Source organism: Melospiza melodia, chromosome 3 (assembly GCF_035770615.1).
Source record: "Melospiza melodia melodia isolate bMelMel2 chromosome 3, bMelMel2.pri, whole genome shotgun sequence".
NCBI lineage: Eukaryota > Metazoa > Chordata > Aves > Passeriformes > Passerellidae > Melospiza > Melospiza melodia.
The window spans coordinates 54730514-54986765 of NC_086196.1; the positions used below are offsets into that span (position 1 = coordinate 54730514).

A 256252-nucleotide genomic window follows, 5' to 3' on the forward strand; every position below is an offset into this window, starting at 1 on the left:
TGGGAGCATGCTGGTAATGCCTGTGGTGCTGAGAAGCTGGGTGTATGAGAGCCTGAGGCAGGAAAGCAGCTGCTGGGTGGGAGGCAGAGCCCAGTCTGGTGGATGCCAGCAGGACACAAAGTCTCCCTCCTCAGCTCCCTCCTCCTGGCAGAGGCCAGGGATCAGGCCTAAACAAGTCTGACTTGCATCTCTCATCATAGCTGGGGGGCACCCCAGCTGAAAACAACAGAGCTGTCAAGGTGAGGTAACTCCAGAAGTCTCAATTATGTTGTGAAAAGCAGGGGCAAACCAACTGTGCTTGGTGTGCCCCTGGGGCAGAGGAAGCTGTCACTTGAATGAAATGATGTTGCTTGCAGGCTCATGCTGGAGATGTCTTGAGAAAGGAGATTGCTGTGTGTTCCCAGAGTGATTTGGAAAAGATTTTTCTTTCTTTGAAGCGAGTTATTCTGATCAGTCAGTCTTCCTGGGGCAAGGATTCAGAGTCCTGTACTTTTCCCAAAGGAAACCAAAGTGCTGCAAGAGTGACCCACAGACCCAGGGCACAGAGCTGCAGCCTGCCAGCTGAGCAGGACATGTACGTAAAACCAAGACAGCTAATGGGCACAGTGCTGTGGGAATGTGAGCATTTCAAGAATCACAGAATATTCTGACTTGGAAGGGACTCACAAGGTTCATCAATCCCAACTCTTAAGTGAATGAGTCTGAAGTTCTGGAAATGTGTTTCTTCTCTTCATGTCTGTAAGCTCAGTGTATCATGGAGAAGGAAGAGAGAAGGTGCAAAAACCATTCAACAGAGAAAGAAGCTTTATTGGTAATGGCTTATGGAGAGTTGCTCTATAGCTGTGCTGAGGAATTCTAATTCACAGAAATTCACAGAATGAGAAGAAAAAGGCAATGAAAAGGATTGAGTTCAACCATCATGATGTAAGAACATGTACAGATCTAAAATGTCTGTCAGATGTTTATCAAACCTGTTTCTGAAGTTTCTAGTCATGAAGATCCAAAAACCTCCCCAGGCAAAATTTCAAGTCTTCCCTGAGCCTCCTTTTCTCCCAGCTAAACACCCCCAGCTCCCTCAGTCACTCGCTCCTCACAGGAGTTGTGTCCCAGACCCTTCACCAGCTCCATTGCCCTCCTCTGGACTTGTTCCAGGGCCTCAATGTCCTTCTTGCAGCGAGCTTGCCCAGAGCTGGACACAGCACTTGAGGTGTGGCCTCACAGTGCAGAGTACAGGGTGATGAAACTTACCCAAGGCCTGTCTAAAAGCCCTGTGGTCCCACTGACAGCACTGAGTGAGTCAGTGGCTGGAAGTAGCACCGTGATTAAATAACAAATCCTCTGCTCAGCTCTTACAGAAAACACACACTGCAAGCCAGTGCAGCAGAGCTGCATGATGCTCTCTAGCAAAAGTATAGGATGTGCAAGCATGTACAAATCTTTCTTTCTTCAAGCTGAAAGCCTAAAGAAAGTATTTTATAATTTGATACTGGACATTCACATTCTTTTTTTTTTTTTTTTTTTTTTGTATGTTTACATTACTGTTCAGCTCTTTATCTGTATTTTTCCAAATTAATTTTAAAAACCTTATGTTGAACTTATTCTCACTTAATCTCACTTATTTGTTCTATCAACATTTATTTATCTTTTCAATCTAGTAATTTCTTGTCCTTCTAATTTTCCTAATTTTCATTAAATCTGTGCTATTTTCTCACAAAATTGTGAGCTTTTCTTTACTCCAAAGAGACTCTATTTTTCACTGCATCATAACCTTTATTATGTTTTTGAGTACCTTTCAGTGATAATATTACACTTGGCTATTTTCCCATCGCTCTTTCTCTTTCTGTTTTTAATCTGTATTTCACACTTGCATGCTGTCTTTCCTACACAGAGTATTGCATTGAGAAAATAAAGCTTTTTACCCTATTTATATTAGTTCAAGCCAATCAATATGAAACCTGTTATATTAAGGTAGGAAGGAAAAGGGGAAACTGAGAAAGAAAAGAAAAGCATAATTGCGAACAACAAATTTCCTTATAAGCTTGAGCAGCAATGTGAGCTAGCTTGTGGACAAACATGGCCTGACAACGTATCCTCAGTGTGGTCTGATACTTTTTCCATGCTAGGGATTCGATGTCACTCACTTTTTCCAAAAGCTATCGTCTGCTGCACCCCTCTGGACATTGCCAGCACAGCACGTTCTCCAGAAAATCTCACAGCCTGAAGTGGGATTGCAGCATAGTTTTCATCAGCAAAGATGTGGTTTTACTTGTTGCTATTAGAACATCGGCGTAAAAATCTCTCTGCTTTTGATTGTTCTAAGATTTAAATTAACTCCAAGAGAAAAGTCGTTTCCATGCTACTTGCAAGCAGATCTAGAGTGGTTTCTGACTTCTGCATCTGTAGTCTATGGTATTTGCTACCTGAGGACAGAGCAGGTAGTGCTGTCAGTGACAGAAAAAGCAAGGCTTGGCTCCCCATAGTTCACATCCCTGCTCATCATGTCCCACTGCATCTCCTGGTAACCTCACTTCTCTTTGTATTAAACTGGGGAATCTTCAGGTCCTGCATGCCCTTCTACCCACCTCCCCCAAATGGTCCCCTAGTCCTGCTTCCTCCCACTCATGTCCCCATAATGTCTCTGTGAGTTGTTCCTGGCTTCCATGAGGACAGCCTGCCTCTCCCACAGCCTTGTGGCCCCAGGATTCACCTGTGCATGTGCTGACATGCTGCTTGGAGGGTACAGACTGGCTGGCTGGCCAAGCAGAAAGCAGTGGTGATTGTTTCCACCATGAGTGTCTTCATAGAAATTTTGGGTTCTTTTCTCTGTTTAACCACGGATTTTCTGAAGCCTTGTAGGAACATCCTTGTAGGAATATCCTTCTTTCAGATGTGATACAGATTGAATGATAGCTCAAATCCTGTCTGTATAGGTTGGGATGCAGATGAGCTGTGGATGATGTTGGCATATAGACACAGCTCACCACAAAACAGTTAGTTAGGACCAAAGACTTATTCTCCTGCTAGTGTCACTCCTGCCTGTTGTCACTACAGGTTACACATTGGCTAAGAGCCCTCTGCAGTGTGACAAAGCTGAGGCTAAAAGCCCACAGAAAGGCCACTCCCCCACTGCCCCCTCAGCAGCTCAGGGTGCACGTCCCAGCTGTGCCCTGGAGCCATGTACCTTTTGGCCACTGCCTTTACCCCAGTGACTCCCAGCACAGAGGGGAATGTGCAGGGCTCCCACCTTCCTCCCCGCTGTGTTCCCATCTGCCCTCCCCATCCCAGCTAAAGGCTACCCTGACTGGCCAGGCAGGCCAGTGGAAACTCCTGAAGGCACTAAGGCTGCAATGCCTGGCTTGCCTTAGTTGAGCCCCATGGGGTTGACAGATGTGACAGATGTTGCTGAAATGCATGGGGCACCCTGCACACACCCTGAGGTCTGGGCAGACTTGAGATATCAGCAGCTTTGCCTGGAGGCCAAAGGCACATCATACACTGAACCAAAGTGAGTGTGCCTCCCAAGTCATGAACAACAAAAACTAAACCAGAATCAGAAAAGGGCTGAGGGAAGTATTTTTTTAACTCCAGAAAGGGCATGGGAGGGTGTTAAAAAAACAATTCTGATAAGGAGTTAGCATTCTCAGGGTCTGGTTTGGGGGACTGACTTACACAGGAGCATAAATCAGCAGCAGTTTCAATCTAAAGCAGTCTGAGTCTCTGACTGGAAATACAATTGGGACCTAAAGCTGAATACCCAGGACTATATTGAATTAGGTGTGTGGATTGTGTCTTGTTCCCATACTTTCCACCACTATGATCCTCATCTTTACCTTAACAAAGTGATGTCAAGCAATCTGAGGAAAAAAAAAAAAAAAAAAAAACAACAAAAACATGTCCCACAAAAGAAGAAAGTGCCTTCACATTTCCCAGTATCCAGTAGAAATTATTGAGCCTGATTTGGTAATCCATCCAATTCAAAGTTGTTTTCATAGCCACACCATGGCAGGGGGGGCACAGCACAGGAGAATGATTAACTTAATCCTCCTGCCTTGTTTGTTTGATGCTGCCTCACTCTAGTGCGAGTCAATAAAACTTTGTGCACCAACACAATTCCCAGCACACGCCATCTGGGCCAAAATGGGGATTAGCAAAGCTGCCTTTCTCTTCCTTTTCTTGCTCAGCTCAGGTAAGAGCCCTTTGCCTTCTGCTTGCCCGGTTGGGACTGGGGCCAAACACTAGCAGGCTCTGTGTGGTGAAGGTAGGTCCCTAAGTCAATGTGTCACTCCTTTCCTGGACAATGATGGGTTTGATGGGGCCTGGCTGCTCAGAAGGAGCTGCTGTTGAGCACAGAGAGAGCTGTGGTTGCCCCAGGGTTGTGCTCATTTGCAACACCACAAGCCCAGCTGCCTTGGTGTCTGCATGGGCAACTAATGGCCCCAGACAAACCTTTCCCACAGCCAGAGGCAGGGCACCCTTGGGAAGCAGCCTGTCAAAGGCTTGTGCAAAACCCACAGCAGTCAGTCAGAAGTTAGCTCTAATTTCAGCAGGCTTTGGATCAAATGCTAAAGGTAAAGCTGTGTTTACTGCCAAGCATTGTTAAGCACAGTGATACTGATTTTCATCCTTTATGACAGGAGTTTTAAAGCTTTGAAATGGAATATTTAAAACAAAATTAAAAATTAACGGGCTTCTTTATATTCCAACAATTTCACATTTTCTGTTGTCAAACACAATAAAATGTTCTACCTTGTTTTCCAGAGGGCAGTAGGTAGAAATTTACTCCTCAGTAACCTAGATAACCTTTTCCAAGAATATATTCAGAATTCTTTCTTACAGTTCCAAAAGATGATAGGTGTTCCTTTGATGGTAATATATGGATTTCAAGCTTATCTACAAATTCTGTAAATAAATATTCCATATGTAGTATATATTTCAATCAGATTTCAATCAGCTACTGTACTCTCTTGTACTTTGAAATTTTGTATAATTGCATGGCACTTAAATGACTTTTTAAAAATACTGATAAATACATATCAGCACGGTTTTTATGAGTGTTTAATAGTTCAGGTCAGAATATCGGGGACTTAAGGTCAGAATACCAGGGACATATAATTATACGATTGCAGCAGGTTATAAAAGAAAACTGAGAAAGTGGGGGGTTTATTTGTGCCTCTACATCTTTCTTCTGCTTCTTTCTTCCCACGACATGTTGCAGTCATTCAGCTGTGATTCTGTCAGGAGACAGAAATAACCTCAGAGTTTATCATCTTTTACCCAGAATTATGCAAAATAAATTGTGTCTTCACCTGTCCAAGCTACATGGAAAATGGGACTGAAATCCAGAGATGATCTTAACTGCAGAATTCTCAGTTCTAATGTCTGATTCCTTCCCTTCTAGTGAAAGGAGATATACTGGATGACTATTCAAGAACAGATGGTGTTTGGATACTTACTCGAAAGAAACAGTTTTATGAGACAAATGATGAAAAAGAATGCGCAGACAAATGTGAAGCAGAAAGAAATTTTACCTGCAGGTAATTTCTGTTGAATATTAAAACTGTGCCATTGTGGGGGTCTGCATATCAATGATATGTTCCTACCTTTACTCAGAACCACATCCCCATTCTGCTGCAGCAGATTTACAACCTACTACTCACTTTATAATAAATATTCAAGTTCCCATTCTTATCCAACATTACATGGAGAACTGCTTGAGTGTCTCTAGCTGGGTGTTGCTTTGTTTCTCAAGAGTGCAAGATTTCTAGTTCATTGTAGGGACAGTAACTAACCTGAGCAGCTAGGATGATGTTGATAATGTTTTGCCAGTGCAGTTTCTAGTTCCCCACACAATAATTTATTCATGAAGTCATATATCCTGAATAAGTGAGCCACTTGAGAGAAGTAGATAACCCTAACCTCTTACTTGTCTAAAATACTGAGTGCAGTATCTGAAAGATAAGAATGAATATAAGACAGTGCTAGCAAATTAATAATTTATAGAAAAATACTTATAAGTTTAATAATTTGAAATGAATATAAAATATTGCTTCCTATGTCAATATTGCTTCCTTCTCAATTTCAACAGGGCTTTCCTATTCACCAGGAAAAAGCTACAGTGTTTAACACTGGCTGAAAATGCTAAAATGACAGTGACATTTGCCAGCACAGACACAGTTCTTTATGAGAAGATAAGTATGTGTACAATAAGATGTAACATATTTACTCATCAAGTAATGGCATCCTTCTTTTCTCTGCTGCAGTGCTGGAGCAAATCCCTCTATAGGGCAGAAAACTAATAGAGAATTTGGGGGCCAAACAGGAAGAAGCCACATTACTAAAAATGCTGTTCAAGAGGGATCAAACACCAAGGCCTAGATCCATGGTGGTCTCCATGTGCCATTTGAACTGGGAAGTTACTTGTTGCCTTCCTTTCCGACCCAGTTATATAGTCTTCATCTCCTCTCCCCAGGTGTCAGATGTGTCCAGTTTTATTATTTAGACAGGCTAAAATAATTTAGGAGGAACCCATTTTTTCCCAGCAGATTGGTCTCCTGTCCTTGCTCTAACATTTCCATCTTATATTTTGAGGTTTGGGGAGATTCTTCTTGTGCAAACAAGAAAAAGGAAAAGGAAGGGAAAATCAAGATCACTGCCCTCAACAACTGGAAATTTTTCAGTGTCTGTTGCCAATAAAAGCACCATTGACAGGATTTGCATTCTCTGCCTTGGAATCCCACTAGAACAACACCTGGGAGAGTCCGAGGCTAAGATGAATCAAAAGTTTGGGGGCCCTTATGTGACAAGTGCATTTTGATAACTATTTTCTGCCTTAAAGGGATGGCTGGGTGACACCCACACTGCAAATATGCTTATGAACAATGCCTATCCAAGAATCCCCAGCTGCTGCTGAAAGACATTCCTATTTATCCCTGTATTATGATAGTATAAGCCTGCATTATTTTGCACACCAAAAACTTGATATAGCTGTTCTCTTTACTTGATTATATAGCTTTATAACAATGCTTCAGAAATGTTTCTCTTTAGATCTCTAGTAGCTGTAACTAATTTAAAATACATTATAGAATGTCTTCAGGCACAAGAGGTTCAAAACATGAGTAAAACATGGTCCATCACATGCAGATGAGCTTCAGTTATATCTGCAGATTTTCAGCACCAATGAATGTTGTAACACCACTGAATTTACAAATTTGATTCCATTTCAGTTTACCTTATGCAGTGTAAAAGAGGGATTGGGACAGACTACAGAGGAACAGAAGCCAAGACTCAGAGGGGTATTCCATGCCAGAAGTGGGCAGAAAAAATACCCCACAAACCAAAGTATGTCCCTATTTACATTTCTTTCTGCTGTTCTGAACCTTTTCCAAGTTTCCTCATCTTCATATATATACACAGATTTATAGTACAAGTTATCAAATCCTGTTGTCAGGTGACTTTTAAAAACAAATTGATCTTTATCTGTCTTGTTACTTTTGACTCTACTGTAATGATCTGGGTAAAGAAAGGATGCATTGTCAGCTAGAGAAGTTGTGTCTAAATGTGAGGTGTCTTAAGCAGATTAAATGCTCCTCTCAACACGTTGAAGATTTTTGCTATTGGTAACAGTGGGGTCAGAATTACTCTCCTCTGTATAAAGTGATATCTGTCCAACTCTAGGCTCCTCCTACCTGCCATACAGATAGTAAAAAAAAAAAAAAAAAAAGTTGAGAAAAGTATCCAAGGACCAAATGGATCTGGCTAGGTAGAGTCTTCTCAGGGCCGGCTGCCATTGGGCTCACTGAAGCAAGTGGGGAAGCAGAGGTCCTGTGTCCTCTCATCTAAGCTGAAGGGTTTTTTTAAAAATTATTTTGCTTTTATTCTAATTAAATACACTCGGATACTCTTGTTCAGATAATTTAAAAGTAATTTCGTCTTCTCTGGGAAGATTGCTGTAAGAAGAAGCCCAGCTTCACTTGCTTCAGATCTCTATGAGACCTAGTAGTGTTTGATGAATACTCTAGAAATACACAACTTTTAAAGCAACTCCATTAAGACAAACACATGACAGAGCCACAGGTTGCAGTGAGCTCATTAGATCAATTGGATGCACATATTAAAGACAATAATTGTCCTTTGAGACTGTCATTGTCCTTACAGGCTGTAAGCTCGCTTCTTCGTGGCAACTGGGGCTAGGGAGAAAGCTACTAATAATTGTAGTTAGGAATGATTTTTCAATTTTCATTTATAGATTACAATGGGAAATCAGTTTCTCTCATTTTTACTCTGAATGAATAAAATTCCTTGCTAGCTGAGCAGGTTGAACTTTTCCTTTCCACACCACTAAAGTACTGGCATTAAAATAGAAATTTAATACTATTACAGTTATACACCTGAAAAACACCCCAATGCAGGGTTGGAAGAAAATTACTGCAGAAACCCTGATGCAGATGAAAATGGACCCTGGTGTTACACAACAGATCCTGATATGAGATTTGATTACTGTGCCATCCCAGAGTGTGAGGACCAGGTCATGCACACTGGAGAAGGTATATTTACTTTTCAGAGAAGGATGTTCAAGTAGGTTATATTATTCCTGCTACTTTTTTGTGCTTTATTTCTACAGATTTTTTCAAACTAGAATTTAAATCAAGATGAACTTGAGAAGTTCTCAACAGAGAGGTTTTTTTCCTAATTGGCTTGAGTTACCAAAGTTATTTTGTAAATATGGAAGAACTAAATTTGCTGATATTGTTTGCTTTATCTTTATCTGTCTTGCTACATTTTACTCTACTGGCAGAGAACTGCAGAGATCTGGATAAGGACTATTATTGCTCTTACAGCAATAATTTATTTAATTGTAACAAGGGTAAAGTGCTGTGTGACACACTGAGCTCCCCTTGCTAACAGTACATACAGATACATGACAAATTCCTCCCTGCAAGTGAAACATACTCCTGAAGCATTGTTAATTTGGCCAGGCTGTAATGCACAGCTTTCTGAATTCCCTTCATTGTTAGCTGTAGCAAACCCTACTCATCCTTTCAGCATAATCCTCCATGAATAGGCTGGGGTGTTCCTTGCTACTTTTCCTTCTGCCTAGGACCTCAGGGGGAGTGCATGCAGTGTAACGGCGAGGATTACCGCGGAGAAGCTTCCAGAACAGAGTCTGGACTGGAGTGCCAGCACTGGGATGTGCAAGAGCCTCATATGCATGGATTTATCCTGAAACAGTGAGTGACACTCAGCACCAAATTCATTCCCACAGAGCCTGGGAGAGCCTGCCTGCAGACAGCCTCATTGCTGCACGTGGCTGTTGCTGCCTCCCAAGTTTCTCTCCATTTTCAATGTACAGCTATCCAGAGAAGGATCTGAAGATGAATTATTGCCGCAATCCTGATGGTGAACTTCGGCCCTGGTGTTTCACTACCAACCCGAATAAACGCTGGGAATATTGCAACATTCCTCGGTGCGGTGAGTCTGATTTCCTGACATCACTCCACAGGGTAGCTCATTAAAATTATGCAAGGAGGTGAAAGAAAAGAAACCACAGTTCTGAGTAACCTACAGATATCTCTGTGAATCAGGGAAAGTGCACATTAATAAGCAGAATCACTCATTAAACTTCTATTAGGTAAAATCATGTATGGTCAGTGAGGATGAAGGTGTCACAAAGTGAAATATGGCCAAAGATGTTATGGGAAACCTTAATTTGTCTTTAACCATTTTACTTTTCAACTTACCTGGGAGGCAGGACATTAAGGTTAAATCAGGTGGTGGTTTACTGCTGATCTGCTAACTCACAGAAATCATCTAAATTACCATGTGGCTATACTGTGATATTTTACCTGGGTCTGATCTGCACAGCCAGTGCTGCCTTTTTCCTAGCAAGGCATGAATCCTGAGAAACAGGTTCATGCCTCAGGAGAAAAATCTGGCCTATCAGTGAGCTAGCTTAATCCATTAAGTTGAGCACACTAAATCTGGATATTTCCAAGGCACTGAATAAAGAGGTAACATTCCCTATTGTAGAAGTGGATTGCACTTCGAGAAAAAACAATTATAAGTGTGGTTTTTCTCTCTAGAGATTGCTTTCTTATATATCTGCACTTGCCAGTGCTCTAAGCAGTGGTGTATGTTTGCTAGATGTGGTTCTCTTAGCATGCTCAATTACTGATGGCAGAATAACTATTTATAGACTTTTGTATGATAAATTGTGACAATTACCATAGCATTTCCATCCTGCACTTAAAACTTTAAGTTTAAAGAACATACCAACCTTTTAGGGTCACACTCATGTCCTTGCGGAATTCTGTATATTGTAAGGATGTGCTGTAAGTTAATTTTCCATTTGCCCTCTGCAGGTTCTAGGCCTCTGATCATTACTCTTGTTTTCTTTGCTGTTCCCCATATGGCAGACCATTTCACTTTCTTTCTTTTTTTCACTATTCCTTCTGTCCCTCTTCCCCAGTTCACTGACTGCAGAGGTTCAACTCTGAAGGCTGCTCTGCTTTCTCTCACAATTTCTTCTTGGTCCTTTCTGCCCTTCCACACTACCTGTGTGTATTGTATTGAGTACTGTATTATTATAATACAATACTCGACAAAACTCCATCTCACTTGGGTTTACAAGACTGTGCAAGACTATTCTGCCTTTCCTGCTCTGCTGTCAGGGGACAGTAGGCACAGAGTCTGGCTCAACCCAGTCAAGTTATTTACTAGCTGCTGTAAAAGGGCAGACACAGGACATCCATCTGGCAGTCTGGAGGCCCATAAAAATGTCCTCCTTGATTTTTACATGGCTTTTAACCAGTGTAACCTCTGCTGAAATAAAAAAAATACATCTTCAACATTACAGAAACAAAGGCATTCATATATTTTTGAAAGCATTACTTAACAGTATTTTCCTCCCCTTCCCTTTTCTTTTTTTTCTCTTTTCCTGTTACAGCTACACCCCCACCAGTCTCTGGCCTGGACTCCCAGTGTCTTTCAGGGAGAGGAGAAAACTATCGAGGAAGGATAGCCATCACCGAGTCAGGAAATGCCTGCCAACACTGGAACACGCAGTTTCCTCACAAGCATGGCTGGGTTCCTGACAGATACCCCTGCAAGTATGCTGAACCTCATCATTTTAACAAATACCAAAGAACAGTTGTTCCCTATCAATCCACATGCAGAGGCAAGAGGAGGACAGGTTTTCCTCATTTATGCTGTTAAGTTGTAATTCTCACTGTTTGTCAGTGCTCATTACTTCTGTTCAGGTCTTGCTCTTCATATTTTTTCTGCCTCTCTGTTTATTCTCATGTATTTTTCTCACTTGTCTCCTTCACATCCCACAGCAGAGCTATAGTTAGTTCACTAATTTTATGTTAAAAATCCTTTGGCTGTGTTTTGGCACATCTTCAATGCATTACTCTTCTGAAGAGTGATACTCCAAGGACAGCATACTCCCATACCTTGTGCTCCAAGGTCAGAGGAGCTGGGTCTGCAGAGCATTACTGATGTGCAGGAATAGCTGGGACTGACCTGGTTTATAGCTCTGTAGTTTGATCCTGCAAGTTTTCCTAGGGAGCTGGAACCCTGTCCGCTCTCACAGGGCAGAAAGCAGCGTGCATCAGTTCTCCTATGTACACATTCCAGCCTTGCCTGGCTCTTACTGTAATCTCAGGGATATCAGTGCCTTGTGTTTTGAAGTCAGCTCTCACTGCTGCATCGTGACCTCAACAACAAGAGCAGAAAGTGTAGGCATTAGAAGAGTTCTTCCTATATCTTCAGCATTCAGACTGTGAAGTTGAAGACCACTGATTAGTCCCAAAGGAGTGATGCACAGGTTAATCAATCTCCAAAAGGAATAAATACACCACTGAGCTGAATTCTGCATGCAGTAGTTGTTAATAGTCATGGACACAACTCTTCTGGATTTCTGTGACTGGTTTAAAGTCTGTGTTCCTATTTCTTGTTTTAAGGGGCTTAGAGGAAAACTACTGTAGAAACCCTGATGGAGAGAAGAAGCCTTGGTGCTACACCACCAACAGCAACATTAGATGGGAATATTGCACAATTCCTCCCTGTGACAGAACAGAAGAAGGGATTGCTGGTATGAATAGTGGACTGTAATTGAGATAAGGACTTCAAACCAGTGAAAGATTCATTGTTTCATATTATAAATGTGCTTAATTTTTTTTTTCAGTCACTTTGTCACTCTTAATGTTTGTCTGCCTGGCATGTTGCAAAATCTGCCAAATATTAAACTTTGAGTGGTTAGGAAAATACAGTGAAAGATACAAATCACAAGCTGAACTCAATAGAAGAATTACAAGATGAAAGATATTTTTGTTTTTATATTACTTTCTTCCCAAAGGTAGGCCAATTATAGCAAATTCATTGAAAAATAAAAAGGTTTAAAGGGATGAAAAATTGCTAAACAAAATTAACTCCTAGTTTTGGAAGTTAGCCACAAATGAGATGATAAGAGCTTCCAATGTAATTAAAAATCACATTGAAACATTCATTCATTTAAGCACAAAATTAACAAGAAAGTCTTAGCACAATCAAAAGGACAATAGAGAGACTGAAGTTTAACATAATGTCTGTTTGAGAAATATCATGGACAAAATCACCAGTATCTAATCTTTGAGGATTTTGCATGAGAACTTTCTTATCTTTAATTCTGACATGTTCACTTATGCCAAGATGAAACTGGTGAACCCTTCACTGAAAAACATCTGACGTAAGATGTTAAAACTGTGAAATGTTAAAACTGTGAAAGTTTTCTCAGCCCTTCTGCTGCAGGTGTGATGACTTCACTGGATACTGTCTGCATAAACGAGTCGTTCATTTTTGTCATCCTGCGTGTTTGAGGCTTTCTTGTGCCTGCTCGGTAAGAACATTAAAATCACGATGCCAAAGACCAGTTTCTGTTGTTTGCTGCAGATGTGCCTGTACAAGCTCCCCTAACAGAGGAGTGCTACCGAGGCAAAGGGCAGAGTTATCGTGGCACAGCTTCAGTCACTGTATCAGGGAAGAAGTGCCAGGCCTGGAGCTCCATGTTCCCACACAGGCACATAAAAACCCCGGAGAAATTCCCGGACGCGTACGTTTATCTCACCTTTTCTCGCTTTCTCTGGCAATAACTGCTGCTGGTTGTATTACCTTTGCACAGCTATGCTTTAAAACACTGCTAGGGGAAATATCGATCAAAGAGAACTTTTCTAATGTACAGAAATGTTTTCTGTTAGTCTCATTTGTAAGAATTGTGTTTTCTTGTTACCTAAATTCTGAGTAAAATACAGCTGTGTCCCTTACTCTTAAATATGATCTGCAACCAACACCAGGAGACTTGCATCCAGAGACAAGGCATCTACTGAAATATGTGTTTAGTTTATGAATTTGAAACTTGCTGTTGTGGCCTTTCTAATGATTTAATCTGGGCAGGACACAGCATTTATGATACAAAACACACAGTCAGATATGTCATGCTCAGAAATGCCAACTGAGTGTTCTTTGCTATTGGAATTGGGCACCCAGAATTCTGTGCACTGAAATTTCCCCTTGAGTTAACTTCTTCAGATTAACAAAACTGTACCAGGAATGACTGGAGCAGTGACAAGCTAACCAAAATCACTAATGTGCCAGTTTTTAGTAAGGGCAGGAGAGCAAAAGGATTACAGGAGCAATTGTGAGGAAAATGTGGAATTCATGTGTTCTGTCATATTCAGAGAAAAAGCACTTCAGTTATTTTTTATTCTGAGACCATGCTGTGATTTAGGAGGGGGAAGTACTACAACTCTGCAAATTATTGAAAAGAGAAATTCTACTTGCCCATGCCCCACCCAGCACAGACATGGGATTCCTCTCACTGAAGTCAGTAGAGGACTACCCTGTTCAATAGAAATGGGGTTTGGGCTGTAAGATGGGATCAATTGCATAAGCATTTGTTTGCCATTCTTCTGAATATGAGAAGGAACCTTTTAACATTTAAAAAATTTTTGAAAAGCCTAAGTTCCCCATAATAGTATGAATTTTCTTGCATATTTATTACTAATTCACACATTCTGACAATTGTGTATGCTCACATACACCTACTTGTAATTTTTTTTAAATTGCCATGTGGGGTAATTATTTAGGTACTAGTACATTGAAATATTACAACCAGATATAAGCCAGTAGTTGAATTGTTTCCTTATTCATAAATACATTCAGGATTCCAATGCACATGTGAAATACAACTCTTCACTAGCATCACAGCCTCAGATGTTCTTGCTGGTAATAGGATATCTGACCAAAAGTAAAACCAATAAATCTATTATTTGTACATAGTAGATGTACATAGTACATTCTTTTGTCAAGATATTCCTGTGCTTACTTTCAGTCTTGTGCAGCATGACTGTTGACTTTATTTGTGCAGGGATTTGAGGGAAAACTATTGTAGAAACCCAGATGGTGACAGCAGCCCGTGGTGTTTCACCACTGACCCCAACACGATATGGGAGTACTGCAATCTCAAGAGGTGTGATGATCATGCACAAGAGCCTGCACCAAATGCCTCCCCTGGAATGATGGAACAAAACACTGGCTGGACTACACCCACCACATCTGGTAACAGCTGGCTATAACCATCACCTCCTGTAGTGCCTATGGTAAATAGCAACCTATCAAAATTATTCTTGAGTCTCATGGTTTAACCACAGCCAGAAACTAAGTACCATGCAGCTGCTCACTCATTCCCCCATCCCTTCGTTCGTGGGGAGGATAATTTTTTAAAAAGTAAGTTTCATGAGATAAGAATGGTTTAAAAATTGAAACAAAATTATGTACAATAACTATAATAATAATAGCAGCAATAATAATAGTAATAATTGTAATGAAAACACAAGAGAGAGACAAAACCCAAAGAACAAAAGGGATGCACAATACAATTGCTGACCAATGCCCAGCCTGTCCCTGAGCAGCAATTAGTGGCTCCATCCAGTGCATGTAATGCTTAAGCATGTTGTTCTATGGGATGGAACATCCCTGTGGCCAGGCCAGGTCAGCTGTCCTGGCCATGCTTCTGCCCAGCTTCTTGTGCACCTCCTCACTGGCAGAGAAGGGGAAACTGAAAAGTCCTTGAGTTAGAGTAAGCACTACTTAGTAACAACCAAAATATCAGTGTGTTGTAATTGTTATTCTGATATTAAACCTAAAACAGGGCACTCTACCAGCTACTAAGAAGAAAATTAACTCTATCTAAGCCAAAACCAGGACACTGACTAGGCTTGCAATGTAACAATTACATCCCTCCTGCAGCTCCCTGATCTGTACTGCTGCATTTTGCAGCAAGCGCTTTGTATATCTCCTGTAGCCTATGTCCTTTTACAGTGCATTCTGAAGGAATTCACCTTTTTCATTTAGGTGAACAAGAGGAAAAGGACATTTCTCTAGCTGTGTGCTATTGAAATATGTGACTCTTATTATCATAAGAATTTTGCTTGTGTTGTGCTTTATGCTTTCAGAAGGGTGACCTTAGCTTGTATTGTTCAAAGGCAGATTAGTTTTGCAAAATTAGATAAATGAGGTTTTGCTATGTCCTGTTTTGTTACTTCCTTAATTAACAGCTCACATTGGTCAAAGGTGGCAGGGTTGAACACAAGACACATTTCTAAATTGAGTTGAGTGCTCTTCTTACATGCAGCAGAAAAGAAGTACCTGTAGCAAAGTCCTTGTTAGCAAAAGTTGCTCCTTCAGTCTAATGGGCTGCAGAAATATGCTTCTCTCATGGAAGTGCTTACTGATACCAATTTAGCAAAAATCTTGAAGACTTTCCAGATATTTGCAATATGTTATAGAAAATGTTCAGCCTGAAGTTCCTTGATATCAATATATAATCACCCTGAATTTATGAATGGAAGTGTTAAAAATCATTAATTTTGTGGTGCATTTACTTTGGGAAGCATAGATAACTGTAGGGTAAGAATAATCTAACTTTGACTATAAGCAGGTAAATGCATATAATTTGGACTTTCAAGGCTCAGAAATAGTTTCAGAAGCTCAATGTTTCTGCATGAAGCCTAAGAACTGAGGTATACACAGCATTTTTTCCTTAACTCACACAGTCAACCAGAAAAGCAGGAAAATTGTGTAAGGGAATATCTTACTCATATTAGCCCAATGTTGTGAATATCCCACTCACCTGAAGCAAAGCTTGTAATATACTGAATATACTGTATATATACTGTAATATACTGACTTAGAGATTGTGGGCAGTGTGTTCATTGGTAGAGTCAAAAATCATCAGACACAGGTATTCATATCCTGCTATGCCTGCCTTTTAAGGAATTCAAAGCATTAAAACTGTTAAATTATTTTTGTCCAGATCAAGTAGATCGGAGATGTGGAAAATTAGGAAAGTTCCAATTTTTTACATGTAATTTATGTCACAGTGATCTGGGGATGTACTCACACCCATGACTGGTGGATCTTCAGACCAAGAGCATGGCCTGGATGCTTAGAGACAAGGGGTTTTTCACTCCCAATTATTTTATTCCAGCAAGTCTAATAAAACACTTTCTCTCTCTGCAGTCCTGGTGTCAGTCATATTTTAAAGCCTTTGGAGCTACAATATTATTCCTGCCAGTGTTTTGCTGTTTGCATGCCTAGTGTCCCCATTACTAGAGAAGTTACTTCATATTTTCTTTTCCTCCCTAGGCTGAAGTTGGAGGATCTCTGGTGTGCCAAGAGAACAAATTTGTCCAGTATGGAGTCACCCCTTGGGGACTGGACTGTACACAGCCATCAAAGCCTGGTTTTGCCCAAATTCCTGGTTTCGTTTCTTGAATCAAGAATGCAGTAGCTTCCCACTGAATCTGGATGCAGGCTAATTTTTCTGGAAAGCAGTCCCTGTGTCAGAAACAATATTCCAAGTATGGTTTTATGACTAGTTTTTAAAAGTATGTAATAATTCATAGGAATCCTCAATAAATACCACCACTGGCTGAGTTTAAGCAGCTATTGCAAAGCAGTAGCCAAGCTGAGCAATTGCTACTGTCTGTCGGAGTGTTCCTTTTGTACCTGTGTGATTCAACATGGTTGCATGTGACAGCAGCTGTAAGGCTCCTACTTCACCCCTGTTACACCCCAAATACTCAATCCAGGAATTAAATTGAAGGTTCTTTACACTAGTTGGCACAAAGAGAAATCCCAACCAGATACTCTCAAGAGGTGAAAAATCACACAAAAGGTTATTGGCAAAAACATAGAAAATAAAGGGACTTTGGCAAAAGGATTAAATACGACACCATATTCACTTATCATAGCATTACTTAGCATTAATTTAGTACTTAGCATTTACTTAGCCCATTTCACCTAGAAACTTTTAAACCTATGAGATCTTACATTACTCACAAAGTTCCATGAAAAGAGAATTAGGATAAAAAAAGAGAGACAGAGAAAGACAGAAAGACAGGAGAGATTTAGAAGAACTCACATAGAGTTACCACCTCCTAGGATTCCATTGTGGGTGAGATAGGAACTCCAAGAAGCTGGCAGGGTCCAGACCATGTGCTGGCCCTGTGGTCCATCTGTTAAGCCTCCATGGATCTTTCTCCTAAGGAGAGACTTGCAGTCACTTGGCCAGTCAGGGGCTGGGTTAGCACCACACCCCCATGTCAGTGATTGATTGATTGATTGATTGACAGCTCTGCCAGGGCTGAGGGGGGCTGGGGGCAGGGCAGGGCACCACCTCACCTAGCAGCACATAAGCAAGCATTTCAAGCATCCCAAAAAGTGGCTGAGGACACTAAACTTACCCAGCCTCTGACAAGGATCCTGTGTCTCAAGACATCAGCTGGGACCACGGCACTGGGACCTTTCCTCTTTCGGTCTCATCAGGGTCCCATCTAGAGACAGAGGAGAAAGGAAAGCATATTGAAACTCATATAATGGGCAATTGCTATACCAGTAAAACCTAATTAACACCTTTTTATGCAGTTCTTTTCCCCCCCACCATCTCATGAGTCCTAAAATCACAGGATAATCAGGCTCCAGAGGGTGAGTTCATGCAGCAGTCTTTTAGCACCTAAAGAAATCCAGCAGATCATCTGTGATTCCCCGTGCTCCTGGAGGCATCACTTTCCTACTTTGAGGTTTAGCATTCTCTAACATTAGATAATTCACACATCTACTTGTGATAATTGTTGGACTTGTAAGCCGAGTTCCAAAACAAGCTTGGCAAATTCAATTTAGGCCCCCTTGCCTTTTGGTCTCCACAATCTTACATGTCCAGGTAACCCTACAACAAACAAATACACATGTCCCAGATCACCACCCTTATCCCTCCAACCAAGCAGGTTTCAGGGAGATTCCCAGAACCTGTACTCAGGGAGAGAGAAAAGGTCAGTGGACATCATGGGAAATGACATACAGTACAATTCTACTACTGAAATGATCTGGATTGCCTCAGGGGTGAGAGTTAAAGAGAAAATAAAACTCATTCATGCCAACCTCCTCAGCATGTCATTTTCAGGGTCATGATTTCAGAACATAAGCCTTTTCAACTTAACCAATCCCTTCAGTGGTTCTCCAGCTTAAATCTTTCTTTTAATCCTTCCCTGTCTACAGCTGGAAAGAATCAGGAGCTGGGTTAGTATGGCCTCCAGTGAGTGACTGATTGATTGATTGATGGATTGATTGACAGCTCAGCCAAGCTGGGGGTCTGGGGGTGGGGCACTGTCTCACCAGAAGCAAGACCTGACCCATCCTCAACCAGCACTGGTTTGAGACACTCAGCTCATCCAGCCTCTGACAGCCACCCCATATCTCAGTACAACAGACTGGAACCACCACACTGGGACCTTTCCTCTCCTGCTCCCATCTAGTAGATAGAGAGGAAGGGAAAGAAGAAGAAAGCATGCTGAAACTCCTGTAAGGGGCAGCTGCTATTCATAAATCTAATTAATATCCCTTTATGAAGTTCATTCCCTCCAGCAGCTCTTGAGTCCAAAAACTGCAGGACAATCAGGCTCTGGGGGGCAAATGCATGCAGCAATCTTTCAGCACCCAAGGAGTCAAGCAGATCATACATGATTTCCAGTGTATTCTTGGAGGCAACACTTTCCTTGTGTGAAGTTTAACATTATCTAATTTGCACAACTATTTTTGATACTTGAACTTGTAAGCTGGGGGTGGTTCCGAGAGATTTTTTGTCTGGGGCCCGATCTCTACATTTTGGAACAAATAACAATAATTTGGGAGAAGGCCAACAGGGTATCAGCTCCTTCTTGGGCACTGTTAGGAACCCCACCACTTTCCACACACTCCCAGTACTTTTATCACATGTTGGAGCAGGGAGAGGGATCAGTTGTCCCCCCCCCCCGCCACAAGCTTAAACTTTTCATGCAACAGTATGAAACAATATGTTTAAAAGACTCTTTTACCATGTGCTTTCTCTTCAGAAGGCTTTATTTCATTTCCCCAGTAAAATTTTCAACAAGTCTCTGTCCTTGTAACTTAACTACTTCTTTTGCAGGGTGTGGTATTATCACCTTCAGCTCTGCTGTTTGGCATGCTAATTCCTTAACAAAAGGGCAGGGCTGAGTGTGAATGTCCAAGGGCACATAATTATTATAAAATCAATAATGAGAAATCAACCACATGCTAAAAAATTCCTATGGACTGTTTGAATGAAAATGGCTTGGAGACTGCCTATGTACATTTAAAGAGCTACTCTGCACAGAAGCTTTGACCACCCCAAATTGGTCAGTAGCCAGTCAAGCTTCACACGGCACCTCAGAGTGAGAGGCACTGCGAGTAATAATGGCAAAGTGACCACGATTCATGGCAGAAGGCAGTAATGGTGCCCCTTCACATCTGGAATATTTGCATCCAATGCCATCCATGACACATCCTGATGGCAATGTGGTTGTTCAAATCCAAACTCATGTCCTGAAGCCAGGGAAGTCACAGAAGTTGCAGCAGAAAGGACATCCGGGTTCGTGCAGTCTCAGAGTTGCTGCACTGTGCTGCAAAGAGAGGCAGGTGGGCTGCACAGTACTCAAGGGTTGCAGCACAAAACAACAAAATGAGAGAAGTTAGCACCAAGAGGTAGCAATCATCAGCCCTAGTAGCTGGCTGGATAATCAGAGGCAACTGTTCATGTGGAAGAACTTAGTAAACATTTCAATTTGAACCATTGTTGACCTCCCATTGATTTTGGAGGTCTTGGGAGTGTTTCATGTGCTTTTTGCCATGGGGACTGGATTCATAAACACTGGTAAATAACTGAAGGCATAAACATGAGTCACTACTTAGGCACATCACAAATGTTTGATTTAACAACATTTTGATTTAGGAAACCCACGGGGTTATTGTGGATTTTATGCAGTGTAAATGCTTCTTTTGCTATATACTTGCCTGGGAACATAAGCTGTCAACATAAAAAAGCTAGAAAGCTGTGGTTCATTTTTGTTCCTCCTACTCTTGTAATTCCCTCTTTTGTTTATAAAGCCCTCCACTAATGTTTTTATTTGGAAGCTTAATAACAGAGACAGCACATTGGAAAGAATCTTTGTCTAGAGGCTTCTGAGAGGCAGAACAAAGTAACAGAAGGATGAATATCATTCTTTCTTGACTGTAAGCAAATAAAACCCTGGTGACAGTCTCCCTGCCACTGCCCTTCCACTTGTGGAAGCAACGAGAATAGTCCTTATTAAAGTACATGTTGAAAATGCAAAAGGCAAAATACCGAGCATGGAGCATAATATGTCAGTGATTCACCATCCTCTTTCATATATGTATTCTTTTTTCCATACTGCTCTTCTGCTCACTTTCCCCCCACCCAATATTCCTGAGGCTTTGAACTCTCATTCACTCTCATGTCAAATTCCTATGAAGGAGAAGCCTTTATCCAGGACTATTTTACCAACCAAAAGGAAAATTAAATCTCAGCACCTGAACTAAAACATAGCATTGATTTCTGCAGAAAATTAAAACCAGAACTTTTCCTTTATGTTTTGGCTGCTGCAAATCATGGGTGCACCTGGAATGCAGCCAAGTGATACACAGGTTGTGAGGGCCGCCTGGAGGTGAGCTCATCCCAACACCGGCTCAGAACAGGTTCAGCTGTGTCAGACTGCTCAGTGCCTTGTTCCTGTCAAATATGGAATACCCAAGGGTGAAAATCCCACATCCTCTCTGGACCCCTGTCCCAGCATCTGAATACATCGGTGGAGGACTAATTTCTCATATCTAACCTTAACTTCTCTTGTTACAGTTTGGGTCCTTGCCTTTTGTCCTTCACCTGCTGCTTCTCCGGGCTGACTCTGGGTCCATTTTCCCTCAGCTTTTCACTGGTTAACTCTACACAGCAACAAGATCCCAGCCTTTACTCTTTCCTCTCCGGGTCACCTTACTCATACACCACATGGCCCAGCCGGCAGTTTGGTGTCCTGCACGCTGTCCCCAAGGCTGGGCCCTCTCCAGTCTGTCTTCCAGCAGCAAGGCCAGAAGTGGCTGTGGCAATGCAGGTGTGGTCTCAGGAGCGCTGAGGAGAGTGAAGAATCCCTTCCCTCGGGCTGCTGGCTGTAGATCCCACCACAGGCTCTGTACGGGGGTATAACCCAGCTGGCCTTGCTGTGAGGACGCGGTGCTGCCGCAGCCCGAGCCGAGGAGCTCAGGGAGCCTCGGCAGGGCCGCTCTCGGTGCGTTCGCCATTCAGGGGCACCGGGGCTCGGGGCTGCTCCTGCTGCACGCAGGGCTCGGCCTGGACGGAGCTCGGTTTGCAGCTGCACACTCGGGCCATAGGTGGCACTGAGGGACGATGTGGTTTGCGTTGTCCCCGAGAAAACGTCACTGCGGAAGAGAAAGCCAGAGAGGAGAAGCTGGGAGTGTGTCGGAGCAGCGGCCAGGCAGGGAGCAGCAGACATGTGGCGGGAGAGCCTTTCAAACGCATGGTGAGATCTCCTCGGCACGGGAGCAGGGATCCAGAGCGGGCTCCCCACGCTTGGGCAGTGTGAAAGCCCCGGGAGGGTCAGCAGGTCGTGGGAGAGCGGGAGCAGGAGCTGAGATCTCCTGAGCACGAGTGCGGAGGGGTGCTGATCCACTGAGCCTTGTTTGTGCCTCTCAGAGAGCTGCTGGGACAGGCTGGCTTTGTTAGAGCGGGGCTTGTGCTGCTGCCTTGATATCCGCTCTCGCACCCCTGCTCACCGACCTCCCGGATGTAAGTGCAGGGGGATAGTCCTACCTGTTGCATAAGCTGTTTGTTCTTGTGAGCCCTAAGGTTCTTCCATGTCTGGAAGTGATTTAAGGGAAAAAAAGCATGCATAGGCTGTTTCAGCAAGTGCGAGCAAATTGCCTTGGAGGTAGCTGAGATATCCAGTACAGGCTCCAGGTTCTGCACTTCAGGCAGCAGAGGGAAACGATTCTAGGGTGTAACAAACACCCAGTGGAGTTGGTTTTTCATGGATTAGCAAGTCTTTTTCCTTTTTGTTTTGGGGTTTTTTTTCTCACAGTACTATAATTATTGTACTAAAGAACTCCCTAATGTAGCTGCATACCACAAGGCAGAGTAACAAGACTTGCTTCTATTGTTGCTAGATTTTAGATTGTGCTTTTGTACCAGAAGCTACTAGGCTTAAAGTGAACCGAGGAGGATACTTTCTTTTCCTAGTAGACAGGGGAGACCTAAAGGCTTGATATGCAGTCAGGAGTAGCTAAAAGTGTCAAAGGTACAGCAGCTCCTTAAACTCTGGACAGGGAAGGGTCCACAAGCCTCTGCTGGAGCCAGCCCTGCAGCACGATCAGCACCGCACGGCTGGGAGCAGAACTGCCCTGGAGCTCGGAATTGCCCTGCTGGGGCTGTGCGCCTATTGCAACACAGCAGTCAAAGTAAACTATTTTCTTGGCTCAAGCTGCACAGCTGTTCACGGGATGAAACACTGCAAGGACACTTATGCAGTTGTTTTCTGCCTTTCATCTAAATTGTGCTGAAGGAGGGAATATTATGGCAACAAATTATCTAGCTAAAGCACAGCCCAGAAACCCCGTCTCTTTGTACAGAGGCAGAGCTTTGTGAGCCCCTCTCTGCCCATCCTATCCTAAGAGTACGAAAAATAATGGCAGATGTTGCCAGGTGGCTAAAGAGCTTGTGATCACATCCGTGGGAAATGAGTGGTGCTGGCAGTAGACATTCTTTTCACCACCCAGAAGCGTTGGAATAGGACAACACTATTGGACTGTAAGGATCTTTCTGTTTTTTCCCTTTTGTAGGGAGAGCATCATGTCCCGGATCAGGTGAGTGGAATAGCTGTTCTGTGCTGCAGTCCTCTCTTTTGGTTACTGCCCTGACTGGGGCACAGTGTCATTCCTTCTGTACTCTGGATAACAGCAACAACAAAATCTTCACTCACAGCCCCCTTGCAGCCCCCTGCAGGAGCCCCCAACACCTCTACTAATCCCTAAGGGAAGCGGGGGAACTTGAAACACGAGTCAGAGGGGTGGGAAGGTACACTACATTTAGGACTGCATGTCTGTCAACTCCAGCTCTGGCAACTTGGCTCCCACACCTCAGGTGTGGGACCTTGCTGTTCAGAACAGAAACAGGGACACCAGCAGATACTCCTTACTTGAGAGCTACAGCAGAGAGCCAGGATTGCCCTAAGAGATGATTGAATCTGTAGGGTAGTTGTGCATGAAGCACTGGCAAGAAGAGGAGCATGTCCAGCACATCCAGCTTTCTTCAGCAGCTGGAGACATTTGTTTCTTTTCCTGCTCCTCAGCTCACTCTACCCACTCAGTTTTTATTCCTGGGCAAGTCCAGCTGCTACTGTCTCATTTACTGCAGCACCTGCCTCAAAGTAGCTTGGCCCGTATCCTATTGAACTTTGTCCCCCTGGGCATCCTGGTTCACAAGGAAAGGGACAAAGAAGACTTGTGATCAGCAAGTCCTGATCAGCAAGGACTTGAGACCCCTAAGAAGCCTTGGTAGATAGAACCCTGTCCCAAATCTTACCTGTGATCTTCAAAAATAACAGAAATACCCAGTTCCTGCTGACTGCCTGGGATTTGGATGCTTTTATCCCTGCTCAGTCCCTATGGATGTGTAACCAAGCCTCAGCATAAGTCCCTTTGACACTGCTGTTGTTGAACACAAGCAATTTTGTGCCTCCCCAGGCCTTTTGACTATTCTCAGAAGAATGCAGTCCTGGTCCCTGTGGCCGCCCTGGGGGTTGGAGGGATGCTGCTCTGCTGGCTCAGATCTGGACGCAAGATGAAGACAATTGACATGGGTGATGGGTGGTGGGGTGCAGGCGAAAGGCCCCCCAAAGGGAAAGAAGACACAAGCATCCGTCCCTTCAAGATTGAAACATCTGACAAAGAAATCGAGGTACAGCTGCCTGGGGAGTAAGGAGGGGCAGAAAGCTGCAAGGGGAGGCAGTCCATCACCCACCTCACTGCCTCGAGGTGATGCCTTGGGGCTGACAGCAGGGCACTTCCATGTGCCAGGGCAGCTACCCAGCTCCATTGGATGATGCTCTGGCTCACCCCTCTTTATGAAGGGGATTTGAGCTCCAGTCCCTTGCAATGACCCCTAAAGGCTTTTGGAGAGAGCAGCCCCCCACTGTGCAGTCTGGGGCTACTCCTGCAGAAAGGCCATGCTTTGAGCAGCAGACTTTGACAGTGAGTCTGTGGATGGTGGAGCAGGGCAGGAGAGCATTGGGACAGCTGTGGCACCAGGAGGGCAGGACTGAGGGGCTTCCACAGAGGAAAGGGCTGTAAGGCTGAAGAGGGATGGTGTCTTGACTGCATCATAGCTCCTCCATGCCTGCATGCCTGTCTCTGTCTGACCAAGCAGCAACCAGCAGCTCAAGGTGAAATTCTTATTCTCCCAGCCAGCAGTGCTGCCAAGCTCCTAGCACCAAAAACTCTGAAGTGAGTTAGCAGCAAGCCAAGAGTTAGCAGCACCCACCACTCCTGGGTGCCCATGGGGAACTTGTAACCTGTAGAAAATTGTATTCCACATACAAACAATTCAGGTGGTTCATTAGAGTATGGCACTTCTTCAGGAGGGCTTGTGGTGTCCCAGAGAGCAATACAAAAGCCAGCAGAGCCTGTCTGTGCCTGCCCTGGCATAGGGCACATGGCAGCAGCTGGCCAGCCTGGCAAGAAGGGCTCCCTTCCACAGGACCTGCACCAGCGCCTGGATCGGTTCCGCTTCACACCGCACGTGGAAGGAGCCGCCTTCCACTACGGCTTCAACTCCAGCTACCTGCGGAAGGTGGTGGACTACTGGAGGAATCAGTTTGACTGGCGCAAGCAAGTGGAAGTGCTGAACAAATACCCCCACTTCCACACCACCATTGAAGGTGAGGGGGCCTCTGTGCCTTGAACAGGTCGCACTTGGAGATGCACAGCAAGAAGGGGGAGATGTAAAAAGTGACGATATTTGAGATAAGCTATGCATGACAGCTTTGTGATACAAGTGAAATATAACTAGTGGAGGCTCTATTATTAATAACCTTATAGGGATTAAGGTATGGTAATACAGTAAGGTATGGGATTACACAATGGGAATAAGATTAGGTCTGCTTCAAGATGAGCTTCATCTGGCTCTGAACCCATGTTAACTAATGATGAGGTGCTCTTCAGTGATTGCCTTGAAGCCACCTTTGAAAAACTGTGAAATTTAGCCAAACTGAGGCTGGAATATCCCTCCCCACCACACACTAGTTTAGCCAGGTGAGCTTAGCCAGACTTTACATAAATGATCTCTAGATTAGGGTAGAAAGACTTTACATAATTGATCTCTATGTTAGACTTCTATCATGCCCTTTCTCATGTTTCTCTTTTAACTACTGTAATGTTTTTGCATGTATCTTACCCCCATTGTGCTATACATTCAAGTGCAGTCCTTACTTATATGCTATGAGACCAGTTTCTCAGGAGATGGATGCTAATCTCCAGTGACCCCAATATCTGTGGCTGGGGTCAATATCTCTGTATGCAAAAGATGAGACAACTGATACTATGCCAGGCATTCCCTTTCAGCCAGGCATCTTCTTGCAGTGGGCTGATTGTGGAACTTCTACTCCAGATGCTAATTACAGTTTTGCCTCCCTCCTTCTACAGAACGCACAGTAGAAACTATGGCCCCAGAGGTCTAATTTTTCTTTCTTGGATGTGTGACAGGGATTGATATCCATTTTATCCATGTGAAGCCATCCTATGTTCCTCACGGTCAAGCTGTTCGACCTCTGCTGATGGTCCATGGCTGGCCTGGCTCCTTCTATGAGTTCTACAAGATCATCCCTCTGCTCACGGAGCCAGCCAAGCACGGCCTGAATGAGGGTGATGTGGTGTTTGAGGTCATCTGCCCCTCCATCCCAGGATATGCTTTCTCAGAGGCCTCTCACCAGAAAGGTAAGCAATGAAAAGGCTCTGTTGGAATTGCAGTTTTTGGAGTAACACCTCAACTATTCCAGGCAGCCCTGGGCACTGCAGTTTGTAGTGCAGATGCCTGGCTCTTCACTAAGCCCCATGTGGCTGAGGCTTTGGGGCTGGCTGTGGAGATTTGCAATACTGGAAGTCAGGTCTGATTTCATTTTCCACTGAATTCCTTTCATCTTGTGTTCACTTTCTTTCCAAGGAGTGAGGCAGAGCAGCATTGCACACTGTCCCTTCCCACAGCCCCACACACACGTGCCTCAGTCAGGTCACAGTCTTTGGCCAGGGGAGGAGCACTAGGACCAACAGGTCTCCTGTGTTTCCCTTTACCTACAGGGTTTGACTCCATAGCCACTGCCCGGATATTCCATAAGCTGATGAATAGATTGGGCTTCAAGGAATACTACCTACAGGGAGGGGACTGGGGATCTCGCATTACCACTAACATGGCCCAGATGCTGCCACAGTAAGTAGCAAAGGAAATCAGTGCAGAAAAGCTGCCTCCAGTTCCTGCCCTATCTTCTGGCTCCATAGTCCTACCTTCTGTTTGCCCTGCCTCTCATTCCCTTCTGCTCTGCATCCTTCAGGGACAACCCCATCCTGCATATTCAATTGCTTTCATATGTTGTGTATTGAATTTTTTTAAAACCATGATGAACCTGAAGGGCTTTGTGTATTTGATTCAGTGCATTGTTTATCTCACAGCTGCAGTCAGACTTGTTTTCTAGAAAACTTGGAGACAGAAAATTGCTTGATTTAACCCCCTATTCCTTAACTTATTTTTAGGTCTGTGAAAGGGCTTCATCTGAATCTTGTTTTCATCAGCACACAAGGCTTGGGAAAGATGATTTGTACAATGCTTGGGGCTTATGTACCATGGCTTGTAGGCTTCAGCAGGGAAGATGTTCGACGTTTCTACCCTTTCATGCAGAAAAACATCTATGAAGTCCTACGAGAGTCTGGATACTTACACATCCAAGCCACCAAACCAGACACTGCAGGTAATGTACCTTCTCTGTATCCCTGTGAACATGCTGCACTAATCACTTGTGGTACATGAAAACAAAGGCCAGCCAAATTTGAGAAGCAATGACTTCTGGTGACTTGAGTGCAAGACTCATGGGAGTAATGAGTTTATGGGGATGAGAACTGTATAAAATGAAGCTAAAAGAAACCACTCAAAAAAAGATGGAGATTTCAAGTATATCTTTTCAAGGTCTTTTAAATAGTACACCACTTTCCTTGAGAATGAACCCATTTCCATAGAGTCCTTCAAAAGTAAAACACAGGGTTCTGAAGTGGAATCTTTGAGAAGTAAATGGGGCTGAAAACAAGAAAAATATCACAAGCAAAGAGGTGCAATGTGAAAGTTGCAAAAAGGTAGACAAAGCTCAAACACCTGAAAAGCCAGAATGCTGACATCCTGGGGCCAGTGGATAAGGCCTGTAAGAAAGATATAGCCATTTCATTATGCTATGAGGAACTCTTTGCATCAGTACCCACCAGAGAGGATTCTGACTTTATTGAAGTCATCCCTCATCAAGAAAGACAGTAGAGCTGTCTCAGGCTGGTGTCAGATTTGGAGACCAGAGAACAAACAGCCCCCCATCCCAGCAATTCACCAAAGGAGAAGCTCAAACTGGAATGTCAGTGAATGCCTAGACTATTGCTTGAAGTGATTGCAAACCCAAAGAAATAAAAGGAGATAAACAATATACCAGGTGGGAGGGAGTTGTTGTGGCAGTAGTGTTTCTGGTTGCTTGGGTGTTTTTAAGGGCCAAAAAGTGAAGGGATCCACAAAAAAAAATTAAGATCAGTATGTCTAGTCTCTCTCTGATCAGAAATCTGACAGGATTGTTTAAACAAGGAGAATTGATTTACAGGGGATAATATCACAGGGAAATCATGCTTCAAGAATCAGATTTCTGGCAGAATCAAACAACTGTAGATCCACTAATGGAATTAATATAATTTCCAAAAATATTTTGTTTGGGCTCCTTCCCCAGCATCCTTAAGAAATTGAACTGCCTTAAGAAAGCTAGTCAACATGAGAATCCAAGCACAGGAATAAATCCACAAGTTCCAGGGGAAGGAGAGAATCACAAAAATCTGTTCTGACATCTGTACCCTTTAACAAGATCCTAACTTCTCTATGAATAAAAGTTAATAATTAGATGTAAAACTGACAGTTATCCAAGCTTTGGTTTATAAGTGACTGGTTGATAAAACCAGCCAATAAAACCTGATATCAACAAAGTTCAAAGCAGTTTAAGTGGGTTCAAGTTTGGCTGCTCCCATGAGAGATTCCATGAGTCAAAGGTAGTGCTCTCAAAAATCAGCTGGATCAAAGATTAAGGCACTTTTGCAAACTCTAAAAAAAATGAAAAGCAAAAACACAGAATCCCTTATATTTGTGATATTCTGAATCTATTGTATTCTTGTTCACCCTGTTTCATACATATATTTTAGAATCAGAATACGTCCCATCCTAAGCAGGACAGTGCTCCCAAATATTTTATCTGAAATTCCTTTTCAGATTGCCATCTCTTTACATCTGAATTTGCTCCTTTTGCCACACATCACCAAGAAGCCAATGGAACTTCCTTAACTCCCAGCTTCTTTTGTATAGGAACTATCTGAATTTGTAGTGCCCTCAGACACAGCCAGAATTCCTCTGCAGGGAATTTGTCACAAATAAAGTACTATAAGGGATAGATAAATACAGGCTCTCTGTGTACTGAATTCTCTAGAAAACTCTGAGGTCTTCATCCAAGTCCAGTTTAACTTGCACTGAAGTATCGCAATGCCAGGCAACTGCAACAGCTCTTCTCTTCTCCTTGCTTAGGTTGTGGACTGAATGACTCCCCAGTGGGGCTTGCTGCATATATTATGGAGAAATTCTCAACCTGGACAGACAAATCATTTCGGAATAAAGATGATGGAGGCTTGGAAAGGTAAGATGTTAGGTTATGTTATTTTGTGAGAAGTCTCATTAAAAGAATGACTGGTGGGAACTAATATGAGGATACAGGTAAGATACTAGCCTGGCAAAGCTGAAATTTAGGGACGAAAGGCTGACACGACAAGCACTAGTTTAAACTTAGAGCAGACTGCCTGCACACTACTGCTTCAGCACCAGTCGGTTTTGCTCTGAACACACAGGTGCCAACTAATCTTCTGCCTGAAAATAAGCAGAGATTAAGGGGGACAGCAGTTCTTGAGGGCATGAGCCTAGCATAGAGCACTGAGCAACAGCTTCCAGTTAAATTTCTTCCTCTCTCAACAGCAAATATTCTCTTGATGAGCTTTTGACCAATGTGATGATTTATTGGGTGACATCCTCCATTGTGTCCTCAATGCGATACTACAAGGAAAACTTTTCCAAGGACCCAAGAATTCATGACAGGTAATTATGTGGCAAGTTGCAAGGTAGATTTGCAAATGAGGTTGAAACATTTGCCTGTATCAACAGTTAGATCACTTACAACAGCAAATTTAATTCTGAGAAAAATGAAAGTCCAAATTCTTACTTGCTTTGGATAAATGTAGTTAAGGGTCACTTTTCTTTTGAACCTGTAATGCACACAAGGTAGCTAGCAGCCAAGACAATGCAAAAGACTTAAAGCACCAAGCAAAGTCTTGTGTTCAAAATATAAGTCCATATACTTATTCACCAAACAAATGTGACTTGTAGCCCAGTTCAGTGAAAACAAAACAGAAGATCATGGGCACACCAAAGAGAGAAGTATAAACTGAATTAGGAAGGCTACTGCTTGCTGCAGGATAAGCTAAGAACTACAAGAGTTAAGCACGAACCTGGGGTAGCAACTTGGAGGGCAGTACTTGAAACCCAGCACCTCGTGACAGCTGGCTCATTAAGATGATGCTAAGAGAGGCTGACCACAAAATATTGCTGAGCAGACAAGTAACTGAGCATCTGAACAAGTGGGGGAATCTTTTTCTTGGGGGACTGAACCAGCCCCTTTCCTCTCCAGAGAGTAATTTGTAATGCATTTGGTATCATATTCTAAAGCAAATTGCCTGGCTCATTTCTCAAGGAGGTGTGGTACCTTGTCATTAGCACAACACTTAAAGTTAAACTCAAAGATGGGGAACATTTCAAGATCAACCCATGTGCAAACTTGGCTCTACTTTGCACTTCTACAGATATCATCTTCTAAAACTCAGTGATACCTGAATAGAAATGAAGCTCCTCAGTGGAGTGCAGACCAGGGGGTGGCTGCACTGCACAAAGTGGGGAAATTTCTCTAGCTGAATGTGTTCCCAGAGACAGAGGTTTTATAGACTTCCCCCAGGACTGGTTTCAACAATGCAATGAACTTCTGTCTTCCAGGGTTAGCGTACACGTTCCCACAGGGATTGCAGCTTTTCCTCAGGAGATTGTACACGTACCACGTGTCTGGACAAAGAATGTCTACAAGAACATCGTCACTTACACTTACATGCCACGTGGAGGGCATTTTGCTGCCTTTGAGGAACCAAAGCTCCTGGCACACGACATCATGCAGTTTGTCCGAAAAGTGGAACAGCTGTGAGCCTGCAGTTGAAATATGTGCACAGAATGGAAACAAGTGGCTCTACCAGTGACAGAACCTTTAGACTGGGTTTGTTTAATCACTCAAAATAATCTCATATAGAAGCCAGCATTTTATTTTGATAATAATTACAGTCTTGATTTTTAAAATTCAATTAGTAATGTTTTCATAAGGAAAAAAAAAACCCAAAACATCCAAAACACATTTTGTGTTCCTTAGTTCCCAGCACCTTATCATTGCTGCATTCATAGTTCAAGTATAACAGAATATGTAAACAGTTTATTGCAGTAACATTGCACTCAACTGATGAAGAGAGGTGAAAGGAACTGGCCGAGGCTTCTGTTTAAAAGCTTCTTTAAACACTTGGGCACCTGCATTCTTAAACATGTGTTACAAGCAGCTTTGGTGGAAGCATAAAAGGCCTTGATTTCCTGAACACAACCACTCCTACATTCAAGTGATATTTTTCCTTCAAGAGGCCTGAGATTCCATATTCAAGTGGGCAGCTGCACATAAGGCAGCTTTCATTACTCAAAGTTCTTCCCCTAGAACAAGCTTAAGAAGCAGCTACTGCACATTGTAAACAGATATTAATGGATACTACAGCAGAGAGGGCACTCTAGTGTTCTCCAAGCTCAAAAATTGCAAATTAAGTTCCTACTACTTCTATCATCTCATTCCATCAAAAAAGGTCAAAGTTAAAATATGCACCAAGTGTAGAGGGTTACTTCAACCTTCACCCTCACAAAGGACTTTTACCATCCCATTGTGCATTTTTGACTAGTAACAGCAAACACCCTCACTACCAGTAGGTTCACCTTTCTCTTCAAGTGGGATGGAGTTATTTCAAGCTACTGAAAGCTCATTACAGCACAGATAATTGCACAGCAGACTGAAGACAATTCCAGCAGATATCTAGCTCTAACACACTGCTCCCAGGGCTTCTCTCCCTGTCCTGTTCTGCAGTAGACACCAGCCCAGAAGAACAGGCTCAAGTTCTGATTCTAGGTAATACAGTCTGACTAAGAACACAAATTTGGCAGGTAAAGATAGTGCTAAACTTGATCACATCCCCCTGATTTCTATGCATTTCAGGAACATTTAAGTCAAAGTTTCTTCCTCGAGTGAGAGTAATCTTCCATTATTGCAGCAGCACTTCTAACTTTCTCTGAAGGGGGTTAGCAAAGAAACTACTTACTTTTAATCCTGTATCTAGCCAGTTGTCAGGGCTATTAGGCAAAGATTAGTAAAAAATATAAAATTGCTTATTGTTACCCTGCCTCCACAGTACCGGTCTCTTTCCATCTCCAAGATAGTGCTAGTTACAAGATTTTTTTAGTTGCTGAAAATACTTACTTTGGAAGATTAAGGAACAGAAAGTGAGTTATGGGAAAGTGTAATTTTACCAAATAGATGGACAAGCACTTGAATACTCAAGAGGGGCGCACACCACGGCAGCTGAGGCAGCGTCGGGAGCTGCAGCTGCTGCCTGCACAGTTGCCAGGGGCCCTGGAAGCGGCTCCGCCCATCTCCACGGCAGCCCTGGCCCTTGGCAGGAACTGCCTTCATCCTGCCCCGTTCTTTACTAGCTGGGAATAAATCCCTCTGCTGCAACAATGTTCCCTCTGTGTGTCGGTCCGGCTACGCCCGCGGGTTTTCCTGCTGTGGGGAGCCTTTTAAGGACTGCTGGATTTACTCCCAGAGTTATTTTGCAGGAAGTAACTTCACCTAAGACAGCCTATGGGTAACATGGCAAAGGCGGGGACAGAAAACGGCCATATTAAAACGCAGGAGGAGATTGTACGTATCCAGTTCAGCAAGCACTCAGCAGGGAAGTTTTACTCCCAACACGTTAATTCATCCCGAGTCACAGATCAGGTCCCTAAGGAATCGCTGGACTTGTGTGCAACTGTGCCTTAAAGTGGATTTGCCTTCAACAACAACTCGGGAAATAAGGACAACAGAGGTGTGCAGCAAGATACAGGAAGGCAGAGTAGACACCATGAAAAAAAAATTCAGGCACACATGGTTCAAAAATACACGGTTACATTTGCTAAAATTAACACCTAAAGAATAAAAAAGTAATCAATATTAGAGTTAAATTTCTATGGAAAACCATTCATTCACTAAAGCCTTTGAGGGTCACTGGGGCTTGGAACCAGACATACTCCTCCCAAGCAGGTGCTGTGTGCTGTGGAGGTGAGGCACTGACATGGAGGTCTCCATCACACGACAGCTTAACAGTCAGCTTCCTCCCTCGGCTCGGCACTTGGTAGTTGAGCCTGGGCCGGAACCACTCAACACCACAGTCACGGTGGCCCTGGACCAGGACAAGAGTGCCTGTCACAGGGAGAGCCTTAAGTTCGCTGAAGACATCAGCAACAAACAGACGGTGAAAGAGTTGGCGAACGCAGGGCGCGGTCTGGAGGCTCTCTTCAGCAGAGCCCTCACAGAACCCCTCCAAATTCAGCTCATAGAGCTCCTTGGGGTTCATGACATTGCCTCCAAGTAGGAAAAGAACCCGAGGAACCAGTGTCAGACTAAACATGACTTCCAGGTGGTGGAACAATCCCTCCAGCTCCGTCAGCAACTGCTGGCACTTTCTGCTTGCCAGGCCCAGGGAACGTGGTTTGTCAATTCCATCTCCACCCTCGAAAATAAAAATTCACATTAACACATTTAGTTATGAACATGTATTATACTCTGCAGAAAGCATGGCCCACCCTAGAGTGTCAAGGAACCAGCAGCTTGTGTTCATTTTGAGAGCTACAGGTACATGGGGAAGGCGCACATCTACTCCCCACATCAGGAGATGCAAGAGGAACACAAGAGCACAATCCATAGCTACTCAGTTAGAATCTGAATCTCGCTACTAATGAATTCCAATAGGAATTAGAAACCCATTTTCCAAAGATCAGCCACCTCTATAAAATCACTTAATAGTACCTTTTTTGTTTGGTTGCTTTTTGCTCAGAGGTAACAAACAAAGCAGTAACACGCTTTGAGCGGAAAGCGGGAAGCAATCAATTAAGAACAATTGGTTGGCACCTTCAGCAGCCTGAACTTAAGGCTGCCTTTGCCTCGTTTTGAAAAGAAGAGGTTACATTTAGGGATGCAGCCACAACAAGCGCTTTACTTTAAAAGCGCCGACACGTCGCCGTGCGAGTCCCCAAGGGAGAACAGGAGCTCGCAAGCAAACCTCAAACGCCACGGCCTCCCTAACCCCCGGCCCAGGGGCCGCCCCCGAGCACGGGTCGGACCCCGCGGCCGCCGCGCCTCACCTGGGCCGCCCGCCGGCAGAAGTAGGCCAACTGCTCGTAGGGCAGCGGGAGCTGGTTCCGCTGGTGCAGGACGTGCTTCAGGAGCTCGCACGCGAAGCGGTAGCCGCTGCCCCGGCACACAGCTCCCGGGAAGGCCACGGCCACGGCGGGGCTGCCCAGCACCGCCCTATCACCCCGAGGCCCCATCCCGCTGCTGCCGCTGCCGCCGCCGCGATCCAGCGCCGCCAGCGCCGGGAGCGAGGAACCGTGGCGCACACACCCCCCCCAACGGCCGCCGCGGTTTAAATGCCGCCGCCGCCGCGCAGCCTCACGGGAGCGGCGCACGGGCCGCGCCGCGCCGTGGGCGGGGTGGGAGGCGGGGTCTCTGCGTAGCCCCGCCCCTCCGCTCCCCCGCCCGCTCCCCCGCCCGCTGCCGTCCCGGGGCCTCCCGGCTGAGGCCGTGCCGGGAGCTCGGGCTGCTTCCTGCAGGGCTGTCCGGGGAGGGCCGCAGGAAGCGGCTCCGCTGTCCCCCGCCCCGCTCCCGGCAGCCCCGGCGGCTCCGCTGTCGTGCAGAGGAGCCGCCGCCGCGCTGCCGCGGGGAGGCGGAGGCGGGGAGCGTGCAGGGAGTGCCGTGTTTGGAAACATTGTGCCTAGCGCCCCATTGGGTGCCGCCTCCAGCATACGGGGAGTGGAGGGCGGGATGCGAGAGGAGCCGCTCCGAGGCTGCTTTACCGCGGCCACCTGTGCGGAGCGCCACGGAGGGTGTCGGTTGTACACGAACAATGACCCAGAGTCGCTCTCCCCAGGGCATGCGGCGGGGAAAGGGAAGGCGCAGTGGCCGTGGAACTGGAGACTGGGAATTGAGGGGATGCGGCGCACAGCTAGAGGTTCTTTTGCGGTTCCGCCCCACCCCCACCCCCGAGTTGGATCTTAATGTGTGCTTCGGAATCGCTCTGCGTCGGGCTGCTGCCTCTACGTAGTCATGAGGTACCTCCAATGCCAAACAGCTTCGAAAGTGCCCCAGTTTCCCGAATCCAGAATGACTGATCCCTCGATGTCAATAACCAGGGAACCCGGGGCTGTGAGCTGCCAAAGGGATAACCCACGGGCGTCCGCAGATCCCGGCGAGCGGGGCCCGGAGAGCGGTGGCATCCCGCGCGTTGTCGGCCGCGGCCGACAGGCGGCGCCCTCTCCCTTGGACTCCAACTCCCATCAGCCCCCGCGGATGGAACCCGTACGGGAGCGAGCTGGTTGCGCCGCGGGGCACGCCGGGAGATGTAGTTTCGAGCGGAAGGCGCGCGGAGCGTTCTCGGCGTCGTAGGCGGGCGGGACTCGCTTTCCCGGGGCGCCGCGCGGCGGTCGGTGACGCCGGGGCCGGAGCCGGGCCGGAGGGGCCGGGCGGGGAACGGAGCGGGCGCTGCAGGGGGCGGCGGGGCCGCGGTGTCCGCCATGGACTCGCGGGTGTCAGAGCTGTTCGGGGGCTGCTGTCGACCGGCGGGCGGCGGGGCAAGCGCAGCCCTGCGCGGACGCGGGGGGGCCGCGCCTGGCGGCGGCGGCGGCTCGAAGACGAAGAAGAAGAACGGGCGGAGCCGCGGAGGGAAGGCCAACAACCCCCCGTACCTGCCGCCCGAGGTGAGCTCCGGCGGCCGCCGCGTCCCGTCAGCCGCGGAGGGAGGGAGGGAGACCAGGCCCGGGGCGGGGGGCGCTGCCGCTGAGGGGCGGGAGGGGCCGGAGCTCGGTGCCTCCCGGAGCGGGTCGGTGCCACGGCCGGACCCCGCAGGTTGGTGGCGGCTCTGGCTGGAGGTGCCGGCGGTGCTGGTGCGGGGCCGTGCCGGAGTCGGGCTGACAGCAGCCCTAGGAGCTGTCCCGCAGCCCCGGTGTGCCCGTCTGTCCCGGGCTCTCCTCCGGGCCGTGCCCGCGCCCCTGGTGCCAGCGAGGTCCCTGCGGGCTCCACCGGAGCTTGTCCGTGAGTCGTATCGCACTGCCTGGCGTCTGTCTGTGGGCGCTTTGCCGCCTGCCATCGAAATAGCTTCGAAAATAAAGCTTGGCTCGCCTCGTAGTTCCAAACATCCCGTTTGCATGTCTCCCTCCCCGAGAGACGATCTGGTGGGTCTGAGCCCCTTTCCAGCTGCCAGACGGGTTGCGGTGATTCCCTTCCCAGCTAATCTGACAGCTGGTTCCTTGCATAGGGCTGCAGGGGCCATGGACAGAGGGTGAGGCACCTGTCTCTTGCAGCAGGAAGAATGGCATCGGTAGTACCGCGGATGTGTGCTCAGCTGGGGCAGTTGTCACCGCTCTCATAGAACTGTCACTGTGGGCAGAATGACGTTGGCTCAGACTCAATTGCTTGGCCCCTGTCAGTGAACTTTCTGTAAAATATATAATAGCCTGTGCTGGGAGGGAGCCATTCCTCCACAAGGCAGGCCTGGGACTCTTGGGAAGATAGGAAAACAGCGCTTTGCTACTGTTAGATCTTCTCCACGGGCAGGACTGTGCCCTGCAGCCGCAGTTTCGTTCTTGTTCCTTTCAGCTGGAGGCTGGAGAGTCCCCTGTGGTTTCAGCTCAGCTTCCTGTTTCTGGCTACCCTGTGCACTGTGTGCCCCAGCAAGTCGAGGCTTGTTGCTTTTCTAGTCTCAAGTGCCTTGGAGAAGACCCACTCCCTTATTTAGATGACAGTGCAGTAGGTGAATGGGTTTTGCTTAGAACTGGAAAGCTGGTAGATGGCAAGAGAGGAAAACCTGCTAAAAGTGCCTTTTTCTCACAGCACAGCTCTGCTGCCAGAGAACTGAGCTGACAGTTGAGAACTTCTGTTGGCCTTTTGCCACTGTAAGCACCGCTGTGGTTAAGAGCTGAGCTGGAAGGCAAGGAGAGGGCTGTTGCCTCTCCTGACATGCAAATAGGTATCCAGAGGAAAAGGAAGTGCTTACTGTTGCCAGCCCCATTTAGTCTGACAGAGTATGTGGCTGCCTGCAGGCTCCAGCCCTTTCTTAGTGGTCCTTATACTGAATCACTGGGAAGAATTACTTAAATATTGTATGTCTAATTGTAAAATTAGATATTCTCTTTGATAAGCTGGAGCCTGTTTTGGTTTAATTGAGCTTGATGAGTACCCAGACCTTTCTGTTACAACCCCATCTGGCCTTCCCTGAGAAAGTACTTCTGAGCATATTGTGTACACACAGTCCCAATCAGGTCTGGTTCTCCAGAACTCTGGCCAGTGACTAGCTGGCAGATGAGTCATTACCTCACTTCTTTATGTCTGTAGCCCTTCCTTGTACAGAGAAGATACATAAATATGTAGAAGGAAGTCAGTGAAAAACTGATTGAGTGAGGGAGAGTATCATTGAGCAGGAGAGGAAGCAGAAGCTTTTGTTCTCAGGCTCCTGTTTCTGTGCACATTGGATGGACGGAAGCTGCTGGATAGGGTGGGAGTGGGATGCTGTGGGTGGCATTTTGTGGGTCATGGATGGATGAGGGGGGAGACTTTAAATCATATGCTGGCCTGTACCTTTTTGAAACTGGAACTCTCTCTCTCTCTGTGACTGTTAGGCTGGCCCTATTCTTTACTGTCCAGAAAATAATTCCCCCTGGATAGTATTACCCTTGTGCCCCACTCTAGTTTTGTCCTTTGGTGTTCATGATGTGGGATACAAACAAACAAACCATAAGGAAAGTTCTAGTTGAGTGTAGGAAAGAATGGCAGAAGGCTGGGACCTAACACAGTCTCTTTCTGCCAGTTTCCCTCTCTTTGAAATCTTCAGCAGCAGTTTCAGAATATATGGGCAGCTGGTGCCTGTAGAAGTCCCTGTGGGCACAGCATCTAACTCTTCTGTCTTGTTTCATTCTCTGACCAGGCAGAAGATGGAAACATCGAGTACAAGGTGAGTCTTTTGACGTTGCAGAAGGAGGTCTTCCTCCCAGAGGGTTATTTTGCAGTGAGTAACTTCACCAAAGACAGCCTGTGGGTAACATGGCCAAGGAAGGGATGGAAGAGTAGACACTGCTGTAAGGAACTACCATTCATCTTCTGTGTCTCTGTGCCAAGCACTACCCAGTCTGCTGAGCTGGAAAAGCTTCATCTCAGTACTGATTTTTAGGAATCTCTTCTAGTATGTGATGCCTACTGTATTTTTCTTGAGAGAGAGATGCAGATATCCCTGAAAATTATTTGCCACTTTCTTGTGGCTCTCTGCCATTTGCACTTATTGGTTCCTGGATCACAGATTGGTCCCAGAGTGCTGTCTTTAACCCTGCAGCAGGCAAGGTACAGATCCCTCTGTCAGGATGAGGGAAAGTTTTTCTACCTTATATTTGTACCTTTGTGAAACCCCTTTTCACTTGTCCCACGGCTTCTGTTCAGACACTGATACAGGCTGTGCTTTCTAGGGGTGGGTCAGAGTTGGGAACATTGCTTCACAAAATTGGGCAATGGGATTGCCTCTGCATCCAGGCTGTGACTAGAACTGCCCCTCTGTTAAACAGCTGAAGCTGGTGAACCCCTCTCAGTACCGCTTTGAGCACCTGGTGACGCAGATGAAGTGGCGGCTGCAGGAGGGCCGAGGGGAGGCCGTCTATCAGATCGGCGTGGAGGACAACGGGCTGCTGGTGGGCCTCTCGGAGGAGGAGATGCGCGCCTCGCTCAAGACGCTGCGCCGCATGGCAGAGAAGTACGTGCTCCCTTTGTCTGCAGGGCCACCAGCGTGACTCACGAGCAGCTGGCAGCTCCATCCTACAGAGCTCTGTGTCACTGACATTCCTTCAGTCCTGAGGCTCTGGAAGCATGCGGAAAGTTATAGGGCTTTTGTCTGGAAGCTTGAGGCTCCTTCCCTGCTATCCCCAGCCTTCATCCCCTTTGCTTTGTCAGCTGTTATCGTAGAGGTGCAAAAATTGTCAAGTACAAATGTGTGACGGTGTTCACAGGGGTCTCAGGCTGAGGGAAGAGACAAGGATCTGACTTTATGTTTCAGAAGGCTTGACTTATTATTTTATTATATATATTACATTAAAACTATACTAAAAGAATAGAAGAAAGGATTTCATCAGAAGGATGGCTAAGAATAGAATAAGACAAAATGATAACAAAAGTTTCTGTCTCAGACAGAGAGTCCAAGCTAGCTGACTGTGATTGGCCATTAATCAAAAACAACAAACATGGGCCAATCAAAGATCCACCTGTTGCAGTCCACAGCAGCAGATAATCAATGTTTACATTTTGTTCTTGAAGCCTTTCAGCTTTTCAAGAGGAAAAATCCTAAAGAAAGAATTTTTCATAAAAGATGTCTGCGACACAAATGTGTCTCACTCCTTCCTTTTGTCTTTGTGGCAGGGTTGGGGCTGACATTACGGTGCTGCGGGAGAGGGAGGTCGATTACGACAGCGATGTTCCAAGGAAGATAACGGAGGTGCTTGTCCGAAAGGTGCCTGACAACCAGCAGGTAGGGACCTCTGGTTTTTTCTCCTGCTGGAGACCTAGAGGCTTTGTGTGAGCAGCTTCCTTTTGGGATGGGAGCCCAAACCCTAGAGGCACTTTGTCATAGCTTGGCCCACAGCTGATGCTTTAAAGGGCTGCCAGAGGGAGGCTTGATGATAACGCCTCTTATCTCCAAGACTGTGATTGAGGCAGATGTCAGTGCAGGAGATTGCCTGGATCAGAAATAAAAAATTATTTCACTTCTATAGCAGTGGTTCTGATGCAGACCTGTGTACAAACAAGGAAGGATTTAGAGGTCTGCTGCAACAAATAGCCTTTTTTGTGATGTCAAAGCCTGATATGTCACATCTCAACTCTAGAGAGTGTATGGCAGTACGACTGCTGGCAGTGGCTTGCTGAGAGCAGGAGCAGAATCTGAGCAAGATTACACTGCACATTGTCCCTGATGTAGCTCTCTGAGCTACATCTCCACTGCCCAGTAGAGCTTGTGCACTCAGCACAGCTGTGGTTAAGTGTAATGATTTCTTTATTCTTTTTCCTGTAGTTCTTAGACCTTCGAGTAGCTGTGCTAGGGAATGTGGACTCAGGGAAGTCAACACTGTTGGGTGTCCTAACGCAAGGAGAGCTGGACAATGGGCGGGGCAGAGCACGCCTCAACCTCTTCCGGCATCTCCATGAAATCCAGTCAGGAAGAACATCGAGCATCAGCTTTGAGATCCTTGGCTTCAACAGCAAAGGAGAGGTAAGAGAGAGCAGGTTGCTGAACTCAGAAAGCTGGAGGAGAGCAGGATTAGCCTCCTGTTAGAACTGTGAGTGGGATAGGAAGGAAGAGAGGTGGCACATTTCTCTGTCCCTCAAGCTGGACCTGAGTGGTGGTTGTACGTTTGCAGCAGACACTGTTTCTTGCACCCATGGTGGATGATCTCTACTTAGTAATTCTGACATCAAAGTGGATAGATAAGGGTTTTCTTTACATGCCTGCTGGGGCTGCCTCTCTCACAAGCTCCTTATCCCTTAGGTGGTAAATTACAGTGACTCCCGGACAGCAGAAGAGATCTGTGAGAGTTCTTCCAAAATGATCACTTTCATTGACCTGGCTGGCCACCACAAGTATCTGAAAACAACCATCTTTGGCCTCACCAGCTACTGCCCAGACTTTGCCATGCTGGTGGTTAGTGCCAACACTGGCATTGGTGAGTGTTGCCCTGCCTGCATGGATTGAGTGCAACCTGTGAAGAGGAATGGAGAATGGGGGGAATGGGTCCTTGTCAGCTGTGAATGGCTTTCAGAAAAGTTTATTCATTTGTAAGCTTCTACTGATACCTTGTAAGTCAGTGTCTATGAGTGCCTGGGAGGGGAGTAGATCTGGGATCCTCTTACCGGCTGTAGACCACATTAAACTGTACCCTGGACTGAGAGGATTTGTTTAGGATTTGGGGCAGTGCTTCTCAGAAAAGAAAACAACTTTGAAATATTCTTAGGGGTGCTGGATCCCAAAGTCTTGTAAAAAGGCATCTGGAGTTCTCCCACATCTATCTCTGACATTCTTGTAACTGTTCTCTGGCAAATTTTGGTCAAAGAATGAAAACTGCTGCATCTTTCTGAAGCAGACAGATCAGTCACAAAACTTCTTGGTGGTTTTTATTTTTCTGGACTGATGTTTAGTTTTGTTTAAAAGAATAACTGTGCTTTTTCAATGCATGATGAACTAAGCAGTTACAGTGGAATCGCTAGACTGGGCTCATGGGATAGCCAGGAGACACAGCTATCAGCATAGACAAGCTACAGGGGTGACTGCTGCTGCACCTACACTCTCACTTGTCTCCTGCAGCGGGCACAACACGAGAGCACTTGGGCTTGGCCATGGCCCTCAAGGTCCCCTTCTTCATTGTCATCAGCAAAGTCGACTTGTGTTCAAAAGCCACCGTGGAACGGACAGTGAAGCAGCTGGAACGAATCCTGAAGCAGCCAGGCTGCAACAAGCTCCCCCTGCTTGTGAATTCAGATGATGATGCAGTTACAGCAGCACAACAGTTTGCACAATCTCCCAAGTAAGGGACTATTCCTTTCTTCTGTTGGGAGCAGGCAATTCAGGCTGGGCTGCCATGTGGAGCTGGGGAAGGGTGAACACAGGGGAGGTGACTACATCTTGAACATCTCTGCTCCTTGTCAGGTTTCCTAGCTTTGTATTCTCCAAGAAGGCATTTTCCCCTCCCAAACTTTTTTCTGGGCTCTGGAGCAAAGCCTGCATTAGAGTTACTTCTTTCTGAGAAAAGTGTGTGCTGACAAGGGATTGGTGCCTCAACCAAACATTGAGGCAGGGGTTACTGTGGAGCTGTATCTAGCCTTCCTGCTTTAGCCACTTTCTGGTACAGTATCCATCTTCCTGTGGGTCTCAGTAGATTCAGAATCCCAGAAACCTTCTGGAACTGTGCCGTGGCCTTCTGCTTATTTCTGTCTACTTGTGTCTGACAGCATCACCCCAATCTTCACACTGTCCAGTGTTTCTGGAGAGAACCTGGATCTCTTGAAAGTCTTCCTCAACATCCTCCCTCCACTGACCAACAGTAAAGAGCAGGAAGAATTAATGCAGCAACATACAGAATTTCAGGTGGGTAAGGGTTGTTTGTTTCAAGCTCTGATACTGGACTCATTGCTGTGCCATGGGAGAGACGTTTGGGAAATTTGGACACCACAGGTAGAGATGTGGTGAACTCCTGGACTATTGAGAGACATTAAAAAAAAGACTTGGTCTTTGATAAAAGCCTGATGGGCTGAATCTGTTGTAACCATGAGATGTCTGTCTCAGGATACAATCATTTCTCTGGTTGCTATTTAAAAGGAAGAGCTTTGTTCCTCTACTGGGAGGGTAAGTGGGAGCTGGTGAAGCTCTGAGACGGTGTCTGATGACCAGCAGAGAGATCACCTCCTTTCATCCAAGGGGCAGGCTCTTTGTCCTCATTTTGGAGTGCTATTTCATAGCTGTCTGTCTGAAGAGCTTATTCTTGTTGCCTTGCTGCAGGTTGATGAGATTTATACGGTGCCAGAGGTGGGAACTGTTGTGGGAGGAACTCTGTCAAGGTAAGTGAGCCTAGGCAGATATGTGTGGATGTGAATGGTTGCTGGAGTTCCCACAAGGTTAGAGTCACCATCTGCAGAAGTGGAAGCTGTGTGAGGCTCAGTCCTGACTGCTGCCACTGGCTCAAGTGAGAGTAGAGCCCTACAGGGTGTTGGGAAGTGACATGAGCAGACCATTGGTCGTGTGGTGGCAAGCAAACAGTCTGCTCAAAAGTTGCTGGATTAGGAATGTGTCCTGAAGCACGCTGAAAGAAGGCATGCTGGAATCTAGTTGGCAGAGGTTAGGCATGATCCCAAGGAGTTGCTTTCTTCCTTCCTCAGGTGGGGGGAGGAAATGTAAAAGGTAGATCCTCTGATTCCAGCAGGGGTTAACTGCACACTACCTCATGAAAAGGCAGCTCTGCCTCCATGTTTGGGAGCAATCAGAGCAGCCTGGCCATCAGCACGCCCACACTGAAGGAGTGTCATCTGAGGTCTCTCCACAGAAACAAAGCAGTGTGGCAGAGCACTGGGGTGCAATGGTCCCTGTCTGTACCTGGGATTCTTAAGAGTCACACTCCTGCTGTAAGAAATCCTGATTCTCAGCAGCTTTGTCTCCCTGTTGGTTGGTCCAGAGTAAGAGTGCAAAGACTTGGCCCTGGGGAATTTGTTCAGGTTAATCTTGGAGGGTGAAATGTCTTTGTCTCCTGATTAACTGTGTCCTGCTCTTCTACCTGGGCAGTGGGATCTGCCGAGAAGGGGAGAACTTGGTGGTTGGTCCCACTGACGATGGGAAGTTCCTTCGGCTGAAGGTGTGCAGCATCCAGCGGAACCGCTCTGCCTGCCGCGTGCTGCGCGCCGGGCAGGCAGCCACGCTGGCCCTCGGACCCTTCGACCGCTCCCTGCTGCGCAAGGTTAGTCCTGCTCCTGCACTGAGCAGGGCTGGAGGCTCCCCTAGGCATCCCCCATTGCTAGGGTGGGAATGAAGTACAAATGTTTGCAGGAAACTTGCTGGAAGGGGAGGAAATGGCCAGGTTACAAATCACAGTGAGTACAAGGCTGAGAACAGGATGTAAGCCCAAGTCACAGAGTGGAGGTAAATTTGTGGTTTTGGGGGCTGTTCAGAAGCAAGGGGACTGGCCCTGACTGGTCTGAGCCTTGGGTTTTTCTGCAGGGTATGGTGATGGTGAGCCCAGAAATGAACCCCACCATCTGCTCAGTGTTTGAAGCCGAGATCGTGCTGTTATTCCATGCCACAACTTTCCGGAAGGGGTTTCAGGTGACGGTGCATGTGGGGAATGTGCGACAGACAGCTATTGTAGAGAAGATCCATGGAAAGGTAGGCCATGGGAAGAAAGGGGAGGAAGATGGACCTCCCTGTGGGGTTTGTTGGGTTTGTTAAGATTCCACTACACCCTCTAGTAAAGCTGGGGTCTGCTGGTATTTTGAGTAGCTGTGTCCCTTCCTAGAGCAGACTCTATCCCTTTATCCTGCCTATTTGGTTGCTTTTCCTCCAGACATGTTAAAGAAGAGAGGTGAACTCTATTCTTCAGGGCTTGTGTATTCCTCTCTTCTTATGTGTACAGTAATGGGAAGGGCTCAAGCCTTGCAGTCTGAAGAAGGCTGCTCATTTGCCTCATCTTCTTACCATCCACATGTACCTCTGCCTGCATGCATAAGCTTGGGAGATGGGTCTAAACTCTCCCATTTTTCTTTTCAGGACAAGCTGCGGACAGGAGAGAAGGCAGTTGTCTGTTTCAGGTTCATCAAGCATCCTGAATACTTGAAGATTGGAGCCAAACTTCTTTTCCGTGAAGGAGTCACCAAAGGCATTGGGCATGTCACTAACCTCCAAGCCATCACCACCAAAGAAAACAGCCTGGAGGAGTCCCTGGGGCCTGGACAGCTGAGCTTCTGACTACCAGTAGGTCAGAGAAATCTCCACTCACCAGCACCTGGGGAGAAGGCTGGAAGCTCCTGTGGCTTTCTGAGCAATGCCTGGAGCTGCTGCTGTCCCGTTCTAGTGTGGATGTCCCTCCTCTGCACCGTGAGATGGAGCATGAGAGAATTTCTTCCATTCAGTGCCGTACGTGGGACAAGTTAAGCATGTTCTCCACATCGCCTGCAGCTTTCATTTGGAATAGACTCCTTCAGAATAGATCAGAGGTACCTGCAGACCTGGGCAAGCAAGTATTGGCTTTGTTTACTGTTTGAAAATTGCTGGTTGGGAGGCGCAGCGACCTTGAAGACAAGCAGTGAAGGGATGTTTTTCCATCTCTGACACAAGGTCTGGTCCCATTTTTGCTGTCTGAGCACTGAGTTGATAACAGCGTTCTCTCAAATCATCCTTCAGTACATCCTTCTGGGCAGGGGATGGAACAGACCATGCCACCCACATCAGGGCTTGGCTGAACCTCTCAGAATGTGTTCAGGACACTTTTTAACCGTTTGAATCTTGGTTGGCTTTAATCTGCTGTGTGTCCATTTGTGCATTGGTTTTGCGTTACTCCAATCTGAGTGTCTTACTGTTGGACAGATGTCCTGTTCCCCACTCACATGTACACATTTCTTCGGTATTCCCCTTTATGACGTCCAGGAAGCTGTGGCTGCTCTGAGTGGCACAGCCTCCTGACATAGCATCATGAAGACAGAGTTTATACTTGGATCTGTTCCTTGCAGCAGCTGGACAGGAGGCCATACTGTGGAGTGGAGCAGGGCCCAGGCCTCTGCTGGTGTGAGCAGATTGTTTCCATGGATGTTCACCTGAAGGTGCACACTGTAGCAGTGGTTTGCAGTGGGCTCCCTGGTGTGGCTGTTCCCAGCCCACCTTGTTCCTCACATGCTTGCCTTAATGTGTGAGGAGGACAGGCTGCATTACCTGCACAAAACCAGGTAACTTCTCTTTTGACAGTGGCATGGTTTTTATTTCTCTTGGTGCAAGAATTCCTTTCTTTCCATTGCCACCAGTGTTTGTTGTCAGAGGGAAGCTGATGTTGCCAGCAAGGACTTTGTATGTAGAGTGGAGCACAGGTCTCCCACTCTGTCTTGCAGCTCTGCTGTGCAGCCTGGAGGGTGCAGCAGGGTCTGTAAAGCTGTACATAGGCTTTTGGTTTTATTGTTGACTGTTAGACCAAATGTGTCTGCTGTGAGCAAAAGGCCTTCAGCAAGCCCTGCTGGTTGGTGTGGTGGCCTGCTAGCCCTGACTGAAGAGAAGGCTGAGGGCCTGTGACAGCACTTGGACACCCAGGTGGCCCTTGTGCCATGCTGAGAGCAGTTCTGCTGCTGGGCTGCTGGCACAGGCGCAGCTGTGCGGGGCCGTCGTGGGGCAGGAAGGTGGGAGCTGCACCCTGCCAGGAGCGTGCTGAGGTGGGGGGAAGCCTGGCAAGTGGTGGCATAAAGGAAGGCAGCTTAATAGTTGCAGGAGTGACCTGTCCCTTGGAGGGAGCACCAATCCAGCTGAAAACTGCTGCATCCCCAGCAAATAGAAAGGAGTTGCTGGCTCAGGGTCACTGCTCAAGCAGGATCCCTTTTTTCCCATTCTGGCAGTGGGCTGGGTATTCCAATGGCACAGTCTTTTCACCAATGCCTGCAAGAAGGACAGGCCCCAGCTGCCAGCAGGCTCTTCCCTTTGGTGCTAGTGTCACAAAGAGAGTTGGCTGGGGATGGGGGACTCCAGCTCTTTGTACTCTTCTGCACTGGTGTTTTCTGCCCCAAAGGGGGGTGCTGTGACCTTTTCTGAAACAGCTGATGGCTGGTCTCACCTCATCCCTGCCATCTGTGGCATGACTGTTCTTGGTGCCATGCTCTTCATAATTGCTGTTTTGTTGTCTTGAATTTTTCTAATGCTGGGGATTGTCCCTGTTCTCCAAGCATCTATATAAATGTACAGAATAAAGATGTTTTATTGAGCTTGCTGGCTGAGTTGTACAATGAGTGAGGGTGGAGCTGGGCTCTTACCCTGCTGCCCTTGGAGCTGGGTCACAGTTGGAGCTGGCTACCCTTCACCCATTCCTGAGCTTCCTGCGTTCAGCCCTATAAATACCATGCCTGGTGTGGAAAGAATGCACGCGCTGCTGTTTACAACCCTGCGCTCCCTCCCGCCTTATCTGAGTAAGCCTGGGTGTGCAGCCCGAGGTGACAGCAGCCACGTCACCCTGAGCACAGCACTTTGGGCTGCTGTGGGCGGGGCTCTGGGCTGTGGCAAGAGCCTCCTCACAGTCGCAAATTCCCCCAGAGCCTAATTAAAGAGACGCTTTCTAGGGCACACCTCTAACCGGTGATTTGTTTCCAAAATAGCTTCGACCTTATCAAGAGGTTCATGACTGCCTTGCCTTCATGAGGACAGGTTGTTCCCTTGGGACAAGTAGAGGTAAAAAGGTTTCCCTGTGGAGATGACTTGTGACCAAAAGGATCTGCCTCTTCTAGACTTGTTTGTGTCAGATAGTGGCATCTGCAGAGTCCAGTCCTGCCAGACACTTAGGAAATGAGATGTGCCACTGTCACAGGAGACGAGACGATCCTGCCAGACTGGTTCTCTTCACGTGAGGACTTTGGGAAATTTGTCACTTCGCAATGTTAGGACTGTCATTAGTGGGAGTGACTTCATAATTCCTTCCTCTACTTATTACCAGAGCTGCACACACCAGAATGAGTTTCTTGTTGTTCTTGAAATTTCATGACTGTGATGTCAAGTATTAGACTCTACTGACAGTAGTGTAGCAGCATCCCAGCACAGGCTGGCTGCTGGAAGGAGAGAGCAGCTCAGCAGCTGCATTTAGGATGATGCAGTTCAGAAAACAGCACATAGATACAGAGCTGCAGTTTGCATCATTATCTGCTGCCTGAAAGGCAGCTCGCTCTCTCCCCCTGCCCAAGGAAGGGAAGCCCGCAGCTGATGAAACTCCCTGAAATTCGATTCCTAACGCCACCCAGAGCTGCCTTGACGTGGCACATTCTTCCCCCCGCCCAAAGAGCCACGTTCAAATTATTGGCAGCAGAGCTTCTGGCGGACTCCAGGCAGCTCACAGTGTGGCAGAGCCGAGCCCTGCCAGGCAGCTGAGAGCCCTTCTCTTGCCCTGGAGCCAGTCTCACCCTCTCAGTGCCTACTCCTCCCCTCCATGATACTCTGCTTTGTTGGCTGTTGTAATCTGTGGAGCTCTGGAGTGGCCACTGTACTGTGGCCTGTGTCTCAAGGAGCTGAACAAGTCATTTGGCAGAGCCCAGTCAGAACAGGTACCTGTCAGCAAGTTGTGTCTAGTATCTCTCAGAGTCTGGGAAGGAAGAAAAATGTGATTATGCAGTCTACACCAACCAAAAGCTTTCACAGTGTTCTTTGTGACCCTTGGCATGTTTTCTCTCCCTTCTAGTGAGGGCTCTAACAGTAGACTGTTTATGTATCAATAGCAATTGTTATGAATTAGTGCAGAGTTCTCAAAGAGGCCACCAAAAAGTGTGCCTATGCAGCTACTGCTTCCTTAAATCTTTTATGACAGGAGTAGTCTTCCTTGTGTACTCCTGAGCTGCTGATAAGCACAATGCAATGGACTGCTACACAGAGGGAATCATTAAGCCATTTATAAAATAAATCCTGGGGTGTGGGAAAGAGGGAATAAAAATCACTGTCTTCTCACTGGAGGGGAGAAGGAACAACTGGGCTAAGCTACCACATATAAATTACACAGTAAGGGCAAGGCCTGCAAGTGCAGCCAGAGTAGAACCACAAGTTGAAGGTTTTATACACAGTGATTAGACAGGGGTTCAAGCCAAGGCTTAGCTGCAGATTCCCTGAGATAAGCTGCTGCACTTACAGTTGCTGCTTTTATAGGAGGAACAAAATTACTGAGCAGTGATGGCATGCAAATACCTATGGCAAGAGGTGTAGGTGACACTACTGTGCAGCTTCTAGTAGCACCAGGCAGGCAGAGGCAGGCTTAGCTGCCACAGCTAAACAGGCTACATCTACACAATTCATGAGTTCCAGTTCCTCTTAGACTTGGGATGAAAATAATTTACTAGACTTTTTGGCATTAAAACCTGACAGGCAGTATAAAAAAAGCACCGATATTTAAAAACACTGATTAAAAGCACCGATTCTTTAAAAATACTGGTTATTTAAAAATACTGATTATTTAAAAACACCCAGTGTGGCTGAGAGTTAAGGAGGTAAGGGCTTAAAGAAAAAATCTAAAGTTCTTGTCACACCTTCTTTGGGTCGTTTTGTACTAGATCCTGCTGGAGTCTTGGGCTTGTTCTTTGCCTTAGCAGGAGATCTGGAAGCCACAGCCTTTGCATTGGGAGCTGCTTCTGGAGCCATGGGAGGGCTGGGCTCCAGGAAAGAGCTTTGCAGCTCCAGAGCAAAGTGGTAGTCCATGTGCTCAGGGAATTCCCACACCAGCACGAGCTGGCCACACTTCTCACAGCGCTGCTGGTCCCCTGGAGAGGCAGGAGGCAGCAGGGTGAGCTCAGGAGAGGGTGGCAAATTCTGCTCATTTCCCTCCACAGCTGGCTGGAATTTCAGAAGGGTCCTGGAGCTGGGTGGAGTTGAGGGTGTTTGTGTGGCATCTGATGGCAACTTCTCCCGGCGAAGCCTCTTGTACAGAGAAGTAGGGCTGGCATCGCTGGGATCCTGCTTCACAGGGGACTCCAGGTCACTCTGTACAGAGGCAAGTCCAACAGGCAAGCCAACAGCAGCTCTCTCCTGGTGCTCTGGGGAGCTGGGCACAGCTGGCTCTGCAGTGACAGCAGTGGGCAGGCTGGGTGCTGCCACTGCCTGTGCCAGCTGCCTCTCTGCTGCCTTTTGGAAGAAGGACTCAATAGCGCTAGCTGGTTTCTGCCGAAGCTCTTTGCTCGGGCTCCTAAAAAACTTGACCCCAGCCCTCCCACAAGACGTGGAGTTTTGGCTGGTGGTGGCAGTGCCATCAGGCTGGGCATCACCTGTCAGGAAGGTGGTAATGCCTGTAGAGAGGGTGACAGGCTCCGAGAACTTGCTTGCTGAGAGTTGCACTGAAATCAGCGGTGGAGACCTGCAAAGGACAGACCAACATCAGCTCAGACACCAGCCTGGAAAGCAAGAAAGCTTTTGAGGTAAGACTTATCACAGACAGGGGAACTGTAGTATCTGGCAAGGGCTGGGACAGATGTTTGCTCTGACAAAGTTAGTATTGCTACCTCCAGAACAGACACAGCAGGCTGTGCTGGGCAAAGCAGAACCCCTCTTTCCAAAGCAGCAATTCCCAAAGGAAGGGCATTGGAGCAGGAGCAGCCAACTGTCAGCCTGGACTTTCAGTCCCCTGCAGGCTGAAGCTGCTGTAAGATGAGAGCACGCTGAAGGAGCAGCAGCCTTGTCAGAGTTTAACAGACAGGACCTTCTTGCCTTGACTGCAAAGCAGAAGGAAGGAAGAAAATGCTAAAGGAGTTGTGCACTTTTATTTTTCTTTCTGCCCCAATGGCTTCCTCACAAAAAGCTTTGTCCTTAGGGTAGGACAACAAGGCTTAGCTTATTTCTTTGGCCCAGCAGGGCTAGGACAGCCTCACTTCAGCTGGACAAAGCCCAGCCAGTGGCAATCCTAACTCCAAGTACAGAAGTGTCTCACCAGATGTGGGGCTCAGAAGAGGCCAGGCTGTCCTACTGCTAAAAGGTCTCTGCACTCTACTGTGAGGCTGCTGGGAATCACTTTTCCTGCCACTCAAATTAACTTGAGTTCCTTCCCAATAGGTCTCTGGCTCGCCCAGTACCTCCCACATCAGAACCTGACAGAGGTGACCCACGTTGCCCCACACTCACCACGCTGCCTGGTGAGCCCCAGCCGCATTGCAGGTTTGGATGAGGGTGAAGGCGTCGTTGCACATTTTCTGCGCGTCATAGCGGGACAGGGCACACAGACGTGACACGCGGGTGTCCCCTTGCTGCCGGATCACTACCATCAGCTGCCGGGCCACGCGGTGGTTCTGCCGGGAGAGCAGAGCTGTGCTTCCAGCGACTCCTGCAGGAAGGGGCAGGAACAGCCGAGGGGACTGTTCCCAGCCTGGAGCCCTGCCCAGCCCTCCGCCCCCTGCCATCTCCCGAGGGTGCGGTGGGACATGTCCTGCCCGGCCTGATTGCCAAGGGATGGGATACACAACAAGCGCTTGCACAGCTGTGCCACGCAGGATGGGAAGCAGCTAGTCCTTGCTTTCCCTCAAAGGCATCTCCACAGTTTTTTTGGCCCCACTGCAGTGCAAATGGTGGTGGTGGATTGCTCCCATCCTGGCCTGCAGCTTACTGTCCAGATAGGAGCACAGTGCTCCCTCTCACAGCCCACGGGCACTCCTGGGTCAGCAAAGGGCTTGCAAGGGAGCAGCAGTGCAGCAAAAGGAAGATGCAGTAGCTTGCAGATCCCTGCATCCTAAAGCATGGGACAAGGACTGTTCTTAACCCTGCAGTGTTCTGGGGCAAAACCATCCTGGCCCAGCCATGCTCCTGCACACCTCTCTTCTTGGGACACCTCAGCACACAGGCACACATCTAAGGGCGAGCAGATTCTTCCCCTCCCAGTACCACCCTCAGCCTCCCGCAAACCACTCATGGTGCAAATGTGCCTCCCTGTGTCCCTGTGCCTCCCCTCCTTACCTGGCTCCTGTCCTTATTCAGTCTGGACTCCAGCTCCAAGGCCAGCTGCAGGAGCCAGTGCTGCACCTGGACAATGCAGGGGTAACAGACAGGTTGGGCCTTTACTCACAGCAGTACCACAGAACAAGGGGAATGCTGGGGGGGGGAATCAGACTGGAATGGACAGACTATTGTAAGGCCCCATATCTGTAGCAGACCTTGAGAAATCAGTCCAGCTGAGATTCAACAATGCAGGGAATAACATTTTAGATATCTAAAAGCCCTGCATTACTACTAGACTTTGCCAAATAACCTACATTCCCTGTCCTGGATTTCTCTTTCCATCCTCCTACAGCTCAGTGGGAACTGCCCCCCACCCATTAGCTAAAGTGCATCCTTCCTCTTTCTTTAGGCTAGTTACCTTCCTTCTAGCAACCATGCTCTTGAAGCTTGGCACTGTGAATCACTTTTGAACAGCACAGGCCCAGTTTTGCACATGGAAGTTACAACCAGGACGGACCTTTTTGTGCAGGAGTTTGTGAATGCATTTCTGTCAACAGGGACTTCCAGAGCTCAAACCACCTTCTCACACTGAGCCTCTAGTCTGAGTTTCAGGGCATAATTGTGCAGAAAAGCAGCAGTTTTGCAAGCTAGTCTGTTTTTAGTATTCTTATTTTCTCCAGTGTGAAAACCAAGCCTTATGCTAGATGTAGGCTTCTCCTACCGCCTTCTGTGTGGCCAGGGCTGACTTCCCAGGGAAATTCTTGCTGCAGCCAATAGACTGGGGAAGGTACCGGTTTTTGACAGGTTCCTCTTCAATTCCTCTGCACAAGTCATAGAGCCAAGACCTGAAAGCCACAGGGAAGGAATGAGGTTAAGGCAGCTACAGACAGGCAGGCATCACTGGGCAGCACGTCAGACTCCTGCTGAGCCCTGCTTTCAACTCAGTGCAAGCTGTCACTGTCTCACATCCTCAACTCTACAGTCACAGCCACAGCTGAACAGGCAGGAGTCTATCAGGCCACAACTGTCTGTTAGAACAACTCCTCCACCTCTTCTCCTGAAGTGGCAACAGTTCACCAATCTGCAGGGGTGTCCAACCGCTGTTCCAGGCCCAGAAGTTGTGTTTCTGGCTCCAGCCTAGCCTTGTAATTTCCTCTATCATGAGACTGTCAAGACTGCCCTCTTTCCAGCCTGCAGAGAACCAGCCCTTTGACCCCATCCTTGGATGCTGTAGAGGAAGGCTGAGGCACTGGCTGACAAGCAAAATATTATCCTGGGGAGGGTGCCTGGGAGCAGGCAAGACTGGAAACATGCTGTGGGCCTGACAGATCAATGCTTCCCAAAGATATCACTGAAGTTTTACCTTCAAACCTTTCCTAATCACAGCAGAACAAGGTTCTGTGACTGAAAGGAAGTCTCAATTCCTGCCAAGAGCCAAGTTGTGGTGAGTGGTTCATCATTACCCGGTTTTGTCTCCAAAATGTGTCTGGAGCTCAGTCTCACTGAACTGTGTCAGCTCCCCAATGTATTCCACTCCCAGGATGTCTGTGATAGCAGTGCCAAGCTTGCCTCCCAGGTTACGGCTACGGCAGAGAAACACAGAAAAAACACAAATGAAGCATCATGTGGGGACTGTGACAAGTCTCATTGCAGCAGCTGTTCCTAGATAAGGACAACTAGAAGCTGCTAGGAACTAGCAGGACAAAAGGAACACCTGGCACCTGGCTCTTCTGCTCACAGTAAAAGGACACAGAGGAGTTGATGTAGGAACTGCTCCTTAGATTTCTCAATTTTAGTGCTTCTCCCTCAGCTCCATCTGATCCCAAACCATGCTCTGAAGAATGCCTCATATACAGCTTCCTTCTTCCTACACAGACAGGACCCTTTCCCACACACATCCCTCTCCATCCCTTGCAAGACACAGAAAGCAGAGACCAGCAGTGCAGGTCTCGAGAGCAGGACAGGGATCCATTCCTCTGGAGCAGCAGTGCTGGTAACACTTCCCTATACCAGGAAAAGTACTTGTGCACAGTGTGGATGCTCAAAAGCAAACCACATCTGCTCTCTGTGAGGACAGCTGTCAGTCACACATAGTCAACAGCTATGGCCTCCTTGCTCACAGTTGCTTCTGGCTTACACCTATGCACCCCAGCAGACATCCTGAGCACAGCCTTACCCTGGGAAAGGATGCCCACAGGCTTTTGGACTGTGGTCCATTCACCAGCTGGGCTGTACTTCCCAAGCACACTCCTCCTGAACTGTCACTCACAGCCAGGAGAGATCACTGGCAGCATTCCCTGTGTTTGTTGGGAGCGTTGCCAAGCAGTTGGTGTGGAGCTGAGAGCCTCTGCTGGCTGCTGTCAGCGAGCTCACACTGCTGTGCTGGGGAGGAGCAGCAGCTCCCTGGTACTCACATGCTGCTGACGGGCAGCTGGCTGAAGAGCTGCGGCACAAAGCGTGCAGACACCAGCGTCTGCCGGTTGGGCTTGTTCAACCCACAGGCCAGCTTTGCCAGGGTCTGTAACACAGAAAGGGGGAAACTCTGTTAGTACACACTGTGCACTAACGTGACTCCACCTAACAGCTTGTGCTGCATCACCTCTAAGAGCTGCCCTGGAATGGCTGCTAGGAGTATGTGCAGGGTGCACCCCTGCTTGCTCTTAGGCAGTATCCACCTCAGGATGTGACATGCACAAGCTGGGCACTCTGAAAGCAAAGCTGCTTCCAGGCTTTAGTTCTGTGAATTGCTGGACTCCTGCTCCAGGCAGATAAAGATCTTTCATCTGTTGTGGTTGCTATAGTTTTCCATCAGGCAAGCATGCCAGAGCTTCCACAGCATGCCCATGATCCTCCCCCAGGCTATGTCTCTCACTATGCCTTTTTCCTTCATCTTCTGTGTTTGTCTTGCTTTTTCTCAATGTCACTATTTTAATCTTCTCTCTGTGAGGTCTGCAACAGCACAGTGCTGCAAAATGAAGCCTTTAAAATGCAGAATTGCTAGCCTGGAAGGCATGCTCTCCTATACAGCTTCCTTTCCCACTCTAAGCTACCACAGGGTCAAAAATACACAGACCATTTAGCTGGGTGTTTGAGGTTTTATTGAACAACTCTTAATAACTTTCTCTTTCAGTGCTTTGCCACACTTCCTGTAACTAAGCAAAATTTCTTGCCTGCCTATTGAGCTGACAGCCCATTTTACAGGCTTACATACATTTGAAATCATTTCTAGACAAAGCAGATCCCTTTTCAGATGCCCAATCACTGTTTTTCTTGTCTGGCTGGAGACTTCCAAGTTTACCCACCTCATAAAGTGACGTGCTGCAAGCGAAACCAATCACTGAGACTTCATGGGGAGAAATCATTTACTTTTTCTGACACCTTCTGTAAACTGCACATGCTGAAACAGGATTTGGCATTTCTACAAGAGCACTTATATTACTGACTCGTCCTGCTGCTTGTCCACAACAACTCCAGGCTACTTCCTGACTTACTGTGACTCAGCCAAAATCTTGCTGGTTGCTTTTTTTCTATAAACCACAAAAACAGTCAATGAGCGTAAGAGGAGCATAAGAAGTGCTGTTTGGTGATTTCAGACTGATTCTAAGCTTTTTCAAGCTCAGAATTTTCAACTCTAATTTCATCTCAGAACTTTCACAGCCCAGGCCCCAAGCCCCATCTGTGCAGCACCTGAATTCATACAGCTGTTCCCTCTCTGTAGGCTTCACTGAAAATACTGGCTCTTAGGAGACCTTGGAAAGATCCCCCTAGGATCCCACTCTGAACATCCCAATTTGAGGGCACCTCACTGAGCAAAATCGTTATGGGAAACAGTAAAGTTTTCTTCAGCTACATGCATGCATGCCCTTCAGACAACTTCAGCCATGTTGTCTGCTACCGTGTCATCACCAGGTTACTCAGCTCAGGGTGAGGTGTGTCAGAAACTTTAAGGTTGACACCTCACATCTGTAGTCTTTCCTGCATATTTGGCCACTTAGGCTGTCAAGGAGGGCACATAAATAAATGAATTGGGCATGAGTGGTTCTTGAGAAAGCCATACTGTTATCCTTCAGGTGCTTCCTAATTTTCTGGTCTCATTCATCATCTGGGCTCCTGGTGCACCTTAACAAGGTATTTCATTGGGAAAAGCAGTTCCTTGGGAGTTTTCTGTAGAAAAAACACAACCATAAAGCAGATAATCTTCACCCTGAGTTTCAGGCAACAGTTGTTGTAGCCTGAGAATGGTTTTTACTGACACAAATTCCCAGCAACTCAGTGGCAGAAGACCAGATTGGGGCACTGAGGTGAGCTTTTCCTCTTTCTGGTGAGTCAGTGTTTACCCTGCAGGCCATGGGGATTTGGGTGATGCTCAGCCAGCTGCCCAGAGCAGCCACAGGAGCTCTTGGTGCATGACAGCAGCTGCAGAAACAAACGGACTTTGCTGACTTTGATGCTGTAGCTACAGAGGGTTTCCTGCTGGGTGGAAGGTGGGCTGGTTTGCTGAGAGCACCTCTTTTGCTCTGCACAAAAGGTTTGTACTCACCAATGTGAGCTGGCTGTGGAAGCACAGCACAGTGTTCTGCACAGCCACAAGTATGCTGTGGTGATCTCTGCACTGTGCTTGCTGCTACACATACACAGTTCTTCAGGGATAGCACAGTACATCACAATGTGCTTACTTTATCAAAAAAAAGAACCTGGTATAGAAAATGGAAGCTGGGAGAAGCTGCTAGAAGTATCAGGGAAGTTCTCTGTTACTCCTGACTACAGAAAGCAAAAAGGGAAATTGAACATAGCCTCCATTAGAAATTTCTACACCAGTGACGTTCCTCAGCTAGCTCATTTCTGCCTCACAGTCTCTGCTAGTTTCAGACTAACCCAGTGCAGAACCAGTTCCAATCCCTGTGTACAGCTGGCAGTAGTACCAGCTGTTTCTGCAGCAGTCAATGAAATATATCTTCCTTGAACTCCAAAGCATCCATTTAGTCTCCATTTTCTTTTTTTTTCTTTTTTTTTTTAAGTCATAGCTTGCCTTTATAAAGTCATTACTGTATAAATAAGCCCCTCTTCTGCAGAGCAAAAGGGATGTCTCAGCAAACCAGCCTGCATTTCACCCGGCAGGAAATCCTCCGTAGCTGCAGCATCAAAGTCAGTTTGTTTCTGCAGCTGCTGTCATGCACCAAGTGCTGCTGTGGCTGTTCTCAGCAGCTGGCTGAGCATCACCCAAATCCCCATGGCCAGCAGGGTAAACACTGACTCACCAGAAAGACAAAAAGCAACCCAGCTCACCTCAGTGCCCCAGTCTGGTGTTCTTCTGCCGCTGAGTAACTGGGAATTTGTGTCAGTAAAACTGGCTACAGTGACTGTTGCCTGAAACTCAGGGTGAAGATTACCTGCTTTATGCTTCTGCTTTTTCTACAGAAAACACCTCCGGAGAACTTAAACCCCTTTTGTTCCTAGTGAGCTCACTCATTAGGGTGCACCAGGAATCCAGGCAATAAATGAGAGGATTGCTGACTGCCTAGGCCACAGCTCTGGGGAAACAACTCCTCCCACTTCCACATGTCTTATAATTTCTCTGAAGGTGTGATCACACATGGTTGCATTCCCAACTCGGTTCATTTTCTGTACAGGAGACTTGTCAGTATAGGAGAGCATCTACAGCATGTTCTGATGCTGCAGCCCAGAAGAAATCAGGCTGATGTGTTATGCACATACCTTGTTGTGCGAGATGCCAGCTGAACACCTGAATCCGGTAGCTTCTTCCACTGCCACCCTAATTTCTTCCACAATTACTGCGCCCATGGTCAGCAGCAGGTCAGGACAGTCTGGGTTATCGAAAGACAGCGACGCCAGCCACTCGTCCAAACCACGCTGCCGCAGCTCCTCTAGAAAAGGACACGAAAGGGATCTCAAAGGGACACGATATGGCACTTCTTGCTGAGCCCAGCAAAGGGACCCGCAGCAGCCAGGCCCAGCCAGCAGCCGCAGGCTTCCGTAAACGCATTCCAGCCACAGGGAGAACGGCCGCTTTAAAAGCCATTCACGGCGGAAAACGCAGGCCCCATTTACCACGCTCTCGACTGGGGGGAGTCAGAGCAGGCGGAACGGGCCGTTCCCGGGGGGGCGGGGGTCGGTGCGTACCCTTCCCGCGGGGATCAGCTCGGAGCGGGCCCTTCCCGCCGGGCTCGGGGCCGGGCACTGCGGGCAGCCCCTGCACGAAGGTGCTGGGCAGCACCGTGGCCGCCAGGGGGCGCCCGCGCAGCTCGCGCAGCCGGTGCCGCGCGCTGCCCGTCAGGTCCAGGTACGCCTCGTCGATGCTCGCGCGCTCGATGGCGGCGAAGCGCGACAGCACCTGCATCACCTCCGCGCTGGCCTCCCGGTACCTGCCGGGCGGCGGGCACGGGCTCAGCCGCCGCCCCGCGCCACCAGGGAGGCCCGCGCCGCCGCCACCCCCGGCCCCCGCTCTCACCGTGTGAGGTCCGCCTTGCCCCGCGCCTGCGGCACCCGGGCCAGCGCCAGCTCGGGGCACAGCGCCCGCGCCTCCGACGCCCACATCCCGCGGGACACGCCGAAGGCGCGCGCCTCGTAGCTCACCGCGATGATCCTGCCAAGACACGGAGGTGAAGCGCAGGGCGGGCCCGGCCCCGCGGGGAGCGGGGTGGGACGAGGAGCCGGGGTCGCCGAGGCGGCTCGCCTACCTACCCGCCGCCCTGCCACTCGGTGTACTGCACCACGGCGCAAGGGCGGCCGCGCAGCTGCGGGTCGAGGCGCTGCTCCACCTGCATGAAGAAGCAGTCCATGTCTACCAGGGCCACCACGCGCTCCCGGCCCCGAGACATCCCGTCGCCGCCACCGGCTCCCGCCCGACTGCGTGAATGATTGAATAACCGCCTGCTCTGTGGGGTGGAGAGCCCCGCCTCGCCCCGCCGCTTTGCGGTACCCGTACTTCCCGCGTGGGGCACGCCGGGAGTCGTAGTTCTCCAGGGTGCGGTGGGGCGTGCGCGTGTCCCCGCCGCGACGGTGCGCGGCGCCCGCGTTCTCTCCGTGTCCCCGTGTCCCCCAAGGCGCATGCGCGGAGCTGCGTCCCGGCCGCCCCGCTCGTCCCTCCCGTGGGTGGCCGGTGGCGCGCGCCCGCCGCCTCCGCCATGTCCGCCGAGCAGGTGAGCGGCCTCTGCGAGCAGCTGGTGAAGGCCGTGACCGTCATCATGGACCCGGCGTCCACGCAGCGGTACCGCCTGGAGGCCCTCAAGGTACGGTACGGTACGGTACGGCCGGGAAGGGAGGGAGGGAGGGAGGGAGGGCGCCGGGCTCCGGCCACGCGGGCGCCCCGTCCGCACGGCCACGGCGCGGGCGAGAGCCTGGCGGGCCGGTCCGGGGCGTCCCGTGAAGTGCCGGGAGCCGTCAGCAGGCGGCGGGGGCCGGGCGGCCGCGTGTGCCCGGCGTGCTCCGCCAGGGATGGGGCTGCCGCCTCCTGCCCCGGTGTGTAACTGCGTGTGCGCGTCCGGCCCTCCTCCCCTAGTTCTGCGAGGAGTTCAAGGAAAAGTGCCCCATCTGCGTGCCCTGCGGGCTGAAGCTGGCGGAGAAGACCCAGACGGCCATCGTCCGGCACTTCGGCCTGCAGATCCTGGAGCATGTGGTCAAGTAAGTCATCTCGTCCCGTGATGGGAAGGGTCCCAGCCTGCCGCCACCCCGCTCTGGCTGGGATCTGTGCCCATTCCGGCACCTCCCACCCCCGGGAGGCACTTTCAGGGCGCAGGGAGTTTGTTCTGCAGCAGAAGGCAGTTGCAGTCCTGCTCTGGATTTTTTTCTTATTCTGTAAAAGAAAGAGAGGAGAGAATTGCTTTCATGCAGGTTGGGAAAGTGAATTCACTGAGCCGTAGGACAAGTTAACATCAAAAGATGAAAACAAGCGCACTGGGTTACCAGTAGGTCTTTGCAGAGGTCTGTCATTGGCCTCCTGCTAACAAAGAGGCTTTGTATTAGTTCAGTTCTGAGATTCCTTTCTCTGCCGCCTCTACAGACCTATTGCTTTGTGCTTTTGCTGCTGCTTCTGGTGTCTGTTGACCTCGGTGGGGCAAGCCCATTTGCCAGCAGCAGTTTTAACTCAGCCCTTTCATTAAGGGATTGGGTGCTGCCAGAGGCACGGAGCTGGTAGTGTCTCTAGGTAAAGAAGCAATAGTTCCTTGAGAATTAAGTCAGAGATCCTTACAGATGTTTTGACTCGGTTTCTTTTTTGTTTGTTTATTTTTAACAGATACCGTTGGAACAATATGCCTCGCCTAGAAAAAGTTTACCTAAAGAACAATGTTATGGGCCTCATATCCAGTGTAAGTACCTGCTGCCCCAGGCTGTTCTGAAATGTGAGAGCAAAAGTAAAAATTAATCCAGTTAATTAGCACAGAGGATCTGAATTCAGTTTTTCTTTTTATTGCTTTTTCACTTTGTGTCTCTAGTTGTTTCAGTGCTCTTCTCTGTCTTAGGTGAATAGCCATGTTGCCTCACATGGCAGGAAATGGTGAGGCTTGTATAACACATGTAAAGTATTTTTTCTTTTCTTAGAAGGAAGTTCAGTGAGCTACAAGTGTTCTTATCCTTTACAAAAATACTAAAGCCATTATCTTAGTTGTGTTTTCTCTGTTGTTGTGATTGCTCTCGTGACCAAGGGACCTTCTTTTGAGGTGAATCCATCTGGTTCCCAGCATTTATTAGCTATGGATGCTTGGGAGCATGGGAGTGTCATCTAAGGTAGTTGCAATGAAGAGCTGCCCAATGTTGTGTTTTGTTTGGTTTTAGTTTCTGTGGTTTAGAATGTTTGCAAACACTGTTTCCCAGGTCAGAGTTATACATGCCTGATGCTTGCTGTTCTGTGTAACTGTCCCCTTTCTGTCACAGGGAACTCAAAGTATCCTGGAGGAGGAAAGTCACATTAAGGATGTGCTGTCTCGCATTGTGGTGGAGATGATCAAGCGGGAATGGCCTCAGCACTGGCCTGACATGCTGAAGGAGCTGGATACCCTTTCCAAGCAAGGGGTATGAAACACAGCTGTCTGGTCTCTTTTGCTTGCTCTTAGTGTGGGGTTCAGTCTTCCATCATCCTGAGAAAAATCTAACTTACTCATGGTCAAGTGAGACAGGTTGGTGATGGACTCAATCCCTGTAAGATTAATCTATCTCGAGATGACTAGCAGAGAGAGCACCATCCTTCTGTTTTACTTTCTCAACATGACACCTCTGTCTTCATGCATGCTTGCTTTCTCTCCACATCTTTGAGCTAGTCTCTAGAGATTTTAGTGTTTGGACTCTGCTGATGGAGTGTATTTCACTTTGGGACATCAGGAAACTCAGACAGAACTGGTGATGTTCATCCTCCTACGTTTGGCAGAGGATGTGGTGACTTTTCAAACTCTGCCTACCCAGCGGCGACGAGATATCCAGCAAACCCTCACCCAGAACATGGAAAAGATCTTCAGCTTCCTACTAACTGCCCTGCAGCAGAATGTCAACAAGTACAGACTCATGGTAAGAGTCTCCTTCCCTTGGGTTTAGTTTTTGCTGGAGGCATTTAGGAATTGGGATGCAGCTCGCAAATTGTTGGGGAAACAAGTGCAGAAACTGAAATCTGTTGCTGCTGCTCTGAGGTAGGGATCTGCTGTGGCCTGGGAAACTGGTGCTGATCAGAGAGACTGAACACACAAGGCTGAAAGTGCTAGTGTTGATACTTTGATTTTGCTAGTGTAAATGGCTTGGGTGCATGCATGGTTCATCCATGCTGTTGGAATGTGTGCTGGCACTAGGGATGTACAGCTTAGCAAAATAAAGGTGTGGCTGTGGCAGAAACAGGTAATTTGGGGTGGTTTATGTAACACACAGTGATTAAGAGATGCCATCCATGAATCATGTCTGCTCTCTCATGCTGTGTGCTGCATTTGAGGTGATGCACCAAAATGCATGAGTTTCTCATGTGTCAACATGCTTCTGGGCCTCTGGTCCTTTTCTCCAAGAGCTCAAGTCAGGAAGCCCTTTTTTTGCAAAGTTGCAGTGAAGAATGCTCTTTCTATTTTTGTGTGAACAGATTTCTTTCCTGAATTCTTACCTAGAATCAGAGATGTGCAGGTCAGTCACAATGGATGATGAAGGGGAGTCTCTACCCCCATCTGTTCCTGTGAAAAGGAAGTAGATTTGAGTGAAGCGCAGTCGAGAAACCAAACTAGAAACTAGTTGCTTAGTCATATCTCATATTCTTTTTTTTCCATTAATTAAAATCCAGAGTTATACTAAATGTGAAACTGGGAAGCAATGAAAAACCCTGTTTCTACCTGCCTTCTGTACACCTTCCTGATGCACTGTCAGACTGAGCAACCCCCACCCTATAGAACAGCCAGTTTTGTGTGCAGTTCATGGTGATGGGAGGGTGACCCTTGTGTGTTTTGTAGTCTGGTTGAAATGCATTTCCAGGTAAGGTTTGCATTGCAATGCTTGAGGCTCTGAAGTGTGGCTGCTTCCGCTAACGGTGGAATCTTTCTGATTGGCAAGGTTGGAGCACCCCAGGAACAAGAAGTCCTCACCTCTCCACAGGTCAGCAGATCTTTGGGCTATTCATGCACAGGGTTGTTTCTGAGGGTTGGGTGTTCCCCTGTGTGCACACAGACTGGGGGAGATGATGGATAGGTCCCCAAGCCCATAATAGTGTGCAGTGCTTATATAGATAAACGTGTTTGTAAGGTGGGTCATATATGAGGTGTTTGGGACTCAAGCTGATTAACTTAAAAACATCACTGCAGTGAATAGTCCAAACCAAAAGCTTGCAGTAGAAAGAAATGCTTGTGGTGTCTTTGCAATTGAAAAACAAATCACACTTGAGTGTCTGAGGGACTTGTTTGCATTAGGCAAAAAGATGGTACAGGCAGTGCGTTGTTGCTGTTAAGTGTCCCAGGCCTTGGAGTTGGGCTGTAAGTTGCTGCTCCAGCTCTATCCAGCTGCCTTTCTGACCATGCACAAAACACCTTTTCAGACCTGCATCTTTAAATCCACCAGCATCTTTTCAGAGTCTGGCTTTTGGGTGTAAGATACTCTTAAAAGGACAAAAGCTTCTTTCCTGGAAGTCTCCAGGAAGTACCAGAATGCCTTTCCTTCTTGTCTCCTGTGTCTCCCTGGTGCCTGCTGACTGGAGTGTTACCTTTTGGATGAGAAGGGAATTGTGGCTTAACTTGGCAATTCAGAGTCCTCTTGTCTTACCTAGCTGGTGACTGCAGAGGTGACTGTTGGCTGCAGCAGTGTCCTGAGTGGGAGACTGTGATGTAGACTCCTTTTTGGCTGTGTCCTTGAGGATAAGCCTGTACAGCAGTGGCTGAGTGGAAGTGTGTGCTGTAGCTGTTTCTTACCCTCTCTTGTTTTCTTTTTCAGAAAACTGATTTGGCTCAGGAACCAAAGGTGAGTGGAGCTATATGAGAGTTAGCTCATTAGTAATTCTTAAGATTAAGGTTACTTAGAACTAGACTTTTCCCAAGCTTTCGAGTCTGTTGCCTGCAGTTTCAGACAGATGGACTTATTCACTCAATACAAACCCCTTGAGAAGAGACAAGTGAGGAGTGGCAGCAGAAGGGTCCAAATCTCTCACTTTCACAGGGGGATTCTTGGTACTGTTATTTCAGGGAGTGAGTGGCTTTAGATGGGAATTGCTGTTTTTCTCTGGCTCTGACCTTGTGCCTCCTCTCTGTTCACAGGCCCAGGCAAACTGCCGTGTGGGGATAGCAGCACTCAACACTTTGGCTGGCTACATTGACTGGGTAGCCCTAAGGCATATTACAGCAGACAACTGCAAGCTCTTGGAGATGTTGTGTCTGCTCCTAAATGAGCCTGAGCTCCAAGTTGGAGCAGCAGAGTGTCTCCTGATTGCTGTCAGCAGGAAAGTGAGTTCTTCTTCTCTGGCTCTTTTGGCTCCCTTTTATTTTTCTCCTATATAATTCTTCAGACTGAGCAATGCTATCTTTGCCCTTTTATCTGAGAATCAAAATTCAAATTTAGCTGATTTCTGTTAAAGATATTTGGTGTGAATGTCATGCCGGCACTATACACAGAGCAGCCATTAGAACCCTATCCAAATTCTGTGCTCACTTCTCCTTGCACTTTGAACTTGGAGGTCTTCACTGACCTTTTACCCCCCACTTCCTACATCTGTGAAGTGGAAAATAGTGTCATCAGCTGTGTCACCTGGCAGCTCAGAGAAATGACAGCAGGATCTAAACAGGTGATTTTGCCCCATTCATTCACAAGCAGCTGAGTGTCAAGGCTGAGTGTTTATCAGCTGCCTGTAAATAACTAGCCAGTCTTCTGTGAATAAAAGATAATGTCTCGGGGTCAGTTTTGCCATTTAAAGTTCCTGTGGTGGGATTGCTTGGAGACATTTTCTTATATCAGATACCTGGGAATTTTGGAAAGTTTTTACTTAAATCATATGTGGACTGTAAGCCCCTCCCTAGATGGAAAGATAATGTGACTCTCCTAATTTTGGTTGCAGATGGAAATAAATATTTATGTAGATGGGAATAAATAAGTTCTAATTGAAGCATGTGGTGTGTTTTGTGTGTAGGGTAAGCTGGAGGATCGGAAACCTCTGATGGTCTTGTTTGGAGATGTTGCCATGCACTGCATTCTCTCTGCTGCCCAGTGAGTACCCTGGTGATTTCACACAATACTGCACACAAACAGCTTTGTAGGTGCAAAAGATAGTGCTGCTTAAGCAAAGGAAGCGGGGACTGGATAGGAGAGAACAAAACCACCATTTCTTTTGCAAAACCTGGAAAACCAGGGGTTGTTTTTTTTTTCAAAACCCATAATTGAAAGACAAGGAGGGATAAATGTCACAGCTCCCTGACTTTGTTTTAGCCTGAAGTTGATCCAGAGGAAGGACTCTTTCAAAGAGGCAATTTCAGAGGTTTTAGATGCCAATAAAGCAGTACTTCTTGATAATAGCAAAGAAAATCCTACTGCGATAAAATCAAATTGCTCTAGTCCTTTTCTGTCTACAAGATAGACAGCGGTGTGCCTGTCACCTACAGCATGAGTAACTGTGATCCTGTTTTTCCCCCTTCCCTCATTCCCAGGACAGCAGATGGAGAAGGCCTGGTGGAGAAGCACTATGTTTTCTTGAAGAGGCTTTGCCAAGTTTTGTGCGCGTTGGGCAGCCAGCTATGTGCGTTGCTAGTAAGTCTTTGTTAATACCAACAGCAACCCTGGCAGGGCTAGTTTTTAGGGCTGGGGCTTGAGGCAACCCTGATCTAAGGTAGGACCAGGGTTCTCTCCATGCATTTCTAAACGGCAGAAATGGCTCTGCTTTTAAGTGGGTTAACTGTATCCTGCCAAGTCATAGGCATATAGACTGGAGGGACTCTGCCTGATGCCAGGGCTTTGTTGTCAAGAACCATTTCCTATAACCTCTGTAAAATGCTGAGCTTCACTGAGAATTGGTCAGGTTTTTAGCTGACTACTGCTACAGAAAATCTAGTCCAGGAAACTACTCTTCTATTGGAAGCCTTTTAAATTTCCCAATAAAAATAACTAAGAGAGTATACCTGTCTGTTCTTCTGCCAAGACTCTCTGAAGCTGAAGGAAGAAACGGGTTTTGTTCCTACTGTTCATCTTTGTAATGCTTTGTGTCAGTGTTGGGATGAAGATGCAAATTCATGCTGTTCATGCCATGCTGGTGCTGAATTCCCACTCCCTCCATTCAGCTGAGTGCTTCTACAATGAAGAGGGCAGGCTTGTTGAGAGATGCTGTTTGTGGGGAGATTGAAGCAACCAGCCTGTAAAAGCAATAGAGCAAAGTCAAGTCTCATAGGGACGGAAAAAGAAAAAAAACAAAAACAACCTTTGAGAATCCATCCTTTAAAAGAATGGACAGCATACAGAATGCATTACTACATTACTACTTGCAGTGACTCCACTTGCTGTTAGGCAGTAGGAGCTGTTAATCCATAATGAAGTTATGAGTTTGAGCTTGCTAATTCAGATTCACTTGGGAGAGGCAGCACTGAGCTGTACAATTTCAGGGATCTTGAGGGCACCAGATCATGTCATAATTTCTGAGAAGAAGCAAAACCTTGAGTTTATGGCTCCAGGCAAAACTTAATTTCCTGACAAACTTCCAAGAAAGTTACTGGTCATGGATACCCATATGTCAAATACACAAAATGGAGAAAATTTGGAGAAATTGAGTGAAATTATCCGGGTGTATTTTCCTGTGAAATTCATTGGTTTGAATTGTACTACCTTGTACTGCTATGTGGGTTTGACCCAATAGGAGTGAAATTGTGATTCACGGCAGCAGCAGTGGTTGTAAATTTGGTTTTAATGGAGCTCCACTATGTGAGAAGTCACCTCTTACTCTTGAATGAGGGTGGTGGTGTCCAGCACCTCCAGGCTGGTCAACAGAACTTGATGTTCCTTGGGCTATACTGGTTTCAGAAAAAAATCAGTTGTTCAGTGTTTCTGTCTCTGCTCCTTTACAGTCTATGGCCTTGGATGTAGTGCTCCTGCTTTACCCTGAAACATACCATTTGTGAGCCCAGCCTGCCATAAAGTTAGTATTTTGTCTGAAATACTTCATGTTCCTCATAGGGCTCAGATTGTAATGTGGAAACGCCAGCCAACTTTGGAAAATACCTTGAGTCATTTTTAGCCTTCACAACCCATCCCAGCCAGGTATGTAAAGGGCTGAAAATCTCATGTGTCTGTGTGTGTGAATGCATAATTGAGCTGGCCTGTATTAAACCACAGAACTTCAGCTGCTAAATATTGCTCTCTAGGCTCTCCATTTCAGCTAAAGGCCTGGAAGGCAGAGTATTTTCTACTCCATTACCACACCATCAGGAGCAGTTCCTGACACAGAGGACTGAGTAGAAAATGCAGAATTTGCAACCAGCCCCAGTATTAGGGATTTTTTGCTTTCTGGGAATTTGTGGTGTGCCTTCAATGTGCCTTGGCCTCAACTTAATAGTCAGTATAATTTGCTGTTGCTTTCTGGTAGCAACACTTAATGTTAGCAGTGGAAATTCCGGCACTGAAATCCTGCTCTGCTTCTCTCTTTTCTCTCTTCCCCCAGTTTCTGCGCTCTTCCACGCAGATCCCATGGGGAGCCCTCTTTCGGCATGAAGTTCTGTCTCGTGACCCTTTGTTGCTGGCTGTTGTTCCCAAGTATCTCCGTGCATGCATGACCAACCTGGTGAAGGTATGTGGAAATCACAGGTAGTTTTGGGAAGGTGCCTGGTGAACGTGGCCTGTGGGTCATGGGGGAGGAAATGACATTTTTGTTGTGTCGTGACCAAACATGATCTCCAGGCTGCCGAGCACAGTTGTATCTTGCTCCTTGCCTCTACCCTTCATCTCCCTGAAGCTGCTGTTAGCTGTGATGGTTGACTTTTTTCCTGACATTTTCCACTTTGTCTCCAGGTGGGTTTTCCTTCCAAAGCAGACAGCCCCAGCTGTGAATACTCCCGTTTTGATTTTGACAGTGATGAGGACTTCAATGCCTTCTTCAACTGTAAGTTGCCATGACCCTTTCTGCATTCTGTTGTCTGTCCATCCTTCCTGCTTTTACTCACTGGCTGAGCTTGGAGCCTACCAAATTGGCTTGGCAGCTTCCATTTGTTTCTCAGCTTTTTAAGTCTGGATCTTGGAGTAAATTAAGTTAGGATTTTCCTGGGGCAGCTCATGTGTTTAATTTTAGTATTTGCTGTTGTTTTGCTGGCTGGTGAGATAGATGGCCTAATAGCATTCTGGTGTCAAAGCAAATGTGTCTTTTGGTCCCTTAGAGGAGGAAATCAAACAGCCTCAAGTCATGCTCAGGTTAGGAGAGGAAGGCAGCTTACAAAAGACTTTAGATGCATTCCAGAAAGAATCTGTCTTGGTCCTGGTAGGAAACTTCTGGTTTAGTACCAATAGCTAGATTTGAGCAATTGCATTAGCCTAATTTAATAAGGATCTTAAACTAGTGCTGGATATTAGTGATTTTACTTTTTCTTTCATCTTGTATTTTTCTTCCCAAAAGTGAAGTTGGTTCTCACTGGTTGGTGTAATTTGGTACTAACTTGGTGGGTGGGAGGATCCACAGAAGAAATTACACAAACTTTTACATTTTACATTTATGTCTGAAGATTTTAAGTGTTTCATTTTTAGTGCTTACTAGATAGTTTTACTTATTGTAAGAAATCCTTTTGGATAGAAAATAGAAAGTAGCTAAATGCACAAAGCCAGAATCTGAAATAGTTTTAGAGGGTTAAGTTATATTGAAGACATTACATATATAAGAAAATATAACTAATTTGAAACAAAAAATAAAATTACTTGACAACACAACTTTAAGTAACAATGCAAGTTGCATTTGTGTAGTCAACAGAGCTGATTCTTTTGTGTGATCTTGCACTGGAATATTTTGGAACAAGTGAAATTCTTGTTCTGTACTTTGTTCTTAGTATCTTTGAAACTGAAAACAAGGCAACTGGGCTTCGAGATCAAGCTTGTCATTAGTTGAATAATCTAGCAAAAATGTTTAGCTAAAGGAAGTGGTAGTTATCTAATGCTGGTATTTAATCTCAGTATCTCCAGGTGCTCTGTAAGCAGCAATTGTTTATAGTTTGAAGCATATTTTAAATTAAAAATAGAGGCTTAATTGTGGTAAATTTGGTTTAGCATTGATGCCTTTTCCTGGTCTTAAAAAATTGAGAGCCAGACACGGTTAAGGGATAAGGGATTTTTACCTTGGTAAGGTAAAAGGTGCCACAATGCACCTTGGCAAAGTGGTGCACCAATAAGGATCCTTATTAAAATAATGAGGTAGAAACCCCTTATCCTTTAACCATGTCTGACTCTCAATTTTTTAAGACCAGGAAAAGGCACCAGCATAGATTTTCATAATTCATACTGCATTTTAATTGTACTGTTTTTTAATGTTAGTCTGTCATTTTTTAGTCCACTTAAGTCACTTCAAAAATTGCCCATCCTGTCGTACCTGCTTTACTGGTTGTGTATCTGTGCCCACTACACAGCTACTGCCAAAGTAGAAGTCCATAATGTTCGTGGCTCTGCAAAATGTGCAGCGTCAGCTGGTTTCTTGGTGATTGTTCCCTGCAGCTTTCCGAGCCCAGCAAGGAGAGGTGATAAGGATGGCTTGTCGTCTTGACCCTCTAACTGGCTTCCAAATGGCTGGTGAATGGCTGAAGTACCAACTCACAGCTCCTGTTGATACTGGACCCACAAACTGTATGTTACCTGAAAAATATCAGGGATATGGGATTTGTTTTTGTAATTAAAGTCGAGAAGAAATTTCTTGGCCTTGTTTTTGTTGGTGTTGTTGGAATTTTTTAAGTGGTAGCCAAGATCCCATGCTAGATTTTAAGGATTTTAAGGTTTTTGCAAGTTAAAAGCAAAACCAAGTCAAACTCACCTTTCCCTAATTTATCCCTTTGGAGTCTGCGTATGGAAAAAGTAATGTCAAGCCCGTGGCTCCTCCCTTTCTTCCCCCAAATCTCTCTGCAGAACAGGTACAGCTGTCCCTCTGATACAATTTTACAATTATTTGGGCCATTTTATCTTTGTAACATATTTATTACTTTTGTTAGGGAAATTATGCCTATCTGGCAAATTCCTTGTGATTCATTTTGCTTTCCCTGCTCTGGAGGAAGGCTGCTTGGTACTCTGCAAAGTCACACCAAGGGCAGTCGCCTGCAGGGCTGAGTCTGGGCATGTGGTCTCCCTTCTTTCCCTTCTGTGATCTGTTCATATTGCACAGTACCTCAAAGACTTATGCCCCAGGAGCCTTCGCTTGAATTAGGCAAATCACACGGGATTACCTTAATTGCTCCCAGTACATCCCTGCCAGGCATCTGCAGGGAGAGCTGTGTGCTTAAAACACTTGTGAGTGCTAAGGTGTTGCAGCACAGGAACTTGCCAGGCTGCTGTTGAGGAGCATGGTGAGAGCTCCAGTGTTCTCTTCCTTTCAGCTAAGACAGGCGAAGGTCTCTGCTCCATCTTCTCTCCATCCTTTGTGCAGTGGGACGCCATGACCTTCTTCTCAGAGAGCGTCATCAGCCAGATGTTTCGAACCATGGACAAAGATGTATGTGTATCCCATGCTCCTGCCTTCTCTCCTGCCTGCTTTTGGGTTGACACCAGAGGGGTTTTGCAGTTCTGTTATCCTTGAGCAGTTTGTAGTAGCTGGTTACCTCCATGCAGTACCTGGAGTGTTTGGTGAGCCGTTCTCATGAGGAATAATGACCCTTCTTTTGATGCCATCAAACTCATACTGGCATGTCTTAGTTTTGGACACTATGGGATGAGAAGTCACAGGAGAGAGCTCAGGTGACATGCTTTTACATGGTGCCTTGCTAGAGGAGAAGGAATTACTTAAGGAAAATTTTATTGAGTTTATTTAATTATCCTCTTATTAGATTTTTTTTTTTTTAATTTCTAACTAAATGAGAGAAGCTATGCCCAGAGAGGAGGAGGTAATTTTCTCTCTCTTGTTCAACAGCAGGCAAATCAGAAGGATCAGTTTGATGTAGACTGACTTGATTTTTTATTAGATTAAACTGCTCATATACTCATCAATCTAATCACAGTAGAATAATTATGTGGATCAGTACAGCTGGTTAAGCTTGAAATCTGTTGGACAATGTCAAGAAGAGAATTGGGAGACAGACTGAGAGAGGAAATTTGCCTTTCCCAGAGGTGTAAGCAATAGTATGGGCACTAGAGACTGATGTCCTAAGAGTGTCCTGTCAACAGTGGCGATGCTGCTGTCTTTTTTGCCTCAGCCTTTTTCCTAGGTTTTGTAAGAAGCATACTACACGTTGAAGTATTGAGTGTTGCCTCCATTTTTCTTTCCTTTCTTTTTGCTACGTTTGTAGGAAATCCCTGTGAATGATGGCATAGATCTGCTGCAGATTGTCCTTAATTTTGAAACAAAAGATCCTCTGATCCTATCCTGTGTGCTCACCAATGTCTCTGCTCTCTTTCCATTTGTCACTTACCGACCAGAATACCTCCCCCAAGTACTTTCCAAGGTAGGTACATGCAGACCCTTCTAAAATCACATCAGCTTTTTGTGGTGCAGGGCTCTTGGGCTAAACTGCAGGAGTCAATCCTCTTGATGCTGCTGTCAGGGAAGGACTTTTCTTCATGTTAAAGATGGGAGAAACTGAGACTGAGGCTTGTCACAAGAAGAGTTACGTCAATTAACCCAAATTTTGTAGTTTTTAGCCTTAAATCTTAGTATTAATTACATGCTCTGGCCGTGTTTTATTTCAAGGCGTCACTGTATTGATGATTCATCTTTCAGCTCAGGGGTTTTTCACTGGCTTCAATGAAATTGCATTAAAATCCTTATTACCTGTTCCTTGAGCTCAGAGAGACATGAGTTCTAAATATTAACAAATGTTACAATTTTTTTATTTTTCCTCCCTTTTCTCACAGCTGTTTGCTTCAGTTACCTTTGAAGTTGTAGAAGAAAGTAAGGTACGTCTGAATTGTTATCTACTAATGAGTTGTAACAGTTGAATCAAATCATACTCTAGTGGAGAGAGCATCCTGAGTCTGAAGACTCTGCTGAAGTAGGCTTCTCAAGTATAGTTCTGCTCCTGAAACAGCTGGGGGGTCTAGGTATTGGTGATCTCTGTGGTTGACATAGCCTACTAAGCTTTGGCTCACAAACTTAGAAGGGGACAGGTGTGCTCTAAGGCCAGTGCACTTAGCTCCCCAGTCAGTGCTGGCCTTCCTGAGAGTGAAATCCCTTCATTAGCTCTGGGCATTCTTTCAGTACTTGGCATAAATGGTTCTGAAGGATGGCACTAAACCTGCCAGTTACCTAAGGAGTGCCTGGAGTCTAGAAATAGTGAGTAAGAGCTATGGCATCCTCACTCCTGAAGCACAGCTTGTTTGAACATGGACTGCTTGAATTGACTACTGCTTCAGAGGAAATCTGGTTGCTGCATGATTGTTTGGAGGGAGCAGGAGAGGCATGGAGATCTTTTTTTGATCTGTGCTGAACAGATCAATGAATTTGCAATGAATTTGTCTCTTGAAGATACCCTGCATCTGGCTGAACTTTCGTTTTGTTGCATTGAAGTTTGTTTTGTCTGTGCAGGCTCCTAGAACTCGAGCAGTGAAGAATGTGAGAAGGCATGCGTGCTCCTCAATCATCAAGATGTGCCGGGATTACCCTCAGCTTGTCCTGGTAGGTGAATGCAACTGTCATGAGCAGTCTTGCCTCAGTGTCACTTGGATTTTGTGGGATCTTCAACTTCCTTGGCTACAGTCTCTGCTTTCTTTGCAGGAGACATTCCTCCTGCACAAATGGCAAAGTGGTTCATTCCCTGTACCTCCTTTCTTCCCCACTGAAAAATTTTCTGCCTGAGGAGTTGAATTGTAGATTGGTGGGTTAAACGTGAAAGGGATGATGAGGAGGATACAAGCAGCACTGCATTGGTTTTATGGGAGTGTTTGCTGAATGCCCGTGTTATCACCTGTGTTGGTCTCAGCTAATTCCTTAGCTGAAGACTCTAGCATAGCTAATCACTAGATTTTCTTCTGTTACTTAACAGAATATAGGAAAAAAAGGGGAGCATTTGTTTTCTGGACGAGCTTGAGGATATTAGAAGACAAATACGTTTGAATTCCATGAGCTATGTTTTGTTCATTTTTCTGAAGTAAACAGTCTCTGCATCCAACATTCTTTAGATGTGTTTCTGTGGAGTGGGACCTAGGATTATGGGAGGACCATAGGACATTGCTAGTTTAAACAAAGACATTTTTAAAGCGTGTTAATTAAGGTAATTTGGAGGTTCCAGTCTGCATTCTGTAATTGACGCTAAGAACTAATGGGTTGGTTTTTGTTCCAGTTTATTGGTCCTTGAGCTATAACTGTCTCTTTCCCAAACATCTCACTAGAAGAGCCAAGGACCCAGAGTTGCCCCAAAAGATGTTCAGAGGAGTTTGCTGAAGAGGATGATTGCTAATGTTTGTGCAGAATTACGGATAGATGTGGTGGCAACTGGAGAAGGAAGGCAAGGAGTGCAAGAATTCCTGTGGCACTCATTGTAACCATATGAGTTGTTATTTACCACAGGTAAAGAGATGGATGAATCCTGAGTCTGGCCAAAGAAACAAGGTGCTTTCTGTGGGCAAATAAAAGCACCAAAACTGTTTTGAGATGTGACACTGCTTTAAGGGATATAAGTGCCTAGAGAGAGATTTCCTCTTCTTATTTCAGTCATTCTGGCGAGTTAAATTAAAATGAATGCAGGACAATTATAGAGGGGTAGGGGAAAATATAGTTCTCTTAGACTGGACATGCAGAGAAATCTGAGTGTGAGGAGGAGATGGCTATGTTGAGAAAAGTTAACAGTCATGTTTCTCCAGCTGTACAGTACACCCCTTCTCTGCCTCCCCCAGTGGCCCTCCTCCATACCAGATGCATGATGCTTTTCCACTTGGATGTGTTTTCTAGCCAAACTTTGAGATGTTGTACAACCACGTGAAACAGCTGCTGTCAAATGAGCTCCTTCTGACACAGATGGAGAAGTGTGCTCTTATGGAGGCCCTTGTCCTCATCAGCAACCAGTTTAAGGACTATGAGCGACAGAAGGCTTTCCTGGAGGAGCTCATGGCTCCTGTGGCTGGCTTGTGGCTCTCCCCAGAGATGCAGAGGTATGGGTTACTTTTCTTTCTGTTGGTCATTTCTTCTCCAACGTGGAGCTGCAGGTGTTGAGGAGGTAATGCCCTGCCGAGTAAGGAAACACAAACCATAGAGGGTGGTGGGCTGCCTCTTGACCTCCTCTGCTATGGGCAGTCATTGTGATAATAGTTCTGCAGTTCAGAAACTGCCAACAGCCTAAATGCTGTTTGCTGAAAATTTCTGGGTAAGAGTTGCTTAAGGTAATGAACATTCCCCAGCATGCTCAAAGCATTTGCAGAAAATAAGAAATAAAAGACATCCTTGCTCATCACCAGAAGAAGGGAGGAAGCTGAGTTCTTACTAAAACTGAGATGTCTTGCAGCTCTGGGTAGCTGGGCTTGCACAAGAGTTTTCCCAGCAGGGCTATCTTCATAAGAGATTTGAATCTTTTAGATCCCCACAGCCCAAGAGAACTGATAAAGTTTGGAGAGTGTACCCATCTCTGATGCTTTTTAGGCATGTTCCCATGTACAGGATGGAGTGCTACCTAGCCTCTCTAGCCTGCTCTGTATTTGTGAGGTGTTCATTGCCAGTGCAAAGCTCTGCTTAAATTCTCTGGTACAAACAATAATCCCATTGCTGTCTTCTGCTGCTGCCAGAGTCCTCTCAGATCCTGAAGCCTTCATATCCTACGTGGGTGCAGACAACAAAACTGCTGATCCAGTCTTGGAAGATCCTAGTGGCCTGAACCGTTCTAGAGTGAGTATCATTACCAGGAGAGGTGTAATCCTTTAGGAAAGGGGACCTGCCTCCTTCCATCCCCATTTCTCTTGTGATTGCACACGAGGTCTGTGATCATGTACTTCTTTAGATTGCAGAATAACAGGCTGGCCTTTGCTCTTTTAACTACAGTAACGAGCATGAAGGCCATGCAAAATGACATTATTTATCAGAGTGAAGCACACTGTTTCCTACTCTTTGGTCATAGTAGAGTTTGGTTTTGGAGAAGCAATTCATTTGCATGATTTTTAGAAATATGGCACAGTGAATTGTGCTTTTTAAACCAGGCAGTATGGAAAACATTGTGCTCAGACTGGAGCACAGAATATAATTAAATTCATCTGAGGAGATTTGTGTTGAATTTTTAGTGTAAAGTCTTCACTCGAACAGCGAATGGAGTTGCTGTCCTCAGATCTGTAGAAGACACTGAAATGTAGTCCACAGAGTGATTTGGGGCTAATGCAGTTCTGTCATCTCAAAACCTGTATCTGCAGGTACCAGCACTGCATCTTCGTTCATGAAGGACACAAGGAACTGATGGTCTAGACCCTTACTTTTAGCAGCTTGCCTGGCTGCTTGCATGCTTTTGAGATGGTATATGAGATGCTTTTGATAGTGAGTTCCTAGGCCATCCTGCCATGGCCAGGGCTCTCTGAGGGTGATGGAATACAGCATGATCATTTGCTGCATTTTCCTGGCAGCAAACTCACCAGAGGCTGTTCCTCTCACGAGGTTAGGCTCACTGTAGAACGTTCCCTTTGAGATGGGACAATGATGTGTTTCTCTGAAAATATGTTCATTCAGACTGTGATCTGGCTAAGAAATGCTGTCTCCACATCTCATGCTGCAGATAAGCTTTTGTGTGTACACTATTCTGGGAGTCGTGAAACGAGCTCGTTGGCCTGCTGCTACTGAAGAGGCAAAAGCTGGAGGATTCTTTTTGGGATATCTGCCCAGTGGAACTCCAATGTACCGTAATCCCTGCACTGAGCAGGTCCTGAAGCTTTTTGACAATTTACTTGCTCTCATAAGGTGGGTCAAGTTGATTTGAAATCATTTATGTTTGCTTATAAATCTCTGAAAGCCAAACTGTGATAAATAGGTGGAATGCTCAGATGGTTTGCCCAGTGAAGCCAGTGGGAATAGTGCTGGTGCCAGTGCCCAAGTACTGTTCCTGGCTGCTCACAGTGGGGAATGGCACTGTGCAAACTGGAGCCTTCTCAACGTTCATTGGCCTGGCCTGCAGGCGGCCATCAAAGCTCATGGGAGCTTGTGCTGGGGTTGCCTCCCCCACCTCCACTGCTGTAGTTCTGCCCCCCAGTTAATGATTTCTCAGCTGACATCTGTGCTCTGCCCTCAGCCCCTACAAGGCCACCTCTCCTGTCACCAGCAGGGCAGTCCCAGCTCTCATCGCGTCCCGCTCGCGTTGTTCCCTCTTCAGTGTTAAATTCAGCTGGCTTGGCTGACCATGAGCAGCAGCCTCCTGAAGCACTGTCTGCTCTTGGAATCAGTGGATGCATACTCTCAGGCTGTTACTACCATGCAGTGCTTCTCTGCGTGTCACCAGTGCTGTGTCAGTCTGGGGCAGCCAGGGGAGGCAGCAAGAGAAGGCAGAAAAGGGAAATCCCAAAGAACACAGTTCCCAGGATTACAAAGGAGAAGTTTCTCTCAGGGTAACTCCTGACACTGGGAGTTTGCCAGACTTATGGGACAATTTTGTGAGAGAACATGTTACATACTTGAAAACTTGCTGCTCTGTCCTTGGCAGGGGCCTTTTGAGAAAAAGTATTTGCAGATCCACTTTGATTTTCAGCTCCTGGGTTTGTAAGAGAAGGGACTCTGTTGACTGAGCTCTGTCTAGTCAAATATGTTTAGTAGTCACTGAGCTCCGGAATGTGCTGCTTCCAGAGAGAAGCAGCATGCTGGACTGTTGGGACAAGCACATGCTGTCTTGGCCCACACTGGCAGTGTTCCTCATCACTAAACTCTCTAGCACAGTGTGTGGTACTTTGGCCAGTGACCAGTGGCCAAAGTATTTTTGCCTTTTATCCTGGAAGGCTGAAGATCCTATTGATGAGCTTCTGGGAGAGGTTAGGTAGAGTTGTCCTGAGTAGTGGTAGCCTCATGCCATTTCTTCCAGTGCCTGTCATATTGTGTCATACTGTGTGAGAGCAACTAAACCAGTGCCCAAGGTCTGAACAGGCTGCAACAGACACTTCTTCCTCATGCAGTCACTGTTCCTCTCTGAACTTGTGCCTCAGTAAAATCACTTGGGATCTCTGTTACAACAGGCTTAGGAAACTGTCATCCAACTTCTGTCAGCACTTTGGTGAAGAGGCAAAAACTCTGTGCCTGGCTTTTAGCACCTCCAAGAGAACACATGAGCTATCTTTTCTATCCAGGATATAAAGGAAGGGTCTCCATGGCTGGTTTGGGCTTTTTTTTGAGATCAAGTGTCTGTGTTCAAGCATCTCACCTGCAGACCAAAATATTTTCTGTGTACATGGTAGTAACATACATGGAGAAACCTGTACTTCACTTGGGCTTTTCTTAAGCTGGATGCTCCAACAAGAACTAATGAATTATGTATTCAGAACAGTGGATCTTTATGCTTCATATTTTTCCATTGCTGCTGTTGGATATAGGCCTCTGTTTGACAACTGCAAGCTCCTAGTTGTTCAGTGCAAGTGTTGATGATGATGCTTAAATCTTTTTGGCAAAGCTGGATCTTGTGCTGTGGAGTTCCTGTGGTGGTCTTTGCTGACTTCAGGTGCTTTTTCCATGTGTGTCATCCTCAAGCCCTCTTTAATATTGATCACACAGGAGAATATGGAATCTGTAGCTGCCTGTCAGCAGGCAGGAGGTATGGGGATATGAGGAAGGCTGCCTGGCAGGAAAGCTGCCTGTGTTTAGGATGCCTTCAGGGATGTAGTTACATTACTACCTGGGGATGGATGCTTCTCTGAGATCTGTGCCATTGGGCAGCTCTGTTTGGATAAGCAGCTTCCAGTGTTGCCCACGTGCAACCCTGGGACAGAGATGTGGAAGTCCCTGCGAGCTGTGTTGGCTTCTGTGTGAGCAGATGTGCAAATAGCAGTAGCATGGATCCTGCTGAGCAGCTAAACTCAGCACCAAGCCAGGCACCAGTGTGCTAACAGAGGGGGTTTCCAGGCTGAGCAGTGGGACTGCTGCTCTCTGGATAGTGTGTGGCATTGTGCTGCTGTGTTAGCAGACAGAGGCAGTGAAGCTGTTGAGCCATTGGGCTTTTGCCAGGGTGGTCAGTAGCCTGAAGGGAGGTCGTGGGTGAGATCAAAGAACTGAGAGGAACGAGGTAGTCCAGGTAATGGAATAATAAAGTAGCTTTGAGTGGCATCTTATTGTGCCTGCCTGTATTTGTATCTGTGTTGGTAGCTGTGTTAAATGAATTATTTTGAGGTTGCTTTATTAATCACTGCTTGCAGTTTTCAGAGTAATGATTCTCCTGTTCTCTGTGGCACCTCATTTCATTTGGGTGTTTTCTAGCTTCTGGCTTAAAACGTTCACTCCTGAATTTAAACCCAAATCATGATTTTCAGCCACCTTGGTGCATTTCTGCAGTCAGTGCAGCAGCTGCATGACCTGATTGGTACAGAACCTTTATTGTGCTGGGATTTTGCTCGTGTTTTGTTGCAAATTAGGTGCTCAGGCTCAGCAAATGCTTTGCTTAGACAAAGGCTTTTTTGGAACTCCTGATGATGAAATGCTGACATTGCCAAGGCATTAATGCTGGTGAAAGAATTCTTGGGTAGACATGGATGCTGTAGGCATTTTCATTGTAGACAACTTTGGTAAGATTCTTCAATCATAAACTGTCCTAAAGGACTCATCTTCTGGTTTACAAGCTGTTCTCTTTAGGCATCAGATACTCTTTCTAGCAGAGCTGTGACCATCACTGAAAATTCCCCAAGTCCTGCCATATCCTTTGCTTATCTTTTCTAAAGCATAAATGTCTCTTGAAATTAGTTTGTTTTCCTGTGTGTGGGGTGCCCAGGAGTGCTGATAAGTCTCAGCTGGAACATGCCTAGGGGCTACATCATCATACATGAGGGCTATTGGATGCCTTTTTAACTCCCATAGGGAGTGGGTGGTTGGCCATTTTCTCTCCATTCCCACTGGGAACTTGCTAAAGTATTAAGAGAGCTTGCCCTATAAGTGGACATCTGTCTCCCAACTCACAGACTTAAGAAAACACTTCAAGGACTCTGAAACAACTAAGGACCATGACCACACCTTCAGGATATGACTGTCTGGCCTGTCCTGCTGGAGTTAGTGCCCCTGATTTCAGGGCTCACCTTTGCAATTGCACAGTCTCTGCATTTGCCCCACTGGCCTTCTGCCCAGCATGAGGCAAAGCCAACACTGACATGGAGTGGACAGGAGACATACAAGAGATTATTTTAGTGGTTAGGTTTCAGGATAGCCTCAAGAAGAAATGTACAGCTTTTTGAGTCAGTGGGGTAGCATTAACCAGTGTGGAAGCTGGGCTGTTCCCTGGCCCTTCTTGGCAAAGCAGAATCAGCTTGTGCCCCTTTGAGGCCTGTTGCATGGTGTTAGAGCCAGCCCAGAATGAGAGTATGAGTCATTTCTATAGCGCTTTCTCATGAAGTTCACATACTTGCCTTCCTCATGTGCAGTGAGCAGGGAAGTATTTACCACTTGCAGAGAGAAAACAGGCTAGTTGTGGTTCTGGAGCTTTCTGCAAATGCAAGCAGACATCACTGCATCACAGTTGCCAGAATTATGAACGTAAACATTAAAAAAAAAAACCAAAACCCAATAATTACTACATGAGTGAAAGCTGAGACTCTGGAGAACATCCTGAGGTCTGTCCACCCTCCCTTCCCCCAGCCATTCCCATGTACCCCCTGCTTTGGGAAACGCTGCTGAGGGGGAGATACTGAGTTGCCCTTGATCACCTCTAGCAGCAGGTACAATGGCATTGCAGTTTTGGAGGAGGCTGCAGGATTTGTGCTGTGTGCAGCTGGCGACACCCAGAGTGGAGGTCTGAGGTCTCAAAGGAGTGAGGTAGGTGAGAGAGCCACCCCTGCCGAGTCCAGCTCTGAGTGTCAGTACCCTGGCTGAGAGAGGGGACCCATTTTGGCCTGGATGGCAAGAAGCAGCCACCCATGGCTGAATTGGTGTCCCTTGCAGACAGCTGACAGTGGCCACTTCCTATGATTCGGAACTGTTCCCAGCTGGATGTGTTGTCCAGGGGGCAGATGTGCCTGCCATGAGTAACATCTGATCAGACTGATGTTCTCACTAGAGTCTCTCCAATGCCACCTGCCATTCTGGGGGCTGAGACCCATCCCTGAGGGGCAGTGTGTGTATTTTGGAGCTGAAGCAGCCCCTCCCTCTGCAGGGGCCTTAGGTGCAGAAGACCTTTTGAGATGACAGAATCTATGTCTTGTCAGTTTTAAAAATACATTCTCGGATCCCTTTGGCCAAGCTGATAAGTTATTCCCAGCATCATCTGGAGAATTGCTGGGAGTTTTTGCTGCCAGTGCTTGCAAGGGGTGGGATGAACTGAAATAAGTGGAAGGGGCAGCCAGGAGATTCAGGACATGAGGTGGTGTCACTCCATGTCTCTGTTAGGTCAGCTTCCCCAGTATTTTTGCAGGTGGGGAAGGGGGATCCCATGCACATGTGCGTGGTCTCACCTTCCTCATCATCTGCCTCAGAAGAGCTGTCCACAAGCTGAAGGAGAGGATTCCACTGTCAAGGGCAAAAAGGGGTTGATTTACATGAGTATAAACCAAGTGCTCCTCTGTTTCAGGACTCACAACAACCTCTACACACCAGAGATGGTGGCCAGGCTGGGGGATACATTTGCAAAGGCCTTGGACATGCTGGAAGTGGAGAAGAATGCCATTCTAGGTAAGAGGTTTCTCTTCAGGAGGAATGTGTGGGCAAATTCTTAGAGATATTTGAGTTAGTGATCTGTCCATAACAGTGGAAGTGAAATAGGGTGGAGGACCAGCTTCTTCATAGTATTTGCAGTTCAGCTGTGATTTGAACCAGCTGAAACTAAGATATAAATAAGTTACTGGTCTCAGACATATTGGTTTCTTCTGCAGGCATTGTAGGGTACACTACCAAACTGCTTATCCCATCTGTGGGGTGATGGTAGTCTCTGCAACATGGCATTTCAGGCTGCAGAGGCTGGAGAGTGCTGTAATTGTGTGCCTTTGAGAGGAATTAGTGCTGAGAAGGAGCCCTGAGTGCTGGTGCAGAGACCTGTCCTGGAGGGCAAGAGGCAAGTTGTGCAGTATGACCCTGGCATTTGTTCCTAGACAGCATATTAGAAAGAGGCCTTTGGAGCCTTCTTAAAGCACGTCTGAGCTTGTGAACACTGAAGCTTTTCCAACCAAGCAGAAGTGGGTGGCCTTGTGGATAAAGTGTGGATCATGACTTTGGAAATTGGGGTTTAATGTCAGGTTGAAAAACAGTGAGATATTTTGGGGAAGTTGGTTTGTCTTTTTTTCTCCATTTCCTATCTATAAAATGAGAACACGGTTCCTTTACCTGTTTTCTGTGACTTTAAAAACTCTGTGAGCCCCTGCACATAAAGCAGCAGGGCCTTGATCTCCGCTCTAAACTTGTTAATATTATAGTTCAACAGTAGCTTGTATCCTGGCAGAGAATACAAACCTGAAGAGATGAGCTATTAGAGGAGCTGCAACAACTGTCAGCTTTGCTGCTGACTGGGTTCTGACAGCTCAAGTGAGTTCTACTTCAGAGAAATAAGGCAGCTACAACAACCTCAGTGGAAACACCTCTGCCCTGGGTGCCACCAACCTGAACCTGGCTGACCTCTGACTCTCTGCCCCAGGGTTGCTGCACCACTTTGTATTTGGTTCTTGCCAAGAGCTTCCCTTGCTGTTGTCAAGCTGGCTGGGGCCTGCCCATCATGCTCTGAAGGTGCACCGTGCTCTCTCATCAATGTAACTGAAGCTTATTCCTTCCCACAGGTCTCCCTCAGCCTTTGTTGGATCTTTATGACTCTCCTGTTTACAAAACAGTCTTAGAAAGGATGCAGGGCTTCTTTTGTACCCTCTATGACAACTGGTAAGAGCACCACATCTCACCACAGTGCAGCACTGCACAGCCAGAGCAGCAGGTTATTGTGGGGTTCTGGCTTCCTTTAGAATAGACTTTGATGTGAGCTGTATCCTGCAATACCCAAGTACGAGCTGCAGTGGTGGCATGTATACAGTGGTTGTAACCTGCCACACAGACATGGAACAGTCTGGGAAAAGTACCTCAAAATGGGGATCTGCTTAAAAGCTAAAGCTCCTCTGCAGTTAGGTAGTCAGATTGGAGCACTTACCTGATATCCTGATTAGTTTGTCTCTTTTGCCACTTCTCATTATCTGTCAGGGTACATCAGCACTTGAAAGCAAAGCACCTTGTAGTACTTAAATGCTTAATTCATTGTCCCTCTGCAGGTATCCCAGAAAAAGAGATGCTGTGCTGAAATTCCTCTATAGTATTTGTTTAGGCATGTGACAACTGTGTAGTCTCAAGATGATAGTACTTGTAGCCTTTGCAGATCAGAGATGGGGTGCTTGTTATCTGGCAGACATGTAACTAACTTGTTCTTTTGTTGAAGTTTTCACATCCTGGGAAATGCAGGCCCCTCCATGCAACAGGATTTCTACACTGTTGAGGGTCTTGCCACCCAGCTCCTCAGCTCTGCTTTCAACAACCTCAACAACATTCCTGATTACAGACTGCGTCCCATGCTCCGTATCCTTCCATCACCGTCTCAGGCCAGCTTGGGAGGCTCTGAAGACATAAATTTAAACCCTGCATTGTTTTCAGTATGGCCAAGACAAAGAAGGGTGATTGAGGAGGCAAACAAACAGGGATACACCTGGTGTAGGTGAAGTGTGATGCTAGGAGGGCACGAGCAGAACAAGCAGTGTGTGGGGTCAGAATAAATGCCAAGGATTTGTGTGGTTCTGGAGGCACTGTGAGAGGTGAGTAGTGCCTTCTGAGGGGCAAGGAGGCTTGGATAGTGAGGAGCTTGACATTAGGATGTGCTTCTCTGGGAGATCATGTCGGTTTCCCAACCTGCTTTCCAGGGCTGGACATTCAGTCTCACAGCTGGGATGTGGGTGCTAAGTACCCTTAGCTTTCTCAGCTGAACTGTCAGGGGAAAGAGCTGAATAGCTGATGTTCTTGCTGTATAGAGATGGCACTTGTTAGTTGAGGGCTGTGAGAAGGTGGGCTTCCAAGTGCCTGTCCCTTGGCCTCCCAGTGGAATGGGCTGCCTTGGGCACAGCTGGCTGTGTTGGATCTCTTCCTTAACTGGTCTGTGCAGGTGTGTTTGTGAAGCCCTTGGTACTTTCCTGCCCTGCAGAATACTACGAAACCCTTGTCTGCCCCGTGCTGGGACCACTCTTCACCTACCTGCACATGGTAAGAAATAGCTCGTTCAGTGCCTGTTCCTTGGCAGCCCTGACTCCTGTAGCAGCTGGCAGCAACGAGTGGGAATGTCTGTCTCTACAGAGCCAGCAGAGATGAGGGCAGAGCCTTGATGCTTAATGATTTTGATGATGTTTAGAGGGGCCTGTAAAGTGCATTGAACCCTGACTGTTGCACAGCACCCCTTGCTGTGAGTTCAAACCTGTGGACACGAACAACTCAACCTGCAGCCCTGATAGTTTTGGGGTTTGTTTATGTTTTTTTTTTCCATGTCCTCTCATTTTCATGACAGCTCATTCACATTCCAGCACACTTGGTACCAGTTCTCCTGCTATTCAAAATGGCATTTAAAGCTCTTGTGCTTCTGCCAGTAGATATTGCTTGGGTCTCCTTGCATTGTGTCCAGATTTAATCTTTCCTTCCTGTCTTGAACAGAGGTTGTCCCAGAAATGGCAGGTGATCAACCAGCGAAACATGCTCTGGTAAGCTTCCACCCCTTGGTACAAAGAGGGAAATGGGGTCTTTTATGTGACCCTTTGTCCAGGAGCAGCCCTGCTAGCGAGGGCTGGAAGACACACTGGTGCCTCATTCCCTGTGTTTGGGTGGAGGGGTACTTAAAGACATTGGCTCCTGTCAAACTAAAACCTGTTCTCCTCAGTGAGGATGATGCTGCAGATGACAACCCTGAGTCTCAGGAGATGCTTGAGGAACAGCTGGTCAGGATGCTGACTCGAGAAGTCATGGATCTTGCCAGTAAGTGAAATCAGATTAGGTCTCCTGAGATATTTGGGAAGTTTTCCCTGGAGTGGACAACAGGAATTCCCAATGTGCAGTAAACTTTATTATAACCATCAGTAGTATGTAACATAACCATGAGAATGCAGCTGTGAGACAGCCCTGCCAAAATCTTTGCTAAAACCTAGTTTGAGATAATTGAAAACCTTCAGAAGAGATATTCTTCCATTTTTTAGCTTTTAGGGCTCCATGGTTTTGGCACCATTCCTGTAGGAATCCAGTCATGCAGGGAATTGGGTTCTCCCATTCTGTGCTTTGGAATCCTGTATAGGACATGGATTTGTGGACAAGCCAAGTGTAGAGCAGTTTTGTTGCTGGCAGTTGCCATGTGTCTAACCAGACATAAGGGAGGAGTCTGTCCCCCAAAGCAGTCTTCCTTCTGTTCCCCTTCTCCAACAGAATTTTTGTGTCAGCGTGGCTTTGTACAGGAAGGCTGGGGAAATTGCTTCCATGGAGATTACAGATCTCAATCTTCTGTCTCCTTTCTTGACTGGCCTTTTTGCTTTAAGTCAGTGTTCTTCTTGGGTTATGGGCTTCAGATGGTTTTGCACATTCCTGGTTCTCAGTAGTACAAAGCAAGCTCTGTGCAGCAGGTTCCACTGTGGGTGGGGTGTTAGAGCCTTCCAGGTAGTGCAGTATTGAGCTTTTATACTGGGCTTTCTGATTCTTCAGATTCCCTGTAAGAGCTGGGGGAGCTTGAAGCAGCTGTGAGCCCATCAGAGTCTGTAGGATAATCTCTGCATGTTCTGCAGTAGCATCTTCCCTTTTCTGCTCCTCTGACCTGCAACTGTTTTTGCAGCTGTTTGCTGTGTTTCTAAGAAAGGTGTTGAACAGAACACTACTGCTGCTGTAGATGGAGATGGTAAGTAAATGCCAACCTTTGCCTTTCCTGCCCTTGGTGTACACAAACACTGTTCCCTTCCTGTTTCTTGAGCAGGAGGCTGGGCTGATGCTGGAAGTTTTGTGTCAGGGGTATAGGCTTGGAAAGAAGCCTTCAGCTCTGTCCTGCCCAGCATGCCTGGGAGCCATCGAAAAACCCAGTCTAGCCTGGAAATGAATGTGCTGCAGGGTTCACAGGTGCCATATTGGAACAGCTGGTTCTTAAGGTCCTGAGAAGTGGGCTGAGGAGCAGAGGGGGATGTGAACACTTTCCCAAGAGCTGAAGGTAGCCAGTTGCATGCCCCTCCTGCCCCACCAAGGGTGGGTGCTTTTTGCTTGAAAAGAGATGTTCTGGGTAAGCTGTGCCAGGACACTGATTCTGTGTGCTGTCTCCTGGCTCCCAGCTTAGTTCTTGCAGCCTCCCTGTGTCCCCCTCAGTCCTTGGGAGGCCATGTTCACAGTGCAGCCTTTGCTCTGTAGATGATGAGGCGATGGCCACGGAGGTGACTCCCCCTGCCAACGCAGAGCTCACCGAGCTTGGCAAGTGTCTGATGAAGCAAGAGGTAAGAGGGTGTGCTCTGACTGCCACCATCCTTTCTCTGTACTCTTTGTCACACTTGTCTGCTCTGCAGCCAGACACTGCTGCAGAGATCTAGGCTGCTGGAGTGTTCCCCACGTGGGAATCACCTCTTAGGAACATATATGGCTTCTAAGGGCCTTGCAGAAGCCACAAAGCAAATGGGGTTGAGATCCAGTTATAACACAGCTACAGAGCTCCAGCCAGCCCTTTTAGGGAAGAGGCCATGGATATTCAGCCCTCGGGGTGCTCCCTGGCTCTGCCTTCATCCTGGGGTCCAGTTTTCATTCAGCTTTTTTTTATCTTTACTCTCTGCTGTGGATGCCTCAGAAGCTCTTGTGAAGCTTTTGTAGGGACTTGAGAGTAGCAGCTGACCAGAGTCCATGAGTGCTCCAGGGTCTTTCCCAGGGAGATGAAGGGAGCAGGTTAACACTGGTCCCTCATGGTTCTGATGGTGCACACTGGGTGAACACCTTTTGCTAGAGCAACAGTAGCGTGCAGGATTCTCAGAAGCTTCTGCACATTCTCTGAATTGCTTCTTGGCTCCTATCAGGTTTGAATGCTGGAAGTAGAAAATAGTTCCTCTGACTGGTTTTCCTCTCTGACTCCTTTTCAGGATGTTTGCACTGCAGTGCTGATCACTGCCTACACATCCCTGTCCTGGAAGGACACCTTGTCCTGCCAAAGAACCACAACACAGCTTTGCTGGCCACTGCTCAAACAGGTACCTCTGGGAGGAAGAAGGGATTAGTTCTGGCAGGGTTGTAAGAGGAAGCTCTCAGTGTTGTGAGAAGTGTGGCTGCTTCACCCCTGGGCACCTTCTCCCCCAGGAAAAGCAAGCTGTTGCAGAACGGTGGCTGTGTACCACCAGTATCTTGTTTCAGTGCTGACAGTGCTTCTTCCCCAGGTGCTTCCAGGAAACCTCCTTCCCGATGCTGTGTCCTGGTTTTTCACAAGTGTGCTCAAGGGCTTGCAGGTACATGGGCAGCACGATGGCTGCATGGCAGCTCTTGTCCACCTGGCTTTCCAGATCTACGAGGCCTTGGTGAGAAATTCTGTTCTTCATCCAAATCTGAGATTGAGGAATGTGAGGGGAATGGTGAAAAGTGATCCCATGCCTAGTGGGTAGGGGCAGAGGAGTTAATGGCCCCAGTGAGGGCCAGGCTGTTACTGTGGCAGAGCTGTGTTAATGGTACTTCTCCATGCAGCGCCCTCGCTATGGGGAGCTGAAGGCAGTGATGGAGCAGATCCCAGACATCCAGCTGGACTCTTTGGAACAGTTTGATTCAAAGCTTCTCAACCCAACGCTGCAAAAAGTGGCAGACAAGCGCCGGAAGGATCACTTCAAGCGCCTCATCTCAGGTTGCATTGGGGTAAGTGATAGCCTGGAGGAGTACTTCACAGCTGTATGCTGCAGAAGTGATGGGGTAGCCAGCCTGCCTCCTCTCACCAACCACCCTCCTTCCCAGCCAGGAGGCTGTTGCAGCATGTTCTTAGTGTTTGTTCTTAGTGCCTCTCTTCATCCTGGAGGTCCTGAGCAGCCCCTCCAGCAATGGCCTCTCACTGAGAGGCAGCAGATGGGTACCTTGCACAAGGGTGCCCAGGGAAATGGTGTTGAAATGTTTGGTTGAAGCTGCTGGGTGGGCATTGGACTTCTGTGAGGATGGTGGTGGTGGAGCCTTTGACATTGAATAGAAGCTGGGGAGCTGGTATTTTAAAGGTTAGCTCAGTGCCCTGGCACTTGGGAGAGGCCAGGCCTGAAATTCCTCAAAATGCAACCACAGAGTCCAGGCCTAGGAATTGCTCAGCACCTGGGGTGTGCCTCTGATGTGCAAGCAAGCTGCCCCTGAGCTGTGTGGGGGTATGAAGACAGAAATGATTGATGCCTGCCTGTCTGTCCTCTGCAGAAGCCCATTGGGGAGCAGTTCCGCAAGGAGGTTCATATCCGGAACCTTCCATCTCTCTTCAAAAAGGTGAAGCCATCACTGGAGACAGATGTGCTAGAAAACGAGGATGGAGAGGGCTTCAATGTACTCTTTGAGCCCTGAGCCTGGGATGCTGCAGCCATCTCCTCCCCTACCTTATAATTTGTCTCTCCTCATAGTAAGCACATTAGATTCTCCTTGTCACTGCCTCCACAAGCATTGTCTGAATAAAGCCCCTTACGGGTCCCGTCCCCTTCTCTTCCATACACCGGGATGGGGCCTGCGGTGGCATTTGAACCAGTCAATATTAAGCTCTTCCCGTGACTCCTTCCCCTCCATTGGATGAGCATCTTTAGACCTCTGCTTCTCTGCAAGGTGGGAGCTGAGTGCATAGACCTCTTTAGGGTAAAGCCTGTCATCTTGTAGCCTCTGGTCACTCTTGCTCCACCTCTTCAGCCCTTGGGGTTTAGGATTAATGCAAAAGGCAGAGTAGTGTGCCATGTGAAAAGGGGCTACCCTAATCTAATCTTCCTCTGGGTGCTAGTAGCCAGGCTTTGTAGGGAACACATTGGACACTCCTGTCATGCTTCTCAGCACTTGTCCCTAGCGGACTGCAATTCTGCTGAATCCGTTTCCCTCCAGGATGCTGAGCCTTGGGCTGAGGGCTGCGTGCCAGGAAGCCTAGCAGTGCTCTAGGATCTCCTGTGAGATCAGCCTTTCTAAGGTGCAACTGCTCTCTAGAAAGAGGCAGACACTGTCATATATATACATATGTATGTATAGATATGATCATACAGCTTGTTCTACCCAGAGCCAAATGGAAGGCTTTTACTTTGTGCCAGCCTTTCTTGGACATCTCTCAGGGGGAGCAGGACATATTTTTTCTTAATTTTTTTTTTCATTTTTCCATGCCCTGTAGACTAGAACTTGGCCAGCACAGGGTAGATAAAATCTGGACCAATACCTGAAGTACCTGCAAGCCAAAAGGGATCTCCTTGCCCTGTTGCAGTGGAGGTGACAGTAGCCCCTGTTTTTACCCAGTCTGGTACTTCCCAGAGAATTGCATGGTGGGGCAGGAGGGGTGGGCTTTATACTGCAGTTTACAGGGCGGAGCCAGGTCAGAAACTGGGTTTTGGACGTGGTGGGACTCTAATGAAGCCACTCCAGTCTGCAAAGCTGGTTCTTCTTACATGACAAATACTACACAATCTATCCTAGAGTTAGCCCAGGAGCTAGGAGGGTCTGTCCAGAGCTAGCTGGCAGTTTTGCCATTCAGGAGACAGAACAACTAATGAACTGTGGTAGGTGGAGAAGTGATGTCTCCACATGGACAGACTGGACAAAAAGGCTGGTGTTGGGAGGTGTGGGAGTGCAGATAGAAGAGCAGGCCTTGGGCATCCACTCACCCTCCTGCCCCTGCTGTTCCACCAGCACCCTCCACTTTCTTCCTAGCCTCAAACTTTTTTAACCTCTGAGCTAACATGGCTCCTGGCTCTAGCAAAGGCTGGGTGTATTTATTGTGTTGTGATATTTTTAACATTCTGTGACTTCATGCTAGACACAAGGGGTTTTTGTAAAATGAATTTTAAACCTTTTTTGTAGGAATGTTTAAATCCGAAGCTGTCTCTGAACTGGTTGTGTTACACCTGAATGTCAGTAAAGCTATTCCAGTTTCATACACATGGTGTCATGTTTCATTTTTATTCTTTCATCTGTTTCAATAAGATCTGAGGCCTCTGGTCTGACCAGACTGCCTGCCTGGAGATTTCTCAGCATTCCTTATTCCAGTTACCAAAAAGGGGGCACCTTTGCTGGTGGTTAGTACACTGTCAGGGAGGGGTTGAACCATTCCAGACTATATAGTTTAATTAGGTGAGGGGGAAATTGCATTTTAAAGTATTTATTTGTCACTGCTAGTTTATTTTAATTCTAGGTCCCAGCGTACAGCTTCAGGGGTATGTGCTGTCAAAGCAAAACCCTTAGGCTTTTCAAGGGTCTGCCCCATAAGCATGTGAAGCAATAGCACAGAGAGATAGATAGATGGATAGATGGATAGATGGATAGATGGATAGATGGATAGATAGATAGATAGATAGATAGATAGATAGATAGATAGATAGATAGATAGATAGATAGATAGATAGATAGATAGATAGATAGATGTGTGATAGGCACATGCCTGGGTCTGCAGCATGGCATGGGACAGGTTGGGGTTGGAGCCAGGATGCCAAGTGTACCTCCTCCCTACAGCATGTTCACCCCAACAGGATCTTTACACTCTAAGTAATTCTATGCCAAAGAAACAGAACTTTCATTCTGCTTACTTGCTTAGGTCTAGCACTATAGTGTGCTTTGACTTCAGCAACTGGGACACACCAATACTCCAAGACATTTTCAACTCTTAATACTCAACCATATTGCTCAGTGCCCCATTAACCTGGCCTTAAACATTTCCAGGGATGGGACACTCACAGCTCTGGGCAACCTGTGACAACTTACCTCTCTCTATCCTCATTGTAAAAAATACCATGTTCAATATAAGCCTACCTTTACAAGTTCAAACTGTTGGCCCTTAGCCTGTCGGTACAGACCCTGGTAAAGTCTTTCCCCATGCCCCCCTGATATACTCAAAGGCCAGAATAGAGTCTCCCTGGAGCTTTCTTGTTCTCCAGGCTGAACAATCCCAGCTCTCCCAGTTTCTTCACAGGAGAGGTATTCCAGTCCTCTGACAGTATACAGCCTTTTCTCTACCATATTAACTATCCCTGAGCTGGTCTGAAACACCCACAGAACAGCCATGCTCTGACAGCAACTCATTAAACCTCACTGACCTGCTGTGAAGTGCTTTACTACACTGCCCATTAGTCTTCCTCACTGCATACCGTCTAAAATAAATGCTGTTACTCATGTTTAGACATACTGCCACTTTCTTCTCCATGTATTATGGTTTCACAATTGTGAATGGCACAGGAGACAGCTTTAAAAAAAAAAAAAAAGCCTTTATTTTAGTGCATCTTCTCACTGCATTTCATTACCAACAGAAAAATCCAAAGAGATAGTCCTTGGACTCCTAGCAAGCCCCTAACAAGCCTCCTGCCTATGGAAGAGGAATTCCCCCTGGAGGCAGGTGCAGGAAGCCCAGAACAGCAGTTCAGGTTTCTGCTTTCCCAGTTACAGCCTGGTCACTCCATAGCCACAGAGTCCAGCTCATTGAGGAAACGCTGACACTTTCCCATCAGGATCTTGATGGCTTCACTCACCAGCACATCTGGAGGCAAGATACCCGTCGACTCCACGGAAACTGCACAGACACACAGACACAAGTCAGCAGAGCTACGAGGCAGCCTCAGCCTCCATGCACCTGGCTCCATGCTGCTGTCCCTCACCTTCCCTTACACCTCACAGCAACAAGCCAGATCTTCACAGCCAGAAGCAGCTACCTTTGGCAGCAGGAAGCACCAACAGATTCAATTTCCGGATTCCCAAAGCAAGCAGTTACCCATCGCATTCTGAATGTTTGGATGCTGAGGGTGGGAGGAGGCACAGAGCCAGCCACACATGCTGGCCAGTCACTGCTGTTCTCACAAGCCATGTCAGTACTCTGTGGAAAACAGGGCACTTACAGATGTAATGGTTCCGTACTCTTGCCAGGCGCACAAGGTTTTTCAGACCCTCGTGTCGGAAAACTTCTCTGCTGAATGTGTCCAGCCGTGCATTGGCTACTCTCGCCACCTTTTTTCCTAAAAGGAAGATGAAATAAGATGGGCAAATTCCAGCAGGTGGGTGCCTTATGGACACAGCACATGCTCACCTCAAACCCCCTCACCAAAGGCTGGGAGACACCACTATCAAGAATTAGCATATACCCAACATGAAACTCCAACCTGGCAGGAAAACCCATACACTAAGCCTACATGCACCCCTGGAAGGACACAAGAAGTCTCCACATTCAGCTGCTTTTCCAGCTCACTACCCAATGTCACAACTGAACAGCACTGGAAGCTGCAGTCAGCAGCTGCAGAGCTCTGTGGACAGGTATCCAATTTATTTCAGGGACCTCCCTGTTCATCACCCAACGCATCTGCACGTGGCAGCCACTCATCCATAAAACCAGGCTCAGAAGAGCATGAACCATTCATCAGCAAGGCAACATCACAATGTGGTTTTGTCTCTGCAAAGTCTGGCTCTAAGCTCCAATCATCTCTACTAAAGCTTGCAAGGAACAAGGCATTTAGCACAGGAAAAAATTACCATTGATGTTCTGGACCTCAATGACCCCAGGGGAAAAGCACTTCTGCAAGGTCTCAGCTGCCTCATCCTCAATAGGCTGCAGGAGAGTAATGTCAGGAAGCAGTCGATAGCTGGCTGTGGCCACAGGAGAAAACTTGGCATGATCCTTACCTGTATGAAGAGTTAAGAGTCAAGGATGAGAGCAGGCCTCAGGGAACAAGGATGCTGGGGCCTAAAGTCCCAGGGGAAAAGCCAGTTCTCCACCCTTCCCCATCACACCGCAGTGCCCAAGCCCTCCCATTCCTTGTCCCACTGCCCCCCAGGAGCCAGGACTCACCTATTCCCTTGACACAGTGCATAAGCACATCTATTTCCTGGCCAGGTCGCAACAGTGCAATGAGGATGTCATCGTGAACAGGTCGGAAGTCAGCATCTGGAAAAAGGTCTGTCTGATTCCCCAAGGGCACCCATGTCATGTGTTTACTGTACACTGCAAAGAGAAGCCACAAGCATCAGCCAGCTGCTGCCTCAAAGCCGGTCACTCACTTGTACAGGACTGGAAATAGCAAAAAGTAAGTTTAGCAGAACGGAATCAACTCTCCCTGTGAGCACACAGGGCTGAGAAAACAGCCCAAGTCCTGTCTTCCAAGACCAAAAAGAAAAAACAGCACCTATTTTTAGGAGCAACTCACCTTTATGATTGAAATAGAGTTCATCGGGATCAGATGATTCCTTGGCAGCCTGAGGGTTTCGTTTGCATTTGATTTTCAGCTGAAACTGCAGAGTATCAATTTCAGTGCCTTCCTGATCTCCTGGGAAGAAACATATGAAATCACACTTCCGCTCAGTTTACACGACCCTGATTTCCTGCTTTGAGAGAAACCTTCAATATTTCTATTCTATTCAAGATTCTCACCTTGGTTTCTGTACTCAAAGAGCCGAGGGTCAGCTCGGATAGGGATGAGGCCCAACCGATGAGCCAGAATTTCATCCTGCACAATGGATGTGTTGTTGTACACAAAGACCTTCTCTACAGCCATCGTTGGCACCTCGTGGAGACAAGAGATCAAGTCAGCCTAAGACAGTTGCTGAACTACATACCAAGAGATTATCCAGCTCAAGTCTCTCTTCCTCTCCCACAAATAATTGCCATGCAGACTATTTTGAGTGGTATTTCTGCTAAATCAGGCTATGCAATATACCCTTACACCCCATCTACACACAAACTCCCATCCTCGTTTTTTCACACAATCAATCACAAGAGGTGAAGGGCAGGAGAAAGGGCTTTGAGGCATCCTCAACCTTTTAGTACTTGGCAGCATTACGTGGCTTCTGTTGGGCTGGCAACACAGCTGTATGAAAAAGGCTGACCAGCAGACACCACCAACGGCACTAGGGCCAGGTAGGCGGCATCGCCCATGCTGCTAAAGCCCTAATTCTCTTTGGGCTCCTGGCACACATGCGGAATGAACGTGTGCTTCATTCCAAAACCCGCAGCTGTCTGCAGGGGCTAGCAAGGCTGGACATTCCACGCTCCCTGTCAAGCAATTCTTGGGCGGGCACCCCCAGGTGAGCATCGGTACCTCGGCGAGCAGGATGCGGCGGAAGGCGTTGGCGATGGCGGCGTCAATGCCCACCATGTCGAACTCCAGGGTGTCCTCTTCCTCACGGATCACATCCACGCGGAACGCCTGCGGGAGAGCCGCGCACCGTGGGTCAGCCGGCCCGACCGCAGGGCTCGGCCCCGCACACCCACGGACAGCCCCGGCCTCAGGGCCCGGCCCCGCACACCCACGGACAGCTCCGGCCTCAGGGCCCGGCCCCGCACACCCACGGACAGCCTCGGCCGCAGGGCCCGGCCCCGCACACCCACGGACAGCCCCGGCCCCGCACACCCACGGACAGCCCCGGCCGCAGGGCCCGGCCCCGCACAGCCACAGACAGCCCCGGCTGCCGGCGCCGCTCACCCACCTCCTCGAAGCGCCGCTGGTCCCAGGCGTCATCGTAGCCGGGGTAGTTGCCGGGGAAGTCGGTGGTGTGGACCTGCGAGAACAGGGCACAGGCGGGGCCGTGAGGGGCTGCGGGCGCCAGCCGCCCCCCGTCCCGCCCCGCCGGGCTCGCTCACGTTGCGGACGCCGAACTCGCCCAGCACCACGCGGTCCCGCATCTCGTCCGTGGCCCGCCGGGCCGCCATGAGGGCGATGGGCGGTGCTCGCGGGCCCGGCCCGCGGCTTCGCGGCCGCCGTCACATCCGGCTCCCGCCCATCCGGGCCAGCGCGGCGGGGCCGGGACGGGCACCATGGCCGCGCCGGGGGCGGCGGGCGGCGGCAGGAGCGGTGCCCCCGCCGCGGAATGGGGCGGCTTCGAGGACAACATGCAGGTGGGGCCGGGCCGGGCCGGGGCGGCGGCGGGGCCGGGCCGGGCCGAGCGGGTGTTGACACCGTGTGTGCCCCGGCGCAGGGTGGCGGCTCTGCCGTCATCGACATGGAGAACATGGACGACACGTCGGGCTCCAGCTTCGAGGACATGGGGGAGATGCACCAGCGCATGAAGGAGGAGGAGGAGGAGGAGGCGGAGGGCGAGGCGGGCGCCGGCGAGGAGGAGGACGGGGAGTTCCTGGGCATGAAGGGGCTGCGGGGGCAGCTGGGCCGGCAGGTCGCTGACCAGGTGAGCGCTGTCCCCCGGCCGGCCCCGGCCCCGGGGCCCCTGCCTGCCCGGCCGGCCGCTGCCCGCTCCCTTCTCTCCGCAGATGTGGCAGGTGGGGAAGAGACAAGCCTCCCGGGCCTTCAGCCTCTACGCCAACATCGACATCCTCCGGCCCTACTTCGATGTGGAGCCCGTCCAAGTGCGAGCCAGGTGGGCAGCCCTGGTGTGGGCAGGCGGCGGCTCCGTGCCTGCAGGAGTGGCTGCCAGCTCTGAGCCAGCGAGCGGCAGAGGGCTGGCAGACCTGCAGGAAGACACATATGGATAAACACATTGTGCGTTGTCCTGCTCACCTCAGTGAGGTCCTGTGGCTTGGCTGGCAGCCCTGTCACCTGGCATTGCTGCTCAGGGCAAGAGAAGGGGCTCTTTTTGTACTTGGCTGCCTTATATGGCTTCTGTTGGGTTTGCAACACAGTTGAGTCCAACAAGGCAAAGGTTTTCGAGCTTTTAGGAGGAAAGCCACCTTTCCTTCCTGCTGTTCTGTCAATGATCTCTCATCCCTAAACATTTTCATTGAATCTGCCCCTCCTCAACAAAGTTAACCCACTGACAGGTTTTCTTTCTTTAGTGAGCTTGACTCACCCTTTATAAATAATCCTCTATTCCTCAAGGCCTGTCAACGCAATAGCAAACACTGGTAATGGGTATATGGCATCTTTTACTTATTAAGCATTTTGTTAACTATCCTGTTGTTCTTCCTGCTCCTGTTGTCATTCCCTGTTTTCCTGTGAGGCAGACTGCTGGAGTCCATGATTCCTGTGAAGATGATTAATTTCCCACAGGTGAGTTCCCTTTTGCTGAATCAGACTCCATGGCCAAGTGACCGTCCCACAGGCACCTTGTAAAACTTGACATAATCCATGTTATTAAGGACTGAGTTTGTTAGGTGTTCTTCTCCCTGAAAATGTTGGTAGCTCCTTTCCATGGTTGTTCCAAACCTCAGTGTGCTGTCACCTGACCTCAGGTGATAACCTGGGTGACAAACTCCATCCAGTGCACTTCTCACATTGCCTGTGGTGGGGACCCTGATATTCAGGGGCTCTAACCAAACTTTCCCTCACCTGTCTCCTCCTGCAGAAGATTGCTGGTGAGCTGTACGGACCCCTCATGCTGGTTTTCACACTGGTGGCCATTCTTTTGCATGGAATGAAGACCTCGGACACCATCATTGTACGTCAAGTTTCAGTGATAAGCGCTGGTTTGACTGGGCTCTGGGTTGCTGTAGTGGCACTAGAAAAGGAGAGGAAACCTCTTCTATAACTGAATAAGCATCTTGTGAAAAGCAGATTGATTTGAGGATGTTGGTTTGGGGGTGGGAGGAAAGATATACCAGAAACTCTTAACACTCTGCTGCTGGGAGAGCTTGGGGTCTAGGTCCTGTGGCCCCCTGAATGCTGCTGGCCACCTATTTGATCCTATTTGATAATTCCTACAAAGTGTCTGGGACTCTCAGGGGTTAATTTGGGTGCTGGCAGGTCACTCCTTTGAGTTCTCCCCATCTTGATACTGTCTCCACAGAGGGAAGGCACGCTGATGGGCACAGCCATTGGCACCTGCTTCGGTTACTGGCTGGGCGTCTCATCCTTCATGTATTTCCTGGCATATCTGTGCAATGCCCAAATCACCATGGTGCAGATGCTGTCACTGCTGGTATGTACTCATGGAGCTGCCCTATGGTGCACATTGGCTGTTTGGTGTTCCAGAACAAGCTTTTCACAAAAGATCAGGAAAAGTCTATGTAGAGTTGCTGGTAACTGCAGGTAGCTGCACTGTAATAACCCAGGATTCCAGGATGTTCTTCTGACCTGCCCCATCCCTGGCACAGCACTAGTACAAAGAGGCAATTCCTTCATGCAGGTCTCCTGCTTTGCACTTCCTAATTTGAGAACCTGGTGGTAAAAAGCCAGAAGACTCCAGTTTCTCTGGGATTGGAGGATCTTCCTTCTGTTTCCCACGTTGTTGCAATCTCTGACACGCCTGTGAATCCTTCAGACCGATTATCTATGTGTGAGCTGCCATTGTCGTTCTGGTTGACTGTTGGGCAGTGAATGAGTGGTTTGTGAGGCTTTGCTGTGGTGAAGTGTTGCAGGAATAGGCTGTTCTGCTTTTCATCAATGGCCCTTTGTGTGGGACTGGTGCTTGTAACATGGACGTTTTTGTTTTCTCAGGGCTACGGTCTTTTTGGACACTGCATCACTCTCTTTGTCACCTACAACATCCACTTCCACTCCCTCTTCTACATCTTCTGGTTGGTCGTTGGTGGACTCTCTACACTACGAATGGTAAGGGACAGGCAGCCTGGGTTCCTCCTCTTCCTGGGACAGAAAAAGGGAGGGAAGTGGAGTTTGCTTTCTGTTCCTTGCCTGGTGGTTCATTTCACAGCCAGGCAAACTGCTGTGGAGAAAACTATGCTCCTGCATAATTTGGCTACTGGTGTATGGAGGTGCTGCTTGGATTAACATCCTCACCCGTTCTAACAGCTGCAGGATGTTCATTTACTCTCTTACAGCCCTTGCTGCTGCGGAGTGCCATGCCTGAGCCTCCTGAACTCTTGGCAAGACTGGGCACGTTTCACCTACACAAAACAGTGCCAAATTACTCCAAAATTGTTGGTGAAAACTGCGAAAAAAACTTAGTGCAGTGTTCCTGCAGATTCTCACTGCCTGACCTGTTCTTTCATGTGTTCCTGGCTGCAGTGCCAGAGGCTCGGGTACAGGTGCCCTGTCTCTGATCACCTGCTCTCTCCTAGGTTGCCGTGTTGGTGTCACGCACTGTGGGACATACTCAGCGGCTCATCCTGTGTGGGACTCTTGCTGCTCTGCATATGCTTTTCCTCCTCTATCTGCACTTTGCTTATCACAAGGTGGTAGAAGGTAAGCAAGGGAGATACAAAGACATCCTGTTAGATCTGGAGGAAGAGAAGTTGTTTTATCTCTCTCTGAGAGAAAGGATGGACCATTTAAATCTGTCCTTTGGGCGCCTGTGCCAGTTTCCAGCTCTCAAATCACTACCACTAGCTTTTTAGAAGAAGCTGTTCAAGTAGGGCGGGAGGTAAACATTAGGGTAGTTACTGTGCACTGAGTTTTAGCACTTAAGACCCAATTTGTGAGGCAGGACCCTAATTATTTCCCCACAAGTGAAGTGTAACAGCACTGACTGTTCTTGCATTCAGATGTCCAGCCCCTTCCTGAATATTGTTGAAGTCAGGTTGCTTTTCTCTGATCAGAAAATGTGGAGGAAGAAAGATGTTAAACGAAGAAGGAAATGTTTTTCCTTCTTTGTTTAACATTTTTTTTGTATCCTGTGTTGTATAACACAGATAGTAGAAGCTGTATCTTCCCCAGCTGGTACTGTTGACCAGGCCATGTATGTTCACATCCTCCTTCTATCTCTTCTTCTTTTCTTCTAACAAAGTCTCAGCCTCCTTAAAAAAAAAAAAAAAAAAAAAAAGCAAAATTCTTCTCCCACCCTATCTCTAGAGAGTTTCCAGATCCCTAAATATCCCTAAATATGCAATTCTGCAAGTCTCTTCTATGAGTTTAGGCAGCCAGACCCATTTGTGATATTTCTGATAAATCTTCATAATTAGCTTAATAGCATTACAAGTCCTTTTGGATATAAATCTTGTCTTTCCTGAATCTGTTTTTATGGCAAAGGTTCTGATCTGCAGCTTTTTGACAGATTAAATAGAAAAAAATACACTCCAAGCAATTTTCCTCAAAGCACTCCAAAACTGATTATCAGTCTTAAGAGGGTAATTGACAGAGACTCGAGGACATTTGCATTGGTGTGTGTATTTTCTGCCAAGCGTGGTTGTGCATTGCAGTGACAGAAATTCCACATTGCAGCACAGCTGCAGCTCCTGATGTGAGTCTGCAAGTGTATCTCAGGATGAAAGCAAGTCTTGGTCTAAGAACGAGATCTGTGCTGGGATGGAGTAGAAACGGGATTTTATCAATTTCCCTCAGTAGAGCAACATCTCTGGCAGTACCTGCATTCAGGTCAAATGGCAGGGGATGGATCTGACACCCTCAAAGCAAAAGGGTCTGTGTTCCTTTTGGGAACATGCAGTTTTTCTGCCCCAAGCACAAGCTCTGATGTATGTGTACCCTGTGGTCTGGATGGAAGTGTTTACTCTTTTTTAGTCTTTGGGGCTAGATGTCTTCTCCCGTTGCCTGCAAGTGCTTTGTCTCTTCTGGGCCTTGACACCCTCAACCACTACCTGGACAGAGAGAAAAGCAAGAAGGAATGTGTTTCACCATCTGCTATCATCTGAACTAACTCTTGCCTCTCTCCCCTATTTTCTGTTCTCCAGGTATCCTGGACACATTGGAAGGACCCAACGTGCCGCCCTTTCAGAGAGTTGCCCGAGACATTCCAGTTGTTTCCAATGCTGTACTGAACACAACAGCCAAAGCCATTGCATTGACCCTCTAGTTTTACAGACTTGGACTTGCTTCCTTCACTACTTTTGGGGCTGCATAGGGCCACAGTAACCTGCTGCCTGTTAGGAGCAGGACAGAACAGCAAGAAGACAACTTGGTTTTGTTTTCCTGGACCTGTCCTCTGCGTTACGGTTTTGGGCAGCTGAGTGGACTCAGCAGAGGTGAGTCACACCTCAGTGACTCTGGAGAGCTGTACTCTTCCCCCATCCAGGTGTGGGCTATCTTGAGTAGAGTGGTTCTGTTGCCTGCATGTTTAGCTGGGATTTCCCAGCACAGTTTGTTCCTTAGCCCTCTTTCCGCTTGCTGATGTAACTCCAGGAGTATCTGCCCTGTTCCTGTCCTGAAGAGGGAAGAATTAAATTGATGTTGGTGCTGAGTGATGTCTTATGCTTGAGCCTGCTTGTCTAATTTGGAGCATGGTTTTTGGGTCTCTGTGCCTTCATCTGTCCTGTCCTAGACTCAAAGCAGGATTCTTTGCAGTTTTCTGCTGTCCTTCTTCAAATGTTCTGTGATACATGTCCTGTTTTGGGCACCTTTTTCAAAGGCATAGTAGTTCAAAAGGCACAGGAACTTCACTTTCTCTGGTGGTTTTCAGGAACAGCACAGTGTTTAACCACATGCTCTTTCTTGTCACGTTCCCTACTGCTCCCTCTCTCTTCACTTGGTCCAAGCTGCTATCTCACCTCAGCATTCCTTCTGCTCTGGATGTCAGGAATGTATCTGTCCCCATGCCTTTGTTCCTGCCATGTTGCTCTGTGGGACATGCAGGGCAGCACGTTTGTGCATGGTTTTCAGTGGATATTTCTATAAGGAGGCCAGTTCAGCCCACCCTTGTGCTGCTGGCCCTCATGTCTCCCAGCCATGGGACTGTCACCTCTGGGCAGGAGTGGCATTCTGTTCCCCAGACACCCATTCTTCTGTGCACTGCCTGGCTTTTCAAGCTGAGTCTAGGCCTTTGTTTGAAAGGACTCTTGGGGCCTTGAGAGTCTCTGGCAAGCTTTTCTCTGGTGTTTCCATTTAACAAAGGAGAAGTAGCAGAGTATGTAATGGAAATAGAGTGGCCATATTAATCACCAGTGTATTGATGCAGGAAATCTCCAGTAAGGATGGGTAAGCAGAGCAGCCCAGTCTAGGCTTACCTGCACTGCAGTAACTCACAACTGAATAGTTCAGCCTTCCCTCATTGCCCAAACTTCTACTGGTCTGCTTTCATCTTTTCTCTCCCTGTGGCTCTGGATGTGTGGGGGAGAGGAGCCACCCCTCAGAGAAGGTCATCTTTAAACTCAGGCAGAAAAAACCCAGGAAATGGCCCTTTCCTGGTGTGCCCACAAGTGCACAAGGCAGTATGTCAGAACTGCACTGTTTGGTCCCTTGTTGATATTAATGGGAGAGGATGCAGCTGTGGTGGCATTCAGACTAGTGCCAAGGTGCAGTGAAAGAGAGGAAGACAGTGCCAGCTACTGTAATCAGGTTTTTCATCTGCTTCAGTTGAAAAAAATGTCACTGGACAGGACTTGATTATTTTCAGTCACAGACTTACTTTCCACTATTTGCATATTCCCACATTCATAATTTGTTCCCCTTTCAAGAGCAAAAAAATGTCTCAGCTGACAGTGACACATGTAACAGACAGGTTCCCTCACTCTCTTCTCCCCTGCTGACCCCCTTCTTTGGGAAACATTTTTGCTGAAGAACAGCATTCAGAGCAAGCTACCTGGGGGAATTGTTACTTATTTTGGCTAGTAGTCTCCATGGGGTTTTTGGACCAATTGAACCATTTTAAGCTCCTAGAATTTCTATTAATTCAAAACTTAACAAAATGGAAATGATAGTTTGTAATGCTGCTTCTGGTATTTCCCTCTTTATATCTCCATGGGAGGTTTGTTTCTAATTCCAAATTCTTGCCCTGGCAGCCTAGAATGGATCCATTTCTGTCGGTACAAACTCTGGAAGTACTGGCAGGGGGGGAGGAAAGGAGAAAGAGACAATTGCCACTGGAGTAAGTTCAGCTGAGGAAAAAAAAACATTCTGCACCAAACTTGTACCAATGCTGATTTATGACACAATTGGAGAACAGCTGTGCTCCCTCCTGCACTGAGCCACTCAGCTGAACCAGAGGGGGGAAGCTGTGCCCTGTGTTTTCACTCAAAGCACAGGGAGCAGTGAGTAAACTCCTCATGCTTCCCCTGAGCAGCTTGTGTGTTGTGTCAGCTGGGGACATGATCGGGGTGACAACCAGCCACCCTCTTGGAACCTGTGGGGCTTGCTCTGCTCCAGTTCTTCAGCCCTGATTAATTCTTTGTGCAGCAGCAGCTGGAAGCTGAACTGTTCTTTACTGCCAGAAATTCAGTGCTCGGCTGAGAGCTTCAGCATTGCCTTTCACTGACAGAGAAGGACATGTTTTTTCAGAGAAATGCATGCATGCTGCAGTTCCAGGGAGCATGCTGAGCAGGCAGGCCTAATGAAGTCCTTGTGGGAGGGCATCTCAGTGCTTACTCAAGTCCTCTAGTTAGCAGAACAAGCCTTACCACCCTATCGTGCAATACTACCTCTGTCTTTGTTTCCTGCCACAGCTCTTGCAGCAAATCTCAAATAATTTTTGCCCTTCTCCCTTGCAGCAAATCTGAAATAACCCACTCATCATTTCCCCCTTTTGAGGTAAAGGTAGCTCTGTGTAAGCCCCTCTTTATTAAATATGGAACGAACATATAAAGCTGTCAGATTAGAAAGAGAAAGCTGTATATTGAAGCTGAAAATTAATATTAAAGCATCTATGACCTCCTCCTATGCAGTAGCTGAGTGTCCAACTCTTCTTACAGTCTATCCTTGTTGCACTAATGGTCACCTTAGTTGTGATTTTGGATTACAGGTAGGCTCTTTCTACTCCCATTTGTTTTCCTGTGTACTCTCATTGTAGTTGCTGTTCATCCGCTGTTTTTCTCTGTTTATGTGTTAACTCAATGCCATCACTCTTTCTGCCACCAGTAGGTAAACAATAAATGACCTTCCTCATACCTGCTGGCTAACTGCACGTGACAAGGAAGAAACACCTATTCTACACAAAATAGCATTGCCAAAGTCCCCTCTGCATAGCCCTGCATTAGGTTTGGTGAGCCAAAGCTTTGGACCATTAGCTCCTGTGCCACTTTTTCAATGAATTGAGCATAAAGTAGGTGGGATACTTGTCTCCTCAATGTGCTCTGGCTCCTGACAACAGGCAGTGAAGAGGCACTAGAGCATCTTCATCAATGTTTCAGGACTGCTGCTGCAATGGAAGTGGGACATGTCCCAGGGGCTCTCCTCCGAGCACCTCTCTAATAATAGTCTGTTTCAAAAAGCGTGGGTTGAGTAGTGCCTGGAGGTAATTGAGAGGTGAGTCTGAGTGTAGCCTTCTAGCTGACCTGCATGCAGTAGCAGCAGCTGGGATTTTCTTGGCTACCCGTGCCTGTAACTCTGAAACCCAGTCTTCTGTCCCTCGCCGTCCTGCAATACGTAGGATCGCATTCTCACGTGGGTCTTTTAATGTGACCTCAGAGATGAGCTGCTCCTTTTCTGAAAGCCACAGCACCACAGCTGTACCACGTCTGGATGCTTGCAGCTGCTGCTTGTATTGCAGCAGATGAATTGCGAGGCCAGTGGTCTGTTCTTGGTGTATCTTGCAGAACAGGATCAAGGTCACGCATCTCTGTGCAACAGGGAAGGAAAGAGGAGGCTGTGTGTGTAGGTACTCCAGAGAGCAGCCATGGATTGCTCAAAGGGTGTGGTGATACCCACACTGGGAGTTTAAGCCGAAGTCTTAAAGCTGTTGCTCCCCTTACCTAGCCAGGACCTAACATGCATCCTCAGCTCAGGCGATCTGCTCCTCCATTTCAATGGAGGAGAAGTGCTCCATATCCCCCTCCACACCCTATTTTTCTCTTCCCTTTCCATCCCCTCTCCTGGGCCCTGGCCTGCAAACCAAGCAAAGGAGCCTGGTTTTGTCCCAGTGTTACCCACTGGGCTGGAATTCATTTGAGCACTGCTATATGCAGCAGCCAGATTAGTTACGTGCAGAAAGCTGCCTACTTAGGCGGTTTAACCTAATTTCCACATCACTGCCTTCCTTTTTCAGCTCAGTGAAGTTGAAAACGCAGGGGCCCTGCTTCCTATTTCTCTCCAAGTACAGGATTACTCAATGGGGAGAGAGGGGACAAATCCCTGTGATCCATACCTGTGAATTAGCAGGAGGTGGGGTGTGCCCCATATCTCTCAGGTCAGGCTGAGGGCAGAGGCTGTGTGCTCAGAGATAAGGAAGTTTGTGGCCCTTCCCCAGCCCTCCCAACTTTCACCTCCAGGCAGCTGCCTCCAAGCACTGGCTCTTGCACGCTCTGGGCCATGAGGAGCAGATCAGACTGACCTCGCCACTAAGTCATGGTTCAAGGATTCAGGTTTAGTGAGTTTAAGTATTAAAAACAACTGAAGCCGTGGAACACCACAATTTCTCGGACCAAGCACCCAGAGGGCACCAATGGCTTGGGCCCCTTTCCTCAGGTGGGAGCAGGGCTGGCATGGAGAGCCTTTCCCAGGTGCATCTTACACCCTCCCTCCCCTCCTGCACCCCCCGTGTCGGGGACCCAGCCCGGCCGGCCCTGGCCCCGCCATCTCCTCAGGGCAGCGGGCAGGTGCCAGCGGGCGCTGCCGTCGCCCCTCGCAGGCTTTGAGCGGCGTCGGGGCCCGGCATGCCGGGGTGGGATGCCGGGGTGGGATGAGGGATGCCGGACCTCCCTCCACGCCTGCTGCGTTGCGCGGGGAGGCGCTGGCCGGGCGGGGAGGAGGGCCCGGAGCGGCGGTCGGGGAAGGCTGGGAGGGGCGGCCCGGCAGGTGCGGGCGGAGCGGGGCGGGGCCCAGCGGCACTGCCCGGCCCCCGCCCGGCGCTGCGGGGCGGCGCGACCCTGCGTCCCGGTGCGGATCAGCCCCGCCGATGGCTGCCCTGGGTCACACCGCGCCGCCGGGAGGAGCGGGGCGGCCCGGCGGCCGCCGGTGAGGCAGCGCGGTGCCGCCCCCGGGGCCGCGGTGGGCCGGGCCGGGACTGCCCGGCAGCGGCGGCGGCAGCAGCGGCGGCGGCAGCAGCGGCGGCGTTGCCCGCCCCGGCCCGCAGCGCGCAGCGCGGCTCTCCCCCGGCTCTGCCCCGGGCTGCGCGGCCCCGGGATCGGCGGCGCTCCGAGCCGGGGGAAGATGCTGCCGGGGTCTATCCAGATCTCCGGGGAGACGCTGTCGGGGGCGGAGATCCGAGACATCTGCGAGAGCCTGCGGGAGAACTCGGTGCGGCTGCTGTCGCTGCGGGGCTGCCAGCTCTCCGAGCGGGACTTCGGGCACGTCTGCCGCGGGGTGGCCGAGTCCCGCTCCCTCGCCCAGCTCAACCTCAACCTGGGCATCGTCTCCAACATCAACCGCGTCAAGCAGCTGGCCGAGGCCCTGAAGACGAACCGCTCCGTTCAGTCCCTCTTGTGAGTACAGTGCGGCGGGGGCTGCCGAGGGCGTCCCGGTCCTCTCCCGGGCGGGGACGGCTCTTTCGGGGGACTGTCAGCTCGGGGCCAGTCCCCGAATTTGAGTCTTGTCGGAGGGAAAATGCCCTTGATGCTGCGGAGGATAAGCCCCTGCCCGTCACCTGGCTGGGAGGGAGCCACCTCTGCCCCCGCCGGCTGGGCACGGCCCCGCCTCAGTCTCGGTCCTCCAGGCCCGTGTGGGGCTGCCCCTACAACGCTGGCATCTCCTGCGCCCCTCGTCCCGGCCGGGAGAGAAGGGCCACCGTAGCGGCCAGCCCAGTCTAGCGACAGAGGCTTTCCAAAGCTCTTTGCCCACTTGGGGTTAGTATTTGTCATCCACCTCATTTTGTCTGCTTCTTCCTCCCTGTCAGGTTAGTTAGCCCCCAGGAAGAAGGCTCCGTAGTAATTTTCCCTTTTACCTGCACAGCCTCCATGGGAGTCCCCTGACAGATGCAGGCTTGGCCCTCCTCAACCCTGCTCTCTCCATCCACCCCTCGCTGGTGGCTCTGGATCTAGGAGACTGCATGCTGGGTGATGAAGGCATCAACCTTATCTGTGGGCTCCTGCCGCCTGATGGGGCCAAGTCTGGTAAGCACCAGGGGCTGTGGGCTGCTCAATGACTGGTGGAGCTTTCACATAGGTCAGATGTATGCAGCACTAAATCCTCAGCCCTAGAGGAGGCAGGCTCTATGGTTTGCCAGGGCTAAGGATTTCTTTCCCCTAACTTAAGAAAAGCAGATAAGCCAAGCAATAGATGAGTGGTTCCCTTGGGCAGGTTTGGACTTTCTGCTACTGATCTGTCCTGCTGGCAATTTGGAGCTCAGGGACTAACAGGTTGCTTCTGGTTCATGTCAGCAGCATTTGAAACTGGAGGAGAGGACAGCTTGGACTTGAAATTTATTATTTTGCATTTGTGTGTTGATAATCACTGTAGATAAATATATGTGTGCCCCTACCTCAGCCCCTAGCTTTATTATCAGGGCCTGGGAGTTGTCCCTGTTTGTGGTGCATTCCATGAGTGTGCAGTTGCATGGTCACAGCCTTCATGCCAAGACTCAGGTCTTAGCAGGGAATGATCTTTGGTGGTGTGAGGTCAGTGACCCACTCAAGCTGAGAGCTGGCATGTGCTGAGGTAATACCACTCCTTCCTTCTGACTCTCCAAAGTGCTTTCCACCTTTTCCCAGCACCTCCTCCTCTGTGTGTGCACAATGCCACTGATGCTGTTATCTCTGCTGGCCACCCCTCTCAGGTGCAGGCTTTGGAGCCTACTGTCCCTGTTATCCTCTCTCCAGCCTGTCACCTCCTGCTACCTTCTTTGCCCAGTCAGTTGTCTCACACACCCCTTGGTTTCCATTGTGTTTTCCATTGTGTTTGCTATTTAGGGTAAGCAGGATGAAGGTTGGGAGGGCAGATAAATGGGGCAGTTGCAGCACAGTTAGATGAAGGGCCACAGCTGAAGGCAATGAAATATTTCACTGATCACTGAAATATGTCATGACAGTTGTCAGAGCAAACCAAGCCCTTCAGCCCTACAGAGTACAGAGGACGCAACCCAAAGCTCTTCTGGTGAGCTGAACAAGTCCTCCTGTGACTGCTTTGGGGACCCTAAAGCTCTGGTTTGGCTTCCCTCTCTTCTCCAGGCCTCAAAGAACTAACACTGAGCGCCAACCCAGGCATCACAAGTAAAGGCTGGGGACGCCTGGCCATTGCAGTGGCTCACAGCTCACAGCTCCGTGTGCTGAACCTGGACTACAACCCCCTAGGTAAGCTGGGGGCCGGGGAGGAGGAGCACTCCTGCCTCTCAGCGTTTGTGAGACCTGCACCAGTGGGGGGCCAGGGAGCAAGCTCTGGAAAGGTGGTAGAGCAGGATGGGGCAGCTCCTTGCATAGGTGCCCACCATTCCCCAGCAGCAAGTTCACCCTGCCAGGCACCTTCAGCTCTAGGAGAAGCCACAGTCACTGCTCTGCTCCTATGAGGTGGCCACATGCCCTGCAGGGAGGTGCAGAAAGGAGGCTGAGCCTTGCCCACTCCACCGCCTTTGTCGTCACGTTTGACCCTCCATGTCTCCCTTTTCCCTGAAGCCCTGGGTGCTGAAGCTGGCTTGGCAGATGCAGTATGTCCCCGCGCTCCCCCCTTCATCTTCCTGGGGGAGCAGGGAGGAGGAGGAGGAGAGCCTGGCACTCGTTGCCATAGAAACAAACTCTCTCCTGCTCTGCTGCAAGGTGGTGAGGAGGAGATCGGGCCATGCCTGAGCATCAGGATGACACTCCCCTCCTCAACCTGTCTGCCAGCAGAGCCTCCCCCAGGCCCTCTTCTCTGACCAGGTACCTCCTCTTGGACAGAAAAAGCCCCAGGTGTTACTTGACAGCAGGCTGGGTTTTGTTCCAAGAGAAGGTGTCACAGTGTAAGGCATCTTGACACTCGACAGAGAATGTCAGAACACATTCTGGAGTCTTGTCTCTTCACCAACATCAATTTTCAATGCTCCTCATCCTGCTGCATCCCCCATCAAAGTCTACCCCCTTTCCAGGGAGGCAGTCTGTCAGCTGGTGCAGAGTCCTCTGTCTGACTCCAGCCTTTTCCTAGACTGAAGTATTCAGCTCCTATTCTGTGTCTGGGATGCCCTTCCAGGGACTGTTAAAGGCCCTTCCCTCCTTGAGTAGGAAGGAGATTTGGGGAGATATGGTTCTTTGGGGAATAAACCAATCTCACAGTGTTCCCCTGATAATCAGTGACTGCTCCCATAACCACAAAATGGCACACCTTTCCTTGTCCCTTTTCTCCTTTAACAGCTTTTTTCCCACCATGAGGTAACAGATTTGGAAGGTTGTCTGATGGCAGAAATACTCAGAGGAAGTTCCCATGGCAGCCTCAGGAGCAGGAGGGCATGTGGCATTACAGAGGGGAGGCAGGCTCTGCTGACAGCCCTGCTGTGCTCCTCCCACAGGTGACCAGGTAGCCGGGATGCTCGCTGTGGCTGTGGCCTCCAGCCGAACCCTCGAAGTGCTGGACTTGGAGGGAACAGGACTTACCAACCAGTCAGCTCAGGTGAGCAATTCACAGTTACCCTACAGCATCACCAGCACCTCAAGGGCCCAGGGCTGGGGTGTCTGCAGAGGCCCCAGGACTCGCACCTGCCTCCAACCACACCCTGGAGTCCACACGCACCCCCTCCCCTCCCTGCACCCAGGGGTGTTCTTGCTTTCCCCTGGCTCTTTTCTTGGAAGAAATTAGGTTGGAATTTTGGCTGAGAATCAGAACTAAATCTCTATGGACAAACACAGGCCAAGGCTCTGTTGCACAGACTCTCAGATCTCCAGCTTCTAGTGGTAAGAGGGAATGGACCTGGATGCGTGACAGCAACACTGTAGAGCAGTCCCTTCTTCTTTAGATAGAGCCAGAAAATCCAAACTCAGCTCTTCCCACAGGAAGATGGGAAGTCTTCAGTCTCTCATAAAGCCTGATGAAGGGAGGTCAAGGGAAGGCAGAAGCAAGGAGAGGAGGGCTGGAATTCACAGGGAGACAAAGTTCTGACACTTTCTGCTCAGCCCTTGTGATGCTTGTCAGCCTTCTTATCTTACTCTCCCCCTAGACCTTGCTGGACATGGTAGAGAATTACCCCACAGCCCTACGGACACTCATCCTGGCAGAGAACAACATTAGTCCTGAGCTGCAGCAGCAGATCTCTGATCTTCTCTCAGAGGGCGAGGAAGAGGAGGAGACGGAGGTCCACGAAGTCACAGCCAGGGAGAAGAATCCCTGGATCTGCCAGAACAGTAAGAGCTCTGGGAGTGGGGGGCAGGAGCTGAGGGGCTCCTGAGGTGTTGGGTGTTTCCAGTGGCACTGGCCTCTTGCAGTGGGGTTGGTGAATGCATCTGTCCCTTTTTCCCATGAACTGGAATACATAAAATCTCCATGGAATACATACAACCTCCATGGAATACATCCACCTCCAGGCATGACCTTCATGTTAACCAGCATTGGCTGCGCCTCTCTCCTCACAGGAGGAAAGGCAGCCTCCAAGGACAATGCGGCTGCTGCAAAGAGTGGAAATGGTACCTCTGAGGCTTTTTCCTGATGCTGCAGAACAAAATCTCAAAGTCTTAAAACTCAAGGGCAGGAATATTAAAGATCTTGGGAGCCTTTGCCAGATATCCTAGCCAAAACTTGTGTCATTCCTCACTGTTTCCAGAACCTCTTTGCAATCCGCACAGCATCAGCTGTTCCTATCTCTACATCCCAAACATGTGAAGGGTTAGCCAGGTGCCACTGTCTGTCTGTTGCTTCTAATAGAAAAAAGGTGTATTACAGAGATAGCACTAGCCTGTTCTGTGTAGTTTGCCTATATGATACTGTATTTTGTCATGCCTACCTTGTGATCCAGCTGGTTTGAGGGTTTGCATTTTTTTACCTTCATTTGTCCTTCACCCCTCACAATTCTCATATCAGACTACCAGTAGACAAGCACAACCAATCCTTGAGCCTCAAAACATCTGGATCCTCATCTATTAAACCTATAATTTAGTGACAGTTTGGCCAAGTTTTGGATCTTGCTTACAGAAATTGATTCCTGAAATAGAGATTCCCCTGCAGCAGTTTTGAATGTGCAGGACTGCTACAAGAGATCTCCCTTCCACCCAGGAAAAAACAGAGGGTTTTTTTCAGTTTCAAAAGGCTTCTGGATGGGAAACTGGTACCCTGCTAAGTTTCTTAGTTGCTATGCAGGCCCATTCTCCTTGCAGTTGATTCACTTGCTGTGGGGAGAGTCGCAGTGTTCCTGGCTGTGGCTCTGAGCCATGGCAGAGCCAGCAAGCTGCCCTCACCTCCCCGAGGCAGGCAGGGGAGGGCTGCACAAACCCTCCATTCATGCAGTGCAGAAAGTCAGTATTTCCAGGCCTCTGCTGCTGTAGCATGGCTGATTGCCCACAGCATTCCCTGCTCTTGGGAAGGCAACACCACCACCCTGTGTGGCGTTGGCCGGCTCACAGCCTGAAGCCTGCCCCACCTGGACACTGTCTCTCTGCTGAGAAACACTCGATGAGATTCAAAGGCCTGGGCAGGGTTGGGTGAGGGCACGGCTGGGCCAGCGCAACCAGGATCACCTGCGTGTCGAGGGTACTCAGACCTGATGTTCCTCTGGCATTTTGCTGCTGCGTGTGCTTTCTCCCCCTCTCCAAAAATCGATTCTGAGCAGGCCTAGCTCCTACTTAATCTCCCACTTCTCTCAGCAGTTTTCTTCCCACCCTGCAATGTTTTAATTCCTCATCCTCACCTCTGGATCTGGAGTACAGCCCTGCGCTCTCCAGCAGCCCGAACGGCTCATGGTTCTCTCCCTCTCTCCACACAGATTCCAGCTCCCAGATGGTCCTGATGACATCAGGCCTCGGTGACAGCCTCTTAGCAGAAACAGAAATGTAGCTGGGCTACCCTGCCTGCTTCTGCCGAGGAGAGCGCCGTGCACCGCCAGCCCCAGCCTCGGCTGGGCTCCCCAGCCCTCCTGTCACACATCTCACCTCCTGCCGATGCCTCCCTGGGCTCTGAGCGAGTCTCCACACACGTCTCTGCGTCCTCACACGCCTCGTCGGCCGCTTGTGATTGTCCCCGTCGCCGCATGTGTAGCTCACGCCGCCCTGCCACCCCCACGCCCGGCTGCGCCCGCAGGGCGCTGGCTGTATTTATTCAGATGTGTATAAGAGATGTCCTTTCTATCGCTTGTACTGCTGTCGCGGTGAGACTTTTATAAAGGTCACAGATGTGTGGCACCACTCGGCAGCGTCCGCCTCCGCCACTATGCGACCCAGGGAGGGCGGGCGCCGGCAGGGACGGAGTTGGTACGGGCAGAGAGCGGCAGGGTCTGGGGGGTGCCGACAGCTCGACAGCTACCGGCAGGGACGGGCAGGGTCTGGGAGCTGCCCACAGCTACCGGCAGGGTCTGGGAGCTGCCCACAGCTACCGGCAGGGTCTGGGAGCTGCCCACAGCTACCGGCAGGTGCCAGGCGCGGGCAGGCGCTGTGGGCCCGGCCAGGCCAGGCCCGGCCCGGAGCGCCGGCAGGGGGCGCCAGCCCCGCGCCCGCCACCTCACGGCTCTGCCGCGCCTCCTGACTCGGTGTCGGCCCTGGGGACAGGTCGGTGACAGCCCAATTTTCTGTCCCCCAGGCCCTCCCTCGGGCCAGGAGGAAGCGGGCTGGGCTAATCTAGCTCTGCAGGGAGCTTGACACCAGCCGTGCACACCCTGGTGAAGGCTTCAGGCCGCAGCAGCACCGTGGGTTGCGCTGCCTGTGCTTTGCCAGGCGTCTCTTGCTGACAAGGAAGATCGTGTTTCAAGGCTCAGATTAGGCTGGAAGATTAAATTGTGGTAGCAGCTGCTACTCAAGGGAACAAAGAATAAAATCATTAATTACGGGGACAAAGAAACAAGACACTCTTTCTAGTGTTAGGCTTGCATGTAGCCAGCTCAGAAAGGCACAGGCTAACTTGGGAGACGGAGGAAAATTCATCACAGCCCTGTGACCTCTGCAGCACCCTTCAATGTGAAAAGGAAGCACTTCCAATTGTCTGTATCAGCATCCTGCAGGAACACTCTACCTCATGTTTGGAAGGCTTCCTGACTGGGGTATGTCCAGTCACCCCCAATCCCCGCTCCTCACACAAAATACTGAATCTAGAATTATAAACCTCTTAGGAACCCAGCAAGGGGGTATGGTATGTGGTTTCTGAAGTGAAGTGGTACTCTCAGACGACTCCAAAAGCTGGGACTCCAAAAAAACCAACAGCTATTAAAAAGATTAGCTACACCTTATCCTATGCTAGATGAGAATGTGGAGGTTGGCAGACCAGCCAGTACAGCCAGCAAATTATGTGAAATGGGGTCAGCAGAATCTTCCAAGTAACACTGAGGGGTGCTTACAGCACCAGGTCACAGGATTGCTCTCCCTGGACGAGATAATGGGTGGCACACACAGTTCAACAAACTTGGGACACTGTACCATGAGTAGCTAGCTCTACAACTTCACATGCTCAGTATCATTCAAGTCCAGGTCTTAGTTACTACCAAGTACAATAAAGCCATTGCCATCTACTTTTAAAATAGTTTATTTCTGGTCTTAAAATATACATCAGTTTGAAAATCTCAGAAAAAACCCCACATTAGTTACAGATTAACAGTCTGGAGTTGGGACACTGGAACTCAGATGGGCTCAAGGCCCCAGAGCCAATACTGCTGGAGGTGGGCAGGAGTGCAGAGGACACAATGCCCACAGGTCAAGAAAGGGCTCTGCTGCTGCTTGAGGCCACCAGTCCCCCTCAAGCTCTGCCAGCATCCTAATGCTGCAAAGCACAAGTGTCTGGTGAGGTGGTGGGCATACCTTTGCCACCCCTCCCCTTCACTGTTTTGCTTTTCAGTCTACCTTGACCAAAAGCAGAGCGAAGCCAGCTCTGTTCAGCACCATCATCAGCAGCTGCCTCAGCAAAAGAGTTCTGTCCACTGCCCGGCATGCCAGGATTCAGGGGAGATGGGGCTGAGGCCTGGTGGGCAATGCCTCCCCCACTGCAGGCCACCAGCAGGCTCAGGGCCAGAGCAGCTCAGTCAGTGAGCAGCCAACCCCAGGTGACATCTGTGAGGCAGGATCTGACAGCTGCTGCAGATGCAAACCCTCAGCAGTGCTGCAGAAGAACAAAAGAAATGCAGCAGTGGAGTGGCTGATGGCAGCAAACACAAGGACAACCCCCTGACCCTCCACAGCTGGGACAGGGAGATTAACACTCTGCAGGCTCAGAGGAGGCTCCCACTATCAGCCTGTCTGCACAGCAAAACACTGCAGTGAAATACTGAGTCCCACTTCCCCACCAGAGGGTGGCATCCAACTCTACAACTGTTCCAGGTGGGAAACAAGGTGAGTGGGAAACAAGGCAGCAGCTCTGCCCAGGGTACATAAAACAACCTACACAGCTTGCCAGAGAGGCCTGCAGCTCCCCTTCACTGGCCCTGGAGCCTCCAGGCCCAAGCTGAAGCCCTGGCTGGCCCCAGCTACAAGCTGCAAGCCCTTTACAGAGACAGGGGTTTGGGGAGGGGAGCAGGCCCCCAGACAGCTCTAGGCTGCAAATCTTGATGCAAGCATATGAATAGATGCTTCCTCCTGGAGAGAAGGATGCTCTCCTCCAGCCCAATGAAGAGCCCGCATGCTGTAGGGTGAGAGGACAACACAAACCCAACTCAAAAACCAGACAGCAGGCTGAGGGCAGGGTTGAAGGGGCTATGGTGAAGAGAACTGGGCTGTTCTCTGCCCTGCACTCCCATGGAAGCCAAGAAACACCAGACAGACAAGGGCACAGGACAAAATTAAAACAGGAGGCCCAGGCTTTATAAGCCCTCAAAAAAATACCTACATCTACAGACCTCTCCCCTTCCCTCCCCCCCCCCCAACAAGACACTGAGCACACAAGACTGAGAAGAAAAGTCACACAGTATCACACTACACTAGGAAAAACACGCAGAGAGCCCTAGCTAGGAAGGGAGGCCCCAGAGAGGCCCCAGAGCCCGGAGCCCCCAGAGAAGGGGCTGTGCAAGGAGCCCTGGTGAAGGGCTGCTGCCGAGCCATGAGGTAGTGCATCTGCAGGGAGCAGCTCTGCAGCACGCTGCCCTCGCATCCCTGCTGGCCTTGCACCAAGCCCTTCCCAGAAAATCCGGTAGCATCCTTCACGCCTTGCTTGCCTGGGGCAAAACCTTGTTCTTAAATCTGGAGGGGTTTCTGCAGGCTGGAGGCCAGGATCAGAGGGAAGTGCAGCTCTGATAGCTGCGACTCCTCCATACACCCTCAGTGCAGGCATCAGACCGGCTGCCAACGGCTGTGTCTGTTTATGCAGGGTGGGGGAAAAAAAACACAATACACCCCAAAACCAAAGGCTTGGAAGAAACAAAGAAGCCCACCCAAGAGCAAAGCATCAGCACCGTTCAAACAAAACAACAGCACAGAGAACAGGGGAAGAGGTGTGAGGGAGGAGACACACAAACCCCAGAGCCCAGCAGGCACTGCCTCCCCAAACCACCTCAGCAAGCAGCACCCGTGGCCCACAGCACAGCACCAGCCCCTGTGCATGGCTTCCGTGGGGACCAGGTGCCGAGCCCAGCCATGGAGACACACGACAGCGACCTGCAGAGGCAGATTCTGAAGACCCACCAAGTGGGTGGCTGGGGAAAACAAAACCAGGAGGAAAATGAGATACAAGCAATCCCAGCTCATCCCCATGGCACACAGCCATCTGCTGGGAGAGTCGCCATGCCCCACTCACAGCCGCTGGGGCTCCCAGGGAATCAGATACCACCACACAGGCACTCTGCCCTATTGGCACAAGTTAAAAGAGAGCAGAGCAGCTGCAGGGAAACAACAAGAGAGCACCCAGAGCCTCAGGTACCTGAGTGGGAAGGGGGATGAGAGCAAAAAGAGGCACAGGCACCAGGACAAGGGGTACCAAGAACTAGCTCTGGTACAGGCACCAGTGTGAGGCTGTGAAGAGAGCTGTGAGTGTGTCGGGGCAGTGGGTGTGCTTCTGCACACTGTGTGTGCTTGTACTGAGGGTCTGAGGTGCCAGGGAAGGGAGATCCCAGCTCTTCCAGGTAGCAAAAGAAGAGAATAAATATAAAACCTCAGAGCAGATTTCCCTTGGGAGGAGGGTACTAAGGGAGGCTTCTCCCTCAGGTGGACTGATGGGGACATTCCACAGCTCCGTTAAGCATGGCTGCTTCTTGCTGTGCCTCAGCTGAGAAGGTTGCCCTGTTCCTGGGCTTGTGTCAGACTGTCTTTGCGATGTAAGTGGTGCACTCCCATCCTCTTGGGGCTGCGGTGCGGCCGACTGAAAGGAGGCTTGACCCTGCCTTCTCCACATTCCTCCTGGACACCTCCTTGGCTGCTCTCCTTGTTTCCCTGGAGCAGCATTTCTCTCTCCTCAGCTGGGCTCTCAGGCAAGCCAAGGTCTACATAGTCCTTGTGCTTCTCTGGTGAGGGGCTTTCAGGCTCAGCAGTGCCTCCACCACTTTCAAGCAACAGCTTCTGGGCTTCATCCTGGGAGAAATCTGTACCATAGTCTGAGGAGAAATGGCTCCTGCGGGCTCTGGACTCGGTGCTGTCTGTGTCCACGCTCGAGTCGCGGCTCACGGTCCAGCTGCAGCTCTGTGCAGACTCCTCACCATCCGAGTAAGCTGAGGCTGCCCTACCCAGCTCCTGCATGGAGCGGCTGAACCTCTTCTGGAGCTCGGGGGCCGTGTCACGGCTGAAAGCCGTGCGGTTCATCAGCACTCGCTCCGAGGTGGGGGGTGCCTTATCCACAAACATTCGCTGCCAGTTAGCCAGCAGGTCCTCCTCAGAGCTGGCAGAGCTGGCAAAGGCGCTCGGGATTTGGGGAGGGCTGCTGAACGGGCTGCTCTGGGAAGAGCCGTGAGCCCTGGACGCTTTGGGGGACTGCTGGCAGGAACAGCTGGAGGCTGAACGGTGCCCTTCGGAAGCGGGGCTGCTGGGGAGTGTCCGGTGCCTGTCGCAGCTCTCATCTTCGCTCTGCACCAGGCTGAGGGAGATGGCCTGGCGTGTAGCATACGTACAGTTGGGCAGGGGGCTGTTCTTTGGGATCCTTACCTTGTCCTCAGAGAACTCGATCACTTTGCGCCCTGGGTACATGGGATGGGGAGGTGAGGGAGTAGGGTATGGGCTTAGCTTCTCAAAGGCAGGCACCTCCTCAGGCACACTTTCCACACTACTCTGTGGCTTGCAGCCACCATTCTGCTGTTTCCCTGCATCTCCTCCCTCCTTCCCCACCTGCCCTGCACTATTGCAGGCATCAGGAAGGGCTCCGCTCATGTCCACATGCACAAAGACATCCTCAGCCATGGGACAGCTGCCACTGCTAGACTTGGCTGAATTCAGAACCAGAGATTCTGGTTTCTCCAAGACTCTGGCGATGACTGAGGTGGGCACAACATCAGATGGAGCCAAGGTGTGGGCTGCCTCTTGGCCAGGGCCTGCAGACTCCTGTGCGCTGTGCAAATGCTTATTCACCATGTCCTGCAGCTCATAGGGAAGCTAGGGAGAAGGAAAATTACATTAGAAGGGGGCTGCTATGCAAGTAATTTAGTTTCATATAATCTGCCTTTTCCAACCAACCTACGTGTGTATTTTGTAGTCATTATCTTCACCCTAACATTCACCTACCTTGCCTTCAGAAGGGTATCTTTTTTCAAAGCAAACCTGCCCCATGAGTGACTTACAAGGCTCTCTAGCTGTCACAGCAGTCATGCTTCTAGGCCACGGTTCACAGGTCCCATGTGGCAAAGCAAACAGGTAAAGACAGCACATGGGCTCAGTCTCACATGCCTGTGAGCACAGAGAAAAGGCCCAGCCAGCACATGCTAGGAAGGGGTCTATTGATCTGTGGAAAATCAGCGGGTGGTTGCACTGAAGTGACTGTACAGCCCCCACTGCCAAGATCCACAGTGCTCCCTGAATGCATAATTGCAGCCATGTTACTTGGCAGCCTGCCCACAGACCAGGATCGATGCCTTCCTGTGTTCCTACCAACTCCAGCACGTCACCCCGCTCCCTCACTCTCTCCATTTCAGACAGACAAACACAGGGCTTATTACCAAAGTTGTTGGACTGGGGTCTCACCAGGGGGTAAGCACTACCCGTCATCCTGCAAATGGGCACTATGGCTCTCCCCACTGCTCTGCCAAGCTGCCCTCACCTGGGTCACCACAGGCAAGTGAAGCACGGAGAGCGGCAGTCCCCAAGCCACTCAGTGGCACAGCGAGGTCTGTCCCATCACAGCCAGAAGGAAACTGCACCCACATCTGGGCATGCAGGGCACACTGCATAACAACAGCTGGCTGTGAGGCAGGCTGTGTGCACAGCTGCTCAGCACCAAACCCCCTCCAGTGGCAGCCATGTGGAACACAGCGCTTTGGGGGGCAGAATTCAAAAGCTCCAGAGAGGGGGGACAGCTGGGAGAGAGTTCAAGGTTACCCCAGCAGTAACTGATACACTGACCTCAAGAGTGCTAATTTGAGACACAATGGGGGAGGGTGACAAAGTGGTCACCTGCTAATTTAAAAAAGACAAGCATGTAGTTTTGCTGAGAGGAACACAAGAAGGGACAGAGACTAGAGGTATGGCAAAGAGCGAGCTGGGCTAAGGGCCTGGACAATACTTTCAACCAAAGAACTGATGCTACTAATGTGAAAGGAGATGAGAGCAGGATGAGCTGAGCTGCCTGCACCCTCATCCCTCCCCACAGGGGGCAGCGAGTTTCTAGGCCCTCTGAGCAGCTTCTCCTGCTCAGGGGGCCTAGAAAACCCTCACACAGTTTTTCCTCAGAGAGTAAGTGTCATCGGGTCAGACTACTGCTGCTTCTTATGAGTAGTATGACCCTTCCATGTGGCCAGGAGAGGAAGAAAAAAGAATGAAGCAGAGCAAGAGAGAGGTCTGTCCTCCTGCCAGCTACCAGCATGCACCCAGCAGACTATCAAGTTCAAGGTTATTGTGCTTTTTATAACAGCTCCTGGCTGAACTGTGAAATGAAGCTCTCATGAAAGAGGAGCTGGCAGAAGCTCTGTGCTGCCCTCTCAGTTGGAGTGGGAACAGGAACCTCCTCCCACCTCTGAGACTGAAGGATGAGAGGCCAGCAGCCCTGTGGAGAAAGCTGGAGAAAGCAAAATGCAGTCAAAGCCCATGAGCCCTGCTTCCCCACCTCAGCAGGATTGCTACTCACATCAGCAAACTTGTGGTTCCTGAAGTGTGACTTGTTACACTTGAGCAGCTGTACTGCAAGGTTACAGTCCTGTCGATAGCGTTCCTGCAACAGAGGGCACAGGTGTGCAACACTGTCAGACTCACAAACTCTTACCCAAAAAGGCACCAACTGACCAGATACCATTTGAACAGAAGCCAAAAGAGGAATCTGATGAATCCTTCATGAGGGCACTGCCATTCCCTCCTCCCCATACTTTTATGTATTTTCTTACAACTCAGCCACGGTGTCCCTTTCAACTCCAGTCCTTGTTCCCGGCATACCCTCTTGTCAGTGTACCAAGCCCCACACCCTCTGGGGATTTTAACCATCCCCAAAATCCCACCTTTTCTCTCCCATCCCACAGTTCAGCTATATCTAATGATGCAGACAGACTGGAAGGAGTTGAGAGCAGTTAATAGAGACAAGCACTGGATCCAGGAACTTTTATATTAATGGTGTAGAAAAAGCATCAGCTCCCTCCCAGCTCTGCAGTGAATGACCCCTCCTTAGGTACAGCCCAGACTCAAGTCAAACCCTAAGCTTAAAAGAGCAAATACATCAAACTTGAAGATCCATTCTTCCCTGTTCTACACCTCAGACCCTCTTCTGTTTGTCCGTCCCTGCTATCCTGTACAGCTCCTGCACTTCCATACACACTGGAGTCATTAATGTGCTCCTTTACACTAATGACTTTGAACAAAAGGAAAAGTCCACACCTCACACACTTTCACAGCCATTTGCAGAATAACACTTACATTGAGTTCCTCCAGCTTATTGATGGTGGTTTTGGCATCAAGCAATTTATTAGTGAGCTCTACAATCTCCCAGTCCAGCGTCTTGCGGTCCATTTCTGCCTTTTTAATCTGGGATGCAAGAATACCAGGTTTAAAACTTCCTAGCACAGAACCTGGCTTTACCACCCACCTCAGCCCAAGCATAGCACAATGACATGTTCAGCTGGGATACAAAAAACTTCCAGACAGATAGACAGACAGACAAGGGAGACAACCCTCTTCAAAGGAAGGTGATTCCAGAAGCCAAATGGGACCAGCTGCTCTGCTAGCTACAGAGACAAGAGGTTGAGTCAGAACCTCCTCAATGCAGTATCTCTTCTTGCAGCACCAGCATGTTTCCTCTCTGCCCCTGGTTCCCATGGTGCCTCACAAAAAGCTAGTGGTTTTGAGCAATCAATCCCAACCTGCCACTGACAGCAAAGACCTCTGAGATTGTGACACCCAGTCCTCATTCCTGGGGAAACCAAAACAAGAATACTGCCTGAAAAGATCCAACAGTCAATACTGAATGGACAAAAAGGGGGAAGCACCATCTCGCAAGAGTTTAAGCCTTGCTCTAGTAAGCAAAAGGACTCGTGGCTCCATTTGAAGTTCAGCTGACGTCCTCCATAAAGCAGGGAACCTTGCCTCTTCAGACTCCCTAACAGTTCAGGTACAGGCCTGCCAGAGACTCAGATGTAACAGCAAAAGGGGACAACAGCTCAGAACAACCAAGCTGTTGCTGTCTCAAGAAGTTCTTCCAAACTGCCCAAGGGTGTTGTGAGGCTGTGACCAGCAGGGCCAGCTGCGCATCACGGGTACAGCACGGCAAGAGGCAAGCGGATAGGGGAGCCAGTACTTCACTGGTATGCAATCTCTTCAAGCACCAGCACAACCAGTAATTGGTGGTGAATATTAACCCAAGAAATTCAAGTTCTAGAACCACAGAAATCTCATCCTGGGCTACACAGAGGCAATCAGCACCTCAGCTATTTGACTTGCCTGCTCACAGCTCAGAAGGGGAAGGAAAGGGAGCAAACAAGGCTCACAGCCATCCACACCTTATGCAGCGCTGCAGCTTATGGGCACCACTTCCCAACATGTCATGCTCCAGCTGGCTCAGAGTCAAACACTCTTAAGATGGAGCCCTGCAAGCTAGGACCTGCTGCATCTGCGGGCAGCTGCTGGATACCAGGTGAGCCCTTGGCTGGACGAGGGCTGGGGCCCCTCCATCTGAGATGGGGTATGTGGGATTGACAATGAGACCAACAGGCTGAGACACGTAAAGAGGAAAAAGGAAAAACACACAAACGAAAAGACGCAACTGCAAAAATCCAGCTTTGGCTGAGAGAGGCCTGAGAGGTGAGTGCGCCCAGAGTGTGCCAGCGGCAGCGTGGGGAGGAGAAAGAGAAAGAGAGGGGGAGGGAGAGAAAAGAAACAGCCATGAGTGTTATGAATGCACACAACAGACATACACGCACATTGGCTCTGCTCTGACTGCCCCCATCCTCCCAGGATGACCACCCCTGACACATCCCTGGCACTCAGAGAGGGACTGAAGCAACATGATGGAATACCATGCAATTATGTTGTGAGGAACCAAAGCTCTCGTGCATGACCAAGTACAGGCTCAGTAAACCAAGAAAACCACTCATGACACCAGCCAAAATGGGGAGCAGATGATCATGGCCAGAATCTCACCCCTCACCCACTGCCACATCTGCTGGGTAAAGACAGGGCCCTTTCCCCCACCTGCTCCTAACACACACTGGTCTCTTCCACCTCATCTCTCTAGTGACTTAATAGGGCACTCACCAGGGCATGCAGCTTCTCCTCCAGGTCTTGGTTGGTTCTCTGGGAAGCAGTGTAGCTGTTCTGCAACCTATAGAAACAAGTTTGCATGCTTGGGAATGGATTTCAGGCACCTACTCAAGTTGGCTCCATAGGTGCCAAGAAAACCACCAACTCCAGAACTCAGAAAGACTGCTACTAAGTCAACCAGGCATATTAACTATGCCTCACCTCTGACACATGATGGCTTTCAGACCCCAAGTTACTGGAGGCAAGATGAGGCTGGCAGGGTGAAAGGATCCTGCAGGAGGCGATGTAGATGAATTTGGAGGACTCCTCTGAGCTATGTCATATCTAAGCTCATGCCAGTGACTGGCACTGATTTTTAACTGAGGTACTTTTCAGGTTAAGCAATTTTCTTGCAGCCACCAGTGGCTTTTTTTGCATGCATGCTTACATCCAACAGATGAAGAACTCCCTGTCATCAGCCTTTCATGCTGGCAGCATTCCTACACTGTACCTGGGAAGAAATCATGGCTGCAGAGCCTTTATCTCCCCTAGAGTCTGCAGGTGCACCTTTTCAAGGATGCAGCACACCTCTGATTTGCACAACAGGGCACAACCTGCTCACGCCAGCTGAGGGAGTCTTTGGTGTGAGGGATCTTTCTAACTCCACCCCTCTCATTTTCTTTGTCGTACCTACGGAATTTGTCCTTGAACTTCTCCAGCTCCTCACGGTTCTGGCCCAGTTCCATCTCCAGGTAGTCCTGACCTGACTCCAGCTCCCTCTCCATTGCCTCCATTTTGTTAGTCACGTATGTCAGCCGGCGGCGAAGCTCCTCATTCTCGTGCTGCAGTAGCCTGGGGCAGGAACCAGGAGCAAGGAACCACTGAGTGCACAGGGAGGATTCCACACCAGCACCCCCACCCCACTGCCCTGCACCAGGGCCCAAGAGCCCTCACAGGGGCCCCAGGAAGTCAGGAATTGAACACTCAGGAGATTCCAATGCATGAAGCAAGAGGTACATCTCTGTCAGGACAGACAGACAAACACTCTTGGAGCAGAGGCAAAGAAGTACATGCCAGCTAGCCAGCCATGGCTCCCAGCTCCCTCTCAGGTTACAGTGCTTGCACAAAGACAGATGAGCTGCACAGCTCCAGTGTCCCTCACTGATGAATGAAAAGCAATCAATAATTTATCCCAGTCCAGGATGGATGAATAGAAGGGAAAAATCCTCTTTCCACCTCTGTTAAAGACTTCATCTACTTTCTGTCACACCCACCAACTCCTCTGCCTGCACCTGCACTGGGGATCCATGTTGCCTCCTCCTCCAGCAGGAGGGACATGCAAGGCACAGGTTGGCAAGGCACAGACCAAAGCTCTGCCCACATGGCCCCAGGAAGATTGAAGATCTGAGTGGAGCCTGCAGGGCCAGTCAGCTTCACTGCACAGGTGGCACAAGCAGGATGTGAGGAATCAGCACCCACACAGTTGCAGTATGACAGGCATAAAGGGGGAGCAGCACACTTACTTCATCCTTTCTGCATCCGTCAAGGGTTCCTGCACAGGGAAGAAAACAGCTGTGAGATTCTTTTAGAAGATGAGTTGGTCTCTCACACTGTCCTAAAAGGCAGTCTTGGTTGCTAAACCCTAGCTGTGACTCCTCCTCCCCTGCTCTGACAGTTCAGTCAAGCTTAGAACTACAAGGATTTGTACACACTGCTCAGCTGTCTGATACCAAAACACGCTGTGTGTTCTGGTTCAGGGTAGAAGACTAGAAACCACCACACAAGTTAGGTAACTTTACCCTACCATGGTGCAACCTCAGCATCTCTTTGGTAACATCACCACCTTAGCAGGTCTTTCAGCTTCCTCCACATCCACAGCTGGTGGGCAGCAGGAATCTCACAGGCCAGATACACAGGATTCACTAGTCACCACAGCAATCACTTGTGGGGCCTTGAAGCCCCATAAAAATCATGAGTGAGAATCATTTGGGAGCTGAAAAATGTGGCTACCAATTATATGACCCAGATTGTGCTGCAAAAAAAGGTTTCTTTCTGCAGACCTGAAACCAGCCACTGTAACTATACTGGGATAGCAGAAGAAACACTAAAGGTCAGGAAAGCCTGTAAAAGAAAATGTTATGGGCAAGATCCCCAGAGATAGCTGGAGCAGGGCCCTGCAGAACAAGGAGGCAGTGAGCAGTGACAAGAGCACACAGCTCAGCTATTCTGAACTCCCTGTGCTAACCCATGAGATGGCTGCTGCCTGCCAGGATGGCTGGGAGATATTTAATTAGCAGTAGAAACAACTTTTTTTTTGTGAAAGCCAAGACTCTGACCATTCTAACAAAGTCCAAACTGCCCATGGATTATTTCTGTAGCTTGATACCAGAAGCACTTCACAAACCCAAGTGCAGTCACACTTCAGACAGCCTATTAAGTGTCACAGTCAGCTCTGGGCTGAGAGACCATGTCAGACAGCCAAGCAGCTAACAATTCTATTAAGTACACCATCCCAGTTCTGACCCTAAGACATCATGAGGCTGCTATCTCCATTAATTCACACTTTAAAAGAATGGTCTTTAACACCTGCATACACCCTCCTGTTCCTAAGGGCAAAGCATCAATCCCTTCTTTTCTTACCTCCTGACTCCACATGGCAATCAGTTAATTCACACAGAATTATCTAGCAACTGCCTCCCCTGCCCCCACAAATACACAAACAGCAGATGATAGTGACCAGGCAAAGGGGATAATGTGATTCTTATTAATAAAAGGTAATGGCATTGCCTCAAAGGAGGCTAGAGAAAAGAGAAAGCTTAAAGGACCTGAAACAGCCATCATACAAAGATCAAATACTCTGAGGCAGACAGGCACTGGGCACACACAAAGCACTAGGAACATCCCAGCACCTCCTGACAATGGAGCTGCCTGCCTCCTGCACACATCTACTACTCAGCAGCCTGAAGGCCTCCAACCAGCAAACACCTGGGAAGTTTGCAGTGGGGGGAAAGCACCAGTTTCTACTTTCCTTACCTCTTGGGGCCAAAGGGAAGCTGGTTACTCCCAGGAAGATATACCCAACCTCTAACACAGCCATGAGTGGCACCCACAAGAGAGTAACCTCTGGTGATTAAGCACCCACAACATGAGGCCTGCTCTCAGTCTCTGCCCTGGCATTCAAGACTAGATGAGATCCAGGTAGGGGTTTGGCCTTTGTGAGAGCCCTGCCTGCAAGTCAGTGACCCTGGCACCTACCTTGTTTAGTGCCAGGTTGAAGGAAGGGGAGGATCTAGATGGGGTAGGCCCCTCCTCCCGACTCCAGCATGTTGGAGTGGAGCAGGATCCTTTCTCTGGGTAGTTCGGCTCCACTGTACGCTTCTGCCCAAGCTTAGCACACTGATGCTGTGGCTGTAACAGCTGTGAACAGGGACTGCTTTCATCCCTTCTGCCCTCTGCACTGCTTTTCCATGAAGACAGTGAATGCTGCTGCCCAGAGGATGTCCCTGCCAGCCCCACGTCTGCCAGCTGCTGCAGCTCATACTGACATAGATCTACTACCCTTCTCTCCAAGGAAAGGAGTTTTCCCTTACTGTCCTTCCTCCCAAGGGCAGGTTTCTTTCTTAGTCTGGAAGCTCTCTCAGCTTCCTCAGCATACTTTCTCTGGCCTGAAGCCAGTCCCAGCCCCTCACTTTTCTTTTCTGCTTTTCTTCTGCTTGGGCAGGGGGATCTTTCAGTTGCATGCTTGGTTTTGACCCCTTTTAGGCGACCTTCCCCTTGGCCTTCTGGCACGGAGCTTCTGGGGACACGGGGAGAGTTCTGGTCTTGTTCTGCTCCCCTGGTCTCTCCCAGTGAGCGCAAGCGGTTGGGACTCAGCACCCGCTGGGTAATCTCATCCAGGAATTTGGAGAACTGCAGTTTTTCCTCTGTGAGCTTCCCCCTGCGCTTGACAGAGCCAGCAGCCCTGCTGCTGCTTTGATCCAGGGAGCGCTTCTCCCCAGGGCTGAGGCAGAGCTCAGGATCACTGTATTTGCGCGAGCCACGACCGTGGCAAAGCGTCTCTACTGAGCGGGACTTGCACAAGCTCTCAGGGCACGAGCCAGTCATGTTGGTCTGCTTCAGGATCCCTTTGAGAGGCAGGTGTGTAGAGGAGACACGAAACTTCCTCGGTGTCAGGACTTCAGGAGGCTCTTTAAATATAAGTGAGCGTTCCAGGCTTCTGCTCTTGAAGGAGCAAGTGGGATGGTGCCTTTCATCTCCAGACACCAGAACTGTCTCCATGCTACGGCTCACAAATTTGCTGCGGTGCCCACGACTGCGGTTCGGGCACCGCTTCCCACTTCGCTGCCCCATCTTCCCACCACGCTGAAGCGCTGGAGAGGCAGTCTGACTCTTGACGTTCAACTCTGCTCTGCACCCTGCCATTTCCTTCTCACTGCTGGACTCCAGCGACCACGATGAGGAGAAGTTCAGGTTGCAAACCTCAAACCCCTCTGCCTGCTCGAGCTGGCCTGCCTCGGTGTAACTAAACCCTATTTGCTGGTGCAATGGTGTTAAGCCCTTTGTCACCCGGCAAGTTGTTACCTGACTCTGCTCAGCCAAGATCACTCCATCCTGGTCGTCGCGAATGATGGGCACCTCATGCCGGATTTCGCGGTGCTGCGGGGGCGCCTTGCGGTAAGGCTTCTTTGACGGGGCCGTGCTCGACATCCTCCCACCTGCGTGGCTCCCAAAGCGGGTCACCTACCAACAGCAGAAAGGGCACACAAGAGAGAGTCACGGCTGCTCCATCCAACCCTAGAAGTGACCCAGCAGGAATGTGGCTCCCCTGGAGTCCCAGAGCAGGTCCCCATGCAGAGTGCTAATAGAGCAGGTAAAGGATGTAGCCACAAGCCTTGAGCAGCAGCTGCAGGAGAGGGAGCAAAGTAAGAGGTAGCTGTGTCCTTCTCCCAGCTAGTGAGAGCAGAGGGCTGGCACATCCTCTCCCCCCTCTACACACGCTCACTCACGTAGTTGTGTGTCCGGATTATATATAGCAAATGAGAACAGACCTCACAGCAGCATATTGATTAGGCTCTTTAGGAAAGGCCTTTTTCAATATGGAAACTGCAAGCCTTACAGGCAGCACTGACAGCTGGAGCAGGAGTTATTGATCATGTCCTGGCACTGTCAGCAGGGACTATGTGGGAGGAGACTTTAGCCATTAAAGAGCCCAGAATTTTTTGGCTTACACTGGGACCAGCGCAGCAGATCATAGGAGATTTGTTAGAAGGAGAACTGATTACTCTGGCAGAAAAGACAAAGACAACCCCCAAGTCACAGGTGGCATCAAATTAGGGAGTAGCAGTTTTGACCCCTTGGTACTTAAGGCCAGATTCTGCAACACAGAATCACAGAATGGTTTGGATTGGAAAGGACCTTAAAGATCATCTCATTCCAACCCCCCTGCCATGGACAGGGACATCTTCCACTAGATCAGGTTGTTCAGAGCCCCATCCAGCCTGGCCTCAAACCTCCAGGGATGAGGAGTTCACAACCTCTCCAGGCAACCTGCTCCAGTGCCTCACCACCCCTAGAGGGAATAAGTGCACATATGCAGACATGCAGCTGTACCACTAGCGGAAAGATTAGTTCCTTCACCCTAGCTATTTATTGGGATTCTTCCTGCTGCAGGAACAGTACAAGAGCAAAACATAGGGTAGAAGAAAAGCAGATGTCTTGTATACAAGACATCTTTTTTTCCATCTTCTAGGTCTGCAGTTGAGGGCAGGAAGACTTCCCACAAGCAGCCAAAATGTCAACCACTCTGTTGTACACAAGACAAGAAGTCTCAGAGCTATCAAGCAGGTGCTGCAGAGCCCAATTCCAGACTTTCCTCACTGACAACATACGCATCATTCATAGTTGTCCTATATTTGGAGTAAGTGCCCAATTCTCATTCCCCTTGCAAGACCCTTACACCCAGCAAGCCCAGCATCTCTGCAATCCTCAGCACCTGACCTGCAGCCCTTCAAAGTGCAGGACCTGTGTCCACTCAGATCACGCCCTCTCCCCACTTCCACAAGCAGGGCCACACAAGTCCCTTTCACATACCTGCAGTCGATGGCTGCCACAGGGCCCGTGACCCAGCAGACTTCATTTGCTTTGTGTGTAGGACAGTGGAGTTTTACATGGTAATGGTCTAACAGAGCCTTGAGAATCCTCCCCAGTTCTTATCCTCAAGAATTCTCTCCAATTCTCATCTAGCTGCCTCTTTTGACACCCAGACTGAGTCCCCTGAGAGGAAGGCAAGTGGGAGGTGTCTGCATCAAGCACAGAGCAGTCCCAAGCCATAACAGGCTTTACACTTCACAGGTACATTTGCAAACCATCCTTCACTCTGCTATAAACACAAGCTCACAAAAGTTTCTCAAACCTTTCCACAAACACAAACAACTTCTTAGGACTAACCTGAAAATCTCTCCTATCAGAATGCTGGGAACTTCCCCTTGCTGCAGTCATTCCCTCAAAGTCCCTTCTCCTAAAAAGATGCAGAGATCTCTAATATTTTAGAAAAATTACATCCATAATACTGAATGCACATTTCACTGCATCCCTAAGCGAAACAGAGAGGTCTGTGTTGTGGGGTTAAACTGCATCAGGTCTGATTTGCTGGGAAGACATTTCTCTTTTTCAAAAAGAAAAGCCAGAAGAAGCTTTGTAAATGGCCCGCTATCAAACAGGTGGTCTAGGGGACTCTTCTCTCAATTTCTGCCAGGCTAAGGACAGGAGATGTGCATGAAGATATGCCCAGCTGAAATCACAATCATTTCTCTAGTTCATAAGGACATGAGTACTTACCAGCCTGGGCCCAAATTCAAAGCCTCATGAAGCCAGGACACTCACTCAGATGACCTGAAGAAGAAAAACAAATAGCTAAGCATCCAGCAAAACAGCCAGCTTGAAATCTCATCCCACAAATATGTAAGGCATAGGGACTATTTATAGCCAAGGACAACTGTGATGGCCACCTCATTCCAGGTACCTGCCTGTGCCCACATCAGATCTTCTGAAAGTAAAGAAAATGAACTTACAAATACCTGGCCACATGGCCCAGCAAGAGCTGGAAAGGCACATGGCAAGGAAATGTAAAGGCACTCAGGCAACTGGAATCACAAACTCAAAATTCATGAAGCAATGGCTTCAAAGCAACACTGGTTGCAGAAAGGACTAAACAAACCTCCTCTAGAATGGGACCCTCCCAGCTCATCTTCCCTGCCACGGCAGAGGGATGCTAACTGTGAAGCCTTTGGAACAGAAGTTTGGTGATGCTAATAATTATCTCACTCATCCTTTCAAGTCAGTGTTTTTCACCCACAATTGAGCTGGCAATTATCAGGCTTTTGTTTAAGCCAAAACATTTGTGCCTAGAGCTGTGATAACCCACACCTCCACAAGGGAGAGGAAGGCAAGCTATGCTCTGATTGCCATCAAGTAGCATATCATACTCTACCTTGCTGTTAACAGGCTTCTGTAAAACATCCAGCCAACCATGGACACAAAACAGGTTCACAAACAACATTCCTCTCTGGTCAAAGCCTGGGGTATTTAACTGGTTTTGCCTGGGATAGAGTTAATTTTCTTCCTAGTAGCTAGTAAGTGTTGTGCTTTGGATTTCAGATGAGAATAATGTTGATAACACACTGATGTTTTAAATGTTGCTAAGCAGTATTTACATTAAGGCAAAGATTCTTCAGCTTCTCACCCTATCAGTGAGTAGGCTGAAGGGCACAAGAAGCTGAGAGGTGACATGGCCAGGACGCTGATCCCCACTGTCCAAAAGGATGTCCCACAGCATATGGTATCATGGTCAGGATACAAACCAGGGGAAAGGCGGCCACGGGCCACTGCTCAGGAACTGGCTGGGCATTGATCAGCAGGTGGTGAGCAATTGCACTGTGCATCCCTTGTTTTTTATATTCTATTTATTTTATTATGATCCCCTCCTTTTCTGTCCCATTTAACAGTCAGTATCTCAACCAACAAAATTTTACTTCGTTCCAAAATCTCTCCCCATCCCACGGAGGGGTAAGAAGTGAGTCAACGGCTGTGTCATGCTTAGTTGCCAGTGGAAATCAAACACAACAGGTACCCATCACTACGAGAAGAGAATTGGGTTAATCTGGGTTAGTCAGCTGTAAGAGAGTGGCTTTGTAGCCATCACTCTGCCACTGGCATGAGTAAAGCCTTCAGTAAAGCCTTCCTTTCCCTGAAACACTACTGCTGCTACGTTACTTTTTCCATGTCAGTGGCATGAAGCCCCGGGAGGTGGGACAGGAGGCAGGGTGTGGAGCAGCTATAAACATGCAGGGAGAGTCAGACTGAAGGTGAAAGGAACAAGCAGGCAACCAGGACCACGCAAAATCAGGTTCTGCCAAAACAAACTGAAGAGGTGCCCCAGTGCTGGCCCTGCCCCAACAAGCTGTCTGGCTACTTTCCTTGCTACAATGCTGAGTCGGGTCTCAACTAGCACACGGAAAAACAGCTTCACAACAGTGCAACTGCTCTGTGGGGCAAACTGCAAAGTATGATGGGAGAAAGAGAGGGAGAACGTGCACCTCCAGGAGGGATCAGACCAGCAGAGTTTGAATCTGCTTTCCATCAACTCCCAGCAGAAGCTGTTTCAGCATCATTGCATAACCACCAGCCACATGGCAGACAGACAGAGGTTTCCAGGAACAGCTGCACCCATGGGTCCAGGTACGTTTCCATTGCAGCTGTGCTCAGAATGAACTTGCCAGAGGCCTCCCTGTCTCTCAGCACACTGTTCCTCAGGCTCAAACAGAACTCGCCTGCTTCCTACCCTAGAGGCAGCAACTATGCTACCTGCCATCTCATCCCCACTTACCTGGAAAAAAACCCAGGATTTGAAATCTACCCTCATGATCTGAGAATTTCCATAGATAGTTAAAAACTCACAGGGCTGCCAGACAACTTTCCCTCAAACAAGGACTTACAGATCCAAAGTGACGACGTGTCCAAACATTTCTGGTCGTTTGTCTCCGAATCAGCTTTCTCCTGTCAGTATTCAGCAGCATCTGGCCAACAGCTCCTGAAACATGAGAAAGGAAACTTGGTGTCAGTCACCTATCAGCACAAAACATGGAAACAACCAGGCATGCTCAGAGCAACCCATAGCCAGGTGACAGGGCAGAAGTCAACAGCAAACTGCTGCACCAGACTACTATCTAATGCCAGGTAAAATGCCTCCACTGTAAAAGCTCCATGCCTTCACTGTATCCCAGAAAGCACAGCTCTTTGAGCCATCTCTCCACCGAGCAGGATGCCTGCGCAGACCAGTAACTGACCTTGGAAAGGCAGCTGGTTTTTCTCCAGGGCTCCCTGCTTCCCCACCTGCATTCCTGTCCACCACCAGGAATCCAGTCACTGTCATTCTGCTCCAGCCACTCTTCCACACCAACCTAATTTTGTTTTGCAGGCAACCCTGCGGTGAACAGCACAGCAAAGGCCTCCTCATCTACAATACCTGAGCATCTCTAGCTAGCACAGAGGGAGAATCCCGAGGTGGTTCAATTCACCACACCTCTGTTCAGAGAGGAGCAGACACACTCTGCAGAACAGATGGACCTTGTGCTCCAAAGCACAAATGGATATAGGTAATATCCAGAAATAGAAGAAGGCACTAATTCTGCTCATCACACTATTCACAAGTCTCTCTCTGACGGAGCTTGCTGTCAAGTCCACATTAAGACTACCCTGCAGAAGCTCAATTTTAGCCTGGAGCTACAGCAGGAGGCAGCTCTTCAGCCATTTTAATTAGCACTGTAATACAAGAGGAAACTTAAACTCCTGGTTCTTTTTACCCTTTCCACCTCTCATCAGTAATGCTCCTTAACATTTACAGTCCTCTTTCCACCAGTCTATCACCTGCAGTAGGTCCAATTCTACTGTCTTCTAGCTATTACCCACTGTTGTTGCAGTAGGATTTCCAAGGTCACTGACAATAACAGCTTCACTGGATTGGCTTACAAGGGCCACAAGGCACACACTGACAAAACACACACAAACTTTCTTCACAGGGACACCCTGTCCTGGTTACAGCTGGGACAGAGTTAATTGTCTTCCTGGTAGCAGGTACAGTGCTGTGGTTGGGATTTGGGATGAGAATGATGTTGGTAACACACTGATGGTTTAGGTGTTGCTATGCAGTGCTTACTCTAACTCAGGGAATTTTCAGTTTCTTGTGCCAGTGACAAGGTGCATGAGAAGCTGGGAGGAAGCACAGTCAGGACAGCTGACCAAGCTCAGAGGGAGCACAGTCAGGACAGCTGACTCAAACCAAGCAAAGGAATATTCCATACTTAATGGCATCCTGCTCAGTACATAAAGTGAGGGGAGCTGCTGGGAAGGGCCAACTGCTGCTTGGGAAGAGGCTGGGCATTGGTCAGCAGGTGGTGACCAATTGCATTGTGCATCCCTTGTTTTTCTTGGGTTTTATTCCTCTCTCCCTCTCTCCACTACAACCTCTCGCCATTATAACTGTTATTATATTTTACTTTATTTGAATTATTAAACAGCTCTAATCCCAACCCACAAGTTTTACTCTTTTCCAGTTCTCCCCCCCATCCCCCTGGGGACAGAGGGGAGAGTGACCAAGTGCCTGCGTGGTACTTGGCTGCCAGCTGGGATTAACCACAACACAGTGCCAGAGTGCAGCTGCACAGGCAGCACACAAGCCTGACTCCAGCTGACTTTAGCAGAGAACATCCCTCAGTGTAAAATCCACTTGCAGGGCAGCTCTGTTCCCTGTGTGATCTGAGAAAGGCAAAACCTTTCCCACACACCACAAACAGATGTCATCTCACAGGGAATTGCTTAGGACAGTTCTGTGGGCCCTGTACAGAATAAACAGCCACTTGGCATGCATACAAAACCACATCACCACCCATGAGCGTTGCTTTAGCTTCAGTAACAAGACAGAGGTCCCTGGCACAGAAAGGAAAGTTCAAACAGGAATGCTTTGGACAAAAAGGGCAAGAACAAGAGAAATAAAAAAAGGCAACATTTGTAGGCACCTAGTGTCTTCCTCATATTTGGCAAGTCCCTTGAGGCCTGAGGTAGCCAACACTTTGGTTCTAAGATGCACACAACTTCTGCCTGCTTGTAGTTGCAGCAGCTGAACACTCCCTGCAGAGGCAGAGGACTTGCAGGCTTTTCTTCATCATCACCTTTTCTTGTGTTGCCTTTTCTGACCTTATAAAACAGCCTTCTTACCAGTGCTGAGTGCCCCTTCCTCAAGAGAAATACAGTGATTATGATGCAGATGCAGTTTCTTATTTTGGGTACTGTATCACCTTTCCAGCTTTTCCTCTTAACAGCAGCATTTCTTTAGCACTGCTTTTTATTGAGAAAGGGAAACTTGCAATAATGAAAGAATACATTCCATAACACAATCACAGTCACATTTGTTTCTAATGCAACACCACAGAAAGATTTTTTTGTGACTATCAGAGTCAGCATGCTCCAAAAACTTGCAGGTACAAAACCCACAAGTAACAAAACCAAATGTCCTGTGACACATATCTGATCACCACAGTTAACCTGGAACATTGCTCTCTGTGGGCCAACCCATATTCTGCATGCCTATCCAATACAGGATACTGGCACGTCCTGCTTTAGGAGGTATCAGTATTTCCTGACTAGCTTCATGAAAAGCAAACACAAGAGAGTTCTAGTCGCCTTCCTGTGCTTATGGACAGAGGAAACCTTAGATTTCAGAAGTCTCAAGCCAGACTACCTGAGAAGCTGCTGCAGAAAGCCTGGCCAAGACAACTAACCAGGGAGATGGACAATGCCATAACTGCACCAAGGCATATCTGTCCAGGACAGGAAAAGAAGCTGTGTGAAATTAAAAACAGCACCTGTAGACTGCTGGTGCCAAGCACAATAGAAAAGGACTGCAAGGTTATTAAAGGGCTCTTTAACATTTAATGAGAGAGATCTTTTCATTCAGAGAAGGCATCTCAAAAGAATGTTCAGATCCATTCTACTGCTGGCTATGTTAAAGCTCATTTTAAATAAAAGGATGACAGCTCCAAGTGCAGACTCACATCTCAGTTCTGCCCGTATGTTAATGCTCAGGATTCAGAGCTGAGTAACAGCATTATAGTGACTCTTGGATTAAAATAGAATTTCAGGAGGATTATTGCTCATTCCTGCTTTTCCATACCAATTAACCTTGACTGTTAGGCAGAAACCTCTGTTCTCTGCATGGGAACAATTCCAAGAGCTATCAAGAAAAAGGGATCAGGCTAGCTGTTGGACAACAGTCCATGTAACAAGCCCTACTTAACACCTAACACATTTCCAAAGAAAATGAAATCCCTGGACTCCAGTCATACATAGTTCCTGTTGAAGGGAAATACCACAGGACATATCATGTATCAGTCACATCCACTGCACCATGCAGAATTCTCTTAAAAATTATCAGAATCACACTTTTCTTACAGTCCTGCTCTCTCCTCCCACAATACAAAGATCTCAGTCCCCATAATTCAATTGCACTCCACACCCTTAAACGTGCATTTTATTATGTACTCTCTGCTGTGTTAAGAGTAGCTCAGCTTCCCTAATTCTTTTGTAGAAGCCAGGACTGGTCAACATTGACCAAGAAACGCTAGCATCACTAACATGTAACTGGAATAGAATGCAACAGCTGATTAACATCTGAACAGGAACAGGACAGGAAGCAAAGGACCAGAATTCAATCCCCAGAAGGAATGTTAATGGAGAATAAAAATACCCAGGGGAGATTTTGACCAGGAAATGAGCACCAGCTTTTTAATACATATAAAGCATAGAACCACCATTAATGGCTACACCTGAAATTGCACAAGAACCAGCTCAGCAGAAGGTCATTTACCAAGCTGCCTTTAGCACAGACAGCTACACCAAGGGCTAATGACAGCTTCTCATTCAGAACTGCTGACACACCAGAAGCGTGTTTAGTTCGTTCAGTGATCCATCCAACTCTCACAAGGTACTTCAGGCTACAAACTTTCAGAGTCTCTTCATCTTAGCACCCTGGGCTTCGTGTCCTTCCTCACTCTGTCTGCTTTCCTGTTCTTTTGAGATCTCCCATAAGAAGACTTCTGGAGTACATTGCCCAGAAATTTAAAGAAATACCAGAACATTAGATAAAAATTCATGGAGATTAAGAGAACTCTCAAAAGTTTCTGGAAGTGTCTGGACCCAGCTAGAAAAAGTAAATCTTGATACTCTAACAACATGTATCTGGATAAAGCTGATACTTCATGTGAGGGAAATTTGGGAGTCATGGCCTTATTTTCCAACACAAGCGAGGGAATAGCTACCACAAGCAAACATTTGAAGAGAAGTGGAAGAGGGGGGTTTCTGTTGAAAATCATCATGCAGGAATTCCTTTCCCAGACCTCTGTCATATCCTGTGCTGTGTAGGAGGGGAAGAGGGGGAAAATTCATACATTGCCTTCCCAGAGCATAAAATCATAAGGCATTTAATTAGGATAAGGTAGAAGCAGCTTAAATTTTTCAACTACTGAAAGGCAGATTCTCAGCCCCTGTAAGTATTCCCTGAGTCTCACACAACCCCCAGCAATATCAGCAGCACTCTTGTTTCAAACTTTGGTTCAGAAGCTCTGGGCAAACGGCAATCTCCATCTCTTCAGTGCCAGGAACTGAATGTCACGAGCTGCCCCTCTAGCACAGATACAGTAATGCCAGAGAATGCTGCATTGCTGGAGCATTCAACGCTCCACTTGCCACAATCCTCTCTCCAAAAGGTGCCCTCTGTCCGAGGCTCTCACTGATGCACAGATGGCTGACACACTATGCGCTATCTACATAGTGGGACAATGGAGCAGAGCACATTATTTGCATTATTTACAGAGGACAGATGGACAAGTTGCTACAATGACCTAGCCTACAGAGCATCTGCAATGCTGAGGAGGCGCTAAGTCCAGCCCTAATGCTTGCAGGTGCTGACAAAAACAAATTCAAGAAATAAAATGGCTGTTTACAGCAGTCAGCTTTATTCTGAAATGCTATCACCACAACCACGCTCACAGAGTAATTCACATGCCAGTTTTGTTCCCACAGAGCCTTTACCAGCAAGCAGAACACAAGATGTATTGACTAGATTTATCCTTTTCAACCAGAAAGAGAACTGACATCTGCAGTACTTACTTATTCCTTGGCCATAAGTTCTGTATGTGTATAAGTAAGTCACCACATATAGCAGGTGGCACATACTGTTGGGAGACAGACCAGGAAAGAAACAGCATCAAAATTGGGTGATGTTTATTTCAAGCGATGGATGAAGAAAAATAGCAAAATTCAGCTCAAACCTGCTCAGCCATCTGAGTTTTTTCAAGCATTAAACATTTGTGCCACGTTTTAAGATGTTGCTTTTGCTGACTGAACAGACAGGACACCAACCACATTGCAGGTACTTTCGTTGGCAGGCAGAGGACAAAACTTAACATTACAGGGGTCTCACATCTGCTCTAGACAGAAAAAGGTCTCACTTACAAGGAGGATCAACCTACTTTAATTGAACACTACAGCTAAGAATGACCGTGTTGTACAAAGGCTACAATGACCAGTTCCCCCATCCTCCACCAACATGCACCACAACAGGCTCTTTCATTCCATGATCACATGGCTGCAGCCAAACATGACAGACTGTTCAGCAAGTAATGAAAAGGATCAGCTTTTTCCCCAAGGTCTTGTCTACATATACACTGTACTAAATTAAATTGACTTAGAAAATAATATAAAGCACTATAACGCTCCTGGGCAAATGTTCTTAATTCAGTTTAAGAGCACTTTACATTGAAACAACTTAAGTTAAATAGACAGATACAAGACACAAACTAAATTAAGGATGCCTATACAGGAATGCTGCACTAATATAATCACAGCTGTCTCTAATCTGATTAAGTTAAATCAGTACAACTTCCCTGCAATGGCAAAATCCTTACTGATATTGACGTTAACCCTTTTTTGCACTTTTCTACTCCCACAGGTTTTGTTGGTTTTGTGTTTGGTTTGAGGTTTTTTCTTCCAAAAACCCCCAAACCCACAACAGTGTGGCCTCTCTCACAATCAAAATAAGCTAACTACACTATACAAGGTATATTAAGACACTAAAGGTATTGACATATGAATGTCTTGAAAGTTTTATTAATCCTATGCCAAATAAACATCATAACAATGCTCAGACCAGTGAAGCTTAATATTTTCTCTACTTTCCCCAAGCGAGATGGAAAAGGTGATCACAAATGCTCACACTGCACACTGTTTTCCATACTCCCACACAGCTTCTGCTTGCTGATGTCCAGCATCCCTGGAGCAGTTCTGGGAAGCCAATGGTCCCCACTTGCCCATTCCTGAGGGTATGGCTCACCAACAGTTTATGCGAGCCAACTGGAGTGTGGAGTTGGAGCACGTTATCCAACTGCCCCAGGCACAGTCTCACTGCTGACCCTCTTCCACCAACATGTTCTCCTCTTAACTGTGGGGCAAGCACAGACACAAACCAAATCCTAGGTCACAGACCTAACATGCTACAAACTCACACTCTAACATCATCTCTCATCTCCTCAGTTCCCACAGTGTTTCCCCAGGAAACATATCTGTCAAAATTAAATTTCAACAATTCTAAAATTAGTAGCGTTCTTTCCATTCCTCATTAAAAACTATTCGAACTCTTCCCCCTGGATACCAAAATTAAATTTATCTTCATTCTCTTGGCACTCTTTCACCTCTACCTGCTTTTTCAATTGTGTCTCTTTGAGCTTACCAGTCTTCTTCACATCCATACCAGCAACACAACCATTTCTCTCTCTCCTCAGAGCCACCTTCCACTGCTGCCTCTGAGCTACTATGTGTAGAACTAACTTCCTCTTTAGCGCAAATTTTCCAAGTTTAGCACAAAAAGACATCATCAAGAACCTCTCAGAACCCCTTGAGGAGAACTAAATCCCTCACTGGCCTTCAGAAACTAAATTGTGCCACAACTTTGAATAAAGTGGTGAACTGTCACGTGAGTACACAGGGCAGCCCTGAAATCAACCTGAATTGTAAATTATTTTCTTTTTTTTTCTTTTTTGAAAGAGCTGTTTTGAAGCCCAGACCACATGGCATCAAAGATTGTAGGTACACAAAAGTTTGGCTGCTAACCTACACATTTTGGTTTTAGAAGATTTAAACTTCAATTCTCAAAGGGTCTCAGATATATTTTTGCAATAAACTGGTCTTAAGTCTCAGCTTCACACTGGTGTAACTATACAGTTATGTGGACCCACACCAAGTCTAGGATTCACTGTCACCATAAACACATGCAAAGAAGATAGGAACAATTTCCTTTCCACAAGTGAGTAGAGGAATTGAGGCACTAGGACAAAAAACCAGTCTGCTGCACTGGTTTTTCATTAAGTTGCAAAGTTAAAGAAAAACAGACTCAGCTGTCATAAGAAAGATCTGAAAAAAAAAATCAGCAAGACAGTCTTATTTCTTGCACCTAAAACAAGAACGATCTGGGATAGAAAATAGAGAGGAAAGTGTGCATGAGCTAAACACCTACCTGACAGCAAATGAGTTGAATAGCTGCAATTCTTTATAAGAACAAATAAAGCAGCAGCCCTGATCCAGTAGTAGAACAATATTTGTACTATACTAAATTTTTTCTGCTGCTGGGGTTTAATCCCAGCAAGAATGGTTTTGGTTTAATTAGCTTTCCCTAGCAGATGGTCAGATATGAGAGGCAGAGAATGGTACAGGCTTAACTGTTGGGTGATTGTGCAGCTGCATCTGTAGCTGAACAGTTACGCATGTCCAGGGGTCCAGCTGTACTGTGCACGACACAGGCCATCTCTGCCATTAGCCAAATGTCAGCTTCCTCTTTTTCCAGATTATGTATCAGTCAGAGGCACATCCAAAGGCAGGTAAACAAATAATATGCAGCTTCACCACCATCCCCTTTCTCAGACAAAATCCTCAAATCTTCATTATCTGGAAGTCCCTCTTTCTTTGATGACAGAAGCACATTCAGAAGCATTGCCATGGGAACTTGAGATATCCTCTGTGCTATTCATCAGAGAAGATCTAGCACAGAAATATTTTATGATCTCTGTGGCACTGAATACATACAGCAGTCAGCATAATGAAGTGGAACCAGTGACACCAGTGCTGTGTGAGGACAGCAGTGGGGTGCTCTTCAACCAAGCTGCCTGAACCTTGCACCAGCTACAATGAGCAATAACTTGCTGTAAGCTGGCAGGGAAAAACAGAGCAGCACTGAGAGATGCAAAGTGATGTCTGAGGAGTAAAACTATCCAGCCAAAGGGATGAAAGAGAAAAGGGGTCATCGCAGCCCTTTCCCAAAGCTGATTATATCCTGGCCCTTTCTCTTCCCAGAGCTTACAACTGGTATTGCTACTGACTCCTTGGCAAAGCAGGATTCCTACCAGGCACAGAGATCTCCCACTTAACCCATGTCACAGCCACTGTGTACTTTGGAGGCTAAAACAAGTATTCCACATGGACTTCCACTCAGCCTCTGTATCCAGGCACAATGCTGAGTGTTAGAGCATCCACTCCTGTACACACTGGCAGTAGTCATCTCAACAGGCCATAAAGGCAAACAAGGAGATGGTTTTCAAATCCATGCTTTTGGCCTAGCAGATGCAGAGCCTGAGCCAGGGGCAGGAACAGGCACAAAACTTGTCTCAACTCTGTCAACAATACAGCAGCATGGCTCCTGAAGCAGCATGTAACCCTGGAGCTTCTTGTCTCTTTTTTTGGTGTGGTCCTGTAGTTAATCTGCCTCAGTTTGCCTCATTTGTTTGGTTTGGGTTTTTTAAATGATTCTCTTAGTCTTCAGCACCACTGAATTACTGAGAGATTTCATTCCGAGTTCAGTCACAGAAATATAACATGGCTTAATCCAGCTTAGGAAAAACAAACAGATCCACCCATCTATCTTTCCCTGATGACCTGTGTAAAGCACGCAACTGACTGCAGCTCCTGTCTCCCTGCTCCCCTGGGCTCCAGTCACTCCTTTCAACAGCAGGATCCCAGCCACAGCAGAGGGGACTCAAACCTCCAGCCCCTGCCCTGCACAGGGAAGCTGCCTGTCACCAGCAGCCATGGCTTGCACTGCTTGTCCCTCTGTACATACTGCAGTGTACCTCCTAGTTCACCTTCCTCCCTTGGAGGGGGATAACCACAGATTCCCCACTTGTGACCAAGCTGGGTTGCTTCAGCTCTTCCCTCAGACACAACTTCTCCTTGTGGCAGATGAGTCAGAGAGAGTTCCCATTAACTGCCTCCCTCCACATCTGTCATCATTGCAGCACCAGCGCTGCTCTTCAGCTGGAGATAATTATGAGCATCAATTGTCTCAAGGGGCAATTGCAGCAAAGGCCCATCACTTCAGTTTTACCACAAGGTCAGCCTCTCCACATCCCCTGCCGGGCATTGCTCTTGTAAAACTGAAATGCCTTTACCACTGCTGTCCTTTGGGACAGCATAAGTCCATTTACGATTCTAAAGTTAAGGAAAACCACTCCTTTTTAGTAATGCTACACACACAATCTCCTCCCCTAGCCAGGGCTCCCTCCTGTAGATCCCCCATAAGTAAACCCTACGCAGCTCTTCAGAGAGCAAGCAGGGAATGAGAAACAATTGAGCTACAAATGAAATCACCTATCCTCACAGGGGCTCTAACTGAGCACTAACAAACCCCAGATAGCCTAAAGAAAGCAAGCCACCACATTCCAGGTACCTGTTTTTTGTCAAGTGTCAGACAAGAACCCAAAGAGCCAGCAGCTCACTGCTAATCTAAGGGCAAAGGCCATGGAGGAATGCCAGCACACAGCCAGGCAGATGTTGCACAGACAAGGTGTTTGCTCACTAGTGAGCTGCTCACTCACGCCTCGGCTTCATGCAGCTGCACGAGCGCGGCTCTGCTGCTCTGTGACTCTGGACTAAGGAATGTCTCAACTGGACAAACACCACATCTGCTGCCGGCTCACGGGGCCCAGGATCAGACCGATTCCCAGTTTTGCCGCCCAGCCGTAGTAGTGCCTTCTGCTCTCTGTTCCACCAGGGGGAGATCTAGCTACTCGGGAGGGTTACAGCTCTAGCCAGAGGAACACACTGCCCGGATACAGGAGCACAGAGGCCCGCATTCCTACAGCCTTGAAGTCCAGAGCAGGGAAGCCAAAACAAGGACTTAGTGACTTTCTCTCACAACATATTAAAACTCACTGTCAGGATGGAAAAAGGCCAATAATCATCTGTACTTCCTCCTTGGCCAACATCACACCTATTTCATTCTTACTCCCTCACTCCTTTCCTGTAAACTGGAAAGTGTCAGCAGAAGTAGTATGTAAACAAGAGATCCATCTTTGAAGCCATAGCCCGTATTGCATGACAAAGCTGAAACAGGCAGTATGGCAATGATTACACACACTTTAATGTTCTATCAGTAACCTGATTTCTGACTTACTTATATTTTGCTACCACCTCCTGTTGCTGCAGAGCATATTGTCAGTCCAGTCTGCCACTACAGAATAGAGGAAGGAAAATGAAGATACAGACAACACACTCTCTCAGCATCCAAGCCCTAATAGTCACGTATGGAGTCAGTGGCAACTAGTTTGAAATGCAATGCACAGTTTACGTGAACCAAAAGAGAAGAGAGCCCAATGTGAATAATTTCCAACTGTTTCACAATGCTATGAGCCTTGGAACAAGTAACATTCCCTTAAACACCTATCACTGAGATCCTGCTCTGAAAAGTGACACAGCCTTCTGGAGAGAGGGTGGCATGGACCTCTTTGCAGTGAGCTCTGCAGTGACTCATGGGGTGAGTGTGGCGACAGATAAAAAGCCAAAACTAAGCTATACAGCCAGAGAACTTCTGAGAGCAAATTCTTTCATTCCTGCTACTACCTAAGGATGGCAGTAGGGAGGTCTTCTGCAGAAGACTAACTTTAATAAGGAAATGACTGGCAGGTCACAGAATTTCAGGCTACTAGAAATTGGCAAAAGGGAAACTGCAGAAGATCCAAGCAAATGGGGTAATGAACAGTCCAGGGCTTACCCAGAACACAGAAGATGATCTGCTAGTACTTCCACAAGCCTCTGTGGCAGGCAAATGAAAGACTTGCAGAGAGGACAAGGATGGCTTGCATAGCAAACTAGTGACTATTTCTCAAAACAGATATCATGTCAAGGATCCCAAAATAACAGCTACATCCTGATCTGCCATCCTCCAGCAAACTTCCTGTCCTCAGCTCTTGGGGTACGAGCTAGAAAAAGAAAGATTTTCCAGAAGAAGTTGGAACAGAACCTTTACCCAGTGACTGGGGGAAGCACTCCTGCCCGGGTTAAATCCCAGAGCCATTCCATCTCCAGGCAGACATCTCGTGCACTGAGCAGAGAGCTGCATAGCACGAACCACTCAATCATCTACTGATTGCCAAGAGCACTGGCTGCAGGGGGGACCAACCAACCTTAATTGGCCTTATCGGTGTAAATTAAACCCTACAACACACCCAAGCAAACAGTCAGTTCCTTTGGAGAAGCAGGCATGAGTTATTTTGCTGCAGCTATAAAGGAAACATTGCTGCTAGGACATGCCCCTGGAGTGACTGTGCCGCTCAGCTCTTCCAGTGCATTCCTGGGGTTGTTTAGCATGGATTCAGCTCCAGCTTTTCCACAAGCAAAAAGTCTGAACCCTGAATGCCATCTGCAAACACAGCCAGACTCCACCTCCTGCATGCCTGCAGGCCACCAGGTGTGGCCAGGAATGGCACAAGCTACACACAAAATACACCTTTGATGTGGAGCTGAAAGCATGTAGCCACGGGGCATGAACAGCACGCCGCCCGCCGCCGCGCTGACTCCCACTGCAGGAATGCGGCTGCAACCACAGGCCAAGGAAGGCAAACACATTGCATTCCTCATCAGGCAGAGAAGGAAAACAAGTAGCAAGCCCACACACCCGCCCTGCTGACACCCGCCATGCTCCCTCCCACACTGCCTGCACGGCCGCTGTCAGCACCCCAAGGACAGCTTCAGCCCCGAATTCATTTGTGTGGGGGTCAAGTTCTGCAGGCAATTTCTCGAGCCAATGGGACAAGAGAAATAGAGCAAGGCAGGAGAGTTCTCAATCGGGCATGCAAGGCACAGGGAGAAGTGCTGTCACCCGGGCTGGAAAGTAGCCACAGTCCAGGGCAGGAACAGCTCTGTGCACGAGCCTGGGAAGGGAATTTCCCCGACTCTTCCTCTAAGACAAGGGACAAATATAACACTGAGACCTCTTGAGCTGAGGGGGCAGGGCTGAATAAGAAGTTGACTTTGGGCAAAAGGAATGCTTGGAAGGATCCAGGTCTTTTTCTACCCCTAGAAAACCATCCTGCCTTAAGTCAAGGAGCTCTTCTGGGATGGAGGCACTTCCTCATTACCCCAAAATCCTTCTGTAAATGCTTGTCTCCACTGCCCACACACAGAGATTTGACCTTCACTGTACAACATTCGTCCATTACAGCACTGACACCGGGTCATTTCAGTGATCAAGAAAAACTTAATGTACAAATACCCAAGACATCAGGTAATCTCTTATCTCAGAACCTCATCATTTTAGAGCTGCAAAGAGCTCTAGTCAGAAAAAAACATTATTCCTCCTTCATGTGGCACTCCTACAAGTCGTAAAGCTTTCCAAAGAATTCACATTCTCAAATATGGTTACTCTGAAGGATGCCTCAGATGTGAAACTGTCAGCAGAATTCTCAAGACTATATTGTGAACTCCCCGCACTGTGAATCTGCACTTACTCTGTGCAACACAACTAAACAACCCACTCCTGAAAACCTTAAAAATCCATCCCAGTGCTAAGGACTAACTCTGAGACTCAATAGCCAGTGCTCTCCCAGCACCAAACAGGAAAACCAACACTCTCAAGAGCACTGCAGCAGAAATATATCTGACTTGGACCTAACAGACACAAAACAGCGTCAGGAAATTCAGAGAGAACCAATTAAGGGCTGAAACACTGTAACCTCTAGGGAACCTCAAAGGGGAAAGGTCAATGTAGCCAGGAGCTCCAGAGACATACCCATGCATCTAGCAGGCTGCTGGAGCAGGGACGATTTATAAGGCTTGCGGCCCAGCTGCTCCACACCCCACATGTGCATTTCAAGGCCCTCACAGAGGCAAATGATCTGATATTAAGTAACAAGACCAGACCAGACTGAGGTCCAGCAGACTTTCTCATGCCTGTTGAAATTCAAGGCCTCAGGCTACCTGTTCCCTTCATAAGCTGCAGTAGCTCCAGTACTTGAAAGAATGAGGCATAGAAGGCCAAATTTACCAATAGATTTATATCCAAAGATATAAATAGAAGGCTGGCAGGATTTACAGTTTAGGTGTGTAAATCACAGCATGCGGAGAATGGGCTTCTCCCCTTCTAACCACTCCATACCTCTCCAACCCCAGCCACCAAAAGAAAACCCATTTCAAACAGGACAGAAGCCCCTGCTGTTGTGCACATTGCCAAGGGCCATCCCTGTGCAATCCACTTCGATGGTGACAGCACCCAAACTCCACAAGTCTCAACAGTGCAACCTGCAATGGCTGCAGCTCTCACAGAATGTAGGTCTGCCTGTTTCCCAGAATAGGAGCTGCCTCTACAGCCTCTCCTCTCCCTCCCCCCACTACATCTTGACTTTTCATAGACTCAATACTGTTTCAAGGTACCCTCATCCTGCCACCGGTGGGTGGGTGAGTGGGGGAAAGGGGCCCTTTATAATTGTAGTGTTGCAATCTGCCAGCCCGGCCAGGCAGCCTGTTCCCGCCTGCACCGTATTAAATACCTTATAACTGATTACACCCCCATGGGGCATGATTAGCAGTCTTCAGAGAACAAAGTCTACTTTCATAAGAATAAGAACAGACACGTACTGCTAACCTACTACACAGCTGGGCAGGTGAGGAAACAGGGAAGAAAGGAGGGTGTGGGGGGGATGAGTTAACTGTACTAACTCTATTCCTCTCCTTCCCTGTCACGGCCGAATTGAGATTTCCACTGCCCTGAACAGTAGCACCCCTCAGACCCACACCACAAAACTCACATAACAAAAGCTCCTAAACAAACTGTTGCCCCTAGAAATCAGGCAAAGTCCTAACCTGGAGGGGCAGGGCCTCGAGGCAAAGAGGATTGAGCTTTGCTCTGGGTGACAGCAATTCCTTCACATCAGTTCCTGGGGAAAGGGAAGGGTGAATTCCAACTTCAGTATCAAAAACACGGAGGAGGAGGGGAAGCTCAAATACAATCACATATCCACGCCCCTCTCTAACCTCTGTATATATCTGAAAGGTCTACATAAGTAACAGCAAAACATCTAATTCAATCTGGAGGTTAACAGCTCTCCAGGTGAGGATTTTTTTCTTGTGGGGAGAGAGGAGGTAGCAAAGAGGAGGAAAGCCCTCTCCATCTGAGATAGGTAATAGGGATCCCCAAACATACACAGTCCATATGCGTTGCCGCAACAAAGACCCAGCTCAATGGAAACTCAGCCAATCTGACATGAAATGACCTACAGCTCATTAGCAAAGTGCCTTCCAAATCTCAAAATGCCCACACAAACAGCCACAAATATATTTGGTGCTATCTGGCCTCCATCTCAGCAGATGAAGCCTTTCACCAAGAGCAGTAAGAAAAATAAGTCTAGGATCAGCGCTTCCAGGTACTCTCCCCAAACCTCCAACAGAAGCGAGCACAGCAAAAAGCTCCAGGAACATGGTCTTACTTGAGAGAGAAGCCCATGCAGAAGCTTCAATAAAATAGTATGAAGTCTCCTAATTGTGTCGTATTGGAAACAAACACCTGCTTTACCCAGAGCCCACTGTCTTTGCCCATGGCCCCGTGGATGCTCACGGTACAGTCTGGAAGCACTCATGTTCAGCTGATGTATATAGAGGGGACACCCTGCTGACACATTCCACCTGGATTCTTACCCAACCCACCCAAGAAAGAATTCCTTAATGAGTAACCAACCCAGCTGAAAATGATCTACTTGAATGTACTTTACTCAGCAGCTGGTCTTTCAGCCAGCACACAGATCTCTGAACTGTACTGCCTAGTCCCATCTGTACAGCAAAACTTGCATATTCTCTTTATTACAGCAAGACTTGAAGGTACCAATTGACTTTGTGCTCCAATGTTGTTGCCATTGATATAAGGCATCAATTCATTTAGAGTTATATTACAAAACAGAATGTGCTTTCAGGGTTTAGATAAATGGAAGCTTTCACCATAAACACGAGTTAGTCATTAGAAGCTGCAGGAGGTAATTTAAATTATCGCAGCCAGCACAAAAATAGTTTTCCTTTGGGAGCTGAAGTTGCAAAGCTGTAGTAAATCCAAGTGGCACAGTAAAACTTCTTATAAAAGCTTAAAATTAGTTGTGAAGCCCCAAATGGCCTTGCATATCATTTGATTCTGTTCCCGTGGGCTAGCAAAAGGGAAATCACTCTTCACACTATAAAAAAACACTGAAAAACTCTACTATCCTTCAGCTCCTAGGAGACAGAAGAGGTAGGCTTACATTTCGTGTCTCTATATATATATGTGTAAAAGACGTAGAAATAATAAATCTATTAATAAAATGTTAAAGCCACAGAACTAAAAATGACTTGTTCAACCCCACACAGTGCTGGGCAGCTATCAATCAGGCTTCAGAGCTCAAATTGGAGCATTGCAACCCAACGCTCTCTCCTGGCTGCTGCACCCCCACAGATACGCTGTACCCACCCCCATTCCCAGAGTAAATTGCCTTCCACTGCTGAGAAGCACTCCTGCAATTCCAGCACTGGTATTCACCACCAAAGCAAGAGACCCTAATTTAGCCCCGCACGGGCCTTCTGCAAACTGCTAATCCCCCCTGCACAGCTGCTTCTCAAACGTACGGGCATGAGCAAACCATAAAGGATTTATGGCGCGTGGCAGGAAGGCTCCCGGCTCCCTGCGTAGGCGGGGCTTTGGGACAAGATCATGCTTGGACTAATGTTTATATTGCGAGCTGTCAGTCAGGCACTAAATCACCTCTGGAGCTGCACAGTAATACAGCCCCATCCAGCTGGGCCTTGACGACACTGAACTCTGTTCTAGCTATTTCACATACACCTGGGGACCTATTTGCAAAGGCATCATCTAATCATGGAAAAAATGAATATGCTTATAAGTAGAATCTACCAAAATTCTGCAGCCCAACAAGGGTGATTTGCTTTCAGGAATCAAACCAAACTGGTACGAGACGTGTGCCAAAAATGACTCTCCACATCAGTCATAGAAGAAATTGGATGGAGCACCTACACAGACATCTAATAACAGAGTATATCTCTAGCAAAATGCAGTTACCTGAGACAACCCTTCCGAGCAAAGTTTTCGTCTCCCGCTATTCACATAACTGTAGTATAAGCGATGCCTAAATTTAAAAAGGGAAATACAGACATTTTGCATACTTTAGTGCACAAGACACTTTCTGCTCAGAAAAATAAACATGCTTAAAGGCAGGATGTAAGCTTGAAGCCCATTCTCAAGAAAGGTTACTTAAAACAACTTAATTTTAAGCACAAACATCCTGTCATTTTCCACCTTTTCCCCCATTTGAAAATGCTTTTCATACAATACGCTGGGTGCGAATCTCCCACCAATAAAAGAGAAGGGAGAAGAGTTCTCCATAATGAAAAAATTATAAATAAAATACTCAAGGGGAAAAACCCCCAGAACAGTAGCTTTAACTGCAATCACTATTCAGTTGTGAGAGACCAGATTTCAACTCATCTCCCTAGAATATTTTTAATCTTCCTGCTGGGCAGCAGCAGAGTCATCACTAATGAACACTAAAGCTGCAGGAAGAAATCTGATGCAGGAGACAGAGCAGCAAGGCATCTTTGAGAACTGCAGAGAGCTTGTGAAGTAAGACATATGAAGGACCAAAACAGGTTACTCTGAGTAGCATATGCCAAAATAATGGTCAAAAACCTTACAGCCACAACAATTATCTAATTATTACCTTGGGAAAATAACTTATATTCTTTTGAAACAAATGCTATAAAGTAAAACTTGCCTAAGGCTTTTTATGAGCCTATGTGTAATTCCTCAATAGTTAGAGAGACTACCTTATCTGTCCCTTTTGATTTCAGAACCATTTGTGCATGAGTGTTACATTAACACAGCTGGACAACTGAGACTGTAACACAAGAGTAAGAAAATCCAGTTGTAACTCCTACAACATTCCCAATACAAATACAGAACTCAACCAAAGACATAGAAGTTGCTGTGGGACTTTCAGGTCTGAATCTGCTAAGCCTTAAAAAAAAAATCTAAAATTTAAACCAGTTCTCTCTTGCCACCACAAGCTGGTCAGATACCTTCTGCCCAAAAAGCAGTCTAAGCCTTGCAGGAAAACTTACTTTCCAACCCTGACCATTTCACTTTAACAGCAACACAAAACTTCTATGAAAATCACTAACTGTTTATTCTCAGCTGTTAGTCCTGCCACAAAAGGGTTAAGGACATGTGCCCTAAAGCACATGTTGTTCCCAAAGAAGCCCATAGGGCTCATACAGGGATCTTGTGCTTCTGTCTCTGAAAATACACAGACTCTTTCCTTCAGCTCCCCTTGCATTTAGACAAACATTACAAACACACAGCTTTTTACACATATCTTCATGCCACTGCCACTTATCTTTACTAGCCTATGCAGCAAATTAAATTTATACCTACTTGCAGCACTGATGATTCTCTTGGTCCTCAACAGATTGGACATGAGCACAGGACACAAAGTGTCTTCACAGACATTACATTGAGGCTCATGCTACAACATGCCAGAACTCGCTTGAACAGCCTTAAAGCCCTGCCTTTCAGACACCTTACAGACCAAAGTCCACACCAACACTGTAACGTGGAGAAGCCAAATTCCACACATTCTTTCTCCTCTTACAAACAAAGGGAAGAAGCAGCAAGTGCTCTGCCTGACCACTCAGCATGAAATGACAATAGCTGCAGCCTCCAGGTTTATCAGTAAGACAGTCCTCCTCTAGGAACACACTATCTTTCCACAGACCCTGCTCTTCACCAGCTTAAAATCCTCAACTACCAGGACTAATCAGAGCAGCTGCAGTGCTTTGTGGATTTGTTCTTTGGTTAGTGATTTGTTGGGCTTTTTTTCCCCCCTAATGCAGTTACCACAAAAAGCAAGGTCAGTGAGCAACCTAACATAGCACATAAGTGATTCAATACCTTGCCCCTGACACAGACCAATACATTAAGGTGGTTTAGTAGCTGGAGCAAGAAGCCTCAGTGACAATTATGTAACACACTGCCATTTCTCCAAAATGTTAAGAGATTGGATAAGGTCTGAAAAATACACCTTCTAAAACAAGTTCTTTAACTACAGCAAGTCTGAACATTTCCACTCCCAAGTGCTTGATCTTTCTGAATCCCGCTCAGCTCTTAGCCTCAGCGCTATTATGTGGTAGTGAATTTCCACAGATTACACATCATGTGAAAATACTTTAAAATCATTATTCAGTTTGATGCCTATCAGTTTCACTGAATTGCATTCACCTCAACTGAAGAATACATTCCAGCTCCTTTACCCCTGCACAGCAGTCTTCCTTAGGCTTGGCACCCAGCATTGTTGTAAAGCAGAGGAAAACTGAGCCCACCCAAGTGATGCTTGTACTGCATTCCAACCATTGCAAAGCTATTCTCACACTCCTACATGGTCTTCCAAGCCATTTCCTTCCTAAGAGCAGCTTGTCCCAGGAGGACACTCCGGAGAGGCTGGCTCATGTCATTCCAGCTACGAAACATCCTGCAAGCTGCTGCTTTTGGCCCTCTCTGGCTGAGCATACTTGGAATAAAACCATACATGAACATCCTGACAATGAAGAGCACGGCTTCTGAGAATGGAACAAAAAACGAAGTAAAAACAGAAAACTATCCTAGTCAAAAATATTCAGGCAAGGTTAGATGTGAGCAAAACAAGCGAATAGTTCCTGGGAAGGCAAAAACAGTGAAGTCTCAGAGTGCCCACTTGCCTTGAACAAGACAGGGCCTGACCTGCACTCCACAGCAACTTCACCATGCCACAGAAGACACAGCACAATGGATCCCACAGGGGTCTGCTTCCTTCTGAAGTCAGAGCTTGAAACACCCTTTTCATTTCTCCTCCACTGAGCTTTACTAAAGCATTCAACACAACAGTATCTAAGCATCTACACACTGATGGGCTCATCCTCAAATCCCTAGTAAGACTGGTGTTAACCTTTTCCAAGCAAAGAATGAAGAGTAAGAAACAGTAATGATCTGAACACAATAAATCTGTGGCAGAAATTAAGTATCTTTCTGACCATAACATCACCCTTCCCCTCCAACGAGCTGTAAAGGTATTTCAACTTTAAAAAGTAACATTCTTCCTACTACAGTTACAGACTCAGCCAATCTAGAGCTAAGGAAAAGCCCTCAGGTAGGGGAACTGGCAGGGAAACAGGATGGAGGATTCCATGCCCTATGGCATTTGTCCTGTTTGCATAGGTTACACACATAGTTCCTCTGCAGTCCTGCGTAAAAGAATCTCAGAGAGGATGGTATTTACCAGAGATCTGAAATACACACAGCTGCCTTGAATGCCAACAAGCACTCTCTCTCCACAGCTCAGGGTGTCATACAGAAAGGAGGCACCTTCCCAACCAAAAACCCTCCAGAGCAAGGAGATGAATATACCCAATTTCAGGACCTTAAATTTACACTCAAAGCATTAATCAAGTCAAATTATCAAGAAAATCTGCTCTATTATGAGAATTCCAGATCCTGACAAGCCCAGTAAAAGGAGCAAGATGAATCACAAAGGTGTCAAGCCAGATCCTCATTTATTAGCAGAGGAATCCTACCCTCGCATGCAGGCTCATTTGAGACCTGTACATGTTGCATTTCCCCCAGCAACATGTAAGGCAGAGAGTTCTGTTGTCACTCTGTGCTGGAGAAGCGAGGCCCGTGACAACAAACACCTAACAGTAAATTAGTCAGGACACAACCTCCAGAACCGCTTCCTAGCTCTACACTGTAGATTGGTGACACATGGAAATCCCAGAATCCAGTTTTCAGTGGATTCTCCATAAAACATGGCAGACATTTTAACAGGTTCAGAAGCTCACCTTCAGAAAAACCATCAGCCTCTAAGACTCACAAGCATCAAAACAACTACCAAAAATACACTTACATTTTACTAAAACTTGTTTTCTTTGCTACCTCTCAAATAGCTTGGCTTTCTTTGCCTTTATAAAAACACTTTATATGCCACAGCAGCTGCCACAAGCCCTTTTTCTAAGCCAGTTCTGATACCATTCAGACCAGCGAGCCAAACAAAAATCCTTTGTCCATCTGACTGGATTTGTTCTGCTCTGAGACAAGAAGCAGGCAGACTTGCAAAAGACTACATCTTTTTCAAGGCTCTAGCCTATCTCCCTGACAAGCTATACCATGACTGTATTTAGGGTGGATGGCAGAGATAAGAGCTGAGGGTTTGTTGGCTGCAAAGCAAGTGACTTAGCAGCAGTCAACAAACAACTTGAAACAGAGTGGAAAAGCACACAAGGTCATCTTTAGTTCAGAAAGCTGGTTTGGAGAGTGAAGAGGCAACAGGTCTTGGCAAGTAACTCATCCCCTCCTGACCCAGTGCCTTGTTAATATTAAAGATGAAGATAACCATGGGCTGCCCTTTGGAACTCCACTGGCCCTGCTGAAATGCATTCACAGGATTCCAAGAGCACTGGGTGCCTGGGAAGGAATGAAAAACTCCTCTTGTTACAACAGCTAAGACCTGATAGCTGAAGTGCTGATTTCACACCCAAAAGCTAAACCACACTGCATGCAAAGCACTGCTGGGATGGATACAGGTGCTCTCTGCAGTGATCCACTAGGAAGTGAAGAGAGCAAGGAGTTGTTATAAAGGTGATCTGACAGTGTACAATCAAAAACAGCTGCTGGGTACCAAACAGCTGCTCCTCTCAACGGCGTGTCAACAGTGAGCTCAGGTGCACCCGCACCACCCATCACAGCAACAGCTGAAATTTGTGTGGAAGCAAATAACCTGACAGAACAGAGGGCCACCAGAGCCCCCTAACTTTGACACTGCCATTACTGCAAGAGCAGGATCACCAGAAAGGATTTCATCTGGATTAGGGCTGGGCAGATCCCTTGTGAATGATACAGACAGCATGGCTACTTTGGCACTGATAGAGCACATTAAAGATTGCTTTCCCAGATGGCACATCAGGAATACTTACATCTTTAATCGAACCTTTCTTTCCAGAAGCTCTTGCTGAATTTCTCAGGGTCCCTCCCATTTCACTGACACCCCTGGCCTCTCAACTCTGGCAACACAGCCCTACTATGACGCAGAGAACACCACAAAGAGAGCCACTGCTTCAGGTATGTGGTTCACATGTTCTCAAAAAATTCAGGTAGTGATACAAGAAGAACACAGCCTGACTCAGCATCAGATCATTCCTGGCTTTCTTACCTGCTCTCTGAAGATTCAGTGAGGATTCATGGCTTCATTTTATAGAGGCCCTTTATCCCAGTTCCTTCTCTGAATCTGTAAAACAGAAATGCATAGCTCTGAAAAGTTTTCACTGGCACAGAACTATCTTCCTGTGATGGATGATTCTTTTCAGTGGACAAGATCCACCTGGCATCTCTCAGATCTAGGTCATTCTCAGCCTTGCCAGATTTGTGTATCATTTGCACACCCTGATGCCTACCAATGCAACCTCATGCACACCCAAAAATCTGTGTATTAGCACTCAGCCCTTTACTCTGCTCTAGGCAGAGTGCTCAAGTTCAGAGCCAGAAGCAGTACAGCATTTACTGTTCTCCTGTTTTCCTTTTAAAGTCCCCCCACGTTCCCAGAGGCTGCACACTGCTACAGGGGGAAGCACCCCTTGAGAAGATGCCCAGGCTGGCAAAGAATTTCCCATTAACCCTTGCCGAGTCTGACACCAGAGGAATGCTGATTCTTCCCTTCCAACCAGGCCTCTGCCAGTTACACTCCGGCTCTTTAACACACCAGCTGGCCCAGACTTGTTCCGCTTTGCAGCTCCTACTCCCTGCAGAGATGCTGCTTTCTCATCCCCCACAGCACCCAACTCTCCATCACAGCACCCAACTCTCCATCGCTCAGAAACAGCTACACCTGCGCGCACCAGGTCCTGCCTGCCGACCCCGTTCCTCCCTGACACGGGTCTCTCCCCGGGAGAAGCGCTCGGTAACGCCCCGATGGCTGAAGCAGGGACATCACCCCCTTCCCCACGGAGCCCGTCCCTTCCCGGGGCCCCGCCGTCCCCCCGCGCCCGGCCCCCGCCCGGCCTGCCTGAGCCCCCCCGGCCACGGTGCGACCCGCCCGAACCCGCTGTCCTCGGGGAACTCTACAATTCCTCGCACACACGTGGCCACAAAGGCCCACCCCGCTCGCTGGGCGCCGTCCGGAGTCCGCACAGGCCCAGGAGCGCAGGGGCCCCGCCCGGGGCTTCGTCCCCAGCCGGTCGCGCTCCCCGCTCCCCGCCCCCGGAGCCCCAGCCCGGCTCTGACCCGGTCGGGCTCGGCTCCACCAGGGGTCCCAGTGACTTTGCGGCAGGTTCGGCCCCGGTTCGGCCCCGCCTCGGGCCCGCCCCAAACTTTGCCCCCGCCCGGCCCCGGCCCCGGCCCCGCTCTCTCGCCTCAGGCCGCCATTTTGCCGCAGGGCACGCCGGGTAATCCGGCGGAATCCCCACGTCGCGGCGCGGCTGCGTCATCGGACGGCACGCGCGGGGGGAGGGGCGGGGCGGTCCCGGCAGCGCGAGGGGCGACGGGACGGGACGGGACGGGACGGGACGGGACGGGACGGGACGGGACGGGACGGGACGGGACGGGACGGGACGGGACGGGAGCGGAGCTGCTGCCGCCGCCGCCGCCGCCGCTGTCAGTGCCGGGAGCCGGGAGCCGCTCCTGCCCCTTCCCGCCTGCCCCGGGGACTAGGAACACCCTGAGGGACGGCGGGACGGGAGCTGGGAACACCCTGAGGGGCGGCGGGACGGGTGCTGCTGCTGTCAGTGCCGGGGGCCGAGAACTGCTCCTCCTCCTTCCCGCTTGCCCCGGGACCTAGAAACACCCTGAGGGGCGGCGGGACGGGAGCTGTCGCTGTCAGTGCCGGGGTCCGGGAGCTGCTCCTGCCCCTTCCTACGTGTCCCGAGAAATGACCGGACAGCCTGGGGCGTATCCCAGCCTATCGCTGGGGAAATAGAAACCCAACCGTGGGAGCAGGTGGAAAGGGAGGCAGAAAGGCGGAGTAGTAAATGGAGAAACCCACCTGAAACCCCCCAAGGACACCTGCCTGCTTCTTAAAGGAGAGGTGCTGAGGACAGCGTGTGCCAGGCAAGAGCTAGTCAAACCCTGACACAATTTGTGAATGTGCTTTGGAATTCATTTGCAAAATCTTCCATTGCGTTGTTCTAGTCTTGGGTCTTTGAAAAATCAGTACATTTTAATTTCTCACCAAATCATCCCATTTATTCAACACTGAGTGCAGACAGGTACTTTTTCCATTGCTTTTCATGCCCAGTGCATAGACTTACTTACCCACTGTTTCCATTTCCTGTTATCCTTTCTTTCACAAACATCTCATGAATTGATGATTCACACAGTAAACAATGGAGCCTAGTTCTGAGGAAATTTGCCCAGTTCAGAAAAGTCCTGATAGAACTCACATGATGTTCTTCATCGTACTACTACATTTACAAAGCCTTCAGATTTACATCCAGGGAGTACCAGGCTCACAGTACTGCACACTCTGCCCAAATGGTCTCCTCTCTTACACAATGAAAGACAGGTGCTCAGCAGGACCCCACTTCCATGACCTTGGGAATATTATGCAAAAACGTCTGCCGAGCGCCCAGCAAGTGCCGTCTGCAGCACACCGCACGTCAGCCAGGGATATTTCAAGAAAGCCTTCGGTACTTGTGCCCCCATAAATTCTCCAAATCCTCCCTGTGCTGGAGTCAGATAACAAGCAGAAGGACAATGGCTCCAAGAATCCAGGCTGCCCATCTGCTCTGTACTTCCAGATTCTTGCTTCCACAGCGCCAGCTGATGAAATTTTCATAGCTGATGAGGTTTCTCGTTTCCACCGGGCCTTGTTGCCCTGGAGCCTTCACAGCTGTGCTCTGTTCAGGTTTCCGTGGGTGAGCACTGATGGCAGCAATGATTAGAGTACTTTGCTCTCTTTTAGTGATTTGTCAGAGGAGGATCTTCAAACTTTTGGCAAGTCCTGGTGAAACAAGCCCTGAATGAAGAAGAGAGGCTGATTTCCAGACGGTCTGGTCATTCACTGCTTCCATTAAACTCAACTCTTCTCAAAATCAGATGTCAAGGTCAGACCACCAAAGGGAGACAGGAACTCGACTTGGGCTGGCTGAGCACCAGTCACCTGCTCTGAGCACCAAAAAACACTCTTCCCTCAGATCCCAGAGGCCTTGGTTCCCAATCCTGCTTCCTCTCCACACACATCCGCCCTGCCTTTCCCCATATCCGGTATGCCTGTGAGCTGGATCAGCATTGCCTGAGTCCAGAGCTGTGACATGATGCAGAAGCATGACGCTGGGTTACATTAGATTCATTTATACAACACCATTAATACCAAAGTGCAGCTCCCTGCTAGAGCCAGTTGCTCGCTAAAGCCTCTGAAGTTCAATTAACAAGCACCAGGTAATCTAACACTTGACTCCCAATAATCCTTTTATTTTAAGGGGCCTCTGGCGGATGTAAAGCCCTCAGCAAACAGTCCTGGAAGTACATTTGAGATTCTCTCAAATACCAGCTGAATTTATGACCCTTAGTGGAGAGCAGGGAGGAATCTCTTCAAAATACTTTCCAGCTGGCAGCACTTTATATAGACCCTTGTAACTGAATAAAAGGAACCCCTGGAGGGGCAGGTGCCACCCTGTGGAAGGACAAATCCCTCTGAAGTGCCTATGGTCTTGGCTAGTGAAAAAGGAGATGCCAGAAATAATGTCTCCCCACCAGAAGAAGGCAGTGCAGGCTTGGTCCTCTCAAGTTTTCCATCAAACCTGGTCAAGTGAGGAAGATGGCGGGTGCTGGACAGCCCCTTGGTGGCTGACTTGGAGGCTGTCACCTACCTGAGAGTTGCAGTGGTGAAGGGACCCCTATGAAACACTTGCCACCTCAGCTACTTCTCTAACTCCAGTTGCACAGAGGATTCCCCAGTAGACATCAGCTGGGAAAGCCTCATAGGCAAAAGATGTTTATTGGATGGAAGAGCCCACCAAAACCAAAAGACCTGAGACTTAGTTTAAACAGAGTTTTCACTCTGGGATAGGCCAATACAAGAGGAGCTCAGCACCCAAAACTAACAGCATTTCAGGAACAATAAGATCACTGAAATACTGCCAGCCTGTGACAGTCAAACAAGTCTGTGGATGCCGAATTGGACAGCCAAGCACACTCTGCCAGTATGCCTGGAGCATACACCAACCAGACAAATACAGCCAACCCGCCAATAAAACAGTTGCTAAAAACATACCCACGTGTATAGTTCAGGCCATCCCACCACGTAAGAGTGAGGGCTGGGACTCAATTTTGAGCTTAGTAGAGATTCAACCCTCAAAAAACCACTGGAGTCTTTTCACAAGCAAACACATTCCCCAGCATCAGTGGCTGAAGAACAAAACAGTACTGACCCAACCCAACCCTGTTTGTCTTATGGGATTCCCCAAAGGCCAACGGGTGCACTGTGGCTGGGATGTAGCTGTGCTGGGCACTGCACAGAAAGACAAGCAGACACAATATCCTGCCCTCAAGGCTTGAATCTCTGTATCTTTTGAATCTCTCTCAAAGCACCTCTGTGAATATGAAACGGAAGATGAAGGCAGAACTGGAGAACAATGACAAAAATCCACCATTGCAGCACCCGGGTGCTTGGCACGGCTCTGTGGTTTCATGCCATCACGGGTTAGAGCAGAGCACGACTTACAGTTCACACTGGTATTTCAGACATACACAGGGACACTTCCCCCCAGGCTCTGTGCTTGAAGGATATGCTGCACATCAATGCTTGCCCATTACAATTGCTGCCTATGCAAGTCTTCTGTATATTTATAAAGGTGTGTGTATCAAAATAGAATTAATTAAATATATATCAGTGACCCCTACTGGCCATTTCTAACCAGCCACAAAATTGTGCAGCCACAGTGGGCTCTTGCTGAGGTGCGGTATTTCCATGTGAGGCACAGAGCGCAGAGCCTGGCAGTGGCGTGTTTGTGCTCTTTGCACTCACTTTGTGCTGGCTGCATCACTCCTGGGGGCAGGCAGCTGAAATTGGGATTTTCTGACCTCAAGTATTTGTTTGTGGCATCCCACTCATTTATCTGCTCACCGCCAGCTCCATGCCACGATCCCAGCTCTTGCACTGAGCCCTGTACAGGTGCCTCCAACTCTTACTTTGCACAGTTGCAGGGCTCTGCAAGGGACCAGGTATTGGGCTGTGACCTTATTCAGGGTATTTTTTCCAGAAAAACTCAGTTCCCAGCTGGGACCCACACCACAGTTCCTCGAGGTCAGCCCCCTACAGAAGGAGCTGCCCCAGCGCTGCAGTTTTTCCTCCTGGCAGCCTCACCAAAGCTCACTGTAAATTCTTCACTCCACTGGGTGCTAAATCCAGCATGAGTGCTGCTGTGCAGCAGAGACTGAAGGGCCCTCCTGGATCAGTGATTTACCTTGGTGAAGGAGTGGAGAGAATGTGCCTGACAGGCAGGATGGCTGCTCCAATGCAAGGCAAAACCCCATGAGAAGCAAAGGCTGGAGTCACTGTGTCAGCCTCAGACCAAGACTCAAGGGGCTCTGCCTCCCTTCCCCTTCGTCAAAACTTGTTTAGCTTGTCATGCTAATAAAGTGTTTGAAATGAACTGAGTTAAAAGTATGTGGAGAGGAAGGGGGAGGATATCTCCTGGAGCATATGGAGAGGTGGCAGAGGGCTAGGTGTAACACCAGCTCTCCTTGGTGTGTGCAGGCACACAGGGCTTCATCCAGCTTTGGGCACAGTGCTTGCCATGTGCAAGGGGAGGATATCACACACTGGGGTGCAGGGGTTGGCACTTCACCATGGTACACAAATGGGGAGGGAGTAGCTGATCCCCCAAGCCCTCTGAGGCAGAGCAGGGACTCGTGGACTCTATCATGTAGACACACATGGCTGTGTGTTGTCTCTCAAAAAACCCTTCTGTGTGGCTAGCATGCACCTCCAACCCACAGAGCCTTTTTTTTTCCCCTGCAATCTGCAGCACTGCTCTCCCCGTGGAGCTCTTGTTGTTTATAGGGACGGGTCCAGGCAGGCCAGGGAGGAATTACCTTTCCCTAGGACACGCTTGGTGCTTGGCTGAGCACACTGCTCCTCGCTTCACGGGAGCTGCTGAAGGCCAAGGAGACAGCCAGTCTACAATTAGCCTCCCTCCCAACACTCGTCCACATCCCCTGGGGCTGCTAATTATGGACTCCTCTGCAGCCAGGGTTCAAGTCTTTCTAAGCACAGGCCACAGTTTCATGAAATGACCTTGACATTCTCTGCAACAGGCTCTCCTGCCAGGTTTCACTGCAAACACCACAATCTGCCATCCCCTGTAAACACCCAGGAGCAAGCTCAGAGGCAAGAAACGAGAAAACACAAAAGATTTGCTTCAAGAGTCTCCCATTAAATGCTTGCGTGCTCCTGGTGAGATTAAGAGGTTTCATTGCTAGAGCTGCCAGCTGGAAAGGCAAAGGGAGACTGCATAGCTGGAGATGGGCTTTGAGGCACCCACGGGTGTGTGCCAGCAAAGGGAAAGCCTGGCAGACATCTCCTTCCCACTCCAGCCCTTCCAGACCTCCTCCTGGCAGCAGGAGGCAGGTGGGGGGAACGGATACACCCCCTGAATCAGTGCCCTTGGGATAGCCCTGACATTAACTATTGTACATGCACCCAGAGGGAAGCCAGAAATCACAGGGCAAAACAAGATCCTACACCTTCTCGTGAACTCCTGAGGGGTTTTTTGAAGGGGGTTTACTCAGCCTTTTGAGTTATGGGGACACAAGTAAAACCTCTTTTCTCTAGCTGCCCTCCACACATACATTGCTCTCCTTTCCCCCCTCTTTCAAGTCCAGGTATTTTTCCTCTGGTAGTTATTCTTTCTTTTTAATTTTTTTTCCCCTGGTACCTTTGTCTTGTCTTGGCTTGAAGTACTGAGGGCGGATTTGAGAAATCTGTATCTCAAAATAACGTGTGACTTAAGCTTACTTTTGCTGCTCCTCACAGCAGGTTTGAAGGCTGTCGGGTACTGAACTCAGGTCCATCACAGTGACACATGCATTCTCCCACACTCAGAGGATCTGTTTTAGTGCAGCAGTCCAGCAGGCAGGCAGATTTTAGTCAGTCCCAACAGAGCAGCTGCCTGGAGGCCAGTGGAGAGTGCAGACCATCCCTCAGGAAGCAGCAGCAGCCCTGGTGATGAGAACTCCCTGCATCTGGCTCTGGAGGAGGAGAAGAAAGCTGATGGTCAGAAGCTTGGATGGAGGCTGACACTTGGCTTGGAGCAGCTGGGAATCCCCTCTCCAGAACACCTCATGGGTACCACCAGAGCATCCACAGAGTTCATCCTGCCTCAGCCTTGCTAATGGTAAATGTGTGCAGTGGGAAAATGTGTGCATGGATGGTGCCTACCCATGCCAGCATCCTTTGTCTCCCAGGGCTGGGTCTGCATGGCTCAGGGAAAGGTACAAACAGGGAAAGGTACAAACATTGTCCTGCACAAAATTACTGCAGAATCTGCCCTTGTGGAAAGCTGCTCCTTATACCATTGCCTAGAACTCATCTTCAATGCCCTGGAGCAAGAGGGTTTATAGCTCCTTGGAGTTCATTCCTATTTATTCTCATTGTCTATATAAATGTCTAGTCAGGTTTTTTTAATGAATGCCTTTTCTTGTTACCCAGTGGCAATGAGTTCACTGGATCATCAGTGTTTAGGATGAAAGTAATTCTCCCTGTCATTCATTTGGATTGCACTTTTTTCTCCTTTTGCCTTATATCCTGGCAGGTCACAAAAGGAGGAAATAAAAGAAGCTCATGCCAAGTCTAGGCAGTGTTCCCAGATACTCTGGGGTCTGTGATACAGGGACTGTGATATTGGACTTGGGCAGCATTTCTGGAGGCTTTGGGCAAATACAAAATACATCCTGGGGAAGTCCAGGATGGCTACTCTTAGGGCAGTACTGGAACATAGGAAGGTGAATCCAAGGGCAGCTCCTATTCCCTGAGGCATCCCTCGCAAAGCCACCAGGCCAGGGAAATTGGGTACTTCCAAGTGGCATTTCTGGTGGTCTCAGCCTAGGAAGATTTGAAGAGTTTTTGGAGGCTTAAGAGCATTTTTGCCACCAGAGAGCAAAACTTGGGGCGGGGTAACGCCAGATAGAGTCACCAAGACCACAGCTTGTCCTTTTCTCCATCATTCCCCAGATATGCCATCAGTTCCACTGTTGAGTCGCTGTCTGCCAGCCTGGTCACGCTCCACAGTGTGGCAGAGCATTGAGATGGTGCAAATAGTGAGAAAAGAGCCAGGAGATTTTCTACCTTCGACTTCCACTCCCTCCCTGCTCCTCTTTTGCCTGCCCCCTCCACTTCCCCGCTGAAGGCACAAACACCTACTGCCCATGGAAGCTATTCCTAAGCAATCCCGGGCATCTGGGGAATGAGGCTCTGAGCAAATATTAGAGTGTGTGTGTGCAGAGAGTGCACACACATGCACACACACTCACACATGCACAGCCACGGTGCTGCTGCAAAGTCAAATATAGACCTTGTGGAAGGGAAACAATGGCTGGGGTTGGGTTACATGGCTGTAGGGCCAGCGAGCTGCTGTTTGTTGTGGGCTGGGGTGGAATTGGAAAAGCACGGGGGGTGGGATGGGGGAGAACATTTGTTTTAACCTAGAGACCCCGGGCTGGTGCTGTGCGTAGGGCGGAGAGGGTGACCCAGAGCAAGAGCTGAAGAGGATGATCATTTGAGTTGGCAGCTCAGAGGTGTTTGCAGTCTTTCTCCAGCGTCTTTGTGCTGCTTTTCTGCCTTTCTTGAGGAATTAAAGTGAGCAGGAAGGACTGAATTTCTCTGGGCTTCTGCACAGGGAGGAGTTTTTGCTCTGAAGAAGGCTTCTTTGTGAAGGAGAAGAGGCAACATTATCTGTTTTCTCAGCCCACCATCTGCTTCTTGTCCCTGATGTCTGGCTGCCTCCAAGGTGCAAGTTCCAGACTCCGGAAGAAAGGGAAGCAGCTTCAGCTGGTTTTGACAGGTAATTCCCCTCTCTGTCTGTGAGTGGTGACCGTGTGTTGGGATGATGGTGGGGGAGGGAGTTTTCATCTAGCATGCATTGGAGGGAAAACCATGACAAGAGGTTGCTCCAGTTCCCATTCCAGGTCCCTGCTTTGTGGGATTTCCTTCACTGGAGGGAAAAGCCATGGAGGGACTCTTATGGCTAGGAAAAAATCCTTCCTAATTCTGATCCAGCAGCTGTTCCATCTGAGACGCCTCTAGGGATGGCATGGCAGGGATCAGAGCCTAGTAGAGCAGGGTCTAAGCCAAGGACAGGAATCCCCTCAATGCCCACTTCTTGGGTCTGCAAATAGAGCTGCTCTGAATAAATAGTACTGGGCAGTCCATGGACTGACACAGGGAACCTGAGACACAGGTGCCTGGGGATGGGACTGGAGCCCTTCAGTGTGGAGGAAGGAGTGCACCCAAGGTCCATATTGCATGAGTCTCTTCTCCCTCCTCTGTATTCCCCTTTTACTCCCATCCATGCCTGCCTGCTTCTCTCTGTGGTACTCACATGCAAAGCCAAACCTCAAGTTACAAAACACATTTCCTCAGATACCCCACCTTCTGAAATCCCACCCTGGATTTTGTTCTTCATTCCCCTTCCTCGGAGCTCAGATCTTCACCAACCAACTTTATCTCCTCAGCCTGGACAGCCCTGACTTGCTGGTACAGCTCTCACCTCCGAGAGAGGCAGCACAGGGAGAGCCATGATTCCCATTCTGCTGGCTGCACCCTCGCCCCATCTCCCTCTCTCACCGTGCTCCTGCTGTGGGTGCAGATGCTTACGGATATCGGCATGTGCCAGGGTCCATCTGCAGGCCCCCTCCTCTCTGCCCATTCTAATGCACACACAGCATCCAGAGGGTTTCCTTAGGCACGTTCAAGCAGGTGAGGTTTAAGGGCACCGGGGCACGGCTGTGCAATGACGCTGCAGTGCAGTGCGGTCAGGACCAGGGCAGATCCCAGCGAGGAATGCAGGAGCAATGAGGATGTTGCAGGAGGTGGTGCTCTCTCTGACACAGTTAGTGAAGGTGGTAGGATGTCAAGGAGGAGGTGAGGCTGAGGCTGAGCAGCCTACACTCAGTGTTGGAGGTGTCACCAGTAAACCCTTGGCCTCCAACCATGACTGGCAAAGAGTGCAAGGCAGGGTGTTGTGGGTGTCAGAGCAGAAATGTGGAACATTCCAGGTCCTAGAGCTGTAGTGATGGAATGAGACGCTGTCTGGTTTTAAACCAAGTCCCAGAATCTGTGCTTCATCCTCAGCCTCCCCCTCTCCATTTAGCTGCAAGCTCCAGACGTGGTAGGAATCAGGGCTCAGAAGCAGGCTGAGCAGGGGATGAGAATGGATGTAGAATCACAGGAAGCATTTCAGGACAGAGCTGGTGCACACCTGTCTCGTAAATATCCAAAGAGCTGAAGCAACCTAAGCAGGAGGTTTGGACTTCTCTTTCCCTCTCTCTGTGGGGTGATAGAGACAGGAGGAGGAAGAGGGCAAGGAAAGAACAGGGCTCCTGGCTGACAGGCCAGCAGGAAGGAGGCAGGAAGGAGGCAGCTCCTGCAGAGGTAGGCAGGGTGGTAGGCCCCCATTTATCACTCAATCAGGTTGTGTTGTCCAGGCATGCCAAGGATAAGCAAGGAGGGGTCCCTGCTCAGAGCTGGCAGAGACCTTGGCTTTGATGGGCTTGTGTCTGGGCTCTTACTGGGTCCTGGGGCCTGCAGAGCTCCCCATGGCTGCCACAGGGTGCTGACAGGGCTGTCAGGAGCTGCAGGGGGGTGGGGGGGACTGGAGAAGGTGACAGCAGGGATGGGTTGAGCTTTGTCTAATGAGATGAGATGGAGTGTGAAAGCATCCATTAAGTGCATCCATTAAGCTCCAGACATGGTTCTTCTTCCTTCCTGGTGAAAAACAGCAAACCTTGTGGGATACAGGGGTGGAAAAGAGCTGACTGGTGTGAGCTTGTAATCTAATTAAGGATTGCTAGGACCTTTGAAGGTGACAGCTATGATCTTGTCAAGCAGCAGAAAGGCCATGCAAGGTGAGCAGGCAGCTGTTTCATCTGAAGATGGGACAGCCCAGACCCTCTCCCAAGGCTGCCTTACTGTTCCTTATCGTCCACTGAAGTGCTGATGTCCACATCTCATTAGTGGCAGCGAGAAAAATGCTGGGGACCACAGCTTCTCTGGATGGCTTCTGTTTTGGGGGCTGACTACTACAAGTTGAACCTTTATTTTAAGGATGAGGTTCTAAATCCTACAGTTTGCCAGTGGAGGTGTTTTAGTGGACCCTGGGGACATCAGGGAGGGGCTGCAGGAGGTGTTTTTGCTTATTAGTATTATTTCAGATAATCCGAGCAAAACGAAGGCTCGGATCATCGCGCACCTATTTCCGAGGGGGACGCCAGGCTGAGAGGCTCCGTGCCCCGCGGGACCGCGCCCCAGCCCGGGCGAGGGCGGCGAGCGCTGCATCCCCCGAGCCGCGGGCAGGGATACCCCAGCGAGCGCGCGCCCCTGCAGGATCGCCAGCCCGGGCACCTCTCGGCGCTCCGCGATCGCTGCTGGGGCCGGGGCCGCTGAGCCCCCGGCGGGGCGGTGGGGGCGGGCGGGGCCGTGCCGGGATCCCCCCGGCCCCGGCGGCGGGAGCAGGGCAGGGGTGAGCGGGCAGGGCGGGCCGGGCCGGGCCGGGCCGGGGGCTGCCTGCGGTTTGGGGCGGCGGGAGGCGGGATGTCCCGGGGAGGGAGCGGGGATGTGCAGGCACACGCAGCCGCTGGCAGGCGGCCGGGGCTGCACGGCGGCGGCGGCGGCGGCGGCGGGCGGAGCGGCGCGGCACACGCGGCGGCAGCTCCCTCCGCAGCCCCGCGCCTCCAGCCCCGCCGCCGCCGCACCGGGCATGGCCGCCCCCCGCCGCCGCGCCCCGCGATAGCCCCACGAGCCGCCGCGACGCCGAGGTGAGCAGGGCCGGGCAGCGCAGCGCCCCAGCCCCGCCGGGCCCCTTTCCCCGCCGCCGCCCCGGCCGCAGGGGCACCGCCGGGGCTCCGCGCAGGGTCCCTCGGGGCAGCCCTGGGGTGGGGCTGGGGAAAGGCGAAACCCCCGCGGCCGTGCCCCTCCGGGGGGCGCTGGGGCTTGGGGTGGTCCCGGAGCCCCGGGGGGAGGGGCGGGGGGACAGGCGCGGCGAGCCGCAGCGGCGCGGCATCCCCCGGGCTCCCTGCCCCGCTGCCCCCGGAGCCCAGCCCCGAGGGTCCCGGTAGCCTCAGACTTGGAGCAGTGCCTGGGAGCCGCGTCCTGGGGATGTCCCCGGTGGTCCCCAAGCGCACGGAGGTCCCTGATACCCTCGAAAGGGAGGTTAATAGACTCGGGGATGGTCCCCGCAGCACCCGGAGGTCTGGCAGCCCCCAGCCCGGGCAGGCAGAGGCGGACGAGTGGGACGGAGGGAGCTCCCTCGCCCGTGTCCGTGCGACCGAAAGCCAGGCCTGCCCAGGTGCGAGCTGCTCACACCTCGCCCGGGCACCAGCTGCCAACCAGCATGCCGGGGTCCGGATCGACCCCGGGGGTTCTGCCGGGAGCAGCACCCACGGGGTGACTCGGTCAGGAGGCCTGAGAGGCTGCTCCTCGAGTGGGGAGCTGTGGGGGAAAATCAGCCTTTGCAATGGGGAAAATCAGCCTTTGCAATGGGGATAGCACGCCTTTGCAATGGCATATGATCGGAGCTTGTGCTTCTCACAGCGCTGAAGGAACATGATACCACTCTTCAGCCCTAAATTATTTTATAAGTTTCATAGCAATTGCTTCACCCTCCTCTGAAATGCAGCAGCTGTTTGCCACTGCCCAGTATTTAGGGGCAGGAGGCAAAGGAGGGTCCTGCAAGCATGTTGTCAAAGGGACTGTGGAGAGGGAAGATGCAGCAATCCATGGTGGGATTTGGCTGGGGCAGTGGCAGTAACATCCTGCAGCCCCTCTGAAAATGCTGCATCCTTAGTTGGTGGTGGTTTGTTTGCTGGAGAGATGCTCCAAGCAACATCATTGCTTTTATGGGCTATTTTGTCCGGTCCAGGGAGGTGAAGCTCTTAGCAGGGACCTCAAAGCCTCTTCCTGCAATGCACGTGTAAGTGTGAGTGGGAGGACTTATGTCCCCATCTTAGAAGTCTCTCACACCACTATGGACCAAACATAACCTTCCAGAGCTGAAGAGTCAAGCTGGAAGTGGAACGGCCCCTGTTCATCACACCCACGCAGCTGGGTAGAGTCTGCTCCATACCTTCACCATTCTCCTAACAGAACTCTTTAACCCCTCCCATCTCATTACAGTAATATATTTATGATATCACCCTCGAATTTCCTGCCCTTAACAACCCCAGAAGGCTGGGAGGGAATGAAGCATTTTTGGAAAGTATTTAATGCTACTTCAAGAGGGCAGGAGGCGGTCGGAAAATAGATGGGTGCAGGAACCTCGGGCTGACGGGGCTCTCTGCAGGACAGCTGAGGGAAAGGAACACACCTAGCGAGAGGTGTGTGTTCACATTTCCTGCCTGGGGCTGCAGCCCAGCTCTAGTGCCTGCTGCTGCACTCTCTTGCTTGGACAGTGAAAGAGGGCTGCTGTTTTGTGCCTGCTCCTCTGCTAGACCCACTGGACTCCCTGCTCTGCTGCAGGGTTTGAAAGGCAGCCTGGGCACTGTGAAGAGCACTCAGCCCATCTATTCATGCAAATGTGCACAGGAGGACCTTATTTAACACAGAGCTGAAGTGTCCCAGATCTAGGGAGGGAAGGTGAAGGTCCCCACAGCTGGGTGGGTGTTTCTGGGTTTCTGATCTCCTGACAGCAGCTACCAGGGCAGGTGCTCCAAGATGTGCTGCAGCAGCCTGAGCTATTACACACTCAGGATTGAGTGTGCACTCTAGATTCTCCTGTACACATATTTTCAAAAGCTTTTTAATTCTTAGTGCCTCAGCACTGACTTAGAGGGAGGAGTCTGGATGGAACAGAGGGGAGTGTGGTGACAAGGCTGTGTAAAGCTGGATGTTTCAACTCAAGCTCCCAGGCAGTGGAGAGCAGCTGTGGTGTCAGCCAAGGGATTTTCCTGAACTTGCTCTTTTTCTCTCTGTAGGTGTTCATCTCGGTGGGGCCACACTGACCATGCTCAGGAGCTTCTGTCTCCAGCTCATGTCCTTGATTTGGATCCTCTTGGCCCATCACCAGCTTGTGCAAGGTGAGTCTTTGTAGACATGGGTCCTTCTCCTTCATATCCATTTTTTCCAAACTTATCCTTGGTATTGCTGAAGTCTCCTCGACTTTCCATGCAAAATTGAGATGGAAAAAGCAGAAAATGCTGCCTGGTTGTTAAATCACCTGGGGTGTGACACTGGAGGCACCTTAGAAACTCTTGCCCACAGGGGTAGCAGTGCCTGAGCAGACTGACAGAGACATCCCTGCTGCTCTCTCTCTTTGGTTTGGGAACCCATTCACCCTATGAGCTTGCTCTGGGGAAAGAAGGTCCCAAAAGTGAACAGCTAACCCTGGATCCAGTGAGACAAAATCCTTTCCCAAAGATTAGTTTGCTCTATCCCTCACTCTGGATAGGCAATGAATTCCCAAAGCCATGTGCCAGGAGAGATGGTTACAAATAGGAAAGGTGGCAATACCCAGGCTTGGGGCTGAGCAGTCCCAGGATACTGCTCCAGCTCCATAGTGACTTGTTTTAGGAGGCTCCGACCCTGTGCAGTGGGACCTGCTGCCTCACTGCAGCAAAATTTCATGCACAGGGGATTTCTTCCCCTGCTCATTTTCCCAGGCAGCACAAAATGCTGCTTGGGAAAGCCTGAGCAGATCTTGAGGCATGGGGGCTTTAATCGGTTTCAGTCCAGGTGGAGGGGCTCAGGTAAGGACATTCACCTCCTGGGCCCAGCCTGCACAAGATTTGCACAAGACTTCTGAGGAAACCCCCTGCTTCTTGACATCTGCTCTAGTTCTGCTGCTCATGGAGCCAGAGTGAGCCGGCTCCTCTGTGGAGCTGAGATGCAAGCAAGTGATGGGGAAGAGGGGAAGGTGGAGATGAAAGGGAATACCTGGCACAAAGGAGAGAATGAGAAGTGGCACAGTGAGGCCATAGCTCAGTTACAGCTTCTGTGGCTTTTAAATAAATAAACAGAACTGGATACCTGGCCCCATGTGATGTCAAGTCCTGCTTCCCTGTCTGGAAGGGGAGTGCTGGCAGCCAGGTCCCAGAAGAGGGCAGGAGCCCCTGTCAGACTGCTCTGTGCCAATAGCTGTCCTTGGAGACAGTGACATCCTGGGAGGTAAAGAAGAGCCATTCTTTCCATTTCCATCCTTGGCCCCTTTGTGCCCCTCGCAGTACTTGGCCCTGAGCTTTCCCACCACACTTACTGTGCGACCGAGGTCCCAGATAGGTCAGTCCCTCTTACACAGGTTGTCTTAGTGCACAGGCAAGCTCAGCTCTTGGCCAGGAGGACCCAAAATCTGTGAGGGAGGCAGCAGAGAAAAGGTGGGGAAGATGACCAGAGACTGGGTAGTTTTGAAGCAGAGCCCCATTTCTCAATAAAGACAGTGTTATTGACAGTGGACTGTGAAATCTTCATTTCTTGTGTGAATCCAGTGAGTGAAAGGAAGGTGCCACACCTTACAGTTCTGGGGAGAGGTAGGCTGAGCACTTAAGGAAACACCCAGGGCCATGGGCAGATCTGGAATAATCTATAGTCTCTGCTTAACCCACGTCCACATGTCTCTTGCCTTGCAGGGGATGACTGCAGTGAGCGCTGCAATCTCGCCCACGGCTGCTGTGACCAGGATGGGAAGTGCAGGTATGGCTTGCCTGGCTCTCTGCTGCTCCTGTGACTGGTCTCCTTGACACCATGTCCCTGGTGTCTACACCCCTGCCCAGAGCTGAAGCACCTCCTCCTCCACTCACCCACACCTGGAACCAATGACTCTGCTCTCTTCTTACCTGACACACTCTGGAGTGAGAGATCCCTCCAGCCTTTGCTCCAGTGCTTCCCTGCCCACCATCACACACTGAGCACTGTTATTCTGCTGAGCCCTTTCTGTCTAGAGGGAAGCCTAGGACAGCCTGGCCGTGCCTGGGTGTTGGGAAGCAGCCTTTAGGCTCAGATATGATGAGGGAAAGTCATCAGGCAGCAGGGCAGGCATCAGGGTTGGCCAGCTTGCTTGGCCCCCTCACTGACTGAGATGGAGGTGCTCTCCCTGGGGCATGGAAGAGAAGGGCTTCCAGCCATGCATATAACTGAGGGCTTCAGGGGTCCCCTCTCAGAAGTCTGAGCTGGGGTGGGGATCTCTGGATGTTTTTCATAAAGGGTTTACCAGCAAGCCGTGAGCTACAGCAGCAGAAGTGATACTTGGCATCCCAGCTCCAGCTGGTGCCCAGATCTTGCAGGGTCAAAGCTCAGAGCCTGACCCTGCACTTCAGCCTGGGCAGCACCCATATAAGTGCTCTGGGCTGCCACAGACAGCCCACTGTTGTCCCACTGTAGGGCCATCTGCAGCCCCTGCTCTATAAGGCAGCACCTGGAGGCAAAGGCTGGCTTTGGGCTGGCTGGGACACCTGTGGCTGCAAGGGCACAGACTGCCCAATGCCACCCTGTTCTTCTCACCAGGGCATGCTCAGTCCCCTTTGACATGACAGCCCCTGGTGTCACACCACAGCTGGGCCACTTGTTCTTGCTGACTGCCACATTGGTTTGCAGCTGCACAGAGCTCCTGCCTGAGCCCTTTCAGCAGCTGTGGCTGCCTGGGGGAGCAGGGTGCTGCAAAGCCCAGTGAGAAAGGCTACATGTCACCATGTGGCAGGTGTCCCAGCTGCAGACCTTTCCACATGTGAGTTGCTGCTGCTGATTTCAATCCTCCAGAGCATTTGCTGAGCCTTTTGGCTTGGCAGTACCGCAAAATCATCTCAAACTCAAGGGAGACTTAGCTGCTTACGTGGCCCCCTTCCTGAAAATTTTTAGGTTGGCCAGTTCCCTTTTGAAGAAGTGGAAGAGTTGATAGCACCTGCTCCTTGCAGGTACTGGGGGATAGGTGTATCCACATCCCCCTGCTCAGGGCTGTCCAGGTATGCATGTATTTCCCCAGACTATACCAGGCACATGGCATCACCTCCAGTCCCAGAGAAAAGCCTCTAATTAATATATGTGTGTATGTGTATATATATATGTGTGTATATATATATATATATATATAATTTTTTGACCATTTTTCTCACTCCTTATCTTTCGGAACAGCCTACAGGTGACAACAGCCAACCCAGGTTTGAAAGTGCAGCTGTGGGCCAGCCCAAAAAAACTGCAGTCACCACACTTTGTGCTGAAATGAGCCCCAGCCATGAAAATGAACCCCCTTCCTTACTCTAGAAACTGTCTTGTTTTTGTTGGGTTTCATTTTGTGCTGGTTTGAGTATATCTTTTGTTGTGGCTTGGTGCCACCTCCTCTCAGCTCTCATCTTGTTATCACTTGCTTTCTGCCTTGGAGCTGGCAGGTCTGAGGGATGCCTGCCACGGGAGCCATGCAGCCTGGCTTCACTTAGGCATTGCCACTGCCCTGCTCTTCTGGGGCCAGAAGGCTCCTTGTGTGCTGCAGGTTCTGCCATTGTGCTGCCCCTGTGAGCTGGCTGAGGAGTCTGTTCTGTGCACCAGCCACAGCAAGCAAGGTTTCACTGCTGGCTTCCCGTGCACTCCAGACAAGAAATGATACACATTATAATGCAGAGGAGCAGTGAGACACACACACCTCAGCAGCCTCTTGCCCCTTTCCCTCAGGAAGCTCAGAGTTAGGGATGGGCTTCTCTCTGCCTCTCAAGTGGCTGCCTGCTGTGGGAGGCACAGGAATTCCTGAGCAGGGGTGTATACAGAGGGGCTGGTTGGAGGAGAGCAGAGGGATGTGGGCAGTGAAAGTGAAGCTGCTGAGCTCTGCTGCTGGCCACTCACCCTCCCTGGCTGCAGGGGGTGTCTGCTCCTGCTCTGCTTGCTTCCTTGGGCAGATGGGACGCCAGTCCTTACCTCTGGAGGAGGGAGCTAGGAGGTCCGTGGGGCCTTTGGGAGGGTTTCTGAGCACTGCTGTGCCTGTAGGAGCCCTGCACAGCACACAGACAGCTTTTGTGCAACCCCTGCTTGGATCTGATTTGATGATATGATTTGATTTGATTTGATTTGATTATGGTGCTTTCCCTGTCCTGGTGCAGGTGCGATCCAGGCTGGGAGGGGGAGTACTGCGAGGAGTGCGTGCGCATGCCGGGCTGTCTTCACGGGACATGCCACCAGCCTTGGCAGTGCATCTGTCACTCTGGCTGGGCTGGCAAGTTCTGTGACAAAGGTGAGTCGTGGGCTCGACATCCCTGCCTCTGGTGCCCAGCCATGGATATGCCTCTGGTGCCACACGCTCATGGATATGTCAGCCAGCGTACCCAGAAGCCACCTGGGTGATGCTGTTTTGGCTGCCTGGGAGATGGGATTTTGCCTGGCAGCCACAGCTGGGACCATTCCCTTCCTGCAACAGAGATCAGACTGCTGACACTTGTTCCCTGGCTGTATGGCAAGAGCTGGCATGGCACTGGTCAGCCTCAGGAAATGGAACAGATGAACTCATTGCATTTCCCATGCCGCATCAGGACTCCAAGCAGCATCCCCTGCTTTTCCCAAGGCTTCCTGCCTTCAGCACGTGGCTGGGGGACTCCCCTTCTCCAGCCCCAGGGACCTATCTGTACCAGGGGGTCTCCACTGGCCAGACAGTTGGCTTGCACTGTATCTTCACAACCACACAGGCACTGCACTTCTGTTGCTGCATGTGCCTGTTGGAGGGGAGAAGAGAGAAGCTCCTGCCATTTCTCCATCCCCAGGGGGTTTGGTGGGTTGTGTTTGCACTGAGTGGCCACATCAACCCTCTTTTCTCCCTAATTCACACCATTTTTTTTCCCCTCAGACATACACATCTGTGAACACCAGTCCCCCTGCCAGAACGGGGCACAGTGCATCTACGATCGAGATGGGGAGTATTCCTGCCTGTGTCCAGAAGGTTTCCATGGGAAGGACTGTGAGATGAAGACAGGGCCATGTGAGAAAGCAGGGTGAGACACTGCAGTGAGATTACAGACACCATTAACTTTGGGTCACACACTGCCTAGTGGAGGCCCAGCTTGGCTCGTTACCTGTGAATTTCTGTACAGTAATGGAGTTAAGCCAAAATCACCTTTGGCTTTGGTGTAGCAGCATGCAGTGCATGCACCAGGGAAAGGGCTTTGTTGCAATCTGAACAGATTCCTGTTCCTGCTGTAGGAGGACAGGAATCTGTTCATCATGCCTGGGACATCTTATCTCCCAGGCAGCCTAACTGCTGTAGGCATGGTGAGCTGACATCCATGATGCCTTTGGGGAGCATCAGGAGGGCATGTTTCCTCTTCAGGTCGTTTGGCTGAAGACCTTCCCTGGTGGGTGGTGGGCCTGTGCACAGCCACAGCCTTTGAGGAGTGAGGCCTCTCAGTCAAGGAGACAGAAACTCCCACCCAGTCTTCTCCTAGAGATAGCTGCCCCCACAGAGAGAGCTGGACACACTGACCGTGCAAGCAGCTCTGCTTGTCTACCTCCGTGGGTGGGGGAAGCTGCTTGGTCTCCAGGGCCATGACCTATCCTTGCTCTCTCCACACAGGTCTCCATGCAAGAATGGTGGGCAATGCCAAGACGAAAATGGCTTTGCCAGTAACTTCACCTGCCGGTGTCTGGCTGGCTTTGTGGGGGCTCTCTGTGAGCACGACGTGGACGACTGCCTGATGCGCCCCTGTGCCAACGGGGCCACCTGCCACGACGGCGTCAACCGCTTCTCCTGCCAGTGCCAGGTGGGCTTTGAGGGGCGTTTCTGCACCATCAACATCAACGACTGCGCCAGCCAGCCCTGCAAAAACGGGGCAAAGTGCTATGACCGCATCAATGACTATGACTGCTTGTGTCCTGACCGTTTCACTGGCAAGACCTGTGAGATCTCCGTCCCTGAGCCCACCTGGTCTCCTCCCTACCACCCTGCCAACCATGAGAATGCTGGAGGAGTGAAAAGCACCACTAGTGAGACGCCGGGGGTGACGGAGCCAGAGCCCATCAGGACTGTGGTCACAGGGCGGCGTGTGGCCAACCACAGTGAGAAGGAGCCGGGGGGAGGGTTGTTGAAAATCTCTGTGAAGGAGGTGGTGACCCAAAGGGACTCAGGGCTGAGTGAAGCCCAGCTGGTGACAGTGCTGGTGTTTGGGGTGCTGACAGCAGTGCTGGTCCTCATCACTGTCCTGCTCATGCTGAGGAACTGGCAGAGAGGCCGTCAAAGGTCGAACTGGTGCCAAAGCCCTTCTCAGGCTGCAAGAAAGCTCCAAGACCAGGAATGTCAGGTGGGCATGCTCAACACCATCTTGATTGAGCCAAGGAAGACCACAGAGCTGTGAGCTGCGAGGACTCTGAACCAGGCCCTGGCAGGTCATCGTGCTGGCAAACCCCTTGAACTGCGCCCTGTGGAGCCACACTGGCACCCACTGGGCGGCGGGGAAGCACTACCAGGGCAGCAAACACATCAACAAAACCCTGGGTGTTGAGCACTGGTGTGATGGCCCTGCCTGGGTCTGAGCTGTCTCCTGCCTGGCTGGCTCAGCTAGTACTCATGGCATTTGAAGGCAGGGCTGTGTTGGGCCAGCCCTGCAGGGGAGCAGAGGTGCACTGCCTGCAGCAGCCCGTGCCACACAGGCACTGCTATCATCTGATCCAGCACTCAGAAACAGGACAGGTAGTGCTGAGCAGGGCACAGCCCTCCTACAAGCCCAAATACTGCCAGACCCTTTGTAACTCCTCTCTGTGACTACGGGAAGGGGATTTATCCTCATTTCTGCTGGTGTTGGGATGCTTCTTCTGGGGCCTTTGATACAGTTGTGGCTGCATGGGTCTCCCTGCCACAGTACTGTGTGGCTGTTTCCTGGCTGTTTCTGGAGGCTGTCATTTCAGATGCCATGTCCCTAGGGAGTGAGCAAACACCCTTGCTCCCTGGCCTTGTGGTTCTGTGAGCCAGTTCAAAGAGACTTCAAAAATCATTGCAGGTCTCATGCCCTTCTTCTGCCCTGGTTGATGCACCCTCCTCTTGCTGTCAGACTTTGGGGTTACAAACGTGTTCCATACTTTCCTCCTGATAATCCAGGAGTCTCTCTGACTCACTTACTAAGCCGTCCTTTCTGGTCTGGCCACAAATGACCAAGATCCTTTGCCTCTGCAGTGTGCACTTCTGCCTCACTATTTGCTCTCCTCTGGGCCTGAGCTGGTCCTTCTCATATGTCCTCATAGGTGTAGCTGGAGATGGACAAGGCTGTGCTGTGGCTTGTTCAGGAGCAATACAGGATCCAGGTGCTCCTTTCCTTTCCCATTCCCTCTCAGGCAGGCAGCTGGCTCTAACCTCAGATCAGTCACTGCAGCATTCCTTGATACAACAAGGGCTGAACTCCCCACAGTGGATGTGAGCCTGGGAGGAACACAGGAAGCAGACACAAGACTGCCTTCTCCACCATTGCTAAAGCATGGCTGAGAGGCAGCAGATGGTCAGGTCACTCAGTCTATGTACCTGTTCCTGCCTGTGCTGGTCTGGTGTGCAGCATCAGGACCTGAATCTCTCTCCCAGGACAGGGATTTCTGTGCCTCCTCATGGGCATAGGTGGCTAAGCAGTGGGGCAAAACTCCCCACAACCCAAACCCTACTACTGGCTTGTAGGGTTGCAGAGCTGGGTCCAAGGTGGTGTGAAGTGAGCTAAGAGGTGACTGCTCAGGCCAGGAGTGAGAGCTGGGAGAGGGGACTGGGGCTTCATCAGAAAGATTATTTTTTTAATACATGGATGGATTATGTACCTTTATCAAATAAAACAAGTACAAGCTCAGAAACAGTGTATCAGAGAATCGTAAAACAATTTAGGATGCAAGGGACCTCTAAACACCAACCTCCTGCTCTCAGCACATCCAAGTAGATCAGGTTGCTCAGCAGCTTGCTGAGTATCTCCATCACTTCCCTCAAGAATGCAAACCCAGACTGTGGCACAGGAGTTGTCCTGCCTTATTCTCCATCTGCAGGGATGGGAATGGCTCCTACAGCTTCAGGGAACGGAATGGCACCTACCCCTGGACAGCATAGCAAAGGTGTGGGCTAGGCATTTCCCTAAGAGTGTTGGGAAGTAGGAGTCCCAGGTGCCTATGGCAAAAGTAAGATCCTAAAACTGAAAGCAGCTGTGGGTTTTGTGCAGCTGGGAGCAGGGCAGGAGGGATAGAGAATTTCCCTTGAGGGAGTGGTCTTCAAATGAACTAGCCTTAGAGGCCTTTAATGCAATTGCATTCTAGCCCCTCCAGGGAAAGGCCTTCTCCAATGAAAACCAGTGGAAAAGTAGCAAAGTCCCTGAGTGCAACCTTCTGGGCTTGGAAAAGCCTTCTGGGAATAGTAGAGGTAGGTAGGGCTGTCTTCAAGTAGAGAGGGGACCACTCTTGTGTCTCATAAGGAAATTAGTGTCTGGTGACTAAAAGGGCCAAGGACCTGAATCAACAGCTTCACAAGAATATTTCCACTTTATTTTACATTGCATATGTCAGACTAAGTGTCAAACTAGGAGTTACTGATTCTTTAGTGAGTAGAAAATCCCTCTGTAATCTCAAAGGGAAGCCTTGGAGGGGAGCAGGATCCCACCAACCAGGCTTGCATAACTCAGAACAGCAGGTCACATCTTCCCTATCAAAGGAAAGGCCACAGTGCCAGGCTCCTGTCCCTGAGGACACACAGCTGCTGCCTGCAGGCAGGAATAAGCCCCTCCCTCACCTCAGCAGCTCCTGGCCCTGCAGGGACAGGGCTGGTGTCTGAGGTGCTAGGAATGCCAGGCACCCAGCTGGAAGGGCTGCCTGGGCTGAGCCCAGGAGGGAGATCACTGCTGCCTGCTGTGCAGGAGGTGCTGGAACAAGGAGCCATCTTTCTGGCTGAGGCGGGCCGGTGAGTCCAGCTCTGCCACTCTCCCAGCCTGCATCACCAGCACGCGGTCCGAGTCCAGGATGGTGTTCAGCCTGTGGACAATAAATGCCAGGACACACGCTGTTGGATCTGAGGAGAAGCTCTGGATACTGCTTCCCCTGCTGGGAAGGGTTGCCCAAGACATGGCCAGCATCAGGAGCTGTGTAGGATCTCCCTCTGCACTCAAGGCCACAGTGCAGCTCCCCAGAGAGCCTCTGCTCCCTGCTGAAGTGCAGCACCTCTTAGGAGAGCACTGGGAAGCCTTAAAGCTGCTGGGCATGGCAGGGCATCAGGAGCACAGAGGGAAGTTCTGTGGGGGAAGCTCAGGGCATGCCTGAATCTGGGATTGCACAAAATGTCTCCATCCCCACAGGGGTTAGTGAGTTGCTTTATTTGCCCCAACGTTTCCTCACCTGCCACCTCCCAAGGGCAGCAGAAATTGTGCATCAGCTGTTATTCCCCTGCAGTCTAGCATCTTTGCTTATGATACCACCACCACTGGATTTGTACTTGCCAGACAGCCAACCACAGGACCCACTGCACACATATGTGCCCAGGTCTGCCCAGACTGCCAGCAGAACAGCAGGCTCTGGCTCTGGATAGGGAAGACAGGACAGCAGAAATGTTTTTGCACATCCATGCACCATTCAGTGTGAAACTACAGCCCTGTGAAGCTGCAAATCACAAGGAAGACACTACACAGGATTTGAGCAGGTAAAAGGCATTATGGAGTTCAAGACTCTGGTTACACCTTCATCTCCAAGAGAGTGCAGACTGCAGCACTGGAAATGACTTGAAGGGGAAAAAGACAAGTACAGAATCACCTCCCATCCTGGATTTTACCCAAAGCTGAGTGGCACGGAAAACCATGGATACAAATCAACCCCATCATCACCTCTCTCTCCTTACTGCTCCCCCCCATTGCTTTTCACTCCAGTGGAAAAGGGGCTGGAGCCATCTTCATCTCAGTCTTGCTGCTTTGCCTTCTGCCACTCCTTCCTCTGCTGTTGCTCCTCTTTAATTACTCCCCCATCAAAGGTGGCCTCCCCACACCCAACCCAAACATACACCTCAGCCCACAGTGCCCTTGCACTTCTACTCTATTTATGCCTAACATCCCTAGTGTAGGAACCACATTCCCTTCACACCCCTCCTGCCTCCCTCCTACATAATGTATTTAACAAGATCCACTTGATTCACTTGCCAGGCCCAGCCCACCCAGCCTGTCATCCATCACTCCCACTCCTATGCAGCAGGACACCAGCCTCTGCCACCTGCTCATTTGATTTTTATTTTTGTGGTAGCCTCTGTGCTTTGAAAACACCCTCCATACAATTGCATAACCCTCCTCCAAACGCTCCTCCACTTGGCAAGAGTAAGAGCAGAGAACACCACCTAATGCTGATCCATCCCTTCTCTGCACTATTCATGTTCTGCCCTCCTCCCTCTGGCTGCAACCATGCACGGATTCTACTCCTAATCTCTCTGATGGGAGGCAATAATCACTGCTGTCCTGTCCTGCCTGGGCAGTGTCTATCTCGCTGGCATGAGGTGCAGGCTGGAACTAAACCTTAAAGGACAGAACCATCCAGGAGCTGGCTGCAGCCCTCTGCTGCTGGCTGTCCTGCACTGCCCTCTACTGAGCCAGGGACACCTGCTCCTCCCCTGTCTCTACATTGCCCCTTTCCATAGGATAGTTCTCCATTACTCCTCGCCCCTAATGTGGCAGAACCATAAGGAACAATTCACCTGCCCTACCAGCAGGCAGTGCCCAGGAAGAGAAATCTGTGATATGATGCTGCATTTTGCCTTTTGCTGACACCAACTTCTGGGTACAACATTTTCCTCTTTTCACATCCAGTTGTTCCAGCACCCAGCAGAAAAGGCAAAAGGCAAGGTCAAGCTTTGGCACATCAAAAACTTTATCACAGAGACCTCCATGCTCAGCTTGAGGCCCAGGCATGGAGTGTGCAGGCACCTCTCCCTGAGAGTGGCAGGATGATTTAGGCACAGAGGTTCTTCCATACCTGTGAGCAATTGTCAGAACAGTTTTGTCGGCGAAGCGCTGGCGGATGGTCTGCTGCAGCAGCTGGTCTGTCTGCTGATCCACGCTGGCTGTGGCCTCATCAATGCACAGCACCTGCCAGGGACACGGAGTGAAGGCAGCTCCCACAGCAGAGACCCCCCTCCCTGGCTACAGACAGCCTGAGAAGTTAGCACGGCATATCTGTCCCCATTACACCTCCAACTGTGCACACTCCTCTGCTGTCCCCAGGCAGCCACCAGCAGGTCACCCTCCCCCTTGCTGTGACGGGGGCAGGGCACTCACCTTGGCCTGTGTCAGGAGGGCTCTGGCCAGACACACCAGCTGCCTCTGTCCCACAGACAGACTCCTTCCCCTCTCTCCCAGCTCGCTGTCCAGTCCACCTGCAGGGAACAAGATCAGCAGTCACCTGCATCACCTACACAGGGCCCCAGACAGCTCCACCAGTCCAAGGTTTTCCCAGTGGCACACAAAATCCCAATTCTGCTCGGGCCCAGGCCTTAGGAACTGGAGCCTTTACACTTAGACACGAGCAACATCTGGCACAGTTCCCTCAGAACTAAGGCCTGGCTTATCTCTCAGATACTCCCCTAACACCCACTGAGGCCTGGTCTCACCAGCAAACTTCTGCCACCCAGTCCATCACCTGCCAGTCCATTCGCCTCCAAATGTCAGGTAATGCCACCGGGTCCCACAGACCTGTTCCTACACTGGTTCTAACCTTGCCTAAGCCATTCCCTACTGCATCCACCTCAGCTCCCTGCCTGAGCTAAGCCCTTCCCTCCTCTTGCAGAACCAGCACTCATCAGCTGCTTCTCACTGGTTTCCAGCTCACCCATCTGAGTAACAGCATCCCACAGGTGGCACTGCTCCAGCACCTCCTGGAGCTCAGCATCCGTCCGCTTTCCCTGGGGATCCAGGTTTTCTCTGATTGAGCCACTGAACAAAAATGGATCCTGAGGGATGATGGCCAGCCTGGATCTGCAAGCAAACAAAAGCCAAGGGCCCATGGGATGGGTTGTGCAAAAAAGCAAAGATCTGCTACTTCTTTTTTCATGGGGGGTCTTAGAGCAATGTTGTGATGGCCCCGACGAGGGGAGAGAATGATGTATCTGACTTTATTGATATTAGAAGGTTAATTTATCTGCCAAGCACTCAACTTTGCACACAACTGCACACACTATACTGAATCTCGTTACTGTCACGCAACAGTACCAACACACACACACACACACACACACACACAGACACACACACACTCTCTTGGCTCTGATAGGCCAAGGAAACAAAACACCATGACTTTGGGTAAACAATCTCCATGTTGTATTCTACTTTTGCACAAACACAGGCACAGCAAATGAGATAAGAATATTCTTGGGAAGAATTGTGCCTTGCTTTTCTTTGTGAAGAGAAATGTGGCTACAGTGTCTTAGTTTGCTACGATTCTTAGAGGCACAGAGACATGGGTCACATATTCAGCCTGGTTTCCTTAGCACAACTGTTGAGAAACAACAGAGAGGCTCATAAAAAGCTGCCACAATCAGAAAAGAGGATGCCACAACAGTGAGTCCTTTGCTCCTCACTCTTTACTTTGGCATCCAGCCACTGACAGCTACCCTTCACTCTGCTCAGCCATACCTCAGCTCCTCCAAGCCCACCAGCTGGCTGTCAACACCATCGAGGAGAATCTGGCCTGATTTCATCTCCACCATACGGAAAAGGGCCAAGAAAAGGGTGGATTTCCCAGAGCCTGTGCGACCCACAATGCCCAGCTTCTCTCCAGGGTAAACAGTGAAGCTCACACCATCAAGTGCATTAGGCAAGCCTGGTCTGTACACCAGGACCACCTGCTGGAACTCCACAAGCCCCTTGCTTGGCCAGTCAGCAGAAACCTAAGAGGGATACACAGGTGAGAAAGGGTATGATAACAATTGATTGTCATCTTCAGCATCACTTCCCCACAGTCCAAGCCCCACCCTTTCCTTTAGATGGTTGCTTGGCTTCTGAGAAGAACCAACACATAGCCCAGTCCCACCTCCAGCCCACTCCTAGACTTGTTCTTCCATCACAGCTTGTATCTAGCACCCATTCTGCTTCCCTACTCCTTCCCCTCACTCCCACCTTCACCAGTTCCTGTCAGAGATTCAGCCTCCCCAGGAGATACACTCATAAATGATGAGTGATCAAGGTGGTTTCTGTGGTGAGGGCCCTCAACCCATTCACTGGAACCCTGTGACCTCCCTGCCGGGAAAGTGCAGGGCAAAGAGCCAGAAGATGGGCCACTACTTGAGAACACATTTGAGCTTTTACCTGGACCAATTTATCCTGAGGCTCCATGGGGATGTCTGTGGTGTACTCCTCTGTCCGCTCCACACTCACCATCATCATCTCTGTGTGAGTGAAACTGTCAATGAGGCCTGAGAGCAGGTGTGTGACAGACAGGGCATATGACAGTGCCAGGCCCACAAGTCCTGTGAGGACAAAAGCATAAGCAAGAATGTTAGTGGCAGGGAAGGAGCTGACATCTTGCTGGGCAGACAAAAAGAAAAACCAAAGGAAGAGCCAGGACTCTGAAGTCTGGAGTCACACTTGAGGTTGGGGACACACAGGAGCAGAGACAGGAACTGAAGCACTACACTGTAGGTGACTTGCTAGTGCCAGGCAGCAGGAGCTCTGGATCTTACCCCAGTGTAGGAAAATGTGTAGCTCTGGGCTGGGAGAGGAGAAACCCCTTGGGCACAGCCTAGGAGAGGACATAGATCAGTTCCTGCCAGCCTACCTGGATTTCCCAGCTGCTTCTGGTGCTGGATGATGGAAATCCCTGCTATAGCAGTAACCACAGCAACCCCAATCATCTGCAAGCGGATGTCCAGCCACTCCATCACTGTTTTGCTGGCAAAGAGACAGCGCTGGTTCTGCTCCAGATGCAGCTGATTCTCCAGCTCAAACCTGTCAGGCACACAACAGAGGTTTGCATCACTCAAATTCCAGCCACCCTATAACCAGCCCCACAAGAGGAAGGCCTTGGCCTATAAAGCCAAAGCTCTGAGCTCTGTCTCTCTGGGTGCTTGTGCTCCCTGCTCACCTCTTTGTTGCCCGCATGGCTCTGATGGTGCTCAGTCCCGAGAGGGTCTCAGAGAAGTGGGTGTAAATGGGAGACAGGGTGATGCTGTGCAGGCGCTTCAGCTCCCGCGATGTGAATCGGTAATAGCGCTGGACGAAGAAGTAGACTACAGCCAGAGGGAGCAAGACCAGACCAATCCAAGGGAGGCCATAGGTCATTATCACCAGCATGCCCAAGAGCCCATAGATGTTGGCTAGGAAGATGTTGAGGATGAATGGCAGGCTGTCATCCACACAGTACAGGTCTGAGGAGAAGCGGTTCAGGATGCGGCCTGTTGGAGTGCTGTCAAAGAAGGTGACTGTGGCCTGGCAGTAAGGGAACCAGACAGTAAGAGCCAGTCAGGTGCTGTGAGACCCAACCACAGAACAGTGTGCAGGAGAGCAGCACCAAGGGGAGCAGATAAGGCCACAAGGAGGTGGCCACCACAACCCACTTCCTTACCTCAGCCTCCAAAGCCAGCATCCACTAGCAGCCAAACAACTCACATACTGTTTGCATGGAAAAAGGAAGCACTCCTTCTGTATCGAATGGCTGACAGCTACTGAGAAAGCAGGCACTCAGACACCATGATGGCCCCACAGCAGCAAGGCAAATCCAGCCTCTAACCTGAACTTCCAATCTCCTAATCCTAACTCTAGCCTGAGGACCCAAGGAAGCCAAAAACATAAAGTTAACTGACAGATGCCAGCATCAGCCCCAGATGTTGCTTAATAACTCCTTCCAATCTCATCTAAACCTGAACTCACCATCCTGCAAAAGCTACTTTGACTTGACTGGCTATACATCTAAGGCTAATGAGTGAACAGATGCAGGTGGGAGCTGTAAATCATCCTTCCCTGGAATTAACAGGATACATTTTGAACCTCACTCATTGGCCCCTTGTGCTGGCTGTGGTGCAGCCCTTTGGAATACAGTCCTCCCAGCCAATACTAACAGAAACCTTAATCTATCTCCCACACCCATACTCCCAGCTATGAGAAGAATGGCAGCTTGCAGGAGCCTCAGCCGGCTCTGGACTTTGTGCCCATTACCTTTAGAACCCTTTGGAGCAGGCGGTTGTGGATGACAGAGGCAGCCCGGAGAGCACCATAAGCAAAGAGGAACGCCCGAATAATGGTGAACAGGGAATTGGCCCCTGCAATGCTCCCATAAACTATCAGGTAGAAATTCACATCCACTGAGCCATTGGGAGGGGCTGGGGTCTTGTCCAGATCTTGAATGGGGGAACTGGAAAAAAGGAGGAAGATAATGAATCTGCCAACATCCTCCTAACAGTAAACTCACAGACAGGGCATGAGAACCCCAGAGCATATCCAGGGGAAATCAGGATACTTTAGCCTGATACTCCTGTTACACCCCTTTGGCATGTAATCAAATACTCTGATTACTATGCAGCTAGGGGTCTTCCATCAGCCCCAGACAGAAGCCTTCCTGGTACATTATCAGGTCAGGGATTTTGATTCTGTTTGTCAAGGCAGCCACACACACCCCCTGAAGTGAAGTGGTCAGTTTATCCATCCCTGCTCTCCAGGATCTTCACCCGAAATGCACTTAAGGACATCTCCTGCTCCCTCTGGCACCTCTGGACCATATTTACTTACACAAGCCCAGCAGTGGAGAAGAGAAGCAGCTCTGGGGAAGGCAGGGAAGCTGAGCAGGCCATCACAGAGGTATTTGCTGTCTGGGATATGCTGGAGATCCAGTATGACAGCCACCAATCTGAGATATTTCTGGATGCTACGGAGAAAGACAGACTATGTAAAGAGAAATTCGAAATTCTGCTTCTGAATCAGCAAATATGAAGCTGACAAGCTGAAGGGGAAGCTGCTGGACAACTTTTGCATAGTCTCACTGCCCTGTACAGTCTTTCCCCTGTCAGTAGCAGAGCAGGAGCAAGTGAACAGCCTTGAGGGCAGCAGCGACACAGCACTGCTACAGAGGTGAGTGTTAAAGCCCTGGCATCCTTCCTTCTGGACTCCATGTAGCCAGGCAATGAAACAAGAGGAGAGGAGTGTCTAAAGAGAGCTGTGCTGCTGGGTCACTGCCTCACCTTGCATCAGGAACAGTGAGAAGAGGATTGATATTGCTAAGCAGCTGCCCATTGCCATCCAATAGGCCTTGTACACCTGAAAAGCCACTGCCCCTTCTTTCTTCTCTTCCTCCTTGTGGATGAGATTATGGTTTTGGGTTGGTTCTTCTGCCTCTGTCTTTATGGCCTCTTCCCGTCCCTGTTCATTAGGGGCTGTGGGTATAGATGCAAAAGCAAAGATCAGTGCAGTGTTAAATTCTTCCTGCAGCTTCTCCTAAATGTGAACAGAGCAAGTCTAAACTATGAGGGACACTTTTTTCCCTCCTCTCTCCTCTTCAAGACAGGTGCACCAACCCCGGCAGTTCTTCATCCAAAACTGGACTACAAGTGGAACAAGAGGTTCAAATACTGCTCCAGACCAACACCCAATGATATGTGGGCCTTCTGTCCTTCTGTGTATACACCACCCACATATCAGCACTGCCACAGCAGAACAAGATGATGGGAGTTCTGCTCTAAAGCCTTCAGGTACAGGTTCTGTCTGGAAGTTCAGCTGTGCTGCCCCAGCTATCCTTAAGCTCATCAGGAACAGACCTTTATCCTTATCCCTCTTGTCTGTATCCTTGAACTTGGGAAAGGCTTCAACAAGTGGCAGGATATCAGCTGGTGTGCCTGCGGAGAGAGACATGCAAATTCTTCAGCATCCATGAGGAGCAGGTGACAACTTTCCACCCTCCCACTGCCTCTTGCTCTGAAATGACCCAGTTTTGCTCCCTCATAATATTCCCTATGTTATCCAGCAACTGTACCTTTGAAGGCTCCGCTTCATTCAACCTGCTACTCTTTCTGCCTTATCAGCTCCCCACATCTAGGGCTGTCCTGTTTTATCTGTACATCTGCACATCCTCCTGCACCCCATCTTTGCACACATGCAGTGTTCTCAGTGTGCTCTTTTATCACTGGGTTCCCCACTAGTCAATCCTAATCCCCTCAAGCCATTCCAAGACACAGGCACAAGTGAATGCCTGAGAAGACAGACAGTGTACCTGTCTTAACTATCCTGCCATTGTCCATCAGCAACAAGGCATCGGCCTTCTCCAAAAACTCTGTCCTGTGAGTGCAAAGGACCCTGGTCTTATGTTTGAGAACTCCGAAAATGCATTTCCACATAATGTGTTTGGCTACATCTGCATCAACAGCAGCCAGGGGATCATCAAGGAGGTAAAGTTCTTTCTCCTGGGAGAGGGACAAAAGAAAAAAGGATACAGCTGTTGGCCCTGCTGGAGCAGGCAGTGCTGTACAGAAAAGTCCAAGTGTCTCTGTGTGGCAGCACCTTTAGGCTAGCACAATGTGCTTTAAAGACATGCTGCCAGAACTGTACAGCTGAGTGCTTCCAGACTCTTTATATTTGACTTGGCAGGATCTGCCACACAGTAATGTCCTTGTTATTTACCTGGTAAACAGCTCTGGCAAGGGCTATTCGAGCCTTCTGTCCCCCACTGAGTGTCACACCATTTTCACCCACCTCTGTCTGGTCACCTGCTGGTAAAATCTGAAATATTCAAGAAAATAATTTAGAAAGGAACAAGAAACTGCTGGGGACTCAAAACCAGGATACATGGGCCCCTCTCCAGTCTCTGGCAGTAATTTCTAAGGCTGACACCTTACCAACAATTAAACAATGCAACATTCTATACACTGGTTCTACAGACAACTGGCAAGGTTTATTTATGCAACACAAATCTCTTACACTGCAGAATAGGGTGCTCACATCTTAACTACCCATTGAGAGCAACTTCTGGTCCAAGGTAATTGCCCACAGTAATTTTCTGTGAGAACAAGGGCCGTGTCTGCATCAAAATTATGTCAGGGCCCTTCCAAACAGCATAGCAGTAAAAACTACCATTTTTCAGTACCTGGAAATAAGTCTCCTCTTAGTTTGGTAGCATAGGTGTATTTTACAAAATCTCAAATAAAAATCATGCCTTTACAGAGTATTCATAGCTCTGGCCAAAATAAACGCGAGCTGCTAAAGCTTGGTATTTCCAAAAATCAGGCATTAGCTTATAAACTGGGAGAAGGCTGGATTCCTATATATACCATATGTACAGCCAGGTTTACTGGCTAATACAGTCATAAACCTCAAATTTAGAATATATGTCAGGAGCACTGACTTAGCCCCTCAAAACCCCAAAGAAGTTGCTTCTGATCTTCCCCCCAAAAAACCATCAGCTGCTGATAGGTTCTACCTGAAAAATCCAACAGTCATCAGCTCTGCAACAACAACTCCTTTCCCCAGCATGAAGAGCTTTTGGCTCAGCAGCAGAACAAGCCACCCAAAGTGCTACAAGAGTGACTTCACACCTTAAGGAATTATGGGCATGCTAGGAACGGTGTGGGCTTGGTAATCAGAGCAACATTGTGTGATGGGACATTGGAGCAGCAGTCTGAAACAATAAACACTGATCCCATGAGGCTCAGGATGGATGCAAAAGCCTGCCAAGAAGGCCCAGGCAGGTTTCCAGCCGAGGCACTCACATTTAGATCCTCAGAGAGGGCACAGGCCTCCAGCACCTCCTCGAACAGCCTGGCATCATATTCCCGCCCAAAAAGGATGTTTTTGCGGACAGTGGTAAACTGTATCCAAGGCTCCTGGGTGGCCAGACCAAATCCTTGCTCCAGGTCACAAACATACACTCGTCCACCTTGTCTGCAAGCACAACAGAAATGGGTATAAAGGGCAACAAAGGAAAGCAGCTGGCAGATCAAAACTACCCACAAGTCAGGATAGCACTGGATAATTCCCACAAGGAGGGACCAGGCAGGGAAAACTCTTTAGGCTACTTACTTAATGAGCTCTCCAGTGATGGCTGCAAGCAGAGAGCTTTTGCCAGAGCCAACCTTCCCAACAACGCCTAGGAGCATTCCCTGCAAAGGGAAAGGAAAAGAAGCAAACTGATGTGCTAATGCAGGGTAGCTCATCCAGATTTCTTGAGCCACACATAGGTTGTAAGGAAGCTGACTGCTAGGACCATCTCATGTTCAGCACTGCAGCTGGGTACAGATGTCAGACTCCTGATATGACAGGACACAGATTTGCAAGGAGTGTTAACTCTAGAGCCCTGCTCTGTTCCCTGTCCAGTTGTCTCCAGCAGCAATAGTAGAAAGCAGAGAGAACTAGTTAATCTCCTGTCTGTAAGGCATGGATGTTCTCTAGTGCCTTTCAGCCTTTCAGAGTCCTGTGCCTCTTGACCTAGAGAAGATTTTGATGCACAGCTCCTAGACTGAGGAAAACGTGCCACCTCTGCTCCATTATTTCTAATTTCCAGTATTTTATTCTCGAATGCATTTTTCTCTATTACCTCCCATGTCCTTGCTCACCTTTCTCACTGACAGGTTCTCAATGTGCAGTTGCAGACTGCCTGTGGATGAAGGCTGCCTGGTGCTCTCCTCCTCAGCTGGCACCCATGAGAAGTCTGCACATTGTATCTCCATGGCAGTAGCAGTATCTGAAGGGCTATCTACAAGTGGAAACCCAAACAGCAAAGCATTGCTATGAGAAGACCAGAAAATTACATGCACCTGGCATCACAAATATCATCAGCTTTGTTCCCAAATGCAGAGACCATGGATGAGGTCCCTGGGATGATGCCCCTAACCCAACCACAGAATGAGACTCTTGCCTACTGACTTGTCCTTAAACTTATACATCCCGTCTTCCAACCCTTCTGTCTCCAGCTCACACCAGACACATGTGGCTGTCAGGGAGACACTGTAATGATACAACCTGGTTTTATTATTGCTGAAGGTAAAAGAATGGCAGGGAGCTGGCCAAAGGCAATGAAAGAAGGAAAGGAAGGTAATACGGATTAGGAGAGGGGCAGCCACTCAAGCCTTTCTGCCACGTGAAGCCATGTTTGTTGATGGCTTCAGTGTCAGAAGAGCTTTGGTCAGAGGACAGAGCTGCTTGTTCTACTGGGACATTAATGGCTCTGTTGGGACAAGCAGTGGCTTATGGTTGGTAAAGTGGAATGTTATAGCCTTGTCTCCTGCTTTCCACAGAAATTAAGAGAAGTGTATCCACTCTGCCTCTACCCAACTGAACATCCTGAATCACAGGGTGACAGCCAGCTGCCCTCCAGCACTGCCCCTGGGCCTTGCACCTCAGCTCTCTGCTCTGAGTGTCTGCTGATATCTCAGATTCCTAAACCGTTACCTAGGGCATAATAAGCTTCCAGGTCCTGGTCCATGAGTTCAAAGAATTGCTGGATTCGATCCAGGGAAACTTTGGCCTCCAAGATCCCATTCAGCACCCATGGGAAGCTGTTGAGGGGTAGAATAAGCATCCCAACAAGGGCCAATGCTGTGAACACCTGCATGGGTAAGCAAACAGCCATGAGCTGGAGCTAGCACCTCCCCTGTATCCTCCAAACAGCTTCACCAGTGAGAGCCTGAAGAGCTGTGGAGAGACATGGGCTGGGTTTATTTCCCAGAGAAGACGCCTCAGCATTGCAGTTCCAGCATAGACTGTGTTCTGCACAAGTTTGGAGCTCTCCCTAACACCGACTCACCTTTGTGGCAGTGAGCTGGTTACCCAACAGGACATAGGTGACAAAGATGGCAATGGAGATAACAACAGGGAGTGCTGCCCACAGGTACACGCACAAAGCATCCAGGTAACTGATGGCCCGCAGCTTCTGCAGCTCTTTAGCCCGGCAGGATTTTATCCTGGCGCTGAAGTGCTGCTCCCAGGCGTAAAACTTGATCACCCGAATGCCACACAGGAACTCTGTCATTAGCTGCAGGCAACCAGAAAAGAACATCAAGCAAACAGTGCCCAGCCAACCTGGGCTGTGACTGTCTCCTGCTAAGGGTCAAGCTAGAGATTTCAGGAACCATTTATTGCTAACAAAGGCATAAACCTAAGTGACAACTATTGGAAACTTTGTGCTCATCCATCCCACCAGCTTCTTTATCCACCCATGCTGTGCACAACCAAGGAAATGGCAAAATATTACACTACTTTCCAAGTGAAAGATAAACAACACAGGTGAAAGGATGTGTGGAATTGCTAGCCCCAGCCTGGATACTATTCACTTGTGCTGACTTGACAGTGCCTTGAGATAACATCTGCCTCTCGGGCCTGGTCCTGCCCTGACACAGCTGGTCTGTATCCAGACCCTGGCTGGCTCATTTCCAGAACTCTGGTGTCCCTGCAGTCCTCTCATTTCTGTTCTCAGGTCAGCATATGTAGAGCAAGCTGACTGTGTCTCTGCCCAACATTAAAGAAGACTAACAAGAGAGACTTTATTCAGCAAACCAGTCTTACAACAGCTGCACAAAGTTCAGCATAATCAGATACAACTCTAGTAGATGCACCTACTGTTGGAAAAATATGTATTTTTAAAGCTGCCAACAGTTCTGACAGGGAGTTGACCTAAGTTTCATGCTTCAAAGCATGAGTAAAACTGCTGTCCCCTCAAATTAGAGATACAATGCTAAAAGGTGGGAATCAAATGTGGAGAGGAGAGATGGCACTGCAAATAGGAGAAAAGCAGTGGAAAAGATGACTGAGAGTGCCAAGCCTTGAGCCATATAAAATTACATCCACGATCATTGCCCTTGTCCAGACTGAAAGCCACTTCATCACTGATGGCATCACTGGAACAACAGGATGGATGCAAATTGAGAAGAAGCCATTGGGAGTCTGACCTTTACTACACAGACAAAAGAAACTTGCAAGGGAACCTAAATTAGCCCAGGGGACAAGACAAGCATTAAAGGTTCACAGTCTTATGGGTGGTGAAACTACATCACCTTGAAACACTTTTGACCAAAGTGCGTGTGTGCCCCTTCTGGCATTTTTCTCAACAGCTGTGATTCAATTAATCTGCCTTGGACCGTGACTAGTGGCAAGAAGCCAATATTCTGGGACAAACAGGGAAAAATTACAAACTCAGAGGGACACCCCTGCCCCTCACCCACCTTGACCCGTGTGTCCTTGTGCTTCAGCATCTCCTGGTTGTTCACCATGATGCGGTTAGCTATGATCTTGTTGATGGGCACCAGCAGCAGCGCCAGGGCTACGCCTCCCAGGAAGGCTATCCCCACTTGCTCGTACAGGAGGTAGAGGGTAACGCCAAGCTGGACAGGCAGGCTCCACAACTCATGGAAGCTGTAGCAGAAGTTGACCAACCTATCGGTGTCCGTGCTCATGAAGTTGACAATTTCCCCCACAGTGAAGCGGGCAAGGCTGGTGCCGCTGACGCGCAGAGCCTTGCGGTAGACGGCGGAGATGACGGCGGCCCGCACCATCAGCGCCACCTTGTTCATCTCGTACCTGAACTGGCTCCGCAGGAGAGCGCCCAGGAAGGAGCCAGCAAAGAGCCCAAGGGCATACAGAATCCCGTGGCTCAGGGGCTCCTGCCGTGACTCCATGAAGTTCACCAGCAAGTTCAGAAGCAGAGGACCTGAAAAACCCAGCAGACTGTCAGCCAGCTTGAGAAGTCCAAGGGTGTAGAAACGAAGCCCGAAGGCGGCGTGAAGGACTGACAGGAGGCGCACAGCTTTCTGGGCATGGTATGAGCTGTCTGGAGCATCACTGCTCCCATCATCTCCAGCAATGATTGGGCTGGTAAGAGACTCTGTCTCCTCCTCTGCTTGCTGAAGAGCTGCCTTCTTCTGCCAGCAAGAGTAGAACCGGTCGCAGACCCGGGCAGCCTGGAGCTGGTGAGGAAGCACATAGACGTCCTGTGGCTGGTTCAGCTTGTGCTGGTAGCCACGCTTCATAAGGGGGTTCATCCAGGTGTAAAAGAAGCGGGAGAGCAAGCTCTCACCATCCTCTGCCACTCTCTGCTGGTCAGGCACAGGGATCCCTGGCGCTGAGACGGGCTGGTCCTCTTGCCAGGAGCGATTGATGGAGAGGAAGTCTTGCCTGGCAGCAGTGGGGAAGAGGTAGCTGACCACGTAGGCAAGCATAGAGGCCAGCTGCAGACACAGGATGGCGAACCTGGCGGAGGCACCGGGGTGGGCAGGGGACCAAGCTGTCCCACTGTGGCAGTACCACAGCAGGGTGATGATGGAGGAAGGTAGGGGCAAGAGAGTGAGGAGAGCCAGGGCTGCAGGGCCCCTGGTAAAGCTGTGAATGGATCTGTGGAGCATGAGAAGAGCGAAGCCGTGCACCAGCCATGCCAGGGTAGCGGTGCCATTAGCCAGCACTTCCAGGTACACAGGGCCCAGCTCCTGCTGGGAAATGGTGGCTGGGATGGTGTCAGCAAGGAACAAGCCAGCAAGTACAAAGGAGGCAGCGATTCTCCACCCCCAGCTTGGCCTGCAAGGCACACCAGAGCCAGACCTTGAAGAGGAAAGAGCAGTGAAATAAATTACAGTTGGAATTCCACTACCTCTCGGTCAGTACCGTCCTTTCTTCCTGTCCTCTTCCCCATGTTTATACATCCACTCCTACTTAACCTTCTGGATACACCTCCCTAGATCTGTAACTTTTTCTGACTGTAAGCATTGCTAAACTATATCAGGTCAATATAGCCCACTCTTTGGTCAACACCAGAGATTTAGATGCTACCAAAGAAACGCATTTCTTTACAGAAATTTGTTTGCAAACTATGATATTTTGTGGTCAAGTCAGACTCCCATCCTGTCCTAAATCCTAAACCCATTGAGGATTAACAGCAAGAAAAAGTATATTTAACCTCTTTAACACAAATTTTGGATGATGAAATTCCCTGCGTCACATCTCTGATCCCTGATTTCTTTGTCTGTCAGATATTTTTTCTAGAAACGTTATTCTTATCACTGTGAATTTCAGTGATGCTGTGCTTGTAAGGTCTATAATCTATTGCCCACCAAAATACTTCATTATCACTGGATTCTTTGTGGCCTTTCAGGATCAGTGAATGTTATCATGTTTAGGAATTTCAGATGAGGGTAAACAGAAAAACAATTCTGCGTTTCTCTAAACTCCTTATTGCCTTATATACAACTTCTATGCCACCTTGGATTTATATTCTCTACCAGAATACTCCCAGTTTCCCCAGTCCTCATTCACTGAAAAAGTTTTTAATTACTTTCTGTGATTTTATGCCCACAATCCCCTCTATTCTTTCTGCATTCCTTTCTGTACACTGAATTAAAATGGATGCTGACAAATATAATAGCATTATAATATTGTGTCCTTCCCTAAATACATATTCAGCACGTGATAGGGAGATAAAATTTCCAGCCTTTCCACCCCACCTCCAGTCCTGCATAGCAATCAAGAGCCAGAGGAGTCAGTTGTCATACCTCGGAGTGCCAAGGAAGCAGGCACTGACCACTGCAAGGATCACATGAGGAATCACACTTAGTGTCAGCTGGTTAAAGCAATGGCCAACGCTGCCACGAACCCACACAGGGAGTGGATCTTCTGGACTGGTCCCACACAAGCTAGCCAGGATGTTCTCCATCCTTTGCTGGTAATTCAGTCTGAGAGACAGGATGTCCTAGGGTAAAGAAAAAGCAGCATGAGGTAAAAAACATAAGAACTACTACAGCCCCAGTCCAAGATGGAGTGACGAGTAATTAACAGAGCTAGAAGGAAGTTCCTGGGTCATAGTCCAAGCCCAGCTATTGTTCACTCACTATCATATAATCTACTTAAGAAAATTATCAAGGGCCAGCTGAAAATAAATTATCTTGTTTATTCCCTTAAGTCACCCCGGGACTGCAATGCCCTGTGAGTTTGAAGCTTTCTTATTTCCAGGTTGAATTTTTTTTCCCATGGCAAGTTTATCCTCTATAAGTAGGATAAGGAAGTATTTTCCTGTCTATGGATTGGCATGAAAAATATTTTGAGCTGCTTAAACAATAACCTATTCATTGTATTTCCACGTTCACAACACTTCCCACCAAGGAACTCCTTGAGGCAGCGTGTAACATGAAACATCCCCCAGACGGCAGGGGAGGACGCTGGTGCCCATCCTGGAGTAGGCGGTACCCGAAAGCTACACAGACGGGCGAGCCAGCCCCCGTGTGTGCCGCCCCGCGGAGTGAAGCACACCTGGCAAGGCCTCGGCTTTACAGGGATTTCTGCTCGCACCAGCCCGTCCCATCTCCAGCCCGGGGCCGGCCGAGCGCCACGGGCCGGGCGCCGCACCGAGCTCGGCACAGCGGGGCCACGGCAGCACCACGGCAGCACCCCGGCACAGCTGCGGCCCTCAGCACGGCAGCACCTAAGCACGGCAGCACTCCGGCACAGCGGCCCTCGGCACAGCGGCCCTAGGCACCGCAGCAAGCCGGCACGGCAGCACCCGGCACAGCGGCCCTAGGCACCGCAGCAAGCCGGCACGGCAGCACCCGGCACATCGGCCCTAGGCACCGCAGCAAGCCGGCACGGCAGCACCCGGCACACCGGCCCTAGGCACCGCAGCAAGCCGGCACGGCACCACCCCGGCACGGCAGCAGCGCACGGAGCTCCCAGCCGCGCCGAGGGCGGCGCAGCGGCCGCCACGTGCCGGGGCCGGGCGCGCCCCCCGCCGTCCCCGGGCCCGGTACCTCGGCTCCCCGCGGCGCAGCCCCCGCCCCCTGGCGGCCCGGAGGACGCGGCGCAGCCCCGAGAGCAATCCAGGCCGGAGCAACAGGCCGAGCTGAGGGGCAAGAGCGAGCCAATGCAGCACGCACAGCCCGCTCAGACTTCCTCCTTCCGGTTAAAAAACATAAATTACCCAAACTAAAAGCTAGGCTCCAGCCATGAACGTGATTTCCCCCAGAATTCCTCTAGTTCTGTCCTGGTGATTATATCCCTCCCTTCCTTTTCCTATGATTTTTGGCTCACAGCATCTGAACTGTTTGCACACTGTGAAAAACGCCAGTCACTTGGTTTTAGAATTTTAGAAGTTTAATAGTAATACAATGGTTATAAAAATAGTAATATAATTAGAGTAATAAAAATTTGGACAATTAGGATTTAGGACAATACAAGGCAATAAAAACAAAGCGTTAGGGCGAGTCCAGGGTACCTCTTTCTGGGCAAAATAAGCCCGAAAAAGGACACACATTAACAGAAGATTAACCCTTAAAGGCAATAGCCTGTTGCATATTCATACATCTCATACACGATGCGTAAATTCCATTCAAACACAGGATTCTGTCTGGTCAGCATCAACTTCTTCCTCTTAATCCTGACGTTATCTTCAGGGATGAGTGAGGCGGGAAGAAGTTCGTTTCTTCTGATAATGGAGCAATAAATTCTTCTCTTTCTCTGAAAGATTTGTGTCCTGTGGTCCTGCTATCTTGGTGCAAGTACCTCGATTTGTGTCCTGTGGTTCTGCTATCTTGGTGCCAGTACCTCATTCCTTTCTTTTTAAAAAGTATCTTACATAGCACAGTTTCTATTTTAACATTATATTATAACCTAAAATTATATTTAACACACTACTTAAGAAAATTAATACAGCATAACTTTCTACATAACACATATAATATTCATTTTAATATTTGCGAAAAGCCAATCATAAAATACACATTTTTCACACCTACCTGATGCACATTACAGACTCGCGCTGTCACCGTGTCAACCAGCACAGGAATATTTATGGGCCACTGTGTTATCCAAACATCAACAGGTATAGCCCAGGCAGTGCTTTTACAGAATAAATTTACTTTTACAGGTACAGCATTCTTTGCTTGTAAGACAGAAGACTATAAGATGAAAATAACATTACTATAAGAGCACCTACTCACAGTGGCAGAGCTCTCCTGGCATAGTGAGAGGTCCTGATGTTAACCTAACACAACCATCTGAATAACACAAGCTAAACAAATCCTCTCTGATTCACCTGTGTTGTGTTCAGTGACTGTCTGGAGCACAAACACACCCATGCATGCAAGCAGCACCCCCAAATGTGACAGTCATTCTTTCTATACAAGTATGTTGCCTTGGGGTGAGGGGGCGTAAATGCACAACTTTCCAGATGAGAGAAAGCAAACTGGAGAGGACATCCTGCTCCATCTGCTCTGGACTATTATACAGTAACAGGAGGGTGCTGTAAATGTCACCACACTACCTAGCAATTTTAGCTGCTACTGGTGATTTTTATAGCAGATGATCTGAATGTTTCAACTGTACCAAACCCTTCCCAGTACTCTGTTGCCAGGGAAAATAAGCATATTACCACTACCGGTAGAAAACTTTACTTTAAACATGCAGCTCACCAGAGATACAAAAAGCATTCTCTGAGCTTGGAGTGTTATCAGTGCAGTGCTGAGGAAGGAAAATATCAGTGACCTTCCAGAGAAAACAGAGCAATCTGGCTAAGGGAGTGTGGAACAGCAGCTAAGAGCAAGAGCTCAGTGGCCACATTACTCTCTGATCACAGTTTCCTTGAAAGGAGCAGGAGGGTGCATTTTCTGCAAGGCTCTCTCCCCCCTCCCTCCTTGTTTAATAATCTTTTCTCACATGCCTGACATCAATCTTTGTGTGTCAGAGTTGCAAGATTGCCTTTACACGACCAAGCTACTCATATTGTACACTGTATTTGGCCAGCCTGCTCTTTTCCACAGTTCATCCAAAGGTTTCTACACTAAACTTTCCTGAGGAGGCCTTGAGAGTAAGTTTTATGTCCTCTATGCTCAGGGAAGCTTCCCTTCAACGAAAATGCTGTGAAAGCATCAAACTCTCAAAAGAGCAAGTAGGGGTTGTGTGAAATTGAAGCACTGAACTGCACACAAGTGAAGCTGATTTCAGATTTCATGGTTCTGATGTCTTATTTATTTCCAAATGAAAACAAACAAACAAACCCATACAACTTAGAAATGTCCAAAACCAACCAAACAAATACCCTCAAACTACCCACAACACCAACCAAACAAGTACTTTCCATGTCTTAATAAGATACCAGAGAAGTTATTGGATATCAACAAAGAACAACCTTTCTCCCCTGAGCTATTCACTCTCAGAGCTTTTCCATTCAGCCACTCTGTATTTTAGCATTCTCTTTTTTCATGTGCTGCATCCTGCTTGCTAATCTCTCCTAAACTCTTCAGGTTCAAACCCATAAATTTATCACTTCACCTGAAGGATGGAAAACTTTCACATGCCACAGATTCCTTTTTGGTCCAGACAGCATTGCCTACATTCATGTGGGAAAACAAACACAAAGGCTATTAAAAAAGGAACTCTAGGAAAACACCAACTCACCCTAACTGATCTGAAATCACTTTGCCTGTTCTGCATAAGTGCATTTAAATAGCATCACAGCAAGAATTTAAGTAAACATTCCTCCTTTTCCACCTTCCTTTTGGCTATTTCTCCTGCTCCTGAATATTGCTGCCTACACCATCTACTGCTACATACCTGACAGATTTAAGATGTGCGGGCACGTGGAATGGTGGCTATATTGCATACAAAGTACCTTGGGCACTATAAACAATCATACACATGGCAATTATAAAAAAATCTAAGCATTCAAAATTGAAAAAAAACACCACCAACATTAGGTTTAATTTAATCCACCCCCACAGGCCATGCAGGCCAGATTTTATTCACTATTATCCAGAGTTTGTTAATGCTCTAGATGAATAAATCCCCAGTGAGGAAGCACTATCTGGCAATGGGAGACTGCCCCCCCCCCTTTTCTGATGAGTTCGTTTTGTAACAGATTACTTAATACCAATCCCAGGACTCAGGGAATCAGTGTAGGCTGCATGCCCATTCCACTTCCCAGCTATAAGTAAATATTGAGCTGAAACAGAAGCCAGCCTAGACAAGCCTTAAATTCAGAAATATCAACCTTGTAATTATAGCTGTAAAATCTCTGAAAGCAATTGTCTGTTTGGATGTGTTTTCTGTGCTCCCAGCCAGGACTCTGCTATCAGCTGAACCATCCTCAAATTCCATGACGACACAGCTGAGGAAGGTTTGATTACTTCGCTCAGTCCAAAATTTTTCATGAACAGGCTGCTTTGCCTGGACCTGAAGGCACAAGATAGATATTATGCCCTGTTTTTCAGGGAAAAAAATTAATGCCAAGTTCAGAAGACAGATGAGTATCTTCTACTGCATCTCCTCATGAGAACATCAATTCTGTCATAGAAACACAGAAACTGTCTTTGTTGTTACTCACAGCCAAGCCATTCCACATTAGATGGTTGTCTCATGCCCCTGGATCTAGTCTTGACTCAGACAAGAAGGTAAAAAAAATTAATTAAGGTATTACATTTTTCTCTTTTACTGGCTTGCTTCTTAACCTAATGGTCCAACCTGGATTAACTTCAATTCTGATTTCTGTTTACTTGTTTATACAAAGCTACTCCTTACTTTTCTTATTCTGTTCTTTCTGAATGCCATTTGCTCCCCTTTGTTATTTGGGGCCTAATGAGAATTCAGAGATACCTTATTACCCCAACATTGACCTCAGCATCCAATTAGCTGAAACCTCTGCAAGCAGCAGCTAATTGCAAGTTCAACTATGAGCTCTGGAATTCCAAAGATGAGTTTGGGAGCTGAACTTCTACCAGAACACTCTGACTGGCACCTCTGTCACCCAGTGAGAGCCTAGAGCACCAATTGCAGGGATGTTACAAAAACCTCTGCAAAGCAGGTAAGGACCTTGCCTGACTTTTTCAGTCCCTGTGACAAACTGTAGTACTTCCTCTTCCTAAGATGTGAGAAGTCTCAATTTGCTCTGCAGCACTGGGCCCAGATTTCAGTACCGATTTTAGGAATAATTTAGCTGGATCCCACTAGGAATGCTCAGTCCCTTTAAAAACTTAGCTTCATAAGGCATGTGGTTAAAAGATGATACTACATCTAGATGAAAATTAGTTTATAAATTGCAATTATAAATTGTAATTGTAGGGCAATGCTCAGTGAGATGACAGGGTGCTAGAAAATGCTAATGAGCACTGGTCAGTCTCCAACAAATTGAATGTTTCTCTTAGGAACTCTTTTAACATCACAACACACAGGGTGTTGCCTTTATTTCTACCACTTCTCCCATGAGCAGTTTTCTTATTGGTGTGCAGATAAGACACTTTAAGGAACTTGCTCTGGAGTTTTTATTATCTGGATTCTTTCACCTTCCAAATGCCACTAAAATCTATGATATGAAACCAGCAGAATACCTCCTGTAGACCTCCTTTGGCTGCAAGGCAAAAAAGTTGTAAAAAAGTTTATTTTTGGCATTTTGCAAAGTTTTTAGGTACTAGATGCCCAACTATTATAGAAAACTGAATTTAAAAATGTTTTGCAGAGTTTCTTGGGTTTGTGGCTTTTTACTTGTCCATTTTAAAACCAAACTATAGTTAAAAACTGATGTAAATAAAGCAACAGCATGGAAGAGATGTCCAAAACCAAACAAGTAATTTTTCTCACTCTTTTTATCACACTCAGCTATTTTTATTTACTTCAGTTGGTCAAACTGAGTGCTTGATGCAGACACCTGACACTAAGGCATGAAAACATGTTCCTCCTTTGAATAAAGTAACAGAACATATTTGGGTAACAGTATATTCCTTACAGTGATAAGCTACTTGCATGTGATCTACCACAAAAAAATAGAGGGGAAGTTCCAAAATACACATCAGTTTTGTGGTTATGTCAAAGTGTTTTGCTTCTCTGGGTATCACTGAGTCTGCTGCTTAAGGTAGTTAATTGGAACAGGGTGAGCATCCATTGGTCCCACAGGAAGTAGATTCACAGTCTGCTGCACATCCTCAAAGATGTTCTTATCCCACGAATTCTTAGTTGAATTAAGGTCGATGATGAACACTGCAAGCCTTAGGACAGAAAGGTGAGAAGAAGACAATGGTAGCAGAAAATGTGTCTTTAAATAGCTCATGCTTATTTTGATGACTGAGTGCATTTCCTGAGCCCAGGTAGTGATGCACTCATTCAGAAAATCTTTAAGGGGGTCAGTTTTTTTACAATTGTAGTAAACCGCTCCCAGCAGAAATATCTTATCAGACAGATCACCATCCTGCTGCTCTTTGTTGCTACTACTTATAAATAGTATGCTTCCAAATGGCGTGATGTTCAAGCAAATACATTCCCAAACACACGAGCAGAATTTCAGCCAGAAATCAACTGGCTCTTCAAACAAAATACCTCGCGTGTCATTCAGCTAAGAACAAATTACAAATCAAGATATAAATGCTTGTGGGTTTTGGAAATGAAGCTGAAGAGTTTTATGAGAACCTTCATTTCTCTGCTTTCACTTCTTTTGACCGCTCTCCCATTTTAGTTAATTGAAACCCAAACCCCCTTCCTCTCTGGAGACAGCCCCAGAGCAGAGTAAGGGAAATGTTTCAGCCGTGGCAGGAGAGTCGCGGCCGTCCCTGGCGCGTTCCAGCCGCTGTCCCGCAGGAAGCGCGGCCGGTGCCCAGGTAGGAGAGGGAGGAGGCGGGAAGAAGCCATTTCCTCCCCTGCCATCCCTGCTCCCGGCAGCCCAGAGCACGGGAATTGGCTCAGGAGTTCTCTGAGCTGGAGGCTCAGCCTCGGCTCCCCTGACCGATCAGGCAAGGCTCGCTTTCCAACACACTCCTGCTTGAAGACAGCACCACCTGTACCGACCAGCTCCGCAGCACCGTGCGTGCGCGTAGGGGAGGGAACAAAACCCAACAAAAGCAAGTAAACAAACAGCCGAAAAAAATCCCAAACAACAAAAAAACACCAAAGCCGAACGTGCCCCAGTCACGACCGCTGGGGCGCGGAGGGAGGCAAAGAGGAGCCGCACGGCCGAACACAGCGGCAACACCTTCCCGGCTCCCACCCGACCGGCGGCCGCCATTTTGTACGGGCGTCCCCAGGCACCGCCCCCCCGCCCGGGCTCCCCCTCCCAGCTCGGGAGCGCGCAGGGCGGCGGGGAGCGCGCACGCCGGGGGGGCCGGGCCGGAGGAGCCGCGGGACCCCCGGGCCGCTGGCGCCATCATGTACCGCTCCAGCAGCGGCCGCTCCGGCCCTTCGTCCTCGTCCTCCTCCCACCGCCTGAAGGAGGGCGGCTCGTCGGCGTCCCGCGCCTCCCGTTTCAGCACATCGGGGCCGGGGCCAGGCCACGGCCGGCCTCCCCCGCCGATGCCCGCCGCCGCTTGCGCCGCCGCCTCGCCGCCGCGCTCCGCTTCGCCCCGTCCGCCGCCGCTGCGCCGCCACCGCTCCCCATCGGGCCACCGCGGGCCCTGCCGCCGGTCCCCGTCGCCGCACCGCAGCCGGAGGTTGCCGTCGCCGCCGGGAGGAGCGGGGCTCGGCGGGCCCCGGGGCCGCCGGGGCAGCGAGCACGGAGACGGCGGCAGCAGCAGCCGGGTAAATACTGCGGTGCACCCGGGGGCTCGGTGCGGGCCCTGCCCCCGCCCGGCCGGCTGTCAGAGCCCCTAACCCGGCGCGGCCGGGTCCTCGCAAAATTACACCGGCCCCGGGCTCTCCCTGTGCTGAGGGAGAGCCGCAATTCCCCCCTATTCCTTAGACAGCCAAATAGAGGAAAAAATAGATTTCCATTTTAAGTGATGTTTTCTCACTAGTTTCCATTGCATTTTTATTTGTCTTACTGGCTAGAGCCATTTTAGAGAAGGTTCGAAGATGATGCTGTCTTTTCGCTAAGGCAGAAGATGTCATTTTCCTCCGTTGAGCACGTTGGGTTGTGCTAGTGCATAAATATCGTTTAACTTACGGGAATATAACTTTTTAGACAGCATGTTGAATGAGTACTTTGTCTGAATTCTTCCTGCTGTCACGGCAGGCGTACAAAGAGGGCTGTTACTGATTTATATCTTTGAGAGGGATTATTTGCTAGGCACCGCTTTGTAGCTGGGGCTGTGCACAGGGTGTCCCAGTCTTCTCACTTTGTCTTGGCAAAGTCTGATTTGGGCAAGCTCTGTTTTGGTGTCTGTGGTGGTGGATGGCATCTTGGATGCAGACACCTTCGTAATAAATCTAAGTGTGAAGACTTCTTTTTTTTTGCGTGAGTGGGATTGGCTCACCTAGGTTTTGTGTTCTTGCTCCTTGGTGCAGTGATTGTTTTGTCTGGTGACTCTGAGCTGTGGTGTGTAGTAAGTTCATTGTGCATTTGTACTACCGTGAAAGAAGAGATTTTCGTACTGGGGTACTCTAGGCAGTGGTTCCATGGTCACTCAATCCAGCACACCTGCAGTTGCAAAGAACGGTGTCCTCGCCTTTCCCTCTTGCTTTGCAGTATATTCTGCCCTCTCCCGTGTGCTCAGACGTGGATTTGTGAGTGGCAGAGTGAGCTGATGTGAGGAAACAATGTAGCTGAAAATCAGTCCAACAAAAGTATGTTATCTCCTGGTCCCTTACCTGATGGGACACTCCCAAGGAAGAATGGGGATTGCCCTTTCTCGTGGTGATACAGGTTCTTACCGGATTTCTTTGGAGCTGCAGCCATAGAAGAGCTCATGGGTGATTGTATAGTGCCAATAAAATTCAGGTATTGGTGTTATTACTTATGAAAGGTGAGTTGCCCTGGAGATGCAGGAAGATAATGTGGTTTTGAACAGTTAAGCCTAGCCAGGCTACAAAACTTGCCTCTGGCCGTTTGTTTTCACGTTGTATTTCACCCTTATCTCCATCCTCTTTAGTTTCCTGTGTGGTGCCCTTGCAAATTGCATTGCTAATAATATCCACGATGAAAATAAGTAGTTTTTAAAGAGGAAATGTTTTTCTGTCTGATTCATGTCAGTTTGTGTTGTGGCTTGATGGACAGTTGCATGTTCACAACTGATGGGTGGCAAACCTGGGATGCAGGACAGAACTTTCTTAAACTGCCGTCACCATCACTCAGTCTCCCATTTCACTGTATCCTCGATAGGCTGTGAACCTGTGCTGGCTGTAACAAAACTTTCAATGCTGACTGTGTTGGTAGTTCAGACTTGGAGAAATTTGATCTAGGAGTTTTGACTAGAAGCCTCCCACTCCCTCTTTGATGGGGGGGAAGGCCACTAGAAACATCCACTTTACTCGAACGTTATTTTTGACAAACTCTGCTCTTCTAGTGTTACTTTACACCCTCCTGGCTCAAGTTGAATCAGTCATCTCAGCAAATTGTTACAGATTGATGATTTTTTATTGCCAGTTCTAACTTCAGAGAAGGATTGAAAAACTGTCCTAGAAATTAGGCGTTAGCAGGTTAGCTGATGCTGTACTGATGAGCCAAATGGATTTTTTGTTTATTTACAGGATTACTGCATTTAAGGAAAGCCCTTCTGTAGGAAGCAATTGTCACAATAAGAGATCTTGAGACAATTAAATAGAATTCTTCAACCTATATTGTGCTGACTCTTGCGTTTGCTAAAGCCCAGCGTAAGTAATTCTTAGAGTGTAACATCCACAATTTTTCCATGGAAGCTTTTGTCCCCCAACAGGTGTTTGACTGGCAACTGACACTGCTTCTTCAAAGTGATGTTACAAAGCATAAAATATGTATGTAGGTTTGTTTTATTTTTTAAAAGTACTGTTTACAAAAATAGGGTTAATTAGAGAAAGATAAAAGCTGGGATTACACTGTCATTTCCCAAAGAGTGGCACTAAATGTGATGGAAACAGAGCAGACAGCAGATATGTTGGGTTATCGTGACTGATCAGGGTAAAGTTGTAATAAAATTTTTAGGATTTTATGACTTAAGACCCTGTCTTCTCTTCAGAAGCTTGAGAATATGAAATGTGCAGATGTGGGAAGTTACACAAATATATTAGTAAGTGGGATTTTGGAGCTGTCACAGAAAGGGCATGAATTCAGAAGCCCAAGGAAGAGGAATTTAGGTTGCAATGAGGAAAGAGGATTTGAAAGAGGGGAATATATGCATAAGGGTGGGAGATGTAATATCTAGAATGAAGACACTGTTGGGATAAGGGTATGGGGTTGAAATGGAGAAAATAAATTTGAGTACAAGTTCCAGGTCATTGTCCCTGTCCTATATATGAATTGAGGTATGAAAGCAGCAGCCTCAGAGATTTCTTACTAAATTTTCTTGTTTCTAGGAGTTATTTTGGTTTCATATTTTGTTGTTGTTGTGATTTTTTAAAATTATTATTGTTTGTGAGACGGAGTACATGCATTTCCAGGTTACAGCATTGTTGCACATTTTGTTATGCATAGTGGGGTGCTGGCAGTGGAGCCATGTACTGGATGTTGTAAGTAAGGATGGTGTTAGTTTCCTAATAGCTGAGGAAAACTTTGTGGTGATTGGAAGAACGTGGAGTGACAGCAAAGGTTTGGGGTGAGTACTGAAAAATGTAATGGAGGAGAGGAAGGTCAGGGCTTTACAGTGAGAGGTTTTGGCAGACTTTCATTTGCTCTTGCAAGGCTGACACATGCTGTTTTTATTTATCCCTGCTGATCTGCATGCTTGTTCTTTTTAAAGGTTTGTTTTAGCTTCTTTGCTTTCTTGTAAGAAAATTGGCTGAGATTAGAGGACTGGAGCATGTGGGGTCAACAGAGGATGGAGAAATGACAAGCAGGTATGCAACCTGTTCAGTAATATGGCAGTGGTAACTGTGGTTTAGGTGACAGAACAGGAATGGAGAAAATGCAGTGCAGTGCATACATAGGTATGACTAGTGGTGGTGTTCAGCGCTCCAGATACAAAAACCTTTTAAAAGTGGAACTTCTCCAGTTTAAAAAAAATACATTAAAAAATCATGAAGTTCAAATATTTACTGCCCTAACTGCACTCGCTGGGCAATTTGTATAGATCAGTCACAAGCAATCCAAACATCCCAAACATTCTGAATGTAAACTATTTCTTTCCTTTGCTCAGAGTTTGTTCTGATGTGTAATCATCACTTCTCTGTCTTCAGTGGAGGTGATTGTCATCTGTATGCCCACAGTCTTGATGCCTAGAAGATGGCCTTGAAGATAGTAAAACTCAAAATTCAGTGTTACAATGGGCACAAGTCAGAATGTGTTTGTATGAGACACATGCACGTTGAAGGTGTTGCATCTCAGCCAGGCTGTTGAAGGATCATTTTGTGCTAGACAAGGCAGTTGGTCTTCAAAGTGTGTTTTGATAAATGCTGGGATTCAGCTTAATGAACAAGACAGAAATCACTAATATGTTAGCTTAGAATAAAGCTATATGCACAATGGATTCTAGTACAGATTTGTACTGCAAGGGAATTTTGTTAGGTAAACTTGTAAAAGAATTCTTTTGCTTTTGTTGGAGATTATGTACTGTTCCTTTGGTCACTTGGAGGATTGAGCTGAACCTGCTGCATGCTCTCAGGGTGGATGTGGACATTCAGTGCACCTGCTGCTTGCTACTGCAGTTTTCAGCAGTAAAAGCAGTGTGCAGTGCATGACTGGTTTGGCAGAACTGAAGCTGGTTCACTGCTTCCTGTTAGGCAGAATCTATGTTGTGTTGGTTTAAAAAAGCAAATCAAGGATCTCTGTCTTTAGGCAGTCTCACCTGCTTTTTATGGAACTCCCCTTAACTCTGATCAGTCCTGTATTCCGGTGCTATATTTTAGCATAATGTGAGGCATAACTAGTTAAGCATAATTTACCAGTGATGGTGTTTTGTGTACTGTGTATGTGTACAAAGGAAGGTCTGTGCAGAGGCAATGAGCTCAGGTCTTCTCTGCTGTAGATTCTTCCAAGGCAACTTTATTTAGTTTACTCTGGTTTATCTCTACCAGCTTTAAATAATGGTAATGGGAATTTTAGACACCTATAGAAGGTGTTTCTAGTGGCATTGGTGTTTTTAGTATTATGTTGTGCTTATCTGCTGAAAGCAGTATGAGGTGAGGAAAACTGTTAAAAACATCACTGCTAGGAAAATCTTTGTTTACACTGGTTCATGTTGTTACTAAAGTTGTAAAGGGCCAGAAATCCAGACACTTTATTCAGAAATTCCTGGCACTGTTTTTTATGCAATGTTTATTTAGCTGCTTCTTCACTACAAAGAAAGAAGAACAGCAGCAAATTTGTGACTTTGTGACTTTCTCTTTGGTTTTACATCTTCCAAAATGGTGATTTATGAAATGTATTTTTGAGTTGAGAATTTCTAGGTAATTTAAATATGGAGCATGTTGTTAGCACCTGGGATGAGAAGTTAAATGCAGTCAATACCCTCCCCTTTATTTAGTAACTAAATAGAATTGAAGTATTTGGAACAGTTGTTCTTCTAGTTTGATTTTTCAATTGATCCATCCCGCCAAGTTGAATTTATTAAGCAGAGCAGAATCACTTTCCTTTCTGTGGCTGAGATTAAAACCCCCTGATTGATGGGCTTGCACTCTCTCTTCACTTTACAGAGGCGCTCTCCGAGTCTCCGCTCTGAGTCTTCCCTGGAGCACAGTTTGCGGATTACTGTTGGCAATGACCGCTATTGCGTTGGCACGCCGGAGCGAAGGAGGCTGCCTGATAGACTGGGCTCACCTATTGATAACCTGAGTGACAGGTATGCTCCTCTGCTCGTGGGGATGGCTCTGCTGGATGAGATCAAGCATCTCATTAGCCCACTGAATCCCTGGGGAAGGAGGGTAAGCATGTAGTGATGCTTCCCAGGAGTATTCCCCCAGCCTCTCGCAAGTTGTGGTACAGAGAATTCCTGAACAAAAGTCTCTGCCTGTGTAACTCTAAACAGATGCTTCTTTAATTTTGTCAGCTGCTTCTAAATCCCATATAAACTAAGCATGCACATCATATATTGCAGGAGGGAGTGTGATGTCAATCCCTCCAGTGCTTCCTTCCCCTTAAGGGTGGATGTCACATGGAGAATCTTCATTTGACATTTCACTGCTTCAGCCACCTTCTGTTTCTTATGAACCTACCTAGTCCTTACTGAAAGGAAGGTTGTTTGGTATAAAGGTTGTGTAAAGCTTCAACTTCCTCATTTAATTGTCTACTTTCATGATTTTTGAGACTAGTCTAGAAGAAAACTAGAAAGCAGCTTGAAGGAGATTATTAGTTTGACTTTAAAAACCTTGCAGAAGAGAACATGGTCAGACAGTCTCATACAGTATAAAGGAAATGTTAGAATTCTTAGGATCCCTTGACTGAAATGGGAGAGAAACAGTAAATGGAGAGAATTCTTTTGTGTTAAAATACTTCACTGCTGTGAACAGTGAAGTGCAAATATTAGTAGATACAATTAGGAACTCTTTGCCTTCAGTAGGAGAACCGGTATAATCTGGTGAAAGAAAATCAGAAAACTGTACCAATAATTCATTCTCTTTGTCTTGAATTGCAAAATTAAAGATGGCATAGCTTGTGCTCTGGAGCATGCAGTTGCACTTTCAGCTCAGGGATAAGCATCCAGCACAGCAAAAACCATTACCACTTCCATTTTTGATGCAAATATCATCAACTGTTAAAAAAAAAAAGAGAGGGAAGTGAGCAGAAGAAATGAATGTCCTGTCTTTCTCAGGTGTAAAGTTAAGTTTCAGCAGGTGTAGAAAACCAAATGAGAGTTTGGGTTTTGGTACTGTCACTTTTATGCCTTTACCTCAGTTCTCCTGGCATCAGTGTTTGATCTGTAAATCCCCTGTGCAGTCTGCAGTCTTGTAAATGAAATGAGTGTGTATGCTCAGGGACAGTGCAGTGGTTGGAAGGAAAAGGCAGTGATATGTTGGGAACTGGTACTTCTCTGGCAAATTAGGTACATTTGAGGGCAGTGGATGGTGGTGTTTGTCCCTTTGCTTCATGTTCTCAGGTGAGATTTTAGATTTAACCTCTTCTGTGGTGCTGATGCGTGGTTAGAAATAACATCAGGTATAGTGCAGTTTATTTAATGTAAGAGTGAGAAATCAGAAGTTGACTTCTGTATTACAGAACCCATAGATGCGAAACAGAATGGTAAGAATAGACTCCAGAGAAGGTTTAAAAGTGACATGAGTTAGAATGAGAAGAAGATAAAGTGAGACCATGTAGAGTTTAATCATTAAATTACTTCCTTGTATTTGTAGTGTAAGTATACAAGAACTTCATGTTGTTACTTTCTGATCTGTGCTGGCTGCGCTTTTCTGAGTGTTGCCCATTGTCCAGAAGCTTAAAGTATGTGACAACCAAGTCACCTGTTAGCTTTTCCTGAATTGTCTAGGTACTGCTTCTGTATTCTAAGTTTCTTCACTGCTAGCCATTTTATTTGTTTTCAAAAGACACTTGGGTTTTGATTAAGAACATTGTTTATCAAGTATTTTTCATCATGTATTTTTTCCCTTCCCTGAGAGGCTGCTCTGGTACTGGGACACTGACTTTATGTCTATCACTGGGCTGTAAAATGGTCTTTATTGTTACTGCTTCTATCACATTTTTATTTTGTATGTGGTACGTTCTCATTCTAATTTAAAAAAAAGCCAAAAGAAAAAAGTGTTTCCTAAAGATGTCATTTCAAATTTTGAAGTAATTGGAGCAAATAATTCTGAATTTAGTTATTCTCAGCTATTTTTGCTAACTACTCTACTTTGATATTTCAAGCAATCACTTTGACACATTATTCTCTGTAATTTACAGGGCCTTGGGATGGTAGAGAGGTTCATTAGTCTATAAAAGAAATAAAATACCAAAGGAGAGAAATCAGGGAGGCTTTTAGAGTCTCCTGCAGCAGTGGATTTTCAGGATGCCCCAGGAGACTTTCGAAGGGTGTTTGTTCCCATGCAGGTCTGTCCTAAAACATCTGTAAGAGCTTACCCCATGTTTCTAGGGAAGCTGGTCTCCTGCACGTGTCTAAATAGGCACACTGAATGCTGCTGGACTGTGAGGTCAAGGTCACCTGAGCAGCTTCAGTTTCCTGCTTGGACCAATAAGTGTTTTTTTTGTCTTCCAGAATCTCAATCTGTCAAAGTGAAAAATAATAAATCTTTTTCTCTCTCTCCATCTTCCATCTGTCCAGCTCTCAGTATTTATAAGATCTTCTACTACAATCTGTGCTGGCACAAGCTCTAGAGAGCATCCCACCAATTCTTTCATCTGAGGTTGATACAAAAGATAGACCAAATCACTGCAGAGACTTGGTCTGCATTAGGCTGTGTTCTGAAATAGCGTTTTTTGGCATGATATCAAGAGTAACAGTTGGCTGGAATATGAACAGCTCATCTGACTCCCTATTCAAAGACTGTGTATTAAAGTGGAGTCCTGTTGATTGCTAACAGCACTATTTATTTCTATTTCTGTGTATGTGAATAAACATACCAAAAAGTAAATTACCTTACACTAGTTGTAGGTCTCTGAGGCATCATGTGTGTGTAGCCTGTAGTCTGTTTTCCATCTCTGAAACTGCAAATTCCAGTGATTCATGGATTCTTTGTTGGTGAAGGAATTGGGATGGTCACAGTGGTACCACCTTGTATCCTCTCTCGAGGATGCAGTAGCTGGTAGTGGACATCACTGGCTGAAAGCATGCAAACCAATTCAGAGGGATGTAACTCTGTTGGACTGTATGCACAGAAAACATGTTTCAAAGAATTCTGTAAGGCAAGTAATAATTTTTCCCAAACCTGTATTTAATTTTCAGGTTTTAAATTTTAGCTGTTCAAAATGTACTTGGAATGTCTTGCTAATTTTAAATGCAGTAGATTTGCTGTTCCTTTCTTTCCAAAATATGATTAAAAATTCCTGTGCTTTGTCACTGCAGTCAGTTTGAATTGTAGGCAACAGCTGTCAGACATGCATCTAAATAATTTTATTTGCACAAAAATCAGCTGAAGGTATATGGTGAAACACATCTGTTACTCCATCAGGTGTGTTCATGCAGCTTGTACAGGTTTACCAGGCTCTCAGAAAACGTGCCACTGGGAATAGATATACCTTTATGTAGGTTGTGAAAACAATATTTATTTATGAAATTTAATTTAGCTATTTGTAGATGTTTTTGTGCTTTTGGAGGAGGTGGATATGTGTAGTTTGCTGAAAACTGGAAAGATGCCGTGTAATACAATGGGTACAGGTGCATGCCAGATTTGTTTTATAAGATGTGTTGGACTGATAAAGTATCTAATAAATGCTTTGCAATGATGCAAGGTAAAGATTTGTGTTGATTTTGTTCTTAAATATGCATGTGTAATTTATGAAAATACCCAGGAAAAAGACCTTGTCTGTCCATCTCTATTATTCTTTAGTCTGTTGTGAAGAACTGGGGCTGTAATTTATTTGCAGATTTTTTGAAGATGTCTTCTGGCATGACTTGATTTTTTCCCTTCTCAAATCTATGGAGGGACCTTTTGGAGTAGGAGGAGGTGATTTTTGTGGATTCAGGCCATTATACATAGTTTATCTCAAATTGATTCACTCAGGAAAGAGTCGTCTGTCTCATTGATGTCACTTAGGGAGCACATTTTCTTTCTTGGACAATCTTGCTAGATTTTGAAATATCAATAAGTAAAACCAGCAGATTGTAGCTTTTAAAGTGGTTTGGTTTGTTTCTGCCTTATCTGAAGAGAAGTTGCAGAAAAGTTTTTAGGCATCAAGGAAAAGGCCTTAGCCAAAACAGTACCCCTAATTGTAGGTTTCTGTAGGTGTCTGTAGGAATTGGTCCAAAAGTAGATATTCCAAGAGAAGAAACTGGGTATTCTGATGTTATGACAGTTGCACCAGCCACTGTAATAATACAGAGAGGCTGGCACAGAAGATGGTACCATTACACTTAATCTCCTTGGTTTATAGATACCAGAAACTGTGCTTCTTTTTAGTTATGGGGTTCATGTGATTAGTGACAGTGCTGTCTGCATATCTGTTGGAAAAGTAAATGTTGGTAGAATTTGTGGTCCTTGTCCACAGCTGAAGATAAAAAAAGGATCTGGTTGCATTTGCCAGTGTGAAACTGAATTATACCTTGAATAATTCATAGAAATCTGACCTTGGCATCTGACTGGGAGAGGCGAGGAAAGGGATTGTGGTCTGAAATATGACAGTAAGAGTTTTTTAAAATGTGCGGTCTCTCACATCCACAGAAACGAATCCATCCTATCAATTTTTCAAGGCTCTAATTCCTCAGTATGAGTTGAATTGTTCATGTCACTGCATTTGCAGGTAACTTCCTAGGAGGGATGTGCAGTACCATTAAAAATACTTCTCCCTCTCTACCCTGCATTTTAAATACATAAAATGTTGGTTCTGTTTAGTAAGGGAGATGTTATTTTGAACAACCTGGTTTGGAAATTTCTTACCCTTGAGTGGGAGTAAGACTTTATTTAACCTGATTCAAATAGTTTTGTGTTTCTCTCACACAGGGATGATGTGGCTGATGGTCCAATATTCACTAGAGGCCTCACGTGTCCTCGCAGCCTTGAGAGATACCCAGCACACGAAGATCAGCCTTCCAGTCCCTTCATCCCGAGGCACGATGAGGACTACCGCAGCCGAGATGTTTTCCTGCACCGCTCAGATTACAGCCCACACTACGGCCGCCGGGAGGAGCTGCCTCCTCGTGCATCTGACAGAGATGGAGACAAACTGAGGAGGTCCCCCTACCCTCTGAGGGCAGAGGAGAGGGGCCGAGAAATAAAGCGCCCACGGTACGAAAAGGATGAGAAGATGCACGGTGTGAGTGCTGAGCATCAGGGTTTCTCATCAGGAACGCGGAACTACCGCAGGCGGAGCCGCAGCCGTAGTAGAAGCCTGAGCCCGTCATACCTGAATGAAGAATTCCGAGAGCTTGACCGTGCAAGGAGGAAAAGAGAAGAGGAAGAGCGCAGCAGAAACTTGAATCATGATGTTTCAGGCACTGGCTACACAATCCCTGGCTTGACTAACACATTACAGACTTCTGAGCCTCGCTATACATACAGGCCTGAAGAAATCCCCCCCATGCCCAAAAAATCTATCTTGAAGAAACGAGTAGAGATGGAAGTAGAGTCTGCTGTTCAGGTTTGGTCTCTGTGTGTCTGTCCATGTGCTTCTGCTTTCCAAAGCAGTTACTTTATGATACAGACTCTTAGTTTGATTTCCGAAATAGGAAAGCCAAATCTTTGTTTCCCTTTCCTTAAGAGGACAGGTATCTTTCTGCAGGGTGATAAAAGTTTGACGTGCATTAGAAACTTTAAATGGTTATGGCACTTAATCAGGAATCATATATATATATATAAAAATATATATATCCCCCCATTTATATATATACACACCTATATATATATATATATATATACACACAAATATAGTCTGAGACAGAGTCAAATGTCTTTGTGGAAATTCAACCCATGACACAGAGATCTGGGCCAGCTTTCAAAGAAAAACTGGCTCTCATAGTACCACAGGCAGTCAGGATATTGATTGAAGCTCTTCCCCTGTGGCAGTGTCTCTTTCTTGTTTCTTTATAGACTTAGAGAACTGCCTAATGGTTCTTCAGTACCTCTGTTTCAAAACAATTTTTAAATTTCCTTACTCTTTTCCCTTTGAGCTATAGGCTGGGATCAGCCCTACTAAATTTGTACCAAACCTATACCAACTGAGTCTCAAAATGGGAGCAATGGGCAGATAAGTGTCTGTACTACTGTGATAAACTGACTTTCTGTGTTTTAACACATCAGTGTTGGTTTGACAGTGACATATTTATATCGGGAGTGCTCAGATACTGAGCATCCCATTCCATACCTATTACTGGAAATGCTATTTAATAAGGCATTAATTAAGAATATCTGAAGAAGTGATTGTGAATAACCTCAATGCAGTAGTTTTTATCTGACTTAAGGTGTTGAAATCCTGTGTGACTATGACTAAACTCAAAGCATATCCAAAATGATGTAACAGGGTTTCAGTTTTAAATTTTCAGTTCTTATGCTTGCAAAAAGTTTGAAATACAATTGTGATTTTGTGTGTTCTCTGAGATAAGCATTCATTGTTGGACAGGGCATTCCAGAATCATCGGGCAACTTGGTTTGTAATCTTCTGTGTTCTCTTTCAACTGCATATTGTCTCTTCTAACACTTTTATTCAGCTGTAAACTGAAGGAGAAATTAACAGGTTCCTTTGTTCTGTGAGGTGCATAGTACCTTAGAAGTAAATAGTATCTTCTCTCTTTCAGCCCGAGGGCTTTTCAAGCAGTCCAGCCCCCAGCAAGGATCTTCCTCTTCTTTCTAGTCAGTCTTCCTTGCCCCAGAGCAACAACGTAGCTCCTTTTGCTTCTGAAGTGGAAAACTTTCTCAAACGGTTTAACCAAGGCTCTCTGGTGGAGGCTTCAGACAAGGAGTTGCATGAAGGTTTGTGTGAGTGGAACCCACTCTCTGGGCCTCCCAAAGACACTCTGATATTTGAGAAGTTTGGAAGCTTCTTAAGTCACAAAGAAAAAGTAGAACCCAAGTCAGAGCCCACCGATCGCCATACTGACTTCCTGCTGCCTCATGAGCGGGCCAGTCAGGATGGCAGTGGTTTCTCCCGAATTCTGGGCATGATGGCTGATTCTGTCAGTGCTCAGGAGAAGAGGAGGCGTAGCTTTCCTGACATTGAGGACGAAGAGAAATTTCTTTATGGCGATGAGGATGAGGAGACCAAAATTGAATCTCTCCCTATAGAGAAGGCCCCAGTGAGTTGTGGCAATGAGATAATAATACAGAAAATGAGCCCACCTCCTTCTCCTGCTCCAGCTGTCAAGATGGATCCTTTAGAAGAGCCAAACGCAGAGTACGCAAAGATCCACGACTTGCTCAAGACCATTGGGCTTGACATTGGTGTTGCTGAGATTGGCAAGCTGGCTGTTCGCACCCAGGAGCGCCTCCACGGCAAAAAGCCGGCGTCTCGTTCTCCGGATCGCCGCTCCTCGGACGCCCGCAGGCGGGACGCCTGGGAGCTGCGCCGCAGCCGCAGTGACACTCGATCTCCTGAGTCGGGCCAGCAGCGTTCAGCGTCGCCTCCGGGCTCCTTCCCACAGCCCAAAGATGCGTCCTCTCTTCACAAATCAGACCATGCTAAGAGTAAGCCGGTGGGACAGGAGATGCCTCCACATGCACCAGAACAGCCTCTTCCTTCTGTCTCTCTCATTCCTTCAATTCCACCAACTCCTGCTAGTTTGACACCTACACCTACTTCTGTTTCCCAATACCAAATTCCCAGCTATTCCCACTACACTGCTGCTCAAATGTCCCAAAACTATGCCCCTCCCACAATGGCTCCTCCAGGATATGATGCATATGGGCACTATATGGCATATGCAGCCCCTGGCTGGCCCATGTACCCCCCTGCCCAGCAGCCTAATCCTACGCTACCAGAAGCTCATGGTCTTCTTACGATGGCCATGTCAGCGAACCCCACGCGTCCCAATCTGCGGGTGATTGAGACAGTCTCTCTGGGAAAGGATGTCCCTGATGTAAAAAGAGACGGTTCTGTGCTTGTTCAAGTCCCTACCACTCCTTCTCATTCCAAAGCACCCCTTCGTCTGTCATCACACGCTCTCAAAAATACCACAGAAAGGATGTCGGATGAAAAAAACCGGGCAGCTCAAAAGCAGAAGGTATGTTAGGTATTCTGATACTTCAGATTGTGTTGGATTGCATGATTGGTGGGGTAGAAGTTTTTTCTCTAAGGTGCACCTTTTTTTTCTGAGTTGCTCCAGTTTAAAAATAGTTTTACCTAGTTCACTCCTGTTAAATATTCCTAACCATTTGTCTGTATTATTCAGTGACACCTGTAAAAAATGCATTTTTAAATCTCTCAAAGTTGCATGCCATTGCCTATGGCAGAACAGATGGAATCAAATACAAAGTTGAATTTCTTTGAAGCACCCAAAATCTTACAGAGAAGACACATGGTGGCCACAGCTTGGCTTTATTCTGATGAGATTTAGGTATTGAAATACCTGAAGATATCTGGGGATATGTAAAAATCTAAAGGGACAGTGTAAAGAAAATGAAATGTCTTTTTTTACTGATGTTCAGTGGCAGAACAAGAGGCCACTGAAACACAGATGGCTCCATCTGGACATTCTATGTTGTACAAAATACCACAGTTATACCTGTATTAGACATTCTTTAATACATACTGAAGCATATCATCATTCACCATCACATACAATCTTCCCTCTACATTTATATTAATTCTCTTACAAAAATCACAAAATTAGAAGAATTTAGGGGAAACTACTTGGAGGCTCTGACACCAGTTCAGGTCATGTGTGTTAGTGTTTTCCTCTTCTAATTATCTTGATTTGTACAATAATTAGAAAGTAGTGGGGAAGAATGCATTTTAAAATAGGAAACTGTAGCTGCACAACTGTCAAAGAACTGGATGATTCCCAAAAGTTGTTTGAGTTTTCAGACTGGTGTCCACTTGGTGTTTGTTGTTAAAATAAGGGCATAGAATTATTTGGGTATGAGGGGACAATTAAAAATCATCTTGTTCCAACCCCACTGCCTTAGACAGGGACACATTCCACTAGACCAGATTGCTCAGAGCCCCATGCAACCTGGCCTTGAAGACTTCAGGGCTAGAGTCCACAGTCTCTAGGGCAACCTGTTTCCATGCCTCACCATCCACACTGAAAAGAAATGCTTCCTTTATATCTAGTTTAAATCTACCCTATTTTAGTTTGAAACTGTTGCCACTTTTCCTGTGACTACGGACCTTGGTAAAATATCTGTACCCATTTTTCTTTGAAACCCCCTTTAGGTATTGAGGCTGCAATAATCAGCTTTTATTTTAAGAGCCTTTTCTTCACTTGTATGAAGTGCTATGTCAGCAAATAAGGGAGCTTCCACTTCTTGCAGGAATAATAATTTCTTCATCTGACACGGCTGAAATTTTGTTCTTAATGAAATTTAGTACTTTTGGAAGAGCTCTCTTGGCTAAAGGTGTGTGCTTTTCTCCTGCCCTGACATACCTTTGGTGGCTCATCTGTGCATCTTGGTAGCACTTCTAAGGCTTTGTCTGCACTACAGAAATCTTTGTCTAGGGATTAGTCCACTGGTTTTTTTGCTGGGATGGTTTGGAGTATAAAAATTTGCATGTTCCACTTGATGCTCCCATGCTGCAAAAAACTCAGAAGGAGGAAATGGTGCTTTGATGATAAAAAAATAGCATACAAAGCCAAAACAATAATAAAAAAACTTCTTGTGTTATTTAAGGTGTAGCTTAACTGTGTTGGTAGAACTATTTCAGGAAGGATTCAGGGATCCTGCCAACATTGCTGTTGTAGAAGTGATTATCTAGGGGAGTCAAGATGACTTGTTTGTTAAAGGAGGAGTCTGTAGTAAGCTTTAAGAGCCTTGTGAAGGTAAAAAAGTCGGGATTTGTCTCTTGAGTGAAGCTGGAAAAAAAACTGAAAGAACTTTTTGGGTTTCATTGTAGCATATTGCTTTGTTTCCTTCTATGAGAATCAATGAAAACCAGTGAAAAAAGGATTTGTGAGCTCCTCGTGCCACAGTTTTTACCTTATTGAACAATAAACAAATTTCATCCTGATGTTTTTTGTCAGATTGAAGCAAAACCTAACTTAACAGCTAAAAGGAGCTAGAGTCAAAGCAGAAGTCAAGGTGAAGGGCTGTGTAATCTGATGGAGCATGCTAGCTGTAGAGACTCTGCATGAGTTTTGGACAGTCATTTGTCATTGATCTTAATTAGCCCTGTAGAAGATAGTCAGCTGAGCCTAAGGGCCTTGGGAAGTGTTGGCAACAAACAGAGTAGTTTAGGGGAATACACTGCCCAAAAGCAAAAAACATTGCCTACAAACTGGGTTGAAGCATGACCACACAATACAGTTACTTTCAGATACAGAGGGAGAGGTGTATTTATTGTGTTAAAATACTCAAGAACATTTTCGGAATAGCGAGCAGTGTTCTATGTCTGGAAAGCTGAGGTCTTCCTGTTATTCTTGCAAGACTGTTTAACTTGGGAAGAGAAGAAAATCCAGACACCTTCCAATTTATTTAGGTGATAGAAGAGAGAGAAAAACTGAAGACTGATCGAGAAGCACGGCAGAAGAAGCTCTACTATCTCAAGACTGAATTGGACAGGCTTCGTAAACAGCAAGGTAAAGTGCATTACCACCCTCCCAGCCCCTGCTTCTTTTTTCTCCCCCATTGGGATGTGTCACAAGGCCTGGTATCTAGCAGGAGAAGGAGAACCAAAATAAGAATTATCCATAATGTATTTTCATGCTCCTGGCAATGCACAATTCTTGAAAAAGCAGTGACCTAGTTACTATATTAAGATCAATTACATCAAAATTTGAGCAGACAGTTGCTCTTGCATCTTCTTGGCTTGATAAGCTATAGGAATTGTACTTTATGCATTTTAGTGCTTCTTTAGAAGAAGTGAGAAATAGTGACTGAAGATGTTATTGTGCCTTTCAATTTTTCATGAATCTTATCTGGAGATGGAAAAGTCCTCTCTCAAGAGAGCTGATTTTTTGTGTCTTTAAAACGTGTTTGGTCCGAGTGAATACTTAATTCCCTCATCTTTGGAAAATGATACTTTCAGGTTAGAATAGGCAATTAACTTTTGCTTGTTTTGTCACACAGGGAAATAGTAATTATAAATTGATACTCTGGAGGATTAATGGTAATCCTTATGGAGGCACATTGTGCAGATTTAGTTATACTGTACCTGAGAGTCAATTCCATCTTTACAACTTCATAGTGAAGATTTAGCCGTAATATTTTGTATTAATATTTTACTTGTTGCTGGAATTATTGTACAGATCTAAAGTCAATTTTCCTCTTGCATTTCTGACCCTTCTGCTTCCTTGATTTGCTCAGGCGAGATGTTGAGGAAAAAACGTCGTGAGAAGGATGGACACAAAGACCCCTTGTTGGTTGAGGTGAACAGACTACAAGAGAATATTATGAAGGAGATTGCAGAGCTGCATAAAGAATCTGATGCAGCTGACAAGAAGCAGTCTGAGCTTGACAAAGTAGCACAAATCCTGGGGATTAACATATTTGAAAAACCCCGGAAACCGTCTGTGGAAACTAAAGATTCCTCGGAAAAGAGCAGCAAGTCAGAAAATGCAAAAGGTGTAGAGAAGACATCTTCCTCCAACAAGGTAAAGTCTTCAAGTTTGTGTGCTAATGATTTTCCCACTAAGAGAAGAGGGCACTGGGCAGACAGCTGGTCCCAGACATTTACTAAAGGATCATTTGGTGTCATTTGTTACCACATGTCATACACTGGCTTTGATGGTGCATGCAGGTAGAGTTGATGTATCAGTGTACATAATGTCCCTCAGGTTTTGTGCAGTTCAGCACCACTTACTAATCTTTATCTTGATATTGCTGAGGTGTTGGTTGGCTTGAGTATCATGAGTGTGTATAGCTGTTTGGTCTCAGTACCATGCCAGGAGGACAGACTTCTTTTTTCTCTACAGAATTTCTGTCATGGCCTTTCAGACCATGTTTATAGGAGTGTTTATACAGCAAAGCTCTCTGGAAGTTGGGAGCATTGTTGGTCTTCTTACTTGGTAATAATAGCAACAAATCACAAGACTTAAAGGTGGTGGTCAGCATAAGATGTTTTTTCTGTACACATGTTCTCTCTTTAGAAGTGTCAGTATGCATCAGTATGGTCTCTCTGGTGTGGTCTGTACTACTCTGGGCTGGATGTACCAGCATTCCAGAAGATAGTTTTACTTTGAAAGAAGGAAGGGTACTACCATCTGAAAGGTTATGCTTGTATTCAGGAAATCAATTATCCTGCTTTTCAGATGTTTATTCAAATATGTAACAGAAATAGCTAATGTGAAATTGTAGATTAATTTTGTGTAGATCTTAGCATATATATTTTTTGCAGAGAGGAAAATATTAGTAGGGTAAGTGATATAAGGAAAACTGAAATGACACCTCATCAATTTATCTGAAGGGAGAATGTCAAGAGCATGGAGCCAGGCTCTTCTCAGTGGTGCTGAGCAATAAAACAAGAGGCAATGGGCAGAAACTGATGCACAGGAAGTTCCAGCTGAATGTGAGGAAGAACTTCTTCACTGTGTGGGTGACTGAGCACTGGGACAGATTGTTCAGAGAGGTTGTGGAGTCTTTCTCACTGGAGATATTCCAGTACCACCTGGACACAATCCTGTCCCGTGTGCTCTGGGATGACCCTGCTTGAGCATGGAGGTTGGACTGGATGACCCACTGTGGTCCCTTCCAACTTTACTCATTTTGTGATTCTGTATTTTCTCCAAAGCCACTCAAATCTGTTTATCCTGTAAAATTTTCTTTATGCTTTATTGTGGTCTGAGAACTCATTAGGTATCTTTAATTTAAAGACTTGCTTTTGGGTTTTTTTTGTTGTTTCTTGAAACATCTCTGAAATTTACTGTTCACTTACTTTAACAAAAATGTTTGCTTCAGTCACCACTTCATATAACTTAAATAGGCAAAAATGTTTGTTAAGTCCTACATTGCATTAAGTTATATTGTTTTCTTTCCTTGAGATATGGCGTGTGTGAATATACTTCTCATTATTTTAATTTGCATTGTCTCTGTCGCCCAAACCCATAATGACTTGATCCCCTTTTCATAGTTCTTATTTTAACATGGAAAATTGTGAGTTCTGGACAGGAACACTTGAGTATTTTCATACATATGTAGGCACATACAACATGGCCTTCAGCCTGTACAATTCACGTTGTAGTTCTGGTTAACTTTTTTTCATGAAAAGAAGGATGGTGCTGGCCTTTCAACACTGAGATTGGTTGACTCTGCCAACCTGAGGGCAAAAGCTTTTGCCTTTCTGCTTATTTGCAAGGCACCTTGTGGTCTCTTGCTGCTGACCCTGTGTGTCTGTGTGTTGTAGTTACACAGTCAATGCAGAGGTGAAGCCAGTGTCACTGTGCTAAACAGACAGATCACCCTGTCTGGGCTCTAAATAGTAGCAAATTATAAAGTCATCTTTGAGCTGGGGTAATGCACAAACTGGAGTTAAGAGTGGGCTGTCACCTGTCTGTCTGAGAAGTATTGTATTTTTAAAGTTTTGATTGAGATAGTATTTTTATCAGTCTATGTCTATAAATAACATAAACATTGATGCTTGTGTGACATTGTGAACATCCTTCCATGCACCTCCTGCAGATCATAAGCTGATCTCATTGTTCAAGAGAATGTCTGCTATGTTCTTGCTGACAGAATAGGCGCAAATATTCCTGAGGTCACTTCTTATTCTGCTACCAAGAACCAGATTATATTGGGAAAAAGATATCTGTGGGGTGCACAGTGGCCTGGCCGTTTCTTCATTTTGATTTACAGTGCATGTTGTGGAGGGTGGTGCTAAGGAGCTTAAAGTTTTAAGGCAGATATTATTTGACAATTTTGAATCTGCTTAAATAAATTTGTTCAGTGCTGGTAGTGAATGACTTGGAAATCATGCAACCAACTCGAGTCTGCTAAATTAACTTGCTGTTCTTTCCAGACTGCCATGCAAAATGATAAAATGATGGACTTTATGCCGTTGAAAATGTAACTCAGAACTCAAAATACATGTAGTACTATTGTAATCCAAATTACCAGGGCTCATTCATGGTATATTTCAGATAATATTTGTTTTGCTATGAGTTTAGTTTAGTATTAATTTTGGATAGAGTCTTGAAATGTCTGTATATCACTATATGGCGTCTTTCTGTACAGGTCAATGTAAGTGCAAACATCACATGTTTAAATCACAAGATCCTTCACCCTATATGCTTAGGTAATTAACAAAACAGCATCTTTCTTTTATTATTAAACAGTAAGTTTTCTGGAGAGTTTAGGAACACTCAAATAATCTGATAAAACTGATGGAGTTAAATACTTTTAGTCACCTGATTTTTGCTTCCTTTTCCATTCTGCTTTCATCCAAACTACTTTTACAGTAACTTCTGAATGCCTCTAGGGGAACTATTTGAGGTCTTCTGGGCACTGTTTGGCTAGTATGGTAAATGGGAACTGTTATGTGAAACCAATAAAGTGGGAAGGGTGCATGCCACAGGGAATTTGTTCATTTGGTTCCTTGATTACCTGCAACCATCCAGCCATTACATCTGGGACCCTTATTGGAACCTCTTCACTGCAGCCACGCAGCATCTTAGTCGGCAATACCAGCTCTCTGAAACAGTGGAATTAACCTGGGCGCTGAAAAGCAGGTGATACATTTTTTTTGTGTGTATGGCTTCTGCTGGAGGCAGGTTCTGAATTCTAGAGCATTTTGTCTGTCCTGCCTTGTCTTAGAGAAGTGTTTCCTTCTGTTCAATTTAGGAATCAAAAACTACTAATGAAAAATCGAGAGGTAGAAGCCCGAAGCCAGCAGAATCCTCTTCACAGTCTTCCAAACATCCTTTCCAGTTGGCCAATATTTATGAATATTATGATGCAGGGAACCACTGGTGCAAAGACTGCAATACCATCTGCGGGACCATGTTTGACTTTTTCACACACATGCATAATAAGAAACACAGACAGGTATGTTGCAGGCTTCCTTCACTAAGTGCATTTCATATTGCTGTGAATATTAACACTAAAACATACATCACAGAACTACATTTACAAAAGAACCTGAAGTAATAACAAACCCAAGAAGTAACTTATAAATTCTTTTCCCCTAATGTTGGACTTGAGCAGTTGTTCAGCTACTGGTGGATTCCAAATAGTGTAAATGGGGCCTATGTTCAGTTTGCTCAGGTTTGCCACTTGTGTTTACCTGTTCTTTGCAGTCATTTACATTTTACACTTTTCACAGGTTATTTTGTCATTGTAAATTGCAAAGTGGGAGGGAAAAGAGAGGAAAATAAGTTGTTGCAAATATTTGCACGTTGATTTTAATGTTCAGTGTTCTAAAAGAATATTAAAAAGGAAAAAGACAAGTGTACTTGACTTGCTAGTGTAAGATATGAGCCTATATACCTCTGTCACTGTGCAAATAGACCCTGGATCCTTACAACAGACCTTGGGCTTCGAAGACCCAGAGCGAGACCAAACAAGAGTCCATAAAACGCATTGATAAGATAACGGTTCCTGCCAAAGGTATGTTGATTTTTATTAACTTGGCTGTCATCCCTCTTTGCCCTCCAGCAAGTCCCACTTGCTCAGAGAAAGGAATTTTCAAAACTTTACTTTGGTATAGGACCACATATAGATAATGTATTATTAGGAAAAAGGCAAATTATTTAGTTTCTTGATGGTTCTTGTGTAAAAGGTCTTGAAGCGAGAGTGTAGGAAAAGTGTGGTTTCTTCTCTTTTTAGAGATTAGTTTTTTATTTTGAATACCAGTTATCTTTCAGTGTAGTTCTGAAATAATTTTTGCAAACATATTAGAATTCAGAGCATGACCACAGTAGTTGGCAGTATTTTGGTAGATCTTGCACAGTATTCCACACAGTCTTGTAGCAGACTTTTCCATTCAGTACACTTTTAGCAGAGGTCTCCCTGAAAATTGACCGATGAGTACTTGTTATAGTGCAGATACAGAGAATCTGAGACAGACATATGGAAGGAGCTGTAACGGAGTTGAAAATTATTACAGGATTTAAAATAAGAACATCTAAAAGGCCTGCCAGTGATCAGCTCATTTTATTAATCTGTTGTATATTTCTGGTAGTGTCCAGTAAAGAAGAATCTGCAGTGTCTTAGATAACTGTAGCAGGTTCTGTAGGCACAAGGATGCAATCTTGCTGAACTTCAACAAAAATATTTGTGTTTGGTTTATAAACCAGGTGTTTAGTATTTAAGCAGACTATATCAGAAAGATGGAAAATAGATCAAGGCTGTAGGAAATGTTAACCTACTTGAATACTCGATTACCTTAATTCAATGAAGAGCACTTAAATCTTGAACCATAGTAATAAACTTCTTCACTTTGTATGTTTGTTCCTGGTAGTGGGGGTTCCTATGTAACTGTAAGGAGAGCAGCATTAACAATGTTCCAAAAAGAACATTGCTGGAGGTTTTGCTGTTGTTCTTTGACCAACTTTGTTAAGAGCTTGGCATTTATTAGGTTTTGTTTCTCTGATAATTTTCTTTGGCCTTTTCAGGCTCTGAGTTTCTGATTCCCATCACTGGATATTATTGCCAGCTCTGTCATGAATTTTTTGGAGATCAGATCTCAGCAGAGCAGCATGTGAAAAGTCATCCCCACAATGAGAAGTATAAGGTTGGTAACTGATGTACTAGGAAAGAGACATTCCCTACCTTAGCTTCTGCTTGTTCTGTCTTCCTTTCCTGAAGAATGTCATTTAACTCTTGAAGTATATGTATTTGGTTATCTTCATTACATTCTACTGAACTAAATAAGCAGAACTTCCCACTACACCAGTACATAGAGATATTTTATCTGCATGAAGCTGAAACATGTCTACTGTAAAGTGACAGCACTGCTGCAAGCAGTTTTTAACACCTCAGTTTCTTGGTAGGAGAAAGTTCCCTGTTAGTGTTGAGATGGCACTTACTGAGCAAGTCAGAATTGTCAGAGAGCTGCATTTATTTATTTATTTTTCATAGAAATGAAAAATGGTGGCTAAAATGTTGCTGTTTATTTCCACAGAAATACATAGATGAAAACCCACTCTATGAAGAGAGGCGAAATCTGGACCGTCAGGCTGGATTGGCTGTGGTTCTGGAGACAGAGCGCAGGCGGCAAAACGAGCTGAAACGGAAACTGGTTGAGAAACAGAAGGAAGAGAAGGATGAGAAAACCCCAAAACTAATAAAGAAGGAGGAAGTAAAGAGCATCCCAGAGTCAGGAGAAGGGAATAATGAAACCCAAGGCAAAACAGATTCTTCTGGGCGAAAAATTACGGTAAAGCTAAAGAAGGAAGAGAAGGCAGAGGAGAAGAAAGAAGAAAAGAAAGAGGAATTGAAAAAGGAATCACCAAGCCAGACCTCCTTTGGGAAATTCAGCTGGAAAAAGACTGAGAGAGAGGATAAAACGCCAGGAGCTGTTGCAAAGGAAGAGAATACAGAAGGAAACAAAGAGGAGAACAAGTGTCAATCTGTGAAATCCCATATAAAGCCCATTGAAATAAAGCTGTCTGGGAAAACTGTTATTCCACACACTAGCCCATGGATACCAGTTGTTTCCACACCGACACCAACAAAAATTCTTCCCAATTTACCAGTCCCCACCATGATTTTCAGGAAGTCTAATACTGCAACGGTTAGTAAACCACCACCTTTGAACACCTTTTTATCCATAAAATCCTCTGGAACTACCACCAAACCACTGCCAGTGGTAAAAGAAACAAATGCAGACCTTCTGCTGCCTCCAGATATCATATCAAAAGCTTTTGGAGGAGAAGAAGTAATTTTAAAAGGCTCAGAGGAGGATTTGAAAGCAGCAGAGAAAAATGAGTCTTCTCAGCCTGCAGATAGACTACCTCCACCTCATCCTCCACCAGCAGTCCAGCCAGCAGCTCTCATCCCTGCAGATGAAGTAGCTCCAGGTGTGTCTGAAAGTGAACAGACAATGTTGGCAATGCCTGTGAGACCACCACCACCTTCAACTGCTTTCAGTGAACAAGCAAAAAAGATAGAGAAACGAAATTCTTGCTTGGCCACAGCCAATGCTAAAGATCTCTATGATATTTTCTACAGTAGTGGTGGAAAGGGTTCAGCTGACAGCAAGCTTGCAAGTTCTGCGCTTCCAAATGGAGAAAACCCTAACATAACAAAACCTGCAGATTCATCTGCAAATCACAGAACAAATAGTAGCTCACCCTCACTGAAGGAGGATTATGAGGCTGTGGATTCCTCACAGTGTAATAGTCACATGACAGGGAGTTTGGTTCCTGTTGAAAATCAGGCTGAAATGAACAAGAAATCACTTCAGCCTCACCTATCAGAAATGTCAGTCACAGAATTACCAGGAAAAAACCCTGTTCCTGGTATCCAGATGCCTGCAGAAATTGGACTTGTTGATACAGGAGGTGGAGAGCAGGCAGGCAGTCTGGAATTCTGTGATCTACGGAAATCTGAGGTCCAAGAGAAGGTTGGACAGGAAGATGGAAATAAAACTCCAGTTACAAACAAAAATGTTCGTGGTACCTTGGAGACAGAGACAAAAGATTGGGAAATAAAAGCAGTAAAGCCTAAGCATAGTCTGCACACAAAGACTTTGTTACCTGAGACACAGAGCGAAATTAAAAGTTTGGGAAATTCCCATTTGGTGAAGTTAAATGATAACTGTAGAACTCACTCAGAAACTGATAGTCCAGACTTGCTCTGGGGCACTTCCAGAACTAGTAATGGAAAAGAACAGATAGTCACAACTCATTCTTGTTCTGAAAGTGGTTGGGATCTATCAAATACTCCAAATCCAGAAATAAAATCTGGTTCTAATGAGGTTGATGCTTCAGAACTGACAGAGGGGCAGACAAAAACTAAAAGTACCCTATTAGAAGCTGAAGAAAAAGTTAAACTTAAACCTTCAGGCCATACAGTGTTAGATAACCAAACCCAGAAGCAGGGCGTTGAACGATTAGTCAATACCTGCTCAAACATTGCTGAACTCAGATCCAATCTTGAATTAGTAGCTGAAAATGAAAAAAAGTCATTAGGACACACTGGATCTGATGCAAGATTAGATAATTTTCTTTTCAAGAGACCATCAGAGGATGTGAAACACATGAAGACTCCCTCCCAGAAAGCAGAGCTTGAATTGAAAAGCACTGATTTAAATCTGGGAGACAATAAGGTAAAACATGAATCTTTCAGCATCCTTTCAGAAGGACTTTTAAAGGAAAATACAGAAGAAGTCAAAAAAATAGAAACTATTGCGTCCATTAGGCTAGAGTCCAGTAAACTTAAAAAACTGGGCATTGAAAGAACAGTGAGTGAAACAGAGATTACTGATTTTACTACATTGACTTCTGATAGTTGTGAAGATAAAATTTGCACACGGATTTCTCAGAAACCTATGCTGCAGCCTGGATCACAGACCTCAAATAGTGACACTACAGAAGTGGTCATGCCAGTTCTAGAAATGCAGGGCATTTCTCCCACCTCTGAGCTACTTGTGCAAGTGAAGGAGAGCAAAGGTGGCACTGTTGAAATGCTGTCTCTGAGTTGTGACAGAGGCAGCACAGAAAGTCAGGCTTCTGGGTGTGTGGAAACTTTAATGCCTGGGCTCAGAGAAACACATGGGAAGGTGGGTGGCTCAGGAGGCAAGGGAATGTGCACCATCCAGAGCAAGAAGACTGAGCAAACAGAAGCTCCTGACAGTAGTTTGGAAGCTACAATGAAACCAGGAATTTCTGAAAGCATAGCAGAAAGCCCAGTGGGTTGAAGTAAACCCAGCCAGTCCCAATATTTGAGGAGCCAGAGCTGGGATTATGTATATGGTTTTTGTTTGTTTTTCTTTTTGTTCCAGCTGAGAGTTTTGGGTGTGTTTTGCATTCTGTGGTAGGACTTGACTAAAGTGAAACGTAAATCATCAGAAGGCAGTCACATACTTTATTCTGTACATAATTAATTGTGTAAAATGTTTTTTCATGTGAATTTTGTTGCCAATTTCTTTTCTACACTCTGCTATTAAAATGGAATCTTGTTTATAATGAGTGTGTCTTCTTTATTTTGGGGGCTTTTATTCTTTGACCATTCCTGGTCAAAGATTTCCAGCTCACCCAGTTTGTGTCAGTAGCACTGTGAGTAGCCCAGCTGCTGAGACAAGCTCAAGAACAGCAATTTAGAACTGAGGAAATGGAGACTTTCAGAAGAGCTAAAACCCCAAATTTCTTTGAACTGTAATGCATGGGTTCAATTACTTTTGTTGTTTTGAAATGCAAGAATGTGTTCAGAGTTGATTTTATTTGTCTGTTTATCTGTCTCTGTGCTTTGTAATTCCTGTTGTATTACATCTGTACTTGAGGTGTTTCAGTGTATTGTATAAGCACATGTATGGATGGCACATCACTAAGCAAGGGGAGAAAATCTGTCCCGACTGGCTTTTGGAGAAGAAAACTAATCGGTAAGGCTCTGTGGCCTGACACCTGGACCAGACATATTGAGGTCACTTACATGATTTGAAATGGGCTTGCTTTCATTTTATTGTGATCCAGTAACTATTTGTGTTAAATCATTTAGCAGCTGACCAGCTCTGAAGAAGTAGAAGATCAGAACCCTGGTGTCAGGAATTGGACTCGCTTCATGTGATACAGACACATGCATGCCTACCCTGAATGGTCCCTGAACTATTGAGTGTGATGGTTCTCATTTGTATAGCTTGTTAAAGACTAAAGTATTAAATGTATTTCCTTGGATAAATATAGCATTTTTATTTGTAAATTGTTTAAAAAAATAAACATATGGAGGTCAACAAGGCTTTCTTCTTGGTTTTTTTCCTTAACTCAGTAAAAGTGGTTTTTTTCAATTAGTTTCTGACTCCTGTAGTAGTTGATAAAATTGAGAAACTGTAGAGGATGAAGATACTCAACAGTTAGCCTGCTCAGTAAAAACCAGTTTATTCCCAGCTGAAGTCAATGGATGAACTACTGTCAATATCATCAGTGGAAGTCTTTTTGAAGTCCTGAACCCTGTGTAAAACCAGAGGTGGGGCATCAGGGAGGGACCCCAGCAGAGCTTGAATTTCGTAATCACTGCCTGCACATGGACCTCTGGAGAAGGCAAAATCACCGTTTGTCTTCGTTTTCCATGACTGTGTGTGAGGAAGGTATGAAATGTTTCTCATAGTCTTGCAGTGTTTTCATACAAGAAATGTAAGAGCTGTCTAAGCTGAATTTGGAAATCTAGTATAAATGGTCAAGTCAACAGTAAAAAGGTAATTCAGAAGAGAAGAGAGTTTTGAGAAAATCTCTTTGAGCTGGTTTTGTGATGTTAAGCGGTTACTGCATTGAATATAGGAAATCTTTGTTAGTATTGTTGCCCTACTTTCATCAGATAGCTGATTGACTGTCAAAACCAAAGCAAGCAAGGTTTGACATGCTTTGATAGTTTAAAATGGGGTTGGGCAATGAGTAGAGATTACTTTAATCCTGATTTATAAAAAAGTCCTTTGTAGTTACTTCTTGGTTTTCTCCTGTATTTTTTGTCATATACTTGAGTTTGTTTGTTTACATTTGACAGATAAATTTTTCCCAATGTTTTTCCCAGTTTTTTCAGTAAAGTGCTTGGTTTCTTGTAAATCCACAGAGGAGGAGGGGAATTGATTTTCTTACCTGCCTTATATTGAGAGATATAATTGCAGGGAAGGGAAATATTAAAGGGAGGGCTGAATTTTTCTAGAGTTCTGCACTTTAGATAGTGCTGTTTTGAAATACATGCTTTCTGGTTAGTTTCCTTCTGCAGATTGGTTTTCATGAAGGTTTCAGTGCATACAGTGGCAAACAGTAATCTGGGCAGTCTCCTTCAGACAACCTTATTTAATGCTGTGTTATCTGTGTGGAACTTAATTTTAAAAATTACCTTTATTTTGGGGGAAAGGACAATATAATTCTGTTATCCTTGTTCTGTGCTCTACAGTTGCTTCTACAAGTAGTGGTTGTGGTCAGTGCTGAACGTGGCTGGCCATGAATGGAGAGGAGCTAGTGCCAAGCAAGAACTTTGCAAAAGGGAAACTGGAAGTTGTTACCCCATGTATGTCTAAAGCTTTCCAGAATATGAATTTTCCTGTGGTCCAAGTTAAATACCACTTCCCTTCATACCCTTTAGTTTTATCTCTGAGAACAGGTAGGGCTCTTTACTCCTGGAAGGAAGATTAACTTGGTCTCTTTTGGGGAAGAAGTAAACCGTAATCCTTGAACCTCTGGAACGGCCAAGAACATAATGGGTGGTGTAGGTGATGACATCTAGGTAGATTGGCAGACAGAGGCATTAATACTGTAATTTCATGAAATGGCATGTATTTTTATTTATGTTTTTTTTTCTTTCTTTCTTTTTTTTCCTGTTGTTTTTTTTTTTTTTTTTTTTCCCTGTGGTTTCCAGAGGCTTGCAGTAAATGATTTATCCACTGTGCTCGTTCCCTGTGCTGGCAGAGCTGTAGCATAGTGCACTGACTGGGAAGCCTTGTTTCTAGGCTGGCCTTGGACTCTTCCAGATCCTCAGGAGGAGGGGTGAGTTAATGGGGATTTACTTGTCTGTTTGAATGGTGAAATACATTACCTCTCCTTCCTGACATACTTCTCTAAAAACTGCACAAAGCACAAGAAGTTACCTTTTTCCTGGTTTTCAGAAAGCTTCTGATAGGAAGGAAACAAATATAGTTTGAATGTTTCTATCTTTACACTACTTCAAACCAGGCACAAATACCTAGTAAATTTAAAGAACAATGGATTAACTCTTAAGTGATTTGATGCTGTAACCTTTAGTTTGTCATGATGGAGGCTGGCTCATCCTTTCTCCTGGATGAAGTTTGTTGCAAAACCAAGCTTGATTAAGAAGCAGTGGGAGAAGAGAGGTAGAAAAGCTGCAGTCATCCTATCAATCTGTTTTAAGGCCAAGTGGGTTTTTAATTCATCTTCCAGTCTCTTGGAATGTATGTTTGGAAAGGAGAAGAAATCTTCAAATGTTTTAGGCAAAACACAGTAAATTTTCCTGGGGTAGTCAGTTGGGTAGGTAAACATTGCTTCTATCTTGCTGGAATCTTGTCTTTGACTAAGTTTTAACTAAGCAGTAGATAGGCTTTTGGGGGGATTTTTTGTTTGGTTTAGAATTTTAAATAGCACGTGAGCAGGGAAGAAATGTAGTAACCATCATTTTGTTACTAAATTTTTTCCAAATGTATTTGTGCTCTAGTGGTAAAAAGTATAAGAGATTGTATTTTATATTAGTAGATTAAGATATGAGATCTTTGCCGTTTGGCAGAATTATCATGCTGTTTCTGGAATCATCATCCCTGGAAGTATTCAAAAGACATTTGGATGTGGCACATGGGTCAGTGGTGAACACAATGGTGCTGGGTTAATGGTTGGATTCAAAGATCTTAGAAGTCTTTTCCAATCTTTGTGGGTTTATGATTCATTAATTTTTGCCAAGGGTGGAAATAAGTGCCTAATTCTTATCTAAGAGAAGCTTCACAAACAACTTAAATTTTCTCATGGAAACGGTAGGGAATGTGGGCAAAGGTCAATTATTTTTTTATCCTGGTAAACCCCAAACAGTTTTTAGAAATACCTATGAAAGTAAGTGATGGTAGCAGCAAAAAACCACAACCATCCACCAAACTAGTGCATCCCAAAGCATGACAGAACTATATTTCTTTAGTGCAGAGAGCAAGAGAAGTCACCTGAGACAGGTTTTCATGTGGTGCCTGATGTAATACTGTGCTGGTTTATTATTATTATTATTATTATTATGTTATCTCAGAACATTACAAAAGGTTAAAGGGAGCAAAATCATTCTCTTAGACAGACCTCAGTCCTTTTGTGCCTGCTGGGTTATGCGCAAACAGCCTACATGCCAGCAGTGTGGGAGTACAAAGCAGCCATAAATTTATTTTACTTGACTCCTCTACTTCTGTCTGGCATGAAGAAGAAGAGGGAGATGCAAGTTCTGGTTGCTAGACTACCCTTTCTGTCAGCTATTTTCAGACAATATGGATGTATTTATGTTTGTAACCAACTTGAGCAGAATAGCCGCAGACTCTTGTATTCTGCCTTAGAGCAGAAATCCAAGGCTCCACAGTTAGGTTCTGGGTTTTGTTTTCTGATCCTACCTCCGCCTCTTCTTGGGCTGTCATCTTGCTTGTGATGAGAAGGCTGATTACTGTATGGTAGCAGTTCTAGGCTCTGGTAAAATGAGTCAAGCTGCTGCTACAATTCCTGTGAAGCCATCAGTGATGGATGCAGAGAGCAGAGCCATTAGAATTGGTTGGGCAGGTGGTGGAGAATAGTTGAACACCTGCAGGAAATAAAAGCTGCATCAGAGCTGCTTCAAGGCAAACAGTATTCCCTTCTCCAGCAGCCTGTCTGAAGAATCTTCATTTTACAGATGGTAGAGCACACAAGGTGATGTTTTCAATTCTTAATCAAATACAGTTTTTCTTCAAGAAGCTGCTTTTGTGGGAGAGTTTCAGCCAGAACCTAAGTAACACTGAAATACTACAAGCCATTTGTGTTGCCACCCTGTTTAATTTCCTTACAAACTTTAGATTAATGTAGAAACAAAATAATGCTTTAGGAACCATGGTAGCTGTGGTGGATGAAAAGCCCTGTAATAGCTATCTGGTAAAGAAATTATAGGGATGGTCTTCATATCAGATCTCACATTAAGCTGCATTCATATCCTGTCAGAGATGAAAAAAACAGGAATTAAATGTAAGTGCCAATAATTAGATGAGAGGAGTCTTGTAGCTAGGCACCTGCAAGATGGGTATTTAGACATGCTTGATTAGTGGGGGAAAAAAAGTCCATTAGCAAAGGAATATCTGTCACTGCATTTTCCTCTTAAGAACTGAAGGCTTAATGCAATTAAGCCCGTTTAATGTGTTGCTTTCCAGGTACTGTTTAAATTTCATGTTCTCTGCTAGTTAGTTTCACACGCTTCACCAAGGTGAGGGAATGGTTCAAAATCAGTGGGTCCCTGTTGTGTCCAAGCTAGGGTTACAAAAGTAATTCACACTTCTCTTGTATGTATTCAGTGGAATGAAGTCATGCAATGGGTTCAGTTTGGCTGGGTGAAAAAAAAATCCCATATTTGCATTGCTATAGTCCTTCATCATTCACATTTGATCTGTCTGGCATTTGATACAAAATACAGGCATGGACAACCTGCCTCAAGCTGCTACAATGTCTACAGAAGAGAGATCATCCAAGATAGTAAGTGTAATTACTTCTCCAAGAGTCCAATTTGTGCTTCAGAATACAAGAAAGGCTTACAGGTTGAAGGTTTATTTCAAGTTTGTAAGATGAACCCTTGTGCTTTATATGTTTAGCATCCTAGACTAAAGTATCAAATACATGGCTTTTAGTTATCCTACTTCCTACAAATCCCTTCTCCTAATGAACTGTTTACCTTCACAGTGTTCATTGACAGCTGTTTTCATTTTGTATTGTGCTTGTGTTATGACCCATCCCTGAAAGTGTGGTAACTGAGGTTCCTGTTAATAATACATCCCTTGGGGTGGGTTAGAGTGAAATGACATAAAATGACCAGTATTTATAAATATATATATATATATATATATATATATAAACACTGGTCATATAAATATATATTATATAATAAATATATATATATTTATAAACATATAATAATAATAAAATTATTATAAATTTATAATATAAATTAATTATTATAAATTTATAATAATAATAATTAAACAATTTGGTTTGATTATTATCTGTAGAAATACAACAATACAGACGCATAGAAATAACATGTAAAAAATGTATGAAGAAAACAAAAAAGAGAGAAAGGATAGCTGAAAGCCTCAGAAATAAGTTTGAGGGCACTTTGGGGGTCTCTGTGGTTTATGACATGACAGCTGCCTCTCATGACAGCCTATTTTATGCCCTGTCTTGAGGGATGAACACCTTCAGGCCTGTGTTGGAATGTCCCAGTGCCTCCCCAGCTACCCCACTTCCAAAGGGTCCTTTTATCACCCTTGTTCCTTATCTGGCTCAAACCCCAGCTGTAGCCCCCTCTGCACCTGAGCTGTGATGATGCACATCTCCGCAAAGGCAGCCAAGTGCCTGATTGTTTGAGTCATTGTCCATTAACATTCCAGTCCAGCAGCTTGACAAATTCCTTCCAGACCAGCTGTTTAGCTATTGAAGGGTTTTGCTGCAGAGGGGAGGGAAACAATTAAAAGGGCCTAAGATTTGGGATTGTAACAGTCAAACCCACCAGATGCTCCAGCAAGTGGGATTTTAGGATGAACATCTTTTGCTGTAACAAGTCTTTCCCTCTTTGTATCTTGATTACTTTCCACAGGAGCTAAGAAAATGTTATCTTGAATTGCCAGACTTCTGGAAACCTGTTCTGAGAAGGTGAGTGCAGATTTGCATGACTGGAATGGTATCTTTTGCTCCTCTCTTTGGAGGGCACATTCTTTTTCTTATTATTACTGTGACTAATCAGTGAAACTTTCTCTGTATTCTTACTGGTTAAACCTGCTGGTCATGGGTATGTCTCTGATTTAAGTTCTTTTGTCAGCATCCAAGAAGACTCTGTATGTGTGGATTCCTTTCTCTTGATTAAATAGTGTTATTTTAAAAACAAACATTAAACTTTTATGAAATTGTACTGATTCCTGAGTGTTGTTTGTTTAAAAATTATTCTCTAAAGAGGATTTTAAAAGTGCAGGCTACTATGAGGTATTAATAGTGGCAAGAGAGGGTGCTGGATTCTGAAGTTTCTTGATTCATAGAGCCTTTACAGGCCTTTCTGCATCCCTTAGAAAAGCTGCTTAAAAGTAGGGAAAAAGGCTTTTTTAAAGCTCCTGTCTCTATACTTAATTTGGAATCTTGCAGCTATTTTTGAACTCAGCTACCCTGTTAAATTATTCATGCAAACTTCTTTGTCATGTGTTCACAGAAGTGCCTTGTTAACTCTTGTCACAAGTATTTCATCTCAAGGGAAGTGGTGTTGTGTTTCACCAACAGAAATATCCTGACAGCAGCTGCCAGGCATGTAAAAGAATAAAGACAGCCCGTGCTTATTTTTTTCCCCAAAGATTTATTATAACTGTTGATTATTCTGGAAAATCCTGTGTGAGAGATCGCTTTACAGTGTGTAGATAGACTCATCCTGCTTTATATATGACTAAAACCCCACAAACCAGCTTGTTGCTGCTGCTCAAGGAAGAACATTTTAGAAATTCTTATTTTTGCCACACAAACTTCACACAGTCAGTCATACCCATGGGTATAATCCTAAGTATTGAATTGTCAGCTCTTAGCCTGTTGTGTTATAGATCCACTTTCTCTTTCTCCTTCCTTAATTGCTGTTGCAGAGGCTGACTGGTAAACTAATTACTGTAGCACTGACATCCTTTGGCCAACAGAGGTGTAATCCAGGGTGGATTCAAACAGCCTACCTAGGAAGGATGGCCTCTATTTTGATCATAATTAAAACATCACAGCAACAGAGATCCAGCTGCTCCAGAAAATATTCAGGATCATGGTCTCTACAGCTAGTGAAAAAATTGTTTGCCACACAAAGGCTGCATTTTAACCATGTTCTTTAGCAGAAATGACCTCCTGCCTGCAGTAGAAGTGTTGGTTGGAGTTGACAAACCTGGTAGCCCAACAGAAGTGAAGCTGCCTGCATGTTTGTCTCACCAGGTCCAGGCAGCATGGAGGCTGTGTGTGTACTCCCAGTAAGCACACAAACACACCTGTGTGTGTGCACTTGGCCAGGCACACAGACAAACACACAGGAAAACAGCACTTCTGCAAATGGAAACAGGACCAATGCCATTTATCAGTAGTAACTGCTTTCTTGTAACTTGATTGGAGGTCAGGAGTTGCCATGCCACACCCCCTAAGCACCAAGCTTTTCCATTCCCAACTGCCCCATGCAAGGGACACATGTGCAGCCTTCTTTTTACCTGTCCTAGACAACCCCACCTGTCTGATGGCAACAGTACAGGGGGGAAGGGAACTATGGGGAGAACAGAGGACATCTAAACCACATTAACATAACTATACAACACTGAAGATTTTCTTAATATTCACACAATAGTTATCTTTTAATTGTGAGAGCCAATCATCTCATTATCCATCTATAACAGAAGAACCCACAGGCTATGAATCTGCTCAATAACCAGCCTTGGGCAGTGCCCCTGCCAGCTGGCCCTGGCACCCTCTGCTCTCTGATCCTCTCAGGCAGAACCTCATGGCACAGCAGTAAGGACTGAAGAAAGTCCAGAGAGATGAAAGTAGTCAGAAGGTGGGTGAGTAGTAGGGGAAGTGTAATTTGTCATTGTCCTGCTCTTGGTCTTTCATGGTATCTGCTTTCCTTCAGTACCACCAGCAGGCCATTGGGCTAACCAGAGCATGCTCTGAGCCAGAACTGCCATTCCTCAATAGCTGGCAAACCCAGCTGGCAGACAGTGGGCTTTTAGCTGCAGCACAGGGGCTGGATTCTGTTGCATCCAGACACTGAAGAAGCTGCAGCATCCTCAGAAAATTAGTAAAACTGATTTTGATACAAAAGTGCTTAGCAGCACTTTACCACTCTACACTTGTGTGTTTCATGCTGTTCTGCAAGTACAGATTTCATATTTCATGTCTCTGTCGTGGGATTTTTGACAGCCACAGAGCCAACCTGAGGTGGGGTGGTGTAAACCATGTGAAAATAATTAGTCTGTAATGAAACCAAGCCTGCCTTAGAGTTGTTGGTTTTGGCTAGCTTTCTTATGGAAGTGAGGTTTAAACCATCAGGGTGTGTGTCTTCAGTGACCTGGGCAAGTCCAACAAGCCACCTGCACATTGGTGCCAGGTTCTTTTGGTGCAAAGCTGAAGCAGGGGCTACAGCCTAACTTTATTAGCTGTGAGAGAATATGCACAGGAGGAAGTTGTTTATCTTCAGTCAGAGCTCACAGCATCTCAGACAGCAAAACCAATCAATCACAAAAGGCAAGTACACAGGAAAGCAAGTGTCTTTGTTTAATGACAACTGGCATCCAAGCAGGGGAGCACCTCACACCTCTCAGAATAAATATATCTCAGGCCATGCATGGGCTGCCAACTTCCTTACCCTCTACTAACAGCGTGGGAGCACCTGACCAATATCCACCACACACAGCCCCATCCCTCCAGGGCTGAAGGGGCCAGGAGGAGTTTACAGGGGTCCCATGAAGAGGACAGCAGCAGTCTGGGCTGGTTTGCTTCTTCCCATAGGAGAAACCAGTAGTACCTGGCTTTTCCAGTGGTGGCACTGTGCAGGGAGTCACGTATGGCTCCAGCCAGGATGCTGCAGTCCAGCTGCCTGAGGGACACTGGACTCCAGTGTTCCAGCTCTCTGTGAGTAAGGGAAGTAGGTGTAACAAACCTACCCCAGGGAGAGAACAACCCAAGGGGAGCTGAGCTCAGTTCTGCAGCTTGACAAGTCTGCAGAGCCTTGTGTAACCTAAGGAAATCTGCCCCAGTTACAGCCCTTCCCTGAGCCAAAAGCCCAAGAGGCTGCTGCTTTCAGAAGTAACCTGTCTGCAGAGCTCTGCATCTCACTGTGCAACAGCACACTGCTCAAGACAATATAATTTTGTTCAAGAAGCACTTGTAACTCAAAAACTGTCCAGTGTCAAAATTAATTTCTTCTAGGGGGGCCAGGATGCTGCACAGTGGCTGTTCACACCTCCCACGCTTCCACAATTTGCATGGTGAAAAACCCTATGTAGACAGGAAAAGAAAAAATCATGACTGGTAAGAGACAATGACAAAGCAAAGCTCTCATCCCTTTCCCCAGGAGAAAACTGTAGCTGCCTGCTCCAGGTTAGCATCCCACCTCCAACTGTTCTTCTCTCCAGCCACAAAATCCTTGTGTTTTTCAAGAAACTGCTGGTCCTCACAGCACAGAAGGGACATAAAGGCAGTTATGGAACTGAGTGATAAGACTGGAGAAAATGCCTTCCAAACTGTCCCTACCCTGCAGTGTTGGCACAACTGAACCAAGAGAGAATTACATTTATTTGTTTCAGCAGGCAGATGTCATCAGCTGGGTGCCAAGATGAATATGGCCCTTCTGTGCCAATGCTTATCTGAGCAGTAAATATAAGATGACAGCAAATGTCCTCATGAAATTAGCACAAAATCCTTGCTTCTCAACGTGTGCAGATTCAGGAGTGGACACAGGAACAGTGTCAATGTGTCAAAATGAATTATTTCATGTACTGCTTGCTCCTGTGAATGCTTTTAAACCCTATATTTAGAAAAGATAAAAGAAGATTCAGAAATAAGGGCTAACCATTATCATGACCGTGAGAGTTGAGCAGGGTCAGACTGTGGACTTACTGCCCAGATTTATACACTTCCACAAATGCAAGCAAGGTGAACGTAACCATTACATAAAAATAAAAAACCTCCAAAAGTAAAACAACAAAACAAAAACCAAACAGAATCCCCAAGTCAACCAAACAAGCAAAAGGTCACAAGCTTTAAGCAGCAGTGTTGAATTTGTGAGGAAAATCCCAATTGCCCAGATCTCTAGTTTAGACTGTCCACCCAGGCAAGGCTCCCAAGCACAACACCTGAGATGCTTTGAAACGAAAATGAATGGACTAAAGGAAAATCAGGTCATTCTCCCATCCCAGCAGTGATTAAGCAGCTTGCCAGAACTCTTTATTTCTTTTTGTTTTAAAAAACTGAAGCAGGCTGTGGCTACACTGTACTAACCACTGTGCAACTGGAAGCAAATACACAAAGCAGAATGCTTGCATTATTCCTTTGACACTAAGCTTTTAGTCTTTAGGAGGCAATTTTCCTCCAAATGTGTAGACTGACATGTCTTTAGTAATAGAACTGGTGCCTAAGATCCCTACTCTTTATCCTCCTTTACCTTCAGGCTACAAGATCCTTCATATTTTGAGTGCAGCTTTGCTGCTTTGTGCCTGCCAAGGGCAGTTTCACTAAGAACAGGACTCCCCTCCTGCAGCACCAGCTCGCTGCTGGTGACAGACTGGCATCATTTTTGGCACTAGTGGTTTTGGCTATCCCTAGCATGCTGTAACCATCCCAACACATCCTTTTAGCTGTGCCTGCTTTCCTGATGTACATTCTGTGGGTCTGCTGTGTCCTGGGCAGGCTGGCAGGGCTGCAGGGAGCGGGCGGGATCATCCCCTGTGGCCCCACAACTGAACTCACTTTCCTGGGCATGGATCTGCACCCACGGGCACGGCTTTCCCTCTGTGAAAAACGCCAGTCACTTCTTTTTAAATTTTAAAAAGTTTAATAGTAATGAAATGAAACAATATAATAGTATATAATAGTAATGAAAAATGACAATATAATTAGAGTAATAAAAATTTTGGACAATTTGAATTAGGACAATACGAGACAATAGAAACAAAGAGTTACGGACATCTGAGTACCTTTTTCTGGACAGCATAAGCCCAAAAAAGGACACACGTTAACAGAGGATTAACCCTTAAAAACAATAGCCTGTTGCATATTCATACATCTCATACACGATGCATAAATTCCATTCAAACACAGGATTTGGTCTGGTCAGCGTCAACTTCTTCCTCTTAATCCTGATGGCGTCTTCAGAGCTGAGCGAGGCAGGAAGAAGTTCATTTCTTCTGATAATGAAGCAATAAATTCTCTTTCTCTGAAAGATTTCGGTGTCCTGTGGCTGCTGTCTCGCTGCGAGTCCTTTCTTTAGGAAAAAAGTATCCTACATAGCATAGTTTCTATTTTAACCTTATGTTATAACCTAAAACTATATTTAACACACTACTTAAGAAAATTAATACAGTATAACTTTCTAACACAACACATATAATATTTTAATATTTGCAAGAAGCCAATCACACAATACGCATTTTTCACACCTCGGAGCACGCTGAGCAACTGGAAAGAGTGAACGCTGTTACATCCCTCCCCTGCCTCCCGAATTTAAAATATTTTTAAGGAAGCCTCCCCAGCGTCGCTTGCAGGAGTTTCTGTGGTCGGGCAGGCTCAGCTCGCGCAGCGCTGCCTTCAGCGCCCCTGAACGCCACGGCCCGGCCGGGACACTCCTGCACCCCGCGCCGCCAGGCCACGGAGCAGAGGGACAAACGAGACCCGCGGATTCCATTTAGCAATTGAACTGAAACGGCTTCCATTTATTGATTTTATGATTTGATTGATTTTATTCGGCACCCGGCGCCCTCTGCGAAAGGCTGTGTCGCGCGCAAGGCATGCCGGGATTTGTGGTCCTGGCCGTGGCGCGGCGTTGAGGCAGGTGGGGACGCACTCTCGCTCCCTGGCGCGGTTTGACCCTTCCGCCGCCCCGTCCTCTACCCCTGCCCCGCCCGTTGCCGCGACGCCACTGGCCGTAGCACATTCCTGCGCAGGCTGCGCGGCGGTGAGGGAGGAGTTCTGCTTCCGGGTCTGCCCCCGCCGGCGCCTGAACACAAAAGTGAGATCCTTGGTTCGTCCCGGGCTCGTCTCCCACAAAACCGGCCGTTCTCTGGTCTCGCACCCGTGTCCCACTTTAGCAAAGGTACTCCGGTCGGCAGATAGGCGGAGACCGCCGCGGACGGAGGGGGCGCCCATCAGGCACCGGGGTGGGCGGCCCTAGAGAAGCCGGGTGAAGAGGGAGGCCGGGGGCCTGCGGCGCCGCGCTCCCCGCCCTGAGATGCCAACCCGGCAGTCGGCGGCGCAGCTGCGAGCGCGGTGCGTGGGGCCCGGGCTCGGGGCGCCGGGCGGGCATGGGCGGCGCGGGGACAGGGGCTGCGGCACCGGGAGCGCTGCCTCGCCGCACGGCACGGGGTGAGAGCTGAGTCTCCCCCACGAGGCCGGGATGGGCGGGAGGCGGGGGGAATGGCGGGCGGTGGGAGTGCGAGTACCGGTAGCGCTGAGTGCCGTGTCGCGCAGGTCCACCCGTCGTGCCCCGCCGCAGGATGGAGTTCGAGCTCCTGGAGAACGATGTGCTGGAGTCGCTGGAGGACCTGGGGTACGTGTCCGGGCCGGGAGCGGAGGGCGGCCCCCGCACGGACAAGCGCCGCTGTCCGCCCCGCACAGGCGGGGCCGCCCCGCTCCGGAGGGCCGCGGCTCGGGGCAGCGCCTGGAACGGCCCCTTTGGGTCAGAGCCGCCCCAGAGCCGGGTGGTGATGGTGCCCCAAGGCAGCCGGGCTGGCTTTCAGCTGCACGGCCCTGGCCAGTGAGTCCCTTCTCCGTGCGAGCTGATTCCCCTGATTCTGGGATGCCGCATGGTCTCTTGCTGCTCTGTTCTGCACAGCGGCCCTAGCTGAGGGTGGCACAGCATAAAGAGATACCTCAGACAGTAAGAAAACTTTCAGGCTTCATATTGTTTTTGGGGAGGGAAGAGTAAAAAGAATTTCAAAAGAATTGCAAATGAGCAAAGTGTTTTTCTTCTTTACATTTTTTAAAGGGTAATATAGCACAGCAGCCTTTTGCTGTGTGAACCTGTTACTTTGTCAGAGTCAGGAAAGGTTGCATAGGTATGAAAGGGAGAGCGTGGAGAACACGTCCTGCTGTAGGCTCCCATGGCTGTAAACTGTAGAGCTCAGAGGACAGGCAGCTACTATTTCACCTCTACTGCTGGTTGCATGCACACAGCTGTATTTACTGACATTGGCCCCATTCCCATAAATCACTTTGTGGCTAGAGTCATTATGCTCCAGCAAAGATTGTATTTCCAGGCTAGGTTAGTGGTGATAGTTGCAAAGCTTGACAAATAGGCTTCTGTCTTAGCAGCTATTTCTCTGACTGAAATGAGAAAAGGCAGCTCTTCCACAATGATTGACTTCTTTTTACTGTCATGTGTTTAAAAGGATACTAGTGGCTTGAAGGAGTTGTGATTTGTGCAGTTATAGACAGAAAGCGTTGTTGATTTCTGTTATTACATAAATAGGTAAAGCAAACAGTGAAAGTAGTTGAACAAGTAAGTTATATGAAGCAAAATTGACAACAGCGAAAAAGAAAAAATTTGGAGGATGAAAGACACAAGACCTCAGCAACATTGGTAACAACTGGGAAACTATTGCATGTGTCTAAAGGAATTCTGATTCTTGCTGTCTGGAAAGACTGGGGTGTTTGAGGCTTTCTGCTTTGGGAGTAGCTCTGTGGTCTTCATGGTTCAACTTACTTTTGTTCATCAGATACTGGAGATATTCCTAATATATCAGTTGATTTTTTTTTTTCTCATAGCATTACATGTTAGAGAGCTGTTTCTTTTTGTAGTTGTGCTCGCGGTGTTCAGATGGTGGCCTCTTGTCTTGTGCATCAGTTTGCTGAACTGTTGAAAAAGCAAACAGATGGGATAGTACAATGTTACCCAGGAGAGCATAGCTCTGGAACACGTGCCATTGGCAGAAACAGAAGGAAAAAGCTGCTTGCAGTTAGGAATCTGCAAGTTGGATTATTGGCCAGATTGATGTGTAGCTGAAGTAATAATTTTAAGAAATAACACGCTCAAGATATTACCTCTGTTAAAGAAAAATTGTAGAAAAGATGCCTCTAGAAGACCTGAGCAGGGACTGAAATCCCAGTCCTGCCACAACAAAAGGCTTGCCATTGCTTCCTTTCTACTTTGACCTATAACTGGATGATGCTTCTGTTCTGAGCCCCAGATGTTCCCAGACCTACACATGTAGGCCTGAGAGGTCTGTGGGGTGGGACTGGAGCTTGCTCTGATTATCCTCTGGAAGCATCCAGCCTACTGTGGTCATGCAGTAGGGCTGTAATACCTGAGATTACAGCTTCCCACCAGCTGCCAGTAGATTAACTGGGGCACCATCAAGCTGCTCTGTGAGGTGAAAGTTATTTTTGAGTGTGGCTTCTTCATCTTCCTTGCCTGAAGTAACAGGCCACTAGAGTGAAGGCCAAATCCTTTGTGTGTGGTATTAAGCACAGGAACAGAGTGAGGAAAGTTACATTTCAATTTGAGATGCTTTTTTATTGCTGAGGTTTGCCAAGAGTTGCCGGATTTGTTGGATTGTTGTGACGTGGTGGGTGACTTTATCTGGAAGTTCCCAAGAGAGATTTCATTTGGTTATGAGCACTCTTGGATGTCTGTCTCTTTTGGGGGCAGTATATCAAAATAATATTGTACATGTTTTTCCTAAAATACTGAGGTAAACTCTGACTTGTGTTTCTACCTGGTTGATAAGGCAGCCTTCTCCCTCTGAGAGATTATCAGTACACAGATGTCCTGAAAGCTGTGTTTTCTAAGATCTCATCTATAAACTCATGTTTTCTTACACTAGGTCTGATTTTTGGCTTATTTTGCTTATGTAAAGAACCAATTCCATTAATTTTTCTTGTGTATATTTAGGGAGGTTGGTTTTTCAAGAGATGATATTTTTATGCAGATCACTTTTGTAATATTTCTATCAAAGGCTTTGTTTTGTAAGGAGCCCTTTCATACGTGATAGGAAGTGACAGAAAAGATGCACTTGTTCAGCAGTAATTATCCCACATGGAGAGCTCAGGAAGGATTCCTTGGGACTGCAGTTGCCCGGGATAGGTCTGTTGTCAGTAACAACTTCAGGAGGTGTAGGCAGAGAAGTTGCCACTGTACATGGTAACATTCTCCAGGAGGAAACCTTTGATGATGATATTTTGTGACACAGTCTCTGTGATGGTAAGTTAAGGTGCACACAAGTTCTGAGTTTGCTCTGATGTTTTCAGTGTGGTTCTTGCTACAGTTCAGTCCAGGAATCACCATTCCATGAGATCAGCACTGCAGATGTGTTGTGGTTGTCGCTCTCAATATGTATCCAGCATAAAATAAATCTGTCCAAGGACACTGGTCCCAGCAGAGATGAATAAACTGTGCTTTTGTTTTCCCTCTCAGTTACAAAGGTCCCTTGTTAGACGACGGCGCGCTGGCTCAGGCGGTCTCCCATGGAGCCAGCTCCCCTGAATTCACCAAACTCTGCGCTTGGCTGGTGTCTGAGTTACGGCTCTTCTGTAAACTGGAGGAGAACGTGCAGGCAACCAACAGTAAGTAGTCATAACTCCACACAAACATGCACTTAGTGTGTGTTCCTGCAGGCCACAGAGATTAGGGCTGGCCATATCTCTTGTACCAGGGAGTCTTGTCTGCACACTGCCAGATTTTGGATATTTTTCACCTCAAGTTTGCCTGATGAACAGCCAGGAGAAATAATAGTGGTGATCAAAGAGTCTTTCTTCTGAAATTAGCTTTTTCTGTTAATTTTTCAACCATATTGTTTTTTAAAGTTCTTAGATGGATTTAGGGAAACATTAATGCTAATGGGGTTTTTACTAGATTGTGAGAATACTTTTATTTCAATGCTTCTATTTGTAATTTTGATGTCAGTAATACTACTTTCAAGGTAACATTCTTGTGTCTACAGTAACGATATCTTCTTTTTACTGTTACTTCTCTTAACTCTGCTTGCTATGAATTTTTGAGAAGGAGCCTGAAAATGATTGTTTTTCATTTTGGTAGAAGAAGCAAACCATAGCTTTCAGAAAAAAAAAAAAAAAAAAAAAAAAGTTAATTTTGGTTAGCTAGTCACGACAATCTACAGATTAAATTATTAAATTGGTGTGATAACCCACGTTCCTGAATATCTAATATATTAACTCATAATGCCTTTATGAGCTTAGCTTTGTATTTACTCAGTGGCCAAAGGTTGCTGCCTTTTACCTCAACATCTGTTACTTTCCTTTCTCTCTGTTTTTGACATATTCATTCTTTCTTCTTTGAGTGTATTTCCTATTCTTTCTCTGTAACAATACAGTATCTTACCCCTTCTAGTAGTACAAGGTTCCTATTTTTTGTTTTATGTAAAGATACAATCCAGAAGTCTTCCGACACCTATCTCAAGTACTTTAAACACAGTGACAGAAACGTGTTAGCTGGAGTACCATGAAGTCCTACCTTCATTTTGTATGTCTTGGATTTAGGAATAACAGACATTTGGGGGTGAAGTCTCTTTCCAAAAGATAAAAAAAATGTTATTTCTCATCACTGCCTTTTTTACCTAACAAATTCTGATAAAGTTTCAGTAATTTTTGACAGAAATATCAGTCAAAAGTTTGGTTTATGTGACTTCCTTATTTTTAAAGGATATTGATATGAAATAGAATCAGTTGACAAATGTGAGCTTACAGGGAGAAAGAATAGAAAAAAGTGAGAACTCATAAGCCACATTTATTATTCACAATAGTTTTTAATGTCCCCTTTCATTATAGAAGTTGCCAGTGTCTGTTGTAGCTTGGAAAAGCTGTCAGTGAAACATAATTTTATATTAATGGAGCATATCATGGATCCAAACAGGTTGTGCTGTGTCTTGGAGGAACCCAGCAAATGCACTTGGCCTCCATTAAAAATGGGTCTTAATGTTAAATAGCAACTTGAGCAAAATATTTTTTTTTAAATAGCTAATTCATTCTAATCATACCCCCTATATATTAGCAGTGAGTGAATTATTATTATTTTCTTTTTAAGGTCCAAATGAAGCAGAAGAATTTCAGCTTGAAATGAGTGGGCTGCTGTCTGAAATGAACTGTCCATATGCATCATTAACATCAGGAGATGTGACAAAACGCCTTCATAATCAAAAGAACTGTCTCTTGCTGCTTAGTAAGTTAAAAGGGTGCTTGCAAGCAAACCTGATTTTCTGCAAGATTTATAGTGTTGTTTCTTTCACTTAATGAGGTACTGGTTTCTTTACCACAATGCACTACACTGTAGATACAGTAAAAATAATGCTTATTTTTAGGTAATTTACAGCATCAGAGTATTATACTTGTGGGTTTACCAGTCAATATGTACCCAGTATATGAGGGAAAATACTTTGAATGTTAACCTTTTTGATATTCACGAGCAAAAAGCCTGTCCTATCACTTCTTAGAAGGCACAACAAAGGAGTTATTTGAAGACTTCTGCCAGAATTTAGCCACTGAACTCTACTTAGCATGGTTGTAAAAATGATCACTAACATCAGATGGATCATAATTTTAGAGGCTCCCAGTGTGATGACTTGCAAGGTGCAACAAAACTTGCATTTTCCTACACTGACAGCAGTTGGAATTGTTATGAAGGAGAGAATGTTTTATCCCAGCTCCCAGTTCTTTTGATCAACATCCTTTGTAAATAGCTTCACTGTTACTTTCTGCTGATTGAAAGGAAATTAACATTAGCAATGGTGACGTCTTTCCTTTTCCATTCCTCACATCTCAATAGCGGAGTTGTTTTTTTTCTCCTTATGAGTGTTAGAGGAGAAGAAATATTACTTGAATTTGTAAAAGGTGTGTGATATTAATTCACATTACAATAAAAAAATAGAAGCTTGAGTTAAAAACTGTAGTGCTAATTTTAACCTAATTTTAAAATCAAGATGAGGTAATGTTTTATTTGCTTCCTCGGTTGCTGCTGGTTCTTTAACTTTTCAAAACAGAAATTTAGTTCTGCCTTCTTCTGAGATACAAGAAATTATTTACAGAGTAGGTTCCTGTATTTCAACAGTAGGAGAAAGATGATGAGGCTTAATCTGAATATTTCTTATAGTATGTTTAAAAATGTCAGATGAACTGAGGTAGTGGTTTCATTGGAATAGTTTGTAGCTCAAACAATCTTCTCTTCAGCTTGTTTTCTGTAAGCCAAGCCATTCAATAAATTTGGCTTGTCTGTGACACACAGTTTATCCCAGAGGTCCTTTGGGATGTACATTTTGGTAATATAAGGCCGTGTTCAGGAGCTGAACTCTGGTATCCCATCTGGCAGGAATGCTGTGTTTACTGTCAAATGTGAAATTGCAGTAGTGCCAAATTCCTTTTTTGTGTACCACCATAGCAGCACAGCTTTCTGTAGCTGTGTTAAGTGAACTTATTAGGTATCCTCTTGCATGTGAGCCATAAAACTAGTTTTTTTTCAGGAGAAACAGGATAACCCTGTAGTGAAATGCCAGGGTATTTTACATTTTAATGAAATGCAGCACAGTTTGTCACTTGGAAGATGTAGCAGTATTGCTGGGAGATGAAAGCACCAAACAAACCCAAGTATTTAGGATTGATTGTCCTAATGTGCAGCATCACTAAAATACAATGTTAGGCACTAGCATCTGCAAAACAGAAAGTACAAGAGTTTCAGGCTGGTTCAGAAAAGTTGTGCAAAAAAAGAATGGCTATCTGAAGAACATTCATCTTAGTGATAGACTTTAAAATTTCTGTCCTTGTTAGGGGAGGTTGAAGATAGCTTAAATATGATCTCTAAATTTTTGAGACAAAATTCTCCTGCTAGTTTATTTTTCAGTAGGCCTGAAAAGAGTGTAAATAATTGAAAGCTCAATTAAGAAAAACCTGTATAAAGTGTTGCTGAAAGAACTTACAAAGGATACTTCACTGTTTTATGTATTTTAAGAGTTTTTTTATTTATAAGGTATTCTGTATCTTTAGCAGATGACATTCTAGAGATTATTAAAATGCTCTGTTCTTTTCTTAATCTTTTTATCTGTCCCGGTTTTATAAATAATAAGCTTCTTTTGTGTATCTGTGGGTTTACTTTCCTGCTCACAAGTGTGTCTGCAGTATCAGTTTTTCTTATTTTTAGAAGTGTTTATGTATATTATTGCTATGGTCACTCACTATGATTAATGAGAAAAGTATTGTTAAACTTGTGCTTTTTTTAAAATTCAAACCTTAAAGTTTTGACACCAGCAAACAAAGGCTGTTTATATAATTGTAAATTTATATCACTGTAAATGACATCTGATGTTGAAATTCTGGGTATATACTGTGTTCAGAAATTGTAATTTTTATTTTTCTCTTTTTGTTTGATGGAGTTACAATGTAATGGTAGGCTCTTACAGTTCTGATATTGAAGAAAATTTCAGCCATTCTAGCTTCTATTTCATCATTACAGCCTTCCTTTCTGAAGTTATTGTAAACATGAATTCTCAATAGTACTTCTCAGTCGGATTATTCTTCCACTCCACATTTTGTATGGAGAAGTAGAGGAGATTCATCTGACATTTCACTTCTCTCTACTCGTTACCTTGCTTGTTTCCTAGGGCCTCGAGAAGTGCTTGCTTGTCTTCCCTAAAATACACATCTCAGTCCCTCATCCTGCTTGTTTCCATGTTCCTAATTTCCTGTCTTTGGTGGGCAAAACCTGAAGGAAAAGAGCTGTGCTCTCTTGAACTTTGGGATTAATACTTGCTGGAATCATAGGGATTTTTTCCAGCCTTTAATTGGTTGTACTAAACCCGTCCTCTGTTTGTTTCTAGCACTGAACTCAGTAATTGTAAATATGAGTGCCCTTGAAGATACAAGAAAATTTAAGATACAAGATATCTTGAAGATACAAGAAATTTTGTAGATACAAAATTTCTATCCCTCCTTCTATCTAAAACAGTCAATTTGCCCATGTGTTGTTTGTAAGCACTTGAGTTTTCACTGGCTCTAAAATAACTCTTTAATATCCGATTGTCAAATCTAATTTTTCTTACCCCAGCATACCTCATCTCAGAACTGGAAGCTGCCAGAATGCTGTGTGTGAATGCCCCTCCTAAAAAAGCCCAGGAAGGGGGTGGCAGTGAAGTCTTTCAGGAGCTGAAAGGCATCTGCATTGCTTTAGGCATGTCCAAGCCTCCCGCCAACATAACGATGTTCCAGTTCTTCAGCGGAATTGAAAAAAAAGTAAGATCCAAAGGAAGAAAAGTTTGAATATTTATGATGTTGTTGTTTTGATGGAAAATAGTTCTGCTACCTGGGTGAGATTTGTCTCTTGTGAAATTCCAGTGTTTGAATTGTGAAGTAGAGTACATGTGTTTTACTGTGTATTCTGAAATTCTGAAAATTATTTTGAAAGCTTTTTCCGTGCCAAGGCATGAGGTCAGGGACTGTTGCTATCCTCACTTTTCAGGGTGACTGATCTAGGTTTTGATGCATCACTTGTTGCAGAAGATATAGAAAATGCTAATCTTAGGCCTCAGTAAGAATGTTAAAGAGAAATGTTTTTCAAGAAATACACCTAAACAAATTTGTATGGGAACCTGATGTTTAAAGATGTTTTGGTCAAAAGGTGGTGTAGCAAAAGTAAAACTTAACACCTTCTCCCTAAGACTTCATAATTTCTTGAGATTCCATTTATTTTTATTCCTTGCATGTGTGTGTTCTCCAGGATTTTGTGATTGTTTTTTTTAATAAATTTACTTCTGAGTAACTTTTATAAATCAGAGAAATTAAATTGAGTAGACTGTCCAATGCACAGACCAATGGTTGGGGACAGAAAGCTTTTAAATCACTTTTAGTGACTTAATTTGCAGGATAGGGGAGAGCAGAACAGCAGATAAGGGTTGTCTTCTGCTGTTCCCTAACTTTAAAGAACAGATATGGGTCCCTTCCAGTGCAGAATAATCTGTGATTACAAAGCTCCCCAAAACAGTGCTATTTGAAAGCACTTAAGTTTAAAATCTTGAATAAATTTGGCCCAGTATCGTTGGAAAACCAGGTCACTGAATGTGTTAGATCACATTGCTGGAATGAACAGGTTGGTGGTTTTTTCCCAAACTGCTTTGGAAGTTTTTGTCACTGCCACTCCATGACTTCCCCCTTGAAGTCCTTAGAAATTTTGAGATGAGATAGATAATTTGTATCCAAACTCCTAAAATGCAAGATAGTTAAAATTTCATACTAAAGATTTTTCTCCTTTTGATTGTAAAGAGGGGTCCTTCTTTGTATCATTTTACATTTTACATCATCTTAAAATAAGCTTTTTGATACAAGTATGGATTCTTTTCTGGATTAAAGAGATGATGTGTATAATAATCCTTATGGCTTCAAGAGTAGCAGTACCTCATGGTGTCTTTGTTTTTACTGCTGATCTATTCTACAGCCCCTTCTCTTAATTTTTAAATAATTATAGCTGAGACTGCCAGAAATCTAAAAACAGTTACTTTCCAGAAAAAGTATGCTTGGCTCTCTGTTCCAGAGAAAATAACTTGATATTGGAGGTTACTGTGTCATGCCTTTCACTGTCCAACAGTCCTCTCCTTTAATTTGAATCTTAAACTAATTTTTTTAGCCAAGGCTTATATTTTTACATGTCTCTTAACAGCTGAAGGAAACTCTAGCAAAGGTTCCACCTAATCATGTTGGAAAACCTTTATTAAAGAAACAACTGGGACCAGCTCACTGGGTGAGTAGTTGCAGGTATTAAAGCCCATTTCCCTTTTTCAAGTGTACAAAGTATTGATCCTGTATGTTGCAAAGTGATTTTTTCTCTTTCTGAATATGAGAAGATAATTTCTTGCAGTATAATGTAAATGTTGGTACACTAAATGTACAGCAACTGATAAGATCTTAGACTCATGAATCTCTAGGTCCAGGTGCAGGTTAAACCTTTCCAAAATGAGAGACCTACAGTGGTGGTACTGACCAGCATGCTTGTGCAGTAGCTTAAGCCTTCCTCTCCTGCCCTTTACCAGCCCTGTCTGTGTGTCCTCGTCCTGCTGAGATGGTGGCATGTCTGCTTCTGGGGCTTCCTTTTAGCTAAGCTGTGGGTCTGTTCATAATGTCCCCCTCTCTTTGTCACTTGGAGTAGTCTGCTTCCTTCACAGCTTCTCCAAGAGGCAGTGAGTATGCAGGTAGGGGCTGGAAAAGACATTGTACACCCAGGCTGCAGAGCTGTGATCTTCTCCAGCTGGGATTTGTCACCTGCTGTGCTAGGAGCCTGGTGCCTGGGTTAGTCACTGCTGCTGCACTGAGCTCACAGCTATGGCTGCTGCTGCAAGGCTTCAGGTCTCTCTTGTCTGTCTAACTTAAAGCTGAAGCACTTAAGTGGTGAATCTTCCCCCAGCAGCCTGCTTCCTTCAGTGCTTGTATTGTTGAGACTGAAAGTAGGCCCTGCTGCCCTTCCTCCAGCCAGGCCTCTTTAAGTGCACATCAATATAAATATGCTCTAATGGTGCATATCTCACCTGCTGCTCTAACTAAACACTGTCTGCTATTAGCTGTTTCTCATGATCTTTTCCTATAGAGCACTTTGTTGTTTTGCCTGTATGCAGACTGTGCTTTAATCAAGATCCTCTTGCAGTACTGTACTTACTTTCAGTCCTTTATCTTTGCTCTATCTTTATCCTTAAGCTTTCTACTTTTTAAGAAGGCACGAACATCCTGTTTCTTAGAAGTTATATATACCCTTGCTTCAGCTTGTTGCCTGTAGTATCTTCTCACCTTTGTTTCTCTGTCCTGATGGATGTTGAGAAGTGCCTCAGCAGTGTGTGCAGTTTTTGTGCTGTTAGAAATGGTAGAAGGCTGAACATGAGCCATGGAAGCTTCAGGAAAATAACATCAGCAGGCACAGCTTGGCTGTGAGTCCATTTGACAAAGTAGATAATTGCAATCTTAAGCCATGCATATTATCTCTGTTAAACTCTCTTCCATCCACATAGTTTATAAAGTAGAAACACTTTAATCTATAAATTGTTTGCAAATTTTTGTTTCAGGAAAAAATTGAAGCAATTAATCAAGCCATAGCCAACGAATATGAAGTCCGAAGAAAACTGTTAGTCAAACGTTTGGATGTTACTGTGCAATCCTTCGGCTGGTCAGACAGAGCTAAGGTACAGGCAGCTTGCTGTGAATTCCTGGTTGATGGTAACACTTTATAAGTATCTCTGGAAAACTGCATCATTGTTTTGTCCTTCATGAGTTAGAAATAGTCACAGGAGTTGTCTGGCGTTGTTTTGAGTGTCTAAAGAAGTTTATGACAATGGAAGAGGAGAAAAAAATATTTTACTTAAAACTGTTGGATTTTAAATCAGTCTGTAAAATGAGAAGTCAGACTGTGTGTAGCTACACGCCAAAGCAACTGGAAAAAGTAGAGATTACTGATCCAACTGTGTTCTGGGTACCATAATGTGAACCATTAAGTGCTGTGTCTTGTGTGATGGTAGAAAAGCACCTTCCTGTTGACCATCCCTTATCTTACTTTGTGCTGTTCACAGCAGTCAGATTTCCTTAACTCTAAGTGTGTCTGCAGTCACAACTCCACAGATGCACATGAGAAAAGCTGCTAAGTCACTACTTGTTCTTACCTTATAGACAGAGTAATGCTTTATGTGCTTCTTTTGTCTTTGAACCGTGCAAGTGGCTGTGACATGAGATCTGTTCTCCCTTGAGTACATGATACATATTCTGCTTTTAGGAATAATTACAGGATTTCCCTATTTCCTATGTCTCAGAAAGAAATTTCAAGGTTTTAAAAAATAGTACATATAATTTATTTTCCAGGGCTAAACCAGATGTGCTAACATGGTGTTAAGTATACTGCTGACAGTGCTTGAGACAGTTACTAGTACTAAACTGTGACACATAGAATCATTGAGTGTTTTTTCTTCATAAATGTTTTTTCAAAAATTAGCTATACTTTAATAATAAACTGTGACCTCTCTGTCCCATTTTGTTTCATCATCTGAGTAGGGCTTCTAATGGTGTAATCTCTCTTCAGGCTTTTTAGTAGATGACTGAAGAACTATCTGATGGTTTAAATACTTTAATAGTGAATAAAAATGAGCAAAAGGGTGAATTATGTTTTTAAAAGAGTGATTTCTAATTGTGTTACAGCTTTGGCATCTTTATCCATGTGGTTTTGTGTTTTATCCTAGGAATTATCAGATACTTTTGAACTTGACTAGTTAAACAAAATATTTTCACAAAACCCACAAATTGTGTGTATGCATTTATATATATTAAAATGCAAATTTTTTTTTAAAGCATAACAATACAAATTTGGAGAATGTTGCTGTAGTATTCCAGACACACAAAAGAGTTTGTTTTAACAGTAGGTTTTAGAAATATGATAATTTTATTTTTATTTGAAAAGTATCAGAATATAATCATATGACTAAATAGCCACTTCTCCAGATAGTGGAAACACCAGGGAAAAAACCCTTGCAGTCCACTATTAGGGATTTTTTTGTAACTTAAAATTTCAATTTTCACCTAAAACAGTATCATAGGACCAAAATATTGTGCTCAGAGCTCAGTCAAACTTACCAGGGAAAAACACACAAGTACTAGAAAAACGCACTGGTGAATACTTTTGCTTCTCCTACCTTTAGCCAGGTCTATATCCCAGTTTTCTGCCTTTGGATGGAAAACAAGATTTTTTAGGATTTTAAAATGTGCTTCTAAGTTTTTGCACTGTTAAGATATGTTGGAGAACCTGATTTGCCTATCCCCACTGCCATCATCTGCATTCAGATTGCAATCTATATATCCTGACTGCATCACACACTACACTCTGTTGATGACTGAAGAGAGCTGTAACTTGTGTAGTAACTCATGTGTGATAGCACAGATTGTCCTGTGTCTCAGCTGGAAAACTTTTGAGGTGTTCAAGAATGCCTTGTATGTAATGTCTCTTCCTCTACTGCCTTTCAGCATTAACCACTCTGGCTAAGTTGAGTGTAGGATCTCATTTCTAGCTCTGCCAGGCCCTCTTGGTGCCTTGTCTTTGTGACAAAGCTGTCAGGAATGTAGGGTGAAATGAGGTAACAGGACCTTTTTCTGCTGATAACTGCTGGAGATAGGGTGATGCTGGCCCAGCTGGAATGGGTGCAGGTCAGGGTGAAGGCACAGAATGGGGTCTGGAGGCTAAACACAAATGTGTTTCACTTTCAGTGGCTTCTGGATTTTAGCAGTAATTCATGTAACTATATGGCACACTTCTGTTCTGTGTTTGCCTGGAAGTAATACAGTCTGATGTGTATGTTGAAATTGTCAGCTCGTTGGTGTCTTGGCATTTCAGTCAGAATTGTGTTTCCTATTTACTTAAGAAATTAATGTGACAAATGCTAGTTTGATTGAAGTAATCCTCAGTTATAAAGTGGTTCTCACTGATTTTATATTAACTTCTTGTTCTATTTGCAGTAGTGGCTTGTTATTCAGTGCTGATTTAATTCTTTTCATGAGATGTCCCATTGTTTTAACTGAGTGAGTTTTATTTTTCTTTGCTCCCAACAGAGTCAAACAGAAAAACTGGCTAAAGTCTACCAGCCAAAACGTGCCCTCTTATCTACTAAGTGCACTATATCAATTGCAAATCTCTTGGCAGCTCGGCAGGATCTGTCCAAGATTATGAGAACAAGCAGTGGATCCATCAGAGAGAAGACTGCATGTGCCATTAATAAGGTACCTTTTGGGGACAAATGTCTTGTTCTTTTAGGAATATTTAAGTAACTTGAATGTGGTAATAAATCCTATTTTTTTTTCAGGATTATAAGTGGAATTTGGAAATAAAGGATAAGAAACTTGGTGTTTATGTATTGCAGATAATGCATCAGTAGACTATGGATAGTGCAGCTTCAGCTTTTGAGGTTCTCAGTGTCCCTTCTTTGGGGCAGTAAAAATTGCTGAAATACCTTGGATTGCTTACAGTGGGAGTAGGCCTGCTCTGTCTAGCCAGAATTACAAAAGCCATTACTCTACTGCTGCCTGATTCTGCCACCATGTCTAAAATAACATCTACATAGTAACTCTGCTTCTGGTCTGTGTAAATAGAATGTACTAAGATCACAAGGGAAGGATCCCACAAATTAGATTGCCCTGAGTACACAAATAGATTACAATCAAGTGTATAGTTCTAATAATGACATAGGAGAAACATGACTTAGACTAAACAACTTCCCTTGTTTCAAAAATTATGATTTTACAAGAGTAATAGGCTCAAAAAAATCTATATGCTGAACTTGCAGCTCAGTAGCTATGTACAGCAGCATACTTGGTGCTTTAAAATTGTGGGAATAGGTGCATGCTCTTCTACCTTTTGAGTACCAACTGTACCTCTGGTAAAGTTCTAATTAATTTAGGAGGGAACAGCGGTGTGGTGATTTGGCCACAGCCCATCCAACCCAAATAATTTCTGCACCTTTTTAGTGTTGTTGGTGTGAAAGAAATTATGTAGTAAGACAGGTTGACCCTATCATCAGACTGTATGTCTGCAGTACTGCCCTGCTGCTGATGTATAATCTGTTAACTTATCTCCATTATCAATATTAAATGTTTTCCAAAACAGTAGCATAAAATAGCAAAGTGGCCTACTTCCATTGAAGCTCCTTTGTTATATTTCTTCAAAACTTCAAGCAGTGCAAATGTCCTGTCCCATTTTGCCTTGCTAAATTTTTAAGGTCACACCATCCTTAGACAGGTAAAGACCTCTAGAGTCTTGTTGTCTCACACCTGTCTGTTGTTAAGTTTCTCCATATCCTCACTGAAAAATAGAATTTTTTGCCCCTTATTTACCAAGTCAATGGCTTCTGCAGGAACTCAGAGCACTAGTTAGGAGAGTGTGTTACACTGTACTTGTGCTTATTTGAGTTTAGCACCCTGCATTAATGAAGAGTTAAGTGAAAGACTGTGTTGGTGCTGCCCATGGTGATGTGCCTGCTGTTTGACTTGTCTTGTTAGCAGTCCTTCAGAGGGCTGTCAGATTCAAACACAAAGTTTGCCTGGATGTAAAAACCTTGGAGTGGGTGCTGCCTGTGGTGTGTCTCAGTAGATGTGACTCTTGTGTGAGGTGTCACAACTCCTATGGCAGTTTTCCCTTTCCCTTTGCAGGTGCTAATGGGCAGAGTGCCTGACAGAGGAGGAAGGCCCAATGAAATAGAACCTCCACCTCCTGAGATGCCACCGTGGCAGAAAAGACCAGAGGGTGGCTCGCAGCAAGGCGGTGGCAGAGGAGGCAGAGGTGGCTACGACTCTTCCTACGGAGGGCGGGGAGGTTACGACCACGGGGGTCACGACCGAGGAGGAAGAGGAGGCTACGACTCATCGTACGGAGGGCGAGGAGGTCACGAACAAGGGAGCCACGATCGAGGGGGACGAGGAGGACGTGGTGGTTATGATCATGGTGGCCGAGGAGGAGGAAGAGGAAACAAGCTTCAAGGAGGCTGGACAGATGGCGGAAGTGGTGGCTACCAGGATGGCGGCTACAGGGAGAGCAACTACAGAGATGCAGGTTTTCAAACAGGTGGCTACCATGGTGGTGGTGGCTACCAAGGAGGAGGCTATGGTGGCTACCAGTCATCTTCTTATTCTGGGAGTGGCTACCAGGGGGGTGGTGGTGGTGGTTACCAGCAAGACAACAGATACCAAGATGGCGGGTCCCACAGTGACCGAGGGGGCGGCCGTGGAGGAGGGAGGGGCGGCCGTGGCGGTCGCGGTGGCCGAGGAGGTCAAGGAGGCGGCTGGGGGGGCAGAGGTGGACAGAACTTTAATCAAGGAGGGCAGTTTGAGCAGCACTTCCAGCATGGAGGTTATCAGTATAATCAATCTGGCTTTGGACAAGGAAGACACTTCACCAGCTGAGGCTGCTAAAAATTTACACTTCAGCAGAGCTCACATAATAGAAACCTGGTTTCAGAGGCCTGACTTAAATGCTGCTTGAATTAGTACAGGTTTGTACACAGCAGGTAGAATCTCTTTGGGTGGGATGTTTTGCATAGAGCAAAGCACAATTTTGTGTAGCCCTCCCCACCCACCTCTGCCTGTCTGAATGAAAGACATTGTCACTACCCCCTGCACCCTAAACATCAATTAATAGCCATGCTTTTTGGATGTTGGACTGGTTCCCTCTGCTCAAAACACTTTTGTTCTAAATATGCCTGCTGTGTTTGCCTTCTATTTTGATTTGGAGAAATACCAAGACCTGTCAAATTTGTCTGTTATAGTACACACTAGAACTTCTGCATTTTTCCCCCAAATCATTGTTGAGTTACATGTTCTAAACCGGTCTGGAGTGTTGCTTTTCTTCTCGCTGACCTCTTGTTTCAGTCACGATGCTGTTACAGTGCGTGTGTGCGCGCACAGGGAACTCTGACAAACGGGGTTTTGTATTATCTGAGCTCTACTGTGGATGCCATGTTCAGTAGCCTTATCTCCTGCTAAACCACCTTTTCCCACCTGCTCAACAATGAAGACTGACTGCCGCCAAAATCTGCAAAGATCATTTCTAACTAAGCTAAATTGTGAACGATAGTGTGTGTAGGCCTGTAGTTAGGTGTAGCAATTCAAACTGACCTGCATCCATCCAAAACAAGTTGCTCCTCCTCCAAACCTAATTTTTACTTGAAATCAGCTAGAAGAAATGACAAACTGAAGTTTATTTTATTTACAAGTTCAATACCACTGGCTCAGCAAATCTAGGGCAATTTGTTTTGGGGGTTGTCTTTTTAAAGAAATGCACTACGGCCTGGGAAGATTAGTTCCTGCCTGGAGGAAGCCCTTTTATTATTGCTGCAGAAAACAAAACCTGGCTGAGTTTGGTGTTCTAATGTTTGGGTTTTTTTCTTTACTGAAAGCCACATAATGCTTCTTGCTGGGTTTTTTGTGTACATATACATTGTCAAAAAGCTGTGAAAGAAAATGGCTGAAGGTGTGCTGTTGTATAAAAGGTGAGCAATAAAAGTATCTGTATGTTCTGTTTGCTTTAGTTTCTTTTTCTTGACAGTAAAAAGCAGTTGCTACAGTAGCTGGGAATTCATGGAGATTTCTGTCTTCTTCATCTCTTTTTTTATTGTAACCTATATTATATTTTGTAGTTGTCCCAGCTGTACCTTACATTCTGCCCTTTGAGAGGCTGTCAGAACAGCAGCAGGTGGGAGGAACTGATCTTCAGTTGCTCTGACTTTTGTTCTGTTCCTCTCTCTGACCTGGTGTAGCAGCTTGTAGTACTCTCTTGCTGTGTAAAGTTATTCTTAGGTTCTGTGAGCACATGTCTCCCAGGTTATGCACCTGCATGCCATGTGAACTTGGTATGCTGCTTCTGGCAACTTCCTGGTGCTCTGCAGCGTTGTGGAAATGTAGGTTCCTGCTGCCATGCTCAGATCACTGTAGCAGAGGCTGTGATGATAGCAGAGTCTTAACCTGTTTTGTCCTTGGGGATGAATCCAGATTGATGCAGGCAGGAGTTCCTTGGCTTACAGTAATACATGAGTATCTGAGAGAATCTCTCCAACACTGGTGTTGCTGTAATTCAAGGTAGTCATGTAAATAAGCTAAAAAAATCATTTAGAACTGATTTGCCTGTATTTCATGCCACAGTCAACCTGAAAATCTGTTTGATTTATTGCAGCCACTAGATGCTGCTAGTGATTCACGGGTTTGGAAGGAAAAGTCCCTGAGAAAGACACTTGGGAATCTGACTTAATGGCTTTTCTCCTTAAGTGTTTCAAACAAATCTAACAAGCCTGATGAGGGAAAAGCTTTCTGTATTGAATTCAGGTCTTTGAGAACCACTGATACACATCTATCTATGCCTAACAGCGTTCAAATTATCAGCATCTAAAACTGAATGTTGCTGCTTCACAAAGGTTTATTGATTTCTTACAGCAGCAGTCTGCAGAGAAGGTGTCTCCCATGTAATACTTTGTCATGAGTATTAGCTGGTGATGAGCTGCATTCTTGCAAAAATAATTAGTAGGGGTTTTTTTCAGAATTAGGGTTCCTACAATGGGGCAGTCCTGGACTAGCAAATGCAAAGAGGTTGACAAATTAAAAGAGCCTTTTGCTGGGAATGTAATCTCTTCAAGCTGACAGCTTCCTCTTTTCTTCACATTCCTCACTGTAAGGAGGATGGTGCTTTCTGTCAGTGCATTAAGAGTGCTGTAAACTTGTTCCTAGCAAGAGGAAACTCAGGAGGCTCTTCAGAGAGCCCCTGGGGGAGTTACATCAGTGCCTTCAGAGATTGCTTTCTGTGCCAGAACTGCCAGTTCCTCTGCAAGGCTGTAGCTGTTGCTGCAGTGCAGAGTCTCACCTTTGCACACTGTGACATGGTGAATTGATGCTGGGGTGGAGTAGGAGCTTCCCCTTCCTCCTCACAGATAGCTTTTTATCATCAAAATATGCTCCTTCTCCTCCTTCCTCTTCCACGACTTAGGGTAAGCCAAGTCCCAGTTTATTCCTGTTTGAGGGGGAAAGTTAAAAAAAAAAATCAGAAGTCAACACCAGGAGGCTTTACTCTTCCAACAGGAAAGAAAACACTGTGCTTCTGCCAGCTGTTGTTGTTTTTCCTTACTCTATTGTTTCCTCCTAGTGTGCTGTGACTTCTTTGTTCCCCAGAGAAAACAAGCTTTGTGTATGTGGAGAGAGCAGCTTTGATTAATGAAAGCAAACAGTCACTGCTTTGTTATTCTCTGTATGATGTTCTGATAGTAACTGTTTTCCAAACATGATTTCTGCACTGCTGCACTGGGAGGAATCTCTTAAATAGAAGCTGGGAGAAGTGAGATGGGTTGTGGATGTTATTAGACTGTGGTGGATTGGATGTACATGTTTGATTTCATTGTGCATCATGATCAAAAGCAGAACTCCAGCAGATTAAAAAGGCAAGTAAGCAAGCCAGGGGAAGAGTGTTCTTCCTCTTGGCCTTCCTGTTCCTTGCCACTATTCTCCCACAAGCTGTAGGCATCTTGTTCTGTTTTTTCCATCTGCCTTTTTTCTCTAGCAGCTTTTGTTTCTTAAAGGCTTCACTTGCATTGCCTTTCCATTCCCTGTGTTAGGATCACTGTCTCTCAAGCATTGTCAATATGCAGTAACATAACTATGGGGAGAGAGAGGCACACTTGCTTCCCACATCAGGTGCATTACTCCCTGACTTGGAATACCATGATCCATATGCACTGTAGTCATAGTTGAGTTTTCCTTGCAGGTCTGAGGAAGAGATAAAAATTGATTTCTTACTGTCAGTAAAGGAGTACCACAGCCAGGAGGGAAAGTGGGTCAAACTGAGCTTGCACTGTACATAACTCAGAGCCTTTTGGCTTGTACCTGCTCCCTGAGTAGTTTTATCTTTAGCTGGCTGGTAATTGCTCTCTTGATGAGATTCTTCTACTTCAGCAGCCAAAATCCTGAAATGTGTAGCTCCATGGTGCTGTGCCATGATGGCTGATGGCCCCAGAGGGCCTCCTCAAGCTATGGATTTGGCTTCTCAGCCAGAGCCTGTGGGTAACCTGCCTTAAGGCTTCAGCTGTCTGTCTCCAGGACACTGTTACTTGCATCTGAATTGAGGAAAGTGGCAAGTGCCTCAACCAACCTCAGGCTCTATTAGAACCTAGAGGCTTACCAGTCAACTATCTGAGATAGAAACTGGGAGAAGGGAAGCAAGATTCATGGCAGTAGATAGTTACGTAGAAGTGGTTGGAGCTTGAAAAGTCCTGTGGTGTAGGAGTATTCCCTGTGACAGGTTATGCACCTAGAAAATGAAAATTAAACTGTTGAAGTGGAAAGAATGCAGTGGGGAATAAGGATTATCACTGGGATTTGATGACTTTTGAGTGTCCAAAAGGCTTGTGTCAATTCTTGTGGTACTGGAAGTTGATTCAGCTCCCTGTTAGGTTAATGTAGACCTGCAAACAAAAGTCCTCAAATACCTTTTTATTGCACATAATTCAGTCTTAGTTTTGCCACATTTACACTGCAGTAGAGAGTCCAAGTGTTGACTGTTAGGCTTGTGATTCTGCTCTCTCTGAACTTCTGATTTCCCTGGACAACAGGAACAGTATGGATCTATCAATGCATTTTTAAGGTGTTGAGCATGATTTAGCAGTCCCAAGCAAGCTGGCTAATGCTGAACCCCAGCTCTCTCCTCTGCTCTAAACCTCCCCAGAGTCTTGCCCTCCTCTGCCCCCCACCCCCAGTCCTACTCAGCTTTTAGGCTTTAAAAGAACAAACCCAGCTTTATCATAAAGTTTGCTTTATCATACCCTTGTTTGCTTTATCAAACCCCGAGTTTGCTTCTCTAGCAAACCCTTAGACTACCTAAGCCACTGCAGTGTTGGATTGGAGAGCAGTATGCCGAGGTGTTTCCCCTGTGTAGGCTCTCAGCATACTCATGTCCTTGCTTGGTTCAGGTTATGACTTTTCAAGGGGACACAGTCTGAAAAGCAAGTGCTGTTACCAGCTGTAAACATTGCCTTCTCCCCTCCTTGGCTGAAAATAAGTCACAGCTCTAATGGCTCGACAAACAAGGGTAGAAGGGAAAAAAATATTTTTCCTTTGTGTTTACTTGATGCTTTTTATAGCTCTGACTGCTGTCAGTGTCATTGTTTCCCCGTTATTGTCCAGTAATTTCCTCTCTTGTCCACGTGGGTCTTTCCCACAACAGAGGAGAGAAAAACAAGTACAAAAAGTAGGAAAACACTATTGTAAAACCAAAGAAAGAGGGAATCTGCCTATGCTGTGGGCAGGTGGAAAGTCATAACCCGTTTTCACACATGGAGCAGAGATGAAGGTGATAAGGCCTCTTTAAACTTTCCGGCATTAGCTCCACTCATGGAAAAAGCAGACTTTTTGGCTAAATTTCATACTGCCCCAGCAGTAGCCTTTTGCTGATGGCTTTTCTGTCTCCTAGGACCAGATTGTCCACAGCTGTAAACAGCATTTTAAAGTGCAGTGCACGGATTTTCCAATGAGTTTACCCTGTTGGCTGCAATGCTTATTTTGAAAATCCAAATCAGTACTGATAACTCAAAAACTTTTTCCAAACTTGCATCCATTTCTGCAATGACCCTGCCAGCTCTTTTGTCAAGGCTTTCTTGAGAAGTACTTGGAACTAATTTTTGTGCTGTATGGATATTTTCATCAGTTAGTAGGCTGATGTTGAATGAAGCAAACCTTGATTAGATTTTGTTTGTGCTATAATAGTCACAAAACAAACAAACCCTTGTTTCTCCTGCCGCTACAAAACCAACCTTCCTTCCTTCCTTCCTCCCTTCCTCCCTTCCTTCCTCCATTCCTTCCTTCCTCCCTTCCTTCCTTCCTCCCTCCCTCCCTCCCTTCCTCCATTCCTTCCTTCCTCCATTCCTCCCTCCATTCCCTTCTTGGTGTCACATAGAGAAAGAGATCTCTTAGCGTGTTTCTTCCTGCATTTACTCTTTGTCTGTCTTGTTATTTGTGTTCTCTGTTTTTGGTGAGGTTTGTTTTGTTTTGGAGTTTTTTGGGTTGGTTGTTTTTGTGGGGTTTGTTTTGTTTTGTTGGTTTTTCCCAGCCTCTGTACAGTATACTTCACATGCAGCTTTCTTTCATGTGAAATCTGTATTTCCCCTACAGTTGCCTAAAGCTTCTAGGACTAGTGTCCAAGGCTGCAAGGATCCTCCTGTGGCTGCTCAGCCAAAGGCTTCTGGGCTTCCCATGAGGAAGACTTGGGGGGAAAGCACATAGGACATGCTTTCACTTTGACTTCTGTAGAGGAGTCCTTGAGCAACAGTCCACAGAGGTGACAGGCTGTTTAATTTTGGAAAAATGTAAAATTTTAGGCAATGGCTGCCCCTAACCTTGCTCTGCAGCTCAGCTTGTCTGCTGTACTGAAAGGAAAATGGCTCACCTTTCCCAGCTGGGGAAAATCCATGCTTCAGACTAGTTCTGGTCAGCAAGTATATTCTCCCTGCCCCTGCCCAAGACTTCACCTGCCTGAGGAAGGTGCCTCTGAGAAGATGGCTTCTGTCTAGGAAGATGTTTCTTTGTAAAGCTGGGTTTGTTCTTTTAAAGCCTAAAAGCTGAGTAGGACTGGGAGTGGGGGGCAGAGGAGGGCAAGACTCTGGGGAGGTTTAGAGCAGAGGAGAGAGCTGGGGTTCAAACCTGACCTTGCATTTCTGTCTGAGAGAGCCAGATGTCCCCCTGACTCCTTGAGAAGCCCTCAAGCACTTTACTCCATAAAGTTGGAAGCAAAGCTGAATCTCTCTTATGTGCAACATGAGGCTTTGCAGAGGTTTTAAACAAGCACAGAAAGTCCTAGTGGGTTTGGCTCAAACAGCCAAATAATCTCTTACAGGGTCTATCCAAGCACTTGCATTTTTCACCTACTCTTATTGCTTGTATTCTTTGGCATTTGCAGACCAAGCTGTAAATAAGGTTTGACATAATCTTCCTTCTTTCCTCTGTGTGGTGTTTTGGAGAGTTTGTTTCTTAAACAATCCCTCAATCTCCCCCCATGTTTTTTAAAAGATCCCGAGACAGGAGAGAATGGATAGGGTGGAAGTATCCAGCATCATTTGGGATTGTATCTGACTTTAGCTACTTCATTAATCCAGCCTTCTTGTCATTATGAGACACTTTCTCCTGGACACTCTCCTGGAATTGCTGTAGTTCTAGCAGGCAGGATTTCACCAAGACCAGCAAAGACACATAGATCAGGCAGGAACTCTGATGGCTGATGCTTTCTGCATTTTGTTAAGTTAGAGCAAACAAGAAACTCTTTGTTCCTTTGCCTACATTGGGTAACTAAAATTGTTTTTGTGAAAATAAGTCTTTCCCGTGTTCAGAAAAAAATGTCCACTTGAAATAAGAAAAGAAAAAGATTTTCTAAATTTCTTATTCAGGCCTCCCCACAGGGGAAAAAAAAAAAGTTCATAGCAACTTCTTAAAATGTTTGTTCACGCCCTGTGAGCTCTCCCTACTCAGATTCTTACTGTGGAACTAGGAGATCCACATTCTGTAAACAGCATGTGAATGCTTTTTCAATAAATAAT

At 47.0% G+C, this 256252-nt stretch overlaps 14 protein-coding genes across 27 annotated transcripts; 9 read left to right on the plus strand and 5 right to left on the minus strand.

Annotated features, from left to right (window-relative positions):
• Positions 1-4081: 4081 nt before the first annotated feature.
• LOC134415856 (plasminogen-like) lies at positions 4082-17016 on the plus strand. Of its 3 annotated transcripts, none has more exons than XM_063151790.1 (12): positions 4088-4186; positions 5399-5534; positions 6086-6192; positions 7224-7338; positions 8380-8543; positions 9098-9227; positions 9350-9468; positions 10943-11105; positions 11961-12091; positions 12928-13087; positions 14402-14633; positions 16681-17016. In XM_063151790.1, the coding sequence occupies exons 1-11, from the start codon at positions 4138-4140 to the stop codon at positions 14607-14609; spliced, it is 1482 nt and encodes a 493-aa protein (XP_063007860.1). In that variant the 5' UTR covers positions 4088-4137; the 3' UTR covers positions 14610-14633; positions 16681-17016. The 3 variants fall into 3 exon arrangements, with proteins under 3 accessions (XP_063007862.1, XP_063007860.1, XP_063007861.1); XM_063151791.1 differs by having other exon boundaries at positions 14402-14592; XM_063151792.1 differs by lacking the exon at positions 6086-6192 and having other exon boundaries at positions 4082-4186.
• Positions 17017-21780: 4764 nt separating this feature from the next.
• Positions 21781-31119, plus strand: LOC134415857 (epoxide hydrolase 1-like). Its single transcript, XM_063151793.1, has 10 exons — positions 21781-21920; positions 23236-23259; positions 24139-24352; positions 25151-25331; positions 26155-26385; positions 26746-26875; positions 27196-27410; positions 29255-29363; positions 29696-29815; positions 30764-31119. The coding sequence occupies exons 1-10, from the start codon at positions 21892-21894 to the stop codon at positions 30963-30965; spliced, it is 1455 nt and encodes a 484-aa protein (XP_063007863.1). The 5' UTR covers positions 21781-21891; the 3' UTR covers positions 30966-31119.
• Positions 31120-31189: 70 nt separating this feature from the next.
• On the minus strand, positions 31190-34432 carry MAD2L1BP (MAD2L1 binding protein). Its single transcript, XM_063151795.1, has 2 exons — positions 34247-34432; positions 31190-33615 (listed from the first exon to the last, which is right to left on the minus strand). The coding sequence occupies exons 1-2, from the start codon at positions 34430-34432 to the stop codon at positions 33085-33087; spliced, it is 717 nt and encodes a 238-aa protein (XP_063007865.1). The 3' UTR covers positions 31190-33084.
• A 1242-nt stretch (positions 34433-35674) lies between these two features.
• On the plus strand, positions 35675-46622 carry GTPBP2 (GTP binding protein 2). 2 transcript variants are annotated; one of them, XM_063151800.1, is made up of 13 exons: positions 35675-35857; positions 38080-38106; positions 38708-38892; positions 39552-39660; positions 40201-40398; positions 40675-40849; positions 41488-41707; positions 42132-42267; positions 42679-42737; positions 43456-43627; positions 43888-44052; positions 44434-44641; positions 44738-46622. In XM_063151800.1, exons 1-12 carry the CDS (start codon positions 35675-35677, stop codon positions 44629-44631), a joined length of 1827 nt encoding a protein of 608 aa, XP_063007870.1. In that variant the 3' UTR covers positions 44632-44641; positions 44738-46622. The 2 variants fall into 2 exon arrangements, with proteins under 2 accessions (XP_063007870.1, XP_063007868.1); XM_063151798.1 differs by having other exon boundaries at positions 44434-46622.
• Positions 46623-48776: 2154 nt separating this feature from the next.
• On the minus strand, positions 48777-58220 carry POLH (DNA polymerase eta). The gene is made up of 10 exons (XM_063151801.1): positions 58006-58220; positions 57773-57907; positions 57445-57686; positions 57019-57188; positions 53718-53821; positions 52767-52886; positions 52025-52148; positions 51322-51387; positions 50497-50660; positions 48777-49735 (listed from the first exon to the last, which is right to left on the minus strand). Exons 1-10 carry the CDS (start codon positions 58140-58142, stop codon positions 48868-48870), a joined length of 2130 nt encoding a protein of 709 aa, XP_063007871.1. The 5' UTR covers positions 58143-58220; the 3' UTR covers positions 48777-48867.
• A 176-nt stretch (positions 58221-58396) lies between these two features.
• On the plus strand, positions 58397-88073 carry XPO5 (exportin 5). Of its 2 annotated transcripts, XM_063151797.1 has the most exons (33): positions 58397-58553; positions 58823-58944; positions 59558-59630; positions 60196-60333; positions 60640-60822; positions 61837-61878; positions 62707-62733; positions 63027-63212; positions 63893-63969; positions 64407-64506; positions 65920-66003; positions 66404-66529; positions 66751-66841; positions 68431-68559; positions 69300-69415; positions 70206-70361; positions 70771-70812; positions 71441-71530; positions 72803-73002; positions 73630-73729; positions 74601-74782; positions 79566-79666; positions 80761-80857; positions 81402-81538; positions 82116-82213; positions 82655-82701; positions 82878-82972; positions 83814-83876; positions 84374-84456; positions 85087-85194; positions 85378-85515; positions 85679-85843; positions 86378-88073. In XM_063151797.1, the coding sequence occupies exons 1-33, from the start codon at positions 58449-58451 to the stop codon at positions 86516-86518; spliced, it is 3642 nt and encodes a 1213-aa protein (XP_063007867.1). In that variant the 5' UTR covers positions 58397-58448; the 3' UTR covers positions 86519-88073. The 2 variants fall into 2 exon arrangements, with proteins under 2 accessions (XP_063007867.1, XP_063007866.1); XM_063151796.1 differs by lacking the exon at positions 61837-61878 and having other exon boundaries at positions 58399-58553.
• Positions 88074-89373: 1300 nt separating this feature from the next.
• On the minus strand, positions 89374-92843 carry POLR1C (RNA polymerase I and III subunit C). The gene is made up of 9 exons (XM_063151802.1): positions 92751-92843; positions 92597-92668; positions 92209-92316; positions 91542-91674; positions 91318-91437; positions 90963-91115; positions 90647-90796; positions 90019-90135; positions 89374-89696 (listed from the first exon to the last, which is right to left on the minus strand). The coding sequence occupies exons 1-9, from the start codon at positions 92817-92819 to the stop codon at positions 89578-89580; spliced, it is 1041 nt and encodes a 346-aa protein (XP_063007872.1). The 5' UTR covers positions 92820-92843; the 3' UTR covers positions 89374-89577.
• Positions 92844-92911: 68 nt separating this feature from the next.
• On the plus strand, positions 92912-98149 carry YIPF3 (Yip1 domain family member 3). The gene is made up of 9 exons (XM_063151803.1): positions 92912-93005; positions 93086-93292; positions 93375-93481; positions 94065-94110; positions 94406-94498; positions 94847-94978; positions 95497-95610; positions 96078-96201; positions 97644-98149. The coding sequence occupies exons 1-9, from the start codon at positions 92925-92927 to the stop codon at positions 97763-97765; spliced, it is 1026 nt and encodes a 341-aa protein (XP_063007873.1). The 5' UTR covers positions 92912-92924; the 3' UTR covers positions 97766-98149.
• Positions 98150-102899: 4750 nt separating this feature from the next.
• LRRC73 (leucine rich repeat containing 73) lies at positions 102900-109064 on the plus strand. The gene is made up of 6 exons (XM_063151809.1): positions 102900-103259; positions 103726-103886; positions 104940-105062; positions 106247-106347; positions 106892-107075; positions 108647-109064. Exons 1-6 carry the CDS (start codon positions 102988-102990, stop codon positions 108715-108717), a joined length of 912 nt encoding a protein of 303 aa, XP_063007879.1. The 5' UTR covers positions 102900-102987; the 3' UTR covers positions 108718-109064.
• A 1311-nt stretch (positions 109065-110375) lies between these two features.
• Positions 110376-150455, minus strand: TJAP1 (tight junction associated protein 1). 4 transcript variants are annotated; one of them, XM_063151807.1, is made up of 12 exons: positions 150352-150455; positions 149285-149359; positions 127640-127734; positions 125484-125537; positions 123228-123386; positions 120170-120198; positions 119337-119498; positions 118662-118728; positions 118172-118201; positions 116829-116936; positions 116053-116136; positions 110376-114368 (listed from the first exon to the last, which is right to left on the minus strand). In XM_063151807.1, exons 5-12 carry the CDS (start codon positions 123351-123353, stop codon positions 113052-113054), a joined length of 1923 nt encoding a protein of 640 aa, XP_063007877.1. In that variant the 5' UTR covers positions 123354-123386; positions 125484-125537; positions 127640-127734; positions 149285-149359; positions 150352-150455; the 3' UTR covers positions 110376-113051. The 4 variants fall into 4 exon arrangements, with proteins under 4 accessions (XP_063007877.1, XP_063007875.1, XP_063007874.1 ...); XM_063151805.1 differs by lacking the exon at positions 118172-118201 and adding an exon at positions 149049-149152; XM_063151804.1 differs by lacking the exon at positions 118172-118201.
• Positions 150456-156282: 5827 nt separating this feature from the next.
• On the plus strand, positions 156283-171061 carry DLK2 (delta like non-canonical Notch ligand 2). Of its 3 annotated transcripts, XM_063151814.1 has the most exons (7): positions 156283-156461; positions 157962-158126; positions 163252-163353; positions 164899-164962; positions 167353-167483; positions 168090-168234; positions 168813-171061. In XM_063151814.1, exons 2-7 carry the CDS (start codon positions 158054-158056, stop codon positions 169588-169590), a joined length of 1293 nt encoding a protein of 430 aa, XP_063007884.1. In that variant the 5' UTR covers positions 156283-156461; positions 157962-158053; the 3' UTR covers positions 169591-171061. The 3 variants fall into 3 exon arrangements, with proteins under 3 accessions (XP_063007884.1, XP_063007885.1, XP_063007886.1); XM_063151815.1 differs by lacking the exons at positions 156283-156461; positions 157962-158126 and adding an exon at positions 161020-161097; XM_063151816.1 differs by lacking the exons at positions 156283-156461; positions 157962-158126 and adding an exon at positions 161528-162386.
• Positions 171062-171714: 653 nt separating this feature from the next.
• On the minus strand, positions 171715-188526 carry ABCC10 (ATP binding cassette subfamily C member 10). 4 transcript variants are annotated; one of them, XM_063151811.1, is made up of 23 exons: positions 188419-188501; positions 187665-187861; positions 185704-186717; positions 185349-185538; positions 183935-184162; positions 183580-183736; positions 182745-182884; positions 182212-182291; positions 181902-182073; positions 180817-180915; positions 180410-180599; positions 179958-180035; positions 179385-179576; positions 178936-179071; positions 178366-178561; positions 177296-177639; positions 176990-177159; positions 176521-176681; positions 175849-176102; positions 175046-175191; positions 174496-174593; positions 174194-174306; positions 171715-172219 (listed from the first exon to the last, which is right to left on the minus strand). In XM_063151811.1, the coding sequence occupies exons 2-23, from the start codon at positions 187823-187825 to the stop codon at positions 172084-172086; spliced, it is 4455 nt and encodes a 1484-aa protein (XP_063007881.1). In that variant the 5' UTR covers positions 187826-187861; positions 188419-188501; the 3' UTR covers positions 171715-172083. The 4 variants fall into 4 exon arrangements, with proteins under 4 accessions (XP_063007881.1, XP_063007882.1, XP_063007883.1 ...); XM_063151812.1 differs by having other exon boundaries at positions 185349-186717; positions 188419-188526; XM_063151810.1 differs by lacking the exon at positions 171715-172219 and adding an exon at positions 172303-172761 and having other exon boundaries at positions 185349-186717.
• A 6759-nt stretch (positions 188527-195285) lies between these two features.
• ZNF318 (zinc finger protein 318) lies at positions 195286-221504 on the plus strand. Of its 2 annotated transcripts, XR_010027125.1 has the most exons (11): positions 195286-195654; positions 200617-200762; positions 205531-206167; positions 207321-208742; positions 211157-211256; positions 211984-212270; positions 215452-215655; positions 216117-216216; positions 217224-217342; positions 217733-221152; positions 221269-221504. XR_010027125.1 is itself a non-coding variant. In XM_063151817.1 (10 exons), exons 1-10 carry the CDS (start codon positions 195286-195288, stop codon positions 220469-220471), a joined length of 6123 nt encoding a protein of 2040 aa, XP_063007887.1. In that variant the 3' UTR covers positions 220472-221504. The 2 variants fall into 2 exon arrangements, 1 of the variants encoding a protein (XP_063007887.1); XM_063151817.1 differs by having other exon boundaries at positions 217733-221504.
• An 11875-nt stretch (positions 221505-233379) lies between these two features.
• Positions 233380-250207, plus strand: FAM98A (family with sequence similarity 98 member A). The gene is made up of 9 exons (XM_063151818.1): positions 233380-233459; positions 233661-233739; positions 236605-236753; positions 238231-238365; positions 241237-241421; positions 242842-242922; positions 244232-244348; positions 246753-246920; positions 248346-250207. Exons 2-9 carry the CDS (start codon positions 233687-233689, stop codon positions 249093-249095), a joined length of 1638 nt encoding a protein of 545 aa, XP_063007888.1. The 5' UTR covers positions 233380-233459; positions 233661-233686; the 3' UTR covers positions 249096-250207.
• The last annotated feature ends 6045 nt before the right edge of the window (positions 250208-256252 follow it).

Coding starts and splice junctions, on each gene's coding strand:
- MAD2L1BP (XM_063151795.1), bottom strand. CDS start 34,432: ATGGGGCCTCGGGGTGATAGGGCGGTGCTGGGCAGCCCCGCCGTGGCC. Junction 33,616..34,246: donor TCTGCCGGCGGGCGGCCCAG/GTGAGGCGCGGC, acceptor TTTATTTTCGAG/GGTGGAGATGGAATTGACAA.
- GTPBP2 (XM_063151798.1), top strand. CDS start 35,675: ATGGACTCGCGGGTGTCAGAGCTGTTCGGGGGCTGCTGTCGACCGGCG. Junction 41,708..42,131: donor CAGTTTGCACAATCTCCCAA/GTAAGGGACTAT, acceptor TGTGTCTGACAG/CATCACCCCAATCTTCACAC. Junction 44,053..44,433: donor TAGAGAAGATCCATGGAAAG/GTAGGCCATGGG, acceptor TTTTCTTTTCAG/GACAAGCTGCGGACAGGAGA.
- DLK2 (XM_063151814.1), top strand. CDS start 158,054: ATGTCTGGCTGCCTCCAAGGTGCAAGTTCCAGACTCCGGAAGAAAGGG. Junction 158,127..163,251: donor GCTTCAGCTGGTTTTGACAG/GTAATTCCCCTC, acceptor TTCTCTCTGTAG/GTGTTCATCTCGGTGGGGCC. Junction 167,484..168,089: donor TGGCAAGTTCTGTGACAAAG/GTGAGTCGTGGG, acceptor TTTTCCCCTCAG/ACATACACATCTGTGAACAC.
- LOC134415856 (XM_063151790.1), top strand. CDS start 4,138: ATGGGGATTAGCAAAGCTGCCTTTCTCTTCCTTTTCTTGCTCAGCTCA. Junction 5,535..6,085: donor GAAAGAAATTTTACCTGCAG/GTAATTTCTGTT, acceptor CAATTTCAACAG/GGCTTTCCTATTCACCAGGA. Junction 9,228..9,349: donor CATGGATTTATCCTGAAACA/GTGAGTGACACT, acceptor TTCAATGTACAG/CTATCCAGAGAAGGATCTGA.
- POLR1C (XM_063151802.1), bottom strand. CDS start 92,819: ATGGCGGCCCGGCGGGCCACGGACGAGATGCGGGACCGCGTGGTGCTG. Junction 91,675..92,208: donor GCCGCATCCTGCTCGCCGAG/GTACCGATGCTC, acceptor TGTCTCCACGAG/GTGCCAACGATGGCTGTAGA. Junction 89,697..90,018: donor AGTACGGAACCATTACATCT/GTAAGTGCCCTG, acceptor GTGTCTGTGCAG/TTTCCGTGGAGTCGACGGGT.
- LRRC73 (XM_063151809.1), top strand. CDS start 102,988: ATGCTGCCGGGGTCTATCCAGATCTCCGGGGAGACGCTGTCGGGGGCG. Junction 103,887..104,939: donor GCCTGATGGGGCCAAGTCTG/GTAAGCACCAGG, acceptor TCTCTTCTCCAG/GCCTCAAAGAACTAACACTG. Junction 107,076..108,646: donor TCCCTGGATCTGCCAGAACA/GTAAGAGCTCTG, acceptor CTCTCCACACAG/ATTCCAGCTCCCAGATGGTC.
- POLH (XM_063151801.1), bottom strand. CDS start 58,142: ATGTCTCGGGGCCGGGAGCGCGTGGTGGCCCTGGTAGACATGGACTGC. Junction 52,887..53,717: donor CAGCTGCCCGTCAGCAGCAT/GTGAGTACCAGG, acceptor TCTCTGCCGTAG/CCGTAACCTGGGAGGCAAGC. Junction 51,388..52,024: donor CCCTGGCCACACAGAAGGCG/GTAGGAGAAGCC, acceptor TGCATTGTCCAG/GTGCAGCACTGGCTCCTGCA.
- LOC134415857 (XM_063151793.1), top strand. CDS start 21,892: ATGTGGCGGGAGAGCCTTTCAAACGCATG. Junction 23,260..24,138: donor AGCATCATGTCCCGGATCAG/GTGAGTGGAATA, acceptor GTGCCTCCCCAG/GCCTTTTGACTATTCTCAGA. Junction 25,332..26,154: donor CTTCCACACCACCATTGAAG/GTGAGGGGGCCT, acceptor GATGTGTGACAG/GGATTGATATCCATTTTATC.
- FAM98A (XM_063151818.1), top strand. CDS start 233,687: ATGGAGTTCGAGCTCCTGGAGAACGATGTGCTGGAGTCGCTGGAGGAC. Junction 238,366..241,236: donor GAACTGTCTCTTGCTGCTTA/GTAAGTTAAAAG, acceptor TTCTTACCCCAG/CATACCTCATCTCAGAACTG. Junction 241,422..242,841: donor TCAGCGGAATTGAAAAAAAA/GTAAGATCCAAA, acceptor GTCTCTTAACAG/CTGAAGGAAACTCTAGCAAA.
- ZNF318 (XM_063151817.1), top strand. CDS start 195,286: ATGTACCGCTCCAGCAGCGGCCGCTCCGGCCCTTCGTCCTCGTCCTCC. Junction 200,763..205,530: donor ATTGATAACCTGAGTGACAG/GTATGCTCCTCT, acceptor TCTCTCACACAG/GGATGATGTGGCTGATGGTC. Junction 211,257..211,983: donor CAGGCTTCGTAAACAGCAAG/GTAAAGTGCATT, acceptor TGATTTGCTCAG/GCGAGATGTTGAGGAAAAAA.
- YIPF3 (XM_063151803.1), top strand. CDS start 92,925: ATGGCCGCGCCGGGGGCGGCGGGCGGCGGCAGGAGCGGTGCCCCCGCC. Junction 94,111..94,405: donor AGATGATTAATTTCCCACAG/GTGAGTTCCCTT, acceptor CTCCTCCTGCAG/AAGATTGCTGGTGAGCTGTA. Junction 94,979..95,496: donor TGCAGATGCTGTCACTGCTG/GTATGTACTCAT, acceptor TTGTTTTCTCAG/GGCTACGGTCTTTTTGGACA.
- XPO5 (XM_063151797.1), top strand. CDS start 58,449: ATGTCCGCCGAGCAGGTGAGCGGCCTCTGCGAGCAGCTGGTGAAGGCC. Junction 80,858..81,401: donor TGTACCCTCTATGACAACTG/GTAAGAGCACCA, acceptor CTTTTGTTGAAG/TTTTCACATCCTGGGAAATG. Junction 82,973..83,813: donor AGAAGTCATGGATCTTGCCA/GTAAGTGAAATC, acceptor CTGTTTTTGCAG/CTGTTTGCTGTGTTTCTAAG.
- ABCC10 (XM_063151812.1), bottom strand. CDS start 187,825: ATGGAGAACATCCTGGCTAGCTTGTGTGGGACCAGTCCAGAAGATCCA. Junction 180,916..181,901: donor CCCTCTCTGAGGATCTAAAT/GTGAGTGCCTCG, acceptor TGAATATTTCAG/ATTTTACCAGCAGGTGACCA. Junction 179,577..179,957: donor CAAGAGGGATAAGGATAAAG/GTCTGTTCCTGA, acceptor CTATACCCACAG/CCCCTAATGAACAGGGACGG.
- TJAP1 (XM_063151807.1), bottom strand. CDS start 123,353: ATGTCGAGCACGGCCCCGTCAAAGAAGCCTTACCGCAAGGCGCCCCCG. Junction 118,729..119,336: donor TTCAAGGACAAATTCCGTAG/GTACGACAAAGA, acceptor TTGTTTCTATAG/GTTGCAGAACAGCTACACTG. Junction 116,137..116,828: donor ATAAGCTGGAGGAACTCAAT/GTAAGTGTTATT, acceptor CCTCTGTTGCAG/GAACGCTATCGACAGGACTG.